The 251,716-nt window shown below is 41.6% G+C and overlaps 6 protein-coding genes across 14 annotated transcripts; 3 read left to right on the top strand and 3 right to left on the bottom strand.

Annotated features, from left to right (window-relative positions):
* Positions 1-84,576: 84,576 nt before the first annotated feature.
* rgs17 (regulator of G protein signaling 17) lies at positions 84,577-113,014 on the top strand. Of its 2 annotated transcripts, XM_049600673.1 has the most exons (6): positions 84,577-84,737; positions 89,063-89,446; positions 95,723-95,853; positions 100,932-101,006; positions 101,127-101,358; positions 102,606-113,014. In XM_049600673.1, the coding sequence occupies exons 2-6, from the start codon at positions 89,444-89,446 to the stop codon at positions 102,792-102,794; spliced, it is 630 nt and encodes a 209-aa protein (XP_049456630.1). In that variant the 5' UTR covers positions 84,577-84,737; positions 89,063-89,443; the 3' UTR covers positions 102,795-113,014. The 2 variants fall into 2 exon arrangements, with proteins under 2 accessions (XP_049456630.1, XP_049456629.1); XM_049600672.1 differs by lacking the exons at positions 84,577-84,737; positions 89,063-89,446 and adding an exon at positions 92,578-92,680.
* A 3,505-nt stretch (positions 113,015-116,519) lies between these two features.
* On the bottom strand, positions 116,520-157,789 carry pcnx2 (pecanex 2). Of its 6 annotated transcripts, none has more exons than XM_049600916.1 (40): positions 157,249-157,789; positions 155,617-155,819; positions 154,711-154,828; positions 154,515-154,593; positions 150,984-151,501; positions 150,653-150,847; positions 147,959-148,441; positions 147,676-147,874; positions 145,305-145,455; positions 145,065-145,207; positions 144,573-144,651; positions 144,239-144,374; positions 141,854-141,996; positions 141,292-141,445; positions 140,924-140,956; positions 140,362-140,533; positions 140,144-140,254; positions 139,474-139,565; positions 139,017-139,126; positions 138,339-138,447; positions 137,668-137,760; positions 137,378-137,528; positions 135,856-135,997; positions 135,587-135,764; positions 134,016-134,124; positions 133,783-133,912; positions 132,564-132,622; positions 131,298-131,513; positions 130,960-131,213; positions 128,670-128,903; positions 128,158-128,261; positions 126,453-126,597; positions 126,030-126,260; positions 123,447-123,604; positions 123,176-123,292; positions 120,962-121,140; positions 119,592-119,758; positions 119,428-119,502; positions 118,725-118,916; positions 116,520-117,038 (listed from the first exon to the last, which is right to left on the bottom strand). In XM_049600916.1, exons 1-40 carry the CDS (start codon positions 157,399-157,401, stop codon positions 116,865-116,867), a joined length of 6,489 nt encoding a protein of 2,162 aa, XP_049456873.1. In that variant the 5' UTR covers positions 157,402-157,789; the 3' UTR covers positions 116,520-116,864. The 6 variants fall into 6 exon arrangements, with proteins under 6 accessions (XP_049456873.1, XP_049456875.1, XP_049456876.1 ...); XM_049600918.1 differs by having other exon boundaries at positions 147,694-147,874; XM_049600919.1 differs by having other exon boundaries at positions 118,740-118,916; positions 147,694-147,874.
* A 1,119-nt stretch (positions 157,790-158,908) lies between these two features.
* Positions 158,909-191,600, top strand: map3k21 (mitogen-activated protein kinase kinase kinase 21). 2 transcript variants are annotated; one of them, XM_049600403.1, is made up of 10 exons: positions 158,909-160,659; positions 175,936-176,116; positions 176,291-176,439; positions 178,028-178,203; positions 180,066-180,306; positions 180,507-180,629; positions 182,884-183,034; positions 183,310-183,404; positions 184,971-185,792; positions 185,873-191,600. In XM_049600403.1, the coding sequence occupies exons 1-10, from the start codon at positions 159,867-159,869 to the stop codon at positions 186,232-186,234; spliced, it is 3,093 nt and encodes a 1,030-aa protein (XP_049456360.1). In that variant the 5' UTR covers positions 158,909-159,866; the 3' UTR covers positions 186,235-191,600. The 2 variants fall into 2 exon arrangements, with proteins under 2 accessions (XP_049456360.1, XP_049456359.1); XM_049600402.1 differs by having other exon boundaries at positions 184,968-185,792.
* Positions 191,601-192,817: 1,217 nt separating this feature from the next.
* il22ra2 (interleukin 22 receptor, alpha 2) lies at positions 192,818-202,152 on the bottom strand. Of its 2 annotated transcripts, none has more exons than XM_049601120.1 (7): positions 202,016-202,152; positions 201,683-201,902; positions 199,330-199,453; positions 196,824-197,005; positions 196,294-196,436; positions 194,685-194,839; positions 192,818-194,193 (listed from the first exon to the last, which is right to left on the bottom strand). In XM_049601120.1, exons 2-6 carry the CDS (start codon positions 201,744-201,746, stop codon positions 194,693-194,695), a joined length of 660 nt encoding a protein of 219 aa, XP_049457077.1. In that variant the 5' UTR covers positions 201,747-201,902; positions 202,016-202,152; the 3' UTR covers positions 192,818-194,193; positions 194,685-194,692. The 2 variants fall into 2 exon arrangements, with proteins under 2 accessions (XP_049457077.1, XP_049457076.1); XM_049601119.1 differs by having other exon boundaries at positions 194,685-194,842; positions 202,016-202,146.
* Positions 202,153-206,484: 4,332 nt separating this feature from the next.
* ifngr1l (interferon gamma receptor 1-like) lies at positions 206,485-224,580 on the bottom strand. The gene is made up of 7 exons (XM_049600320.1): positions 224,341-224,580; positions 214,782-214,908; positions 213,700-213,884; positions 213,388-213,575; positions 212,917-213,082; positions 210,811-210,923; positions 206,485-210,692 (listed from the first exon to the last, which is right to left on the bottom strand). The coding sequence occupies exons 1-7, from the start codon at positions 224,405-224,407 to the stop codon at positions 210,333-210,335; spliced, it is 1,206 nt and encodes a 401-aa protein (XP_049456277.1). The 5' UTR covers positions 224,408-224,580; the 3' UTR covers positions 206,485-210,332.
* A 1,017-nt stretch (positions 224,581-225,597) lies between these two features.
* Positions 225,598-237,733, top strand: si:ch73-52p7.1 (uncharacterized protein LOC100321084 homolog). The gene is made up of 2 exons (XM_049600824.1): positions 225,598-225,683; positions 233,986-237,733. The coding sequence occupies exon 2, from the start codon at positions 234,067-234,069 to the stop codon at positions 234,877-234,879; it is 813 nt and encodes a 270-aa protein (XP_049456781.1). The 5' UTR covers positions 225,598-225,683; positions 233,986-234,066; the 3' UTR covers positions 234,880-237,733.
* Positions 237,734-251,716: the final 13,983 nt, after the last annotated feature.

Here is a 251,716-nt window from a genome sequence, read left to right as displayed (position 1 = left end):
CTACACATTCACTCTTATTCACTCCTTCCTTTTTCCTTCCTTCCATCTTTAATTCACTTCTTGTTCCTCTCTTTATTTCCTTCCCATCTGGCTTCTTTTCAATACTTCCATCCTCCATTTCTCTCATCTTTGTTCATCCCATCCTTTTCTCATTCTTTCTCTCTTCCCTTTCTCGCTTCCTACCTTCCATCCTCTCTACCTTTCTTGCATTATTCCTTCCTTACTCCCTTCCTCCTTTTCGCCTACTCTTTCCTTGCTTTTATGCACATTTGTTATTTCTTCATTTCCTCTTTCTCGTTTTTCCTTCCTTCCTTCCTTCCTTCCTTCCTTCCTTCCTTCCTTCCTCCCTTTTGTTCATCTTTGTTCCTCCCTTCCTTCAAGCCTTCCTTGCTTGCTTCCTACCTTCCATCCTCTCTGCCTTTGCTGCATCTTTCCCTCCCTACTCCCTTCTTTCTTTAAACCCCACTTTCTCACATCTCTGTTTATCCCTTTCTCCTCTTGCTTCCTTTCGCTCACTCTTTCCTATACTTCCTTTCCTTGCTTTCTTACACATTTACTTCTTCATTTTCTTTTTCCCTTCCATTCTTCCCTACTTGCCTCTTTCCTTCCATCCTCCCTTTTCCCACTTGCTCATCTTTGGTCCTTCCTTCCATCCACCCTTCCTTGCTTGAGTCCTGCCTTTCATCCTTTCAACCTGTCCTGTATCTTTCCTTCCTCACTCCACTCTTTCCTGTCCTCCCCCCTTTCTCTCATCTGTGTTCATCCTTCCCTCCTTTTGCTTCCTTTCTCCTTCCACTCCTTCATTTTCTCCTTCTTTTTCTCCTCCCTTTCTTGCTTCCTACCTTCCATCCTCTCTACCTTTCTTGCATCTTTCCTTCCTTCCCTTTTACCCCTCCTTCCTTTTGCTTACTTTCATCCACCTATACTTCCTTTCCTTGCTTTCTTGCACATTTGTTTATTTCTTCATTTTCTCTTTCCCTTCCTTCCTTCCTTGCTTTCTTGCTTCTTTCCTTCCATCCTCCCTTTCCCCTTTTGCTCATCTTTGTTCCTCCCTTCCTTCTACTCTTCCTTGCTTGCTTCCTACCTTTCATCCTTTCTACCTGTCTTGCATCTTTCCTTGCTCAATCCCTTCTTTCCTGTCCTTCCACCCAGTTCCTCCTTTTGCTTCCTTTCTGTCCTTCCTTCTTTCCTTTCTTCCACATTTAATTCCTTTCTTGTTCCTACTTTCATCCAGCACGTTTCTCATCTTTGTTCCTTCCATTTGTGTTTCTATGTTCCCCTTTCCTTTTATTTTAACTTCATCTTCTGTGTTCCTTTCTTTATTTCCTGGGTTCCTCCTGCAGTTGTTGGTTCTGACTGGGGGGTTTAGTTTGTTTATTTGCATGAATAGTTTTATGAGGTGGTTTATATTAGCAACATCTCTCTGTCTCTCTTTCTCTCTCTCTCTCTCTCTCTCTCTCTCTCTCACACACACACACACACACACACACACACACACACACACACACACACACACACAGGTACACCATCTCTATCTAAAGAAACATCAGATAAAATGTACCATCAGCTTCTCCGTGAAGAGACAATGTGCTGGAAGCCATACTTCGCCTATCACTACATCTTCTACCCAATATAGCAGCCAACAGCACAGTAATAATACAAGAACATGTAAAAACAACTAAGGACAGTAATGGATGGTGAGGAGGAGTCATGGGATTATCTGTCAAGTTGTCCATGCATGTACATGTAGCGCTTTGATGAGTCTCCTCACTCCTGATTCCTGTTTTCTGTGCTGTATTCTAATCAGTGAAGCTGAGCGAGGGAATGTAGCACAGTGTAATCCAATAGGGATTGATTTTAATCAAGATAATGTCCCTGCTTGTCTCATTACGGTTTCACAGAGGCATGAAATGGGCAAAGATCATTCACTGAACGTGCTGGAGGCCTGCTTTGTGTAAAACGGTTCAACATGAGCATAACTAGTACTCAAAGTCATTATTATAAGTTTCTTTTTCCAGTTGCCTTAATTAACAAAATCCACACAATAAAAAAAACTCGTTAGCTAATTGTATCAGCGAGTTGGTTGATAAAACCTGAGGAGCAGCAGGAATGGAGGGAGCTTTCTCTCTTGTTGCTGATAAGGAGTGAGAATCATTTTAAATGCATGCAGATGTTTTCAAATACCCAACGGCAGAGTTTCATTTAGTTGAGATGTGACATTACTTTGCTACCGCTGCACTGCTGTTTGGTTTTCACATAAAGAAATGTTGCCTTCAGCTCTGAGCTTGATATTTTACCTAGTAGATTTACTTCAGTGGTTTATGCCTGAGCAGTCTTTTAAATAAGGTCAACTTCCAGCTGAGCTGATAGGCGTATGATTCATCAGTCTCAGACCATGAGGTGTTACAATCCCTGTTAGCACAAACGGCGCAGATGGTCGTTAAATTTCAAGGATAGGTGTAGATTTTTCAAGTCTATCTTTGGACAAGAGGGAATTTCATTCTAAGAAGACTGTACTTTGGTAAAAAACCCGCTTCAGTTGTCTGCCTCTCTGGCTCATATCAGCTCTAGCTCATGCTTTAGGGTGCATTTTTGCATTGAGTAAGTGAGTCACTTTAGGGAAAGCGATAGCCAGTCGGAAGAAAATGTTGGCATTGAACATTTCTGCAAACTCTGAATATGTGATATTTGTATGTTTCAAAAACAGGTATTTTTTAGTAACATGGCACCACATTTCCAGCCACAATTATAGCACCAAAATTGGATGTTTCTTTAACAAGACATTGCAGCATTTCCAGCCTGATCATGCCAAAAAAAAGAGTATTCTTTTGCAAAACATCATGGCATTCCCAGTGCTATTGTGGCACCAAACCATGTGTGTTTTAGCAAGAAAGGGCAACATTTCTAGAAGTGCCTGTGGTGACAAAGCCAGGTATTTTAAGTCAAAACATTATCTTTGTCCATGCCCTAAAAAAGATATTTTTTAGGGCATTTTTGCTTTTAATTGATAGGATGGTGAAGTGTGAAAGGGGGAGAGAGAGGGGGAGTGACATGCAGCAAAGGGCCAAAGGCTGGAGTTGAACCTGGGCTGCTGCGGCAACAGCCTTGTACATGGGGCGTCTGCTCTATCCACTAAGTCACCGATGCCCCAGTGGTGTTTTGTGTCTAACCATAACCACATGTTCCCACAGCATTTCAGGAGGAATTCAGCAGGAATTCAGGCTAATGTGCAATAACAATAATTAAACTATAAAACAAGGACTAGGAAAAAAAGGACACAAATTAAAGATCAGAATTAATTTAATCAGTATTAAAATGTCAAAGTGCCTGTGTCTCGTATGCTGTGTTGATTTTATAAGCAGATGTTTTTAGGGGAACTCTTGTATTTAAGTAAACCTAGCTGAACAGAAATAATCACAGCACTGCATCAGAGCCATCATAAAGAGGAGGAATAGTTATAGAAACCAATAACTCCTTTAAAGCACATATGGGAATGTGAGTGTTGTTCTAAGACACATAAAATTCTAAGTTTCTGCCTTTTCTAAAATAAATTATAAAAATGAATTCCTCCTGTGCTGTGAAGTCTTTGAATAAACAGTTATTTATGCACACATAGGTACAGAGATACTTGACAAAGCCATTAAGGGAGAGAAGCTGTAGGTGCTGGACGCTTTAGAATTCACACATTTTGTAATTTCTTAGTTACTGCTCTGAAGTGCTGCCGCCACCTTTGTGTATCTCGAGTGAAGTGGTTGGAGGTATAGGGGCTTTATTCTGTTGCCATGGTGAGGATGAGCATTACATTTCACAGAAGCAACACCTTCACAGGCTCCACAGGTGAGTTGTGGGTTTATGTTTTTTTTGTGTGTGTGTGTATCCGTAACACAACAGTTGCAAAGCCTGCAGGTAGAAACTGGATAGGTTTCCCTCAGTGACCCTCACAAGTCTAATGCATTTCAGGTTGAACTGAAAATCCAAACCTGTCCCCAAGGAGTCAGATTCAACACTCCAAGAGGGTACAGACAGGGGTAATGACCATGAATCACATTGTGTCTCTGTGACTTTTGTTGCATGATGTTCCCCATCTCTCTCTCTCTCTCTGTGGTGAAAAACAAAAACACTTCAAGTTCGTGGTCAATTTTGAAACCATACAAAAAGATTTACAGAAGCATGATGATAAATATTAGCTGCCAAAGGTGAAATATAGCCACTCACTTGTAAATGCTCCCATGAATTTATATTTTTAATTAAAATCGAGGTGACCTTACACGGTAATTAAAAACATGTATTCATGGGAGGATTTACTAGTGTGCAGATCTTTTTTACAGTTTTGAAATCATCCAACCGTGAGCTCTCACACAAGGACAAACACTCTGTACACACACATGCCTAAAGCTGTTATTAGCTTATTGAGCAAACCTCTGCACCCTGTTTACACCTGGTATTAACAAGGGTCTTGGTTAAATGGAATTGCTCAGCTCTAGTGTTGTAGTACTCGAGATCGGTCTTGGTCTTGAGACCATTTTTTGAGGGTCTTGGTCTTGTCTCGGAATCGAGGGCATTTTTAGTTGGTCTTGTCTCGGATTTTTTGAACAAGACTGGTCGAGACCACCACTGATGCTTTTTGTCCGTGTTGTACTGATAAGAGTGAAAAAGACCATCTCAAAAACAGCTAATAACTTCAAATCATTGGTATAGCATAAAGATTTCCCCCAGCTGCAGCTGCTACCTGCCCGGTGTCAGTGTGAGTGACTGACACGCCCCCTTCACACAGAGGATGGAGACGGCAGGAGGAGAGGCTGTGTGAACTCTGAGATTTGTTTCATTGTGCTCTGCAACAACAGAGCAGATATTGTTTTTGTTGTTATATTTATTTAAAAGCAAACTTAAATACAAAAAACTCACATTTTGATGTTTTGTTATGATTTTCCTTTGATATATAGTCTTGTCTCGGTCTCGGTACTCTCTGGTCTCGGTAATGTCTTGGTCTCGGTTGGTGCGGTCTTGACTACAACACTACTCAGCTCTAAAGTACAGGTGTGAATGCACTTGATGCATCCTCAAAGCGTCTTAAGATCCGATCGCTCAGACCATAATCGGAGGTGGTCTTGGCTGCATGTGGCCACATTCTTTCAGCAGCATGTGCGCTAAAGTGTCCTGGGCCACACTGAAGGATGGCTGCACCAACAGCATTGATTTAAAGCAAAACAATAGATTTGCTTTGCCTGGAACATGCAAGGAAAATACCCCTTCTGTATTATGTTAAATTTTGCCCGTGTCCCAAGGTCTTTGCAAACTTCCACTTTATTAGAAGTGCACTACTACTGTTCGTCGTCGTCTTCTTCCGCTTAAAACTTCAGGCAGGCCAGGCACAGGCAGAACATTGCTGCCTTCCACAGGTTAAAACAACAACGCATTTGGCTGACGTACAGAAATGATGTACATGCTTATTTGCATATAGAGCAGTGCAGTGAGATCCGATCACAAGTGGTGACTCAAGACGCGTTTGGAGACACAGCCCATTCTCATTCTTAAATCTTACGAATAGGAATAGGAATACCACTGCTTTGTCAGTGATTTCAGTGTCAGACACCTGATGCCAAAAGCCGCCTTTTGCGACAGTATGATACGCAGTCAGGCAGCTTCAGTTCATAACGTGCTTGGACAGCACCTGTTGCAGTGGTTTGATACTCTGCTGGACGGTGTCAAGGTGAAATGCTGCCAGCAACAGTGTAATATAAGGAGATGAAAAGTGCCTAAAGGTCAGGTGGGAGGGGTGAAGGTGGGTCTAACAAACCCCGGACTTTCACATGCGAGCCTGGTGTTCGCTTCGCATATGAATGTACAGCCAAACCATGATGTTTTTTTCTAAACCTCCTCACATACTTTTGTTGCCATGTGCTTTTGTTGACGATCTGGCGTTGGAAGCAGACTTCCTGAAATGTCAGCAGCAGACACAGAAGGCATCTGGCACGTGTAAGGTAACTGACAAGGCGATGATGTGTGATGACCAGGGATGGGGACGTGTTGGGAGACACATTCTGATGCCAGGTGTGAACAGACAGACTGTGTGCTGTCCACTTGGGATCCAATCAGCCAAAACACGTTAACACTAGGTGTAAACAGAGCCTGTGTTGTCAGTGCATTGGCTTGCAAAGACTTGATTCTTTCAGTGTGTCACAGTCTGCTCTGTATCCTGATGCTTTTTGATTTTTTTAGGAAGACTGGACTAAGTTGTATGGGTAATAGACTATAGACTCCTTTAAGTTGCCTATACTAGTAAGTCGGCTTTCACTCTGTGGGGTTATTAAGATATTAAGAGGACTGTGTTTTCTGGGTTTTTGGTTTTCTGCTTACTGTGTTCAACCCCTCCCGTGCTCCTGTGATACCTTTCCTTCATTAACCTCCTTTCCCTCACTCACACCTGCCCTGCATCAGCCTCATTAGACCTTCCCTGCACCTTTTTTCCCCATCCAATCAGCTCCCTGCCTGAGCACCTAATTCCCCTCACCTGAGCTTCTCCACCTGCACTTCATTCTCTCATCAGACTGCTAAGTCCTGGTTTTCAGTTCAGACTTTTGTCTTTGTAGAAAATCACATATGACTCTTCCATGTTCTTGGATTGCAAAGTATAGATTGTGAGGTTTCACAGAATCGAGCAACAAATAACTAAACCTGGCAAGAGTATTGGAAAATACTCAGCGAGGCACAGCCGTCTTGTGACTGATGTCTGTTACCAAACACAGAAACAGACGCATGCATCACCGATTTGCCAGAAGTACTCTGCCAACTGCCTCACAGTGCTTCGCCAAAGATCTTCTTATGATACTCAGACTCATATCTGTTTATACAACACAAATATTTATTCATTCGAGCTGGCTATGCGTATTTGTCACATTGTATTTGATGAAATATGTTTCATCCAGGGGAGTTTACGCAACCGTCTTGAGGCACGAGGCATGTAAATCTGCGCACTGCATGGTTATTGTAATGTTATCTCCAGTGACTCGTGTTTTGCATCCAAAAAAGAGACTCAAACTGAAGTGCGTTTGTTCTAAGCAAGTAGAGATCATCGCCGCTGATGTTTAGACAGTAGAAGATTCTCCCTTTGTGTCAGGAACAGGATCAGTAGCGGAGGAGACAAGTGTTTAAAATGCAGAAGACAAACAACAAAACAACAGAAACTCTTCACAACAACTCCAAATACCAATTAGCAGCTTTTGTCATCTGTAAAAAAAAAAAAAAGTCTGGCAATCAGCATAGTGCTTGATATCCGAAGAAAACGGAGCTCTCATCTGAGCCCAAACTGTGGGTGTATTAGTCAGAAAATTAAAAAAAGCCGATTTATTTAGTAGGTCAAGAGGAACAGAGTCGAGAAATATGATTGCATCTGACAAACAGCACTGACGCAGAGGGACAGTGGTCATAAGTTAACCAGCCAGCATGAATGAATCAGCTGTTTTTCAACCAAAAGAACCAAACAGAAAGAAAGGGAACAAAAACTGCAAATATTTCCTGCACATTCATTTCTGTTAGTATAACAATTAACACAGTATGATTGCATTGGTTATCATGCCTTTTAATGGTACTGTAGTCTGACTCACAGGATGTAGAGTGTAAATATAATCCTGACAGTGACCAGCATTCTCCCTCCTTTCTGCCCTCGGCTTGTACCTGTATTTAAAATCCCCTTCACTACAGGAAATAACAATAACCTGCGAAATGACGTGTTGAAAATGTCAAGTTCTAACAAACATTTGGGTCGTGCAATAAGCCATGCCTGCTTTGTTCTTTCTGTGAATTGTTGCAAAGATCTACAACTTGTGAACGCACCTTGGAAAAGCCCAGACTCCATCTTGCCAGACACTAATGTCTGATGTTGATCCATTTTTTCGACACGGGCAGTTGGAGTTGATTTGCTGCATATTTTTAACCTGGCAGCGGTATGCACCAGTGACACTGACTGCGCTAATGTACTGATCTGTTCCAAGTTCTGACACAAGCTTTTGTGATATTGTTGCTGTAGTCAACAGCGTGGGTGACTTTAGTCTGGCTATGCACCACTGGTCTTATTTTCTGGTCATAGAAAACACAGCGACGTCTCTTCTTCAGATACAGTTGTCATAATGGTCCAGTGAGCTCCTCCAGAGCTAAAGCACAGTCATGGTTCACCTCTGGGGCACCTATTATCAAATCATGTTTGTCTTAATTATCATCAAAAGTTGAGTCACACAGTGACATACATCTGTGAGGCCTACTGTTTTTGTGGGGCCATTTTAATGACAGTGCTCGCCTCCCTTCATTCAAATGTTCCACCGAAACAAGTTGACCCCAACATTCTGCAAAAGCACAGTGGCTACATCCTTGGCTTAACACCACCCATGACCACTGTGATTAGTTTAAAGCCATACAAACAAGCCAGAGCATTTTACCCTATATCAGAATGATAATGAGTGCCTCGAGACCTTTCTATAGTGCTGACACAGGGTTGCGGAGATAGGTCTGGTGACACAAGACTAATGGTTTTGTAGTTTATCTTAATGATGAGAGATGCTGTTGAAGCTGCTGTATTATTAATGTCTTAATTCAACTTAAATTCGCATTTATTTTTAGTAATAGACACCTGACACTTTGACAGATTAGGTTGCATTTTTCCTTACTGCAAATAGCACTGCAGTATCTGTCAGTGTTGTTCAAATCTACTGCAGGAAAATACTGGCTTTAAATGAAAATATTAGCGCTGTCAAAGTTAATGTGTTAATATCAAGTCGATGCAAATTCCTTTTAATGCCACAATCAAAGTATGTACCTTCTGTAATTACGACCCTCAGCCCACTCAGTAGTTTGGGAAATCATGAAGCAATGCAGCAGTAACAGTGTGGATGGCAAGCAGAAACAAACTCTGAGCAGAAATGGATTAAGAGACAAGTTCAGTTTCAAAGCCCGGCCAGATGGTTCTCTCAACAACACCAACGTTATTTGCATTTACTGTCAATGGGAACTGAGTTACCATCGGAGTACGCTGAGCTGCTTAAAAAACAAGGGATATATAATTAACCTTTACAAGTGTAAAGCTGGACATTACATTGTGTAACTATTATAAGAATATGTAACATTCAGGTCAGCAGTCTACCTGTTGTTGCTTGTTGGGCTTGAGTCTGCCATGGTGTCCTTTCAGCATATGTGTTAAGCATGCAGTACCTTCAAGGTTATTGTGGAGAATATTCTGGACAGTGTTTGTCATTGTTCTGGATTGTTGCAACATACATTTGTTGGGTATCGGCAGTATCCTCCCTCTTCCCTTATGTCTCTCTCCCCTGTCTGTGTTCGCCTCTCCCTTGCTGCAGGACGTGGCTGGCCACTCTCCCTCTCCTGTTTGTCCCTGCCTTCTCTGCCTCCACTGCACACCTGCCGTAAATCAGCCTATCAATAACTCACCTGCCTGCTCACTATAAAGACTCCAGTTCAACTTCCAGTATTCGTCAAATTGTCCGTTCCACATAGTGTAACTGCTCAGACTCTGAAGAACCTCCATGAATGCTTTTGCTGCCTTTTCCCTGACTGCTGTCTCCTGTGCTTCAGAGAGGTATTCCAGGTAGGAGGTTCAACAAACTCTGAGTCTAACCCTGAACTCTGAGTTGATTTACCCTGAGATGGGAAACTCTGAGTTACCGGTTCCAGAACAGCTGATCTGAGTTAGTTCAGTCAACTCTGAGTATGTTCACTCTGAGTTCAGCCGACAATAAAAAGCCATCATCAATGGAGCTCTGACCATGGCAACAGGTAAATAAAAGACAGCGCCTCCATTTTAATCCAGTGGATGTAGCTATATTAATGCATGTGTAGCAGACGGTGCACGTTTATCTTTAAAAGAAGAGCCTGAGTCAGAGCGAGGAAAGTGTAAATAAGTTAATAAAAAAGTTTTATTCAGTGTTGTCCGTTTATTCATCATTTATAAGACTTACATTTCCTCAATGAAGATAAAGTGGCTGTGTATCAGGCTGTAGATACATTATATTAATATATTTGTTCAGATTTAATCTGATGGGGAAAAACACAGGAGGCAGCAACTGAAAAATAGGAAGATTTAAAACATATAGGCTAGGCTATAGATCAAAGACATAAAGACATGACTGTAAACTCACAGTGTGACCCAGTAATAATATGTTCGGCACTTGAAAAGATGTTAAGGTTAAAACACAGTAGATTTTAAAATGCTGGACATCTATTTGTATCTTGACTCAACAGCATTCAGTGACTTTATTTCAGATACAAATGTAGTAAATTTAAAGACACTGAAACGCTGCACCAATGCTCACTCAGAAATATGAACACATAATCCCCAATATTAGGCTATAGGAATTATGTTCCATCAGTGCGACCAATGACATCAGTGATCATTTGTCATTGATACTACGTGTCTAAAGCTTCATACCGATTTTTTAAAATTTAAATAATTAGACCTACACATTATGTGCAATAAACATTTCAGAGCTGCTCTAACAGACTGACAGTCTGATCCTTGTGCACAGTGTTATACAAAATAATAAATAGCCTATAAAAAGGACAGAGGTTTGATTCTGAGCTGAGGGTGAATTCTCGCTGTGTAATATTTGAATGTAAAGACAAAAACTGATGTCCAAAGAAATGATTGATGTGCATAAATTCAGTAACTTAAGACAGTCCTGAGAAACAAACTAATATCCAGCAGGATTTAGACTGTGACAGACGATAAATCTCCGCAAGCTTTGACACGGACTGAATGAATGAGGAAATGAAACAGCGTGTAAGAGGGAGGAGACAGAGAAAAACTCAGGGTTTATTGAAGAAAACCTGTCAGCGAGCAGGTTATGTTCACAGAGTCTGTTACCATGGTGATTGACTCAGAGTTTGATTTACCTCTCTTTCTGGAACTGAAAACCCAGATTTTCCCTCATTTCAGGGTTAACATACTCAGAGTTTTCACATAACCTGCTTTCTGGAATACCCCTCAGTTCTCATCTCTGGTCGTAAGCCAGCCTCGTCCTGCTTTGTGTCTGTCCCTGAGACTCTGAAGATTGTGTGTTTGGACAGAGACCCTGACTTCTCTGCCTGCCCACTACCCCTTTATTTTTGTAGAGTTTTGTTTGGTGATATTTTCACTTGGAACATTCCACTGGATTTTTGTGATGTACTTAAATATAAAAACATTTGCATAAAGCAAGCATATTTGTCCACTCCCATGTTTACAGGGGTATTAAAAACTTGAAAATATCCTTATAAGGTACATTTAGAATGGATAAAAACTGTGAGATTAATTGCGAGTTTACTATGGACATCATGCAATTAATTGCGACTGAATATTTAAATCAATTGACAGCCCTAGAAAATGTACATTAATGTTAATAAGAAATAGCTTATCTCCAGACAAGAAAGTCTGTATTGGATGTTTTTTGCAAAGCCCTGCATATATTCAGACCCTATATATTTCTAGTTTTCACTTCCACAATGTCTCTGCATGGTTAGGGAAATTACTTTTAAGGCAAATGCAATATGCTAAACTGGGAGAGGAGATGGCAGTAGTTTTTTAAGCCCTGGGTTGTCTCTTTAGATTTTCCTCTCGGGCTGAATGCAAGACCGAGGACAAAGAAGTCACAAAGCTCTTACTGCTGCTCATAAACATTATTACTGTAAGTGCAGAGTAAAAACTGAGGGCAATTCAGAGTATCTGCATTTTTATCAGCTCCTAGCGTCTCTCATCTGGATGATAACAGCTGGAGAATTAAATGACAACAGTTTAGAGAGATTTTTGTCGAGTCATGCAATCAAAACCATAAAACTGAGTTTTGTGAGGCAGCTATGTCCCACCCCCTCGGCCTCGAAGGAAAGTTTGCAAAAAGTTTTCATTTTGAGACCAACTTCTCAGCTTTTATTCACACAGAATGACACAAATGCAGGACGGGAGGAGAATATAATAAAGTGAGAAAAAAAATACCCAAGCGGTCTCGACAGATGAAGGACTTCAAGGGCTTCATGAAGTGTTTTCATGAATTTTATATTTTCCTTGGGCTGCATATTATCTCAGGTTGAATTCCGCAGTTGATAACAGCTTGTTGTACTGTATTGTTGCCTTGTCCTGCTCTGCTGCAGTAAGTCTGTGGGCCGTGAAAATGCTGATGTGTTAAAACGAGTAATTCCCATGAAGTTAAAGTCTCTTTGAAAGTCTCTCTGTCTCTTTGTCTTGGGCAGCTCCTCTTTCTTCTGCCTTTAACAGATTTATGGATCATCACTTTGATGGAATATTTTACGCCCTTTAAAGTGAGGGTGACAAAGCATTTTGTCATTGATTGCCACTAATGATGAAATATGTGAGCAGCATATTGTGAACAAGGCTTTTAGAAATGAAAGTGAATGATGACAGGGAGAAATGTTAAATGCTGAAGGTCAGTAATGAATCAAAGGATGTTAAATTACACCTTAATGGCCTCTAGAAATAAAGAACTCAGTGAAATGAATTATTCAAGCTGTACAATGTATTTTTTTTTTTACTCTGCAATGGACAGTCCTTAAAATATGTACAATACTGAAACTGAAATACACAGTTTGTATAAACAATTAAAGTTTGTGTACATTAAAAATTACTTTGAATACAACATTAAAAGTGTACAGCCAGGAGCGTACCTATGTTCCCCGGGTCCTATGTTCCCCGCTTTGTATGGGACCGGGGAACCCTTATTATTAACATAGAAAGGGTTCTATGTTCCCCGCTTTTCCCCAAAAGGACCCGGGGAACATAGGCCCTTTTTTTTAAAAAAGGGTCCTAACCCCCCTGACCCTAACCCCCTAACCCTAACCCTGACCCTGACCCTGACCTCTTTTTCTCAAAAGGGTTCTATGTTCCCCGATCGGGGAACATAGAACCCTTTAAAAAAAACAAAGGGTCCTATGTTCCCCGCTTTCCCCAAAAGGAAATATGTTCCCCGCTTTGTATGGGACCAGGGAACAAAGAACCCTTTTTAAGAAAAAGGGTCCTATGTTCCCCGATCGGGGAACATAGAACCTGGGGAACATAGAACCCGGGAAATATAGGGATGACCCCGTACAGCCATGCTAGCAGCTCCATGACACTGTCCTGAGGCACAGTGGTGAGCTAAATGCTAATGTCAGCATGCTAAATGTGCTAAAATTCAACCCAACCCAAATTCAACCCAATGGCTAGAATCAATGTCGGCAGTGGTCGAACTGAGGGGGGATGCCATCCCCTTTGTGAGAAAATTGACCAAAAAGCATCCCCCTTGTTAATCTAGAACCTGTGGGTGCAGACACGGACGTAATTTGAGGGGGGGACGCAGTGGACATGTCCACCGCACTTCCCGTATCTGTGCCCTCCGTCCCCCGCACTTTTTACAGCCGTTACCACCGTCCAATTCGTTTTTAACATGTGGTAACGTGTTTTTCCGAGCCGTCTCTAAACGCACCATGAGAAGGCGCATACACAAACTGTCCTGTTGTGATCAGAGTCAATCCACACAGACGAGACGTGTGCTGCTGGGCAGTGCTGGTGAGTGTTAACTATGTTCAGCAAAGCAGCCAGCAAGAAGCAAAAAACCTTGCACAGTTTCTTCCAAACAAACTGTGTAAGTTGAGTGATGCTGTTGCATGTAGATAATGTTAGCTAAATGATGACTAATTAATAGATGCCAATATATCAAGTTAAGCTAGTTAACAAGAACACTAACGTTTATGTTATTGTTACCTGTGTTAAATACCTTGCTAGCTAGTTTCATTCTAGGAATAAATCCACTCCTCCTTAATAAGAACTTGTGCTCACTATTGCTTTGCGCATATTTTTTTAATCTTTATTGCCACAATATAAAGAGCAGGGTCAGGGAGGAGACAGTGGACCAGAGGCCAGCAAGGATGATCATGCAGAGTCTTCACAGGAGAGATTATAACTGGCTGAGAGAAAATATCTAGAGCACAAAAGTGACTGTGCGATTAATTTCCACAGCTGTGTCACCACTACTATTCTTAATTCTATTTCTAAATTTTGCTTTGCACATTTATTATCTATATTATTGCAATAGATAGAAGAGGGACAGGGAGAAACCAGGCAGGTATCAGGACAGGGACCTGACAGCAGCACCAGTTATCAGCCCAAGGCTTCACAGGTAAGGAGAAATTATAAATGGCTAAGGAAATGTCTATAGGATAAGAGTGACTCTAAGATTCATTTTCACAGCTATGTCAGAGCTACTCTTATGAATACTCTAAAATGTTTTTTGTCTGTATTGCAATAGCAATACTACTGCATTATTTGTGTTTTTAAAGGCAGCAGGTATAGGTCATGCCATTTTTCTTTATCTTTATTAATTTTGCACATCTGTGCTGTCATATTTGATGATGCGTGCACGCAAAAAAATCAGAGCTACATTGCATCCCCCTTGTTAAAAATTAACAATTCGACCACTGAATGTAGGCATTGTACGTTTCTGGAAATCACAGATATGTAACATTTGTACATTATAATGTAGTGGATATGTTGAAACTTTATGTTACAACAGCACTGTGTGGTTATGTTTAGGCACAAAAACGACTTGGTTCTGGTGAGGAACAGATCATGTTTTGGCTTAAAATACCTGCATAACTGCTGCTGGAAATTATGATATATTGCTAAAAAACACCCAGGTCTGCAGCACAAATGCTGCTGGAAACACCATGATGTGTCACTTAAAAACACCCACGTTTCTTGGCACCATTGCCACTGGAAACACCAAAACACCAAGGTTTGGTAGCACAGTTGCCGCCAGAAGCGTCATGATGCGTCACTTTAAAACACCCACATTTAGTGGCACATTTAGTGTCGCTTAGGGTAGAGTGTATATTTGATGGAAAGTTTAATGGCCAAGCTCCAACTAAGGACTGATGTTTTCAACACTAAGTGGACACCGGTAATATTATAGTGGCAGAGACTGATTACGGACACGACTTCTTCGTAACCCCAGTGGACAGGAGGGGTTTGATTGATACTGTCCACGTGCAACTGAAGCCATAAATACAGATGTGTTTGTGATTGTGTAGAAGTACATGTAAAGTGGTGACACAGTGACAACTCATTCATCTTTTTTTTTTACCTTCTTGTCTGCCATAAAAGTGCTTGGTTAAATATATGGGTGATAGTGTATAAGGATTAGATTATTTGGGTACCTGTGTCTGTGATGCCTCTGTAAATACAATATGAACAAGATGGGTAATTGCAAAGCTTACACCTGTAATGTGATGCATCATGTTTGTTTGTTCTCTGATATATATGATTATATTTGCTGAATTTGAAAATAAAAGTCAAGTGCAACAAGATGTGTTGCTGAAAAACACCCAGAAACTATTCAATGTCTCACAAATGAACAGCTGGTTTTGTTGTTTGTTGTTCTTCAGTAGTCTGCAGCTTGGCAGCCAAGGTGTCACACCGTCCACTGTCCCCTTCACCTCCTGATGATGAAGTCAGCTCGTATACCTGTAATCAGAACTACATTTGGAAGTGTTGATATGATATGACACGTATGAAACATGCAAATGTATCATATTTGTGGTTTGCAGAAATTAACAATGCTGGGCTGTACAATAAGCTAACTAGGAATAAACACCATGAACAGCTGAGGGTGATGGGAATTACATTTTCAAACACTGAACAAATCAAGATATTGACCTGATGATGCCGCTGGATGGTCAAAACTTAGGGATCACCAATCATCCTGGGGGAAACATTTATGTGTGTACAAAATGTGCCGATCCATTGATTTAGTGACAACTTTGACCTGCTGGTGGCGCTAGAGGAAACATAAGGGCATCAATGAAGTCATTAAGATTCATCCTTTGGGTACCACGAAAGTCTGTACAAATGGCGATCCATCTCACAGCTGTTAAGATCAGGCTGGACAAAAGTGGACATACAGACCAACAGACTGACAATGCCATCCCTAAAGCCTCTGCTAAATAGTACACAACAATTGTTCATAATGAGAGTAACTGTAATACATTACATTTAACTTTATGTACTGCACCTCAAGTGTTTGCATCACCACTCTCAAGAGCAGCTTCATCAACAGTTTGTATCAGACGTAAAACAAATGCAATGCCCCTGCATTTCCTGTAGACATGGATTATGTTAATGTCACATGCGGGAAACATAATCTCTGCGAGGCTTCCAGCAAGTGTAAACAAGTGACTCGCAAGTACTTATTTGTTCCCCAGATGAAGCCGCCTACATCAGCCCATATACAGTCTTTGTCTTTCTGTGGTGTAAATATTGTCAAACATAGCGAGGATTGCCGGAGGGGTAACCGGGGGCCATGTGATGCTCTTCCTCCTCTTTCCATCAGTGTCATGCTTCCAGTAAAATGAGTCAAGACAGCACTCTTCATTTCTTCTCTATTCACTCTTCAGCTCCATTCAATACAGTTCACCTTCAGCTGGACTCTATTCATTTAAATATGATTCTTGAATTTTTAATTTCAGTTTACCTTGGTTCAATGAATTTAACCACAGTTTAAAGGAACAGTTCACCCAAAACAATTTAAATTGTATGTAATACTCACCTCCGAAGGCTCCATATGGTTGCCAAAAATGAAGCAAACATACTTCAACAAAGGCAGAACAAAAGACAGCAAAAAGATCGTATAATGTCCAAAAATACTCCCTTGCAGCAAGATACAAGCGTCTTACATCATGGGTTTATGAAAATCCTTCATTTTTTACACTGCTTATTTTGCATCTGTCCTTTCAGTATTTCAGTCAGGAGAGCCAGAAGAGTGAAGTAAAGGTAATATTTAATACAGAACATGAGTGCACAGATTAACAGATGATTTGTGCTGATTAAGGCCGAACACATGCTGCATTTACTATACACCTGGAAACACGAGGTCGGGCGCTGGGGGCTACATTTGTGCCTTTTTTGTGCCAGCACTCAAGAGCATGGGGGCAGGTTGTGTCAGAGGTTGCTGAGCAACCTCAACAAGCACGGCACCATAGCTTGTTTACCTGAAATCCTGAGTGCAGAGCTGATCTTCTTCCATGTGCTGTTCATAAGTATGTGGGCATATCATCCGTGGGACAGATGTAAAGCTCCGGCAGCACTGCACTAAAATGATAAACTTCTCCATGTTTATCACAGATTGATAGTTACGGAAGACGGGAAAGATATCTGTTGGCTGTGATTGGCTGTTCCTCGTCACATGTCATGCGGCGCACGCTGCTGCGTTCCAAAAGTTGAACTCGGTTTATCTCAAAGTGTCACTCTGGCGTTTGAGTGCGCCTGCCTCACGTCTTCATTGAAAATGATGAATTTGAAGGCGCAAACAACGCGGCATGTGTACGGTCCCTAAGATTTAACAGAAGTCTTTGGCGCTTGGACACCAGAGGGAGATATTTTGTGATCGAGGGACATCTAAGCGGCAGCAGGATAAATCCCCCCATGGGGTCCAGACACTGGTGCTGGTGGTGGCTGCTGACTGCTGAGGCGTATGAGGCTGACGAATCCATAAAGGCTAGGTGGTGAAAGGCAGGTGGAGGACGCGTATGACTGCATCAAGAGAGAACCATACTTAAAATAAGGAGCAGTAAGATGATTGTGAATCAGCTGATGACTCTATTGACCTACCCTGACAATGTCACCTGGACATAGTGAGTGAGCGTATGTGCAAGAAGTGAATGGCAGGGTGAGAAAGAACATTTACAGCATAAGCTGTATTGTATTATCTTCCTGCCTAAACTTTCACGAGAGCTTCATATCTCAAGGTCAAATCCCGCTAAGATTCTTTCAGTCTCCAAACAAATGAAGACACATAACTGTAACAGAGGTTGTGAAATGCAAAACATGTGTTTTGACCTACGTCTGTGATTTAGAGCTTCTTCTCTAAATGACTCACTGCAAGGAAAAAAAAAAACACTCCATGGACGAGTGGTCACCTTGAAGTCATTTGTAGTGACGTATGGTTCGCTTTCTCATTACACTGCACATTCTGTAAGTGTCACTGTGTTGCGGAACTCTGAAGTAATGGGGCCCTTGATAAAGCCTGTTGCCTTGAAAAAATGCATTAAATTTAATTTTCTGCCACAGCCTTTAGTATTTTATTTTTTATTTGCAACTCCCCAAAGACACTTAAACAAAGTAAGAGGTAAAAGCAGCATTTGTGTGTTTGCTCATATCTCTCTGCTGCTATTGTTACTCTGACGCCTCTCCAGAGAAATAGAAATATGAAATAATAACTCAACATGAGTTGTAGAGGTGTGACGCTTGTCATAATGTCTTTGTAACAGAACTCTAAAGTTGATTAAACACAAGCAGCAGAATAAACACTGTGGTGAGATTCAGGCACATAGTGGAGGCTGGGGTGTGAAACATTAGATCAGCGAGCCTGTGCACGCAGTTTTATTCCACAAATGTGTCCTTTGTTGCAAGAGATTCTGTCCAAATCAGTTTCACCAGCAAGTCAGCTGTACAGTGAGTGGCCTGAAGGTAGACAACATGATGACGGGATCAGAATGACTCATCTTGTGAGGCCCTTCGGTGCTGTGAGTGCAGGAACCTTGTGACCTTGTGTCACTGTTACAACAATATTTCAGTTCTTCAGAAATATCAGTCTGGTTTTAAAACTCCACATAAGATAAAAGGAGTCTTTCTTAAATAACAGGCAACGATTTTAGCCACGGGGGATTGTTCAATTTTAATTATTTGAAATATAAATGTAGCCTTCAACACTATTAATGATTTAGTTTTAAGCAGCGAAGCATCAGCGGCGCTGCTCCTGGCTGGGAGCCCACATCTGCCACTCTGTCCAATTAATCGTCTTCTCTGTAACAACCAAGCAATCAATTCTTGCTTCAGCTCCTCTCTAACGGCACATGCTCCCCTGTGTCCACAGATAAGAGGAAAAAAACCACTCCACCACACAACACAACGAACTAAATCTTGGTTTAGTATTCAGAATGTGTGGTAACGCTGTGAGGATTGACAGTATAGTCCTTTTGAATATTTTATATACAACCATGTCTCCAAAGATTGTGTTCATATACGACTGTTTTCCTTCAGCAAATGTATTTTATGATAAACATGCCGCTCTACCTGTTCAAACTGTTCAACTCCCAGCAACTAAATGTTTCTTTTACCAAATGTTTTCGTCTCCTGGATCATACTTGTTCTCAAAGAAGAAGGATTTCTGAGAATGGCTACGGTTACATGATGGCTTCTCATTTGGAATGAAATAAATCTGAATGAAATCATTTGGAATTAAAGTCTTTCCAGGTAGTTTACATGGGAAATATTCATTCCAAATGAGGGTTTACATGGGAGATCAGTTCAGTCGCCTTTATAGAGTGCCGAAGTCACGCCCTTTCCGGTAGAGCTCATGGGACCTTAGATCGGAAAAAATATGAATGGCAGTGAATGGGGAGAGAAATATTATCTTTTGTTCCTGTTTGAGTTGCGACAGGAAATCTAAATATGTTGTTAATGAATTTAATACATACATTTTAAGGTCAAGAAAGTCATACTTTGTGGTAAAACTGTTGAGATGTAAGATTTTTAATTAGAAAGACTCAAGAGTACACAGGAGGAGGTCGCGTATGTGACATCATAGCCTTCGCTCACTTCCTGCAGCTTGGCCTCCCCGCTGAAAGTCCACTGTTTTATGATTAATCGATTTATGATTGAAGATGTCTTTGTGTTTTGTGCCAGGCTGCAGTCACTCCAAGCTGCAGGAAGCGAGCGAAAGCTATGACGTCACATACGCGACCACCTCCTGTGTAGTCTTTCTAATTACGTTTTTTCAAAAGCTTATATCTCAACGGTTTTACCACAAAGTATGACTTTCTTGACCTTAAAATTTATGTTTTAAATTAATTAACAACATATTTAGATTTCATGTCGCAACTCAAACAGGAACAAATTGACAATATTACTCTCCCCATTCACTGCCATTCATATTTTTTCCAATCTAATAGTGCGTTCCAGGCAACCCGTAACTCGTGTTTTCACAACCTGTAACCCGTGAAAGTGCACTGGAACGGCAGTCAAACCCATAACTTCCCACCCGTGAACTTGTACCAAAGCGATGTACTCCCATTTCCGACCTCTGACGTCACATAACCCACAAACAAATATGGCAGCCCCTGTGAATGCGGTGATGCTGCGTCTGATACACGGTAGACTTTAGGACAATGCAAAGCTGTCTGTTAAACTGTCTGTGCACCACAGAAACATCAGTTTGTCACGGTCACATGGATTTTGTGTTTACGTTTGTGGCTGTGCACCTGGAACGCTTTGAGGTGGGAACTAGGAGATTTCAACTAGGAAATTTCCCAGTTCCCAGTTGTTTGGAATGCAGCATAAGGTCCCATGAGCTCTACCGGAAGGGGCGTGACTTTGGCACTCTATTTTTTACGTTTACTGGAAGAAAACACTGTAGTCCTCACTCCGGATAACAAGATGCTTGATGACGCCGTTCTTAGTGCCTTTTTCGGGCGTGTTTTGCTTATATTCTTGAAACAGCAGTACGACAACAACCTTGTTCTGCTAATGCTTCATCTGTTGAGGAGGAGAAGGGAGGTAGAAGGGGTCCATGTCATTGGTTCGACAGCCCATTGGTTCGACATCCCATTACTGTCCGCGGTGCTGAACGGCTCGCGGCGGGCGTATGGCGCGCCGTGACCGGCTTGAGGCGAAGCAGGCTCACGGCTTATGTGTTTATCACTTTCTTTTTCATTTTAACCCACACCATGATCTTTTCCTGACCCTAACCAAGTGGTTTTTGTGCCTAAACCTAACCAGACCTTAACCACAGGGCATCATGATGATTTCGGAACGGACTTCGGAACAATGAGTTTAATATGGTCGGAACAATGGGATGTCGAACCAATGGGCTGTCGAACCAATGGGCGGTTCCCGATAGAAGACCGTGCTGTGGCGAATGGAAACCGGTGAGTGCAACGAGTCCAACTGCTCTATCTCAGCCCGTTGCTATGCAGCCCGTTGTTATGCGCGCTATACATTATCGCGCCAGAAGGGCAAGGAAACAAGCATGCGCAGAAAGACAAGGAATGAACTTAAAGAGGAATGAGTGTATACATGCACACAAAATTCTTTCATTCGGAATGACAAACAGAATAAACCACCCCCTTTAATCGGATTTAATTTTCAATCGGAATGACCGTTTACATGACCACATTTAATCGGAATGGCCTTTCATTCCGATTAAATGTGGAATGAATAACTGGACATTTGTGTTATTGTTGACCTCAAACTGACTTTGAAAATAGTGTTAGATATTAAGACTATAGAGAGATTACTGTGGAGGTGGGTGTGGTTAGAAGTCAGGTGCAGGGTGGAGGTGGTGGAGGGCTCATGAGAGTAGCACCAGGTGAGTTGATTGACACAGCTGCTGCTGGTTTGTTCTGATTACATCTCTCTCTTTTTCATGCAGAAATGTGCTGGCCCTTGGATGAGTGTGGCTCAGACCAAGGAGAAGGACACTGTCAGAGCCTTTGGTTTAAAACTAAGTGGACTGAGAGATGTGCTGGAGTAGCTAGGCGGCCATAGGCACATGTTGAGGACTGGTTTTGTTGTTGGGGGCTGGGCAGTGGTCACTAAAAGTATTGCATATAGACGGAATGCTGAATCAGTGTGTCTGTGCGTCTCTGCTGGGGAGCTCACAGGGGTAGCGAGACGGCTACTATTACACTTGTAAGCTTCATAGGAATCATGACATTGTTTCTAAAGTGACATGAATATGAGCTGACTTCTTCACTGTGAGGTGGAGGGGATGCAGCATGGCAAAGCAGCTAGGTGAGACAGCTGTCAAACTGCAGACCACTGCAGATCGCTGTTCAGCACCAACAAACAACATGTCTGGTGTTGTTTGGCGGTCATTGTAGCGTCTCCAGGGGCTTTGTAACCATGGGACGTGGGTGTTTACTTAGTGACCTGTCACTGTGATTCCACTGGGGATAGTGCCACAAAAAGCAGCAGTTTTTTACTAAGACATAGCTGCATTTTGAGCTGGAATAGGGCCATATAAAGCGGTTGTTTATTACTAAGACATCACTGCGTTTTCTGGCAAGATTGTGCCACAAAAGATGTTATCTTTTACAGAGGCAACACTGTGTTTCTGGGAGAGATTGGGCCACCCAAACTGGGTATTTTAGGCCAAAGTTGCAACAAATCCGCTACATAATAATGTCAAAATGTAACATGTTTGTAGTTGCAGAAAGGCACAATGCCAACATTTATTCTGGTGATGAAAAACGAGGTTGAAGGAATACAAAATTTGTTGCTTTGTATTTGTGTGTGTGGTTTTTTTGTTGTTGAAAGGATTATGAAAGGTTGCAATAATATTGTATAGTTTGTATTTGTGGTTATCTATATTCTTTTTAAAATAAATTTATCTGCTATGAGGAAATATGTTTTTTATTTCTATTTTTTTGAGGATGATGGTAACGTTGTTTTGGTATCTATAGTGGCATGAGCATCCCAACGTCCAATGGAGTGGGTGCTGGACCAAAGAAATGTCTGTTAAAGTAAAAACACAAATAAGTCCGCACACCATGTAGCTCCTGTTTTGAAGGATTTTAATGCACAATGATGTTTCGATTTGTTTTTACTTGGTATCTATAGTGATCATGACTGATCAAAGGACTGTGTAAAGAAAAGTGGAAACGGCCTCGGTCACCACCGTGATGGCAAAAAGAGCCAAAGAAGTTTGGGGAGTAAAGCTGGTGTGAACTGAAGAGTTGTGTGGCTTGTTTTAAGTTTGATTGCCTTGCATTGAAGCTTACACAGGAGTGTGTGTGTGTGTGTGTGTGAGTGTGTGTGTCCATGTTAGACAGTGAAGAATTTCACATTGATTGGTCCACCACTTGTATCCAGACTTATCAAGATAAATATATGACTATAAAGAGAGACAGAGAGCTCCAGGGCAGCGGTGTCGCACAACTGCCAATTAGAGGAACAAGTGAGACACTGTTACACAGTGTTACACCATCTATCTGTCCCATCATCCATCCACCCATTCATCTGCATATCAACAACATGATCTCCTATTCTCTCTTTTACATCATCCATCCTCTTTTGTATTCTTGCCATCGCTGTGTGGAGGTACTTTGGTGCCTTTTAGTATTCTCTCCGCCACTTCGCCTCAGCCTGGTGCCCCTCATCGTTTTATGTCCAGACACTTCAGAGGAGAAAAAAAGACCAGGGAGTATGAGTAATATGTGCATTTATACGTAAAAGAGGCAAAAGGGCAAATGTGAGTAGATTTCACTCACTGTCCCCTGTTAGAGGACACCCAGTCTGAGTCAGCAGATGTGGGACACTGCAATAAACCCTCACACTAAATGACTATATCACATTCTGCTTCCATCAATGGGGCATTTGAAAGCACCATAAACTTCTCTCACAACAAATAAAATGGTTGAAAGAAGTCCTTGTTTCAAGATAAGGATTAATAAATAACCGAGGTCTTCAACTTCATTCCTGTAATCACATAAAAAATATATTTATTGTTTCTCAGCCGTGTTGTTTGTGACGATTGTACAACTGAAGAAGTCATGATGGCCATTTTCCATTTGGCCATATTTATTTTCTTGCTGAGAAAAACTGATACTACTCTTTTGTCTAAGAAAATGGTATCTACCTTCTCATCTAACAAGTCAGATCATCCTCCCCAAAAAATGGCAGTGTGGGTCGTCCGTGCAAACAGCTTACTGTGACCCATATTTACATTATTTGTGAGGCTGTGACGTCTAGTGGCTGCAGTATTGATGGGAGCAAAGGAAAAAGTCAATAAGGTTGGGGTGGATGGATGGGTCAGAGAAACACAGGAATGCATTGTGTTCCTTGTGGAACCAAAAGTCACTGGTCATTGAGCTACTGACATTATGTATGTGACGTGGTTGTGTACCACAGTATATTACATACTTTTGTACTTTAAAAAAATGTACAAACCAAACACTGGCTGTAGATAGGGTCTTTCGCGTCAATCAATCCCATCCAGGTGTAGCCGCGATTCGAGGGAACCTGCAAGACAGTGGAGCACAAAGGCTCCGGAGAAGAAGCTGAGTTAGTGACATGCAGTCACAGGTCATGAATGTTCGCAAGTGAAACAGAACCAACTTTTCAGACTCTAAGAGAGGGAGAGAGAGGGAGGGAGAGGCTTGGCACGCGGGGGATTTTTCAGTTGCAATGTTGCAAACGTACCACTAGATGCCACTAATTCCCACACATAAGACCTTAAAAGTTCAGTGGTTAGCATTGTCGCTTCACAGCAAGAGGGTTGCAGGTTCGTACACTGGGGTGGGGCAGCCCTACTGTGTGGAGGTTGCATGTTCTCCCTGGGTCAGCGTGGGTTTTCTCCGGGTACTCCGGCTTCCTCCCACAGTCCAAAGACATGCAGGTTAACTGGTGACTCTAAATTGTCCGTAGGTGTGAGTGTGAGTGTGAATGGTTGTCTGTCTCTATGTGTCAGCCCTGTGATAGTCTGGGGACCTGTCCAGAGTGTACCCTGCCTCTCTTTTAATGTCAGCTGAGATAGGCTCCAGCACCCCGCTGCCCCAAACAGGATAAGCAGTTACGGAAAATGAATGACTGAATAAACCCAAACAGTTATCTTCTCCTAAACCTGTAATTTTGGGAGTCACTGGCAAACAAACTATTCAGTGGTTAAGAGATGAGGATGAGTTTAACAAGTGAATAAGCTTATTTACAGGTGTTTTAGGGGCCACTGTTACCTAATTACAATCCTTCTCTAACCATCCTTTTGTCATCATGTGCACAAAGCAACAGTGCTAAAAACACTGGCATTGGCTACTAATAAATAGCAACCAAAGCTTTGCATTGTTGGTTCAGCCACACTTGGGGGTGTGTGTCTGCCAGCTGTGAAGCCCCTCTGCTTAGGCTTCATTGGGAAGGCTTATTTAAAAATCACCACCAGACACCTGATTGTTGTGGTGGATAATAATCTGGTTACCCTGTGTACAGGGATGGCTGCCAGGCTGCTTGCCTGCCACTCAGTCCCATTATCTTATTGGTCCAGATGGATATGCCAGTTGGCCAATGACAAATCGCCTCTAAAACTGACACAACTGAGGGTGTTTTTTTGTTTGTTTCGGTCTGTGGCTCTCTCCTTTGTGCCACCTTGAGCTGATTAATTCTGATTTGGGAGAAACTGTGATCGTAATTTTGCCACACAATTTGTTTGAAGAGGCAGTAAATTGGAAATACTTTAGGAAAGCTGTTGTGTAGCAGAATATAAATGCAGGGCTCAGACCGGACTTTGGCCAAAGGGCTCATCTGGGATTTCAGTTTTCTAAAACCATTTTGAAACACATTGATCAAGTGGAAGCCTGTTTGGCCCAAACTGAAGTCCCTCTGGTGTCTATACGACGTGTGGTCATTGTCCGCCAATGCATGATGACAACTGCAGCATTAAACTAAATTATATAATGAACACTAATGAAAGGTGGAGTTCATAACAAGTTAGTGTTAATTAACAGCGTCCTTCCTGCGCTGCGGACAGCGGGAGTCACATCTGGGAGGACAACACAAACTCTCTTTAAGGTTATTAATTAAACTCATTGAGCTGCATTAAACTGTAAAATCGGATGAGATACAGGATGCATGCTGAGCCCAGTGTGTATGAGGGTGTATGAATGTGTGTTTGGAGTCAGGGGAAAGTCAGACAGGATACTAAGAACTGTCAAGTTATAAGTGTGACAAAACACAGAGATTTTCCATGTTAAAGGATACATAAAGATATATCAACAATGAAGTGGCAATAACAGCAGGTCTGCATGGAGACTAATGAAATACAGACACTGGGTGCGTGTGTGCAAAGTCACATCTGCATCATCGGTCGTCAGTCTGCTGGTCAGCATTGCAGAGCACACCTTTCCCTCCTGATCCAGCAAAGTGATCTGCTATTATTTACAGCTGAGTCGTGCATGCTTTTTCATCTTTGGGCTTTGGGAAGATCAAGTCATTCCAAGTTAAGAAAGTTAAAAATTTAAGGGAAATCAGTGTGAGGATCAAAGTCAAACTTTTTTTTTTGATTTTCAATATCCTGTGCATAAATTTCCTACTCAGACTTTGAAAACTTAAGATATAGTGGTGGACAGGAAATGAAGTGCATTATTCAGTACATAGGGGTGAGTTTGGAAACTGTGGTTACAGTACTTGGATGGGCTGAAGTGCACACAGTTAGAATTGCAGGTCATATATCGACGTATCCACAGCTCACAGTTTGGTTAAGGCCTTTCCTGTTACAACACATTCTCTCTCCCAACTTGTTAGATAGCAACACTCGTGGTCCTACACCTCAAAGTGTGATGCTCTAGGTAAACACATTCTCACTCCGACCTCGTCACCTATCAACATTTGTTCATGGACTTTCCATGTCCAGACACGATGTGCAAGGTACCCTGGGTGTGTTGGTTGTTGGCGCTCTGGGATGCTGTGTCAAAATCTTTCGACATACACTTCTGTTTTCACAGGAAACTGACGTAATGAATGCACATAACTGAGTTTAGGCAACAAAAGTATGTGGTCAGGGTGAGGAAAAAAGAACAGGGCTTGGCTTTATAATCTCACAGGACGCAAACACCGCTCTCCTGGATTAAAGTTGGTGTTTGTTGGACTCATCCAGTGGCGGCTCTATCCTAAATGGCACCCTGGACAGTGTGTAACATGCAGCTCACACAGCAGTGCAGCACAGCACTGAACACACAGTCAATTGGAGCGGAGCCTGTGTTGCGTTCAGGCGTTGTCACGTAAATTACAAATTCCAGCACTTGTCGCTCCTGCCTGAAAGGTGTGAATAATAAAAATAATGGCCACTGTGTTCCATTTAGCTGCTTCAGTTTGAGGGTCCTGGTATAGTTCTTGCTGGCTCCCTGTCACACTGTCCTGGCTTAGTGGGACACTTGAATAAAACAGAGGCATTGTTTTTTTAAATTTATTTAACATTTATTTAACCAGAAAAACCTCGAGATTAAAAATATCTTTTTCAAGAGTGTCCTGGCAAAGATGGCCGGAACAGTTATGGACAACACGCAACAAAAATACAGAATAAAAATGTACAGCTCTAAAACAAGCAATAAAAAACACATTATAAGATTACGACAAAGAAAAGCCAGAAAGTACATTAATATCTACTGGAAGTGAACCATAAAAATGCAAAAAAAAAAGCAACAAGACATGATTGTTATTGTTATTTGTAACACCTGTGCTGTCCCTGCTATGCCAAGCCAAAATGTCTGCAATGTGGAGCAATGTGGTTTTCGTCGCGGTCGTGGAACCATGGACCAGCTCCTGCCTCAGGTGGAGGATTTTAAGTATCTCGGGGTCTTGTTCACGAGTGAGGGTAGGATGGAGCAGGAGATTGACAGGCGGATTGGGGCGGCGTCAGCAGTGATGCAGGCGCTTAACTGATCCGTTGTGGTGAAAAGGGAGCTTAGCCAGAAAGCTAGGCTCTCGATTTACCGGTCAATCTACGTTCCAAGCCTCACCTATGGTCACGAGCTCTGGGTAGGGACCGAAAGAACGAGATCGCGAGTACAAGCGGCAGAAATGAGTTTCCTCCGCAGGGTGGCTGGGCTCAGCCTTAGGGATAGGGTGAGGAGCTCGGACATACGGGAGGGACTCGGAGTAGAGCCGCTGCTCCTCCACATCGAGAGGAGCCAGCTGAGGTGGTTCGGGCATCTGGTAAGGATGCCTTCCAGATGCCTCCCTTGGGAGGTGTTTCGGGCATGTCCAACCGGGAGGAGACCTCGGGGCCGCCCCAGGACACGCTGCAGGGATTACATCGCCAGGCTGGCCTGGGAATGCCTCGGGGTTCTCTTGGAAGAGCTGACAGAAGTGGCTGGGGAGAGGACTGTCTGGGCTTCTTTGCTGAGGCTGCTGCCCCCGCGACCCGGAGCCGGATAAGCGGAGGACGACGAGTACGAGTACCTGCAGCCAAAATCCAATGGAAAGCCTCCACAGGAGAGCGGAGCATAGCGCAGCATATTAATGGTTGCTTGTTCAACAACCACATGTAAAAAGGTAAAATTAATACGTATATAAATGTATTCTTTTGTTGTCACCACAAACAGTTGAGTGCACTTCCATATGTATTTATATTCTGGATACATTACAGTACAGCACATCAATTTTCCACTTGTTCTATAATTGCCTTTTATTCTAAGCAAACCCATTTTATAGAAAACAGCAAGAAAACACTTAAATCAATTTTTGGGAAGTTATTCTCCCGGATGATGCATTGTGTTGATACATTCCAATTAAAATAAAAACATGCTATAAACAAACATCTTCACCTGAATTAATGTCCCGTCTGTTGTATTTTCATTGCGGCGCTCTTAGCTTTCACGGTCACATAACGCCCTCCAGTAAACACTTCCTCTCCCTCTGCATCTTCAAATTCAATTTCCTACTGAATCACAATGCTGTCTCCTTTCTTTAACCAAGGTTAAAGAATGATAATCAGTTATGCTTTCCTCTGAGACAGTGTTTATAAATGCTCCCCTCTGAAGCCAATCTGCTGCACCCATATTTGATTCATTTGCGTTAATTACATTCATATCCTCTTTCCTTACAGGAATTCAAAGCACCTTTGTAGAGCTGGAAATCGCTAACCTTTACCGGTGAATGACTCTGAGTGGAGAAGATAAGAACAGATCTATTGTTGGGTGGCACACAAAATCAATTCAGATAATGTGGATAAAGGTCTGACTTTATAGCTCTTCTCTCACCCACAGGATGAAATGATTATGTTAATTTAAACTATTCTGTGATCTCAGTATGCATCTTTACGTGAAGATTAACTGAGCTGTCAGTGTTACCAACGCTGCTGCCAAAGCTTAAACTTTATTTTGTTGCCTTTAATCGTCCAGTAACACCTGAAGGTGCTCTCGGTTGTTGCTTCAGTCAGAAAACCATTAAGTAAGTAGCACCATTCCTCACCAAAAAAATCTCCACCTTTCTTTAAACTGATTGAAATGTCAATGGGACACTGGGAGGAGTGCTGGGGCAAATGGTGGAGAGAAAAAAGGGTCGGTGATGAGTCAGTGGGTGGTTCAAAGTTCTAGTATGTTTCTGAACATAACGAACCAAACGAACAAATGATCCAGGAAGCCCAGTTTCAGAAGCAGACTGTTTTTTCGTGCAGGGATCAAGGCGCGGCCTTAGCCTTTGCACTGAGGTGCAGATAAATGAATTTCTCTTGCAATATGAAGCATACATTTACCAGTATGACAAGGTTTTCTTTTAGTTAATGCAGACCAGTTGGTCCCCTGCATACTTCAAACTTAATTTGCAGTCCCATAGAGAGGTTGTAATGAGGCGTCTGCCCTTTTTGTACACTTCAAAACCATGCATTGTCACCAATTATGCTGGAAGAACTCAGACAGAAATGACTCTTGTGTGAATTTTATTTCTGTTATTGGTGGAGGCCAGCTGTACCCACAATTGCACAATGCCCTAGTGCACTTTGTGCGTATGAATCAGTCTGATTATACAGACAAAGACAAATGTCAGGCAGTGAAGGCAGCAATAAAAACTGCTCCCTGTCAGCTTTCAGCTACTTTGTGATGTGAACGGATGATAATGAGAAGGAAAAGCTTTGGTTAAACATCAAACATCATGAGCTGCAGTGCTTACAGCGTGTCTACGTGTGGCTGTGTGTGTAGAAGTGGGTTGACAAAGAGGAGAATAAAAGGCAGAGAGCCAGTCCCCCAGAGGAGGAATTGTGATTTCAAAGGTGAGGGGACACAGTTAGTACAGGCACAAATCCTCAAAGGTAGAACAAAACACAACCATGTTTTCTTAGAATTTTGATATGTCACCTTGATGAAATGGATGATCGTAAAATCATTTTAGACAACAAAATACAGCAAAAAGAGATGAATCTGATCAATGACTCACCCAATCGGTGATAAAGTGCAGAATAAAACCTCTCCAGAGGTGATGTGTGTGTCAGCGTCATGCTGAACAACACACCTTAGCTGCTCTAAAATCACTATTAACTACGGCCTCTTGTGGCTTATTGCTTCATGATAAGATACAAACACCATTCTAACTTGCACAAGTCGAAACATGCAGCTACTTACACTGCGCTGTTCTGCAACGTTCTAAAAACCCGCCAGCTCTCACCAGTGCAACCAGATGAGATGGTGTGTCATCTCTATACTACGCAACAACTCTCTGAGCTTCCATTCTGATTTCCAGCTTTTCAAGCTTATTTTGTGGCTGAGTATAATTTGTGCTTCTTAGAATATGAATGAGGACAGTGAGAGTGAGATACTGGCTCCAGCTGCATTAGTAGTAGTGATGAATCGGCGAAAAACAGAAACAAAACCAGCATCAGATGGACTGTATTCACATTAAGTAACACCACAATAATATAAATAACCAGCACCACTTAATCAGTCAGTGAGAGTGTTATTTTGGCTGATTGGACTCCTGCTTGTTATGGCACTGCTGGAACTGTTTTCAAGTGCTTCCTTGTGTTGGGCATTACCTCTCCTGGTTAGCAAATCAAACTTTGCCACAGTCTCCTTCAGTCATTCATGTTGCTGCTGGCAAACTTTAAATCTGCTCTCCCCTCTGCTCCTGTCAGCTGTCATTTTAGGCTGATTTGTCACGCCCTCCTCCACACCATTCACCTCTGGTCACCTTATCCAGAGCCCAGGACAAGCTCATCAAAAGCCCATTCCTCTTCACATCCAGATCCTCAGCTTCCTCTTCACCTCATCTCATCAACATCACCAGTGCCTAGACTCCATAGGGGGGTTCCCTAATCGACTATGTCGTTACCACCCTCCTGGAATAGATGACGATGGAGTCTAATAGCCAAAGATTTCTCACATTCCTCACAAACCTTGTCAAACCTTCTGTTGAGTTTGAGAAAACTGTTTGCAACCTCGAAGCCCACTGACTGACACAAGAGAGGTTATTTGTTGCGTGTATTCCTTCTGTTTGGAGTTTGCACGCTCTTCCTGTGTCAGCGTGGTTTTTCTCTGAGTTCTCTGTCTCCCTCGTCTCAATATCTGCAGGTTAGCTTCCTGTAAAGGAAGCGCTCACAGATAATGACGGTTTTCAGGTTGTACTCTGTGTCAGCAAGCAGTCAGGATAGTTTTAGGTTGTTTTTTTGTGTTTACCACCAGTAAATAATTATGAAGCACACTGTTTGGTGATGAAGCTCAGATATGATGGAGTCTCACACAACTTTCAGGTGGAATGCAGTATGAGCCTAAAAAGGCAGGACATAAATGCAGGTTGAATTATCTTCATCTAATAGACTTGTATGCTGATTCCAGCCCCCTCTGATGGTCATTGTATGTAAATAAGATTTTAAAAAAGGAGGTAAATACATCAAGTATAAATCTTGTCTCAGAAAAAGTGCAGCTGATTATGTTAACCTCCATGATGCATTTTTTTATGTGAAATAACAAGTCTTATGTCACTACTGTAGTGTGTGTAGGATCTATGTTGCTCTCGAAAGGCCAATTTGAGTAAGAGCAGACATGCAGGGACTGACGACACAGTCGCTGAGTATCATGAACAACTACAAGCTTCCACAGTGTCGTACACACAGAGAAAAATATAACCTCAGTCTGCAAGCTGTGTCACGTATACAGATGATACACTCTACAGAAACACACTCTCTCAGAGCAGAACACAACAGATTAGGTGACAAAAGTGGTGTTTAACACTTCAGCAAAGCAAAATAATTCTTTTGCAACAGCAAACAAGGGATAAGAGAGACAGAACTGTGAATTGTTTAAATCTTTCTCAGCTGCCTTCACTTCACTGGAAAACACTTCATTTTCCAGTAAATCTAGCACTACATGTTTCCACATTAATGTCAAAGAAGCAGAGCAGGGCGCTGACTGGACTGTTGACCCTCTATGAAAAGAATAATGTATTTTTTTTCGGGGCACGCTTTAAGTAAGGTCACGCCGACAACAAACTATTCAGCTGTGGCAAAAATCTGTTTTATTTTGTTTTGTTTCTAAACTATTGAACCCACAAAGTGCTTTTATCTGAGGCATTACAAAAACCATTTTCAGATAATGAGTGCCTGAGTCAATGTGGCAGCAGAGTGCAAGGACACAAGCTAAGAAAGTGCCCATAAAGAAACTCACTGTTCATCAACATATTTCTTTTGTGTTTATGCAATTTGTGGCAGAGTAGAGGACAGAGGTGAAAAGTAACTAAGTACATTTACTTGAGTGCTTCGTTTTGTATCCCACCTGCTCAGGGGGGAATGTACCGTTTTTATTTGCACTACATTTCTAAGACAGCTGTACTAAGTTTTGACATAAAAACAACATTCACTGACAAAGACCACACCTATTAGATAAAGTTTTCAAATGGTTTACTGCATATGATGGATTAAGGGTTTCGAGGAAAGCATGAAGGGGTGAGGATCAAGGGGTTAGAGAATGAAAGGATAAGGATCGAGGGATGAGGGATGATAGGATGTACAATAAGGGGATGAGGGTCTGAGATGAAGGACGAAGGGATGAGGATCAAGGGATGAAGGACGTGGAATGAAAGGATGAAGATGGAGGGATGGGATGAAGGGATTAGGGTCAAGTATCGAATGGATGAGAGATGAAGGGATGAGGGTCGGATGGATGTGGGATGAAGGGTTGAGGGTCGAATGGATGAGGGATGAAGGGTCGAAGGGCTGAGGGATGAAGGGTGTGGGATAAAAGGCTGAAGATGGAGGGATGGGGATGAAGGATGAGGGATGAATGAATGAGGGTCGAGGGTCGAATGGATGAGGGATGAAGGAATGAGAGTTGAATGAATGAGGGACAAAGGGAGGAGGGTCAAAGGGTCGAGGGTTGAAGGGTTGAGGGATGAAGGGTGTGGGATAAAAGGCTGAAGAATGAGGGATGAATGAATGAGGGTCGAATGGATGAGGGATGAAGGAATGAGAGTTGAATGAATGAGGGACAAAGGGAGGAGGGTCAAAGGGTTGAGGGAGGAAGTGTACGGGATGAAAGGATGAAGACGAGGTATTGGGGTTGAAGGGTGAGGGATGAATGCATGAGGGTTGAGGGTGAAATGGCTGAAGGATGAAGGGATGAGAGTTGGAGGGTTGAGGGATGAAGGGTTCAGGATGAAGATGGAGGGATGAGGGTTGAAGGGATGAGGGTTGACGGTTTGAGGGATGAAGGATACGGGATGAAAGGATGAAGATGGAGGTATTAGGGGGTGAAGGGTGAGGGATGAATGCATGAGGGTCGAGAGTCTAATGGATGAGGGATGAAGGGATGGAGGGTCAAAGGGTTGAGGGATGAAGGGCTGGGGATAAAAGGATGAAGAAGAAGGGATGAGGGGGTGAAGGGTAAGGGATGAATGAATGAGGGTCGAATGGATGAGGGATGACAGGATGAGGGTCGAATGGATGAGGGATAAAGGGAGGAAGGTCGAAGGTTTGAGGGATGAAAGGCGAGAAATGAATGAATGAGGGTGAGGATTGAATGGATGAGGCATAAAGGGATGAGGGTCAAGGGGTTGAGGGATGAAGGGTGCGGGATGAAAAGATGAAGATGGAGGGATGAGGGATGAAGGGTACGGGATGAAAGGATGAAGATGGAGGGATGAGGGTCAAGGGACAAATGGATGAAGAGCTAGGGATGACAGGATGAGGATCAAAGAATGAAGAGTGAGGAATGAAGGGATGAGGGTTGAGGGATGAAGGCTGGGTCTTTGGGTTGTGAGTGAGTGCAATGATGGATGTGTTGGTCGAAGGCAGGAACGCAGGAGGGATCCTGGGAGTGAGACTGAGTGGGGGAGCTGTCTCTTCTGTATGTTTCTTTTAATACATTGATTTCCTTTTCATTGCACAATATTAGTTTATGTCTTGGTTTATTATCAGTACATTTGTTTTGTCTTAGCAGAGCTAAAACCACACACTAAACTCCCTGCTTGAAAATAAACTGTGCTGTAAACAGAGCCTGCTCCCTGCTGATCCTTCCTTACTCATGTCACTTAAGTCAACACTGTTGTTTCTCCATAACAAATGGTCCTTTGAGCCAGAGAAAAATGAATACTTCAGTGATATGAGCATGGATTACCAAGCCACTATGCAGAAACCTGCTGTGCAACAAAATGGTCCTCCGGCTCGAAGGACCATTTTGTTGGGGAGCGACACTGATGGTGACTTAACTGATACGACCACATAAGGAGAAGCAGTCAGCAGGTGTCCATAACAGCGGGGCAGTTTATTCCGTAACGACAGGTACTTAAATGGCCACTATGGGTGATTACTGTCCTCCAGGGGACTTTTAACACATACAGTGTTATAGTTTCTGCATTTATACTGTGTGGTGGTTAAACTTAGCTCCACTGAAATCAGCTGCAATATTACAGGCTTACACATGAATGCATCAGTAATAATAATCCAATAATAGTGTAAAACCCTGCAAAGGTCCATACAGTGAGTAATACTGATTTATTACTGATAATAATTCTGCACTTTTACTTAAAATGAGTCTGATGTAAATGAACAACTCTGATTTGTAAAGGACTTTGAGTACACGGTGTTGCTACTTTAATTCAAAGGTCTAGAAATAGAATAGCAAGCTTTATTGTCATTAAATATGAAATATAATGAGATTACAGGTGCCACTCCATTAGTGCTTTTAAAAACAGATAAAACAAGACAACCAGCTGAAGCATGACATATACACAGCTATAAAATAGCTATAATAGCAAACGATAAAATAAATAAAAACACTAAAAGTCAGTGGTTAGAAATATTGCACAGTGTAGATATTGCCCAGGGAAAGAAACTGTTCCTTAGTCTGGAGGTGCGGGCTTTCAATGACCTGTAACGCTTGTCTGAGGGCATCTGTTCAAACAGATGATGGGAGGAGTCACTGGGATAGATCTCCCCTAAGGCGGGCAGAGGACAACCAATAATCCTCTGGGCTGTATGTATGACCCTCTACAGGGCCTTCCTGTCTGCAGCCAAACTCCCAGTGTACCACGCTGTGATGCAGTACGTGACTACGCTCGCGATTGTGGAGCGATAAAAGGTCACCAGCAGCTTCTGATCTAGTTTATTTTATATCCTGAGAATTCTCAGAAAGTGCAGCCGCTGCTGGGAACTTTTTCGCCACCACCTTGGTGTTCTTGGACCAGGAGAGCTCCTCTGAGATGTGGACTATCAAGAATATGAAGGATGCCACCCTCTCTACACACCGTGGGTACAAATGACCCCTGCCGAAGGCCAAGGGGGGCCCATGAAAAGGTCTATGGTTGACCCTAATTGGATCAAGTACAACAATTGACAGTACAAGTTATAAATAAATGGAATCTTATAATTAAAACACATTTTATCCATCTGATACCTGCAGGTTCTGAGAAATGATGCGGTCCATCTTACATGGGTCAGTTGCACGATGCGCAAAACTCTCAAGTGCCGCTGATGTAAACATGTGAGGGGCACAGAGAGCAGAAGAAAATGAAAGGAGCAGAGAGGCACTGGACAAATGTCTGACAAAAAAAATTTGAAGAAGCAGCAGGTGTGACAGGAGAAGCTGAAGGCAAGAAGTGAGCCCGAGTAATTTTTAGGAAATAAAACCCTGTTGTTTGGGGCTCAGTTTTAAAGCTACAGTGAAGACACAGGTATCATATTAAACCAGAGGACCTAAGGCATCCATTGGTACCAACCATGTTATGTTATCTTGTCAGAAAAGGGGCCAAATGATGCTCCAAAAAATTATTTGTTTACTCCTGATTTGATTTAATCTTATGAGTTCACACCTTGCAGCGGTGGTGTAAGGTAGATACGATGGGCCTTAGCAGGCACAGCGCCAGGATTTCAGTTTTGGATGGGCCACACCAATGTGGGTGGGCCTCAAATTACAAACATTAGTAGATCACTGTTTAACTTAATAATAATAATGACTGACTGATATACTGCTATATTACCTGTGCTTGCTTTACACAGATTTTAATTGCTTGACGCTCTTTAAATATGTGATTGCATTTTATAACGTTCCCCCACCCCACAGGCCCCAGTGCAAGTATAATTTACGATTTGACACCCAGTAATGTGAGGGCAAAAGGCAACACAATGCTAAAAAGGGTTGAACACCATTTTATTATTTACACATATATTAAAATCAGAGTTAATCTAACGCTGGGGAGGGAATGGTCAGTTCCTCAGTTCCACAGGGGCTGAGGAGTGTCAGCTTTTAACTCGCAGAGTGGAAGGAGGAGAGCAGGCCAAGGTCCACCTTTGCTGTACGTGGGTTGCCTCTGTAGTTGTCGTTCATTGTCACATGCAACTGTTACTTGATGGCTCACTGCAGACTGCTGCCATACACTAGGCCGGCATCACTCTTCAGCCTTTCTGGACGTGCAACTTGGCCTTGAGGCTGCAGCATGTTGTGGAGACCTTGGCCTGCAGATTGAAAGCACAAAGGGAATGAGAGAGAGAGAGAGAGAGAGAGCAGTGTTTGCAGCCTGCAGCTTAAATACCTCAGGGAATGAAGCTCGCAGCAAGTGAAGTCCTTCCACCCACGCACACACACACAGACAACAACACTGCACACACATACCACACCCAATCAGTAGGACGAAGGTGCCGATACAGTCTACTTTGGTATGCAAGCACACAGCCTGCACTGTCTATATTTACACCCCGTCCTTGCAGTAATTTTCTCAATCAATGGTACAGTAGATTTTTCAAAACTTTTCCACTGAAAGCGGCTGCCTGAGAACAGTGAAGGTAAACCCAAAGCAGTTGGTGCAGGTCGGTCAGCTACACAGCGAGGTGAAACTCACTATAAAGCTCAGAAAAGCCGAGGGGAGCTGCAGATTTGCAGATTCAGGAAATATCCTCCGCAGGTTCACCACTTTAACTGACCTCTTTCTCATTGTCACATTGTTTTCATATATTATAGCCATTTTAAATAAAGGATGTGAACAGTGCTTTTACAATGTACCACTGACAGAGAATGAGAGTAAAACAACCCACAAGGCTTCATGTGGTAAATGAGGCTGCAGGAACATACTGTACAGTAGGCTACAGTACACATCTTAATTCCCCGGACTAAAGCAACACTAAATGTACATTTGACGACAAATCTGATCACATGCATGACTGTTTGTTTGCAGACTATATAATGACGTGCATGCAAAATCCACTCCACTCGTATTCACGCACGCAAATATGGTTACGGCAATTTTAGCAGAGTCATCAGAGTCAATAAGCCTAATTTAAATGGCTGGCTTGGCTCCATGTAGTTTAACCGGAGTCCCACAGAGATACAACTCTTCTCCTTGCCTCTGTATGGTGTTTTATTTAATACTACATTCCCAGCAGTTTCTGGCTGTGGCTCAATACCCCTTTGTGTTGTCTAATGATAATGCTCTTTACTGCTCTGCGAACTCCAAACCCTCCAGATAATGAGCCATACCAGCATGGGTCATCTGCTCCAACAACATCTCTTTGAGTTTAATATCCATGGAAACAACACTGATATCTCCCGAGCTCCTTTCTTCTTCTGCCACTCAATATGAGGTCAGTTTCTGGCCTCCTTTGTGTTGCATACATACATGTCACACAACAAATTCCTCATACTGTACCCATTCCCGAACAGGATTTTCATCCAAAGCTGAAAGGAAGCGCTGCCAACCTTGTCTCATTTCTGAGGGATCTGTCAGCATGTCAGCGTGTCCTGTGCCTGATTGGAGCTGACACTGAGGACAGATAGAAAGCCTGATGGAAACCCTGGCTCTATTTCCATCAGGTAGCGACGTCAATTTCAGTTTAAACTTACTGTTATTACTTTGTCACTTCCCCCTTTTTTTAGATTAGTTTTTCTTGCTGTTTGGACATAGTGAAGATGGTCTTATCTTGTTATTGTGTTATCACCCACACTGCACAGCTACACACACTCCTTCAGGCTCTAATTCAGTGGAAAAGATCAATTTTTGATACCCAATTATACAGCGCTGTCTCCTATAGACATCAAATCTGTAATATACCATTGTTTTTTGTTTCTCCAATTATGTTTTTCGAATGAATGAAATACAGCAATTATATATCACGCAGCACTGAAGAAGATTGTGGTTTCAGATAAGTGTTAATAAACATGTTTTGTCACAAGTCACTGCACACTTATTTCTGTATTACTGAAAAACATGTTGAGAGGGAGGCAACACATACACCATTTGCTTTGTTTCCTTTGTGCTGCAGGGAGTGAAAGTGAATTCCTGCACACACCTGTCACCTCTGCTTTGATTGATTTAAAAAGTGTCAGCGTTTTAGTCACGAGGACCTTTCTCAAGACATTTCAAACTAGGGCTGCCCCCTAATAGTCGATAAAACGGCCAGAAAGGTCGTTAGTTAGAAAAAACAAAAAACAAACAAACGTGAAACTCTATTAGGAGTCAAAATAATTCAAAACCTATATGAATGAACCATGTGGGAATTTAATTTGAAAGGACAGACACAGGAAGTGGCCACGCTCAGCAGTCAGACAGGAGTCACAGCGACAGATATCTTTCCCTTCTTCTGTAAATATTCAGTCTGAGAAACACGGAAAAGTTGATCATGTTAGTGCAGGGCTACCCAGAGCTTTACATCTGTCCCACGGACAATAGGCCTAATACACTTAGAAACAGCGCCTGGAAGAAGATCAGCTCTGCACTCAGGATTTCAGGTAAATAGGCTATACGATGCTTGTTAAGGTTGATTAGGAACGTCATACGCAACCTGCTGCTGTGCTCTTGAAAGCTGGCACAAAAAAGGCACAAGAGTAGCACCCAGCGCCCGACCTCACGTTTCAAGGCAGCTAAAAAATAGCATGTGTACGGCCCCTTATTTCCAGGGCTGGTACCTGCGGTTATTCCACAGGCTAGTTAATAACACGTCGGGCAGGAAATCCAAAGTGTGGGATCATTTTGAGAAGGTGAAGGACGAACCCAAGGTGATATGTAAACTCATCTTCATTGGTCGACTACAAACATGACGTATCATCTGAAACATGGAAGTAGCTACATGCCCATTAGCCCACAGCGTCATTAACAGGCGGCTCGCTCAGTGTGTGACGTGCACTTGTAGATAAAATATAGGCCTATATTAATGAAGGTTCATTAGTACGGTTTGTATTTCTCTGTAATGTAGCACAGTGTTAGCAATGTTACTGATACTATTCTTTCTCACACCTTCAGCTCAAACCATTGTGTTGCCCCACCCAGAATATATCATTTAATCATTAAATACAGCCCATCATAATTGCATGATAGTCCACAGCTGTGTTGGAGGTGTGTTCATGGTCACATAGAAAATGTGTTCCTGTAAACCAAGGCCGCAATCTGTCCTCAATGTCAACCAAGTGCTGCCGGTGACTAATATAACCATTATAAGATCTTATAGTGCTGACATCACTACAAGCCGATATTGCATTGCAAGATTTAAAGGTCAGTTAACATTAGTGTTATATGTCAACATTGTTGCGACGTGCTAGGTATGTTAAATAACAACATTTCCTCATTATGTCAAGAGAAAATTTGGTTGGTATTGTATTTCATTCAAAACATATTTGCTGTTTCAAATTTGTACATAAACTAGTTTCTAGGTTGAATTATTAATGCCAGGATGGAATAAAACTGTATTACAACAAAAAGCTCTGCCTCTGACTTTTTTGAAAGCACACTTAGTTTACTGTTCTTAGTCTATATTGAATAATAGCTCCTTTCACTTGCTGCATTATTGTATTTTTATACACTGTTTTAGCAGTAGCTGCAGCTTCCCCACACTGTATAGCACATTCTACATTTAAGCATTGTTGGAGCTCCACCAGAAACCATTTTATAGCAGCATGTTGCGTCATATGACCGTGACATTTAAGAAAGCATTTAAAGGTTTTTTTGCTTCATGCCTGGTTGATATTTGCAGTCATTCCCTCTGAATACACCACTGCCTGCTCTCACTTCTGCTCGTTTAGAGTCATGTGAATACAGAGGGTTTTTTTGTGTGTTTGTTTTTCACTTAAAATGTGCAGATTGTATTTAATAACAGCACTTGCTTTGATTTCTTGCATTTTTTCTTTTGGCCATGATTATGATAAAACTGTTGAGAGTCACATTTTATCTTTTATAAAGTGATTATTTATTTGTTTTGGGCACATTTCCAGGACATTATTTCTGCATTAGTGACTTGAAGGTCAACAAACAAATTATCCTCATTCGTTTTTAAGAGGGAACACAGGATGAATGGGCTTGTGTCTGTAGTCACAGGAGCACACAGGCACATGGCGGATCTGCACTGCGAGTATGGGCTGGAAGTCCTAAGGTCAGAATGGACACCTCCTAAGGTGCTCGAGAATGACCAAGCTAAGATCCTGTGGGACTTCCACATCCAGACTGGCAAACTGGTGATGGCTGACATTGTGTTGGTTGACAAACAACAGAGGAAGGCAGTGGTGACAGATGTAGCAATCTGAGCGACAGCAACATCAGGAAGAAGGAAAACGAGAAGCCTGAAATATACCAAGGGCTGAAAGAGGAGCTAGAAAAGATTTGGGGAGTAAAGGCAACACTGGTGCCAGTGGTGATCAGCGCACTCAAAACTGGGAGAGTGGCTCCAGCAGATTCCAGGTACAACATCTGAGGTCTCAGTCCAGAACAGCTAAGATACTGCGCAGAACCCTCAAACTTCCAGGCCTCTGGTCGAGGACCCGAGCTTAACATTTCCAGTGTTTCGTATGTACTCACGAGGACTGATGATGATGGAACATTTGCACTGCTGATACTCAAACTGGATTCATAACACTGCGTGAGTGCTGTGATGTGTTTGGTAAAGACCTTCCTGTGCCACTTCACATCCACAAGAATTTCCCTCAAAGATGGAGATGGAGTGACACCTGCGAGCTGGTTCAGGCAGTCAACTCAAGCTGCACTGACTCATACACACGTCATAAATCACTCTCCAAATGTCATCTACAAACACAAACTCCAAATTTAAGCTGCAAAATCTTCCCAGCTCTGTCTTTGCCTTGTCAGTGCCGCTGCTGCCCTGCATCAGTGCCGCTGCCTGCTCTTTCAGCCCCATCTCCGACCCAGCATCCACCTGCAGGCTCTGGATAAGGGGGGAAATATTCAATCATCACTCCCCAGTATCTCATGTAAACATATCTGCGGGGAGCGATGAGGCTGGAGTCTAGACAGCAAACCCAAACTATGTTCTGCTGTTGAAATAAACTTGTCTAAAGTTGTCTAACTGAACTGCATATGGACAGAAATTGCAAATTATTACATGATTTAAAATGAACGCTAAAATTGCTCTTTATCTGCCAGATGTGTAAATAAACAACTGTTGCCAAAACTTTACAAGGCAATAATGTTGCTATTAAAATCATAAAGAAACTGTAAAGAGTGAGCTTAGTCGACTTTCTCCCTCAGTTATAAAATCTGTTGACTGCTCATGATGCAAGGTTTGTGCTGAATGCAGCGAACCTTCACCACTGTGGCATTTGGGTCAGATTACAGGTTGGAGCCGTCAGCTACAGCTGTCAGGTGTGCAGTCATTTCATACAAAACAACCATTACACAGTGACTCAGGGACAAGAGTAGAGAAAAACAGGAGAAAAAAGTGTGAGAGCACCCAGAGAATAGGAATAAAAGACAGAGGGTCAGATGTTTCACTGAACTTCTAAAGTGTTTTCTTTGCACGTACAACAGTTTCATCCCCAGTGGAGGAAGAAGTTCTCCACACATTTATCTAAGAAAAATACTACACTGTAGAAACGCTCTGTTACTAAAGTAAAACTATGAAAGTTTTGGCAGTAAATTATACTTAGAGTACCAGAAGTAAGCGTACTCATCATCTAGAATGACCTATTTCAGAATAACATATCACAGCGGTTCCCAACTGGTGGGTAGCGGTCCAAAATTCTGTCGTAGGCTCATTCTGAACGGATCGCAAGTCACTCTGAAACGTATCAAGTTTGTAAAAAACAGTTTATTTTTGAGTACAGTGAATTTCTGGCACAGCGTTTTTATTTTGAAGTGCTGTTTCCTGCTGTAGAGTGTAGTAAACGAACAGCTACTTTACCGAGGTGGCAAACTAGCTCAGCAACCTGGCTAAATACAAGTAAATATGAATCTGTTAAACTGTGCAGACCTTGAACTGATGACGGAGGATAAATCTGGACCCTGGGGACAGACCATTTGGGATCCACTGACATATCATTCCTACTTTAACAGGAAGGCTTTTGTTTACAGTAAATCTGATGTTGGTCTAGTTTCCATCCCTCTTTTATCACTTTTGTTCATTTTTCATTACACACTCTATTTTATAATTTCTGTTTTTATATATGATGTTCTGTAATATCTTTGTAACTGTGTTTTGAAATGTGTTATACAAATAAAGTCTATTATGATGGTTAGGATTACTGATAAATGCATTAATGTGTTCATAGCTTCAGTGTTGCTGCTGTTAAATGTGATATTTTATTTTATTCATTTTCAATTCATTTATTTTTATGTAGTTAGCATGTTAATTCCTTCTTGGGGAACAATAAAACCTTATTGAAATTATAATATCATAATTGATTTGTAGATTAGATTTTGTATTTTGAATCTAGTCATCAAATAAATGGAGTAAAACTTACTTATGTAATTACTCCTCTTCATTCTCTGTGGGACATAAGGCTTCACTGAGCTCTTTCCATTGTTTTGGGCCTTCCGGGTTTTCTTTTGTTGGTGGTGTCCATCTTGAGGCAACTCTCATGATCCGGCCCTGTTCCATTCTCAGCACATGGCCTAGCCATCTCAAACGTCTGTGTGTGAATTATTTGGTGATGCTATGGCTACCTGTCTTCTTGTATAATTGAAGGTTGGAGATTTTGTTTGGCCAGAGCATCTGGCATATTTGTCTGAGGTATCTCTCATCATGTCTGTTTTGACCACTCATCCAACACTCAATGTTGGTTTATAATAACAACAAATGCATTAATGTGTTCATAGCTCCAGTGTTACAGCTGTTATATGTGATACTTTTATTTTATTCATTTTTATATATTTACCTTGTGAATTCCTCTCTGCGGACCAATAAAACCAAACTGATATAATAAGGTAAAGGTTCTTATTTACTCTCCACCACTGGACGTCCCTGTATAGACAAACAACACACACAGACTAAATGTGTTCCAGGAAGTAGCTTCAGGGACTCTCTCCTAATCACCTACACAGCCAAGCTGCTGAGATGAGGGTAATAAACCCCAAAGGATGCTGACTCCTTTTATTGATGAGTGCACATACACACACACACACACACACACACACACACACACACACACACACACACACACACAAACAAAAACGTACAAAAATAATAAGCACCTCTGTCTTTGCTGCTTCTTTTGTTGAACTGTAATCAAGACATTTTTTTTCCTGCTCATGTGAACCACTGCAGGGGATTTTCATTGCGTTACTGCAGACTTATTTGTAAAAACGTGTGACACTTCCAGCAACACAACTCCATCATTCCTGAAACAAACAGCAGCAATAACATCCTGGCAATAACCCGCGTTGTGCCAGGAAGGATTTGAGAGTATTGGCATCAGACTTTAAAGTACTTTCAAAGTAAGTCTTGAATATCTGAGGTGATCAAAACCAATATCCTGTTGATATTTGAGAATCGGTTACGTTGGGTCTCTGCAGCACCAGTAGTCATATTTTTAAAAGGGACTTACAGAAAATGTGAGTTGGGTGAAAAGACCTACAGTAAACTTCAGTTTTCACCATAAAATTTAAGTTTTTGAAGTGAGTTTGAAGTGATTTTAAATTGCTTTTCAAAAAACTTTTTAATTAAATAAGGAGTCAGGTATGACTCACAGGGATTTTTTAGCACATGTAGGATTATGTGGGTTTAAGCTACCTAGACAGTTTGATCATTTCCCCAGTCTTTGCTCAGACACATCCCCGCAATGTGCTTTTTGTTTCATCTGAGATTATGATTAATTTATGGGGATTCCTTCCTCTGCTTTTCTGATCTTTGTTGCTTGTATAATAATTTAAATAGTACTTTCACAAAGCTGCTTCTATGACAACATTGGAGATGTAGAACACATTTTTTACTGAACTGCTAGTTGGCCGATCTCCTTTGACAGCTGATACGTTTTAAACAGATGCTCACATGGTAAAAAGATTAATGCAACAAGTACAAATCAGTGCAATGAAACAATGACACAGTTTATTTTACATCACTATCAAGTATGAAGCACAACAAAAAAACATTGAAATATAGCAGCTGCAGGTCAGCTGGTGCTGGAACACACACTCCTGTAGCACCTTGATCTGATTCTGGCAGCCCTCTCACTGTCAGTTGATTTTCAGTGGAGATACAGGGCAGGACTCTGCAGTCCATTTACATCTAAAGGAGAAGGGACACTCCTTTGAGGACAGCAATGTGCACATCTTGGCCACGGAGGACAGATGACTCGAAAGAGGCGTGAAAGAAGACATGTATGTCAAACTGGAACGACCATCGTTAAACAGAGGAGGTGGCCTACGACACCACTTATCACCCACCTACAATGCAGTCTTGAGATCCCTCCCCAGACAACTTAACAGCCATTCACACCTGAATCCACCTGACCCTAATGAAACACATGATGGCCAGGTGGGTCAACGACTCACGTGTGACCTAAACAACCCTGAAACTCAGAGCTCACATGCGACCTCAGCGTCTCTGTAAGGGTTCACACCCACACAGGGTTAAAAGCCTGCGACTCTGCACCAGTCCGTTAGACCTGAAGAAGCCTCTTGGATGAGAGGCGAAACATCTACAAGAAACTCAAGCAGGTCCAGTTGCCTATGATATAGCACTAAAGAACAGTGGCCGTCCTTTAAAACATCGCCCTGCATCTCCACTGAAAATCAACTGACAGTAAGAGGGCAAGACCGAGGTGCTACAGAACATGTGTGAAACATCTTCATGAAACTCAAGCAACTCCAGCTGCCTGCGATATGGCACTTAAGACATCCTCTGGAGAGGGGCTGGGTACGATGGACAGTGTGATCCCTTCCAGAGTCACATTTCACACAGGAGGAGTCACATTTTGATGCAGTGGAGACATATTGTCAGATGCTGAAGGAGGTTGTGGACATGAAGTTGCAGTGGGTCCTATTTTCTTTCTTAGTGATGTGGCCAGAGGAAAATTGATGTCTGTTGTAGCAGCAACTCAAGAAACTGATGGTGGACATCAGCGTTGATTGGAGGCTTGAGGTCACAAACGATGTGAGAGGCGCTTGATGAGGCTGTGAGGAGGTGCTGGAGAACTGTCACATGACTGAGGAGTGCAAGGTAGGCCTTTGTCCATGCTGACCTCGACTGAAGGAAGAGTCGGGCAGTGGAAGAAAAGCTTGCTCAGAGGAGACTTTACCCTCTGTCCTGCAGAGGTCACTGATATAGTGCTCGGTGGTGTGCACCTTAGAAACCCCCCCTCTAACAGCAGCCTGAGAAACCAGCCCAACTGCTGGAGCAAAGCAGGGCAACCACCTTTGACACACCACATTTCTGGTAAAGTGTGAGGGAGTTTTCAGATGACTTTACCAGATAAAAGGCAGCATATTGGCTCAGTGTGGTTTAAACAGACTTGAGCGCTTGTGCTGATAATTTTTGTCCGACCTTCAGTCAGTGCTGATTTCTCTTTTTCCTGACTGTAACCTTTTCCCAACCTTAACCAAGATGATTTCAAAGGTTTCCCTAACCCTATTCATGTTCCCACTCTTAGGGGAGCACCCTGAAAGTGTATTCGAGGTCAGTGATAGGGTGTCTCTCCCAGTCCCAGGTATCAATAATCATGTCATCTGTTCTTGTGTAAGAACATGAGACAAAGAGTTGCACACTGTCCTGCACACAGTGGCAACAAGGCCAAGTAATCATGGCTGTGCCTGCCTTAGGTTGTCCCGAGCTCTGCAGGGGGATCTTACCCGTTATAAGCAAACCAGTCTTCCATACTTGCCTGTTTTGAATTTATTTCCTTATCTGCTTCTAATCTACTTCTAACCAGTCTTCCATACTTCCACACACTGTTTTGATTTTTTTTCCTAATCTGCTTCTCCAGCTTCTGTCATATTGTGTTCTGTGTTTTTCCACGTTATACTAAAACACAAGTCACAGCATTGCCACTCACTGCGTCTGCTCTCAGTGGCGACGAGATCAAGTAATCATGGCTGGCACCTGTCTTAGGTTGTCCCAGGGTTTTGCAGAGAGGATCTTACCGATCAAAGGTTAACCAGTCTTCCATACTTGACCCTTTCTGATGTGTGATATGACCTCTTGTTGTGATCATATCAACACCAGTGAAGCTTTAAGGAGAATCTGGTGCAAAATCAATACCCATGGCACTCAGGATTCTCCCTGGTGACCGCATTTACTCTTTTCAGAGCAAATATGTGTCAGGAACAAGGGTTAGAGCTACTAACCTTGGTTACATCAGGTTAGGTTAGGATGAATTAGGCTGGGTCAGGTGGTGTTAGGTTAGACACTGCACAATGCCATTTCACCACTTAACTGAATTAAAGCCAACATGCAGGGTGCTATCAAGTGGTTACAGGGTATTTTTAGGTGGTTGCTAATGTTTTTTTTTTTGTTTGTTTTGTTTTTTAGATATGTAAATTTGAATTAGTTTTTTCAAATTTGCAATGTTTCATCCCCCTCAGTTACTTTCTTCTATTTGGGCTGCCACTACCTCACTGCAGGGGTTTGTGGAGCAGCCTTCCTCAGCAGAGTCATGATGCCTTGCCCATTTTCTTGTCAGCCTTTCCCAGGGCTGCCCCTGACCAAATTGGGGCCCTAAGCGAAGTTTTATTTGGAGGCCCCCATCCCAAATGTATCATAGGTACAAAATGACCGTACAACAACTTGCCATTTAACTTTACAGCCTTTACTGGCAATAACAAATGTACTGTAGATACAGTAGTTTGGCTGTATGAGTCAAATAAAATAAAAAATTCAACCTGAAATAAATAAATAAATATTAAATAAAAATAACTTCAAACTGAAATAAATAAATAAACAAATCTGAGTCACAAATAGCCATCAATTACTCATCAAAAGAAAGTAACTTCCACCACCTCAATCCCCCACCCTTGATTAAACACTGAAAATAAAATAAAAGAGGGAGACAGGTTTTTCCTATTTAATCTTATTTTGTTATATTTCTCCCTCTCCCCTCTCTGGAGGCGTCTGATCTCCCTCAGCCCTCCGCCTCTCCCACCTTAATTAAACACTGAAAACAGAAATAAAATACAGAGACATTCTTTTCTATTTTCATCTTATTTAGCTATATTTCTCCCTCTCCCCTCTCTGGGAGCATCCGACCTCCCAGCCCCGCACATACCCCCGAGGCTCGGGTCTCTCCCTCCGTGGAGCCCGCCCTCCCTCCCGTCCCCGCACACACTCCTGAGGCTCTTCTGGACGACATGTGGACAACTCTTCACCTGCTGCAGCTCTGTAAGTGCCTGCCAGTGCACCCCTCTGATTGTTCAGATGTGGAGTGCTGTCAATCATTGCAACAACGCATGGGCGGTCAGGTCTCTTCTCTCCTTCCTCGAGCTGATTCTATGCGCGCCTCACGGTAGTGCATGCGCGCATCCATTGCGCATATGCGCAAATGCGTCCCCTCGCGCAAAATGTGGTCCCCCATGGAAGATGAGGCCCTACGCACAGCGCGTGTTCTGCGTTTAGGGAGGGGCAGCCCTGGCCTTTTCTTCACTCTCCTCAGTCTTTCCTTCTTTTTGGCATTTCCCTGTGTCTTTTCCTCAGGACCGCAGCCACCTGAAACAAACAGCATATAAAAGGTTAAGTCTGGAGTCCAGGTGTACGCCTGCACACCTCCTGACAAGAAAGAGTCAACAGACCAAATTTATGTTATTTGTAATGTTGCAAATTGGTACAGAGTACATACTGCTACATACGGCTTCTAAAACACACAAACAGACCAGTACAGAAGCATTTTCATTGCTTTAAGTTTCCTGTGTAAACCAACACATTGGGCCCATCCACCACCCCTCCTGCCCGCCCCAGTCAGACTTTCACCGCCTTAACTCTCATCTTTGTCCCGCCATGTTTCCCCCTTACGCTGCTAGGCGCCATTAAACTTTAACGTTAACCAGTCACGTATCACACCGACATTAGAGGACACCTTTTTTTTGTTGGTTTCTGATGTCGCAAGTCACTGCCCAAGTGCTGGATTTGACAACTTCAGAGTGAGACTGGGCTCTGTAAACAGGTTTTACACATACATTCCTTCTCTGCAGAACAGGACGACATGACACAAATCTGCCAGTTTTAAGCCCTTTTAGACTCCACTCAGTGTTTATTTGGAAATATTAAGTATAGTTTAAGTTTAGTTTAACTGAAGCCTTCATTGGATAAAATAATGTGCAAAGATTGTAGATTAGTTCAGTTAATTGATTAAATGATCCATACATGGACCATTTTCAGTCATGTTACGGTAGTAACCATAGTAACCATAATACTTCCAGTGGTTAAATGTGATTGTGTATCTGTCGGAGGCAATGTATACTTTTATGACATTTTATGTGAAAGAATGTCAGTTCACTTTCTTACTTTCAAGTTGGTGGCGGTCCTCCTGGTTCAAGGCCACCATGTTGTCTCCTCCCACAAGGTTTCTCTTTGTCTTGTGCCACCAACTGTTCAGTCTTGAAAACAGACCAACGTTTCTCCTCTCCTCCTGATTCTCTCCCTCCATCCTCTCCTTTTTTTTCTTGAGTCACATCCTCTATTTTTCTATCCTCCTTGTCCACCTCATTTGTTTGTCTATCCTTCTTCTCTCTCTCTCTTGTCTCTCTTTCTCCTCCTTCCACTGTCTTTCTTTCTCCTTCTTCTCCACCTTCTGTCTCTCTTTCTCCTCCTCCTTCTGTCTTTTCTCCTCAGTGCATATCTTCTCTGATAGCTTGTCTCTCTCCTTTCTCATCGTTGCTGCCATCTCTCTCTCCTCCCTCTCCGGTCGTACTTTCACCTTCCTACTCTTTTTCAAAAGAGAGTAAAAAAGGGATAGGCCGGCCGCCCTCGGCGTCCTGTCAGCCTCCTGTATGTCTCTGTCCTCATCCTCAACAGAAGGAGGTCTTTCACCACTCTGCTGGGGCTCCTCAAACATGGAAAGTGTTTCTTGAGAGGAAGACCTCTTGAGTTCAGGGTCACAGGAGTCAGAGGACATGTTTTCCGGAGAGCTCTCATGCTTTCGTCCCTGCTGCCTCAAGTTGGTGGAAGGCGGGGACGAAGGGCTGTAATCCCTTCGTCCCCGCTGAGCCCTTCGTCCCCGCTGCCTCCACGCAGTAGTAGGCGGGGACGGAGGGCTGTCATCCCTTTGTCCCCACTGAGCCCTTCGTCCCCGCTGAGCCCTTCATCCCCGCCGCCTCCAGGTGGTGGAATGCTCGTCATCTGCAGAGGATGAAGGGCTCTCACCCCATTGTCCCTGCTGCCTCCAGGTGGCGGAGGGCTCGTCTTCCGCAGAGGACGAAGGGCTCTCACCCCTTTGTCCCTGCTGCCTCCAGGTGGCGGAGGGCTCGTCTTCCGCAGAGGACGAAGGGCTCTCACCCCTTTGTCCCTGCTGGCTCCAGGTGGCGGAGGGCTCGTCTTCTGCAGAGAACGAAGGGCTCTCACCCCTTTGTCCCCGCTGCCTCAAGGTGGTGGAAGGCTCGTCTTCCGGGGAGGACAAAGGGCTCTCACCCCTTCGCCCATGCTCCTCCATGATGTTATAAGAGACGTCTTCAAGAGACACAGGGATGAGACCACTATGTTCTTGCTCCTCCGTGGTCGAAGGGTTGGTGCCTCCACGAGACAACGGTCTCTCACCCCTTCATTCATGCTCCCTCTGGATCTTGGGAGGGTCGAGGTCTTCAGGAGACAAAGGTCTCGCACCCCTTCATCTAGACGTCTTCTTCGAAGAAGAAACGTACTTTGTTCCTGAAGACCGAGGTCTTGCAAAGGGATTTCGAAAAATATTTTTGAACATTCTCTCACTGGTAGTCTCGTACACTGGCGTTGGAAAACTGTAGTACAAACAGCAGTTATTTCACTGATAATAGGACTATTCTTTTAAGCAGAACAATGAGCAAATTCTTGACTGAAAAAATAAAAGAATAAATAAATTAAATAATTACCGCACTGTTGTTTCAAACTAAAATCAAGTATTTTGGGTGCCTGCTGTGCAACAGCAAGCAACTATTTATAATTATTTGTGTTTATCCTTCTGTATAAGTTTTGGCACTCTACTCCTCTCACAGCGTAGAGGCAAAAAATGCACCAGAACATGCAGAAAATTTGGGAATGTTGTGCTACGACCTTTCTCAGAGATTTGCCAAGCTGTTTTTATAAAAAAACAGCATAAAATTTCCCATTCACATTGACTGGAGATCATTGAAAAACAACATGAAATGAGCTAAAATCATTCCTATTTGTGGCTACACCAAATCACAATATTTTGAGAAATGATAGAGAAATGATTCAAACTTGAAACAGCTCATGAGACTCTGGGCTTTATTGGAATTAATTGTTTTTTAGATATCTAGTCTAGCAACGACCACTCTCAGACAGGTTGGTGTGTGCATGTCTCTATCATATATGACAACAGCCTTTACTACCAGTATTGCTGTTGCTACTTTTGGGATTATGATTGTTAAATACATATTGTAACGTACTGTAAATACACACAATGTTAGGAGCTTTTTTATGATCAGCAAACTGCACACATGAATAACAAAGGGAGTAGTCATATTTAATAAAATGCCTATAAAATATTGTCTGTTTTCATGCAGGAGCTCACAAGTGTGTTGACTGCAATGCATTTCAATCTCCTGATCACAGCGTGTTACTGTACAGATATGTTGATTGTAACTATGAAAAAAGTTTTTCACTTGACCGGAACATGTTCAGAAAGTTAATTTCTTGTACCCCAACACAACTGAACACAAAAATTCAACAAAAAATGTAGTTTTAACTCTGCTTAAAAGTGTGTCTTACCTCTCCAAGGGTGTGTGTAGGAATGAGATTGTAAGTGTGCTCCACTCCCACTTACAAACTCACCTGTTCTGTGATGATGCAGATCATCAGGGTTCTAGTTCTACTGACAGTTCTAATGTTGTCATTTAAAAACAAACACTGTTTGAATGTAACTGAGTATATTTACTGAAGTACTGTACTTATGTACACATTTGAGCTATTTCTACCTGAGTATTTCCATTTTATGTTACTGTATACCACTCCACTACATGTCACAGAAATTATCCCTCATCAATATGATGCATTTTCATGGATTAAACCACAAACACTATGTAAAGTGGTAAAATTCATGCATTAGTAAAAATCTATAATGTGACAATAAAACACACCTGAAACAGCAACATGGCCGAGCTAGTGCTTTTCTTTACCATTTGACCTTCTCATGACAGGACAGTGTCTCTGAACTCACAGCCAAACATTGTCTTTAAGGCCAAAGAACAAAACTCCTAATGTCCAAGAGCATCCGAAAATGCATGTGGGGCTGCGCTGTGGGGCTGCTTTTAGTGTCTGAAAACTTATGGAAAGCATCCCAAGAAGTCGCCATTTCCAATTCCACTAGACTCTATTTAAATAAATGATTATTTCAACGTGTATAGATCCAGCATATTTACACATCTAGCTGGGTGAAATAAGAGTTTATTTCAATCAAACATGAGCTGATTATTGTTCAGACAGTGGAAAGACAAACCAAGACAATGTCTGTGAGTTTTATTTTGTTTCTGTCAACTTTGTATAAAGTGTGTTTTAACATGATGAAATTACTGTTTATTTAATAGTGATAATAATTATTTCAGAGCTCTCATTTGTCAAACAAAAGGACTACGTGAACACTGTGCAGTCAGTGGCAGAGGATCACAGTTCACACCTTCACAAGATTAATCTTCACTCCAGCATCACTACACGTCAAATCTAAGGATCTGATCCACCCTCTGGATGGCCAATGCCAAATTTTTTTGACTGAAAAACTCAATTCCTCCCTCCTTATTTCCTCAGCATTGTGCTCTGTGACCGGCTTTATGTGCTGCTCCGATAAAATGTCAGTTCAACTATTGTGTTCCACTAGTAATTTTATATTACTGACCTGTCTTTGAGATCTTGTGGCTTTTTCGGTGTAGAAGAAAATTTTCTAGTGACATTTTCATTTATCATTTTGCTTTTCAGCCACCCTGGCGGCATGGCAACACCGGCTGGTCCACCACTTTAGCCCAGGCTGAAATTCATCAGCCATTATCGGTTGGATTGGCATGAAATTTGGTGTTCATTCTCAGGAGGATGAATCCAAATGAGATATTTGGTAATCCTCTGATATTTCCTCTCAGGGCAACAGCAGCTCAAAATTTTCATTAAACATCTACCTCGGTTATTGGCACAAAATTTTGGTGATCCCCTGACTTTTTCTGAGCTCCACCAGGAGTTTGACATTTGGGGTCTTTTAGTGAAATGACTTGTCAATTATTAGATGATTTGCTGTGTGATTTGGTACAAATATTCATGTCGCTCTCTCAGCTGTAATGGTTCACTAACAAAATAATTGTTTTGTCCATAAACCTTGACAGTTATTATTGGGCTGAGTTTTATACCTTTGTTAAATGATCTTGTTGTCAGTCTGTGTTTTATGGCTCTTTGGAGAAGTTTGCCTTCAGGGTTTTAAGCCAGATAGTCCTGAAGTTTTCTGAAAAAGATGATGGTTTGGGTTAAAATGAAAATAGTTCTTCCAGATAGGTCTCACTGTCAGAAAGCCCTGAAGGTTAACTCATCCCATGTGCTGTTTTATGTGAGTTAGTGGAGTCAGTTTAAAGTGAACTTCACTGCACCTAAGCGTTGACTATTATTTATGTGTTGTTCTTATTTTTTATGACCAAAAGTAAAAAGAAAGGTGTGGCAGCGTCTTCTGTAACAGACTGTGTTAACTGGGCATTAACATGGTCTCATATCGATCACAGGCCCCTAAATCGCATCAAATCGAAATCGTATCATAGCAAAACCGTCGTCCATAGAATCAATATAATATTGTATCATGATGAAACTGGTGATTTACACCCCTTGTAGCTACGTGTAGCAGCGTAGGCTACGTAAAGTAAACACTTGGAGTAAAATAACATCATTATGTTGCCAAAGCAGAAAAAGCATGGTGGAAAAACAGAATTCAAAATGGTCTGAAGCCTGTGGGTTTTGCTCACAGGGAACTTAGGCCATAATATGAACATACAACACTGTAACATTACATATATATATATATAAGCAAAACATAAATTATGACAAACGAAGTCATTTCTCCTGCTTTTTAATTTTTTTTTTGACAATTTAAGAACTTTGTCGAACATTTTGGGAGAGATTAAGTGTACATATAAGCACCATATGTCGGGGAGACTTGAGGAGAGATTCAAGAGACAAAAATGAAAAATAAATGAATAGAAAGCAGTCAGTGAGGTTTGCTTGACTAAACATCATAGGGTCTTACATATATCACCCACTTCGCCCAGAATTTGATGGACATTTTTTTCTGAAGATGGGGAAAAGTAATCATTTCCATAACATAAATATCATTTACAATAATATCTATCCACTCTAATGTGTTCAGGAAGCAACCAACGCCTTGTGAGGGCTTTATTGCAAGCAGATATCAAACATATATACGTCAAAACGCTTTGCCTTAAAATCCATACATCCTAAAATCTCGGCCTTTGGATACTTCTTTTATGATGTGGCCATGTGACCACCTTCTGTTTTGTCAGAGTGATGAAAAGGTTTACGTAATCACCTGTATTGTCTGTGTTTACCTTGCAGTGTGTTGACCTCTGTCCACTGTGTCAAAGCCACATGGGCATCTTGTTTAAATGTCATCTGAATCTGAAATCCAGAACATAAACATGAGCTTAAGTAATGCAAAAGCTTTGCCTGCCCACATTATGTGAAACTGATTAAACTGTTAATAGGCGAACACATTATATCTGCCGACAGCATCGTCGCGAGGCTCCCCCTTTGTTTGCTGCTGCTCAAGTGCTGCTGTTTTTTTTATCTAATTATACATTATGAATTGAGGTAATTATGCTGTCATGTCATCTCTTTTTCTGCTGGAAAAACAAGATGCATGTTGTTTCTTTCCTCATAATATATACAGTTGATCTTTATTGATCCGAGCCACTGCAAACTGCAATGAAACCAATAAATCCCGAAATGATTTATGTTGAGATTTTCAGTTATGGTCTAAGATTACTGAAAGTATCTCTCTGATTTATTGTCACACAGCTGACAGATGGGAAAACGATTTATCTTTGGTTTCATCGAGACACAACAAATGCCTTTAATAACGGTTCTTATCAAAAACAAAACAATAAAGCAATTCAGACGAGACTATCAGAGAATCCGAATGTCAACTGGAATGATATATTTTTAAAAGCTCATAAAACATCAAGTGAAAAATACAAGAAAAACACACTGCTGTGTTTGTGTGTGTGTGTTGTTTATGTGTATACGTGTGCCATGGGACAAAATGCTATGTTGAATCACTGGAGAAATACACCAAGCAGCGCAGCTCTGACGCCCCGGCATTAATATTGACATGTTCAGTAAATTCGCTCCCTCTGTGAATGAAGACGTTTCACATTGCTCATCATCTGCAGTAAAACTGACGTGAAGGACTGTCGAGAATTCAGCTTAAAGAACATTTTAATACCACACTCTGACTACTGAGCCCTGTAAGGCTGTCATTATAAATGTAGAGCCATTAATGATGGTAAGGAGACATATATTTTTAAAAGGCATCACTGATGCAGTTAGATGTGTTAATAAAGTCATTAATTAAGAGTCCTGAGACTTTCACTCTCTAGTGCGCCATGTGCAAACACGTAATCTGTAATTAAAGAACTTATAAGTCATTTATGAACAGCTCAGTTGGCAGAATAAAATGTTAGTATTGTTTGTTTCTGCAAACCACAGATACATTACATTCCTTTCATATGTATCATATCAACATTTCTAAAGTGATGTAGTCAGGGCCGTTTCCAGACTTTGACATGGGGGACTATGTTGGGGGATCAGGGGGAATCCTCTCCTGGGATTTTATTTTGATAAAGAAGCTCCATTCTGATGCTTTTTTAATGCACTCACGTATCTTATGTAAGTATGGAGAGTGGGCCCTTCAACAATGTGTTGGGTGGAGAATCTGCTCTCATGAGTGATTGCCACCTTGGAAGTATGCCTTTTTTCAAAGAGGAACGCTCATTAAATTAACAGTGCCATCTGGTATATATGCCCTTGGAAAGGCAAACTCATCTCTGTCATGTTTTCTTTTTTTTTTTTTTTGTAAAAGTCAATAGCATCTATGACAAAAATAAATGCTTATTCCAAATTTAAATTTTTAAATTAAATTTAAAAAAATCATTTTTCATTTTCTTTGGTATTTTTGTAGTATACAGACATGCAGTGATGATTGCTGGCTAATATGTATGTTAATGTAACAAAAAGGCTCATAACTTTAAAATGAATTCAGGAAACTTTTTTGCCATGTCCCCTTTCATAACTCACTTAGTTATCATGGACACACTTGTGCTTGTGTTTGTGACGTTGCGTGTGTGTAAATGCATGGGTGCATGAATGCATGCACATACGTGATCAAAGCTATTGCAAATTTTCACTTGTTTAACAACAAGTCGAGACATTTTCAGCTCCTGCTCGCTGCAAAAGCAGTTTTTTTGGCCTTCAATTGATAGGACAGGGGTATAAATGGGTGAGAGGGAGGAGAGGTCATGCAGCAAAGGGCCGTAGTTGTGACTTGAACCTGGGCTGCTGCTGAAGACTCAGAGACCCAAGTGAGATACTAGGGCGCCCTCAACACGGGTATCTTTTAAAAAGAGTTTAGGACCACTCAGCGGTGTTTGTAGCAATCAACCCAGGTATTCTAAGTTAAAACATGATGTTTCCCTAAACCTAACCAAGTGTTTTTTGTGTCTAAACCACACATTGACAATAGTGTTGTCATAACATAAATTGAAAATTGAAACATACAGTTTCAACATAACCCACTACACATGATCTGAGACGTGAATCGTCAGTCGGAGACCGGTCAGACGACAGAGATTCCCTCAAGTCGAGATCTTGTCGCTTTTACACAGCTCTTCAGCACAGGCAGCTGCCCAGAGGAGGAGATGCTTTGCCCTGTCACACACTGAGATGACAATACCTTTTGCATTTTGCTTAGAAGTGGTTAATTTACAGCTCACAGCAACTTAATACGACAGTCTTTGGCTTATGGTTGATATCGCTTGTCAGCAAAAAATGTTGCACATTTCTAATCTGTCGTCAGGGTAGCTTGTTTACTATATCACGTAACTGTCACTGTCACACTAAACGTTCCGATGAATCCCACTAAAACTCTAAAACTCTATTATTTTTCTATTTATTAATTTTTATATTCATCATTTGCACTAGCACTTTTGCGGCTGATATTTGGTTTTATCCATATTTTATTCAGAGAGTCAATGCAATGGGTACAGCCTTAACCCATGGTTTGCAGGACAATGCCTACATTTATTCTGGCAAGTGAGTTGTTATTTACAGTTTTCTCATTAACTTTAACAAGTCCGCAGTTGTAAAGTTTAAGGGAAAAGTTGATTTTCTTTTTAAGAGTTAGATTAGAGGACCGATACTAATTTCTTGGCTGGGTGATCAGAAGTCTTGCCAGCGGAGATGCAGCACAGATGTACTGAGCAGATGGATAAACTGTTGCTAATATCCTCACAGCAAAAACACGCTGCATCACTCCCATCCTTCTCCGTCTGAATGATGTTCTCCTGAAATTGCTGCAAGTTTCTGGAACAGCCCAAGACCAGAAATCCACCTGCTGCTGTTGCTAAAAGAAAAAAAAATCCGACTTCATGTTTTGTGATGTTACACAGATTTCTACAGGCTAACCCTTGTCCCTTCATCACCTCTTGAGAGCGGCAGGCTGTGAAGTGCGTGGAGAACAAACTCAGCAGCTCAGTGTGATGAGTCTGATGTGGGAACGTGGTCTTGACTGATTGGGCCTTCGGGGGTTGCTCTGACGAGGCTGCAGCTGGCTTCTTGGTATAATTTACTCATTCCTTTGCAGGAGATGTTTGTAGTTAATTAGTTTGTTAGAATTCAGGGAGGTTGTTACAGTGGGTACAGAGGCAGCCAGCTATCGACTCGGTCTCCCCTCAGTTCAGACTCCCAGTGGAGTGTCAGTCTGTTACGCCGCAGACAGCCTCGCCATGAGACGCTTCCCACGGCTGCATCTCCCCTCCCTCTCTCTGTCCCGAGTGGGCAGACGGGACTCAGAGGAAGATCATCCCTCTGGTTTTAATTAGGCTTTTTAATTAGAGTAGAAGACACCTTTCACAGAGACTTGAGCTGTGGTAACAGTGGAGCAGAGGTGATAGCAAAGGGAGTGGAGCTGTATCACTGCCAAAGTGTTGAAGATTCCCATTAAACTAATAGATAGATTGTTTTGTTTTTGATGAAATAGCTTGTGAAGCAAGAGAAAAAGATTTCAATTTCCTTTAGGTTTTTTTTTTTATTTCAAAAGGTAGAAAAATGTATTCACGACAGTCTAAGATGAGTCAGGGTTCCTCAGGGGTAACAGAAGGGTAAAATGATTATTCTAATATCTACTGTATGCTGCCTCTTTCAGAATGAAAATTCAAATACAGAAAAGTCCCTGAGCGTGATCACTACAGTAATTAAGTCGTCACTTTCTCCCATCATCACTGGCAGCGTCAAGGGCCTTTAATCAAGTATGAGTCATACCTGTACATACAGTTTGTTCTACTCAAAATCAGTACGTTGTAGCTGTGATGGGCTGGTAATTTAGTCTCCAAAGATCATCAAATCGCAGTAATCATGCTTCTTAGCTTTCATGGATGGGTTACTGACAAATTGCTCTGTGACAAACAAAAATCCTTTATTTTCTTTACTCAGTCTGACTTTGAATTTTTAAAGGTCCAGTGTGTAGGATTTAGGGGCATCTATTGGCAGAGATGGAATATAGTATTCATGGTTATGTTTTCATGAGTGTTTAATCACTTGAAACTAATATTTGGCATAGTGTAAAATAAGACCTTCATTGCTACAGAGGGAGGGGGTCCTCTTCCGTGGAGTCTGCCATGTTTCACATCAATAAGAGAAAGCAGCAGAGGGGAAGCGGTTTCAAACATTGCAGTAGGTGAATGAAGCAGAACATGCACAGATTTTGCTCTGCTGTGCAGATTTCACTGCGTTGAGGTTCAAGTGGCAGCCAAAAGAAAGACAACAAGATGGAGGAGCTGATAATGTTGGTGTCTGAATTCCCAGGATGGTGCTCGCAACTTATAGGATATAGCATAGTATAGCACAGGAGCTAGCAGCTCTGTGTTAGCTCAGGTTTGTTGCTCCTGGTTGGTTGTGAGGTTGGCTGGCAGGTTTTCTGTTGTAGCTGCTGGCGCTAAACTGTTTACTCTCTCAGTTATGAGACGCTGTACCCTGCATCATTGCCTGATGTGCACCTCCCCAAAAATGTAACTACATGCCATGGGGACGCAGACCTCCTGTCTGTATTTGTAAGCTGAAACCATTTCCCTCAGTGGAAACAAAGCTTTCATTTACTTAATTTCACAGATAAGAAACGAGAAAATGTAAAGACAATAAGGCCTTATGTTGTATTTGTGGGGGAAAATGTTTCCAGCAAAAGACCAATGCTTTGTCTGTGAATGCTGTGAGTTATAGTGAAGGCGATTTGTATACTTGTGTTTGAAATTGTCTCTATTAAGCCATGTTTAATGTGTGTTTTGAATCAACTAAACTTTACAGCACTTCACAGAAGCCTCGATGCAGACTAGTGGTTTGGAGGTGTAACTGCAGAGTGACAAAGACACACCACCACTCAACTATAAATGCTCACAACGGCGTAGGCCACATGCATAGGCTATGTTGTAGGCTCTGCATAGAGATGACGCACAAGTATAACACACACTTTAGCAGTCTTTACTTTGCTAACCAGGAATATTACGGAGCAAGCTCTTGCGTCCTCTGCTGTGAAAGGAAAAGTCCGGTTTGATATAACACAGATATGTTAAAATCATTTGTAATTTCTGTGATTTCCATCGTCTTGCCACAGTATACAGTTGTGATGCACAATAATATTGACAGGTCATCAGTATCGGCCAATATTGGCTTTAAAATGAACTATCACGACCTGCCAACATGCGTTTGCTTATTTTGCACAATGACTGAATATTACATACATGGAAAAGTATTTATTTCATGTCTCCATCTCTCCAAGAGTATGCACGCATAATATGATGTATATTCCACTACAGAGGAGACTCAATGATCAAAATTAGGTGGGGAAAAAGAGGATATATCAATATCAGTATCGGTTATTGGTGCAATGAGTTGTGTTATACCAGCATAGTGTATGTCAGCAAAATATCCAATACGGTGCATCTCTAGTATACAGTTATTTACACAGTAGCGAGCTGGCTTGCTCCGCCACCAGTGACATTTACCAAAGCACCTGCCTGATGTCACAGCCCTGGATTGTAACAGCTGCTTTTAAAAACACTTTGCTTTTTTGGGTACTGCTCTTGCAAGTAGGCAGTTGTCAGGGTGGTTGCCATGCAGCGGTTTGAAGCATACCGTCGCTGTCTTGAAGCTGTTGTTTTCCTTGGGATGACAGTCTCAGAAGTAATTGTGTGCCATGTTTCTACATGCCATGTCATGTTTGTCAGCATAAATGTCAGCCAGTGAAAAGGGATCTTGTGTATATGTGTGAGTTTCATGTCTGAAGGCCACTGTATTGAACACATACATATGTGTGAGTGTTGAGATTAGACACCAAAGACTTACAATGGTCACCTCTTCCCACCTTACAGGTTGGGATGAGAAATGCATATACTGCAGGTAAAGAATATTGGTGTCGATGTGTTGTTGTTGTTTTTCTTTCAGATGAAATGGAGGACAAGTGATGTCAGGGTTGGATGATACATAATGGAAAGGAGGAGGGTGAGCAGTGGGTGATGCGGGTCTCAGGGTTAGTGTTGATGAGACGGAGCTCATGTAAAGGAGTGAAAGGGAGGCAGTATTGTTAGTTTCTAAGAGAGGAGGCTGTAAAAGCTACTCTGAGCGATGCAGAAATGGATAGAGGAGGTGGGTGAGGAGAGGGTTGCAGAAAAGGGCAAAAAGGAGTTTGTAAGACAGAAAGGAAACAGAGAAGAGGAGAAGATAGGAAAGTGTGTGTCAGAGGCAAAAACAGGCGGCAAGAAGAGGAGATGGAAGTCACACCGACGACAAAAGCAAACTTTCCTGAAAAAAAAAAAACAGTGTCACATACAAATGTGAATACCACTGAGGCTTTGTATTGCATGTGCATTTATTCTCTACACCACTGAACACGATGATTAAAGAGGAAACCACATCCCTGTAAAAGAACAAATAACATTGAAGGAAACTCCAGACTCAGCAACAGCAAACTGCAGTCAAGAGAGTAATGATAACAAAAAGTTTGTCTGGGCAACAAAACACAGAGTTTGACACAAGAAGAGTGTTTGTCACATTCATCTGCTGAAGTCAGAAAAGTTTCTCTGTGGTCACATTAAATCTGAGTCAAAGACGTGTACCTACAACAGCGGCATGCCATTGTTCTGACAGCTCATAATTCTGAAGCCCCAATAGTCCGAAAACGTCCCAAATGAAAAGGACCGAAAGGCAATTTGTCTGACAGCCCTGTGTCCAGGTGTCCCAAAAACAAACACGCATTGCTCAGAGAGGCCGTTTCTCTCAAACAGAGGCACATGGCTAATTATTTGCAGGGTAATGTCATCTGACCCTAACCAATGGAGTAAGTAAGGCAGGTCATGTCTTCTGAGATGGTCTGATGACATCATTCTGCATAACTGGGGAGACCTGTCGCCTCTTGCAGGAACACACCTTCGGACTAAGAGCTGTTGTGATATTCTGTCAAGATTATGTTCATGTGTTTGTGTCCACTTCCTGTTTTATTTTGAAAAGTGTTTTCATCGTGTTCAGTGTTCTTTTACTTGCTGAGTTTTCCCGCCTTTGTTAATTATCCCATGTGCTTCACCTGTCTTGTTTCTGCACACCTGTGTGTGTAGTTAGTAATCAACCCTTGTGTATTTAAAGCCCAGTGTTTCCCCCATTCAGTTGCCAGATTGTCATTGTTGCCCTGGTGTGTTCATGTGCTTCATCCTTTTCCTTGTGTTTGTTGCCTTGAGTTTTCACTCTGCTTGGATTTATGGACTTCACTTTTTGTGTGATTTCCCTGAATGGACTTTCCTGCCTTGACTGACTGCCTTCATGTGTTTGACCCTGACACCTTGAGTAAAGATTTAGATTTGATAAACTGTTTTTCTCTGCAGCTGAGTCCCAGTTTTGTTCTAAATCGTTACACATGTTTGTGTTGGCTGTTGGATGATTGGGCCTCGGTCCAGTGGTGCATTTGTCAGACTACAAGGGCTTTGGGATAATGAGCCTTTGAAACAATGGGCAGTCCCTGTGCGAAGCAGGACTTTGTGACATCACAACTAGTTGCAGCCAATCATGATCCAGTATGAACTCTGATGTGGAAACTTGAAGCTTCGAATTCAGACACACTGAGAATGCACCCTTAAATAAAAAATAACCCTTCGAGCTACCTAAATTCTTGATTATTTGTCATGACTGTAATTCCTGTTTTATTTTGGTAACTATTGTCTCACCTTGTTTCAGATCCCACATCCTGTCAAGTTTCCTTCCTTTGTGATTACTTGCCCTGCCCTAATTTGTTTCACCTCATTGTCTCCCATAATTAAGTTCCTGCCTTCCCCTTGTTTCTTACCAGATCGTCTTCACCTCTGAGTTAGGGGCTGTCGGCACCAACGCAGGTATTTATAAAACCGTGACTCTTTGCTCACGGTTTGGCCTTTCATCCACACGTAACTGCAGTTTTGGGCCCCTGTAACTGGAGTTATTTGTAACCGGAGTCCAGGGTGAACTTCTTGGAAAAGTCCAGTGTCAGCAGTCATGTGTGGACAGGATAACCGCAGTTATTTTGTCTCGTCTCCACTGTATGATGTCACAGTGTGCGACGTAAACAGAAAACAGCTGTGTTATTACACGATCCAGTGCGTGCGAGGATGGACCTAACAAAATACTGCTGCTATTTAGCAGCATATCAGCACTCTGTGGCTGTATCATACAACTAACGCTACTCAACTACATCCAGCAAAGGCGCAAGAGTGTGCTATTCCTGAGATTGCTCCTGCTGCATAATAGTACACTTGTTGTTGTTTTTCCGGTAATGACGTTTTACTGCCTTCTGATTGGCTACAATGGCCTTACAGTTAGGAGTTATATCGCCACCTACTGCTTTGGCATGTGTATTACATTGCTCGATAGTGGAATTTGCGGTGTCATGTGGACGGAGGTATTTTTATTACACCGCTCGTATGGACGCAGATTTTTTTACAACTGGAGGCCAAAAAAGTTTGGTTTTAAAAATACCCATGCTGATGTGGACTAGGCCTTAGAGTTCCAGCATTTCCTTAGTGTTCCTTGTGAGTGTGTTTTTGACCGTTTTTGCCTCTTGAGCACCCTTTTTGCCTATCAAATTGGGTACTTTTGCCTGTGTGACTCACTACCCATGTACGACCTAAGCCTGATTAAAGACCCTAAACTTTTATCTGAGTCTGTGAGTCTGCTTTGAGTCCCTCACCAGTTTGTGCTAGATACTCTTGCCAAGCAGTTAAATTCTTCAAATGAGCAATGTTTGCATCTGTATTGACTCAATCAGACACAAACTATCATTCAAAGCAGAATATTTCACATCTCTTAACACATCTCTAAAGTTGGAATCCCTCAGATTTAATTCCTGGTTGATGTGGTGACACTAGTAACAGGAAATGTGGTTTAACATCACACCAAACTCTCCTTACGGCAGCTCTTTTTGGATTACAGCAAGAGTTACCTGTTCACAGTGCAGCCAAACAAATGGACAGCTTTAATAGAGAAGCTCTGCAAGCTCTGTAAAGTTAGTTATCATGGAGTTGGAGATGGCTTTTGATAAACAATTGTGGTCAGTGCTAATTGCACGCCCTGTGTCTGCTTCACAATAAAAGCCACCGCATGCTTTTGATGTAAAGCAGCAGTGGGATGTTCATTTTGCATTAGTGGTAACTTATTATGGCCCTTCTGGAGAGTGAGCCGTAACAATAAGGCTTACGTTAATTAGCTAAGATTAAAGACAGTAATGCTGCATCACGTGCATTCCTCATTCTCTGTGAATCCCTCAACTCCACTGCTTACAGAGAAATCTACGAACTAAGATGAGGTTTTCTTAAAATTGTGAAGATTTTAAGTTAAAGGTGATGGTATCTTCAAACAACACCTCATTTGGACTTTGAAATCATGTCACCAAAAGCACAGAGGACGATGATGTGTGAAGAGTTCAGCTAACTTCATCTGCAAATCCAATCCAACGCTGCACCTCAGGCTTTTTTTATTTGACCTTTATTCATATTCACCTGCTGAAATTCATTTCCACAGAAAGTCGTTAGTATCAGAGGTTTCAGGCGGGGACTGAGGACCTGGGGACAGGAAGGGGGAGATTATGACAAGGAGAAATGAAAACCAGAGCGTGGGACGAAGTGAAAAGGTAATAGGCAGCAAGAGAGGATGGAGAGAACAGGGAAAGGAGGCAATCATTCGTTTATCGATGTACCCTCCAGTTGGTGAGATGGACACAAGCGTAGCCATGGAAACCCACAAGTGAATGAGTCATGGGTTGCAACATTAAGGTGAGGGGTGGGAAGAGATTGAATGAGGTTCAAATTATTATCACGGGGACCATAAAACGAGTCGGAGGGAAATAATTGTTGTCAGAATCACCGGCGCAGGATTTATTTTCCGAATGTTCAGGTCTTTTGATTCTGTTATCACATATTCCCAACTGTGGCTCCAATTAAGTCTATTGTTTTTGTCTTCTTGTTTGACAGATAAATGTGTTAGTCAAAAGTTGAACTGAGTGAATTAAAGAATTTAACAGATTCTTACAAATTGGTTCCTAATAGATAAAAGAAAAACAGCAGAAATTCAACATCAGCCCGACTGAGTTGATGTTCTTGTCTCATATCCTGCAAACTGGTCTTTCAGGGTGGATTTAATCAATTTTAATAAGGAGAGCTCATCAAGAGAAAATCTCTTCTTTTCTTTATTTAATGAGAACTGCTTATAAACATGATTTTGAACTGATGATGTGTCTCGCATGCAGAAAATGATAGGACAGGTCTTTTGCATCACTCCTTTGCAGCAGTATCCGTCTAGTAAGTCTATTTGGATTTATGTTTCTGAAGTTTTGCAATAATATATACATCTCTCTGAGGTGTAATTGACAAAAACACAAAGTCACAATGTAAGTTAACTAACTGAAAATACTGCACATCTGCTGTCAGCATGCAAACAAAAGAAATGTACACTCACTGGCCACTTTATTAGGTACACCTTGCTAGTACCAGGTTGGACCCCATTTGCCTTCAGAACTGCCTTAATTCTTGGCGTCATAGATTCAACAAGGTGCTGGAAACATCTGTCAGAGATTTTGGTCCATATTGACATGATAGCATCACACAGTTGCTGCAGCTTTGTCGGCTGCACATCCATGATGTGAATCTCCTGTTCCACCACATCCCGAAGGTGCTCTATTGGATTGAGATCTGGTGACTGTGGAGACCATTGGAGTACAGTGAACTCATCGTCATGTTCAAGAAACCAGTTTGAGATGATCTGAGCTTTGTGACATGGTGCGTTATATCCTGCTGGAAGTAGCCATCAGAAGATGGGTACACTGTGGTCATAAGGGATGGACATGGTCAACAACAATACTCAGGTAGGCTGTGGTGTTTAAACCATGCTCAGTTGGTACTAAGGGGCCCAAAGTGTGCCAAGAAAATATCCCCCACACCATTACACCACCAGCAGCAGCAGCCTTAACCGTTGATACAAGGCAGGATGGATCCATGCTTTCATGTTGTTTACACCAAATTGTGACCCTACCATCTGCTGGCATGAGATTGGCTGATTAGCTATTTGGTTTAATCAGCAGTTGAACATGTGTACCTAATAAAGTGGCCAATGTCCATGCACAGGCCATATAACATATAAAGCATGAAATAGTTCGTATATCTGTGTGTTACAATGCTCTGTCACCGTCAGCAAAATGTGCCAGCTCTTTGTGCAAGTTGTGTGTCCTCAGTGTTGAGTGACATTCCCCAAATCACACCAAATTGCCCCAAATTGTTAAATTCCTCCCTGTAACTCTCAACCTGACAGAACAAATACATTTCGAGCAGGTGTCACAGCTGCCAAAAAAGAAGAAAAAAAAAATGCTGGTAATGTGTTGGCAAGCTCCCCCCGTTCCCTCTCACATTCATACAAATCTGTTTTTTGGTACTGTTAGTATGAAATGAAACTCTTGAGGCCTGGTCATCAGCAGCTGCACAGATACAATTATCGTGCAGTTATTTTTGTTTGTTTCTTTCTCTTACTTTTTTTCAGTTTGAATTGTTGGATATGTGTCTGAAATTTCTGAAATTTCTAACGTGGCTGTTGTGTGTGTGCATCCAAGAAATGTTGTTTGACCAAAGCTAGTTCGTGTATTGTGCTAATGCAACACTGTTGACTTAAAGGTCCAGTGTGTACAATTAGGGGGCTATATTGGCAAAAATAAAATATAAAATATAATACCATAACATTTTCTTTTGCGTGTAATAATATATTTGCTTGAAGATATATATATTTGTACAAAGTAAATTCTTTTTAAATGACACACTTTTAGAAACTGGATTCTGCATGTTTTAGAGGTTGAAAAAACACACTGGATGTAAAATATTGACTTTAAATCTACACACTAGTTAACTGAAGCAGCAGGTGAGCAAAGTGAGTGGTGAAACTTATCCTCTGTCATTATTGTAATTGGTTTTTGGGCGCAGGATGTGGCACACACCTGCTTAAGTTGACATTTACTACAGCAGGCATCTGAGAAATGTGACGAAAACTGCAATTTAAAACACAGCTGGACTCACGACAACACACCTGCACAGTCACATGAAGCGAATTTTATTGTATTTGCACTGCAGCTTTGTTTCTGTCGATAACACACAGCAAATCTTAACTTGGCAGTTTTCTCAGTAAACCTTTTAGTTTCTCAATTTGGTTTTCCAGAGACACTGTGAATCCAAAGCTGTGGGAACATGCAGATATCCAGTTATTTACCCCCCGTATATGATGTATGCTATGATTAGTTCAGGCAGGAGAGCTGCAGGAAGAACACAAGATGAATGGCCCAATCCGTATTTGCAACATATGAGAAAAATCACTGGAAAAACTGGGGTGTAAGCAGTTTTTCTGTATGTTGCAGATGATTACAGACGCTCTGCTGTGGTGAACAGGAATACTCACCTACAATATGACTATCTGTAAATCAATTAGTCACATTTGTGGAAAAAAACTTTTTTTTTTTTTTAAATGCCTCCACGGAAAACAGCAATATGTTTTTATGATGGATTGGGAACCATGTCTGACAACAGCAAAACTTCATCTAAATGTTGGGGTGGCTGTGGCTCAGAGGTAGAGCAGGTCGTCTTCTAAATGGAAGATCAATCCCGGACTACTCCACTCCGCATGCAAAGTATTCTTGGGCAAGATACCAAACCCCAAATTGCTCCCGATGGCTGCCCCATCAGTGTGTGACTGCAAGTGAATGGTTACTGAATCGCAAGTGGCACCTTTTATGGTAGTCTCAGCCACCAGTGAATGTGACATGTAGTGGTGAAGTGCTTTGAGTGGCTGGAAGAATAAAAAAGCGCCATACAAGTGCAGGTTCATTTAGCAGTCCAGGTCCAAATCCATTTACAAACTCTTACACTACTCATGCGGTATAAGTCTCATTTATCCACTTGTATGCTCAGTTGCCGACTTCCCAAACACACATCACTAAAAGGTTTCACTAAAATCTTACAATTTAAAACTGAACTGAAAATGAAACGTGTCTGTGCTCTCTTCAAAGTCAGAATCCAATACGAAGGATTTTTGGTTTGTTTGTTTCAACAAAAATGCATGTTTTGAAAGTATCGAGCATATGACTGCATAAATTAGACTTGGATTTTACTGCACGAGTTGTGTGAGAGTTTGATATTTTTGGCTGCTGTTAAATATGGTCCCAAGTCAATCAATTAATCAGTATGTTTGCCAGTCTCAGTGAGGATTCAGAGTAACATGGTGTGACTAAGTGATTTACAAATGATTATTTTGCGGGTGAAACTTCTTCATAGCAACTCTGAGATTCCAAAGGTCATAAAGTCAAAATGATTATATTTATATATTTATATAGCACGAAATCACAATTTGTTTCCCAAAATGGGGAAATGTGCAATAAGTTGAATAGTATTTGGGGTGAAGACGATAGATCAGAGAAAGGAAATTTTCAGGAGCTACAAACAAAATTTCAACTCCTTCCATCCCACAAGCCTTTGCTGGGACGCCTTTTTTAATGTATGCAATGAAAGTCTTTTTTTTTTTTTTTTTTTTTTTTTTTAAATAAATACTTTGATATTTTGGGAATATACTGATTCACTTTCTCCATCCAGGGATCCAGGCTAGCTGTTTCCCCCTGTTTCCATTCTTAATGCTGAGCTAAGCTAACGGCTCCCCAACTGTACTGTAGCTTCACACAGTATTTAATGGATGGATATAAGAGTTGTAATTATCTTATGTAAGTCTTAGTAAAATAAAGGAACACAAAATGTCAAACTGCTGTTTAAATTTAGTGTCAAGGTGTCAACGTTTCATCAGATACCAAACATGTCATGCAGAGATGCTTAAGGGTGGAATGTGCGTTTTATTTATCTGGAAATTGTTGGTATAAACTAAATGTCTGCAGACCATCCTGTGAGTGTCTGTGTACATTTGCATGGTTTTAGTGACTCTGAGGACACTCTGGAGGAAAATCAAGTTCTCATGGCTATATCCATAATATGTGATATTTTGCATCTGGAAAGTTTAATGAAGAAAACTGCGACATTTATCTCAGATGGTTATCTTCCAAGTTTGGTAATCAGCCATGAGCAGATAGAAAGCCTCATTGACTTGGAAAACTGCTGGTGAATATTTTCGAGTGTCTCTTGGCAGACTCAATAATGAATTTTAAACACAGCTCCACAAAGATGGAGATGAATAATTTAGCGTAGTTTTAAAGAGGTTTGACAGAGAGCCTCAGAGAGCGAGGGTCAGGACAGAGGTATATGAATGTGTGTGTGTGTGTGTGTGTGTGTGTGTGTGTGCTCTGCAGTAGACAGGTTTTGACATTTCACTGATACATGATGAGGGATGACAGCTGCAGAGCATCGACTCGTCCCGCTTTACCGAGCTGAACTTCAGGACTCCGCAGGCAGCTCTGCGGCGTAGCTGTATATCACCGATGTCAAATGAAAAATCTCCCATCTTCAAAATGTCAGCTTTTCAGAAAAAAAAAAAAAAAACATTCTTGGAGTCTGAGAATGACATCTAACATTGCTCGATTGTTTTTGGAAAACATGTGCATCACGAGAGAGTTTGAACCTCAGAAAATATCATTAGATGCGTGCCTTTATATTTGTTGGTCGTTCAGTTCGACCTGTGTTTATGCCAATATGATTTTACAGTTAGGACAGCATTCCCATCACTTTAAATCATCTGTATATTTTAATAGTTTGAACACAGTATACTGACGAACAATACTCTCCAGACTAACGTTTAAGTCGTTCAAAGAATAAGGCTTTCTCTTGTTGTCGACAAATTCAGTGAAAAAACAAAACAAAACCAACAAAAATTGTGTTTCCATAAACATATTTTCATGCACAGTTTGACGTGTTGCTCAAGAAAGGCTCTACAGAAATGGCAAAGTGTGATAAAACCTTTTCAATTGCACTAAAAAGTTTTTGGAAATGCCTTTGTCACGTAGGTTTTGTCTTCCCAGCCAAATGCCTCTCTGGACAGTGTGAAACATGGCCAATACTTGCTGGCATAAAAGAACAATTAAAAACTTGTCCAACTGAAATTGCTCCCTGAAATTCTCTCTACGTTTTTTCTTGGGTTAGATGGCCGAGGGGACTTGTTTTGTTTCCAGTTTTACAACCTCAACTTCTTCTATTCTGTTTCCTGGATTGCAGCCACCGTACAGCGCGTGCAGCCCGCACTACAATGTGTCTAATTTGCATGTCTTTTTTTGTGATTTTTCAAAAGTCAGCTAGAAATTCACTTGACTGTTAACTGGTAAATGGACTTGAACTTGCAAAGCACTACATGCCACACTCATCCATTCACAAACTGGTGGCCAAGGTGCCACCTGCTACTCTGTTAACTATTCACACACACTCACACACAGGGGGCACAGCCATCGGGAGCAATCTAGGGTTCAGCAGGGACGCTAAGGATACTTCAACATGCAAACTGGAGGAGCCAGGAATCCAATCACTCATCTTCTGAGCAGTGGATGACCCACTCTTCCTCCTGAGCCACAGAGCCATGAATAAAAACAAAGCAAATGTCTTTACTTTCTGACTTTACTAACCCATCTGTAGCACTTAGCTACAAGCCCACTCTTCCTACCAAGGATGTAAATCTTTAAAAATGGGTAACAAATCATTTTCTTTTCTTTCTTGAATGTCTTAAAAAGGCAAAGTTTAGTTTATTTTATCCCCATTGGCTACTGCATTGCAGCAGCTATTCTTCCTGAGGTCCACAACAACTTTGTGACAGTTTACAAAACAACTCACATTTAACACTTAACAAAATAACAGGATCAGACTAAAACACTGACACAGACAAACAAGACAGCTACAGATAATACAATAATCAAGATATATGCTTTTTCATGATTTCACATATTTGTATCTGTCTACAATCTCCATGTCGCTCCCATTTATGTTTATGAGTGGAGAAGATGGGGGCATGTTCCTCCTATGGTCCACCAGCATCTCCTTCATTTTAGCCACATTAAGCTGCAGCTTGTTTTCCTCACTCCGCCGAACAAAGCTGTCGGTCAGGCCCCTCTACTCCTCATCATGTCCACCCTCCACACACATGACAATGTCTGTGTCTTCCGAAAATTTCTGGATGTGACATGAGTCTGTGTTGTAATTGAAGTGGGATGTGTGGGTGGTAAAGAGGAAAGGGGCAAGCAGTGTTCCCTGGGGGGTTCCAATGTTACTCACCAGGCGTTCAGACAGCTCTGCAGTCTCACAAACTGCGATCTCCAATCCACGTGACCAGAGGAGCGTCCACCTTCATGGTTTCTAGTTTGGTCTTTAACAGATCAGGCTGAATTGTGTTAAAGGCACTTCTGAAATCAAAAAACATGATCCTCACTGTGGTGTTGGGTCTTTACAGGAGGGAGTAGGCCCTCCGCAGCATGGATATAAGGGAACTGCCCATTGGTCCGACAGCCCATTGTTCTGACCATATTAAACCCATTGTTCCGAAGTCGGCTCCGAAATCATCATGATGCCCTGTGGTTAAGGTCTGGTTAGGTTTAGGCACAAAAACCACTTGGTTAGGGTCAGGAAAAGATCATGGTGTGGGTTAAAATGAAAAAGAAAGTGACAAACACATAAGCCGTGAGCCTGCTTCGCCTCAAGCCTTTCCCAGCTGACCCAGAGCTGGTCGCAGCGCACCATCAAGGTAGAAGTACGCCCGCCGGGAGCCATTCAGCACCGCGGACCGTCGGACTAATGGGATGTCGGATCAATGGGCTGTCGGACCAGTGACATTGACCCGGATATAATTGCGTCATCCACACCTACATGGGACTGGTAGGCAAAATGCATTGGGTCAAGTGATGCACGCACCTTTGGTCTGAGGTATGCTACAACCAGTCTCTCCATCACCTTCATAATATGAGAGGCCAGTGCAATGGGCCTGGGGCAACAAGATGCACCTTCTTGGGAACCAAGCTGGGAAATGAGCTGTAGTGCTGTAGATTTTCACAAACATTACTCGAACATAAGGACATACTGCATGTGTTGGGGACTTTTTTCAGTTGTGGATGAATACACACTTGAGCTAGTATTTAAAGCAGCAGGAGGGTGTATGCAGAAAATGTATATCAGAGCATGTGATTATAGCAGTGCAACAGTGCGGCTCACTGATGTGCTTTTAATAGATTTTGAACATAATGTTCAACACAGAGAGCGCAGAGAAATGTGCTCTATCAGGGTTTTGATCATATTTTAACTTTTAAGGATCTTTATAGTGCCTCATCAGATCATGTGGCTGATACATCAAAAACATTCAAGGATGAAACTTTCCGCAGGGCATCATTAACACCAGCAGTCCTCTGCACGTGTCTCTGAAGTTTCAGATCAGGTACAGATCACGTACCGGCAGAACCCAGCGTTTGTTTTTATGGTTGTGTTGACTGAGAACATGAACCTTTCGAGAAATATGTCCAATTAAATAAGACATACTGTGCCCACTCAGAATAAGATTTATTTCCAAACAACCTGAACTACAGCTGTAACTTTAAAAGAAAAGTTTCTGCTGTGACCTCCACAGAAACTGCATTTCTAAGCCTGCTATATTTCCAGCTCCTTGAGCTTCAGAAACAAGTTGGGTGAAAAATGATGCATTCTGCCTCAGCACCTCTCAGAGTAAAACGAATTCACCTGTGGGCTAGACTGTGACCGTGCACCTGCTGTCTCCCAACACCTCCGTATCCCTGATTCTACCTTGCACTCTGACAAGGCTGCAGCATTACAACATAATCATTCTCCATAGTTTGGAGACTCGTTAATCTTCCTACTTAAGGGTTTCAGCCAGTAAAGCTGCATGAACTGGAAAGTTCTTTGCTGATTATATCAATTAATCATCTGCTCTGTCATGTAGGTTGAACATTAGTATATAATATGCTTTAGTTTTAGCATCAGAACAAAGTAACAACAGTTTGTTTGTCTCCAAAGCAGAGAAACTCAGGCTTTGTTCCCACTGAGGTGACTGAGGTATCGCCACCAAAGACAGTCAAGCATTTCTCCCCACTGCAGGAGCTTTTTTGGTTAAAGTATAATCAGTAGAAGAGGATATGAGTGATGAGAAATGTTGCTCTGTTCTGTTACTATTTTTAAAAAAAAGCCTCAGTGTTATAAATGATATTCCTTTGGCGAGCGAGACCATCCTTTTTAAAGTCTGCCTCTCAAAAGCATGCTGCAAATATGTCCATCATTCACACAGGGTTAGGGTATCATTTATGAAGTCTCTTGCTAGATAGGAACAAAGAACAAAATAAAAAATAATTAATATATATGCTTTTTTACAAGCTTCACAGCCATTGATGATCCTTTCATACTCTGTGTTGTAGGGTGTATTCACAGCAGCTATACAGGCCTTCACCATGACTCATATACTGTATTAATAACCTCATTTATAATTACAGCTCTCCCTATAATTAAGAATGCCCTTCGTGTTGATAAAAGACATTGAATGGATGTGTATGCAGCTATACTATAGAGCTGCAAAGTAAATCAAAGGCAGATGACTGAGATGTTTGGCTGCAGAGTCACACAAAAAAAACACATCAAAGGTGAACACTGCTGCCCCTTTCCTTATTCACATCTAAAGCGATATCATACCACATCTGATATCATACAGAAATATATAATACCAGTGAGGCTGCACCTGTTAGCCTGGCATGCCTTTGATGTATTGGCTCTAACAGTCAGGCTCTGTGGGAGGCAGTGGTGAAATGTGAAAGGGCATTTTCAGAGCTGTCACGTTGTCTCGCCGAGATAAGATCCCTACCAGGTAACTGCAACAACTCCTGAGTTCGTATCCTGCCTAGAACCATTGTTGCTGTTCCTCGCTGCTGCGTTTTTTTGTGTGGAAGAAAGCAGAAATGCCATGGAAACCGTCTTTAAAAGGACATGAAATTATTCTTTAATTTCCCTTTGGAAAGTTGCCAATCCGTATCAAACTGACAGAAAAGAACAGATTGTGCCTCTCTGACACATGACTTATGATGTCAGTTAAAATGCAATGAAAAAGGCGAACAATGGCGTTCTAATTTATTAAAGACGTGTGTTTAGTTGAACTCATTATGACCTCACATACAAAGGGTTTGGAGATGTGACACATTCTGCTCTAAACAGATTATTTATCAACCAGGCTGAGGTCGTTTGCATGTCATTTGTGCCAGTGTTTACAAGATACATCTCTCTCCCTCCTCATTGCATATGCAAGTAAGGGAAGATCCCACAAGTAACAGGAGGAGACATCTTCACAGAGGTGATGTGCTCTGCTGGATTCACTAAAGTCGTATCAGTTCTGCATACATATTGGAACCTGTGGTAAACATCCCACAATACCACAAAAGTCTGTCATATTCCTTTTCCACCAATGTGGAACTGGTTTTATTCTTGCTCCAGCACCTTGCTTTGAACCGTTCAGAGAATTTCAACCAAACTAAACTGGTTCAGAACTGAAAACATTATAAATATACGGCATAAATATAGACAGGTGCAGGCAGTGTGGTTGCACTGGGGCCTGTGAGGTGGGGGGCCCATAAAGAGAGTGAGCCTTCCAGCAATGTGCTGGTTGATTGCCAACTTGAATATAAGCCTGTGTTCTAAGACGAACTCTAATTAAATTAAAAGCAGTGCCATTTGCTTTATACATGCCCTTGAAAAAGGCAAACTCATCTCCGTCATATTTATTTTTTCTTTTTTTGTAAAATAGTCGGTAGCATCTATAACAAACTTCTATGCTCATTCTATAACTATAACTGAATAATTAAAGAGGCAACAGATAGCATCTTTTCCGAAATATATCATTATGAAAATAATGTGGGTTGCACAGGGTAGTGGCCACAGTAAAATCAGACTATCAGCCAATCGGTCAGCCAATCAGGGACTGGAGCTGGTCCTTATGAGGAGTTGGGCATGAGATAGTTGAGTCAGGAGCACAATGGCAGACGGACAAAGTTTGGAGATAAGTGAAAAACGGCCTAGCAAAAGCAAACGAGCTCCTCTGTCTGAGGAGGCAAAGAAGAGCAAAAAGGAGAGTGATAAAAGAAGAGGAAAAACAAGAGTAAACCTCAGTCAGGCGTTCAAGAGGCGGAGGGAGCTCCGTGACCAAAGAGGCTTCAAAACCGATGTCCAGCTAGCTTTCTTTCTAATGGATCAGTAAGTAACACGGCTAAATGTTAGCTAGCCGAGAGAGGACTGTACTGTACTGGCTGCTAGTTCATTCCTAGCTAGCCAGCATCGCAAATCACTGCAACCAGAGACTGGGTAGCGAGTGTTGGTTGGCTGACATTCTCGTTGTCATTCTACGGCAGCCCTCGGACAGTGATACCCTTATGTGTACATTATCCCTTACGTGTCTACTGTTGTTTATACTGATACTGTACATACTGGTATAATTTACTGTGAGTTATACTGGTACTGTGCATTCTGGCATAATTATTTGCATTACTTTTTTTTTCTTCAGATAAATCTGATAATTGTTGCTCGGTCTCTTTACTCATTTATTTAGTAGAGTGTACACACACCTTCTCATTCTACATAGAGGTATACTGGTGGCTTTACAGCCTACATTTTATTTATTATCTCTGTTCCCCACGGTCAATTTGGTCGTTGCGACAGTGCGAGCAACACTGCTGACGCTAGGTGGCGCCAAGCTAAAAAAACCTGAATCCTATCTGTTGCCTCTTTAAAATTGTTGAATCAAATTAATTATTTCTTCATTTCTTTGGTATTATTTTCTTACAGATATGCAATGATGATTGCTGAGTAATATGTATGTTGATGTTATCCAATGTCAGGTCTAGCATGCACTAGTGCCTGTCATAATAGTGTGCACTGGAGCCCATCGTAACTACCACTGGCTGGAACAAAAAAAAAAAAAGCAGGTTGTTCTTGATCTGAAGTGTGAAACGTGTCGACATGAGTGGACCTGTCATATTCTACAGGTTGGAAAGAGAAGATGAAGAAAGCAATAGAGGAGAAGTCAAGTGAGAAATCATCAAAGAGTTTGCAGTGGTCTCATAATAGCTGGTCCATGCTTGTTTTTTGTGTAAAAACAAATATCTGTACTAACAGAACAAACGTTTGCAGGTAATCGATGTCATCTGCATTTTGCTTCTAATGTTTAATTACTATGAACTGTGCAACGCCCTACACTGATGACACATGCTTGATTATGATGGTTCTGCTAAAAACTGGTGAAAACGAGGGTTGGTTCAAGAACCAGAGCTAATCTGATGGAAAAGGGGTATCAGTGCCACAGGACCATTCCTTAGGAGGAACATGTGTTAAGGGAACCTGTTGTAAAGTAATACAAGATCTATGGTACAATCCTGTGGTAAATCTCCTGAAGTATCTCACAGGTCTCTGATTATGTTACAGACACAACACAAGAAACATTTGACTCAACCTTGTGACCAGCAACATATAAAGAGGACGCTTCACCTGACGACTAAGTTTCTAACCAAAATGATTTTATCTTACATATGATAATGCCATAAATTAACCAAAACTGCAGGAGTCTAGGTGCCAAAAAGAACCAAAGGATGGAGAAAGTGTGGGCCTGCCACACAATGGCCCTTCAAACCCACAGCCTCCCCCCCTAAACTAACAAAACAGCGTCAACACTAACCAGCAAACAAACCCACAAACACTAAATTACGAGACCTCCATCCTCGAAAGAAAATCAGGTGCAAAAGAAAGACACATTAAATCAGCAGGAGGAAGGCTGCTTTGTCTGGAAAAGAAAGCCAGCTCTGCAGCCTCTCTTAAATATGGGCAGAGCTACCCACTAATCACTTATCAGGAGCACCTGAGAACAAGAGAGAAAGAGGAGCAGAGAGGAAGAGGAAAACAAGAAGGGGGGCACATATTACCACAGGAAAATATCACAGGAACACAGACATTTTCACAGGAGTTTACCGCAGGAACATCTGGTACTGAAGAACCACAGACATTGTATGGTATTTTACCAAAACAACATTTTTTAAACGTTGAGATCTCTGGAGGGCAGCAAACAATCACTGTCCAAAAGCTGACTGGCTGCTCTGTCAGTAAATGAGAAGCTAAACACACACAGATTACAGCCACAATCAATTGAGAAAAGTAAATCTGGCTCTCGGGGTGCTTTCACACCTGCCCTGTTTGGTTTGGTTTAATCGAACTCAGGTTCGTTTGCCCCCTAAGTGTGGTTCTTTGGGCAGGTGTGAACACAGCAAACCCACTCCAGTGTGCACCAAAAGAACTGGACCGAGACCTTCTTGAAGAGGTGGTCTCGGGTGGTTACAAACAAACTCTGGTGCGATTTGTTTGTGGTGAGAACGTGTTCCGACCTGGATCTGAACCAACTGCAGTCACATGACACAGTCAGTACGTTTACATGGACAGTTTAATTCCACTTTTAATCGGAATGAACGGCCATTCCGATTAAAAATGGTCATGTAAACGGTCATTCCGATTGAAAATTAAATCCGATTAAAGGGGGTGGTTTATTCCGTTTGTCATTCCGAATGAAAGAATTTTGTGTGCATGTATACACTCGTTCCTCCTTAAGTTCATTCCGGTCTTTCTGCGCATGCTCGTTTCCTTGCCCTTCTGGTGCGATGACGTAGCGCGCATAGCAACGGGCTGCATAGCAACGGGCTGAGCTAGAGCAGTTGGACTCGCTGCACTCACCGGTTTCCATTCGCCACAGCACGGTCTTCTGCCTCCCTTCTCCTGCTCAACAGATGAAGCATTAGCAGAACAAGGTTGTTGTCGTACTGCTACTTTAAGAATATAAGCAAAACACGGCGGAAAAAGGCACTAATAACGGCGTCGTCAAGCATCTTGTTATCCGGAGCGAGGACTACAGTGTTTTCTTTCAGTAAACGTAAACACGTAACATCCGCTCCACCCCCTATCCAATCAGAAACCTTCCCTGCCCCAAACCTTGCGCAGACCTGAATAAAGGCGATTGAACTGATCTCCCATGTAAACCCTCATTCGGAATTAATATTTCCCATGTAAACTACCTGGAAACACTTTAATTCCGAATGATTTCATTCAGATTCATTTCATTCCGAATGAGAAGCCATCATGTAACCGTAGCCACTGTTTGGGTTAAACATGAGCATGTTACAGTCCTGGAGGATTATTAATGTGCACCTCCTCCTGTACTGCCTTAATATGCACATTCAGCACATCCAATGCATCAAAACATTGTTTTCTAGTTGGAGCCGCGCCTCGTTTTCAAACTGTATGGTTTGACTAAAATGAACAATGACAGCAATATAGTCCACGATGAGCAGCGCTAAAATCAACCTGCGTAGTCCCTCCACTGTGACATTAGAAAGTGTCACTTTTATCTTGCAAGTCTTCTTCAATGTTTTGTTTACTTCCTGGATTTTTCCTGCATGGAAATTCTGACCAATCAAGAGCAGCTTTCTCGTGCAAGGCATCATATCTGGTGAGAACACGAACTCTAGGCAATTATGCAACTTTGGAACAAAATAAGTCCCTGATTTGGACCAAGCTAAGTGCTAACAAGCTAGTATGCTCAAAACCACAATGCTAACATGTTTACCAAGTTCACCATTTTAGTTTTGTGTGCTAGCATATTAACATTTGACAGTTTGCTAAACACAATGTAGGCCTAAAACCGAGGCTGATGGGAATGCCATAAGTTTGCACTGGATGTAAACCAAAGTATTGGACATACTTTAAAATTTGACCGGATGATGACACTAAGTAAAAAGCATAGGGATAACTAAAGTTATTACAATTCATCCTGAGAGGGACATGAATGCCTTAACCAAATGTCACGGCAATCCATTTGTTAGTTGTCGAGACATTTCACTCAAAACCACAAATGTCAAAGTTGCGGTGGGGTTACAGGAAAAGTCAAAAGATCACTGAAGTCATTAAGACACACCATCTGGGAAACGTGACTGTCAGAGCAAAATTTAACAGCAATGCATCTCATAGTTGGAGATAATTCAGTCTGCACCAAAGCGCTGGGCTCACTGACATTACAATCACTAAATCCACATGAAGAACAATGATCTGATCCATAAAAGTTATGTTAGAGTAAAATCTAAATTTGGAGATGATGAGTAATGACTGAGACTGAATAGAAAAAGAGAAGATTGCTCAAGAGGGTACTGAGCTGCTGCAAGGGGCCTGGTAATGTAAATTTGTACAGATTGTGCTCTCTGTGAGGGTAAATGGGGGAAACTTGCTTAAAATCTCCACATGCAAGAAAGGCTGCAGTTTTAAGGCTAGGCGATGGACAGACGGAGGAGCATCAAGCCTTATATTATCAAGCCTTCTCATGAAAAAAGTATAAACTCTTCACACTTGTCTGGGCAGGCTTTAAATCCATCACTGTGGGAAATATAGCGACTACTGAATGCATTAGTGAACAGCAGCCTTCGAATATGACAGATTTGGTGAAAGGCAGCTCTTACATCTTTAACAGCAATCTAATTTCTTTTTCATGAGGTGTTTTTTTTTTCAGTGTAATTTTAAAAGTTAAAATTTAGACCCTCTCCATACTGAGGTGCTGAAAGGAGGAAGGACTCAGAAAACCTGTTAAGTTTATAACTTAAGGTGGACTCAAGGGAAGTAGTACATCCAAACTCTCTAGATTGAACTCAGCTCCCCTTTGATTATATTTATGTACTCTGACTCAATTTCTCCCAGAGCTGCCTGGGTGCTCACACATAGAGGTAATTCAGGCACTTGCTGTTCTTGCGAGTTATTGATTTGCCTGACCTGCTGTGCTCTTGTAAATGTGCAGTTAGTCCTCATGATTTCTCTGTGAGACTTTAAGACAACTAGGCAGATAGAAGGTAAGTGTGACTGCAGGCTACAACCACATCTGTCTGTCCCACCACCTTACTTGAACTCCCTCTCTGAATCTCCTGGTCTCATAGAAACACATGAAATGGACACAAAGTCTTAACAAAGCATTATGTGTGTCTGTGATCTCATTATTTCAGTCGCTACCTAAAGTCCATGACCATAGGTGGGGACTGGGGTGTAGATGGACCAGTAAACCTCACCTCTCTCTTAACCATGACAGTCCACTGTAGTGTCTGCATCACAGCAGGCACTGCGTCAAACGTCCTGTCCTTCTCACGTTCAGTTTTCCGTGTGTGTGTATGTGTGTGTGTGTGTGTTAGAGTGTGGCATGGGCCACATATCTCTGTCCGAACCCGAACCGAGCCCGACATTATTTAATTACTAAAGCACTGAGTTTGTGTCACACAGTTGTTATGGTTACAGGCTATTTAACAGGCCGGGCGTGCGCTGTGGATGCTCTGCGGAGAAGGAGACCTCCGTGTTTGAGACAGCAGCGGGAGGCGGAATGTCCGAGACTTCCAGCGAGAGGAGAGGGAGAAATATAACAAAATAAGATAAAATAGGAAAAACCTATCTCCCTCTTTTATTTTATTTTCAGCGTTTAATCAAGGCGGAGGTGGGTGGCGGGAGGTCCGAGACTTCCAGCGAGGGGAGCAGTAGAAACAAACAGCCAATGTGTGTGTGTGTTATGTTCAGGTGTTGTCACGTAAATAACAGTCCCCAAGCAATAAACAGGACAGACAATAGGATTTTATTGATTTTTACACTACATTTTCACTGAAAGCTGACCGAATCCGACCCAAGCCCAAATACAGTTTATGCATTTTTGACCAAACCCGGCCGACCCGTTGGGACCCGTCGGGCTCGGATCGCCACACTCTAGTGTGTGTATGTGTCCCCTATTGGGGCCTATCTGAATTTCTGTCTTTGAGAGATATTATTTTGTAATATAACTGAATTTTCTATCCATACATATAAACTTTAAATATATTAAAATTATAAGGCATCTTTGAGTAAACTGCGAGTATCATTAAAGTAGGCTATCTCATGGCCGGGCCGAGCGTCCTCTTTTTTGGAAATCAAAATATGGTCACCCCAACATACTTCCGTTAGTATACGTCTATGTAGTATACTACAGTATGTGCACTATGCACTTAGCCTGAGTGTCAGACTGAAGCTCCCAGAACCTTCAGTCTGACATGGCTTCCATTGAAGGCGATTTACAAGGGGGAGGGAATTTGATTTTTTCCCTAACCAATCAGTAGAGATCAACGACTCACCCAGAATCTGACGTCATTAGTATCCATGCCTCGGGGGTGCCGAAAACAAGCGAGCATTGCCCGTTTAAAATGTCTCCGTCGTCGTGCACGCCCAGCTGCATCGCCATTAAATCCAGTTTAGCAGCTTCCTTAATTTGGTCCTCCATTAACGCGAGTAGTGGCGAAATACCTCGATAGCATCGTTAATGTGGTCTGTAGGATCTGTAGTGGTCGCTATTGTTGCTATCCTCACCAGTTACCCACCGGCGTACAGCTTGACATCAGCGTGGCGCTGATTGGCTAATCGCTAGACCCCCTGCGTTCATTGGTCTGTCCAGCGTTTGGACGAGATAAATCGCAAATTCATTGAAGTATGCCAGACAGTTGAGTTGGCGGGGTCTATGGTCTGGAACCAGGCTACTATGCACTCATTGGCGTAGTGCACAAATTTCGACAGGGTAGTGTCTCAAACCAAACACGGCTGTTGTGCACTCACAGGAAATGACAACCTCAAATTAGCTAGTTATCAAATTAGCATTAGCATTCGCGTTATCGTTCGTGGCACCAAATCATTACAGACTGTTAAATTAACCCAATAAACATACTGCTGGCTTATACCCAACAACAGTATAGTGGTGCTTAGTGCAAAAAACACATGTATTTGTACAATGCAGTGATGTTCACGGCCGCACAGTCCTCGGCCGCTATTTCCACTTTGAAAAGTGCTCCCTCCTGTTCCACTACGTAGCCAAGATGGTGACCATTGAGGGTGAGAAGTGTCCATAGTTCCACACTCACATCTTGACCGTTTTGAGTGCACCATCCGGGGACTCATAGTGCACTGCATTTTTCCATACTTCTCAGTGTGAATGCACTTATGCACTCAAAATACTAAGTGTAAGTACAGAAGTACGCGATTTGAGACACAGCACTAGTCTTGACGGATTCATCAGCCTCATCGGCCTCAGCAGTCAGCAGCCACAGAGTCATCAGCCACCAGCGCCAGCACCAGTGTCTGGACTCCATGGGGGGATTTATCCTGCTGTCACTCAGATGTCCCTCAATCACAAAATATTTCCCTCTGGTGTCCAACCACCAAAGACCTCTGTTAAATCTTAATCAGCACAAATCATCTGTTAATCTGTACATTCATATTCTGTATCAAATATCATCTTTACTTCATTCCTCTGTCTCTCTCGATTGAATATCAGTACAAAGCTATTCATTGTTCAAACTGATGAACTTTTTCTTTCTGTAAATATACTTTCATTCTTAATTTGATGCCAAAAAAGTTGCAACACGGGCATTATAAATGTTTCTTTTAACAACAATCAGTAAGCATTTAGAAACTGAGGACTCTAATTGTTGAAGTTTTGAAAGTGAAATTTCTTTTTTTATTATTTACAAGCAGGCCTCCGAAAACCGTCAATATTTAAAGATTGTCTGTGTGGAAGAATCAGCCAAAAATTTCTTCTGTGAGAGATTAGTTTCTTCAGACAGAACGAGTCTTGAAGCTGGCACTGCAAACAAAGGCATCTCCAAGTATTATTCCACTTTATTGAACATAATTTTTAGAGATTAAAATGTTCCAGTTTCATTATCAGCATAGTTTTATTGAGTTAATACTAATGTCTGGTTTTTAATTTCATGTGAATATCTGCACTGGTAATATATTTAATGAAAGAAAATTGATGTGTTTAATAATAATTTCCCTCCTCTGTGTGTTGAAAAGGATTTTTGAATCATTACATTCTGTTTTTACTTATGTTTTACACAGCGTCCCAACTTTTTTTGGACACAGGGTTGTATATATACAATCAGCAGTCAAGCGAATTACCACCAGAAAAAGCCCCAGAGGGCTGCCTGAGCCCGGTTCAATAAATCACACAAACACAATGACCACAGGGTGAGAGATATCTCCACAGACACAGTCATGGAGCAGAGATGGTATTATGGTCTGCAGGTTAAGGTGTGATTGAGGGGACATGCAGCAGTGTAGCTCCAGGGAATGTCAGTCTGTCGGTTTATCCAACGCTTCGGTCCAGACTGAATTGTCTCAACAACTTTTGGATCAAAAGCTGTCTGGCTCCCTTAATTTCATTCCCTCTTTTCTGTCTCTGAACCAAACGCCCACATGTACACTGATTCCTCTGCAAACACACTGGTGCTGCTCAGTCGTTTCTTTTGCTTGATCACAATCCCTTGCACATGCAGAGTATTTGGATTCAGTTTGTTGGACTTCAGTGTTCATCCCTTACACACACACACACACACACACACACACACACAGAGTTGTCTTGTTCATTACATGCGTCGCTCTCTGCCAGAGCAGTCACTGCTGCATGTTCGGGAGCCATGATGGAGCAGAGTAGAGCTTTTGACCTTTTCACATGCAAATCAGCACAACAGCTTGTGAAGAAAACAGGAGTTGATCTGAGCCACTTCAGAGCCCTATTAATAAGCCAGTGGTGTCAAGGAACATGCACATGTCCCATCATGGTTTCCCTCTCGTGACCTTTCTCACCACCCCCCCTCTAGAGAGTCCTGGATCCTCATATCTAAATACTGAATGTGTCAGATGAAGATGGAGGACTACCTAAATAAATAGATTAAATGCATCCATTCCTGTATGTTTCCAGAGCTCCATTCAGTCTCGTATTTATAAACAGTTTTACCTTCTGAGAAGATTTGAAAAGCACTGAGATGATTGTCTTTACGCACCCCTGAAAGAAAATGTGTTATCTGCCAGATAAAATCCTCTAATTGTCACTGTAGCAGTGATAATGTTCTTGTCATTTTCTTTCCACGCAGCGTGATCGAGTAGATTTACTGATTTGTCACCGCTATATCAGAGCAGGTGTGTGTGTGTGTGTTTGTGTGTGTGTGAGGGGGAGAGAGAGAGAGAGAGAGAGAGAGAGAGAGAGAGAGAGCAGAGTTTTGGTGCCCCCCTGTGTTAACGGTAGGAAAATATAGTTTAGTCATCACTACTGAGGCTCACTGGAGGAGACTCTCACGCTGCAGATGCACGTTGGCTGAGTGACACATCCAGATACAAAAACCTGAGAGACAGTAATTCAGACGTTCACAGCAGAAATGATTCATTCTTTAAAATGTGACTTCAGCTGAGTGGATGACACGTGACGATGTAAGCTACAGAATAAAGTCAGGGAAAGATGCTCTGGTTCACTTTGTGTAGGACTGTACAGATCTCTGACAATACATAGCAGATATAAATGAATGAATGAATGCATCAATGGCTTATAACTAAAATTATTGATCCTTGCATGTCAGGAATAGGTATTGCTTTCAAATATACCTTTAGCTGTCTCACTTCTAGCGTAAAACACCCATTTACATGCCTTGCTACTTGACTTTAGACAAAGTTACTGCCAATTTTATAATGATAACGGACATGTTTGTGATCTGTCTCTGCAGAATCTGTAACAGAAACACATGCACAGTCTCAAATTGAGTACTTGTCATGGTGATCCACAGCCCTGTGCAGGTTATTTCTACTGTCTCTACTGAGCAGATTTCATTTGAAGTCACCTGTGATGTACAGTTATGATATATTTCCATGTTCCATTCCATGTCCATGGCTTTTTTTTTTTAATACCAGGTTGTTATTCATTCTGAACACATGAACATAACAGTATGACTCACCGATAACCACAAAATAACCACATGTCTAAATAATGCACTGGAGAACCATTACGCTGTGTAGATGTTATAAAATACCAAATAATGTATATTAAAAATATGATGTGGACATTATAAATGTAGCTAATGGCAACAGAGGGCTATATATATTACACAAGATATTATGTGATTTAAGGAGGATATAAGGAGTGCCATTTCAAATTAAATTAGAAATTAGACAAAAGTGACACTATAGCTAAAATGCTGTAACGAAAAAATAAAAGTGTGTGACATCACTGGAGTCACTATTTCCTGCAGAAATTGCTTTTATGTAACACTCCAGGAGGTTGTGTTTGTGAGTTTATAGAGGCTTTTTTATTTTTACTGGCTTATAACCTGGGGATACATTTCCTTTTATATGAATAGTGGCCTTCTGAACTTTATTATAAACTTAAGTAGTTTTCTTTTGTGTCAGACAGGCTGTATTTTGAGGTCTTTTATGGATATGCCACCTGAAAATGTCTGATATTTAATAAACTGAGCGCGGCAGCGTTTTTAAATGACTATCTTGTGTTCTGGAGTTGTGCAGCAGGGATGTGGTATGTGTGTGCAGCACAGACTGTGTGTGGAGCCTCAGCAGTGCATCTTCTCACCGACTGCAGCCACAGAGCAGCGGTGGCAGCGCGCCTGCGCAGTGCATCCAGGGGCTCGGTGGCGTTCGGTGCTGAAGTGGGGCGGATGGCAGAAAAACAGCAGCGATGGACATTACACCGCAGGATTCCCATTTACGATGTCGCTAAATAAGCATCGGGACATCGCGCTTTCACACCCATCATCCTAGGACACTGACAGCCCAACACAAAGGGGTAAGATGCTGGTTATTCTCCGCTAATGCTCCACACGGGCAGGCTAGCTGACGTTAGCACGGCGCTAGCTGCTGCTGCTCAGCTGCCACCTCCTCCTCTCGCTGCGAGAGATAGCGGATCTCAGACTGTCGGCTAAAGCTAGCAAGGAGAAAGTGGGTGGTGTTTGATTTGTGGACAATTTTTCGGTGCGACAGTCAGAGCCGTGCAGCCCTCTGCGTGATCGCGTTATCCCTCCGCGGTGTCAGCCGGGAGGGGAGCTCCTCTCTCCGCCGGCTGCTCGGACCTGCAGCGGCTGGGCTCAGATGGGTCGGACAGCTGCAGGAGAAACCATGCAAAACACCCAGCCCAGCAGCTAGCCAGCAGAGCTAGTGCACAGAGGCAGAGAGCCGGGTCCGATGAGCCTGCCTACTTCTTATCTGAAGATATGCACGGGCCTGCAGGCAGATGCAACAGATCCACTGATGCGACAGCTCACTCCATGCATCCACCATAAACTCTCTGCTTCACTTTAAAGTTCATTTTAGCGCAGCTTTGACTTGATTTCCTCCCTCTGCTGCCATGCACTCATGTCGTGCACAGCTGAGGGAGCACCCACACTGCAGAGTCCCATGGATGTGTTGAGTCAGAGGAGGGTGACCCTGATAAAGGCCACAAACGTGTTGATATGATAATAAAGTTGTTCCTTATAGTGCCAGTGCTGCTGTCGTTTTGACCTCATGAGTCAGAGGAGCTCAGGTTGTGTTGACACTACATCCTGAGAGACTTCCTGATTCATCTCATTCAGCTTTTACTCTGCAGCCAGAGAGGTTTCACACAACACCAGCTGTCTTGTGTGTGCTTTCAGGGTGGAGATATTTTACCTGTAGATGCATACTACAAACACTGAGATTCCGCGGTGTGTCTTTACAGAGGCAGGGTTGAGATAGTTGTGATGTGATGTGGACTCGCAGCTGCATTTTCATTTGTTATAATCATTAATAGCATGATTTAATCTGTCATTAGTCAGAGACTAACTGTTTCTGGTTCAGTCTAAGGCTGCAAATAACTTTCATTATCAGTTGATCAGCTGGTTATTGTCTAAGATTCTTTGGTCTGTTGTTTAGCCAGTGGTTCCCAACTAGTGGGTCGCGGTCCAAAAGTGGATCGTGGCTCCTCTCTAAATGGACTGCAAGTGACTTACGCACGTGTCAAGTTTGTGAAAAGCACACTTTATTTTGAAGTGCAGTGAATTTCTGTCACAGAGCTTTTATTTCCAAGTGCCGTTTCCTGCTGTAGAGCAGAGTGTGGATACCCGACCCGAGCCCAACACGACCGGTCGAGCCAGGTTCGTATATCAAATCAGAAATTTTGCTCAGCGCGGTTTGGGTTCGGCCCTCTTGTTGTGCTATGGCCTATTCAAATGCTGGAATTTTTTATTTACGTGACAACGCCTGAACGCAACACTGGCTCTGCTTCAATTGACTGTGTGTAACAGCAGCCTTCTGATGGTCATTTACACACCATCCATGTGTGATCACGGTAAACAGACAAGCTGTAACCATGACAACAATAACTATGTCTGGTAACAAACTGCGTTGGGCTCGGGTCGGATTCGGACTTAAAATTAAGGAAGTCTGTCGGGGTCTGGTTGGGCTAGGTTACAACTGTCTCGGACTCGGGTCGGGTTCGGTCAGGAAAAAGCAGCCCGAGCTGCGTTCTACTGTAGCGTGAGCGACTAATGGACAGCTACGTGACTACGAGACCACAACCTAGAATGACGACATGTGCAAATGCAAGTGTGACACTGAATATATGAAACTGTGTGGAGCGTGAACTAATGACTAAGGCAAGATATGGAACTCATGGCTAGACCAGTTGGGACATCGGTCAATAGTGAAAAAGTGACGTCTAAAAATCTCATGTCTTGTGTGACCAGCGGTCCAAAACTCAAATATTTCAGTTTACACAGTACAAAGCAGAGAATAGCAGCAGCTATGCACAATTGTGAAGCTATAAGAACGGATTTTTTGGCATTTTTGCTTGAGAAATTACCTCAACGATTAATTGATAGTCCAGATAGGTTTTGATCATTTTTCTTCCAATTCACTAATCACCTAATAGACTAATTAGACTATTTATGACTATATATTATCGTCTTTTATTAAGGAAGCATGTTACTGTAGTGACTCTGTGGCCATCTTCCTTCCGGGAACATGCGGTTGAAACTCTCACAAGTCTGACACAAAAGCCTTATCTTTGCACACAGCTATGCAAAATCATTCTTCATAGACTTTTATTAAACAAGGGAAACTTTTCTTTTCAAACTTATTGATGCTTTTCTCTCGCTGAGGGAATGGTGTTAAAATGGAACAGTGTTGAGATGGCATGCTGTGTCATATGGGACGGATGGTGGCTTCATGTGAATCCTCAGTTTTGATTCATGCTACAAAGTGACAATGAGCTGTGTTCAGGCAAAACTACTATTACTAACAATGTTTAATGTACTTTGTATAGCACATCATTTTAAATGTCACACAGTTGTGTAATGACTAATGTAGAGATGGTCTGTTGTCTCTTCCGTTGTTGCAGCAGACTGGTGATAGTTCCCAACATAAAGAGTCTCCAGTGTTGAGGTCGACACGTGAGCATTTCTTAACTACTTTAATAAGGAAATGAGTTGTTTAAACAGTGATTCCTGTATGAAAACATGCAGCATGATGCAGGAGGCTCTGTCGCCTTCAGGCTCTCAGTCGGATCCTGTCAGGGACCAAATCCAGCAAATGGCATCTGACTGATGGAGTGTTAGGTTGTGGCACGGATGAGGGGCTTAGTCTTTGTCATTATGAGTGTTTAAACAAAACGATGATGGCATCATTGATCATTTCCAGATTTGGGTTACTATCTCCACCAACAGGTCATGTTTTTGGTTTGGTTTGTTTAGCAACAGGATTACGGAAAAACAGCTAGCTTGATTTTCATGAAACTTGGTTCAAGGTTGTAGTGTGGGCCATGGAAGAACCCATTAAATTCAGGAGTAGATTCCAATCACTGAAGAGGTACACAAATTGCTTTTCACCTGCGTTAGCATTGCAAGATAGGGCATTTGGTCTTGGCGGAGGTCTGCGCTGTCCGAGTGCCCTTCTAGCTTTGTCTTGTTTTGACCAGATCCCTTAGCTTTTCATGGAGATGTATTGGTATCAAGCGTATTTTGGGCCATAAGTAAAAAGAAATGGCAGTATGTTAGTGCCATAGATATGTTTGGGGTAGTTTAGAAACAGTTTAGGGCTGCAACAACTGTTTCCATATTGAAAATATAATAAAAATTAGATAACAGCGTTTTTAACATGTGTTGTATTATTGTTGTTTGAATATTGCTCTCAGAACTTGAGCCACACAACACTGCAGGTGTGTTTACTCACGTGCGCACAGGCATCTGGTTTAGAGACAATGGCGAAGCAAATGAAGTTGTTTGACTGTGGGTTGTGAAGTTTGACTAACCCGTCAACATCACAAACAAACGTGCACATTGATTCAAAGACCCAAATGAATAGATAAGGTTTCATGAATTTTATAATTAGATGAAATACACCTTCAAAGAAATTTGTTTAGTAACTTAAATACAACTTATTTAAGTTATGTATGTGACATTTTCATCATTAAATACACATATAACTGCAAATGGCAACCATATTTTCAGTGTCAGAATCAAAAGCTGATGCCTGGTGGCCAACTTGGCAACCACTTTTAAAAGTTAGTGTTGAGCCATGATACATTTAGTTTATAAAATGTCAGAAAGTAGGAAAAATAACAATTTTTTGGTTCTCCAGAGCACATGGAAATGTCTAGGATGCAAATAATAACTTACCAAAACACAAAGATGTTCAGTTTTCAATTACGTAAAACAGAAGAGCACTAAATACTCACATTTTGACAAGCAGGAAACAATGGAGACATAACTTATTATGAACAGCTGACCTCAATTGCCAAAGAGACATTTTGTTGTTGATCCACTGCTTGAGTAATCAGCAGTGTGGCCAATACATAATTGCCCACCAGAGAACACTGACAAGTTTATTTTTAAGCTCTTAAGTACATTTCAGTCACGAGTCTGTTCTCTGAACAAATTTAAGGGATTCTCATCAAAAGTGCTGATGTCAGCAAATGAGTGTCAGCTGATAGAGCCGACATTTAATTATATGTGTGCAGTGATACACTCTGCAGTGCATTGAAAACCCAGTTTTTCCACACCAGTGTCACCAAAGATAAGTTACTGCACCTTTATTTCACTCACTGGATGAAATGATTCTGTTGTGATTTTGACTGTTTTGTCCCGTGTGTTCCTCCAGATGCTGTACTGTCACCGCTCCCTGCACTCTCAAGTCCATAAATGACCCTTTCACCGAGACCCAAGGAAGCCTAGGAGGCGACGGCGAGTGAAACAAAACGAGGAGCGAGTGAAATAAGGAGAGGAAGTAGTCACATTTCACCTCAGCTCTCGTGTCCCTTTCTGTGCCAGTCGGTCAGGGATGGTGAGACCAGTAACGTCCCTTCCCTGTGGTGAAAAGAAGCTCCTCTCCAGCAAGCCAAACAGCCGCTCAATTAGACAAACAGACGCCCAGACAGTCCACCAGTCAGTCACTCCGTCAACCAGCCTGCTATCATCCAGCAACCTATTACCTCACGCCATGACTGCTCTGTCTGACCTGTTTTTAGGAACTCACTAATTCATGGTAAGTTTGACCTTTGTCTGGTATGATTGGGATGCTTTATTGTTATTAATAGAAACGGAATAGTGTCTCCAAGTTTCTTTTGAGAGTCATTAGAGAGGGAAATAATAATCAGCCACTGAAATATTAAATCTGTCAGATCAAGATAAAGAAAAAAGTTTGAATGAGAGTCAGTCTTTGCTTATAAAATGTCTCCAACATGCAGATAAACCATCAAAGTAAAAAATTAATATCCTAATTTCAGTGTGACCAGTTTGGGATCAAGGTTTCTGCAGAACAAACGACATTCCTGTTAGCTTTTAGGCCCCTCACATAACCCAATTTATCAGATCCTGTAGGTGATAATCGGGCCCCTCAAATTGCCCTTGCATCAAAAGGTGACTATTTTTACAACTCTGTCTCTCACTGGTGTCACACGTATTTAAAGTTGAGAGCTTTTGATCCTAAAAATGTGTGTAACAAAAAAGAAAGCATGAGTAAATGTGGTTCAGATTGCAGAGCTTCTTACGCTAGGGCCACACCGCCCGCTGAAGCGCCGCGAATAGCCTCGAAGCGCTGAGAAGAGAAGGCAGTTTCCTTTCGGCGCCCATGTTAACCGACTGTGTCGTCCACACTGGCCGCGCCGCGCCGGGAAGCTCCGCGGCGGGCTCACAATTTGCAGCGACCAGTTCGGCGTCTGGTCTATTTTCTGCGCGAGCCGTGAGCGAATCTGACAAGGGATTATATTATTATTTTTATTCTTTTCTTTTCCACTCAGTCACGTCCCAAAAATAAGATAAACAGAAAAATAGAGAAAGAAAGAAGCGCAGTGGATACTGAATCCCACCCACTGTTGTAATTTTTCGGGTTAATATAATTTTATTGCTTGCAAAAAATGGGAAAAATTGCCTCTTCAGTATATTTGTTAAAGTATGAAAGTTCGTTATTGACCTTGAAAAACAAAAATTATCTCAACTTAAGGTCCAATAACTAACTTCTGAGGGCTTTCAACCGCATCACTCAGTCTTTTTTTAGTGGATAAAGTTTGGTTAGTTGTCATGGAGATAATTGTCTATATGTCAACTTTATAACGTCACCATGACAACTTCTGCTGAGGAAGATCACCAGATGAATTTGAAAGTGCCGTAAAAAGCCTGGACTTTGATAAGATTTCAAAGTAGTATGATCATGAAAACTGAAAGAACTGACAGTTTATTCATGAGTCTTTTTTTTTGTCCAAAATTGTCGCATGTCTAAAAATAAATACGATTTCACATGTTTTTCGCATCTGTCAGAAGCCTTTAGAGATGTTTGACCAAGAATCAGTGACAGAAATGTGCCAGCGGGACACAGCCGCGACAAGACCGAAGACACGCAGAATCATTTCATGACTCAGATAGCTCACTTACAGGTCAGATAGTAATATTCAGGTGAATGATGAAGAAGAGGAGGAGGATGTGGACCGCACATAGAATATGGAGGACAGCTCCACCCCTTCATGCAGCTGCTGAGCCTAATGAAAGACAGGGAGGGAGTGGTGACAGCCAGATGGGTAACTCCAGTGGAGAGAGGCAAAGGAGGAAGTGTGTCTTTTCATTTTGTCATGTACTATCAAGAATTTTCACAACAAATAGAACAATAAATACATTGTAATCAGTGTGCAAGGTTTCTGTGCGTAACAATTTTTTTTTTTCAGATGACAGCTTTAAAAAAATGCATCCAAAAAAATAGACTCATTGTGCAAAGGCCTTAATGTGACACCTTATCATATATGTACAGCCTGCTGCGGCCATGCTCAGCCGTTTATAGTGATCAAGTTGATATGGTATATTGCTTGAAAACCAGATAAGTTGGCCGAAAACCGTTGTGACGTACTAAAAGTGGTCATTATCTAGCTATTAGTTTAGCTATGATTTAGATACTCAGGCCGGTAGCCTCTAGTGTCAGAGCCAAAGGTTTCTACTCACCAAAAAAAGAAAAGAAAATGAAGACCAACCAGGTTCTTTATGTTCTTCGACAGGGAGAGAGTCTTTGCAGACTGTCACTTCTCGTCTGTGTGAGGAAACTTACAGACAAATACAGTGTGGTACTGGTGAGGCATGAGACGAGGCGGGATCGGATAGAAAAGCAGCAAAGCAATATTAAAAATTCCACAAAAAGCAGCATGATCCGGTTGCAAAGATATTAAATAAACCTCTGCATTACTCATCGATCAGGAGTTCTGCTCAGTCACAGTATGAATGACTGTCCACAAGTGGGTGACTATGAATGAATATTCCACTCATATCAACAATTAGTGACTCGCAGAGTCTTGTCAGATTGGGTTGTTTTGCATCCAGTTTGGCTACTTTTTGTTTAATCGGGCTGGTGAAGGTAGTTTTGGGCAGGTTGGGATAATTTGGACTTCCTCTTGTACCAATTAGACAGTGTCCACTAAAAACGTGGGCTGCATTCCAATAAATCAGTCCCCCCTCTACAAACCTCTCAATGGAAAATTAAAAAGTTGGGTGACTTTTCTGACAGTCACGTGACTTTTCTGACAGTCGGGTGTCCTCTAGGCTCTGATTGGAGTACATTTTGTCAGTCTTGCAACACTTCTTGTGGCCCCCACAGCAGCTCAACAGTAGTGTGCAATGCCTGAATCAGTGCATTGAATTGTTTCTGGCTTATGTGCTTATGTGTAGACCACAGGAAGAGTAGTCGTTACTGTGGTAACGAGAATAAAGAATGTGGCGTCCGATAGTTTGGTTGCTAAAATTTTGGCGTTGTTAAGCAATTTTAAATCATGTCTCATTTGATAAGATGTGGGAAAAGTGAGGCTGGTCATCTAAATACTTCACAATGACAGATCTTGTAGCTCTGTTTTTCGTCATCTTGTTTTGTTGCCTCTCATCTGGGTGTATTTGTATTTCCACTCTGGATTTGCATGTGCTGTCAATGTGGTCTCCTTCTCCGGGTTTAGAACAAAGCCATACCCTCACCGTCGTTTGCATCCAGCGGCATGTTTTTCCATGGATGCTGCCTGGTCGCTGAATAACTGATGGCCACTTCACCGGTCAGGCGACAAAATTTGCATATCAGGCAGGTTGTCTCAGCCTTACCTGCCATGTACTGCATCAGCGCTGTCGTAAATTTCATGTGTGCGCAGAGTAGAAGGAACGAGAAAGAGGGCTCCTCTGTTGGTACTGGAGCGCGCTTATTTTTATTTGGATTTTCAAGTGTTTAATGAGGAGTTTAATTTAAACCATGACTTTGCAGGTAAGAGTTCTGTTTCATTAATTGCATGAGACAACAAGGCTGCAATTAATTATTGCATTTTTCACACTGCACCCCTCGATGAAATTAAGCTAAAATGCCCCAAATTGTGAAGTGGAGTGTGTGTTCAATTTATCTCCTCTATCTGAAGAAGAATTTGTTATGACATCCTCTTTTTGATGTCTGTTGTGTTTCTTTGTGTAAATTTTAGTTGTTGGACTTCCTGTTAGAGAGCTGTCATACTTATAGTGGGATAAGGGTTTTCCCAGCCTATTTAGCTCATAAATATCTAGCCAAGTATTATTATCTTCTGCCTCAGCATTACCAGACTATACTGTATGTTATTATTGAGTTCTTAGAAAGTGGTACTTTTAATTTGAGTAGCCTAAAGGGTTGAAAAGCACCATGTTTGCCTCTCAGGGCTGTTGTGTGATGTGAAAGTGGCTCTATACTCTCCGTCTTCCTGCAAGGCCGAAGGCACGTTCACCTTCAAAGCCTCTCTAAAGGCCAGGGGAAACCCTGGGCGATGATCGGCACTGGACTGTCCACAGAGGACAGAGTGGCACTGTGTACAGTAGTTGTTAGATGCACACTTTTGTTACCTGAGGCCGAACGGTAAAATCATGCCTAAGTGTAGCTGCAGTGGCAGAGAAATAGCTCATGGAAGTCCTGCTAAAGTTGTGGTTGCATGATCCGTACCTAAGTTTGTTAAATTTAAGGAGCTGAGAGTGAGATTTTCTTAAACTATAACAAGTATGTTTACCTCTGTGTACGTTTTAGTCCTGAAGAACAAAAGTGACCCTCTTTTCGGACCTGTGCACTCACTAACATGATAGACTAGGAGTGTCAAACTCATTTTAGTTCATGGGCCACATACGGCCCAGTTTGATCTCAGATGGGCCGGACCGAAAAAACCATCACACAATAACCCATAAGCACCATCAGCTCCAATATTTTCCCTTTTTTGTGTAAAGAATTACAGTTACATGCTGTAGACGTTCATCCTTTTACAAATCGTTTAACAGCCTGAGATGTCTTAAGAAAAATAGGTGCAGTTTTAACAGTATGTCTGTTTTTCCACATTCAGTCAGTCTACTTCTCACTGCCATTACCTGTGCTTTTATCCACACATTTCCTGATGCAGATTCTTTTGAACTGAAGCTGCTAAATGACAATAGTTTGCACAATGTTCAGTATCTTTAAACATGGTCACCGTAACTATTCATCTTTATATCAGAGAACTGTATCCTGGTCGGGATTGGAAAGCCTCTGAAGCAGAATTTTACATGAAGTAGGCAACACATGGTTTAACTTGCACCTGAAACCTGGCACCTCTTCTTCTAGTAATCTACTGGGCCGATTTTGGACACTTTGGGGGGTTAGTTCTGGTCCAGAGGCCGTATGTTTGACACCACTGTGATAGAACCATTTGCAGAAACTCTTCATCGACCTCATACACTTTCCATAATGGCCTAAAATGACCCAAACTTAAATTCTGTTGTAATCTCAATCTCAAGTGAATTGATTGGAAAACTGATCATCGTTTCACATATTGTTCAAGCAAAATGTCAAATATTTTCTGGTGACATGACAGTAAATTAGTGCTGTACCCAAATTGGAATTATGTCAGATGAATCAGATTTGACTGTTCAGTACAATATTTTACTTTTGTCCTTTTTTCCATATCGAGTTTGAGAGTGTAATCAGGGTTTAGCGGGACATTCAGGGTAACAGTGCACGTAAACAAGCCAAAGTTAGCCCTCCCAGGTGCTAACTATGCTAACAACAGATTGGAAACTTGGAACATTATTTGTCGACACTAGATATCAAACAAAAGCTAAAGACTGTGTCGTATGAAGTTGCTGTGAACTATAAATTCACCACTTTGAAGCACAAGGCAGAAGATAACATTATCTCAGAGCGTGACCGGGCAAAGCTTCCGTCTCAGTCAAACTCACCCTCGGTTTGGGTCCTCAGCCGCCTGTATCAGAGAGGAGCATGAGAGCATCTAAATTTGGGGACCGGAACATCCCCAGAAGCATGTTGCACACTGACGAAAACAAAAAATGACTGCTCGACTTGAAACCTATTACTTAACTAAGGGGTCTCCGACCAGTGATTCAAATCTTGGACTTTCAAGAGGTAGCCCTACAGTTAAAATGGGTCTCTTGGACACTCATGGTCTCCAGATGATGTATCGTAAGGACTTTAGTGATCTCTAACTTTAAGTCTGGGGCCATCATAAGTGTTTCTGAGTGCACTGTCCCGTAATGTAAAGTGGTGCAAACATTTATGTTCTGCTCAGGATGATCACCAGAGTTATAAGAGTCAGCATGTCAGCGTTATCGCTGAGAGGATGCTGACTGTAGTGTTTAGCGCAAAGCATTGCTCTGTAGTTAAGCTGACTGAAGTTTTACCACACACTGTACATTTATTTCCATTACATGTTTCATACATTATACAGTACATTACAGTAACAGAAACATCAAAGCATCAGCAGAAACCACGATCGATACTGTGTGTCTGCATTGGAGCGATGCATCAGACGAACAGCAGTACATACTGTATAAAAGAAGCACCTCATTATTTAGTTAGTGTGGTGTGCCCAGGCTTAAATCCTTAAAGCGACAGGTTGATATAAGTGTATAAGTGTGTGCATGAATTTGTGTTTATTTATTGGCATGTGTCCGTCTGGGTGCGAGATGTGTAGAGCCTGCTCGTCTGTGTCTGCGCCCGTTGAAATGTATGTGTAGTGTCTGTCAAAGCCAAGTGAAAGACTTGGCTTAGTGCCAGGAACCCTCATACCGTACAAGGAAGGGAATCCTCTCTGTCCTGCATGAGTGCTCTCTCTCACTCGCTGGCTTCATCCCTCTTCACACACTCACACACAGTATCTTTTATCCCCCCCCTTTAATAAGACATATTGCCAGTGAGCCAGAAGTAAAACATGGATACCAAATTTGAAAACACACTCTCTGTTATAACGTTATTCATTTGAAGGGTGTTTAACAGTGTTTTTATTCTGTGTGTTTATACGTTGTGAAGCCCCGGAGTGTGAGTGGAGTGGAGATGAGAAAAAGGCAGGCGGCGCACATCGAGGCCCCACCCCAGGCCCCTGGACAGCCCCGACCCAACACCTGCTGCCTCTGCTGGTGTGGCTGCTGCAAGTGTCTCTGGTAAGAACATATTAACCTACACAATAATATAAATTCTGTGTCTGAAGAATCTGATAGTTTTTATTCTGTTAATCTGTGATGTTATGCTGATGTTGTGTTGCCCAGAAACAGACATTATATTGACACAGCGCTGATGAGCAGGGAAGTATGGGAGCCAGTAAAGCTTTCTACAAACAAACTTGCATTTTTACAGTTTTCCGAGTTGAACAACTGATCTTTTGCCAAGTCCTGCCCCTCAAAAGCAGACTGGCCAATCATAGCGTTGCATTGGCCAATTCCCAAAAGGGTTCATAGACTGGATTTTAGCTGGTTTTGTGGATTTTGAGCTGCACGTTGTGCATGGGGCAAACATTTTGATGAAACTTTTCCTGATTAGGATTCCCTCAATGTTCATTGTTCAGTTTTTTTTTTTTTTTTAACCAGGAGCCAAATTATCTGCAGAGGTCTTTTTCCCTCCAAAACAAACAGACCAGGTAATTAAAACTGGTAAAAACACTGAATAAAGCAGTTTCACTTTGCAAATTAGTGTCTCTCCTGCGCTGCTTTGCATGTCAGAGATGGGCCGCTATCTTTGCAACTTCTTTGCAACTTTGCAATTCAGGAAGTTCCAGGGAATACTGGGAGCTGAATTATCCACAGAGGTCTATTCCTCTCCAAAACGAACAGACCCGGTGATTTCAACTGGTAAAAACACTGAATAAAGCAACTTCACATTACCAATCAGTGTTTTTTTTTTTTGTTTTGTTTTTAACTATGGTGGCTGACGCAAAAATGCAAAAACAGTGGCAGTGAACATGGTGATCTCTATAGACGAGGACCTGCTCCCTATGTAGATACAAACAGCTTATTCTGTGGTGATGAAAACACGATCATTTTTTATTTTCAGGTGATTATTACACTCAAGAAAACATACTCCGTTTCTGCCAATATGTCCTCCGAAATCCTACACACTGATCCTTTAATTCCTCCTTCACCAGAGAGAAAAGAATACAGACTTGCACAAACACTCACTGCACCTCATCGCCCCTGAGCAAGGCACCAGAACCAGTAACTGCTGTGCAGCTCCTACCGCTGCTTCACTGTGGCTGAACTCTTGCAGGGAGAGAGGAGTGAATGAAACATTGTTTTCAGGCAGTGAATGGTGAATGTGCTGCTTCTTTCACACCACTTCATCTGAAGTGGTGGCAGCTTGTGGACTGGGCCCGTAGTGAGTGCTCTGTGACTCCGCTCTGTGTTTCTCAATCAAATAGTGCTGTCAGATCTCCAGAATGAGCCTGGAAATTTGTCCTCAGCTGCCTATATGTTTATTTATTTTAGCGTTAAGGCTGGCAGGGAGACTTTGCCTTTTTCAGTGCAGGTTTGTGTGAATATATTTATCACTGAACGCTCTCTGTGTCACAGTTTTTTTTTACTATCATGCATGGTCAAGTGGTAGAGATCTGTGTGAGTCACTCTCATCTCCCTTTAGTTTTATTATTCCTTCTTTCTCTCTCCTTTCTCTACTTTCTACACCCTCCTCACCCACCCGCACACAAGGCCCTTATCTAGTTGGGGTGCCTTCTATTTCCATCCACACATCACATGCAAAACAGCTGTGAAGAACAGCCTGTATATTTAGCTGTATTGTGAGGGTGCCCGGGGGCTGTGGCTAGCTGTGCCCATTACTGCCGCACAATGGGGACTTTGACAAGAGACAGCAAGAGGAAGGAAAGATCCTCCATGGTGGGACAAAAATAGATGGCTCAGTGTGTGTTGCATTGTGGACTCAGCGAGTGTGACTGAGCTACGACAGACAGAGAGGCTACCATGTTTGTGTGTTTCAAGTGTTTACATAAAGGTTTAACTGTAGCTTTATTGTCATACGGACTTTGAACATGCGTCGTCTGAAGCGCCCGCTGACGCTTCGCTGTGCGAGTGATCGCTTAAAGAGATCAACTGAGAGGCGCTGCACCTGCAGCTGCTTTCATTTTTGGTTTATCTGTCCATCAGTCTGGATCTATCAGTTAAATGTTTGGGTTAAAAAATGTCAGGAATTTTAAAGGGCCAGTGTGTAATATTTGGCATGGTTTATTGTCAATCTGAATCTGAATCTGAATATTCTGCCCATTAATATGTTTATATAAGTGTATAATCACTATAAAATAAAAAACACTATAAAATAAACCAACGAAGAGAGCGGGAGGAAGAAGAAGGAGGAAACAGCAGAGTGTTAGTAGTTCGTCGATAGAGAGTAGTGAAAAGTTTTTTTAGTTATAAAGTTTGCGAATGGACCACACTTACCACGCAACAGGAGAGAATGAACCCGAACCGTCATCTGCGAGGAAAAGAAGACGCAACTTCACTCCTTGTGATGCACTCTCTGCGGCGCTTTTCCTCCTGATGATATATCTCCCCAACGATGGTAGCAGTAGCACTAAATCCCATTCTGTGCATTCAGCCTCTCTTCTTGCCCGCTCAGCATCAAACACATGGAGTTCCTCATCTGTACGCTCCGGCTCAAACAGGTATGGCTCTGGGTCTGTGTCCGCTACAAGAAACTCTTCAAAATCGCGTTCAAAGTCGTCCATTGCAGCTGCTATAGTCTGGAGATATTGCTAGGCTAAATAAACAGCTGAGCTCTGTTTACCGGCTATGCTGTCAGTCAGTGTGCAGGCTGGAGATTGAGCAGAGAGGGGAGGGGGGGAGTTTGGGACTGAGTCATTTACCCCCTGGAGTGTTACCGGAGTTTTTGGAGTGCTCAAATAAACTGGTCTTTTTCCTGAACGCTCCTCTGGTCTCCTGCTCGTGAGGGATTCATTACAATATTGTAACATGGTTTAGATTTCTAAATACACCTCGTCGCTAGATAGACCTACTCCTGAAAAACTCGTGCGCAAGGCTTTTTGTCCCTACGAGGCCACCGTCATTTACCCGACGGGAGGGGTGAGCGAGTGAGCCCTGCAATCTAGAATTTGACCACTGATGTCACTGTTTTCAACCCATTTTACACACTGGCCCTTTAAGAAGTGACTGTCACAATTTCCTAAACCCCGAGGCGACGCTTGCAAATTCTAACAGTCCTGATTACTGTGACATGTGACAGATAAAGTCAATAAATGCTCAGAAGTGAGAAGCTGTGACTAGATTTTTGTGCATTTGATGAAAAAATGACTTGAACAATTGATTATTAATATGGTTTCTGACTAATTTTCACCCCGTCAAATAAGCGATTAATCAACAAGTGGTTTCAGCACTAGAATAAAGAGATTCTAGCACATGGGACTGTAGATCAAAACCTTTATTCCTTATTACGTATTTCTGACTTGAGACCTCCGTGACAGGCTGTGGTGAACAATGTCAAAGGGTACTCAAACACTTTAGTATTGCACTTTTGCGAAGTTGTGTGACTTGCGAGTGACCGATTTTAAAGACAGTGGTCAAAATTGAAGCTGCAGGCAGATAAATCCTCACTTTAAACTCAGTTTTAAAGCCTTTACACACTGAGATTGTTTTGTTTTGTGCGATTAATTCACACGTCAGTACATTTTTATCGAACTGTTGTGTTTGTCATGAGTACTTTCACACAGAACGTGACTATTACGTGGCGAGAAATCGATTTTCTGAGCTTATGCACACTGATAATATCGGCACATCATTGGTATTGGCTGATATTGGTTTTATAATGAACTATCAGAATCAATGATGAGAGTATGCATGCATAATATGATGTTAATTCCACTACAGAAGAGACTTCATGATCACTAAAATTAGGCAGGGAAAATAGTGGATATATCGATATCGGTATCAGTTATCGGTAAAATGAGTTGTTGTATATCGGCATATTGGATACCGGCAAAAAATCCAATATTGTGCATACCTCCAAAATAACAACACAGATTCTCCATCGTCTGAATTCAACCTTGACAAAGGCCGCACACACCAGATCCACTCATTCCTCTCTTGCCTTTCACAATACACACTGTGTAACTGTTCACCAGAGGTAACTCAAATCCACTCAGAGCATTTCTCTAAAAGGAAACTCAATAAAGTATCTTCCAGTAGTTTAGGCTATACAGCAACTTGCAGTACAGACTGCCAGATGCTGCTCTGGGGGAATAGGATCCAAGTAGTCCTCGCAAATTTGCATTGCTGCTGGCAAATCTATTTGCATCAAAACCTTTTATTGGGCAACTGTTGCAACCTTGCAGCACTGCTAGTGTAAATATTCGAAGGCAAGTATTTTGCATTTTCATGTCCTTTATTCATTACGCCCCCAGTGTGTGAAGTGGTTAGCATTGTTGCCTGAAGCTGTCCTTAGGGTGGGGGAGCACCTCTGAGTGGAGCCTGCATGTTCTCCCCGTGTCAGTGTGGGTTTTCTCTGGGTGCTCCAGCTTCCTCCCACAGTCCAAAGACATGCAGGTTAATTGGTGACTCTAAATTGTCCGTAGGTGTGAATGTGAGTGTGAATGGTTGTTTGTCTGTATGTGTCAGCCCTGTGATAGTCTGGTCACCTGTCCAGGGTGTACCCTGCCTCTTGCCCAGTGTCAGCTGGGATAGAAACCAGCACCCTTCTACACTCTGCATCGCACAGTGCAAATTTAGCTCAGTGGTTGAAAGGTTCAGGCGGCATAAAATGCTGGAACCCTGGAATATTTAAAGTGTTTATTAACCCAAAGTGGCTCCGCTGGCTGACAGTCACTGATGCATGCTGTCGGTGTAGATATAATTAATTGAAACTCCTGGATGCTATTTATTTGCTCGTTCAACCCTGTGGTTCACCTGCTAACAATGCTGTGCATTATAAAGTGATTCCAGGGTTTTAACAGAGTGCATTTGGGGTATTTTGACAGCCGGTGTGGAACAACAGACGAAATCAATCAGTCTTGATACTGATGTTGTTGATTGGATCTGGACGTCTGTAGAGAGAGGAGAAATTATGTTGTTTATAGTGAAGAGATTTTTCTTGGATTGTACCAAAAGTGGAAAAATGCTAAGATAAATAATCACTTTGTATCTTAATGATAACTCAAACTCATTAATTTAAACAGGCAGAAACATGCCAAAAAGTTAGGCATAATCATTTCTTGTCTCCAATCCAGGAATGAAGACAGGATGGAGCGGAGTGAGCGACAGACCTGCACCAAGATGGACAGTATTGAAGCTACAGAAGAACAGTAAGTCTAGCTGTCATCCCTCCAGCCTGTCACGTTTGTGTAATCACTATTGTGTCAGTCTCACACACACACACACACACACACGCTTCTTCATTGCCTTTGTTTCATGTCTAACTGTAGACACCCCAGTCTAGAGGAAGCGCTGTCGTGGGCACGGAGCTTTGAGTTGATGCTGCGCTCGCTGGAAGGCCGGGAGATCTTCCGGGAGTTCCTGCGCTCGGAGTACAGCGAGGACAACCTGCTTTTCTGGTTGGCCTGTGAAGAGCTGAAGAAGGAGACGAATCCGTCGGTGGTGGAGGAGAAGTCCAGGATCATATACGAAGACTATGTGTCCATATTATCACCCAAAGAGGTACGCTTGTATTTGTGTTCATTTGGCAGAAATGAGCCACCACAGAACAGAGCAAAGAAAATTCTTATTTGCTGTGAGATTGCTTGTGAAATCAAAGTTCAAACTTAACCTGTTTTTCTTCTAGAACAGAATGACCTGCAAACTGCAAACATTAACCTGTGCTTTATATTTATTGCTAATCCAGAAATGTTAGTATGCAAACACACTATACCAAGATGGTGAAACCACTGTGCTGCTAGCATGGCTGTAGACTCTTCAGGCCTTGATCGGACAGAGTACTTTGTAGCAGCCTGGACAGCTTTTTTAAGTTGTTTTAAATGTGAGTGAAGCGTTTGCTTGCTGTTTTTGCGTGGCTGAGCACCACACATTTTTCTGTTCAGTGTGCCTTGTATTTGTTTAGGAGTGCCCTAAACGCCACAAGATAAAAAAAACCCTTCAACTTAGAGCTGAAAGCGCACAACGTCATTGGCATTTTTTTCCAATGTCCAGTCAGATGAATTGAGCAGTAGTAGTTACAGCGTGATGATTAGAGGAGAAATGGCAGAGCATAAAGGTCCAGGTGGGAAAAAATAACTTAATCATTTAGGATTTTATTAAAAGAAGGAAATCACCTGTTGATTTATATATAAGGATCCCAGGGGACATTTTTGTATTTGGGAGCTGTTTAAATGTGTAATTTGTGGTAGATTTCATTTTGTTGAACTATTAATATTGTATACAGAATCTGAATCTCACTCTGAGTTACTGATGTTGTTCACAAACTAAAGAAATGAGAGATCATTTTTGTTTATTTTTTACTGAATATTTGAAGGCAACTGTAAAACTATATCACTTATTTTGTTGCAGTTCTAGTTTCTCAAATTAATAATACATTTCTTTTTTACTAATTTGTAATATCATCAAGAATTTCGTTATCGCAAGAATACCCTGAAATATCGTGATTTTTTTTTTTGGGCCATATCGCCCATCCCTGGTATACTTCACAGCAGAATAGCGGTAAGCTAAGGACAGGTGATTTGGTGGCTAGCTAGGAACAAATTTAAGCTGCAGAAAGTGCTCTGTCTGATCAGGAACTACAAACCCAAGTAGTGATCTGCCAGGTTGTTGTCAGATTAATCAAGTTTAACTGCTGATATGTAGCCCATTTTCCTCTGTCTGTGTTATGTCTTAATAAAGTCACTGGCGCTCCACGCATTACTTAAATAACCACGATGGTTTCTAAATCGGACTTGTTTTCCTCCCCACAGGTGAGTCTGGACTCACGGGTCAGAGAAGGAATTAACCTGAGCCTGGCGCAGCCCAGCAATCTGATGTACGAGGAGGCCCAGTTTCAGATCTACACCCTGATGCACCGCGACTCCTACCCCCGTTTCCTCAACTCCTCCGTTTACAGAGACCTCCTGGCCAACAGGAGGCGCACCTGCCTCGACACCTAGACCCCTCCACCCTCCCTCATCGCCATCGTACGCCAACGAGACTACTACTTAAACTTCAAATACTACTATGGTGCCAGAAGTCGGGTTTGGAAAAATCTCTCCCTCTTTTTTGATTGAAAAAAGACTGAATGACATCCGAGATAGCTGGTTGTTTTTTATTTATATTTTTTAAGCAATTTATATCCAGTTCTCCACTGGAGCCAGGTCGGCCTTTGCTGGTTGGTTATTGGTCAGTTTAAGACCATTAATGCTGGCCAGTGATTGTTTTGCTAGCAAAATTTGTGCTGTTTGTTACGGTTGACTGGCCAACCTGCTTGTCGGCTGTCGGTAGAAACAGCCAACCTGATGGCCAGCTGCTGGTTAACTGTGGACAAGGACTCCTCAGGCGGTGGGGACAGACAGAGAGAGAGAGAGAAAAAGGACAAGCCAACTGTTCCTGTACTGTAATATTTAGACCTCATACTTTAATATCTCTCTCTTTACTCATTCTTTCATATGTTTTTTGTTTTTCTAATTCTGTCCCATTCTTCAGATGTGTAAAAATGTTTTATTTCTTTACTGTCCAAACATGACACCTAGTTGTTGGTGGGAGTTGGGGCGTCTCTGCCCGTTTAACCAGTAGAAGCACTGGCTCTGCATGTAACTCTCTCTCTCTACAGTAGCTTGACGATGTAAGCCGCGGACTGCAACCGTTTTTGAATATTGAGATGTATTAACACGGGGGACCTGTGTGTCTCTGTCTGGATGTCTATATTCAGTGAAGGGAAAAAGTACACTTCTGCCAATTTTAAGCTTACTGCAGTTTTTTTATTGAGGAGATTTGACGGCCTCTGCAGCAAAGGCAGCAGCACTTACCCATCCATCCATCTATCCACCTGTCCATCCATCCGTCCGTCCGTCCGTCTGTCCGTCCGTCCAAGCACTTTCCTTCTTTAGGATTCTTTAACTGGGAGAAGTAAGGGCTAGAATTGTGGTTGGGCAGCTACATGTATTATTATTACTCATGAACTTTAGTCAAAAAATCTCTCCACTGAGAAAATCACAATGCCTTTACGTGTAAGGAAAAGGCAGCACAAGCGCTGCTGGAGTTTTTTTCTGGAAAGCAACCACAGTTTGTCCAACGATTCCCTACCTCCCATCTTTTTTCCCCCTCCTCCTCCTCCTCCTCCTCCTCCCTTCAACTCAGACCATCACAGCCTGACAAGCACAGGTGCCCAGTGAGGAGAAAAAAAAAAGAAAAACACATTGACTCCAAATAGTCATCTACATTTTGAAATAGTTACGCAGAAAAAAGAGGGTTTACCTTTTAGTGTTTTTATTCTGAATTTGAGCATTATGGAAAGCTGGTTCTGCATGGAGCAGGCACTGATGTTACTGAAGGGTTATTGAACCCTGGCCTTTGTCTGTAAGGCTCTAGCTTTAGCTGCTGTAGGTAACCGTCCCTGGAGTTGGACGTCCAGCTGCAGATACATAACCCGGGTGCCAAACATGATGTCAAAGATGCTGTGAAGAGATGCCAGACGCCTGTAGAGTCCTTCTGGTGCATGTCTGTTTCTCCGGCAGACGGAGCTGGGAGAGTGTATGGTAGTACTTCACTTAGCTACTGCCTATTCAAGACACTCATTTTTGCACCAGAGCGAGTGAAGAGGGTTGGTTTAACGATGCTAACATGCTACCGTACCGAGCTAGCCACACGCTAGCCGTCTCGACGAGGCTAACTAGGTTTCAGCATGCTGTAGGCAAGCAGTGAGCATGCTTGTGCTCGCCGTGCTAACCCTCCATCCCACTGCCAGCCCTCACACACTCTGGTTTGTTTTTCTAATCTGACTTTGACAGCATGCGATGATAATGGCTATGTGTGTGTGTATGGTACAGTTACACACTTAACAGAAACATTTAGTAAAAAAAAAAAGAAAAAAAAAAAACTTTTAAGGGGGTCTTGCCAAAATGTCCCATTAACATTTTTAGCAAAAAGGACATATTCTTTTTTTGTTATTTTTTTGATGATGTGAACATTTGTTCCCGGCCTGTGGATGTGCAGTAGAAAGTGCATGAGTGCAGTATATGCTATTTTGTTTAATGAACTGGGCCTCCGAGTATATTCTTTGTGTCACACGATGGAGGGCTGACCTCTCGGTTGGTCGTGAAGTGTCAATGAAACAGTGCCACTCCTCACTGGTAAATGTGGGCATCCGTGTTGCCACCTCCTTTAAACTACCTGAAGTTCACGTGCCAAGTTTGGACTAGATTAAATTTAAGAGTAGACGGCACAGGATGTATTAGCAGACTATTGAAGTGCAATTGGATGTAGTTAGTGACTAGATTGGAGTCTATGTCCCACCATGTTAGATTGGTTTTGAATTGTCCGAAGTTTAGCTTGTAAATTACTTACCATGACGACGATACTCAAAATGTTTTAATGGTACTGTTGGATTATTTAAGAACTGGCTGCTTCTAGTTTGCAAGAGGACTTAAATAAGGAAACAGATAATTCAATTTATTGTTTTTAAAAAAGAAATACAGGTCTTCTGCTTGAGCCTAAATGGAAAAAAGAGTCCATTGAATGATGGGATTTTGAGTTTCCTCCAGACGTTGACTAAATGAAGCCGCCAGCTTAAAACCAAGCTATCGTGCTACTACAAAAGCTTTCTGTCGTGAAGTATTGGTTTTAAATCAGTAAAGTCAAAGAAGGCAAGTCTAATCCAATAATCACTGCAATGTTCCTTAATAAAATATAGTATATTTAACCTTTGGCAATACAGTACTCACACGCAGACCACATTAACACCCATAGGGACTTGATTGATGTTGCTTAGCTGCTGTAATGAAGAGCTGTGCATGCATGCGCTCAGTCGATCAGACGAATACAGAGCAATTAACCAATCCTGATACTGGAGGATCAATTGTCACACTTTCTCCTCGGAGCACTTTCCAGGAACCATTTTAGATGTTGTATTTGGACAACTTTGTAACTTTTTTGAGTCCGTAGACGAACGCTTGTCGCTCCTGACGCTCTCCTGCAGACCTCTCCTGCACAGTACAGCTCCTTGTCGCTGAGTCTACACAGTAATTAACACGAGAATGTTTCACCAAGAACCAGATAATGAAATCATGGTGCAATTAAAAACCAAGTTTACATTTTTAAATTGTGCGATGTGTGTACCTTATTAGATACTCGTAACCTTGGGGAGATAACTGTCCCCAGTGTGAGCAGACGAGCCAGCAGGTCTCTGCCCCAGTGCTAACTCCTTTTAGCACTTCACAGGGTTTACAGGGGGAGGATAGACACAGCAGAAAACCCAGGTAACGGTGTTTTACAGGGAGGACGGACGCAGCAGAAGCTCGCGTTGTCTGCTCACGTCCTTTCCTCTTAATTTATTGTGACTTTTACACAGCGGGGGAAGAGTACACGGTTGTTTATTTTTTAATAACTGCATTTCAAATGTAGATTTTACAAGCAATGATGATGATGTGAAGTGATGTAGTGTCATCGCTGAGTTTAGATTTTTGTCTTTAAATCTCCATGGGTTCCAAGCGAGGGGGTGTTTTCTTTTTGAAACGTGGCTGTGGTTTGTTGACCGAAAACACTTTTAGAGCTGAAGTGTCCTGATGGGGGCGGAGGAGGTTTGCGAAGCTTTGGCCTTACTGACACGTTTTATGATTTTTTTTCCTTTGTATAAAAAAAAAGAAACAACAACAAACGTCTCCGTAGGCTTTTCACTACCTCTCATGTTGGTTAATTTATTTCACATCTAGTTGTCAATGTACAAGTTGTTTTTAGATCTACTTGAAGCCTAACACTGTAAACAAAAATGTGCACAGAAAAATGACTATGTATATGACCAGAGGGGTTAAAGAGAGCTTGGCCTAGTCAACATTATTATTATTTTTTTGTTTGTATGTATGTTTGTTTTTAATTGTGTTGAGCTGAACTAGATTTTGCATCTCTATAAAGAATTCAGGAATCCACTGTCTAAGGGCTAATCCCATTTTTGCCTATGCAAATCTGTTACTGTGGGTGAGTTGGGAAAGGGCGACCTACCGCACCTTTCACCGGTTTTAGATGGACCATGGTTTACATTGCCCTTTGCTGATATTCTTCAATCTTATTCAGCAAAAATGTACGCTTATTTTTGTTTCTATATAAATATTATACATATATATCTATAGATATATATAGATATATATATAACAAGTAATATACAGAGAAAATAGTATATGCCTTCGTGATGATAAAAAAGAAACCTTGCTGAAAACAAATAAATGTGTTGTTGTCTGACATTATGTGGCTGTGTGCTGGAGTCTTGGTGAGATTATATAGACGACTGGAACTGACGGATCAGCGACTGACTGAGAAGTTGACTGACGGGAGAGACGCTCATTACTCAGGCTACAACACTGGTAGCTGACCCTGTGCAGTATTTCCTAACTGAGGGGGAAACACTTTATTTATTGAAGGAGTAACCACATCATGATGTTCTGTGACAAATATGATTATCGAGCCCCATCCTGTGAGGTAAAAAAAAAAAAAAAAAAAGGACTTGTCCTTGTCTTTTTTTACAGTTGGTCATTTCTAAAGTAAGACTATGTATTTTTGATAAACAAATGTTATAGTTGCCACAGGTGACAGTTAAATGAGAAGGACAAATGATCAAACAATGTGTAAGTCAGCAAACTGACTCAGTAATGTAGTTTACAGGGCGAGACCTGTGTAACGTTTGCTAGCATTAGCCATCGTTGCAGCCACAAGCTAGTGGTCACGCCTAAAGACTGTGTCAAAGAAGTGGACATAGCAACCATGACGGCTGGGTATCGGTACTTGCAACCTTTAAGACAAGGGTTTTCAAACTTTCTGTGCCCTCTCAAGGCACACCTGTATTAATATCTGTGCACAATAGCACCTATAACGTGTGTTATCAGTCTTATTACGACATAAATGTTGGTTTTTATTTGCTAATATCAAATAACTATTGACAACCAACTGTTGCTCATGAAATATTTATTAACGAAATGATTCAAGAATTCATTTTAAACCTATTAACATCAAAGCACCAATAACACAACCATTTAAATGGGAAGTAATGTAAGATAATGATGCGTCCCATGCGCTAACATTGACTAATAGGTTCCCCGTATAGATTTTTGAAATTAAATAAAATTTTGTACTTGGAGCTTGCCTCTTTATTAGGAAATAGGTATGCAAATTCATTCATACCTTTTTGTACAGGACCAGTTGAGTATTGCTATATAAAATGTGTGGTTATCACAAAATCCCACGGTACAGCTGGATTAGCATCACGGCTAACCATTTGTATCGATTGAAATAACCCGGTACCAAGTAGTATAGAAACAATACCTTGATCGATCCTCTTTGGGCCAAGGGTCTGGTGAAGTTAAGCATTGTGTATTTGACGGGTCTAGGAGTTTAGCGTGCCGAAATGCCACCAAAACTGAAATTATGGCTGCTGTAAAACTTCAGTTAAAAGCCAAGCCTAACAAAAGACCAAGCTCTGACTCCACAAATCAGTTCATTTTTATAGAAGATCTTAAAATGTAAAGCCTCTTAAAGCCCTCCGAGTTGTTGGCTACATGCCTGAGCTAATGTTAGTGAGCTGCGTAGATCGCACATACAGATACAAATCATTAGCTTGGTTAGATTCTCCACATTTTAATTGTCCAGTTTATTTCAAGAAAACACGAGCACCAAAATATGATTCGTTCAGAATTACCGGCATCATAAATAAGAGAGAAGAAAAAAGTGGTGATCTTTTCCAAGCAAGAGTTTTGTGTGAAAGGAATTAAAGGCCTGTCCTATAAAGATGTCTGTCCCATATATACAACGCCCTGGCTATTAATTAAAGTTTTAAGGTATTCTACATGCCACTCAAGTCATGTTAGGGGTATCAAATTAACTACTCAATTAGTATTATAGTATTATAAATTGCTTTAAGTGTACTGGTATTGGTATTGGTATTGTCAATGCTCCTGCCCTGCATCAGTACTGCTGCTTGCTCTTTCAGCATCCACCTGCAGGCCGTAGCCCCCCAAAATCTCATGTCCCCAAATTCCTCGTATCCACGGGGAGTGATTAGGCAGGAAAAACTCTAGCTATGTTCTGCTGTTGTCATAAACATTTCAAACAGAAGTTTTCTAAATAAAGTCCCAATATTGAGATGAGTCATCTTGCAGCGTGTGTGACACTCAAAGAAATTGTATCAGCTGATTCACAGACGTCTCTTTCACAGTGTAAGTCTGTCAGAAAAAGTATTTTTAAGCCCCATGGCATCACGTTACGGTCCTCGTCCTGCAAGTTGTAATTCCACGGTTTGGCCACTATGTCTAATTGGGTTCATAGCCCAGCACTGGTCCTAAGGGCTTAATTTGAAGCCATGAATTTGGCATTTTGGCCATTGCCATGTAATTTTTTTGGAGCCAAAAGTGACCATATTTTGACAAGATGGTGAAGGAGGGAGGGGTGGATCTAACTGAGATCTCAAGGACACCCTGTGGTAGCGACTTGTCAATCGCAAGGTAGCCACGCCGTAAGCATACCCTGCTTAATAATCTGTCTTACTCTAAATTGGACCATAATTTACAAAAGGTACATCATGCTGTATTGAAGAAGACTTGACACTAGTGATAAACTTACTAGGGAAGATGTTTAGTGTCGTAATGAAGTCCACTTCTTTGATACAGTCTAGTGAGGCTGCAAAAATAGTATATTAAACTGAGCAAAGGTGCGATTTATTGCACATTTCATTTGAGTTATTTTGTCATTCAAAAGTTACATAGTCTTATTTTGAAGGGCGGAGGAGCATGTGCACTGTCCAAACATGACTCACATTTTATAACCAGTAACCGATTAAAAAATAAAATATTTAACTTGCCATGAAGTAGTTTTGGTCATGATGATCGTTTCGTTGTTTGTCAGTGGACACTGCACAGCTGTTAGTGTGACTTTGTGATTAAACGTGTGCAGCACTGTGTCGTCAGCAAACAACAACAACTTATTTTTCTATTCTTCGTTCTTTTTGTAGCCACATCCAGTCAGACTATCACTGTGCTAATACAGTAGCGTTGATGTGGGACACATCAGCAGAAGTGGGTTTTCTGTTTTTATTAATACTTCACTAATGCAAGATGTAAGAAAAGTCAATGATGCGTTACTCTACGGTACGAGACCATTTACTCAGCTCCTGTGAGCCACTGTTAGCTTCGAGTTGAGGGTTGATTTAGGTCTAATGATTTATTTTTTAACTCTTTATTTGTACAGAAAATATTGCTCCTGAAGCGAGATGGAAATGAGAACAGGAGGGTTGATGTTTTATAGATTTTCCTCCACAATTCCTCACAGTGCATCGTGGCTAAAGACAGATGTAATGACTGATGTTGGTTTGAAACTCAACCTGCTTTGTGTGTTCCCTCAGTTGGATTTGGTGCCTCTTTATGCTTCACAACAGACCTCAAGATCTCTTTCTGTCTCTTTCTCTGTCTGTCTCACTTCCTCTCTCTGTAACATCACACGTATGACACTGTTAATAGCAGTTAAAGCAGAGACGGTCCCATTTTACAGCAAAAAAAAGAAATTACACTGATGTTTGTTCCTCTTACTGACACCTTCATATTGTCTCTTTTGTACCTCTTCCAGAGGTGTTTGTGCTACTATTAGGAAAGAGATTATATTTGTGCAGGTACCTGGTTGAAGTTCAACAGTTTTAGGCAATCACTTTTCTCTTTATTGATTTAGATGCCTAAGCCTCTTGGTTTTTGTCATGCCTTTGTAGATAGATCACAGACGTGGAGAGATGATCCGCTGGTGAAAAATAAAAAGAATTTTACTGTCACTTTGGGCGATTCAGAAAAAAGTGACTCTTTTCTATTCAGCATGCTTTTTGCTAAATAAATGAAATAATTCAGTTATTTGCTATAAACGATACTGTATGAGTATGTATTCAAGTACTGCAGTATGCAGACAATTAAAAATATCAGAAACTCTTTTGAGAGGTTCATATTTTTCTTCTAGTATGTTTCACTAATATCGACAGTTATGGGTTCTTGTTTCGAGTGTCTCATGAATTGCCAGAATGACTAAATGACCCTCTTTGTATTAACAAATATAGACTATGGTTGGTTATTTCCACATGCATGACTTGCAGAGCAATTCCACCAGGACAGTGCGAATGCAGCGGGCTTTTAAATCAAGACTTTTGTCAGTCGAGCTCAACTTTTCACTGTTTTTCACTGGTTGCTTGAAAACTTTTGATGACGACTGAGATCCTGACTGTTTTATTTACATCAGCGCAGGTTCAATCTGATCCTCCTGCTCGCTAATGGTCAAGAAGTCAGTGTAGAGTGAAATTTATTATTTATTATGTTGCCACACAAACAAAAAAGTGACCTCAAGGTGTCAGATTTAAAATGTCGACATGAGAAAATGACAGTGGAGCTTCGAACAGCAGCCAGGAAGCTCATGAGTTCAACAGATTGTGCAACTTCCTCGAACATCTCAGAGCACTGTGTCCCTAACCTTCAGGGTCGTGCTGCCCAAGGATCTGACATTTGATCATCAACTGATCATCAATCCTTGATCGGCAGTCGCTGTCAAAAGCACCCTGAGATGTAGCATTGAAAAGAGTTTTCTATCGTATTAGTCCAACCTTGACAAAACACATCCTCTGTTGTAGATTATCACAGGAGGGGCTCGTCTCCTCTCACAGGGATGTGAATCTGTGCGTCAATACAGAGCTGGTACAAAGTTAACAGCGCTCAGCAGTAGGGGATTTGTACATTGTGAGAAATATTTAATTATATTGTTATTGGCAATTCTCTGCATGATAGTACAATACAGATGTGACTACTTTTCACCAAGGACAGAAGATTAAAGAAATATGTACACCCAAGTACAAGTAGCTGTGTGAAACTTAAAATGGGTGCTGTTGGAGAAATAGTTCAACTTTTTTGGGAAATACGCGCATTTGCTTTCTTGCCAAGAGTTAGACAAGAAGATCAACAACACTCCTGTATTTGTGCGCTAACTATAACGCTACAGGCAGCAGCTGGTCACCTTAGTTTAAGACAAGCAAGGTGAAACTGCTAATGTGGCTTTGTCCACCTCTGAAACTCACTCATTTTAGCTTTATTGCTAGTTCATACAAAAACAAGGTGTCATGGGTTGAATGTGTCGGAGTATTCCATGACGACCCAAGAAATAATTTTGCTAAGCTAAGCTAACCAGCTGCTGGCTCCAGCTTCATATCTTCTCATCCAACTCTTGGGAAGGCCAAGTTCTGTGTTTTCCAAATGTTAAACTATTCCTTCAAAGAAGTAGTTGAATTACATGAAAAAATATATTTATATAAAAAAGAATGGAAAGCAAGGTTGCGTATTGAGCCAAAGTTCCTCCCCTTTCAGTGCCGCCCATAGGAACTTATTGTAGAAAAAATATGTACCGTAGTCAACGATAAAGGAGAAAACACATTTTGATCCTGTTTGACTTGTGCCATGAATTACACATATGATGTTTGTCAATTTAAAAGATCATTTGGATAGTCAAGAAAATCACAGTTTGTCGTAGGTTTGCTGTATTAACATTAAACTACTAAGTGAACTTCATCTTTATCAGTGTCTGATAGTCCACCACGAACGTTTTTGTCACGTCTCGTCAACGAAAATGAAACATAGATTTCGTCTTAGTTTTTATTATCAAGATCTATTTTTAGCTCGTCATCATCTCCTTTTTTGTCATAAGTTTCATCACCGATATTAATACTGATTTCCACTGACTTTTAAAACGACTTGTATCACCGGCCCAAAAACAACATATATCACTGTTCTAACAGTTGAAGTCCTTATAATCATGAAAGAGTCCCAGTTCGGCTCCAGAACTACCTGGTTAGCTTAGGCAACAAAACTACATGGCTAGGTTTAGGAAAACATCATGGTTTGGCAAGTACTTTTGTCATTAATGTATCATGACGTTTGCCACGTGACACACATCACATCTGACACGACATAAGTCACTAGCATACCATGCTACACATTATAGTGTACTAGGCTACGTTGTTGTTACAACAAGTCAGCTTTGACTTCAACATGCAGACACTGGTCTCCTGGGTGAAAGTCCAGTGTTTGTTTGACCCATCCCACCGCCACTCCCACCCACCCTATAGGGGCTTCTTCAATATTCGTATAACATTATACAGTCTTTTTTTTTTTTTTTTGCTCAGTCCATTATTTATTACTATGGCCACTAGAGGGCGCTGCCTTAAAATAAATGGAATGGGTTGTAGTAGAGTCCACCAGGGACGACATTTTTCTGTAGGCCGCACGAAAGTTAGCATCACACTGGTTCCCTTGTCAAAAAGCCAGTGTAATTTTTCCATTTGATTTTGGATTATCGATGAATATGAGCTTATTAGCAAACAAATGTTTATGATACTCACACATTTTGCTCAGTAAGATAATCTTCACAAATGAACTCCATTTTCAAATGCCATCGCCAGAAATAGAAACCTAACACTAGGCACTAGTTTTACGACAAACTGTGACTTTCATGAAGCGCAAGACTATCTTTTAAATTTCCAAACATTATATGTGTGATTCATTGCACGATTCAAGCTGCATCAAAAAAGTGTTTGTCTCTCAGCATTAACTACTGTGCATATTATTATTTTTTTTTTAAACAAGGTCCGATGGTGGTCCACCAGAAGGGGGGCGACTTCGCCTCTTTCGCTTGACACACTGGCCAATGCAACTGACCCAGGAAGTACAACAACGTGTCTTTGGTGGATAAAATGTGCCAAAATAATTACCTACCTTTTGTTTTAATGTGAAGGGGTCAAATGAACTGTCTGAATAAAACATCACATGTTCTGTTGGACTCAAAACGGTTCTTAGTACGAAACACATTTTATTTGTCTTTTGTCTTTTCACGTTGCTGTCATGGGTCTTTGTGTCATCTCTCTGAGTCATCCACATGTACTTCATCATTGACACGTAACCAACAGACCTGAAGACTTTGTTAACAGGCACTGAACTTTTTGACGCGTGACTGATGTGGATTACAAGCAACTATATCAGATCCAACTGAAATTGTAACTGTGTCACACAACAAAACCTGTTCACTATTCTTACTTTGTTTTGTATTGTTTTAATTTATTTCAACCATTGTTTCTTTTTTCTTTTATCTCAAAAGACACAGAAATGTCGTTCATCAGTTAATAACTTCACATGAGTTACCGTCACATTAACGGCGTGTTCAGTTTGTGGTACATTTTGATCTACGGTTCAGTCTCTGTCTTTGTTTACACGATGACATCTTGCATTATGAGAAAACTCCAATCTATGATAACTGCCCTTGAATATCTGTAATTTAAATAGTGCTGCTAGAGAAAGAAATCTAAATGTAACAACTTACAATAAATACTTAATAGATTTTTGCCAAATGTGACTGTGTCTTTCTTTGACGGGAGGTGTGGGAGATAACCAGCAAATATAACCTGCAGAGGCTGGGGGGCGCAGCTATGGGGAAGGCTCTGTTGCCCCAGGTCCCGTGCTTGGTCCTGGGTGGTGGAGTCGGGAGTTTGGCATGGAAGGTGTGGCGGTGGAGCAGGTCAAGGAGGTAGGAGGGGGCCTGGTTATGGAGGGCTTTGTGAGTGAGGAGAAGGATCTGGTAACGCTACAAATAAAAAGGTTTCCACATTTCTTTAACCAAAAATAATTTTATGTTGTGAGAAGCGGTGCAGCTCATGTCATTCAGTCAGCCCACCACTTTAATCCAGACTAAAATATCTCAACAATTATCAGATGAGTTGTCAGGTAATTTTGTACAGATGTTCATGGTCCCCAGAGGATGAACCCTGCTTACTTTGGTGATCCTCTGACTTTTCAAAGTTTTCACTTATCCTGTGAATCTCTATTTCAATATCTACTTGACTGATTGGCAGACATACAGAATTGAGAAATATAAGGCTGTAAGTCCACCAATTGTCCCATTCTCGTGAACGTGATATCTCAGCAACACCTTGAGAGAATTTCTTCAAATTAGGCACAAACATCCACTTGGACTCAACGATGAACTGATATGATTTAGGTGGTTGAAGGTTAAAGGTCACTATGTCATCATGAAAGATGTTTTTGGCCATACCTCAAGAATTACCGGTAATATGCTAATCATAACAGAATTCACAGAAATGTCTGACAGGACAAAATTAATTGATGACATTTTATATCCAAAAGGTCAAAGGTCAACTTCACGGTGACATCATAATGTTCTGCACAAACACTTTTCTGGCCATACTTCAACGCCATGACCCAGGAACAAAAGCAAGTAGACATTTGGTCAAATACTGAATAGGTGCAATTTTTTTTTAAGTATTTGGATTTTTCATATTTTATTTATTCAGTTACTCGTTCAGCATTCTCAGAACCCATCGGCTGTATTCGGCGTACTTCCGGCAGACTCCGATACAGCCTCTGGGGGCAGACCCCCAATTTTTTGGCATTCCGGTTTGATTTGGGCGGAGGAGGCGAATTTCCATTTCCGACTTCCGTTTATATATAAGTAAATATGCTGAAACATTGCGATGGATTCAGAGTTTGCAGTGACGCCAATTATGTTCCGCCTCGTTAGTTCACCGCACGGGGCGTTTAACCTGGCGACAACTGCAGCCGGCTCAAACGTGATTGGTCAATATCATGCGGACTACAAACAGCCTAGCACCGGAAACCAGGGCTCTTCTGCTCTTCTTCCGGAGGCAAGATCTCTGAGGTTTGCCTACAGACTCTACATTCACTGAATATAGTGTGTGTATATAGAGACCACTCGTTCAGTTATTCTCTCTGTACATTTCATTTCCCAATATGAAGGTCTAAATGGTGTCTCACATCTTCCTCCACATTATGATTGTTTGGGAAGGTACCTTTATTTTAGGCTAATTTCTTACTTTATTGGCATAAAAGTAGTCAATTTTAAACAAATTACAAATACTGCCAGGGTGCCCACTAGCTCACCTAGCAGAGGGGACACCTAAAGTATAAAGCCTTTGTCCTTGCTGCAGCTGCTGCAGGTCCGATTCCAACCTATCAAATTCTTAAGTTAAAAAAGATCCATCATTTAACCAGAAATGTAAAGTTAAATCCTGGGCCTAACTCTACACTAGGAGTTGGTTGTTGTTATATATATATATATATATATATATATATATATATATATATATATATATATATATATATATATATATATATATATATATATATATATATATATATATATATTCAGTTTCAGTCAGCCACTGTGTAAAATTACTCATACTATGTATTTACTGTCAAGAAGTCTGCATGTGTTTTCTTTCGCCTTGGGGAGAAGTGTTCAGAGGAAGTGAGGAGCTCAGATTGCTGACTGGAGGCCAAAGGGTCTAAGGGATCACATGCTGGCCTCAAACAATCTAAGGATCATCCTGGAAAGTTCGTGGAAGAGAGAAACATATACAGCATTGTTTGTTACACACTGCCAGGAACTAGTCTGGTAAAATCATCCTGATGACGTGGCTCTCTGTAGCAGTCTGGCTCTGGAAGTGTTCGGGGCAACAGCGGAGCCAGACTGATACAGAGGGTGAAACAGATGAGCTCACGTCATTGGGATGGTCTTACCAGTGTGGCAAGGAACTGCATTGGAAGGTTTTTGCTTTATACAAATAAAGTATAAAGTAATACAGTATAACCATATAAACATATTTAAACACAACACATTTAAGCAATAGATGCCATGAGGTAGAAAGAAAAGGCACCGTCATTTAAAAACGTCTTTATTTCATCAACCGGATCCGAGATCATTTTTCAGACTTGTTTACATTCAGACAACAAGGTGAGACCACATGCTGAGGACGGGAGAGGAGGCAGGTTTGTGTGCATGGGTGCTCTCTCATACAATCCTCCGTATGTTTGTGTATATGTGTAACGTTTCATACAGTCCTCTCTGTATATGGGCACGAGTTTGGGCACTCTCATCATATGTGTGTGTGTGTGTGTGTGTGTGTGTGTGTGTGTGTGTGTGTGTGTGTGTTCTCTCTCTCAGACGCTCTTTTGATCCGCCGTCTCTGGAGCTGTTGAGACAGATGCCGAATCCTCCTGGGTCTCATCTAATCCCTGGCTGCAGCCTCGGTCACCTGACTGCACGCCGTCTTTCACTGTGATGGCTGCGTTGGAGTAGGATGCGTCTATGCTCTCATATGGCTCTGATGTCCACTGAGAGAGAAGAAAGAGTGGAGGCAATGGAATTAGAGATATAATGTTTGTTTATAGCCTGTACTGCACCATTTTGCATCCCAAGTCAAATTACAACAGCAGTGAGCGGGATTTTTATTTTTATCTCACAGCTCCTCTCGTTTCAGATCACTTCACTTCCTGTCCCTGTGTTTTCCCTCCCCTCTGATGACTTCACTTGTGTCTGATTGTCTGTCCCGCCCTGATTAACCTCACCTGTATCTTGTTATCCTTCCCCTCACCAGAGCATTTAGTGTGTGTCTTGTTTCCTCTCAGTGCCAGTTTGTCTTAGCTCCTTGTGTGTCCTGTGTCCTTTTCTTGTTCCTTTTTTTTGGATCTAGCCTGTTGATTGACTCTGCCTCCTCCCTGTTGGATTTGTTTGCCTCCACAGATAGTCCTTCTGAGTACCAAACCTACCTTTTGACCAGTAAAGACCGTTATTTTACTTGAACTATCTCCAAAGTCATGTGTTTGAGTCCACTCTCACCTGGTGCACCAGTTGTTACAGAAATGTAAATGTTGTCCACAGGCTTTATCCCCTCTGCTAGTGTGGTTACGATCTACAGTACAATGCTGACATTTTAGCCTTTAGCAAATAGGCTACGCTGCCTGTTTGCTTTCTTGCCAAGAGTCAGTCGGGACCATCAATACCACATGAACATGAAGCTACAGCCAGGAGATGCACAAATTGTTACTAATTAACATGTTATCTTGTCTGTTCAAGCCACAAAAATGTCAAACTTACCAGCTGTGGTTTTGCAAGGGTTATGTGTTGACTATTTCTTGACAGGGATCACTTATGAGGGCAGTGCCAAACGTCTTATCTGACCCTCTAAAATGTCAAACTATTCCTTTATTGTATTACTTTAAAGTAAATGTCAAGCTTTTAGCCCTAAAAATGAGGTTTGGAGTGACTTTTCTCTAGCTGTTCAGCAAAAACTGAAGTTAAAATTGGGTTTTGCTTTTCCTTCAAGGCTGAAAGGAGACTCTGTTTCTGCCACTTTATGTCTGTGCTGGACTACAGTACGTTATATACATGGACATATCCTCACAGTGCCTACACACGGTGGACACTGTCTACCATGAAGCGCTGAAAACCGTTACTCAACATTTCTCTGTATGCTCGGGTTGAGTGATCTGCCTTATATAAGGCTGTTCTTGAGCTACTTTTTTTCCTACCTGTGGATCTACATCCTGCAAAAAAAAGTATGGGAAGTTACTGTCTTTACTCACAGAACTCATTCCTAATACTGTCACTAAAGTCCATACTGAGTTGGGAGAGGGGCAGTAAATTAAGCAGCTCTCTTGGCTTGGAGTCAAGTTGCAAACTTACCTAAGTCTCAGGAGCTGGTCTCTCTGGACACATCTGAAGTATTTCTAAATTACGTGGAAGCAGTCACATCTGGTGTAGATGCTTTGAATGTTTTTTTAATGTTTTTTAGTATCTTATAATTCTGCAATTTGTTCTTGTTTTCATTTTAATTATGATATCTTTGTTTATGTCTGCAGCTGTGTTGTTTGTGCTGCTGCCTATCTGGCCAGGACACTCCTGAGAAAAGATTCTTAATTTTAGAGTCTTTTACTCCTGGTTATATAAATGTTCAAAAAAAAATAGAGGACAACATTCTGTATTAAGAAGGTAGAAAGAGAGTTTGCATGTATACTTACTGATTTGTTCCCTACCTGCGTGGCTCTGCTGCTGGACCTGTGCGAGGGCCCCATAGCGATGTTGACGCTGGATGAGGATTGTGTATCAGTGGTGTTGCCCCCCTCAGCGGCCGACAGCCCGGAGATAACCAGGCCGCTGGAGAAACTGCGCTTCCCAAAGAGCAAGCTGAGAGTGGACGAAGATGAGGAGACCTGGGGAAAGACCGCAGCGTACAGTTAACATGAAACACAAACGTGCTCATGCACAAACAATTATCAGAGACGGCAGGCTGTGTGTAAAAATAACTCAATTACACTCTATAATCACATGCTTTGTGATGAAATTGTTTCTTGGAGTTTTTATGATAATGACAGAGATGAAACTCTGAATGTCTGCTTGAACTCTGTAGTGGTAATAACATTAAGTGGTTTATGTAACATCTGCATGAATAAAATGCAGCGAAAGAGGAACTCTATATATGCTAAATACTTTTTAAAGTATAAGAGAATTTGAATCAAAAATACACGGTCATCAAATCTTTTAATTTAAATATGTCGCATACAGCCTTTTAATTCTAGGTGAATATTACCATTTGTATGTGCTGTCTTAAGTCTTTAAATGTTTGGTTTCTGTCTGAGATCATTTCTAACATGCCGTTGTATTGTGATGCACTGTGTCGGCTAAGATCAAGTGTTGATGTACACAGCAGTATCAGGTTGGTACCTGGCTGGAGCGCTGCTGATGTTGCGCTGCCTGGAGCTGCGAGCTGATCCCACCTGCTCCTGAGAGGCGAGGGACCTGAAGAGAGAGAAACATCCTCTTTATTCACCTAACAGAGGCACACAGGAGCAGGGATGCCTGCTAAACAGCGTGTCGTCTGTGAATACCTGGGAGAATATAGAGGCTATGGAAGTGTTGAAGGACAGCTGACTGTTGGACAGACGCTGGACGAGCCCGTGGGTGGAGCCTGAGTCCAGGATGGGCCCTGATTGGCTGCTGACGGGGGGACGCTGACTCTGAGGCTGAACTGACCGACTGCGGTACTCTCTCCTGGCTGCAGAAACACAGAAATACACACTTTTATAACCTGATGTAAAAATAAAAAACATACTTTGGGGTAAAAAAAAAAAGTATCCCAGCCGTCCCTCTCCCCAGCAACACTTTCCAGCTCCTCCCCAAGGCGTTCTCAGACCAGATGAGATATGTAATCCCTCCAGCGTGTTCTGGGTCTGGCCTGGGGCCTCCCACCAGTGGGACATGCCCGGAACACCTCTAACAGGAGGCGCCCAGGAGGCATCCTGATCAGATGCCCGAACCACCTCAACTGACCCCTTTCGAAGCAAAAGAGCAGCAGCTCTACTCCGAGCTCCCTCCGGATGTCCGAGCTCCTCCCCCATCTCTAAGGCTCAGCCCAGCCACCCCACGGAGCTAACTCATTTTGGCTGCCTGTATCCGCAATCTCTTTCTTTCGGTCACTACCCAGAGCTCATGATCATAGGTGAGGGTTGGGATGTAGATGGACCAGTAAATCTATCTCCACCACGGCAGTCCAGCACAGCACCCGCATCACTGCAGATGCAGCACCAAAACGCCGATCCATCTCACGCTGCGTTCACTTGAGATACTTAAACTCCCTCGCTTGGGGCTGTAACTCACTCCCATCCCAGGAAGGCAATCCACCGTTTTCCGGCAAAGAACCATGGCCTCAGACTTGGAGGTGCCGACTCTCATCCTGACTGCTTCACGCTCGACTGCAAACCACCCCAGTGCATGCTGGAGGTCACGGCGTGATGATTTTTATGTACTTTTGAAAATGAAATTACATGAAATCAGACATTATTAGATATTTTATATTTTTCCTAGTAGTAGTAAAACCTATAAAACAATGTGTTCGTCTGTTTCCAATTTTTCTATCCTGTTTGAGGCTCGTCGCCCTGAGTCAAAATGTGTCGAAACTACAATAAAACTTTCAGTATTTAGAACGACTTCCTTGCAAGACCAATGCATTTCAGTTTGTGGCCGTCACCAGGGTCAGCTCATAGCCCAGGGAACACTGGTTCCTGCTGAAGATGAAAAACTTAAAAAGGAAACAACTCACAAATATTGTTTTGTTGTTTTGGGGGGTTTTCATGGGATTTGCTGACAATAAAAAAACATATATAAATCACCTGATCTGACCTGAATCAATGTCGTCAATAAAGGGGTTTCCACGAGGACAACGAGACACGTTTGTGTGTGTGTGTGTGTTGGTGTGTACCTGCGTTATGGTGTCTGTGGCTGTGTGTCGTCCTGGCTCTGTGCTGGTACAGGCTCAGGCTGTTGGACGTGACAGAGGACGGGCGGTTGTGGCTCAGCGAGGACGAACCACCAGCACCACAGTCAACATCCTCCATGTTTACACCGCTGTTGCAGCTGGTCAGGTTGTCCTTACGCACCCTGCAGAGCATACACACACACACACACACACACACACACACACACACACACACACACACACACACAGAACTCTGATTTATTTATTCATATCCACATCAGAGCAAGGGACACAAACTGGCAAAGGGCCATCAAAAATTTAGCAAGCCTCGACTATTCCAGCTTGTTAACCACACACACACACACACACATAAACTTTCACTCAGAGAGAGAGATGTTACATAACTGTGCGAGCATATGTGACACACACTAGCGCAGCCCTCCTCTTAAATTAGTTAAATGTGTTCTCGCTGACGAGGAATGGCCCGTCTCCCCGGCTCCTCGGCTACTTACTGAAATTAAGACAACACCTTTAACTGGGGGTCGATGAAACAAGATTAACAAACTAATCTAATCTGAAGAGAAAACTCAGCCTCTAAGAAGCTTAAGAGAGAGCCACACAGTCACAGAGACACACATACACACACATTATCTGGCCTGTGGAGGTTAATGCAGAGCCTATACGTTAAGCTGTGCTGAAGCTGATGTGTTAGGAGGGACTAATAAACAAAAGAGAGGATAGAGGGAAGGATGTGGAGCCAGAGGAAGGAAGGAAGAAGAGGAGAGGAGAGGAGGAAGGAGCAACAAGAGTCAAAGCTTTTGGCAGCCCTCCCACTCTGCAATCCTCTCTCTCTCTCTTTCTCTCTCAAGTGTGCACTCCCACTGTCCCTGTGCATGTATTTAAAACTACATTAAGTTGGCGGGGAAGTCTCTCTCCTGCACTGACTTCCACCAAGTCAATATCTGTAAATCCACAGAGAAGCGCTCGCTCAGCAGGCAGCTGCTGCATTACGCCGCCAGCGGCTCCTTATGAAGAGTGATTTACACCAAATACAACCAGCTGAGTAAGTGAATGTTATGAAGTTACCATCATCTGTGTGTCATCACAACTTAATGCCTCTTGTTACATCATCTTAACCCTGATGTTGTGTTTGGGGTCTTGGAGACCCCGGACCCTCTCAAAAATGTTGTTTTATCAGCTTGAAACTTCATAATCTCAGATCTCATCAGCTATCATCTGACAACAATTAGCCCCTAGTGGCAATGGCCAATATTTCGGGAGATCTAATGTAGCAAACGAATATCTGGCCCGAGACTTCCTCTTCTGTCCACTGGATATTTCAGCTAATCTCTAACATGAATGCAGACACATTTAAAATGGCTAATATAAAGCTAAATCATCAGCAGAATCTTGTCCAATTGCCCCCCCCCCCCCCTCAAATACATTGCAAATAGATTCAAATTCTGTTGGACACTGAATACTCACAAAGATAAGCTCCTAATTCGAGACAGCATCACTTTTACTTGCCCCAGCAATGTCATTACAAAAAAACACTTATAAACGTCACAACATGTGTCCGATTTTTTGTTTTGCAAAAGCTGTTGTGAAATCAGGCATTTCAGGCCACAACAGGCTGCAAAATCCTGGAGGGACTGTAAATACTATGAACTGAACAGCACTCACAAAGTGACGGACATATTATATCTATCATTGTGAGCTGGACACTACTTCAGGTAATCAACCTACTGCAGACGACTACTGCAGCAGTGTTGTGACCCCAAAATTAAAATAATCTTTTACGAAACATTATGTCCACCCTGATTCATCCTAGCTACACAAGATGCAGGACAGTCTGAGCACTAACACTCAGCTGAAAGTGATTACATGTGACCTATGAGGCTTTAAGAAACGTGCAAGTTTGTACTCTAAGTGTGCACTCTAAATAATGCCAGACAAATTAGACTGAGCCTCTTATCCAGAGTGTCTTATTCAAGGACTCTTAGAGACTGATGGCTGTTCCAGGAAGTTAACCCATGACCTCTCAGTTACAGCGTTGCCTTTTTACCCACCAGACTGGACGAAATAATGGACTTTCAGATGTGAGGAATTTTAATTTGAGAGCACAGTCACAGGGAGAGTTTTGGGAGAGGTTGTGTCTGACGACTTCACGATTGACTGAGATGCTAATATGCACAAATGAATTTATTGTAAACTGACCGCAACCATTTAGAGCAGAGCCATGATCGTATGGCGTCCAGGCTTAAAGCTCCTCCTCCAATGCTGCGGAGTGTGCGGTGTGTTCCTGCGTATGATGTTGTTAAAGGTGAAACATACCTGGAAGATAACAACATAAATGTCATACTATCAGCAACATGGAACACCTGCACATAGACAAAAATGTAAAGATAAGGAAGTTAAATATCTCAATCAAATCAGTAAGCCAAAGATTTTTCAAATATACGTATGCAGAAGTGTGTATGACACATACATTGGGTAGCCCAGCGGCTGGTCACAGGATGAGTTCACCATGTTCCTCAGTGCCTGCTTCGAGTTCTGGATGCTGCCGCGTTCTGGGTTTCGGTTCCGTAAAAACACCAACTCCTGCTGCTGCCCCGCCCACAGACCGCGCACACACTCCTTATTGATCTGCAGAGAGAGAAGAGATAAGATCAAACAAGAATTATTTTTTAAAAAAAAATCCAGTTTAGCAATTCATGTTTTATGAACCTCCACTGGAAAAATATATTAGCTATGGCATTACCTGGTTCTAATTAAGTTACCTAATGAGAGTTTAAGATGAAGAGGTAATTAACTGTTTAATCTGTCGCTTGCATTTTCACCTACCGGAGATGTTTTAGTTTTCTTCTTCCATCACTGAACAGTTAAAACTTAATGTGGCAGAGGATTAGATGGAAATTAGTGCACTTAAAGCAACTGCAGAGTCAGACAGATTGATTAACAGCCCTATTAAAACCCACACAGATAAAAACTTTACTGAAAGAAACAGCTAGGCAGTTTAGGAAATACGCTTATTCACTCTGCTGAGAGTTAGATATGAAGATGGATACCACTCTCATGTTTGCATCTGTAGGATGAATGGGAATTGAGAGCTAGCAGGTTGTTAGCTTAGCATGAAGACTGGAAACAGGGAAACAGTTAGCCTGGCTTGGTCCAAAGGTAAAACTAGAATTACAGCCTTGTGGCCATGACAGTAGACAATACTTTCAAATACACACACATGCGTCACAGAAGATCTATAGAATCATTAGATTCTCAATATGGACACCCAAGATTAGTGTCATCTAATCAGTGTCTGACCAAATATATGATGGCCAGAAAAGTGTTTTTGTAGAACATTATGATGTCACAGTGAAGTTGATCTTTGACCTGTTGGATATAACATGTCATCACTTCATCATTTTATCCTATTAGATGTATTGCAGCTTCCAAATAAGTTCATAAATAGCAACCCACAGATGCCATAAGCATAAGGGGTGATATTGATAAGCTTGCTGCCACTGGTTGAATTTTATTCGCTGTTTATGATCCAGGTTGCGTCTGTGGGTTTAAGGGTTGATTGATTTGCAGGACATATGAAGAGTTGAAAGGATGATGCTATGAACTGTTTGTCTCTGTCGCGTTTAAAAGAAAATGAAAAAACAAACAAAAAAAAACATTCACCAAAACAACGGGGTATCAAACAACTTCATCAAACAATGAAAAAGCGAGTTTATCATGTCACCTGTTACTGCGTGGAAACTGCAATAAAGTTAAAGACTGTAACCCTGTGGCGTCTTCCAGGCTCCACACTCACTTCAGCACACCTACTTTAATCAAATGTTTCCGAGATGCTGGGTCAGGTGGTGCACTGAAGTGACTCAAAAAATAATAGGAAACTAGGACTTGCTAGAAACGGCTCTAACAACACACTGGTGTGAAGTGTTGTCATAATGAGAGAATGAATTCTTGAGTTATGGCCAAAAAATGTTTTGTGAGGTTACACTGACCTTTGACCACCAAATTCGAATTAGTTTATCCTGAAGTCTAAGTGGACATTTGTACCAAATTTCCCGGAATTCCCTCAAAGGCGTTCCTGAGATATCGTGTTTATGAGAATGAGACGGATGGACAACTTAAAAACATTATGCCTCCAGCCACAGCTGTCACTGGACATAAAAAAAATCCCCCCACTTGCAACTCCAGAGCTCTTTAATCAACATATTATATTGTGTATGTTTGTTCTGTACAAAAAGCGATGTGTAAAAATGACAACTTGTGTTGTGGCGTGATAATTAATGAGCTTTACAACTGCTCATAGGTGGATTTTGTCACCTTTGGACAGAGCCAGGCTCACTGCTTCCCCAATCTTTATGCAAACCTAAGCTAAGTGGCTTCTGTCTGTAGCTGCATATTTAAAGAACATTTTTTGGGGGAAAATACCCTTATTCATTTTAGCTAAGGACAAAGTCTGGAAACAGCCTGACTCGGAGTCTAGTAGTGCCTCTAAAGCTCACTAATTGACACATAATATCTTGTTTCTATGTAGATGGATTTAGTTATCTTTGGACACGGCCAGGCTTGCTGTTTTCAGTCTCTGTACTAACCTAAGTTTGCTGGCTGCTATCTTCATATTTAGTGAGAGACATGAGACATGTTGATTTCTCAAAATGTCCGACTATTCCTTTAACATCAACCTCCAATGTTGAACAGTTACAACTTTAAGAGAGTTAAGCAGAAATGTAAGCACTTAGTTCTGCAGCGTCAGAACATATTGATCAGCCACTGCTGCGGTCATTTTGTGCAATACAAACTTAACTTTTAATGTTAAGAAATTAAAGTTTGCAAGTCTGCACTTCTCAGTTGACACCCTGCTTCACACCCCCTCAGGTTTAATGGTCCTGCGCCTCAGACACTGGTCAGACTGTTATACTGCATCTTCAAATATTCAGTTGCAATGGGGTTGTTATTATTCATTCACTTTCCAGACCAACATTTTCTGACTCTGTGCTGCAGCTGCAACCTGAAAACTGAAATATTTCTTCCCCTATTTTCACCAGATTATTTTTTTTACCTTGATGACCTTGAAGCTGAGGTGGCGTTTGTACAGCATGATGATCTTATACTCGTCCGTGCCGTCATCGATCATGTGTCTCAGGGTGAGCAGCGTGTCGCGGCTGGATAGCACCGCCTTACGCCAAGCTGGGTCACTCTCGTGGCAGATGACCAGGCTGCTGCGGTAGTTTGTGATGGCCTCGTACAAGATGGATGACTCCTCGGTCTCCTCCAGGCAGGTGAAGTGATCCTGAAAGGGCAGGAGAGGCATGATGGAGCACTGCGGAGTTTAGATCACATACTACAAAAATGTGTACTCCAGGGATGAGAGACAACCACCATGAAGCATTAAATGATGCACAAATGTGTGTGCATTTACAGAAGAGAAGAGTACAATCCCAGAGTTACAGCAGCAGCTCTTTTAAACCACAGCACACTTTACCTGATGCAGCTTGAGGCTCATTCTGACCGCAGGAGCCACCACCTTCTGCAGGAGGTCAAGATCAGCAAAAACCCACTCGTCTTTGGTGGCAATGCGGAAGTCGCCTTTAAACAGGGTGTTGAAACCGTACAGAAATGATTCCAGACTTTGTGGTGGAGGGCAGAGGTTTGTAGGGGGGAAATAGAGATAAAAAGGCAGAGAGAGAAAAAGAGAGGAGCGGTTATGAAACTATGAAATATTTTTAGAATACAAACCACACAAAGACACACAGTCACTGAGTGCAGTGCCAGAAATCTGTTTGAATTCTAAGTGTGTTAAAGATTTAGCTGCTAACGCCCTCCTCTGGTGTGTCTGTCAAAGTGCAGGCAAATATTCACTGCTACTGAAAATTAATTAATTAATTAATTAATTAATACCTGAAGGGAAATTCAATTTTTCACTCTGTTGTTATATACACACAAGTCCAAACACACGCACACACACACACACACAGGACCTACACATGCATTAAACTGAGGGGTGAGGGGGGCTGCCTTGGATGGATGCCGTGAGCAGCTGGGGGTTTTGTGTTGCCCAGGAAGCAAGCTGGTGCCTCTCCAGCTGCCAGTTCACCACGCGCCATATTTGGTCAAAATAAGGACTTGACCCAGTGATCCCCTGGTTCCCAATTCAAGTCCTATGGATTACTGTCACCCCAATTGAGCTATCACTAAATAATTTTTAGCACATTTGCAGCCAGTAAAACTTTACAATTGTGTGCCATTTTTTCGTCTATCTAAAAAACATGAAACCAACAAACTATTACTGATCCTTTATGCAGGAAAACACACTTCACACTGGATAATGTTTTACTGTATTTTCAGATTAATTAACTGTGAGTACTTCATTTTCAATTGTTCACCTTGTGTTTTATTTTATTTTAGTGGTTTTAGGTTATCATATTTCATTAATTAGTTAATAAATAAATAAATAAATTCATGTCAGGTTAAAGGTATACTACGCAGGATTTTCCTTTAAAACAAAAAAAGAGAAAAAACACCAATGAACGGAGTAATACAAAAGTAATTCACTCTCAATCATCACAGTGTGTAGTGGTGTATTTATCTGCAGAGACTCTGCCTTCTGCCTGTATTTTCTTATTTTCCTCTTATTTTGCCGTGGTTGGGACTTTCCTGGGCACAGGTGACATCAATAAAAGGTAGCGACCACTTAGTAGCGGCACACATCTAAGAGGAAGCTAAGAAAATCACAGACACAGTGCCGGAAAAATATAATTATAGCAGGAGAGACAAAAGCCCAAAGCAAGAGTGACTCTCGAGCTGGCTTTAACTTTCACTGGTGAGCACTGAAGGAGAGGATGGGGATGAAGAGCGTTACAGAGTTAGCCTGTTTTCTTTTGAACCGGTAGGTACCAACAGTTAGTTTACTTGCTTGCTATAGTATCAGCTTTTCTATTACAAGAAATGTTCCTTTAATAGTAGCATGAAGTACATGCTCAAACAGTGTAGGGAGAAGGTTTACCCACAGTATCCAACAATTGCTGCATAGTATACCTTTAAGTCAAATTTTCTGTGAATCCCCAAATCACAATTTTGTCTCAGACCTCTTAACAATTTGTGCAACATTGTGGTCAGGGTTGCTTTCGTTGTCAAGACACACACATATAATCTATTTGTGTTGCTTGTTTGACTTGAAGAGGGTTTACCTGTTAGACATGTTGTGTGATGCCGTGCCGAGGGATCTCCTCCCCAGGACGGAGAGAGCGTAAGACAGAGTCACCAAAGGAGAGTCCTCGTCACTGTCCACAGGCTGAACACAATCACAAGAGACAAAGACAGGGCAAACATGAATGACTTCAAATTTCACTGTAATGCAACTTTCATGTTCCTTTTAAACATTTCACATGACTGAATAAATAAAAACAGATGACTGATACATAGATTGACTGATCATTTAAGTCATTTTTATGAATAATGACATAAATTCACTGGTTCCATTTGCTGGTTTTCTACAACAGTGAACTGAGTATTTCTGGTTTTGGACAGTCTGTGAGGCAAAACAAATCATTTCAACTTGGGCTCTGGGAAATTTTGCCATTTTTCACCATTTCACGATATTTTCAAGACTGAGCAATGACTCCGATCAGTGAGAGAAAAGCTACAGTCAGCTGCTCTGACCCATAATGAAGTTTGACAGACTAATCTTTAAGTGATGTACCGTCTCCATCTTCCCAGCACAGTATTGGATCCATTCCAGGTAGACGTTGCAGAAGCTGGCACGCGTCACGCCCTGCAGGCAGTGCACGTAGTCTTCATCAATCTTCACGCTAAAGACCTGAGGGTCACGCTCGATGTGGTGCCACTTAGTGTAGGACTGCAGCGCTTCCTGGATGGCGGCATCTTTGAGCCAGGTGGACAGTTTGGGAGAGTGGACCAGGTAGTAGATGATACTCTGAGAGGAGAGAGGCAGGAAGAGGGACAGACCATCAGATAAAAGTAAAATAGTGAACACAAGGGACGCATAGGAGACAGAGACGTGTTGTAGCTGCAGAACACATCTGTAGTTACTATTGGCAAGCTGCCATTTGCTATAATGATTAATGCATAAGATACTGGTTTATCAATTTAACTGTTTAACCTCTGGGCAGACAAATCTCTAAGAGCCTGTTGAGACAAGTGGAACATTCAATTTCCAGTCTGCCACTGAGGAGAGGGTGATTGAATGTGTCAAAAGTTAATGCCTGATTAAAGCTGCACTTGCTACCTTTCCATACCAGTGACTCCTATAATAACATAGTATAACAAAATATCACTTAAATTAGGAAAGAGAGAGAGAGCAGGATCTCAGCAGATTACTGTCAGTATGTCTGGCTGTTCCAACACTTTTAAAACCGGAAGAAAGTGATGGCATCTTTCCATCTCCAATCAAGCTGGAGTAGAAGAAATCAACAAACGAATGCTGGACTATAGGAACACTGGTGTGTAAACTACTCTGCGGCTGCAGCATTTAAAATGTTCACACATGCAAACTGTGAATGGCCGAAATATAGAGTTTGGCAAGATATAAATACTGTGCAACAAGTCTTTCTCATACCAATTTATCAGCAACTGGGGCCTCAGAGTGCCATCTAGTGGGCTGTGGAGTTACTGCCAGTTGGTTTTGATTACATTTTTTGTTTGTTTGCTTTTGTAATTCACAAAGCTAGTTATTTTATGTCTAAATGTCCTCAAGAATTTACATAAATTAGTGGTTTCCAACTGGTGGGTCATGGTGCAAAAGTGATTCGCTATTCCATTCTGAATGGACCGCAACTGACTCGCAAACGTGTAAAGTTTGTAAAAAAAAACTTACACTTTATTTTGAAGTACAGAGAATTTTTGGCACAAAGCTCTCATTTTGGAGTCACATTTCCTGCTGTACAGTGAGTAGATTATTGGACAGCTCCTTAACAGAGACAGCAAACTAGCCAAACACAGTTATGACACTGAATGTAATAAACCGTGTAGACCTTGAACTAATGACTAAGGAGAAATCTGGACTCTGTGGCTGCACCAGTTGGGAGCTGGTGACATTAATAAAAAACATCAGATTAACATGCAGGATTTTAGTGACCAGTTACATTCTAATATCACCACACCAGTCACGACATCAGGTAGAGACAATCATGTTTCCCTAACGTTTCCCAGGATGCAGCAACACAAAGTGATGTGCGAGACAAGCCTGAGCCAGTAAAAGCTCCAAAGCCTGTTGTGAGGAAATCTGACCCTGAGTGTACTAAGTTTGGATTTGTAATAGGGGGCAGTGATGCTGAGCTGTGTGTGACAGTGTGTTGGATATGGTGAAATCATGTCAAATTAGGTGCTAAAACCATCAAAGCTCCAGAGATACTGAAACCCAAAGCACTCGGGATGTGTTGGGAACTCAAAAGAATATCACCTGAGTTAAAGGGACAAACTTCAGGCACAAACATGGATGGATTACTGAACGGGCTGACTGGCCCAGGCCCAGGCCCAGGCCCCTGGCCTTTACCTGCCAAATGTCACTCAAATTAACACTTTCCGACCAGGAAGAGACACAAAAACACCGCAAAAAGAGGCAAAGATACTGTAAAGAGATACATAATAACAACAAAAATGGGCAAAACAACCACAAAGAGACACTAAACAACCACAAGGAGACACAAAATGACTACAAACTGACACAAAACAGCCATAAAAGACAAAGATGTACCTCAAAGAAACTCAAATGACTAGGAAAAGACACAAAACAACCACAGGGAGACACAAAATGTATAGACTGAGACACAAAACCGCGAAAAGATGCTGCAAAGCCACAAGGTGCTCGAGGTGGTGGGCCCCTCTGCTTATCTGTGCCCAGGGGCCGATTGTCACATAATCAGTTCATGGGCACAACAGAGAGTCATTACAGAAACTTTTTAACAATCAGAAGTGAGCCTTAAGTTACAAAAGGTTGAGGTTGTACATCTGCTGACTTAAATGAAATGTACCTTCAGGTAGTAGGTGATGAGTAGCTTCCGGAGGTCGTACACTTGTAGCATTGTGGCTGCATTGTTCTCACTGATGCTGTAACCCTCCAGCAGGTACTTGGTGGCCATCACCTCCCAGGCCAGCCAGCGCAGGTTAAAGGCCGCATTGCACGACAGCATGTGGGGCAAGTGACCCGGCTCGCAGCAGCAGCACGCATCATCCTCCTCCACGCCCTCTGTGATGGCCTCTACCTCTCGCTGCTGGCAGTATGTACCTGGAATGTAAAGAGATGAGTGTTAGATAGCCTGTCATTCATTCAGAGAGAGGGATGAAGGAGGTAAAAATGGTCGAACTGTACCTCTGAACTCCAGACCCCTCAGCTGGAAAGTGACCAACCCGTTGCCGATCTCAATGAGGTGGACCAGGGCATTGAGGTAGTCAGAAGCCAGAATGAAACAGTCTCCGGCGCTGTAGTTGCCCCATCGGCCCAGCATTAGGTCGCCACAAAGTGAGTGCTGCAGTGAGCGAGTCAGGTACTCGTAAAAGATGGAGTTTAGGTTGCTGTCATCACAGCCTGCGGAGGAAGTACAGTAGTGTGTAGTTAGAAAGAACCAGAGGTGGGGGACTCGAGTCACAAATTTGAGGACTTGAGACTTGCTTTACTCACACTGATGAAAGTCTCGACTTGACTTTTTTAATTTCATATTTGTATTTTTCTAGATATTGAGAAGCTACATTTTGTTTTTAAAATATGATGACACATATATCGCAGCAGCGGAGGACCTGCCGGCTGATATTTGCGCCCACACTACCACAGCTCTGTCTTCCTCGGAGGAGGAGGAGGAGAAATGGCAATATGTAAATTGAATGTTTGTTTGTAAACAAAGATTGACAGATTGTTTGGTTTGTAAAAATTCTGGAAATAGTGGGAGATAGCTTCACACTTACCCAGAGCCCGTAGTGACACCTTCTTAATGATGAAAATATAAGGAGTGCTGCACTGGATTAAGGCTGTGTGCAGCCAGCTCATCAGGGTGTTTACACAGGTTTTTATACCCTGGAGGTTATCCATGTATTAATAAAGGATTTTTAACTACAGTCAGACTGCCTGCCTGTGCTATGGAGTTTCACACTGAGTGAGCAGGCCAGTCATTGTTTTTTATCTTTAAGTGACACCTTCATAATGTTTGTTTTGTTCAACCAGCAGTTCAAACCTCAACATAAAAATTACTAAATAATAAAAAAAAGAGCAGCAAAAACCCTCAAGTTTGTGGGGTTAGAACTATGAAATATGTCTGCATTAAAAATGACTTAGATTATTCTCAAAATAGTGGCAAACGTATTCTTTGTCAGTTCAATAACGGACTCATAGTTTCAGCTGTACTTATTCATTTTCATGTGTCAAGTACAAAATATTAATTTGTAAAGTAACTAAAGTTGTCAAAGACTCAGATTTATATTTAGAGTACCTGAGTAAATGTATTTAGTTACATCCCACCACTGGGTGCTGCTTGAGTTATATTATCTTTGCTAGTTTGTGAGTATGACTTGACTTGGTTATGACTTGAGACTTGCTTATGACTTGCACATGTGTGACTTACTCCAACCTCTGGAAGGAACTCACCTGTCTCCTTATCCACTTGAGACACCAGTCTGCTGTTAGAGTTGTCGATACGCTTTGTGCTGCAAGAGATGGGAGACAAAAGACAGTAAAAACCATGCAGACGGTTGAGACCAGAAAGAAGCAAAAGGTACTAATTCTGCAACGGCGACAAAGCGGTCCCAAGTGGGGAACTCATTTAGGTGTGAACGGGGAAGCTAATACAGACAATATATGTTCCTGAAACCCTTTGTGGATTATATTATCATTGGAAAGTTTCTCAGACAGAGAGCACTGATCAAGAACTAATCCTCTTCAAGATCTTAAACTGTATCTTTTTTGATGCAGTATAAAGATCACTCTGGATGTAAAGCCTCCACAGGCATCTAAAAAACATGAAACTAAATATTTTAAGACTACTCTGTTGTCTCAGATGTTTTGTGTGAATTACTTTTTTGTTGTCATGCTGCCTCTGTGTTTGGCTGAGGCTCACGTTGACAAACCTGCACAACTAACGCCTAAAACACAAAGATCTGACTCCAGCAGAGACGACGCTGTCGGTGGTTTTAATGTCATGAGTTTCAGACAACAACGTCTAAATATAATCACAGGCACAACAAAGCTGCAGGAGTATTTTTGGAGTGCTTTCAGCGAGCTGAAGTACAAACGGTCCCTCGCATCAATAAGTAAGAGGGAACAGAGGGGTTACGTTGTGTAAGCGCGAGGGAGAGGTCTATCTGCTAATCTGCCCTGCTCAGCTCAGGAGGATGGGATTTATTTCTCCTTCAGGAAATAAAATGTTTAATGTTATTATTAAAATTCATACATTTCTTAACACTGTCCAACTTCCCTCACGTGTCTGTGGCTCTGTGTGAAGCCCATTTATTTCTACTGAGGCTGTAAATCTTTAAAAACAAGTCACAAATACATGCTTTTATTTTTATAAAAGGCTCAGTAAGTTTCTGAAACAGCTGGGCACTGTAGTTTTTGGAAAAGTTACTCAAACAGGGAGAAAGAAGGAAAACAGAAAGTTTGGGACTATTTTCAGCAGTGGATGAATACACATTTAGTGCCCTAGTAAGTATTTACGGCAGCAGGACTGTGAGATTGAGTCAAAATAAACTACAATGCCCATGTCACACACATGTCACACAGTGCAACAGCGACATTGATGTGTTTTACATTTCCAAGCTGTTTTGGAAACTCACTCCACACTCACTCACTCACTTCGTCGGGGCCTTACTTGTAGTTTCGCTCCCAGAACCTGATGGGCCGTGGATATGAGGAAATGAAGATGGCGCTGCCCAGGAAGGGAGCCAGCGGGGTGTAGAAGATGGTGGTGAGCAGAGTCTGGAGCAGCAGCATGGCTGAGTCTGGACACACACACACCAGTAAAGGAAAGAAAAGCTGGTACTGATGCGCTCTCACACACACACACACACACACACACACACGCAGATCTTAGCCAAAGGATACGAGGCACAGCAAACGGCTGAGCGAAGGCATGGAAAGCGCTGCCCCAGGCGATCTGCCAGGGAGCGATGTAAACCAGGATGAAATGGAGCTTCAGCAACAGCTCACGCATCTGGACAGAAACAGAAACAACACAGTCAGTCTCCAACAAACAGACCTCAACAGAGGAGCGTTATTTAACTCAAACAACCTTTAGCAAGATAAAGTGATATCTATTACATTCCCCCACACTATTATAAAGGTTGATAAGCCGCCTGTGGTCAAATACTGGAGTATAAAATAAATTTCTTCCACTGAAAATGTCATATTTCGTGTTTTTCTTCAGTTACATTTCAGTCAAGATCGTTGGAAATAAAGGACTTTGGTGTCCATCAACAGCGGGCTGTGTAAGGTCAACATACATACACATTGTTGGTTTGGTGTTGCACTTCCATGAAGTTAAGGCACTCAACAGAGACAGAACAAAAACAAATAATTGTTAGAATTAAAGCAGAAGAAGCAGCGACCCTGACTGGAAAATGCCTGTGACACTTCACACCTTGTAACTCAGACTTTCTCTTAAACATTTCATGCCAGAGCTGAGGCAACCTTGATAACATCACTGTAGACTGAATCACAGTGATTTTCTGTCATTTTCAGCCATAACTGTAACATTTAAAGATATATGGTTAAACATGGTGGTCCAACCTATCTGACATTTCTGCTGTGCTTATTTGATGTACAGTGTTTCTTTGCTATCATCTTTAATAAACCAAATCTCAATGCTACGTTACTGCTGTGAATTGGGGGCCACAGCAAATTGTATTTCAGCCACATAAAAAAATCAAGATTACTTTAAAAGTTTTCTATATTTGGAATATATTTACTGCTTCACCTTACGCACTAACTGATTGAGGCAGAGGTAGAGCAACCCCCATGTTCCACAATTACTGTCAGTGGAGTCTGGTGGCTTTGAGATAATGGCCCCAGTTCCCCATCGATAAAGGCTGTCTGATGTCAAGGTGAACGTCCGCTTATACTGATATTGATTTTTTTCAGGCGGGCCTTTTTTAAGGGGAAAAAAGTAACCAATTTAGGCAGCGTTTGCTCAACACCATTTCATTTCATGTACGTGGTGGGAAGCTATTCTCTCCTCTCCATGATGAGTACACTGACCTTTGTGTGTAAACTTGTGGGAATTCCCCTTTAATTGAAATGATTAAAATAAGTTCAGTGGTCGGGGATGAATCTACAAGTCAAGACTCAAACAGAAGTATCTGTGATCACCATCATGACTAACAGGAAAAGTGAGATGAGTCAAGTCACTTCTGTTTGTGTCTGTATCTCAGCGTTGCCATGTTTGTCCTCGCTTCTTTTGCTTCCTGAGTTTGTTTCTATTTATGAGTACCTGTGTGTCTCTGTATCCATTTATCATTGTGTGTGTGTGTGTGTGGGGGGGGGGGGTTGATAACTGTGTCTCTATCTCTGAGACAATCTTTCTATCAGGATTCACACCGGTGTATTTCCATGCACAAACACACCCCCACACTCACACACACAGAGTCCCCAGATATCATCAAACCCTGCTCTCTCACCTTGTGAAAAACAATCGACATGATAAAGAAGTCCAGCAGGAAGCTCTCGGAGGCGTGCGGACAGTCAAAGTGGAAAAAAACGAGTGTGAAGAGCAGTGTGAGGAACTGGAAGCTGGGGTCACAGAAGGATGAGCGCAGGAGTTTCAGTCCAGCGACTGTCGTCAGGAGAACGTCACAGCTGGAGGCAGCACAAACAAGAGTTTAGATGACAGATTCAACGGATGCTTCACTACACGCTCTGTGTTTGTGGCTGTGTGTAGGTCACTCACTGGATTCCCAGCTTCTTGCGGTGACTGAGGGCAAAGCCGTCATTAGTGAGCGCGCTCAGAATGATGGCGGGGTACACCACGTACTTCTCAAAGCACAGGAGCCCCACGTACAGTCGCTCAAACCACATCAGCACAGCGTCCTCTGCAACACAAACAGATTAGATTGAAAGCTTCCAGTTCCTCACATCCTAATCTTGATGACAAGATGGCCATTTTGAAAAGGAAAGCCTCATCCTGCGAGGAGGTTATGGTTTTAGTAGTTTAAGTTTGTCTGTCTGTCTCAGTTAACATACTAATATACAGTTTATGGTGCAACAGCAACATGATAAATCCCAATAGCCAAATCCAGATGCAATTTCTAAACATTTTCTATTATCCACATAATACATTTAGAGTACTGTATGGTCTCGGTGTTTGTGTGTGTCTCCTGATTGTTTCCTAGTTGATCCAGGGGGTTTATACACCTAATATTAGCAGCAACAGTAGGCAGTGTTGTGCATGAATGTACTAAAAGAGCGTGTTCATAAAACAAGCTCATACTTCTGGTGTAGAGTGACCTGAACGCGTCAGCTAGCAACCAACAGACAAAAAAGTGAGTGTCGTTCACTCTTGCAACAGTTGACAAAGCTTGTATTCCAGCACCTGAGGATTTACAGCACCGGCGTGCCAACACAACAGACAACACGGTGTTGTATCAGAGTCTGTTGGCTGTGCTAATGGCACTTCAGATAACACAGCCAGCGGCACCGCTGAAGCCAGATTCTTACGGATATTTGAAGGACTTTAATGTGGAGTTGATCCGATAAAGATACCAGTATCAGAAACACCTCCAGTACTGCTTGAAATACTGGACTGGTAGGTGTGTAAGTCTATGCACCGTTTCGATACTATGTCATTTATTAATAAACGTAAACCTTAAAGTAGTTTCACACCCAAATAAAACAGCAGTTTAACCAAGATCAATTCTTCTACGCTGCTCTGAAACAGTAGCCTACACGGGAAATTGCTGCCACTGGCAACTACTGTCTTAGAGCAGCAAAGAATTGATTTTTGGGAAATAGTGCAACGTTAGCCAACAGCAAAATATTAGCAATATTTTACACTGGAAAGTCCTACCAATTTAGGGTTTAACCACAGCCAAGCCATACAACAATGATAGCTGTTTCACATCCATACAGGCTTAGTAATAAACCGCTGTTCTTTCTTTTTTTTTTTGCACAATAGTATTGGAACATCTCTACTGTTATGAATAAATCAATAATCACACAATTTTATGCCCGCCAAGTCTGGAAAAACAAGTCCGAATGTCAGCCACATCAGCAACGAATTTGAAATGACACATCAAGTTGAAGCATCTGACCACTCTTGGGAAGTATATGCGAGTAAATGATGATCACAAGATTTTACTTTACTTTAAAAAAGGGAAGACATGAATGTGATCTAGTTAATTTTAATGTGTGTGAACTCTGAGTTGCTCTTGTGAGGCGTGAATGCGCACAACACTGAGAGTAGGCGTGCTGACCTCTGGGTTCAAACTGGTGGTACTCCTTGGTCTTGAGGACCGGATGCGAGATCCACAACCACGGGTGATGCTTCCTCAGCTGTGGGATCAGGTAGTGGGTTACAAACCCCACTGTCCCCGCCAGAGCGTACAGCACGATGGTGACAAAGGGCTGGGTACATGTTGGTATGTAATGACAAGAAACATGATTAAATGAATAATTAGACAAAACACTTCAGTTAGAAGTGATCTAAATGTGACAAAGAGTAAAAGGCAGCAGAGTAGAAGGAGGAAACAATCGAGGATCTCACCTTGAGAGACAGAAACACAGTACTCGCAGTGATGGCGAAGGTCAGGATGTAAGCAACAGAGCAGACGACTACATCTGACAGCAGAATCTCCTTCTGCAGAGGAGGGAGAGCCGCAATCATTAATAATCCACACTGAATGAAACCGCATTCGTTCATCAGACTCATTTAGGTGTGAGATTATTTCTGTCTAATCGTTCTGAGCCTTCAATTTTTGGAGATCAAAGACGCAGCGGTTCGAGCAGACTTAAGAGCTCCACAATCCCCATTAATACTGTAAAAGGCGGCGGGAGCCTTGTTTTCTCTGATGCATAATTCCCTGTAATCACACGCAATGATCGACAGCAAACATTGTTTTATTATCTCGCCTGTGACGCCGGATTTAAGACCGTCCGCCCTCTCACGCACAGTATGTATGAATTTCACAGCTCAGGTACACGGTGTTAATGAGTATTGATTTTCTGGTGATGATTACTCTCAGCTAAATATGGCTCTGGGCTGCAGCCATTCAAAACAATAACAAATGCTCAATTAAAGCTCAGAGGAGCAAAACTCAGACTGGAAAGTGTGTTTATGCATTAACAGCAACATCTCAACATCTTCCACCAACAGAATCACTGATAAAACACAACTACAGTACATCAGTTTATCTCCACATGATCATCTTCACTTACCATAGAGTTCTGCAGTTTCTCTGGCAGTGGATCTTTACTGTCCATGTCCTCCTCCTCTTCTTCCTCACTCTCCACCAAAGCGGGCATTATCTTGGACTTTACCAGAGATCTGTAAATAAGATTCAGTGTCTGAGAGAGAGTCTTATTGGTTGAATAACTGAGATTATTTTGTGTGAAGACCCTGAAGACCATGTAAGAGCCGCATATGGCTCCAGAGCTGCAGGTTGCCTACTCTGGCGCAGTAGAATTAGTGTCGATCAGGAGGGACGAGCGTCCCTGGGAATGGTTTTGGGCTTATATTAAAATGGAAGATTGGTCTAAATAGATACTAGCCTCCTATGTAAGTGTGTGATCTTGTTGATCTTGTTGTATGACTCAGTAAGACGTTTTTTATGTACTGGAGTCTGTCTCCATAATATAAAAAATGTGCCATGTGCTCCAGAGCTCTGTAAACAACAATATACTGTATATATGCCACGTACCAAGCTTTTCAAAAACTAATAAAAACCAATATAGAATAAAAAAAAACATCTACAATAATTTCCTCTATAAATTCAGTTCTCTTTTTCCCACCTCTCTAATCCTTAATTTAAACATTATTACTTAGTATTAAGTGCATCCAGACTCAGTGTGTGCATGCAAACACACACACACACACACACACACACCGATACTCACAGTAGTACAGACGGGTCGCTGCTCTGTCGGCTGAGGTGGTAGGAGAAAACCACCAGAAGGCCACAGAAACCAGAGAACAGAGCCGGGGTGTGCTGCTCATCCCACGGCTCCTGTAGCCACACACACACACACATACACACACACACACACACACACACACACACACTGGTGAATCATAACGCTGTGTACTTTTAAGAGATAGATCTTCACACTTAAAAAGCTTCTCCTCTACAGCTGCAATCTTGGAGTCACTTTTGAAGGATGACTGGCAACACTTTGTATTTTGTGTAAACTGCCCGGCTACACGATATTTATAACTGAACTCCCCGTCTTCTTTTACTCCTATAACTCAGACTCTGGGGGAAAAAGGAGGAGAAGAAAAGAGAAAAGGCTATTTTCACATCTCCTACTGTACCTATGCTGTGTTGTTTTTTTTTTACATCCAGTTCATTTGTACCTTGAGAGCGCCGAAGCAGAAACCGTAGAGCAGAGACAGAGCGATCAGACTGCGTAGGATGCTGTAGACTGCAGAGATGAGGCTCGTAGCAGCTGAGACACACAAATTAGAGGATGAAAATATATGCAGTAGTACTAAAGAATGAGAAACAAAGCCGAGCATGTGCTGTAGTCTACGTTTTATGGTTTTTAATTCACTAAGAAGATTCATCTTTACTCAACGCCTCAAAAACATGTCCTATTTTAATCAGCTTTTTACTATCAGCTATGGTTTCAGATGTAAACACACACTTTTCTGCCAAAGTAATAACAGTGTTTGAACATTACACACAACAGATTTCTCTGTTTATTTTTTCCCCTGAGCTCATCTCACTGGAGAAAGGCGGTGTCACATTGTAACATCTCAGTCAGAGTGTGATCGACCCACACAATCCTGATAAACATCTTAGGTGAGTTTTTGAATGTTAAACTCCTAATAAATAATAGCTAATGATTTAACAGCTGAATAACAGAAAAATACTTAGATTTAAAGCCAAGATTTCAGAGGCTTTAAACACTGAATATGTATTATAAAGATTACAGATCAGAGCCGCAAATTCAGATTAGCACACATCTCCGATTCATGAGCACAACAGTACTGAAATCCAACAATTACAAACAGTTTCACGAACCTGTTCCTCCAAAAAAGTGCATGTCGATCTGCTCCAGCAGGTAGATGGTGAAGGTGTTGATCTGAGGGAAAAGGCCCACCAGGAAGGTGATTGGGAAACAGTAGGTAAACCCTGTGTCATGTATCAAACAAAAGACATTTATTAGCATCCGCAGAGGACAAATTATTGTTTCGAACAGTAAATAAACTGGGAAACACTTCTGGTACATGTATCCGTACCCACTAGCAGGTCCCGTAAGAAGCACAGCACGTCGTGGCAGACGATGGTGACTCCGTACAGGGTGGAGACGGGCAGGTCTTTCCTCCTCAGCAACTGCTCCAGCAGCCAGATCAGAGCACAGAAGATGCAGAAATAGGCTGCTCGGCTGTAGGCCACCAGCTGGTTGTGACCCTGGGGACACACACACACATGAACACACACACAGCATTAGCGCATTATATACTGCTTGGAACTGCAAGGTCATCATACCAACATGTGTAGGAATCACAATCATAAACACACATTTAATACAAAGTTGGGTCATATTAGGTTGAATGCCCATATGTCTGTACTTTGTTTGATGTGTGAACAGAGAGCTCCAAAGTGGTCATATCCTCGGAAACATGCTGGCACGCAGCGATAAAGAGGAACAGCAGTCACGAGTGGAATGTATGCGTGTAAGTTTCTTAAATAATGGTATCTGTCATGCAACCTAATATAATTTTGTTCTAGAAGTTTCTTTGGTCTTTACTTTAATAATATTTCCTCTGAGATTCAGTCCAAAAGTAACATCACACTCACATGTGTTGGTGAAGCTGCGTCAGGTTGAACACTCTGCAAAACAAAACCACAGACGCAAATATTCAATCACCATTATTAAATAAACATGAAAACAACTGAAAAGAGAGGAAGTGAGTGGGAGTGAATGGGAAGTGGCACGCCTGAGGTCAGTTTTACTTTAATCCACATTACGTCATCATGGCACACATTTCGGGCTCACACATCATTCATTCCTCAATGCAAGCTGGTTTCAGTAGTGAAATGGTTTTCCTTGGACTCTCACTTTGGTGCAATGGTGAAGGGTCGGGTAAACTGCAGAATTAGATGACATGGATTGTAATTCAGGTACAGTTTAGGTATCATGCACCACCTTCCACAGAGATTCTCACCTTCAGTAGGGAATAATGGCAGCTGGCGATGACCAGGCAGAACTGGAAGACCCAGAAGTCTTTGAAGCAGCCGTGGTTGAGGAGCACAAAACCCAGGAAAGAAACCAGGAAGGCCATGAAGACTGCAACTAGATTCTCCAGAACTTCCTGGTTTCTGTACAAGAGCAGCACATACAAAGGCATATACGGGTTACAGTATATCTTTGCTCATGAAGATTAGACAGACAGACCTTAGGGGATTGAATTACAGCTCAACTCATGATTAAACTGAAATCGCATGACACTGATTGATTGAATGAGAAAAAAATAACACGAAAACTGACCAGAAACCAAAGTGATATTGATGGAAGGGACTGTGCTGTAAGACATCCAAGTCAAACTGGTATTCTTGTGAGTAAATAAAATCTACAGCAAAAATACCAATGCCTCTAAAACTTTGCATGTCATCTTGTGAATATCCGAGCTAAATATCATGTATGATGTTTGATGTCTAGACTTAGGACTTCCAGCTGTGTGGGCGCAACAGTAGCGAGAGTTTATGGGCAGGTTTGTTATGTATTACCTGTCCAAAAGGGCCAGCAGGGTGAGTCGGTCATATAAAATGTTAATCCACTTCCCAGGAAACAGCTGGAGTTTGTAATAAATCTTCCTGGTCGGTTTCTCCTGAGTGGACGTCTCTGACGACTCATCCAGAGAGTCCTCTTCCTGGCACACAAATAATTCATACCCACATGAATTTAACTGCAGTAATACATAAAAATAAATGCTTCCTATCTGCAGGATTTCCCAGGATCATTCAAAACACAGCCAGGATCATTAAAAGCAGACAGCACAACATATTTTTCACGATGTGCAACACACACACAGAGCGGTGTATTAATGATTTAACAGAGAGTCTGTGTTGTTTCAGCTTCAGCAACTGATCCAGGCGGCGTATGTCACCCCTGCTGCTCTGCATCCAGCAGTGATGAAGACTAATTCAGGGCCGATTATTTGGCTACGGTTTCAAACAGCAGCAGTGACTCGTATTTTTTTTCCCGTCCCACAGTTTGTCAGAGAGACAAGACTAATCCGATTTACCAGTTGGTTGATTATTATTTATGTGCCTCTGTCTCTGGGGACTTCGCCAATCAACTCTGTGATGTTAACAAGTAGAAATGCAAATAGAGAAAAAGAATCAGCATTTTAATCTCCACGTTTAAAACCTGTTTTGTTTTTTGTGAATACCACTTTTTTTTAAACTGTAGCTACTGACGATTAATCTGTATTTGATCTATTTATCGATTGTTTAATTGCCAGTTGTTTAAAGCTGTTAATTATGAATCCTTTTTTTGATTTTCCGATTTGATTTGATATATTATTTGCTTTTGCAGACAAAAAAAGCACTTCTATCCAAACCTTTTGGCACTTTTTAAATGTCACAATGTTATGAAAACTAAACATTCTGTGGATGTTAATACAAACAGAACTTACAAACTAAATGATTTTATTAATTGCAACACTACTTCTGTTATTTACTCATCTGACTTTTCTACATAGGCCGTGCAGAGGGATTGCCCTGCTGAGCATAAATATGCCATTAGAACAAAAATGGCAACTACCCCATGGCTAGACATTTCAGTAAATTTCATAATGCTAATGATTCCCTATTACACATAGAGGACATTGAACACATTAAACCTTTGGTCAGGGGGTGACAGATGGACTGTCACTGGGTGCTTTAGTATCCTAATCTCAATTAGGATATTGGATATAGACTTAACATATTTTTTGTGATTTGTCATCACCACAAGCCTCGCCATTTTTCTCACAGCCTATGTGTTAAGACGTGTGTGTATACATTTAAATTTAAATTCATTTTTTCTGGGTATCTTATCTCATGTCACTCTGTGTTTTTTATTCACTTATTATTCTTTCATTATTGTCTATTTGTTTCACCTGTAGGTCATGTGATGGCCTCTGATTGGTTCCTGCCACGATATAGGAGGGGCCACACCTGTGTTGTATGTTTTGAAAGCCCTGACGACGACCTGCAGTGGTCGAAACACGTTGGCACTTTTAATGATTTAGCCACTACAATAAAGGCTTTTTAATACTTCCTTCCATGTTTTATATTTTTTTTCGGAGTGCCTGGATTGCCTTCGCGTCGATCTATATCATTTGATGGATTATTTATTCGTTTGTTAATACTTCTATTAATCAACAATTAGTTATCAAGTTAAACGTACTCTGTGGAGTTTTTTGACTTGTAAACAAACAGTTTCCCTATTTCCCACCAAAACACATCATGTGTATCCTTTAGGCCTAACAAACACTTCTAATTGTCTGCATCCTCATAAAACATTTACAAAAAACAATGTTTGGAAGAATGTGAAACCTACAGTGTTTACATCCAAGTTTGCTTGCTAACAACCTTCTTGTTTACTCCCATCATTGGCACATAGCTACATTTCTAGACACATTACTACCAACTATCACTTTTGGGAGGACTGGGTGTCATATAGATGTCGGTCCTTGTGTGTGTGTGCACGTAATACAAACACAACAGTGACTTGCTCTAATAAATATGGCTCCATAAAACCCACAACTTTGAGTTTGTCCTCTTTCTCTCCTCCATTTCTTCCCCTGCCCAAGTCTTTGGGCCTAGAGGTCTGAGGCAAGCTTTGCTGCTTTCGGGCTGAGGCTGCTGACTTGGAGGACCCACCATGAGAGGCTGAGCTGGGTCCAACCCTGCATCCCCCAGGTGGTCCTCCAACATTGCCAACACTTCTGTAGATATTTCCACCTCCATTATCTCCACCCCTTTAAGGTTCCTCTAAATAACAGCTTTACAACCATTTGGAAGAGCCCCAACATCCATGCATTTGTCTAGTGTTATAAGCATGTCCTATCTTAGCAAATCAGGTTTGGTAGATCATTGGTATGCAGGAGGAAAAAGTAAAAGCACCTGGAATATCTCAGGGTGCGTCCTCCGTGGCCGAAGCCTGTGTGCAGGGATGATGCGTCGCTGGAAAGGGCAGTCAGCATGACCGCCCACCAGCCCGTCCTGACACTCCGAATTGGAAGAAGTTGACAGCAGGTCACTGAAGACACACATAAAACAGGCTGATGTCAGTAAGTGGATTAAACCTGATTACACAGGCAGTGATGATAGTTTAGGGAGGAGATGGAAAAAGACAATGAGGTAAGATAAAGTTTAGAAAAGCATGTGAAAGCTGTGGGAGAGAACATGCAGAGGAAGAGATGGTGAAGAGTGGGAGGAAAAGATTTGACAGCCATACCACATGTTGCCAGTGATGAGCTCGGCTCCCAGCGGCAGGTTGAGAGCTCTCTCTGCATACAGCTTGCGAGGCCTGTCTCCTGGTGAGACAAACACACCCAAAAAAAACTTGTCAGACTACTTTTCTTTGGATGAGCAATGTGCAAAAACTGATATCCAGCGGATGAGCAGCTAAATCTATTATGTGGGATTTTTGTTTTTAGCACTACAGACAGGCATCTGAGGCTGATAACAGAAAAGCTGAGCATCTTGGAGCCATTCCAGAAAAATGTCATTTAATCTACCAGCTTTTTGAGCAAAGTGAAGCCATCAGCTGCTGGCAGAGCCTTACACACATACTGAGTGTTTGCTCAAAAGATCAAAATATTATCAGACCGTCCCAGCACAAATAGACTCCTCAAAGTGATCAGGGACGTGGTGCATGTGACTCATCCAGTTTGTCTCCAGTATGAAAAACATTTTAACTGTTAATTATTCCTGAGTAGCTGCTTACTGTGTACAGTGTGGAAGGTGTACGCTTCTTCTTTGTTGGTTGCCTCTGGTCTGCAGATGACCTGCAGCATGGAGCTCTCCGACTGAGAGGTTTGTGAGGGCAGGGAGTCGTAGTCTGGATCTTTCTCTCTGTCCGTCTGTGGACTGCAAACAGGAAATACAATCAACTGGAGGTCCTGGATGGATGAGAGAACTCAGCTGCGTGCAGATTTTTTATTGAAGCCTGTGTAGGCATGTGTACCTGTCAGGAGAGACTATTGGGATCTGTGTGGGAGGTATAGCCTGTAGTTTGTCGGTAGGTAGACTGGTGGGTGGTTTAGGTCTCTCTGGTTTGTTGTCCGTGTTGGTCTCTGTTATCGTCTCATCTTGTCTGGAGGCTGCACTCAGACTCTCTGCAAACAGATCAAATTGAAATGTGTATTTTTTTTTGTCTAATGTAACTGAAACAGAAATTTGTTTTTATAAAAGTAAATGTAAAACCCTGATCCGTGTTTCTTTACCTTTAAAATGATACCCATTTCCTGTTTTTAAAGCCGCACTTATCATGTTTTTGCAACAATGGAGGGAGTAGCTCAAAGTGATGAACACACAGAGAATTATCACCCAACTCCTGCAGCTCCCCACAGGTTTAGCCTTTTTTAGCTTCTTTCAGCTCATTGTTTTGGTAAGCAATGACTGTATAATAAAGATAGACGACATGACAGCTCCTCAGAAGTAAAGCCAAAGCATCTCCATCGCCCCCTTGTGGCTGGCTGCAGGTCATAAACCCTGCCCCTTCACGTTAGTGGATGGGACATGGGTCAAACTAAGGAGGAATTTATATTTCTGCGTTGAATAGACGCCTTGTGTTCATAATAGAGGCTCCACAAAAATATCCTTTTAAGCCTTGTGTGTGATTTATCCTGACTTCATGTGAGCAGAGGAAGGCTTATATGAAGGCTAATTTATACAATGTAAAATACCATAGGCTTATGCTAATAATGTTAGCATATTGTATTTATTTAAAAAAACATGTTTAGTATAAGACAGTTGTTTTGTCAGTGAATCTTTTGAGTTGTAATGGAGCCCAATTTTATAGCGTTACCTTTGTTAAATGTTGCTGTTGCCCCTGGTTTTATATGAGAAGATAAAATCTAGCCGCTAGCCGCTAGACTAATTTATACAATCTAAAATGCCATAGGCTTGTGCTAATAACTTTAGCATGTTGTATTTGTGGGGAAAATGTGTCCAGATTAAGACAAGTGTTTGTCTGTGAATCTTGTGAGGTGAAATGGAGCTGAGTTTCAGACATTACCTTTGTTAAATGTTGCTGTTGTCCCTGGTTTCATATGAGAAGATGAATCTCTGCTAGCGGCTAGGCTAATTTATACAATGCAAAATGCCATAGGCTTGTGCTAATAACATTAGCATGTTGTATTTGTGGGGAAAATGTGTCTGTGAATGCTGCAAGTTATAGTGAAGCTGATTTGTGTACTTGTGTTTGAAATGGTCTCTATTAAGCCATATTTAATGTGTAATTTGAATCAAATAAACTTTACAGCACCTCACACAAACCTCTGATGCCGACTAGTGGTTTGGAGGTGTAACTGCAGAGTGACGGAGACACACCAATGCACAAATATAAACGCTCACAACGGCATAGGCTACGTGCGTAGTGTCTGCTCCACTTGCCAATCACTACTGCACAGACTCTTTACCAAACGACGTCACCAGTGCAAGATGGCAGCACCCATATCCAAGACATTTTGGCTTGGAAGTGGATACATGTCGTCCACTGGTATGTACAGTCAATGGTTTTAAGGCCTGAAACTTTATTGTTGTGGTTCGGTCTTACCTTTCATGCCATCAGTTAGCTGTTTTTGTAAAGAAAAAGCTCTGTATGCTACCTGCCCAGCACCGAAGCGGAGAACAAGTTGGTGAAAATAGTGGAGCAATTATCAGCTCAAGAGGTAAATGGAGTTAGTGGAGACCAAAAACAGAGCTAAAAGGAGAATGACAGTTAGCTTATAATCATCAGGTGACCAGAAACATGAGTCCAAATGAATGCTAATGTTGCTCCATGTCTGCTGGGTGCGCAAATTGGCAACTGTTTGCTTACGTTCTTGCCCTATTATCGTAATAAGGCAATGCTGAGTTTACAGCTTGTTAAACACACCCCTGAGAAAAATGCAATTAGCGCAGATTTAACCAGAGGAATCACCATTTCAGCAATATCAAAAGTCTACACGCCTTCTAGCTGCCACCACAAGCTGTGCTGCTCCATTTATCCCAAGTGGTGTCATACCAGCTGAGCAACTCAGTAACCTCCTGCCCAGCATCAGCATCCTTAGAGTCCAGCAGGGCTAAAATTACTTGCATAATTTGAACCTAACAGAATATGTTGTTCAAATTAACACATTATAATAACATATCTACATTAGTGTAGTGTTAGTGTGGAGCTTGAACTGTGTATAATTGATGGGACAATGCATCAAGAGCAACAGAGGGAATTTATTGCAGCCAGTGAAACGATGCTGACCTCGCACTCACACATGCACTCATGTATACACATCTACATTAACTCTGACCCTATAACACATGTAGATGAAGAAGGTGGAAGTAAAGGAACAAACCCTCTTGCTGAGCTTCACCTCCTTCCGCAGCTCCCACCTCCTCTTTGCGTTCTTGACCCTCGTCTTCCTGCGTGCTGCTGGCACCTCCCCCTCTGGCACTCAGGGACCCCAACAAGGAAACAAACTCCAGGAAGTTGGATTCGTTGGGAATCTGTCCCTCTTTCGCTTCCAGATCTGATTTGGAACTAGTCATGGTGGTCTGATGAAGAGACAAATGTTTGTATGAATGGACAGATGGACGGAGATAACTAGAAATAGCGACAGAGCTGAACTGCCAACATACTGTGTTATGTGAGCGGTCTGAAAGCAGCACCGCGTCTTTCCCACTGTCCATGCTCAGCCCGCGGATGTGAGTCCTTCCCCCGGGCCCATAGCGACCCAAAGCTGGTGGCAGACGCAGGAAACCTTGTGAATCCACATTAGTGTCCAGAGGATCTGTGTCATCGGGGTGGGAGTGGACATCAATACCTGATGAGCTGTTATCATTCGTCAGCTGTGGGCTCGGCGTGCTGTCGTCAGTCGTCTGCACACCAAGAAGTTCCTGGTCTGGATCTGGACACTCCAGCGTGGTGGACTCAGAGGTGGTTGTTTCTCTACACAAGTGAAACTCTTCACTTTGGCTCGCTGTAGGTTGATGTTTCGGGGTGGGTTCATCCTCTGAGCCAGGTTCTTCTTCTCCTCCTTCCACCCCCTGCTTCTCCTCCTCAGGGGAGTCGAAGGTGATGACAGGGATCTTGATGTGACACTCCCCTGCTTCCTTCTGAGCCTTGTAGGACATAAACAGACATGTCACACATGGACGCTGTATTCTCAGAATGTAACAACACCTCAGACATAAAACTGTTCAAACTGTTTTACTACAGGAAGGTTAGGGTTATATACAGCCAAAATAAAAGCTGTGTTATCAGTCAGCATTTGCCGTCACATGATTTTACATTTAATAAAAATAAATCTAGCATGAAGCTGCATAGGTTTTAGAGGTAAGGTCAGGGGCATGATTAAAAGATATGCAGTGTAATTATCACATTACATGGCCCGCTGGAGGGGTCATTAATTACACTCATGATGTGATGTCAGACGATGTTCAAACCCACAGAAATGTATTTCAAATTGTAGCTGAGATCCCAAAGTTTCCAAAAATACCAAATATGTCTGCACAAATTTTGTGTTAATGTGTATAAAACTAAAAAGAAAGACATCTAGAGCATTTACATTTTATAGCATGATACAGCCATAAAAATACTGTGTCTTGGGTTTGAGTATTTGACTTGTTGTAAACATCATATAGCTTTAAAAGAGAGCTGGAACAGGCTGATACAGAACACAGAAGTGTGTGATGCATAGACTGTATAAGGTCAACAGCTTTAAAGGGGAAATAAATTGAAGAAACTGGATGTTAAAGTTACAGTTCACCCCAAATCAAAAATCCTTTTCGTCTTACCTGTAGTACTTTTTATCAGTCTAGGTTGTTTTGGTGCGAGATGCAGAGTATTGGAGATATCGGCCATAGAGATGTCTGCCATTTTTTCAATATAATGGAACTAGATGGCACCGATCTTGTGGTGCTCAAAGCACCAAAAAAATACAAAAAACTCAGCAGCAATGTCTCATTATCAGAAATCATAAAAGGGTTACTCAAGATATTCCACAGACCTTGTTGTAAGCAGTTTTATGTTGGAACTATATTCTTTCTACCGAACTATATCCACCAACTGTATCGCTACGTGGAAGGAAGCGTGCATCTACTCATATGCTGTGCTGTACTTACACTTAATATTTTGAGTGCATAAGTGCGTTCACACTGAGAAGTATGGGAAATGCAGTGCACTATGAGTACCTGGATGGTGCACTCAAAATGGTCAAGAAGTTGAGTGTGGAACTATGGACACTTCTCACCCTCAATGGTCGCCATCTTGGCTACGTAGTGGAACGGGAGGGAGCACTTTTCAAACTGGAAATGGCAGTCAAGGACTGTGTGACCGTGAACGTCGCTGCACTAAGCACCACTATACTGTTGTCGGGTATAAGCCAGCAGTATGTTTACTGGGTTAATTTAGCAGTCTGTAATGATTTGGTACCACGAACGATAACGTGAATGCTAATGCTAGTTTGCTAACTAGCTAATTTGCAGTCGTCATTTCCGGTGAGTGCACAACGGCAGTGTTTGGTTTGAGACACTACCCTGTCGAAATTCGCGCACTACGACAATGAGTACATAGTGCACATAGTATACTACATGGAAGGGTACTAATGGAAGTATGTGATTTGAGACACACCAATAGATAAGACATTCCTGCTTATGACAGCCTTACTGTCACAAGTGACAACATTAATGGCGTCCGTGGTGCTAGGTGGTTTAAGAGCCGATGCAGGAACAGGGCTCTGAGCATCATCAAGAATCCTTCACACCCTCTCCACAGGCACTTGAACTGCTGCCATCAGGCAAATGCTACCGCGGCGTCAAGTCTAAGAGCAGTAGACTGCTAAATTGGACTCTCCATTCCATGCACCTTATACATACTGCACAACACTGCACATGGTCAGTTTAAATGCTAACTGCCAATTGTCACTTTTTTGAAAATGGTCACTGCTGATGTGTGATGTGTGAGCGTCATACTGCACTTTAAGTTTGTGATTTATTGCTGGATAGTTAGGGTTTTATTGTATTTCATTGATGTCTATTTTATGGTAGTAATATTTATTAATTTAGTGTTGGAACGATTGGTGAGATGACAATTAAAGCCTGATTTGATTTGACTTTGATTTGATAGGTGAGCTAGCAGAAGATGCACGCTTCCTTCTGTGCAGTGATACCGTTTGCGGGTGTAGTTCAGTAGAAAAAGAAGGCAGAAATCTCTATGGCCAATATCTCCAACACTCGGCACCTCACACCAAAACAATGTAGACTGATCAATAGCACAAGAGGTAAGAGTTTTGGGTGAATTGTCACTTTGAAACTTACTGAAATGATTCCTACCTGAGCATTCTCCAGGAGACTCTGCTTGACGCTCTCCTCCAGCTGAGCAGCAGTCTGAGGGTCACAGCTCATGGTGATGATGATCTTGACTGTGTCACCGTCGTCCAGGCGAGCCGACGTTGGCCCAGGGCCAGAGTTGTCGACCAGAACCACTTCAATCTCATCAGAACAGTACGTCTCCTCCACTGGCTCAGCCTGAGACACAAGAGGGAAACGGTTCTGCCCATGATGTACAAAATGAATCACAATTCAATGAGGGTTTTATTACTTTCAATTAAAGCTCTGTGCAAATTCAAACCTCCCAAACATAAGTCACTCCTGTGAGGCCTACCTGTGCAGGGGATTCTGGGATGTCGATGAAATCATCCTGGCAGTCCTGGGGAGTCTCCAGTGAGTTATTGTTGGCATCTGAGGGCTCTTTTTGCCCCTCACTCTCCTCTTCGCTCTCATCTTCACTTCCCTTGGACGGAGGCAGACCTTCATCAGCTGTTTCCCTGTCGGCAGCCTCTTTATCCTCACAGTCCTCCTTTCTGTCCTGCTCTTTCTCTGAGTCTCTCTCTGCTGTTCTTTCCTGTTCCGACTGCTCTCTGTCAGGCCCTGTCAAAGAGCTCTGAACGTCCATTCCTTCTTTCGCAGCGACAGTTTCAATTATTTCCGCATCCATTTTCCCTGACCCACTCGCAGATCCAGGCCGCATCTCTTCTCTTTCAGCTCGGGACGGGGGCCTCTGCTGGGCCTGCAGCAGGGGGGCGGCCTGGTCGGGATTAGGGCTGGAGAGGTCATCTGGAGAGGGGCTCGGTTGCAGGCTTTCCTCCACAGGCCTCTGATCTGTAGCACCCTCACCCTGTCCTGAAATGAAATGCAAATTCATATTGTTTAATTTAGAGTGTAATAATGACAATAATCCTGACATGGGAATACTGTAGTCTCTTATTTGGCTGCAGTGACATCACAGAAAATCCACACTGTTGTCTGCAGCAGAATTTGCCAGTTACAGATATCCTCCCATTGCATTGAATCAAAAAACAGAAGGGGGGGCAATCATACCGCTCTTATAACTATGCAATCATCTGATTCAATAAACCACAACATTTATATCCTTTTTCCTCAATCAGCTGACTTTGTTCTGACTAATCACCAGTGCATTAGGTCATACATTTACTGGCAGCAGTCAGCTGATCTTGTTGGCTGGCCTGTTAGTTCTGTGCTTGTCTGAGCATATTTACAACAATGATGTGTTTGCAGAAAAGGAAGTTGTCAATCTACGTTGTCTAAGAAGCCATTGAGTGCATGAGGGAAGAGGAACAGCGTTGGCTTCCAGTAGACTAATTCTGATGATACACACAGAACACTTGTTTCCCCAAATGACATACACGACCTCAACAGATTCACTAACGAGAGATCATTGATGATGGCCTGGGGTTAAATGTTGCACTGCAGCAGGCTGTCTGTCTACATCCTGTCTTCATTCTATAAGTGTATAATTATCACTTCATCATATTGTCAGTGTCATTTTTAGCGTTCCACAGAGTCACTATGAAGGCGTCTCTTGAGAAACTGATAAAAACTGCTTCTTGTTTCTCCCACAGTCAGTATTTTCATGTGTGTCTAAACTTAAACCCCTTTGGTCTCGCACTTCTGTCATTTCTGAAATCATTACCTCTGATCTAGGGCCAGATCCTTTTCTAATCCACGTCAGCTCTTTTGATTCAATGGTGAACCTTACAGCACGTTCACATAGTGTCGCAATCAGAAGAATGAGTTCCCGACTGGGAGAATTCACATGAATGCCCCCTAAAATTGGAAGTGTGAAAGTCAGCAAAAATTTTGGTACATAACTTGCAGACTTTGATGTCATGCTGCATTCACGTGCTCCTTGGATGGTCCTGTTTCTTGAGCTGGGAAGACTTTCTTTCGACTTTGGTGTGTTCATGAGCTTTAAGTCGTAATGTAGAAGCAACATCGATGCTATACAAAGATGTAGATGGAAACAACACGTCAATAACTTTTCAGTCTAATCTAGGTCAGTCTACATGAACAGTTGTAACTACTGGTTACAGCCCAATTCCATAATACAAAGTACACGAGCAAAAAACTGACATGCCATATGTGAATGAATAAAAACGTTATTACCATCAACCACACATTTACCTTCGTCTGCCATGTTTCTGCAACTCAGAGACTCATGTACCAAAATGTTCACAGACTTTCCAACTTGAGGGGGTGTTCATATGAATTTTCCTAGAGGGGAACTCATTTTTCCAAATATTCCAACACCATATGAATGCAGGGTCATACATGCTGAAGTAAATGTTTGGTTGGTGGTAAGAAGCGTTTTATTTATTTACATTTTACATATCAATTTTTTGCTCACATGTAATTTGTAACATGGTATCAGGTTGTAAAAGTTAGTTGCTGTCCACGTAGAGTTACCTAGATTAGTTGGAGAAGTTATTCATCAGCATTAGTGAGCTAATGTAATATTTAATACAACAAGTGCTGGACAAAGTCACTTTGTAATATAAAGCCTCACACTTTTAACAACATGTTTAAATGCTCAGGATAAAAAAATACCACACATCTTCTTTGTTGCATCTGTGTTGTTTCCACATCACAACTTAAAAGCTCATGAAAAAACAAAGTCAGAAGATCAACTTCCTAACTCAGGAAATGGGACCATCCAATGAGCCAGGAATGCACTATTACTGTGACTCATTGACTTTGTAATATTCTACAATATTGTACAATTATGAGTGAAAGATACACACTGACATTGGGTTTGTTAGGGTGGTTTTTCTGTTTTGTCGTTTTTGCTGTTCATACGTTTTTCTCTTACTAATTGAAAGTCACTGAATACTTTTATAACAGATCCTTTGGCATTAAAATAGCTAAATAGTGCGCAGCTGAATCATTGTTATCTGTATATGAAGGAAGATACATAAAAATATGTTTCACCTTCTATCTTGATCTCATTTCTATAATGTAACAAGCCAGCTGACTTCATCTCAGTGGAGATCTTACAGGAAATAAAATAAGGTCAATTAATTATTTTGAAATAATGAATGATGTCCTTCCTTACTGCTGCTGTCAGACTTTAGACTCTATCTATTTATTTATTAGAGTTTTTCTAACTGTTAACTTAATGATTATATCTTGCTTTTTTTAACTGATGCTTCTTGCTTTGCATTATCCCCTTTGCTGCTGTAACAGTGCAGCTGTTCCCGCAATGGGACTAATAAAGGATTATGTTTTCTTCTCTTATATAAAATGAAAATGCATGTTTGCATTTGTAAGCAACAGCACCTAAAGATGGGAAAAACCAACACGAGGTGCCTTAGTGTGGTTTCAGCCACCATGAGAAGCCAGGGCCGCTTCAGTGCCCGTTGTCATAGACTCTATGAAACTCTATTCACTTAAAATATAGTCCGTCCTTTGGTGTTCTGATAATGGCAGTAAAGAGAGCTGTCTAACACCTCCACAATGTCCAAAATCTCTCAGAGAACTTCAGCTAGGTTTAAAGGATATTTTAGATTGGTTTGTAGTGTTCAGCTTGTCTAATTTTTGTTCTTAGATTAGTCCAATGCAAGTGAGACAGTGTCACAAAAATGATGACTGACGTATTTTAAGCCTGGAAAGTTAGCCACCCTGTCCCAAGATTAACTGTGCACTAAGAGTCATATTTCCATAGTAACAACCAGTGACACCTGCTAAACTGTTGGATTCTTCTACCCAATGAAATACTGAGTCCTGCCACACTAAGAAGACACAGCATCTCAGCTCTGCGGCCTTGTGGTTTGTATGGAAGCACCTGCATTTGTTATGTTTCTCCGCTTATTTATGCAGATTTTTCCTTTATAGTTACCCATCTGTATCCCAGTCAAACCCCGAGAAAGATCAGCATCACCTTCCGCAGTCTTGCCCTCGTCTGACTTCGAACAGTCCTGTGTGGAGGAGAATTCAGAAACACATGAATGAATGTTCTGACAAGTCGGTTAACACTGTGTTTTCTGTATTGTGCGTTCATGCTCTCAGGTGTCCATCTTTGAATCGTCACTCACCACCCCGATCAGTCCCGGGTCAGTTTCAGTCTGTTTCACTGTCACCTGGATCACCGGACTGGTACGTTTCCGAGCCAACATCGTCATGGCAACACTGTCTGGGACTGTGCTGCTCTTCCTATTAGACGAAGAGAAGAGACGGGGGGAGCAATTAAATGATGAAGCGTAACAGGCAGAGAGAGAGTGTATGGAAGTCCATACATCAATATGTCACTTTGAGAGGAACCCATCTGACCATTATTCTCAGCATCTCGTTCTGAATACCAAAATACACTCATTTATAGGGACGAGGGAGCAGTAAAAATACCTGTGTCTCGACTCTCTGTTTCATCTCTCCACAGGCACAGAAATTAGAAAGAAAAACAGTCATACAGGGAACAGGAAATGATGGATTTTCTTTTATTCATCTCCGTGCAGATCTGAAGATCACTGACCTCCCCTCATTAGCTCGTTCATTCACCAAAGCTGCACTGAGCCTTTGAAATGGAGTGGAAAAAGTCTATATCCCACTCTGAGACACTTGATCATGAAATCAATCTCATCTCAAAGAAAAAGAGGAGTGAAAAAATAGGCACGCACAGAGAAATAGAAGACTAAAAATGGCAAAAGAAAGAGGACGTTAAGAATGTTAAGACACTCAGTTATACTTAGTATGAATGGCATTACTCTAAAGGGAGGTGTCAGGCCTAAATGTACAATTTCATGTTAATAATAAAGTTGTATCATTTGGGATTTCAGCCCTCTGGCCTAGATTCTATAATGACTAACCTGGCAGGGGAGCAGCTTCAGCAACAAAGAGCAAAATGCCACTTTGTTGAATGTATATGCTGCATATCTCTCTGAATGGCCTCTAATACATCCCACCGACTGAAGTGCAGGATTATTAAGTGTGTGTGGGGGGTTTACCTGATGCTAGCTGGCAGGCAGGAGTCTGAGGCGTTACTTTTCTTCTCCGGAGCCTTGCTGAGGTCAGAGAGGCTGCTGCGGACCACCGCTTCGCCCTCATCGAACATCAGGTGCAGCCGATAGTTGGCCAGCTTGATGAGGACGAAGAAGACGGTGATGGAGGTGCAGTAGATGCTCAAAGCCATGGTGGTGGGGGGCAGGGCCTGTGGAGAGGAGAGGAGAGGAGAGGAGAGGAGAGGAGAGGCATCAACATCTCCAGAGTCCTCACTAGAACAGTGTTTGATTAAATACGTTGTGCTCTACAAAACCATCTCCTCTCATCTTATTGTACGTAGATAAAATTCTGCAAAAGGCAAAAGCTTATTTGCAGCCACACTTTTCCCCGAGTGTATCAGAGGCTCAGTGAACCACAAGATCTAATTTGATTAACTGGTGGATTAATGAAGTTTATCGATCCCCGGGTTGTAAAGACCAGGAAGATTAAAGACGAAGCATCTGCATCATGCTGATACATGAGTCATACTGGGCTGGAGGGAGTTCTTGCTGTGTCAGATATGGACACTTCTTAATGTCTGCAGATACAATTTTACAGCCCAGTGTCATTTCATTCCTTACCTTTCTGCTGTTTATCTTGTGTGGGCTGCTGTGTGCGACCTTTGGACAAATTTGCTAATAAACCTGAAATCTGAGACATCTCTCCCCAGAAAGCACGTGTAGTTTTTGCAGGGGAAGCAGTGGGTGTTTCCAAACAGACTGGGAACTGTCTGCAACATTTTGATAGAGCTTTGGTGGCAAAGCTCTTGAGCTGTCACTCTCACAGCAGAATCTGTTACTTCCCCTCACTAACTCTCATCCGTGGGGTTATCTGAACACACAGTACCTACAAATTAGCTTTTGTTTGTTGTATTGAGACTGAAAACGAGGGATGTGGGGAGCAATCACATCACATAATCTGCAATATATTTCATCTAATCTGGATTACAGTGGTTACTGATAAACCTCTGCTCCATGAAAATGTTCCTGAGAAATCGAGACATGGTATTACACTTATGTCTTCACACACAATGACACAAAAGCTGCCATTGTACCAGGCTGTGTGAGCATGATCAGATAATTGAGTGGCCACCCTTTCAGCACTGTACATGGCTGTTGTTGACAATATACGTCATGCAGCTGAGGTCAAGATGTTTGACCTGTGGCAGCAACTCCTCCTGGTTCCTCCACTGTATCTCTATTTACCTGCAAGATAAACAATTCCCAGATGGAAGCTCCTCAGTCAGGATATTATCACAGGGAATATGGCAGCCTGTGTTGTACCTATATTACAAAAGCCATGACATGAAAATATGAGTGAACCACAGTTTCACGCCTCCTGACTCTCTCTCCTCACATCCAGGAGCAGCCATGCGTTCCGTCACTGCATGCAGGGAAAAATACTGCGACAGTGCTGTTTTCTCCAGCCTAGTATTCCCCTCAGCCATACAATGAAGGGTGTTAGATCCTCGCAGAGCCACCGCACGTTTATCCATGAAAAGGATAAAGGCGCGCATGTATAAAAGGGAACTATGACACCGTGAGCACCTCACACCCCCTTCGCGGCCTTGAACGTCATGTTCCCTCATAAAAACTCACCAGATGGAGAGACAGGGGCAACATCAGGAGGAATATCCACAGATAGAGGTGACAGGAGTTGTTGAATTTGTTCTGGTCCGGGTCGTGGTACCAGCCCCCGGTCACAGATGCCCACACTCCCTGACGCAGGGTCTGCACAACCTGGGAGCCCATCTCTCCTCCTCCTCCTCCTCTCTCCTCCTCTCCGCTCAGGTTGGACGGAAGGATGATGCTGCTGCTGCTGCTGCTAGGCTACAATGAAATGATCTCCTCTCTAATGCATGCTACTGTCGCTACGCCTCCATGTTGGGGCGATACAGCACGTCTCCTGAGCCTCCTCTCTCATGCCTCATCGGTCTCCCTCGTTGCTGTCCTCTCGGCTGCCTTTTCCCATCCCAATGTCGATTCGTCCATTGCTGCTGCCGCGGTCCTCATCTTGTCCTGTTCGTCTCTCTCCTTCGCCCTCTCCTCTCTGGCTGCCTGTACAGATGCGCAGCTCTGACCGCCTCCCCTCCCTTCCCACTCCTCCTCTCCGCCTCCCTCCCTCTCCATCCTTTCCTATTATATGGTTCGCACCTTCAGTGTTTATCTGCGCGCACGCACACACACACACACACACACACACACACACACACACACACACACACACACACACACACACACAAAGACAGACATGTCCAGTCATGCACTGAAGCCACATACTCCATAATGTGTTGACTATATGCAAGCCTATGTATGCACGTGTGTAATGTATGCGTAGCTACATGCATATGTGGGTTTTACTCAACATGTACATAGCCTATATTGATAAGGCCGGATTTATTGTAAAAAGACAATACACATAAATACACTGTGTCCTTATTATTTATTAAGTATTATTTATTATTATTTCTATAGTAGTAGTATATGATTACAGTATTATGTTTAAGGCTATATCTATCTATCTATCTATCTATCTATCTAGATAGATAGATTAAACCACAATGTGTTGACTGTATGCAAGCCTATGTATGCACGTGTATACAGTATTAAAGGCTAGTGTTTTAGGCCATATCTATCTATTAACATATCTAGATGTAGGCTAGATAGATAGATATAGCCTAAAACACAATGCTGTAATCACATACTACTACTACTACCAATAGTAATGATAGCAATAATAAGAATACAGTGTATTTATAATAATGTCCTTTTACAATAAATTCGGCCTTATCCATTTAGGCTACGTGCATGCATATTGAGTAAAACCTACATATGCATGTAGCTACACATATATTACCCTCTAATCATACAGTATCTATCTATCTATCTATCTATCTATCTATCTATCTATCTGATAGGTAGATATAGCCTAGATATAGGCCCATCTAACTGTATCGTCCTGTTCATTTGTTATTGTCACCGGAGTCAAATTCCTTGTGTACCTATTAATACCTGGCCAAAACAGCAGTAGTATCACAAAGGTAGTAGTTACAGTTTGACAATTAGTTTCTTGTTCACACTGCTGGTGTTTTGAGTGTGTGTGAGTGTGTGTGTGTCATATTATATGGTCCACTATTCCCATAATTTCCCTGAAGGCGCGCTCTCCTCACACATTCCTATAGTAGCTCCTCCCTCCTCCCCCCCACTGCTGCGGCGGTCACGTGTCCTGTCATCCACCAATCAGAGGCCACCACAGCCAGCAGCGAGCCCAGCACCAGCGTCCCCCTGCTCCTCCGCTCAGCCACTGCTGGGTCCGACTTCGTCTGGCGACGACGGCGATGGGGGGGTTGTTTTGGTTAAAGTTGACGGATTTTTTTCTCTCCACGTTTCTATTCCCGCACTGTTGAGTTCCGGGACGTTTTGACGTACTTTCTGGGTGTTCAAACCGTCTGCTTTTCTTCCAGCTCCCGGAGGAGAAACTAACTTGGGAATAACAGATCTTTAAGCTGAGAGGAGCAACTTTTCCAACTGCCTTACTAGTCAACGGGCTGACCTATGCTAAGCTAACCCCGCTAGCCAATGCTGTTGAAATCCCTGTTTAAAGTCCACAAACGAGCAAGAGGACTTTACATGTCGGGGTACGGTCACTAGACGGTATTTACGGGCTACTTTCCATGAGAAAGCTGCCGCTCGGAGCTTCACTTTACCCGGTCTGAGTGGACGGTGCAGGTGCACCTCTTGCGGCACCTGCGAAAACTTGGTAACTTAGCTCCATCGTTGGAAAGCTAACTTTAGCTTGTCGCATTAGCATTAAACAGAAGCAGATACTATAGTGTGGAGCTATTCTTCTCTCATGGCAGAGATTGTTTGAGGTTTAAGACATGAGTTGTTAGTTTCAGAGTGTATATTGCTGTTTAACCGTCAGCCGTTAAAGTGGTGACATTAGCTAAGGCTAACCGTTGCTAGCAAGTTGTGACCCTCATTCACTTTTACCGGAGTGGCGACGTGGATACAGGGCTGTGGACGCTGTCTCTCCCACAGGACTTTGGACACGGTTTCTTCCTGCCCCGGGCTGCGCAGGGTATGCCCCTCTCTTATCAGCAGCTAGTGTAGATGTGACAGCATGCGGATTTCTCAAAGTTACATTTCACCGTTTTAAAGTTTTCGTTTTGTCCTAAAAGCTCTGCACCCTATGGTGCCGCTACGGCCACCGAGAAATGGATGTCTCGCAGGCCGCTTTCCCAAACGGTGAAGGGCGGCCGGGCGGCGGTGGGACAGGGGAGCATGCCTGGACAGATGCCCCCACGGTTCGGGCGTGGGCTCACTCCGCCCCGCTGTGCCCGACCCGGTCCCTGTGGACAGCTGCGTATGACTACGAGGCAAGCGGCGAGGACGAGCTCAGCCTCAGACGCGGGGACGTGGTGGAGGTGCTGTCCAAAGACGCAGCGATCTCCGGGGACGAGGGATGGTGGACGGGCAAAATCAACCACCGGGTCGGGATTTTCCCCTCCAACTATGTCACCTACCAGCCCGCTATTTACCGTCTCCCTGCAACGAGTGTCTCCGTTGGGGCACGAGAGCAAGTCCCGAGCACGCCTGTCCAGATCCCCTTCAGTGAACTGGTACTAGAGGAGATCATAGGCGTGGGTGGATTTGGCAAAGTTTACCGAGGCACATGGAAAGATCAGGAGGTCGCCGTGAAGGCGGCTCGGCAGGACCCAGATGAGGACATAACAGCCACCGCCAGCAGTGTTAAACAAGAAGCGAAACTTTTCTCCATGCTGCAGCACCCCAACATTATTAAGCTGGAGGGAGTGTGTTTGAAGGAGCCCAACCTGTGCCTGGTCATGGAGTATGCCCGAGGCGGGACACTGAACCGGGCGTTGACCGGAAGGCGCATCCCTCCACACATCCTGGTCAACTGGGCCGTGCAGATTGCACGCGGGATGCTGTACCTACACGAGGAGGCCGTGGTACCCATTATCCATCGTGACCTGAAGTCTAGCAACAGTAAGTAAAGATTGAAGTGTGTGTGCATGTGTGTGTTTGACAGAGAGTTAAAATGAATAACATGACTTTGAGAGAAAAGGGGGACCATCCACCTGTTGCACATGCAGCTCATCTTCCTTTAGTTATTTATAGTTGCTTGTTGGTTGCACTTGAGTGTTAAACCTATAAAGTACATAGCTTCTTCTAAAACAATTATTTTTTCCATGTGCCAACCTGCCACACAGATAGTGACTGCTTAACATCACATTAATGACATTGTGGCACTGGGAAATGAATGCCTCATGCTTATAGGTTATTAGGAAGACATAATTTCGCCATCACTGCCTAAATTGAGGTTGCTGCAAACTTATTATGCACATACATTTCACAACATCACTGGTGCAGCACTGCCTTTTATTCAGGATGGACTTAGAGAGGTGTAAAAGGTCTGTGGGTGTATGAAGTGGTGGGGGATGCCATCAAGAGGATGTGAAATAAAGTCAGAGTTTGCTCAGCTGGGCTGCCCCCCCTGCAATCACCCTCCTCATCCTTTAACACACACACACACACACACACACACACACACTTACTTTCCCAGCCCCCTCTCCAATCCAAACTGAAATCTTGTTCAAATAAAGTCAGTAATTTACCAAACACATAACCAGACACACTCGGTCTACACTGTCAGGCCATGTGCTTGACCAACCAGAGCTAATACCAGAGGTCACAGGGTAAAAAGAAGTCAGACAGAGAACCTATCTAGGTATAGTAATCGGGAATACAATTTACTTAATGCAGGAATGACTGCTTATTCAGTAGGAAATGTAGTTTCACACTTGCTGCAGACATTCTTGTATGGAAAAATAAATGACATTGAGTATTTACAGGTCTCACTTTTGAGTGGGGTCATGTAGTTGTAACTTGGTCATCCTGTGTAATAGGTCAACAACTGTGTTAGTCCCTCCATGGACTGGTAATTGACAACAAGCCAGACAACAAGCCAGCAAACTTTAGTTTCCCAGGACTAAATAATGAATGGACACGACTCGATAAAAGAGAGTCTGAGTCATATACCCACTGACACGGGCTACCCACTTCAACTCAGGTGTGTTTATGTGTGTAATGACTCCAAACACTATTTCTCCCTTTGTGATCAGAGACTTATCAACCTTGGGGCATGTTGGGAACAGCTCTGGTGTACTTATGTGTGTTTATCTCCAGCTGTGGGAGTCAATGTGTGAATTTAGAGACAAAACATGTGAAGTGTACACAGACCAGACCCTCCCTGACCACCAGATTAAGACACTAATTGGATTTGCCTCTAGGGCTGCAACTAAGGATTATTTTCATTGTCAATTAATCTGTTGATTATTTTCTCGATTAATCAAATAGTTGTCAGTTATATAAAATGTTAGAAAATGGTGAAATATATGGATCAATGTTTCCCAAAGCTCAAGATAACATCCTTAATATCCTCAAATGCGTTGTTTTGTCAACAACCCAAAGATTTTTAGTTTACTGTCATAGAGGAGGAAATAAACTATAAATATTCATATTTAAGAAGCTGGAATTAGACATTTTTTGCCCTTTTTTATCATAAAAAAGATACACAAGCTGATATATCGATAATCAAATAAGTTGCGGGTTTGGGCAGCTCCCATTGCCTCTCAGCATTTCACGGATACGTAAGGTCCTGTGTAGATTGACCGTGACATGCGTGTGCATACAAGTCAAACAAACATACGCCAAGTGATCATATGATGCAAACATGCATGTTTATAATTTCAGTTAATAAATGGCGGGGATGGTGCAAGCATGACAAAGTTTGCACCATGCCAACCCTCACAAATGCCACTTATATTCACAAATAATAAAAGTGAAATGTGGCAAATCTAAAATTTAAAAATCTAAAAAAAATCCAGACCTAATACCAATAATTTAGAATATATTTGTTATACAGTACGTAGTGGTTTAAGCACAAAAATAAAACTTATATACTCAATAAAATGAAATAATTACAATTTCCAATGTGGAATATCTGTCATTGTGTTTAGATGTTAGTTTTTCAAACAATTTCAAACAACACTTTGAAATAATGTAATTTATATGCATATAATGCCCCTGATGCCATGATTAACAGCGCAGAGGAGCCCAACCCCAAAAGTAGTCTTATTTAAGATGGAAGATTTGTGGTAATTATAGGGCAGATGGAGAGAAAGGATTTAACTGCTGTTTAGACTCTTTGGGCTAATCGGATGTTTGGTGAACATACACATACAAACTCCCCCCAACAGGCACAGTGCTGCGAACACAAGTCAGTGTGTTTGTCCTGCCACTTCACTGTGACCTAGAGACAGCACAGGCTTAAGTAAAGAGGGAGAATTTAAAGTTAAGCTTATGGGAGACTGGGCTGTAGTGAAACCTGGGAACTCAATGTGTCACCTGAAGATTGTAGGCGAGTGGAATAGATATGTTTTTATGAATTAATTCTTCACTTCCACAGGCCAAGACAGACATTGAGTTTTCACCAGCACTGTCACTAGTTGCAGGTGCTCATCCTGGGGTCAGAAGTCTGAACAGCTGTAGTCAATATACGGTCTTATCTAAATAAAGAGGGAATGAAAGAAGCTGTATGTGTTTGCTTTGAGCCAGGGCAGTGAGTTCACAAAAGACTCTCTCCTACACACAAACACACAAATGGCACCCTGTGGTGTGTTGGGTTGTTTTCCTAGTAAAAACCTAGAATAATGCAGCTTAGAGAAGTTGTTGCATCTGCTGGTGAGGGCCTGTTGTCTGTTTGTCTTGGCGTTGGATGTGTGTCGGTCAGTCTAAAAGGATAAAAGGAGTGAGAATTATCTACACGGGGGGTAAAATAGAAAATGGATACATCGCAGTAACTGGTTGTTAATCAGCAATCTGTCACTTTTTTAATAATGAATGAGCACCATGTCTGTTGCTATGGCTTTTCTGTTTCCTGTACATACTGTCAGTTTGTTTAACTCCAGTATTTTTCCCAAACCAGGACACAGACAGGTACATATACACAACTAAACTTCTCCACCTTCACTCAACTACTCGGCCTGTCATTTATCAACTTGCAGTGTACACATGCTCCACGCAGACAAACATACAGCTATTTGATCAATGATTAGCCTGTAAAGTAATATGTTGGAAGTCAGCAAGATTTGTCCAATCTCTTTTGTGTTTTTCAACCTAATCTGTAAAATCCCAGCCTGCAGGGAGGAATGTTGCTAATGAGGGATAAAAGCTTAACATACGTTTGCACAATGGACTGGTCAAGCAGCGGTTGCTAGGCTACTGTGACCAGAAGAATGGCTAGGACTCGGAGGGTCTCAAAGCCCTCGTTTTGTTTTGTTCCGTTCATATTTAATCTCCCAGAGAGCAGCGGTACTCTTTTATTGCCACAAACTGAGGGGGTTTCCCTTCTTACTTCGTTATTTTTCTCCTTACTTACCTTCCTCCCCTTGTTCCTTTCTGCTCTGTCTTGCTCCTTGTTATTTTTCATGCCTACTTTTTTGGGCCAACACAGTTTTAAAACTATAAATGCTGGAGTTACCTTTTCTTTTTTGAATATGAAGCAAAAACATCCTGAATACATTTACATTATTAAAGAATTCATCTTGCCAACCAGCCTTGTCTGTGTAGCTGCAGCCTGATATAGCATATGTCTGTGTGCCATAGAGCTGTCATCCAAATACTACTGCTTACTAATACTTTTGTATTGTTATAATGATATTAATTCATTAAAATAAGTATGGGCACTGTTGTTCTGCTCTGAAGCAGCTGCACTGCAATTTCTGGACAGTGGCTCCATGCAGGCAGACGTCACTGTGCATGCTCAGAGTTTATGTTTACAACACTTTGTTAATTTGACAAGCCGCCAGGAATAAACTATACTTGCAGTCTTCATCGTAATGAAAGCATGTATCCCTTAGATGCAACAGCATATCAGCATAGTCCTGTGGAAAGAAGCATTTGTTATATTAGACTCTGGCAATGCAGACAATACTAGTTAACAGAATGGTGGTTGGTCTTCTTAACCAGTGTTAAGGGGATTTGTTGTTTATCTTAGTCTTCCATTGACCCCTATTTATTTCCCATCTTACAACTTTGATGTAAACATTCCTCCTCAAGCAAGGAGTGAAAGTATTCATAGAGCAATAGATAGGAGACACACTGAAACCTGGCCCTGAGCCAGCACGCATAACCCACATCGACTTTGGAGTTTCGCGTTGTGGTGCGAGCGATAGTATGCCAGGAATGTGTGCTCGAGCGCCACTGAAACCGATGGAGTTCAGTGTGGAGCGTGCGCAACAGCATTCTCCCATCAATCTTAAGCTATTGTTAGACTTCATCACGCTGCATCCGTGTTCCCCTCCCTCTTCCCCGTGTCTGTATTCATTCACCTGTCATTCTGCAGATCTGTGACAACCTGACAAAAGTCATAGAGGCACAGAAAGGATTTGCTTTCATGGCAGTGCAGTGAAATTGGTATAGATGGAGAGAGCATGAAGGACCCGATTTTGACTTTGTGGTCGCAGCAATCAAGGCACAGTGCTAGGGCTTGTGCACATGACAAGTGCACCTGTTGTTTCCATCTTTATATGTGTAACACTGCACAAAAGTAAGTTCAAACATAAATAGGTGGGTTATTGTGATGAAGCATAATCTTAGTCTGACAAAAATGGCCCACGTGGGGAGGACAAGATGCACGTTCTGTAAATTGCTTTGGACAAAAGTGTCTGCCAAGTGATTATTACAGCTATATTAAATATATTCTTAAATATAATTATACTGTTTACATAATTGCCCACAAAGGTGAATCCTCATGTGGTTTTATTCCTGTAGTACATTTTCTTTCTCACTGCCATAAATCCTATTGCAATAAAAAATATGCATTAAAAAGATAGAAATTAGGGATGCACCTATCACACATTGTCTGTCCTGACACTCAATATTTAGAAAACAGACACCTACTCCCATTGCTGGCTAATTTGCATGCACCTTTCATTTTATTTTGCCTGTACTCCCACTGCTGCACCATTAAGTATAAAAATATTATACAGACCTCATTGTGTTATAGATTTGGGTTTCCTTGTGAACCACCATACATCTGTGGGAACAGTATTGCAAAGGTTTTTCATTACTCGGTCATAACAAGCTCACCACAGGAGAGAAAACAGTTTGATAAGGCTTGAAACTAAAAAGTATGCCTCCAGAGAATCCTTATTTTCTCCTCCTGCAATTTTTGCTCTACTTCTGCAATAAGTAGAATCTAAGAGGAAAAGTTACCAAAGCTTGACTAGGTGTTGCAGAGCAACTTTTCTCAGGCTTCCCACAATTACCCCTGGTGACACACAGACAGTTACTGCCTGTCTTTTCTCTGACGAGAGAATGGGCAGAGGGGAGAGAGGAGGAGTGGAGATGCTTTCACTGTGTTTTTTATGACCTCTCCCTGACTGCACCTATTGTTGCAGGGCAGGGTGAAAAGGAAAAGGGCCCACAGCTGAGAAGAGCTGCCTTCCGAATCAGCCAATCCCCTCCGCAGCTACCCTAGCACATTGATAGATGCTAATAAGGCAAAAGGTACTAGCTGTACACCTTTTAACATGTGCTATGTTTTAATTAGCATAGTTGTGGGTTGATTCAAGCTTAAACAGACACAAACTAGGAGAGGAAGAGGACAGACAAAGAGCAAGTGGCCCGGAGAGACGTGACCATGATAGATGGATTTAGCCAGCCATTAGCCCTGATCCTTTTCCCATCAACCAGAATGCCTGGGGGGACTCTCATTTCAACCGGGAGAGACAGACCAGTCGGGGAATGTTTAGCAGCCTTGTTTCTGCTTACTACAGGAAGCCCTCTTACTCTCATGCTTAGTCTGTTGGCACAGTTACGAAAATACTGCCACGTCAAGTTAGGAGGCTGCACTCAGGATTTTTAAAGCAACCATGTTGCATCGGTGCTTAGTTACCCTACAGAAAAAAAACAAAGGAAGCCTCAGGATTTTGAAAACCTCTCATTGTAGATTAGTTTTGTTTCTAAAATAGAGTTACAATGATCAATATTTTAGTTGCCAAATATTGAATTAGTCGCCAACTAATTTGATAATCTATTAATCGGTCTGAGAAATAAATAAAAAACAAGTAAATTTGCTGATTTCAGCTTCTTAAATAGAAATGTTTTCTGTTTTCTTTTCTCCTCTGTGACAGTAAACTGAATATCTTTGAGTTGTGGACAAAACAAGACATTTAAGGACGTCATCTTGGGCTTTGGGAAACACTGATTGACATTTTTTGTCATCATTTTCTAAGACTTTAGAGACTAAACAACTAATCGAGTCATTGAAAAAATCATCAACAGATTATTTGACATCTAAAATAATCCTTAATCGCAGCCTTATTTTAAAAGCTGCATCATAAGGAGCACAGTTTCACACAGTACTGTTGCCAGAGAGACAATGAGATGAAAAAATGCGACTGGCTTTGTGCTTGTTTGCGATTGCATTGCCAAGCACTGCTTTAAGACTCACTGTCACTCCTCTTGGCTGTGCATATTCAATATATGTATCATATGCATAAAAATGCTACAGTTATTGCTTTAGTTTAATTGTCTTCAATACAGAGAAAGCACTTAACACTGGGATGAGCCCAATTTAAGACTACTTAATATCTAGTGAATGAGGATACTTCAATTGCGCTGTCTTCCAAAACTTTTTATAAGTGTTTGTTTTTTTATTTTCATTGGTTTGTGGAGTCTTGGCTGCTGCAGAGATGCAGGGAGTTAAACCTCAAGTATTTTTAGTTTGCCGAATAGAGAAGAAACAGTCATGTTTTTCCCAAAAAGTGTAGTTTTTGTTCTGTTTTACCTTGAGGGGGAGAAAGCTAAGGGAAGAAGCGTGGGACCTGCTTTGAAGGCAGCAGCTCTGCTTCTGATCTTCCTACTGTTCCACCATGAAAGATGGGTCTGCCTGAAGATCCACTGTTGGAGCGGGGAATTAAGTGGGGGTTGGACTGAGGGTGGGGTCTGCCTCGGAGGCATATCCATCTCCAGTTGCGGTGCACTGTTGTCCGCTTCAAAACATCTTCTTTTCAGAAGAGTAAGAAAATATAGATAGAGAAGAAGCTTGGAAAACAACATACGGCCAGGGTTATAACTTCTTTAGACATGCCAGGTTTATAGGATTGTGATTATAAAGTATGACATTTGTTATTAGAATTCAAAACGAATAAACAGGTTGATAAATTAAAATGAAAGTGAACAGGAGTTAGAGCATCTGATCCATTTACACCAAACAGGTTTCACACATCACCTGTAGCAAATGCAACTGGAAAACTAATAATCTAGCAGTGATGATGACGTAATTGTAGGCTACACACATCTTTCATTGATGTAAACTATAAGGAGTGTAGTTAATAACCTTTGTTTATGCTTCCATGTTTATAAAAACACAGAATATACATGTTAGAAATGACCCCAGTACACCAGGAAATTCACAGATATAAGTGCAGTCATGCAGCTGCAATAACCTCAGGCTGTTTTCACTGGCATGTAACAGTGTGTGAGTGTGCAGGCCTTAAAATGTACAGACATGGCCTATATTTAGACGGGATTATAATCATGAGATGCACAAGCACTAATTAGGTTACTATTACTCCACCTCCTCTTGTTAAATATATCCTATCCAAACAACCCCTTGATTGCCTGTCTGAAGGAACAAAACAATACTCAAGACTGGCTAGCCACAGCCTGATTTTGGCATTTGCTCAGCTGTGACGGCTTTAAAGTTTAAATGTGCTAACTTACACCTAGCCTGAACCCAGGTACTGGATCGAGTACAGGGTGTGGTTTAGCCTGGGGCTTGACTTTTAGGATGACCCTTACCAGAGGTCAACAGAGCATCTCCTTCATTTTAGTTTAAGTGTTTTGGTTACGGAAATAAAATGTAAGAAATATCTGAAACCAATGAGACATTTTGAAGAATGAACTGATTTAAATTAAACAAAGTCATGCAGCTTTTTCCTGCAGGTCAGTTAGGCTTGTCTGACAAGGCTAAGCAAATTAACTTGATATGGAGCTTCTCATTGAAAACCTGCGAGAGATTATCCTGTCTTGGAAAATAAGGATAGGGTGAAGAGGTCATGGGAGGTGGACTTCAAAGAAAGACTAGTGGCTTGTGTTCGCTGCAGGTGAGCCATTAGTGAGTGAGGAGGACACCATGAGTCCTAACTTAGCTTATTCCTTTCTTCCCCACAGATTAGTCTGTCCCTTACGACCTTTATGTTATTACATAAAGTATTAACTCATGCGTAGTTAAATGAGACTGGTCCAGTTTGGTGATATGGCCCATAATTTCCAACATCAGTATTTAAGATTTATGTAGGGATGTACTGTACAGTACCTTCTTTTTTTGTTTTTATATACAGGTTGAGTTTGTTTTTTGTTGTTTCAGTTTCACAGATTTTTTGCAAGCAGAAACATGTCTATAGAAAATACATCTTTGTTTCATCAGGACATAATTGTGTCAGTGTCTGGTAACTGCTTAAGCTAAGTTATTAAGATTTAATATTGAAGGAGCTGTATGCGACATTCAGAGCATATCTGTGATTCAGAGTCTGAGCCCGGATTGCACAAGCCTCTCAACATTGAGGTGGCTGAGCTGGTTGCTAGCAGCTAACAGTGCTAACAATGGCATCAGTGCTGACAGAGCTACTGTAAGGTTGTTAATGTGGCAGGGGGGGACCAAAGACTGGACATGATGCTTCCGGGACAGCGCTGTAGCGCCACTGCGGGTCAGGAGGGCATTATCAGCAGTAGCCGCTGCATGAGCGCAGTGCAGAGCGGTGGCAGTTAGCTAGCCAGTGGCATACACACTCAGGACTCACATGCACTAACGTGCATGCATGGCCAGATGTTTTATCACAAAAACAAACAAGTTCTGACTACAACACACGGGAGCACGACCTTATTCTCCACTCAGGATGCTTTTACTAGTTGTTTGCTGCTATACCGATGCTCTGACTTTTACATACAGAACCTTTAATGTGTAGAAGACATATTTTGCATATTATTTCACGTGTAAAATTGGAGTAATTCTGCTGTTTTGACAGCCAAAGTTAATAACATATGTCAGTGGTGTCTCAGGCAATGTTTAGGGGTTGTATGCATTCATATTCAGAAAATGTGAGCATAGATGCAGATTGTGAAAGTTACTTGAATGTTATTATAAGATTTAGTTCTGTAGCATAATTCATGCCTAAAATACAACACAGAGTCGAGCTTGGACTCCAAAACCACACAACATGGCTCTGGAGTCCAAGGATTTAATCTGAGACCTTTGGCTTCAGGAAATTGTGGCAGGCACTTTTACTGTTTTCAGACATTTTACAGACCAAATGATCAATCAAGAAAATAATTGGCAGATTAATTTATACTTAAAATGACTGTTAGTTGCAGCTGCAGTTGCTTATATTTATTGAATTGTCTGTTTGATTTAGTGAGAGTTTATTTCATTCCTGCTCAAAAGTGTCTGCAGAGTGTTTGTTGTGTTAGCTTTGCTGCTAATAGACTCCAGTAGCAAAACAAAATGGCCGGCTGGGGTTTAAAGTTGTTTTTGTAGCATCACGTCAGCATGGAGTCATGTAGACAGGACCAAGGTCTTTTATCAGACATTTCTAGAGGGCTGACACTGAAGTATCATGGCGCTACAAAGAAAGTATTTGGCATGATATTCTATAGTCCAATCAACGCAGACGGGGTTATCCCAAAACCACTGTTCTTCTGGGTTGTGTAACTAACCCATCATAAGTCATTATAAAGCCACAGAGCCTGCTGGGAGGAATCTATGGAATCACTGAGAGAGGACTTGACAACAGGAAGTAGGAGTATATCATTGGTCCAGTGAAACCTGTTTGTAATGGAATTCCCATTGTTGCAGCCTGGGTAGAGGATCCCCTCTGTGCCCGAGGCTAGTAATGGCACCAATACCCCTGTTATTAGTGGAGACCCATAGGAGTCACACTACGGTTAAAATACTGCTGGAAATCACTTCACCCTCTAAAACTGTCTTCAGTGTGTCTAAAGAAAATGCCCTACAACAGTTTGTTTTTGATGATCTGGTTTACGAGCATGAATGGTCTGTTCATGTGTTAATTTGTGTGTTTATTGGGATGATAGCTGAAGTAAAATGGCTACTTTTCTGTTGTGCAGTTGTGTTTGCAGAACACAAGCTGAAAGACCTTGGTGGTTTTAGTCTAAGTGCTATAGGTGATGCATAAACTAATGCAGACTTGATGAAATATGATAAAGAACCGCACATTCAGGGACACATTTTATTTGTACCTTTGATGTTTATGGTGAAATATAGCAGCACACACAGCTCCAGATCTTAAACAATGTGTCAGGTAAACAGTTGTGGTGAGGATCAACTCAAACAATACCGACATTCATAGATAATTTTTCTTATTTTATGTGAGCAAAACAAACAAAACAAATGCGTTTGAGCTACAAAGCCATCATCAGCATGATAAATACAAGCTGGAAAGGCAATTTATGCAATAGGAATGGAATCATGTTCATTTTTCTTTGTTTTGCCCACATTAAATATGAAAATGTATCTGTGAGTGCCGGTGTTTAGTTTGTTTTTCACATTTATGTTTACACTGCAGAACATTATTTTAACTGTCAAACAGCATGCTGTAGATTTGTACATATAGTCCTATTTGGCAAGCTTGGATTTTATTCTAATGCAAGTAAATATGTTTTTATATATCTGAGATGCAGCAGTGCTGTTGATGTAGAAAAGTTCATATTAAATAGACGTTATATGGTATTGGCTGTGTGCAATATTGCAGCTTGTGTTATGTTGCATCTTGGACTGCAAGTAATAATTTTCATTATCTGTTAATATGTAATCGATTGTTTTGTCTATAAAATGCAAGAGAATAGTAAAAAATGTCTGTTACAAGTTCCTAAACCCAAATTGAAGTCATCAGCCAGCACCCAGTGTGTGTGTGTGTCTAGTGTATAGGAATTAGGGGCGTCTATTGGCAATGATCTGCCTGAAAACAAGAATGACTGAGTCATTTGTAACTACATATGGAGGGGATCCTCTTCCACGTAGTCTGCCATGTTATTCTACAGTAGCCCAGAATGAACAAATCAAACACTTGCTCTAAATGAGGCCATTCACGTTATCATGTCAGTCACAGTAGTTCTCCTACATGTTTGTAACATGGAAGAAGTTTTAGTCCTGCAACCTCACCTCTACATGCTACTAAATCTTACACACTGATCCTCTAATACGCCTAAATATGTTTAGTTTATTGTCACATAAAACAAAGACAAACGGCAAAGGCTTATAATTTAGAGGCTGGAACCAGTAAATGCAGTTTTGCTTTAAAATGACTTCTAACGATTGTATATTAGCCTCAGAATATGTGATTGCATAAATTCATTTAAAAGTTTAGGTGTGGAGTTAAAGCCTTATTAACTTCCACAGGAGAAGGAACCACACAGAGCCAGTTTACGCCTGGTATTAACATGCGTATTGGTGATCTGAACACAAGCGGACAGCCGAGACACATTTCCGTTCATCACACTCGTGTCTGTCATGCATCTCCAGCTGATCACTTATGTTCAGATTTTGTCACTGCCTGTACCTCTTATGCTAGAAGGTCAAAAGCGGCTGGCTAGCAAGCTCACTAGTCACGGTTGCGGTTGTGTCGGCACAGCTGGAGATATTGCTCTCAGTAGTATTCAACACTTATTCTTCCATAGGGATAAACACTAGACGGTCATGCAACACTTTGTCTCAGACATCATAAAACAGGCAACTTATAATCAACCACCATGTCCTGCATGATGATGTAGGCCTTGTCAGGGATGCAACGCAAGGCATTAGCAATTACACTACAAAAGACATGTGGTTGAAAGGATCCATACCACCTCTGCAAGTGGTTTGACGGATCGGGTCACAACGCGCCTTGGTGGTTGTTTACACTTGCATTTACAGTCATGATTGGATTACCAAAACCCAGGTTAATACCAGGTGTAAACAGGCTCACAGTGAGGTATACATGTTCATAGTTGAGAAAAAGAGCACTGATATGATTTCAGATTCGTATTTGTTGTCAGTATCGGGCTGAAAATGTACAAAAAGGTGCAATTTATAGCCAGTTATAGGAGTGAGCACAGCACTACATAAGGAAATATGTTTGTTTTAGTTTTCCTCATACACAGATTTTCAGTGTGGAGTCTGTTAAGACTTATCCATCTGTCTCAGACTCTAAGCCAATTTCTGACCACACTATCTGTTCTCGAAGTCAACAGCTATCCTCCTTACAACCCCTCCTACACCCTTTAGTAGATCTGTTCAGTCTTTTGAAACATTTGTCATGTAATTTATCACATTGTATTCTTAACTAGGATTGAAGATCAGTATGGTTACTGAGGTTAAATCATGGGTGTCTGGTGGTAGAAAGGTTTGTGTGTGTGTTTTGGCAGGTTTACTTTTGTGCTGCTGTGGAGGAGTAAGTCCAAGGTCAGTGAGTGATAATGCAGCACAAAGTGCAGCTAATTCATTCAAGTAATACTTGCACGCATGCATTAGAGCTTCTATTGAAAGCTGTTAACAAATAGCTTTTAAACTGAGTAACTTTTTCTGGTGTACATTATGATACAGTAAGTGAAGAAACTCAAACCCGTGGATGTGTTTTTCAACACTTCCACTATGCATCTTTATCATTGCACCCTTTTTCCCATGGGAATATTACCACAGATTATATGTGTCGGCATTACACTCAAGTGTTTGATTTAACACCTAAGTGCCTCTGTTCAAAACACCTGAAGGGACATTTAAACTCTCACATTTTAGTTTCTGTGCCAGCTGTGGCGTTCTGTAGAACCAACACAGCTGATAGGACATGTTCAGATTGACCCGCAGTGTTAGGACGACATGTAAATAATGAAATGGGACAGTTTGTAATGTGAGGAGATCTTGGCAGAGGCAAAAACAAATGTTGAAAATAATACCAAGAGGATCAAAAGGATCAGAGAGTCTGTTTTGGCTGTTGATGCACCGCTTCATGGAAAAGGCTACGTCTGGTTGTCAAAGAGATAACAGGAATATTTGGCAGTTGGTGTATCAGCGCACAGGGAGAAGGGTTATTCCTGCTGAAAGGAAACATTTGAGGGGAGAAAAATGTTGCTCCTCTGAAGTCCTCATCTGGTTGTGGGTGGTATATCTTCAAAAAGCCGAAGTGCTCTCAATGTCTTGTTGAATCCTGTGTGTATTAATCATGTAGGGAGAAGTCACCCAAGTTTTTACGCTTAGATTTTAGCATGTTTAGTATTAAGTTTCCCTTGGTTACATTTGTGTAATGTCCATATTACAGATGAAGCATTTGATTAGTCGATCAATGGAAAATTAATCATCAGCTGTTTAGATATGTTTCTTTTTTAGTTTAAGCAAAAACAACAACATAAAAATCCTTAGTTTCAGCTTCTCAGTTTTAAGGATTTGTTGTGCTCCATTTTTATTTTATCATATATTATATTAAACTAAGTTTCTATAAGTTGTTTGACTGGTCAGACAAAAGAAGACTTTTGAAGACATGATCTTGGGCTATGTTTTACCTTTTTTCTTTACTTTTTAACAATTAATCTATTGTTCTAGGTCAGGGGTCGGCAACCTTAACTATCGAGCCATTTTTGACCAAATATAATTAAAAACAAATAATCTGTGTGGAGCCTCAATACATATTTGAGGCTTTTGATACAGGTAAAACAGCCTATTAAGTCCAAATTGGCCTTCACAGATAGTCTAAATAAGCATTTATTCATGTTTTACCACAAGCTCCTTTGCAGGGCACTATTTATGATTGTTTGGTACTTTATCTTTGCAGAGCTGGAAGTGAAAGCAAACAAATATTTCCACATACTATTAAATTCTCTATTTTATTCCAAAACTTCTGGCATCCGTAGCTAACCAGCGAGGAAGGCACTAGCAAGGCAAACACTAGCCACTGCTATCGAGGTACCAGGCTGTAGATGTATTAGGCACATTTTAGTAGCTGAAATGTTAAATTGAAGAGTATAAGAATTCCTGTAGGCCTGTAAAATGTTAAAAAAAAAATAACCAGTATTCATTTGTGTCAAAGCTACAAGGAGCCACTGGAGAGGGGCTATAGAGCCACATGTGGCTCCAGAACTGTTCTAGGTGATAATTTAGTTGTTAGTTGCAGCCCTACATTTTACAACTATATTTGAGTCTATAGTTCCACATATTTGTATTATATTTATTTAGTAGTTTGTTGGGATGGGCATATGATTACTCGACTACTTTATCTGGATGTCAGTAGTCATTCAACATATATCCATTTTATTTTGCTTTATAAAGGAAAACATGCACACACACAATACATATAAACATAAACGGAATCTTAAACTGCCCCTGTTTGATATTAAAACATTACATTTTTTGGATCAGAGTCAGTGATACAACTGCTGCCTGTGAATATCTGCTCAGATCCATTTAGCAAAAAGGATCTGAGCAGCCATAGATAACGTTCAGCGTTTTCAGTCACACATCACTCAATCTAACGGCACAGGCAGAGTGGCGACCAGGCATGAGAGTGATTACATGTAATAATTATATATTTTTTTCCTTTTTGTGCATTTTCTTGCATTTAAACGAGACTTAGTTTTGTTGTATTATGACTGAACGGAATTTTAAGCTGGTATAAAATTATGTAATTTTGTTCCCATAAGGATTAGACACATAACAGGAACACTTACATTAAATGGTTGAATAAAACTTGACCTGACTTTGCACGTCAGTGGGTTGTGGCTCTACTGTTGTAGGGCTCTCAGGCCAGGTTTAGTGTTACAGGCAGGTTTGGAGGGTTCCGGCTTTCTTTAATGTGTTAAACAGTTTTAGGACCTGAGGACAGGCGCTTTGTGGGGCTGTCAACCTTCTGTTACTACAGTAATATATGACCTGCATACCTTGGTTGGCCCTGTTGAATATCAACTATCATCTCCTCACCTGCACGGCTGTCTTTCTCTCTGTCCCCCACTCTTTGTATCTCCTTTTCTCTTTCACTCCTCTTTCTCCTCTGCCCCCCTGATGTCTGTCACTTTTATCCAAATCCTGTCTTTCCACTTTTCACTTTCATTCCATCACTCATCACTTGTTGTGCCGTCTCGCTCATGTATCTTTATTTATCTTCCTTTTTTACCTCCGTCCCACTCTAATGTGTCCGTCTCTCTTTTCAGTTTTATTACTTGAAAAGATTGAGAATGACGACATCGGGAGGAAGACCTTGAAGATCACAGATTTCGGCTTGGCCAGGGAGTGGCACAAAACCACGAAAATGTCAGCTGCAGGCACCTACTCCTGGATGGCCCCCGAGGTCATCAAGTCGTCTCTCTTCTCCAAAGGCAGTGACGTCTGGAGGTCTGACAAATAACATGCCCCCCTACACACACACACACACACACACACTCACACAAGAATAAAATATCTACTCTTACTCATTTGTCTGACATTTTAACTCATTCCTTTGTTTGACATTCCTCCCTCTTTCTTTTGCTTTCTTTTTATTGCCTTTGTATGTGCGTCATCCACCAGCTATGGTGTCTTGCTGTGGGAGTTGTTAACGGGGGAGGTGCCTTATCGTGGGATAGACGGCCTGGCTGTTGCTTACGGTGTGGCAGTCAACAAGTTAACTCTACCAATCCCCTCCACTTGCCCCGAACCCTTCGCCAAGCTCATGGAAGGTAAATTAACAGAGGGTAACACACCTACACACCCACTGCGGAGGTGTATATGTCAGACCATTACTTCTTACATACGACATTACATTGCAAACTCAACCATAAAAATCTGTCACAAAAAAAGGCTGTCTTCGTTAAAGTAATAATCTGAAATATTTTCTGTTAAAATAAATGTCTATTAAGTCACTATCTATTTTTGAAAGAAGTAACACAATGGTAATTGAGCCTATGGCCTACTAGTTAAAGAAATATTTATATATTTGCAGTATTATTAACATCTAAGGAATTAATTAGAGTAATATGGGGTGATATTTATGAAGAAGGGATCATAGAAAGATATTTTTCTATTTATATCTTTGCAGTATTATGATCTGGGTGTCGAGGGCAGACATTTGCAGAAAAAATGCTGTATTAAGTTGCTGTTGATGCAGATTGAACATTTCCTACTGCTGCAGCAGTAAAAACATTAAACTAACACAAGTAAATTTTTATTATGAGGGTGTCAAAGGAAATGTAATGTGTTTTTCAGTGGTCTCTTTACTCCCTGTTGTTCAACAAAAAGCATCTGCAAAAACAAGACAGTGGTCATTTTCGGCATTTGTTGATAGCAGATCAGTTTAAAATTTTGCAGCGAGTCATGCAACAGTCAGGAGCAGCCACAGTGAGCTGCAAGCGACAGGCTGCACACCTCTAACTTAGCAAGGTCTCCTTTAACTGTGCCCTGCTGCCTTCAGACTCCTGTGCAGCATAAAACTATATCACAGTTGCTTGCAGAATGATGGAAGAAGACCAATTATTGCCTGATTAAAATGACAGTAGTTTGTTTTGCTGCTCCCAGAACGTTGTGACGTATGGGATTACACCAAATTTGATGTCACAACCAACAACTACAGGTGTCGCAACCACTTCTTGGCCTTTGGTTGCCATCAGTGGTCACCACTTTTTAACATAGTCAAAAACAGGGAGAGCAAACAGCAAAACAGGCAGCGCAGACTAAATATATCTTTAATATTTTGCATTTGTGATGTTTGATTGTTGCTGTTACAATCAGAGCCTGAACCAGACACCGCTACAGAGCATTGGTGTGTGTTTACTCATGTGTAATAGGCATCTGTTTTAGAGACAATGGCGAAACAAATAAAGTTGTTTGACTGTGTGGTGAAAAGTTCGACTAACCCATCAACATCACAAATGATTCTGCAAATTGATTTAACTATAAATAACCAGATGAACTTGAATAAATAGATATACACAAAGTACAATGAATTTTATTTGGTTGCTGTGATAAAGCTTTTATTCTTTTATGTGACATTTTCACTATTAAGCGGACATTTAACAACATAATTACTGAAAACACAAGGTGACTAAATATTGCAACCATATCTTAAGTTTCTCAACCAAAATCTAATGCCTGGTTGCCGAAATAATACCTAAATAACATGAGACAACAACTTCTGTACTACTAACGTACCTAACCTAACTAAGCACTCAGGGTCTTTGACGTTATCAATAACATTGTTTGGTAAAATTTGATTACAGGAACAATACACGTGTGAATAATGTGTCTTTACATTGCAATGTGTGTGTCCAGAGTGTTGGGACCAGGACCCCCACGTGCGTCCCTCCTTCTCCTGCATCCTGGAGCAGCTGTCGGCCATCGAGGAGGCAGTGATGGCCACCATGCCCCAGGACTCCTTCCACAGCATGCAGGATGACTGGCGCGTGGAGATCCAGGAGATGTTTGACGAGCTCAGGACCAAAGAGAAGGTGGGGCGGAGTGACAAAACACAAACATCCATATAAGGAGCCACTGACATTACATCACACACACAGTATGAAGACAGACGGGTGCCTACATGCATAAAATCAATGTTTATTTCCTCCTCTCGCCCCTCTGTCTCACACAGTGTGGGAAGTTGAAAACCTGACCTGCAGAATATGTAACAGACCTTCTTTCCATCTTGTACTATTCTCTGCTCTTTTATTTTTTTTAGTGATGATACATGTTGGCTAATCTATTATGAAGATTTGGCCTAACCATGCAGAATCGCCCAGGACAGCTTTTTATGGACTAAAAGGTTTAATTGGTTACTTTTAGGGGAGAAGCTAATCGCACGTTTAACAAAACGAGTCATTAATGCTGAGGTGCTTTAGCGTACTTCCCCTTGTTAAGACCTTAATCTGCTTCCTGTATAAGTCTCCCATCGTTGGCTTAAAGAGGGGGGTTAATTAGTGTTTGTAGAAACAGCAGGATCAGCACACACAGCGAGTGAACTGAATGACACAGCAACAGAGAACTCCAGGTGTTATTTTTTTTGTTTCAAGAGAATTAATTTGTCCATAATATTTAATAGATTTATGTATTTTACTTGGTTTTAGTCTATCAGTTATACTAAACCACCTTTCGTTAAGTATCCTTGTGTAACTTCCAATCATCCAAATTATTAACTTAACAGATATATCCTGAACCATCTCACAATGATAAAACCCTATGAAGTTTGCTCAGTATGTAAAGCTTCTTCTAAATCAAGAGAAGAAAGAATAAATAGCTTTAAACATTATCTAACATTTTCACAAGATTTCATGTAGAATTAACCACTACATCAGCAGATTTCCTGTAAATGTCCCACAGTAATCTGTGTCTAGGTGGGTGGCTGAAGTGGCTTGACTGTAAAGCTGCTTTATGGAAGTCATCCAGTACGGATTATTATTACTCAGCTGAGAGCAATTAAAGAGAAAATAGAGGGAGTGAAGAAAGAGTAAGCCATGGGAGGAGACAAGACTGGTTAGCTTTGTAACACGGCCTGAAACAGCAGGCAGTAATCTTCTGAAACCAACGTGTTACAGAGGGAGTTATCTAATAGACGGTGAACACTTATACCCCTCTTATAGATGTCTTTCTGCAAAAGCTTTTCTCTTGTTACGTGGGAATTATTAGATGTGTTTCTACCCGTTTGTCTGTTTGGGTTAAACATGAGCATGTTACAGTCCTAGAGGATTATTAATGTGCACCTCCTCCTGTACTGCCTTAATATGCACATTCAGCACATCCAGTGCATCAAAACATTGTTTTCTAGTTGGAGCCGCGCCTCGTTTTCAAACTGTATGGTTTGACTAAAATGAACAATGACAGCAATATAGTCCACGATGAGCAGCGCTAAAATCAACCTGCGTAGTTGTCCCTCCATTGTGACATTAGAAGTATCGCATTTATCTTGCAAGTGTACTCTTCTTCAACGTTTGGTTTACTTCCTGGATTTTTCCTGCATGGAAATTTTGACCAATCAAGAGCAGCTTTCTCTCACAAGGCATTTTATCTGGTCCGCTTGTAAATGCTGCCGTGAGAACACCCTTATAGACATGCATTTTCATTCTGTTTAAAACCTGGCAGCTACATTACCCACACTGCAACTTAATCACCCCCACTTTGGTCAGACATTCAATGTACCCTGTTTTTAATGATGCTACCTACCTCTCAGCTGTGTCCTGGGACGTGCATCACTGCAGCTGAACACGGTCTGTCACATCTTCTCAACTTGTCAGTCTGTTGATGTATTTGTGAGACTATGACAGTAGAAGTCTGTCTGCCAGTTCAATCACATATGTTTCATTATACCTGGTTCTTGCAGGAGCTGCGTTCCAGAGAAGAGGAGCTGACGCGGGCCGCCCTCCAGCAAAAGTCTCAGGAGGAGCTGCTGAAGCGTCGGGAGCAGCAGCTGGCGGAGCGGGAGATCAACGTGCTGGAGAGAGAGCTCAACATCCTCATTTTCCAGCTCAACAAAGACAAGCCCAATGTGAAGAAGAGGAAAGGCAAATTCAAACGTTCCCGCCTCAAACTGAAAGATGGAAACCGCATTAGCCTGCCGTCAGGTGAGTGCACACACTGTAGGGATGTCTTGATTCACTTTCATGTGTAAAGAGAAATGCCGCCTAGGTTACGAATTCTAGTATGATGTTTTCATAGCTTAGAAAAGTTCAATCAGTATTTGTTAACATGAGCAGCCCTCTCAGTTTCAAACTTGTTGTTGCTATTGGTGCACTTTTTCATATGTGCATGTTGCGTTTTGCAGACTTCCAGCATAAGATCACCGTGCAGGCGTCACCTTCTATGGACAAGCGGCGAAGCCTTCACAGCACCAGCTCCTCTCCTCCCAGCAGCCCCACACTCATCCCCCGGCTACGAGCCATTCAGCGTAAGTTCAGTTTTTCCATCAAGTTTTCCTCAGTGTGAGGCCTAAACGTATCATATTGTGTTATCATTCTTGTTGTTCTGTGTTGCATTTCTTGGCCTGGATTAAGTGAAAAAAAATTTAAAAGTAAAACTATTCTGAGGACACATCAACTCTGAGGATTTCATGGGAACTGGGAACATGGGAGCAGTGTCACAGTGACCAGAGCCGTGTGAACAAAAGCTCCAGAGCCACAAGCAGTCAGCCAGTTGTTTGAACAGTTTGATGATGCTGTTAGTCACGCACCAACGCCCTTGCAATAACTGGAACAAATTCCTCTTGAGCATTTATGGTAGATGCTGATGTTCAGACAGTGGGCACAGATTGTTGCCCAGAGTGACGGCATTTGTTATGATTACCCCTGACAGAGATGATTCTCCATTCTGCAAACTGGCCCGTTTTATATGGACCCAACTGTTTTGGTGTTGCTTTGAGTAACAGTGTTTGATAGATGGTGTTTATGTTCCAAGATTTTACAACCTGTATATATTCCACACAGAAACGTAGCCTACATATACATTCATGCCCTTAAATACATCCTAAAGGTTGGGGGAAAATTGAGTCTGAGATGCATCATGATTCTCTTGTTAAACATGTCTCGATGCAGAAAAGTCAATATTTGGATATTTAAAACCCACTTCTCAACATTGTGATCACCAGTAGTATTTTTGTAGGACCGAGCTGTGTGTTCCGTAAATAAATTTATGCTTAATCATTTTATTTTAATCCTGGATCATTACTAATACCCCATGTTTTTATCTCTCAATAATGGTTTTATAATCACATCGTAGCCCTCGAAATAAGATTGAATTGTGAGGTGTCCACCATCATCTTCCCACGTATACTGTTTGATTACAATTACATGTCTCACCAAGAGGGTTCCTGGTTTGAACCCAGAGTGGTCCAAAGACATGCAGGTTAATTGGTGACTCTAAATTGTTCGTAGGTGTGAATGTGAGTGTGAATGGTTGCCTGTCTCTATGTGTCAGCCCTGTGATAGTCTAATGACCTGTCCAGGATGTACCCCGCCTCTCCAACAGTGTCAGCTGGGATAGGCTCCAGCTACCCCTAACAGGATAAGTGGTTACGGAAAATGAATGAATGAATAATTTATAGGTCTGCATCCAGTTAATGTCCTGTTTAACAACACATTCAATAATATGCTCCTAGCTTATTAATATAAGATAGATTATACTTGTGTCGTAACACTCATGTTGGTTAGAGGTAACGTGTATGTTTCCCTCCTCAGTGACATCCCACATGCGGAGGGACAGTTTGTATGTTTACCAACAGGATGTTGATCTGACCAGCGAGCTCACAACCTCCTATGGGCTCAGGAGGAAAGGCAAGCTATTGGCTACCCACATGCAGCGTGGTTGTGGCTAACAGCACAGAGCGCTGCGTGTGATGTTTGGCTAACTCTGACAGCTTCTCATCAGTGAGGATAGTTGTGCTGATTGACAAGGTTTTCCTGATGTGTGGATTATAACAAGACTTTGGTGTTTGCTGCTGGTTGAGATTGTTTCACAGGTGCTCTACTTACCTGAAAATCAAACGGGCAAGTGACAATGATGGTGTGTTGCCACAGACTTGGGTCATTCTGCTGTTCATATTGGTTTGAATTTAATAATCGGATACTGATAGTGCTGTTAATTACTACATTTTCCTAGTAAATGTTGGCCCCAGTCTGTTGCCCTGACATCTTTGGTGGATCCTCCCTCACAGCTTCACAATGACTAACCCACAGCAATAGGAAGCATTAATATGATAACAGCTCTTTGGGGTTTGTTTCTGCTTTTTTGGCTTTTTGAGTTTACATTTTCAGAAATTTATAAACATAGGTGATATTTTTAGTATAAAAAATTAAACTATTACTCTACATCTTCCTGAATCAGAGGCAGTTATTAAAATAATAAAAGGCTTATATCCATCCAGTGTAGAACAGCCTTATAATCCCTCAACTTTTAAGAGAGAACACCTGTGAGTTATGTGGTTATTTAGACTTTTTAAGTTCTCTTTGAAGACATTTTTGGAGAGAAAGACACCAAAGAAAAATTAAGCGAGAGATTACTACTGGGATTTTACAGATTGCATAATATATTTTAATAATCTTACTAACATGTCTACACCAGATTCCCAATCAGGGCTGTTTCCCTAACAGCACCTTCCTGCAGTTGTTTGAGTCTGTGGTTAACGGCTGTGGTTACTGTGTTAACAGTTACGCAAGATGAGAGCAACCGAACGTGGGGCCGCAGCACCCTCTTCAGGCCAGAGGAGTTTGATGACGTGAAAAAGGGAATCAAGAAGAAAGGAAGAACCTGGGGCCCCAGTTCAGTCCAGAGCAAAGAGAGGCCTGCTGCTGCTGAGAGGTAGAGTGTATGCAGACTCACACATAAATACACACACAGTAAAAAAAAGCAGGCCAGTAATTTCTCCACTATGATATCAGGGTGGAGACCATATTTTCCTGTTTCTAAACAACATAACCACATCCTCATGTGTTGACGTTATTTTTGACTCTTCTCTATATTTTAAACGGAAATATATAAATATAAGGTAAAATATCACAAACATATGACACACTACAAGTGAAAATAGTTTCTAATTTCTAATTTTTTTGTCTGTGGTGTCTCTTCCTTTTCAGAGTGCGTCCTCTGTCAGATGGTAGTAACCCCTGGTCCACCAGCCTGGTCAAGTCCCAGAAGTCTGTCCCCCTCGCTGCCCTGTTTGCTGAACAAGGTGAGCTTAAAATCCATTGTGATGCTGCACATTTAAAGTGTTGAATTTACATAAAGATATGCTGTGTTTGTTTGATATTTGTGTTATTATTGTGTGAATTTGCTCTGCAGTTTTTGTTGACAGTTTGTCCAAAGTGATAAATAACTGTTGTTTTGCTGAACAGGTTTTGAAATCTTAGTTTTTTTGAGTGCTTGTTTACTTGTAGGATTTATAATGGGGTTTATTGTCCTCATTTGGTGTTTTCAAATGTAATTGAAATAATTCAATTGCTGTCAAGTTGAAAGTACTCTGTCTACATTATTTATGAAAAAAGCAGTGTTAGAAGATTTTCTTGAATAGAGATAGTTTTATTGTCTCAGGGGAAGTTTTGTTTTTACAGCCTGCACATGAACATCATGAAAAACATACAGATTCATGCAATGCACGCAGTATACTAAGGATGGGTTAAAATTAAACTCTTATTGAGTACTTAAGTACTCACAAAAAATCCAGTGTGAGACTAGGAATGTAAATTTGCCAAAAATGTAAAACAAGTGCAATTTGAAATTCAGTTAGCCCAGGAGTCTGCAAACTTTACTATTAAAAGAGCCATTATTGGCCAAAAAAAAAGGAAAAGTGAAATCTGTCTGGAGCCACAAAACATATTTGAATAAAGGTAACAGTCTATTCAGTCTAAATTAGCCCATCAACAATACGAACAGGTCTAAATGAGCATTCATTTATATGATTTACTACAAGGCTGCTACTCTGTGTAATTATTTAGTACTTTAACTTTGGTGGTGAAAGTAAATGAATCTGTCCACACATTATTAAATCCTCTATTTTCCCCTATGACTTTTCCTTTTTTGTATTTGGAATCTATAGTTAGCCATGCTTGACAGACTCCAGGCCACTGCTACTGAAGTTCAGCTAAATTTAGAGGAAAAGGCACCAGGTGGAAGACGTATGACGCACATTTTAGTTGATGAAACATTAAAACATTTTTTAATTTGATGTAAGGGCTTCACATTTTTACAGTTGAAGAAAGCAATAATTACTTCAGGCCAACAATAATGAAAAATGAACATTTGAATGTTAAAAAATAAGTGCCATTCATTTCCAGATAATTTTATGTCAAAGCCAGACGAAGCCACTGAAGAGGGTCTAAAGAGACTCATGTGGCTCCGGAGCTGCAAGTTGCCTACCCCTGGAGTTAGTGTAGTAAACTATAAATTGTGTGTGTGTGTGTGTGTGTGTGTGTGTGTGTGTGTCCGTTCAGGTGGTCACTCATTAACTCTCACGGAGCTTATACTCCTGCAACAGTAGTCTTCTTGTGTCTCATGATTAGAAGAGAGACAGCGAGGCAAGGAGGTGCTAAGCGAAGCAATACACTGTGCACAGGTCTACAATGAAATAAGTTTTTACCAATTTTAAATTGTAAAAAAATATAAAAGTTAAGTTCACATGTGGGAGGTTGGGCAGCAGTTACTCTTTCAGTATTCATTCCCATGGACACCTGTCCTTTTTGCTTGTTTGCATGTTTTATGTGATTGTATTGTCTGATTTCCACGTCTGTGTTTCCAGCAGGGGGCGGCAAAGACGAGGCATTCTCCCAGGAATGTCCCGACAGCAGCTCCAAGCCAAAGCAGCTCAAGTTCCCCAACCAGGTGTACATCGATCTACCTCTGTGGAGGGACGAGCAGCAGCCTCAGAGCCCCGGTGGGCATTGTGGGTCGGCAGATGCTGGGGTCGGGGCAGCAGGTCAGGGTGCCCCACCAGAGACCCCAGACGACCCCTACACCACCACATCCACCTCATCCACCTCCACCACCCCACAGCTGACCCCCACTAACAGCCTGAAGCGGACGTCAGCTCGCCGCAAGACTGACTCTGTGCTGTACGGCTGCGGCTCACTGCTGGCTTCAGTTGTGCTCGGTTATGACATTAGGGAGGCTCTCAAAAACTCTGGGGAAGATTGCGAGCCCCCGCGCGAGGAGAAAGAGAAGAAGAAGAAGGAGGGCCTGTTTCAGCGAGCGACCCGGTTCCGCCGCAGCACCTCACCGCCCAGTGGTCGCTCCCGCAAAGACGAGGCATCGTCAAATCACACCGCTACCCAGCCTGTCAATCTCATCTCCATGTCTGCCATCATGGAATGCAACTCCACCAAGTGCCTCTTACAGTCTGAGGCGGAGGTGTCACAGTCCAGCCCGGGGAAGGCTGAGCTGGTGGCTGCCAATCATCATGCAGAGTCATCCAGACCGGGCCCGGCAGCTTCTACAGAAGGCCAGAGTAACAGGACTGCAGCTAACACACAGACACCAGTGCAAACCCAAAGCCAGCCACCAGAGCAGAGCAACCACAACACTGGAACACGTCTACGCAGAAAGAAATACACCACCAACCACAATAGTGAGTAACACAAAACAGGGGTGAAGGGAAGTGAGCATGTAGTGTGAAGAGATATTAACTCTCCCCTGTCTTGTCTCCAGCCAATGGCCCACCTGCTCTGCCTCCTCCAGCCACACAGAAGAAGCAGGATAGAGAGAAGGACGGAGCATCAGAGAAGCCTTCCAGTGGCGAGGCCTTCTCCAGACCACGGCCAGTGTCGTTCCGGGCCAGACCCCACGCCTGGGCCCTGCTGCGGGGACGCAACAAGAGCTACTCCCTAGGCCACTACTCTGGAGAGAAGACAGCACAAAACCTAAGCATGGTGCTGACGTCAGAGGGCTGCTCACTGCTGGACATGGACACAGAGGGACAGAAACGGGACTGCACTGTGCCACTCTGCCGCATTCAGAGTTCCCCGGGACGGACCTCCGTTTTCGAGCTGGAGAAAGAGTTCCTCTCGTAGGAGCCGTGGAAAGTGATCTGCTGTGGTCATAGTTCATCCCGTACAATCTAGTGTTTCAGAACATACAGACAGAATTTTTGGCCTAAAACTCCTGGAGGGTTTAGAACCAGGCTGCCTTTTTTGTCCTCCATTTTATAAAACGTTCTGTAACATAGAACCCAGCTTTGTCTTAGCTCTAGGACATAGGGATCTCAGTGTTCTAGAGCGTAGCTAAGTCTGAGACTTCTCAAAGACATCTGTGTCACAGGAGGTCTAGAACATGCACCCACTCAGTTTGAGAACAGTCTAACATGCTGCGTTATGTTTTTTACCCTTCCCATGTCCTGCCTACTGTCACCCTACTGCACTGTGATTGGCTAGTACTTGTTACCTCAGCGTGATGCTCTAGTGTAGGCCAGTTTTCCTCTTGGTTACATTTGCCTTGCTGTCATTGTTGCTGTAAAAGCTGCAAATGGCTAAAAATCTGATTAACCAAATTCAAGAAAGTCAAAGGGTTAGAGAACTCTTTAAGACAGTTCGTCTCAATCTTTTTTGGGCCCTATCAGTTTTCCAGGTCCCCTTCTGCACCATTAGTTGAAATGTAGGTTAATTGTCCTCCTTCAATATTAATATTATGTCATTAAAAAAGCATGTCATTAAATGCCAAAAAACAGATTTGATTGAACTGGACAGCTGGAATGTCATTAACATTAGTTTCCCAGGGAACTAAAAAGCCACGTCAATAGAAGTCATACAGTATTTATGAGTGTTAAACAAATGCAACAGTAAGAAAATTGATATTTAAACTTTAAAGGCATCTCGTTATTGATCACAAACAGCAGCCAGACAGTGAACGGCCAAACTAGAAGTATTCTTATTAATTGTTCCGATTGAAAACAAGGGCAGCCTACTAAGGAAAAAGTCTGAGGCCACTTGGAAAAAAGCAGTAAATGGACTTGCACTTGTATCACCCCTTTCCAGTCTCCCAACCACTCAAAGTGCTTTCTACACTACGCGTCACCTTTGAACACAGGTGGCTGAGGATACTGAAAGAGGTGCCACATGCTACACAGCTTTAACACACTCACGTGCCGATGGAACAGCCATCAGGAGCGATGTGGGGCTCAGTATCTTGCTAGCTAGTATCAGTAAGCTAGCTTCCGTTGACGGCCTATTTATCGTAACCTTCAAAGGAAATAAGCTAAATTGCTTTAAAAGCCAGTGTAAACCCTGTGCTTGGTGATCCTCAGCCAGTTTCTTCACTGCAGGTTGCACAGAAGTTTCAGCCGTAGAACTGTTGTAGATTTTACAAAGAGCATGAGGAGCCAGCTGTACAGGCCGCCGACCTGTAGATGAGGCTTCTTGCTGTGCAAAAAAATGGAGGCAGGCACAGCTGCAGTGTCTCAGCCAAGTCCCTCTCTCTTTTTCTTTCTAAGAATTACTATTGCTCACGGTTTTCCAACGCTCCCCACTCAGAAGTAGAATAGCTTTCTACTGTAATGCATTAAAAGAACTGAGATATGCTCTTTGACAGAGGCACGCGCCTGAAGCATTAAAGCTCTGAGCAGGCCCAAAAAATCTGGCCCAACCCTAACTTTCAAACCATGGCAGTAGTTTTGGGCCAGAGCCCAATTAAAAAGCCGACTTTCCCCTAATTTTCTAAGGGCTGACGTGTCTCCTGGCATCTCTTCTCCTACTTCTCCGTTTCTTCAAGAACATTGTTGGCTCTGCTGGCGTCTTGGCGTGCACACAACAGGTTCTGCGGAGCGGGCTGAACCCCTCGTGTGTCTCCCTCTTGTAGTGTATACAGCGCCCCATGGTGATGCCATGCACAGATGACAATCACTGCTCTGCTGCATGTTACACACATCTCTCCACTGTATTGCTCCATGTTTAGTCACATTACCTCTCCCTCGAAATCTGCGCTCATAGCACAGTAGGGCGGGACTTTGGTCATGCTCACAGCTAGCATCCACTCAGAAGGACATGTTGAGGTTATGAGTACCACCCAATCACAGCGCAGTGTGGCAGAACCAGGCAGAACACTGGCAGGAGAATAATAACGCATACACACTGCCTTGTCTCTCGAACACACACACAGTTCTGAAACCTGAGCAGAACGTTCTGGATCAGCAGCTCCTCCTCTGATCCCTCGGTGCTCGACTGTCGCCTTTGTTCGCTCACCTCTGTCTCTCCCTTTTGTTACCTTCTTCCTTTCTCGTTCTGTCGGTGCAGCTCAACGTTGACCGCTGCTGCAGCTTTCGCAACACAATACCCTCACCTTTTTATTTATATATATATTTTTATAGGTAATTTAATATGAAGAGACTTGACCTTACCGTAGCGACCAGCAAGACATACATTCCATGTCAGTTTCAAAGTTGTGCGATCACGCTTTTAGGTTTTTGTGACTTGAGAATCATGCATGCATGTACCCTTAAAATGTTGAACAAAAAAAAAATGGTTATGCCTTGTTTGTAAATATTTCTTTTTATCCCATTCTCAGCCTAATGCTGGCAGTTGTTTTGTATTACATATATGCTGTTTTATGACTGTTTTAAAAGTCAGCGATGCTGCAGTATCGTCTGTGCTCTGGGGACAGGTTACACACTGGATCGTAGCAGGGATGCAAGTATGTCTCCTCCCAGAATGCCCTGAAGATTTTAGAGATGCAGGTAGAAAAACACTGGAAGTCCTACGAAGCAAACGTGAAATCTTTTCACTCAAAACTTGGATAAATTTTAAACGGCCACTGTGGTCATGTGTTGCTAATATGGATTTTTGTAAGAGTATTTATAGAAACGGTTGGTTTTTTTTGTTTGTTTATTATTTCCTGTATTCAGCACACTGCAGCAGAGCAGGGGAACACTTCAGTCACGAATGTTCACGTCAGGAAAACCTGCCATAAATTATGAATACAATCTAATCCCCCGTGATGATGGCTGATTGGCTGAACATAATGACGCAGCAGATTTCAGATTCAAATCATGGAAGGATTTCTACACAGCCCGGGAGTGACCACGCCACCAAATAGCAATACTATAAACCAGACTGTGATGGTGATGTAATTCTGTAAACCAGACAAACTGTGCCTTCTGACGCATTGACATTTCTCTGTATGTCAAATTCATGTCTTAATTTTTACTATCATGTGAGCACAGTATTGCAATTTAGGCAAACAAATGCCAGAGTTCCCACGATCATGAAATTCCTAAGTTAGAGAAACTGTTTTCAAGGCCTGGAAATAGTTTAGAGATAACAAAATGTTTTGGGAAAGTTTTGAATATACACTTTTTTGGCTATTGTTTGAAGTATGTTTAGAAAATTCCCATCTTAACATTCTGTAGAATTTGTTCCGTATAATACTTATTTATATCTAGTGCTGTGACTGTTGAAACATCACTAATATCAATTGATATACACTGGCGTATGCAGTAGGGTTACACTATTTGAGGAAAACATGCAGTCACATTGTTGAATATCACGATAACAATATTACATTACTAATATTACGATTACAATATTACCACAATATTACTTACTAAGAATGTTACGTTAATAAGCTGATATTAAAGTGTACCAGGTTGAGGCCTTTCTGCCCTCAGTATACTGCTAAAGTACAATAAACTGCTTGTTAAATTTAAAGAATATGAAAGGAAAATTATGTTTATATATATATAACATATTAAACATTGAAGCGAGCAAAAATAGGCACCGATTTTAAAAAAAAAAGGACGATGGTTTCATTTTTAAGTGAAGTCTTTGAAGTAGCTCCAAAAAAAATTTTCTTAGTGCAATATTGCAGTCTCTCGTGCAAGTTGACATCCAAATGACAATAAAAAGATACATTGTGAAGCCGTTGTATGCAGCTAGATGGCAGCAACGTCTAACAAGTGAGTTATGTTCACAGTGCTAGCAGTTTGCTTATTCCCAAATGCCCTCTTGAGGTGCATATTTAATAATTTGTCGTCTTTGAATGACTAGGCTCAAGAGGGAGGCAGACCCTAACTGCACTGGATGTGGGCTCTGCAACAAAATGTTTGACGTTAGCAACATGGAGAAGCAGCCTATTTTAAAATACTTAAATAAGGTCATAAAAGTGGGGTGAAATACTATGAAAAGTTTTTCAAATGAATTGGTAAAAATGAGTGGGAACCCTGAAATGTTATGTTTAATTAAGTCATGTTTTTGGTTTTGTTTTATTTCTTTTTGTCCACTTTTTATGTAGCATCAAGCAAACAGTGTCAGCATGTCGTCAAATCTCTATCTAATCAAGCTCAGAAAGGTCTGGAGACATTAAGGATAGATTTTTGGCTAAAGAGACTGGAGACAGTTTCATTATCAGACTCTAAATGATTAACAAAGTGTTTGTTATCCTGATTTGTTCAGCAGGTTTTTCTCTGGGCTTCTGTGAGCTTGACAGTGTGGAGATTTGACTGTGTATCTAGTCCCTTGGTCACTCCTGGGCTCTCTAACTCCTGTGTTACTGTTGACTGATTATATCCCCCCTTTCTTCCCCGCTGTCTTACTTCAGTCTGTTTTTGAGAACATTAGAAAACATGTCCCCCTGTTGAAGGACAAAACAAGGGCTCATCTACAGCGAGATCTGAATTCCCAAATGGTGTAAATATAATTGTGATTCCTGATGTGTATATCACTGCGGCATCTTATGATGATGATTTAGAATGTGAAGTTTCCCATGATCTGTGTTTTATGACCACTGACTGTCAAAGCAACACTGTAAAGGCCTTACTAATCACTGAGCTGTTAAAGGGGCAGTTTACAAGCCAAGATATCACTGGATTTACCCTTTGCTATGAATTAAGGGTTCAATCTGTAAATACCACAATGCACTGGTGCTCTGTGTTCCCTTAAAAATATTTTATTTCAGTTTGAAGCTGCGGTTTGTCGTCCGGTTCATGACTCGACGTGTAAACATTCCACTACATTTGACAAACTGCAGCATGAATATTTGTGATACCGGTTATCAATAAGGTGCATTCAGGCTTCTGGCTAAGGGACCAAATTCACCTCGACCAGCACTAAAGGCCTCTCTGTCTTCAGGACCAAAACCACTAAATGAACTAGCTGCTAGTGAGGAGTTCTTACAAAGAAAACGACTCGGTACGAAAACTTCACAAAACGACCTCAGAGGCGCAGCGCTGTCGCTGAAAGACCCGCCAGCTTCTGATCAATTAACGAGACTTCCTGTTAAATGCAACACTTCCTTTAAGTCACTGAACGTCTCCGTCACGCTGAAACGTGTCAGATTAGCTTTGAGTTCATCTGTTTCAATGAACTTCTTTTGTTATCATTACAGTATTGGTTATTTCACGCCAGATTGATCAAGAGTATCAAGTTTTATCAACATTTTGAATAAAGTCTAAATCAAGACTAATGTTGCCTTTGTTTTTTCTCTTGCTGCAGAATGACCACGATTATTTGATGCTGATTCCTACTTACATTTCAAGAAGTATTCAGATCATGTACATCCCATAAGTTAAAGTGGTGACATGATCTCTTTCTTACTGCAGTGAAAAAGCAGTGTATCCCCACATTTTCAAGGTTTTCAAGGTTTTTCTTGTTCACTTGGGATTTTCCAGCTCAGCTGTCGCCATACCACTTTTGGCTAGTTGACTTAAAACACATCACTTTCAGTGCACCTGCGCGGGCAAGACACCACAGACAGCTTTTCATGGTGGCAATAGGCTTAATCAGCATTGTGTGAACTTGTTTGGCCTGAATGTAACAGACGTAGAAGTCCTGCACTTCAGCGTTAATACTAATCATTAGGTTAACAATATGGATGCATCAATGCGTACTGTGTTGGGGACATCTATGTGTGTGTGCCCCCACAACGCTCATGTGAGCTCGGGGCTTTATAAAAAAGGTGGCAAATAGCAGGCATCCAAGAGATACAACACCAAAAAAAAAAGAGATTGAGACTGGCTTTTACTTTCACTTTCGCTGGGGAGCATGTTTACAGACAGTTACTGTATATCTTTTAAAGTATGAAAAGACCAGGGGCCATATACACAAAGCTTTCTAGTGTGATGATGACGTCACTTTAATAGTCAGCAGTTCATTTCATTTCCACTGGGTGTCCACAGTTCACACCTTGCAGGCTCACGAAAGGGTGTCTGTGACAACCAATCACATCTGTCAACAGGGTCAACCACACCTCCCCACTAAGGTAAAAGTTTCTGTCCTTTCCTTGCACAGAGTTGCTCTGAGAACTTTCCGAAATCTCTCCTAAGCTCAGACTCCTTACTAAAAAATTGTAGGCTAAGTTAGGAGCTCTCTGAGAGTATTCATTGAATGTTTATGAATATGACCCCAGACCTCCATTATTGCTCAAAAACATACTAGCTGCACAAAATGTTTAACAATCCGCAGCTGAAAATAGACCCCAAGGAGTGCACTATTTAATCCTGTTTGAGTATGGTTTGTTAAAAACTGCAGCGCACGGCTGTCTTAGGAAAAGATTGAGCCATTTTTTGGAAATGAAAGAATTAAGCAACAGTATAAACACTTTGTTGATTTTAATTCTCACTCTCATAGGGTTGAATGACAGCAAAAAAAATAAAGACTACCTAATCCTGTGACACTGATTGAACCAGTGTAAACAGTGTGTGTGGCTTTTATTTGTAACATGGCACATACAACAAATACATGATAAATTCTCAGAGTTTTGCGTCTGAACAGTGCTGAAGTGTAAACTCGTTGCGTCACAGTAAAGCTCCTGAGATATTTTGGCAGTGTTTGACTTTAAGATTTTTTTTTAATTTTTATTTTTTTTTTTTGGCTAAAAGTTAAGGTAACATTTATTGATCTTCACAGGTGAATTAAAGTACAGACAGTGGTCACAGTGTTAACTTATGCAAACTACATCCTTCCCGCCCATGCACAAATGAAACTGATGCTGGAGGAACAGTTTAAGCAAACAAACAGAAACGTTAAGACGAAAGAAATCATTAAATAAAAAATCTGAAATACCCGTAGAGAAAGCTGAAGTAGATATTAGTGTCTTAAGTCTGTGTGATTCACTTGTAGTGTGTCGAAAGTGAAAAATGAGCTGTGCTTCATGTCAAGGACAAAACAAGCTGAAGAGACGAAATTATCTTAACTCAAGGTCCACTCACTAGATTTTACCGGAGCTTTGAACCACATCATCATTATCAACAATAAATTGTGAAGACAATAAAGCCTCCACTAAAATAGCATTTTAAGTCTTGTGTGTGATTTATCCTGGCTTCATATGAGCAGAGGAAATCTCCGCTCGTCACTAGGCTAATTTACACAATGTAAAATGCCATAGGCTTGTGCTAATAATGTTACCACTTGTGGGGAAACAATTTGTGGGGAAAATGTGTCCAGATAAAGACAAGTGCTTTGTCTGTGAATTCTGCGAGTTACTGTGAAGCTGAGTTGTGTACTTGTGTTTGAAACTGTCTCTATAAGCCATGTTTAATGTGTGTTTTAAGTGTGTTTTGAATTAACTAAACTTTACAGCACTTCACACAAACCTCTGCCGCTGACTAGTGGTTTGGAGGTGTAACTGCAGAGTGACACAGACACACCACTGCTCAGGTATAAATGCTTGGCCATGTGCGTAGGCTACAGCGCAGGCTCTGTATAGAGCTGACACACAAAATAAATCTCACATTTAAAAGCTGGTAAATGGACCTTGAGTTAAGATTATTTTAGAACATTCACAAACAAAATTTTACATTAAATAAAAGCTCTTCTTTAGTGAAACAAAGTGTTCTGGAGGCTGAAATGTTTCAAGTACTGTACGCTCAGTTTACCTCCACAGTTCACACCACACGTCAGATCCTTAATGCGTTAAAGAATAAAGTGCATCACTTTTATTGGCACTAATATTTCTGGCAGCAGCCATCGAGGTAGCGATGGATAATCAAAGCTGAACTGATGAGTGAAAAGTCCAGTCATTCAGAGTGTCATGTTGGCAGAGTTAATCTACAGCAAAGAGAAGGAGGGAGGAAAACATTAATGAACCACACAAAGACATAACTGTCCAGACTCACATTATTACAACTCTGCACATCTGTCGCAGGTCTAAAAATAGTGCACAGGGTGGAGTGAGCAGAGGTAATTATAGTCATTGAGGAGAAACTCTCCTGCTAAGATTTCTCCTCCAGGAGTTTCATTTTCCCTCCCTCTTTCTGTCTCGCTACCTCGGGCGATTGTTGTGCGACAGCTGATACTTGACTTCTCATTTGGTGATCTTTTGTGGCAGCGGAGAGGATACCTTTCACTCTCCAACAATACTGTGCAGCTCAGACACAGTCACACAAAGCAGACACTTGTAGCGTGCTCTCACAGATAAGGTGGCTTGTTACTGCAGTGATGTGCACTCAACAAACTAAACTGAACATGTATACAAATAAGGAGAAAGATGAGTTTCTCTGGGAGTGTGTGTGTGTGTGTGTGTGTGTGTGTGCTGGCACCTGTGTGATCAGAGTGTAGTGACACATTTCTCAGGGCTGCGCGCGCTGCTCTTGGTCTGGAGGGGGATCATGGTCTGGGCTTGCAGGCAGTATTTGGCCTTGTGCTTCAGCTCTCTCAGAGTCAGCTTGTTGGAGCAGCAGCCCATCTCAAACACCTTCTGAGGAGGAGAGAAGATGACAGGAAGCAGTGAGGGACTGTGATGCACAGTTGGACACGTGAAACAATCTTTACATAAGATAGCCTACCATGGAGTCTGACAGCAAACTGAGCCTTACAGGAGAAATTACACAGTACATGTCGGAAAAAAGTTGTGTTTCCTAGTGTTGTTGTTGTTCTCTTTTATTATTGTTCTTGTTTTGTTGTTGTTCTTCTTCTGCTCTTCCTCTCCCTCTTTTTTCTTCCTCTTTGATTTCATAACAGTAGTAGTGTCAGCGTAACTGCTTCACTAGTATGTGAGTTCCAGACTCCAGGTAAACATCTGTTTTTTACCATGATGATGATTCTCTTAGTGCTGAAAGTTAATCGATTCAACAACAATTTTGATAATTGTTTCATAGTTAAAGTCATTCATCACCAGCTATTTTCTGATTCCAGCTCCTCAAAAGTGAAGATTTGCTGCCTCTTTACTATTTAATCACATAAATTAAATATCTTTGGGTTTTGGGCTGCTGGACAGACAAAACAAGACATTTGAAGACGTGACCTTAGAGTCATGTGACCGCTGTTTGACATCTGGTGAACTGAGAGCAGCATTTTTCTGACCTTTTGAAGACTAAACGAAACTATTAACAGATGAATCAATAATGAAAATAGTTATGAATGTATGCTCAGTAGAATAAATGGCCATCGGGAGAAAGGAGTATCGCCGATGTATGAGGACATACGTGTGACATGCTTTTGTTTGTTAGTTTCTTCTCTTTCCTTCTAGACTTATTTGTTAATTTCTCTTTATGTACTGGAGTCCACCTCCATATCATAAATAATATGTGCCTTGTGTTCTTGTATGCTCGGAAAATAATACATGTATGCCATGTACCGAACCGAAATAATAAAAAATAATTGCTGGCTGCAGCCCTTAAATCTTTACTTCACAGGCTCATCTATATCATTACACTGCATTTATTTAGCTGACGCTTTTATCCAATGAGACTTACATTAAGTGCATTCATAGCAAAAATAAGAATGCAGTTGAAAGATAAGTGTCATGGTGATGTTTGGTTTTGTGTTTGGGGTTGTTCTGTGTCTTTTCTCCCTGGCAGAGTGTGTGTGGGCAGCTGAGGATGTGTCACTCCTGCCATAAAAGCCTGGTCAAGACACCACTCCTGTGTCTCTGCATCTTTGGGATCCAAACACCAAAACTTAAAACCTAACAATAAGCTCAATGTAAAAGTAAATATCCATTAATTACTCATCCATCATAATTATTTATTCTTAATGACTGTTTGCTTGGCTGCAGACAAATTTCACGTTTGCATGTTCAGCTAATCTGCTGCTCCACCAAGGAGCTCATGTTTTTGGTGCCGTTTGTTTCTTTGTCCGCATGATTGCAGGAAAACTAGTGGCCTGATTTTCCTGACTGTGTGTGAGTGTGTGTATGTGTGTGTGTACCTCCTCTCCGCTGGTGTGTATAAGGTAGATCTTGTAGTGCAGACTGCTGTGCAGCTTCCTGACGAGCAGCCTGGGCGGCCTCACACGGACCACAATCCCTTGCTCCGTGAGGTTCAGCTTCAGTACGGGAGAGCTGATTTTGGCTGCAGATACATTAGAAGGATATCATTTTAGGTTTCTTTTTTTAATGCACGATGATGAAGCACAAATCAAAGCCATGACAGAGAAAGAGAGACAGTGAAAGGGGGTACTTTGTGTTTTTGTGTGTGTTTTGTTAACATCTTGTACTTCAAGGTTGCAGGTTGGGGAGTTAAAGCACCAGACGACATCACCGACTTATCAAATATGTTTTTTATCTTTTAAAAATTGATTAATAAATGACTAAATAAAGAACTATATATAGCAGTATGTGTTTCAGGTTGTTTATTCTTCCCTCAGTTTTTGCATCAGTTTGAGGAAGCGAGGAAACAAAGAAGAGGATGCAGACAATGAGGAGGAGGAGGAGGAGGAGGAGGAGAGTAAACACTCACTGTCCCAGCGCGGGCTGAACCTCGGGGAGAGGGCCCAGGCTGATTTGCTGGAGGGCAGGGAGGAGGCGTGCACTCTGGCGTAGTACCACTCTCTGAGGTCAGAGGTCAAGTCACTGAGGTCACACTGGTGCTTCTGGATCCCCTGACAGCCGTCGACATCCAACCACTGAGGCTCGCCATAACTGAGGAGCAGACACAGAGAGACAGACACATAGAGAGATAGACACACAGAGAGACAGACACACAGAGAGATAGACACACAGAGAGACAGACACACAGAGAGGTTATTTCACTCTGTGGATCACAGTTGTCTCACAGCAGAGAGGTGGAAGACATACTCTTACATCTTTTACTGAAGTTAAAATGGTGTTACCTCAGAGCAGATCTACTCTGTTACAAGTAAAAGTCCTGTATCCAAATTTATCTTTTACTTGAGTAAAAGTACAAAAGCCTCAAAATATATTTAAATTGCCAAAAGTAAAAGTACTACGGGAGCGCATTGCATTGTGAATAAGTTAAAGCAATTGACACCTTATCTCGTAATTATGAGCTAGTATCTCGTAATAATAAGAAACTATCTCATAATTATGAGAAACTATCTCGTAATTATGAGAAATTCTCGTAATTATGAGAAAATATGTCGTAATTATGAGACACTACTGTGTAATTATGAGATGTTATCTCGTAATTACGACATAGCATCTCACAATTAAGAGAAACTATCTCGTAATTATGAGAAATTATATCGTAATTATGAGATGCTATCTCATAATTATGAGAAATTTTCTTGTAATTATGACAAACTATCTCGTAATTATGAGAAATTATCTTGTAATTAGTATCTCGTAATTACGAGATAAGATCCTGATGTACTACAATAAGGCCTTTCGCTGACACCATAATATTAATTAGCTGATTTGTACAGTGAGCCCACCGAGAAACACAAGCACGGCACTTCCTGTCAACGTTCTTCAGAATAAAAGCATTATATCTGAATAAATTTAAAAAACAATCGACACATTATCATTAAAAATATCACAAACATGATTATAAATATATATAAAATATAGAGGCCTATATAATATATAATAATATATAATATAATAATATATATATAATTTGTTTTTTATTCATTCAGTGAATGTAATGCCCTTCCGTACAGCACAAATTATGCAGACTAAACCATTCCATGTTGATACATTAATATTGTGATGTGAATGAACACTGGGACTTATTGATTGAGCGCCAACAGGTGTGTCTGATTGCAGGTAGAAGACACGAAGCCCTGCGACTGATTGACTGAACCGGCAGCAGGTGAGCCTGACTGCAGGCAGGAGGGACTCCGGCTTCCAGAGATAAATAACAGACGCCGACCAGGTTAGTTAAGTACCTTTAATATTCTTTATGTATTTACCTTGTGTGTGTTTTCAAATGCCTTTTAGTCATGTGGGTTGAGAGCGCAGCGGGGAATTAGACTGTAACCTGTGCAGGGCAGGTCACGTGTGTTTGTAGTGTACAAGCTGTGTGTAAGTTGCAGTGCCTCCAGCAGAGGGCGACAGCGTGCCGTGTTTATTGGTGTGCTTGAAGCCAGCAGTCTGGTCCTGGTTTAAACTCTTTGTGGTGGATAATAGTGATACACATGGTGTAATAAATATAGGGTTTCAATAGCCTTTTGTTGGGTGACCTGTTGCAGTCTTTCGCCCATTTTTATGAATTGTGTCATTTCAATTATGTTACTAAAGGTCACTTATTGTATTTTGTACATCCTGCATCCTGTGATTGTTTGACTGCTCTGACTTGGTGGGAGTGAATTCCTGCCACGCATTTTGAAACCCTGTATTTATTACACCATGTGCATCACTTTGATGTTGCAGCTGGGCTCATTTCAGTTGCTCTGCTGGCCTTGTGAAGCAAAAGCTTCATGACACTTTCTTCCTTGGCTGAGGAGCTACTGTGACCAACTACAATCATGAATCTTTTCAAATTAATCAGATAGTTCATGCATCATCTGAGAAGGAAATACAGAAACACTGTGAATGTCTGCACAAATGTAGATCTGTAAATTCAGTAGTTCAGTCCAGCTTCTACCATCTCAAGAGTATCTCCAGAATCAGATCATTCCTTTCTAACATGCTTCCTGAAACTGTTATTCATGCATTCATAACCATTTAGATTATTACAGTTCCTTCCTCTCTGGCATCAGTACAAAATCCCTCTCACACCTCCAACTCATCCAAATCTCTGCTTCTTTAGAACTGATTATAAGGTTTTATTGATTACTTAAAACCCTGAGAGGCCTTGTCCCAAGTTATATCACAGATCTTTTACTGCCCTATGTTCCCACTCGCACCCTGCGATCCTCAGATGCATCTTTTCTTGTTGCCCCGAGGTCAACTTTGGAGTGACCTGCCTGAGGAGATCAGGGCTGCAAACTCTGAAAACCCTCTTCTGCTGCTGTACTGCTGTACATATATGTGTGTGAGTGAGTGTGTGTGCGATGTCTCACATCTTCCATTGGACGTAGTACTGCAGTGAGCTGCTGCCGTTGGCGGGTGGAGTCCATTGCAGGATGTTTCTGTAGTCCACAGAGTCAAACCTCACCTGGGAGGGTGGAGCGAGCATCACTGGACCTGAGGAAGTTACATAATGGTTTATGAGACGATAAGAGCAACAGTTAAATAATAATGGTGGTTATTATACAGCAACTCAACAGTTAGGAACAAAAATAGTATAAAATGAAAATAAGGAGTGGAGTAATACACACTCAAAATTAAGAGAGAAGTGCAGTATAGCCTCGACTCCAGTCAGAAGCTGCATTTATTCCAAATAGCTTTTATTATAGGCTCTGAAATTTTTTTTAAAAGTTAATGCTTGGTGAGATTTCCTGAGCCTGTGAGTGACTCTTAAAGGATTCATACTGGAAAGAACTGTTCTGGTGATTTATCTTGAGGCTAAAATGCCAAAAAAAAAATAAACAAACCATAGGTAAATAACTTGAAGCAGATGAAACTGAGGAAGAATAAAAGAGTTTTGTCCATATTAAAAAAGAACTTTGTGAACCTGTCCTCCTATGTAAAGCAATCTGCCCGCAGTTTGGGTGTCACATTTGACCCTGAGCTTCATCATACAAATAACTGTAAAAAGGATGAAGGTCGTAACCGCAGTCTTGCTTTCTTCAAATTAAAAACACTGTAAAAGTAAAACTTTTTTTTTTTTTTATCTCAAGTGGACCTTGAAAAAGTCATTCATGCTTTCATCTCATCACATCTGGACTACTGTAACTCCCTGTATTCAGGGCTATTCAAGGCCATTTCCTGTCTCCAGCTCGCTCAGATCTCAACTGCCAGACTTCTTACTAAGTCCAAGAGACAAGACCACATCATTCCCACTCTTGCAACTCTACACTGACTACCTGTTAGGTATAGAATTGATTTTAAACCTTAACTTATGACTTTCACAGCCCTACATGGCCTTGCTCCAACATAATATGGTTTTAATAGTTTTAGTATTTTATCATCTTTTTTTTACGTGTGTGATTGTTCTTACTGGTTTTATTCTGTTTTACATTTGTGTACATTTTTTTTAATCGCTATATATTAGTGTGTCATTCTTTTATTTTGTACAGCAGTTAAGTCAGGTACAGTTGTTTTTAAATCAACTTGATTTGATTGGCTAAATTATAGATTTACTGACACACTATGAGCCTGGCTGCTGCCTGTGCTCCTCAGGTAGGACCCTCCTAACCTGGTGTTTTCCGTCAGAGCCCTGCAGGTGTGGAGCTCCTTACCTAGGGAACGTAGGTTAGCAAACTCAGTGTCTTCATTTAAAACACCTTAAAATATACTTTTACAGAAAGGCTTTTTTACAGTGTATCTGTTGTGTGTCTAGTTTCTATCCTTATTCTATCAATTTTGTTATTTATTTTTAGTACACACTCACACAGTGTTTTATTTGTCTTCTCACGAGATTTTGAAGTATCTTGTCTCCTCGTTCAGGAAAAAAAATGACCACGAAAAACAGAAAAAAAATTACCCCGAAAAACAGAAAAAAAATTACCACAAAAAAACAGAAAAAGAAATACCCTGAAAAACAGACAAAAATTACCATGATAAACAGGGAAAAAATTACTCAGAAAAACAGAAAATATCACTCAGAAAAACAGGGAAAAAATTACTCCAAAAAACAGAAAAATAAATAAATTACTCTGAAAAACAGGGCTTTTTTTTGTCAAGTGAATGCAGTACGCTTCTGTAGAAAAGTGCTATGAATGAAATGGAATAATGAAATAGATTTATTCTTCCATCTGGTCAGAACCAGGACTCTGTTTGTCCTTAAAAGGACTCTGATGCTGTCATGCTGCAGCTTCATCAATGCACAACATTGTTCCTGAAAACACAGGGCTCGTTTATTCAAATCTGGCAACCTGGATTTAGTTCCTCGAAATCTCAGAGCTCATTACACACATTACTCTAACAGATGTCATTGTCTGCTGGGCTGGCCCATAAGTCGGCTGCATTTCTACTTTGTTCTTGGCTGAAAAAAAAAAAAAATCAATTTACTGTTTGTTGGCGACTGATAACAACTGACATTTAGTAAGTTTTGACTCTTAAAATGATTCTGAGACGAAGAACATAAGTTGTGATTCACCTAATTTACTGCTCAGTCAAGTCTGTTTGCATTTTATTATATTCTATATGAGTGTAGAAGCTGGTTTTTGTGAGTGCTGTTGTTGGTTATGTGAGAGCACCCATCAGTCTGTGTGGTTCCTCTCAGCTGATGTTTAAAACTCAGCAGAGAGAAAAATCAATCAGTCAGACAATAACAATCCATAATATAACACAGCATATAAATATGGTTACCTTGAGCTGTGACACAGACTCCCAGGTTCCCCAGCAGCACGGCTCCGAGCAGTAGACGGGTCATGGCGTTGATGCTGTTGGGAGCACGACAGACACACCGAGCCACACTGGACTGATGCTGCAGAGAACACGGCGGCCTTTAACACGCCAACTACTTCCCCATTTCCCTTTTCCGTGATGCATGGTCCATTTATGGCTTTCTGTCCCCACTGCAACAATGCTGCATGGTTCGACACAGAAGTACAGTTTTGTGCAACTCATACGTGACAGATTTCATGACCAATGTTCCAGCCTTATCTGGGTTGACATTTTGTTTGTCTATAGATTACTCACCAAACCTCAGATTCTACAGGTGTTGACGCGTTCACTGACTGAACAGTAACAATAAAGGACCCCGCCTTTAGTTTTCCTGGATTCAGTTTCGCAGAGGAGATTTAGGAGTCCTGGAGCTGAGTCAGTATCTGTGTCTGCTCAGCATCAGGTGCTTAAATCCTCAGGCAGTGGACAGAAACGTTTTAAAAACCAGAGTCCTGACAGCTGTGATGGTGGAAATACACCATAGACATGTGAAAAAGATGATTAAAATGAGAATTGGTGCCTAAAAACAGTGAAATATATAATGATTCAATGCTTTGTCTCCCCTTTGAGATCTGAAATAAAAGCACGCCAACCAAACCAGTCGCAGAACCTGTGGGATTTCCATTCATGTAGAATATTGTAGTTTTCTTCTCATGCGTGTCACTCATCTGCTTCATTGTTACGCAAGTTAAAGATTGCCCAGATTGCCAAATTGTTTTGTCACAAAGCTCTCCTCCTACACCGACAGTAAACCTGAGAGCAACACAGGCTTCTTCATCTGTTGTCACCTGTAACTCTGCATTACCACTAACCCCGCTGTGTGGAAGTTTTATGTAGCCTAGCTTATACCAGCTGGGAGTTGGTTACATAGTTCAAAACAGTGCTATGTTTTAGCAACACATTCTCACTCCGACCTCGTCACATATCGACGTCTGGTCATGTCTTTCCACGTACAACGTAGAAGGTATCCTTGGTGTGTTGGTTGTTGACGTTCTGGGATGCTGTGTCAAGTTCTGCCTGTTACATGCATTGTCTTGGTGGTTAGGTTTAGGAAAATAGAACAGGGTTTGGCTTTATAGTTTTACAGGATGCGAACATCACTCTCTGGGTGAAGGTCAGCGTTTGTTGGACCCATCTACCGCCCCTTCCTCCCACCCTACTTGGACTTTTGCCTGAATGGTGCATTCATTTGTACTCAGAGGTTGGAGGTCGGAAGTCGGAAGTGGGAATGACGTCAGCTCCGAGTTGTCAAAAGTTTTTGCATTCTAGTTGACAACGGTGGACAAGTCAGAAAAAAACATGGATGCCCGCAAGAAAGCCTTTGTTGCCCTTGCACTTTCGGAGTACAGACAGCTTCAAAACCATCATGCACTCCAACTGATGAACGCTGCAGATGAGGCTGACCTAATGTAAATCAAATATAAGATAAAACTACTATAAACAGTACTTCAGCAGAGTGTTTACTCACTATGTATGTGACCGGCAGCCATCTTGAATTTGTAAGTCAGGGTTGATGCGGTTGCTCCGAGTTTGAGTTGGAAATCCGATCTCAGGGTGCGATCGAGTTTAAACTTCCGACTGGGACCTGGGAATTTCCAACCTCCGAGTCCAAAACGAACGCACCATAACTTTCGTTCTTGTCCTGCTGCGTTTCCCTGATGCTGCCAAGCACCATTAAACTATACCGGCGACCATCCGAGTATCATGCTGACGTTAAAGGACAGCTTTTTTCGTCCGTGTCTGACACCACAAGTTGCTGCCAAAGCGCCGGATTTCAACGACTTTGGAGTGGGACTGGGTTGGTTTTAGGCAAGAAAACAGTTATCAAGATGATATATGGTTGAATTTGGTGACTTACACAGACGGCTAAGTGATCGCAAAGTGTGACAAAGAAATTTCCTGAAATTGGCCAAAACCCCCTTTGTTACTGAACTCTGCTAAAACACATCCAATCTCTGAGGATCTTTGTGGGTCGCTGTTTGGCGGTACTGTGGTCAACTAGCCGTAAGCACGACAGGATCGACCTTGTGTAACCACTTAAAAAGTTCATGTTACAATTAACCCCGCGATAAGTTGTGCCCCGGTCTCCCCTACTTGTACTTTACTTGAGTATTTAAATGAGTAGTGGATTAATCAGTTAGCTGATTGACAGAGAATTGATCGGCAACTATTTTGCTAAACATTTAAATAATTTCCTCTTTCTTTTTTTTGGAAATCATTTTAAGTTTTTTAGGTTTTTATTTTGTTTTCATTTATTTTCCTGATAATACTTACTAACGTTTACTTAGGATCAGTATTTTCATAGTATGGTATCTGAATTTTCCTCCACCACTGTTAAAAACTTTTAAAATAAAGTAATAATAAGCATGAATGTTCAGCAGAGAACCCAGAAACTAAAGCAGCTAAATGAACCATCATTGATTTTATTAGTTATACCTGTGTTTCTCAAGTCAAAACGTTTTCCATGAGTGGGGTCTATTATTACATATTTAAATTGTACCTCTGTGAGGTCATATGTCTCTGTTTGCTCTCTGGGGCTTAGAGGAATTGCCACACGTTGCTGCTGCAGGTTGACACAGTTCCCAGTATGTGTTACTGGAACAAGCGATGACTGTCAGCTGTCCACACATTTCACTGGAAACACCAACAGTTTATTGGAAATGTGTTACATAACAACGCTCAGTGACAACAAAGGGCGCGAGAGAAAAGAAGAGGACTGACAATCTTATCTATTTCTTCTCTCGCAATTGCTATGTCTGCTTCGTGTTAATTATTAACTACATTGTTAATGGGTTTATAAATATCCACAGAAGCTGAGAGATTATATTGTTATTGTTATGTCATGCAGAACATTAAAATAATCGTGACTGTGCAAATTTGGACTGCACTCAAATGTGCAACTGTTTGTAACCTTTTTAACTTTTTTTTCCTATCGTGATAATTTAGTGTGAATTTACAACACTTTTATACAGTGTTAGTTCAACTTTTACATCCTCATCTTACAGAATTAATACAGCTGAGGTAACTTTTGGTCACCAAAAGGATACGTAGCACACTGTGCAATTCCCAACCAGGGGTATTTGCACTTGCATTAGCGAGGAGCTAGCTGGAGGAATAAGAGCAACAAAATTTGGAACAAAAGAAGTTTTGATTAAAAAAAAAAAAAAAATACTATATCCACATGTTGAGTGGATCTCAACATGAGTTGCTGCGATTGATAATAGGTCGCTCCAGTAGCTAAATGGTTCAACTCCGAAGCAGGTGGCCCTTTGTTGCATGTCATACCCGTTTGTCTCCCCATGATTCCGGTCTCTCTGACACTGACTGTCAGAGTGAAAGCTAAGATGCTAAAAAAAAAAAAAAAGATCTTTAGAAAATGTGAGGGGAAAAAAGAGAACATTAAAACTTAATAAATGAGCAAAGAAATCTTAACCGTAAGAAAGTGGATAAAGTGTAGCTGAGCGTAATTGACTAAAAGAATAAAATGTTGAAGAGTCAAGCTTCTGCCACTCCAGGTCATAGTAGCAAAAATGCAAATTACTATTCAGCTGTATACAAACATATTTTAACATTATGTGTTTGCATAATTTTATTTTTGTTTTTATTCATTTGTTTTATTATTAATCAGGCGGCACGGTGGTGCAGTAGTTAGCATTGTCGCCTCACAGCAACCATGGTGGGGGAGCCCTTCTGTGTAGGGTTTGCATGTTGTACCTCATTTCAGTGTGCGTACTCCGGCTTCCTCCCACAGTCCAAAGACATGCAGGATAATTGGTGACTCGAAATTGTCCGTAGGTTTTTTTCTTCCTTGGTCTTTTTTTCTCTCTAGTTTTGTTTGGAAATCGTATGTTTGTTTTTTTTAAAGAGATTTTTAAAATATTTAAGTCCGTTTGTAAACTGGTGTAGACATATACAGCTATGTTTGATTTCAATGTTAGGTAGGCTCCTTTTTAGAAGCCCAGCTCAGGGGTATTTGTGCATTTCTTAATACAATTAAAGAACTAAATTAATAGTGTTAAATAGCATCCAGCTTAAATCTAGTTCAACTGAACACATTTTGAACATGAGGGATGGTGTTGATGGTGTTGTACCTGACGCTGTGGGAGTATATCAGATAATAACTGCTGTAGATTACCAGAAACCTCGAGCTCCTCTACCTACAAACCAGTAACCCAGAATCAGTTGAGGATACACACCTGATAGTGAAGTCTGTTATCACCTGTTACTGGAAACAAAAAAAGGTCTCCCTCTTTACCCCCCCCCCCCCCCCCCCACACACACACACACACACACACACACACACACACAGTAAAGAGGAAGGAAACATCACATCTATTCAAACACACACAGAAGAGGACTCCCCTGTCACTCAAATTCCTGGTTTCAGAGGAGAGAACAATGTGGGCTGCTCAAATATCATAAAACATCACGACATGCACGTTTCTTCCTTCACATGGTGACTTGACAGAATCTGACGTAGCGGTTTAAATAGTAGTAACTCAGCTGCAACGTGGCCGCTTCACTGCACTGAAATACCAACTTCCCTTCTTTAATGAGGTCACTTTTTTTTTTTTTTACTGTAATATGGTCAGCACAACGTAAGATCTGAGACACACATGTTCACTGACATTTGTGTGCAACATCCTATCACAACATCCCTTCTCCTTTTTGACTACATCCTTCTTTAGAACAGATTATGAAAAAAGCAGAAAAAGGTCAGACGATACTCTTATCTTAGTTTTATTGAAATGTGATGCTGAAGAAAATGACACAAGACAATTAACAGTCATTTGCGCACAGAACCTGAAACATGTGGACAATGTGGATAACAATGAACTGATAGGCAGATAAATAAGATAATCAAGTGCTTCTGTTTAATGGGCTGACCTATTTTTACAAATCCAGACATTAACTAAACAGCTTATTCACATATCATCACATTCAATCACTCCGGCTGGTAATTAGATCCGACCGTTCCTATTTGCAACCGATTAAACAAAAATATGTGTAAATAAAAAGCACCATTTCCCTTTCTAGTTCTATTCATAGTAATTGTGTTGTCCGTTTCCTTCAGCCAGACTCTGCATTCATGTATGCAGCCCTGCGAGTTAAAGAACATAAACAGATCTAGCTGCAAGGTTTGGCGATATCTCACATCAACTTAAAGGAGCAGTGTGTAGAATTTAGCGGCATCTAGTGGAGAGGTCGCAAACTGCAACACAACAATTTAAAGACAACACAACACAACTTACCAGTAGCCGGCAGCTGCCCTTTCGGAGTGGAAGACTCAGTCCTGATAGACGTTAGCTTGCCAACCCCTGGCAACAAACCAAAAGATTCATTGTTTGAAGTATTAAAGCCAAAACACACCGGCGCCATATGACGAGTGTCAAAACAGACGCCCCATTATTCTCTATTTACAAACCCACACCTGCGGTGTCAATATGCGTCAACATAACATGCCGCAGCGCTTCTCACTATTGTCCTATTTTGCAGCATCGCTGCCCTTGAAAAAGCACTTCTTGTTTATAGAAAAGCCTATTTTGTACTTCCCAGCTCCCGTAGTAGCAGCTCTGTTGAAGAGCAGAACTTTGGCGCCATCTATTGTTTTCCATCTATCGTTAGCCTACCAACTACATTGGTTGATCTGCTGCTTTCAAAACATAATCTCAATGCTCAGATTATTCATTTAGTGTTCAATTATTTATTCATTAGTCATTAATAACATATAGACAACTATAATAAGCAACTCACACTTGTACCGTCATTGTCTGGTTATCGTGGTCGTCCTGCATTGTGAGTTTTCTTTCTCTTCCTGCATCTTCTTCCTCATCTTTTGTTCTAATTGGCGGTTGGCAACCAGCTAGTCACATTACCGCCACCTAGCGGAGTGGAGTGTGCAAGAGAATTCCGGTTGACGCCCCACAGCGCGACGCTTTGTGTGTGTTGGGGGCGGCACTTGACTCTCATCAATGACGCCGCCATCATGTGACGCCGCCAGTGTGTTTTGGACTTTACTCTCCAAAAACTTCATCCTCCACCAAAGCCACCAGCAAACCTCCTGGATCCTGGATTATGGAGTTGGAGCACAGCTGTGTGGTTGTCGGACCTTGGTCTGAGCCAGCCCGGTGCTAAGTTATGATTGGCCGGTCTGCGTCCTGGGGCGGGACTTAGCCAAGGTTCAATTCCAATTATAACAACATATCAGTGGCAAAAAATGGTCTCAAAGTGACAAGAATATCATTTATCATAATTATTTCAGGAAACGTCAAACATGAATGGCTCTATCTAGAGCCAGTGTTTGGTTTGTCTCCTCTGGGCTACTGTAGAAACATGGTGGCGCAACATGGTGATCTCTGTGAAAGAGGAGCTGCTCATGTGTAGGGCTCATTCTAAGCGTAAAAAAAACCACAACGATTCTTAGATTCACGTGATTATACACTGATGAAAACACAGTTAAGAATGTTATATTATATTTCTGCCGATAGATTCCTCTAAATCCTACACACTGGTCCTTTAACATCTGTATAATTGTCTGTTATTTACCATAAACAAAAAATAATTGACTCAGAAAAAGACTTTACAGCACGGACACAAGGCACAATACAAAGTCTGATACAATGAGTAATATTACAACATCAGTCACGTTATACTCTGGTGCAAGAACAGCTCTCATTTCATGAGGAAATTAATAAACTGCAGTTCTCAAACTGCATTAATGCATTTAAAGGCTGAACAAAACAAAATAAATGTTGTAACCCAGGGTCTCCTGCGTTCAAATGTTCAATTAACTGTTAGTATTTGTCAACTAAAGTCAGAAATAAGAAACCTTTTTTTGGCGGCTCATCTTGAACTTAGGCACATCTACATTCTACATTTATCTACACAAATGGAGTTCGGGGTAACTGCTTTCCCTATCCATCCTTTAAAGCCACACTTGACATCTAGCAGAGCGACATCATTTAGTAAGCAACCGATTTATATATTTATCCCTCATTCTCCTCCTGATCTACCAGCAGGTAAGGCAGGTGAAGGAGGTGGCAGATCCCTGTTCGTCTCGTCCACACACTTCTTTAAGTGATCCAGGACTTGATCAAATCTGTCTGGTGACTGTACCTGCCCAAATACTCCACTTTGCGAAAATAAAATGTTGCATTATAAAAGTTAAAGATGCTCTAACTTGTGTTTCACAGCAACTTTAAGGTGCTAGAAGCCTAATGGAGATTAAAAGACTTGATTCAGACAGAAAACACAGGTGCAAATAAGCAAGAGGACATTCTCAGTATCATACGACAAAGTACACCACAGTACAGTACTGTAACCACTCAACTCAGTAGCTGATACATATCGTAATGCATGCGTATGTGCGACGGATTCTAGTAGACGTTACTGTATGAGACAGATGTTGATGAAACTGTACGTTAATGTCGTTACTGGTTATTATTTCAATATATAATACAGTAAGTAGAGCAAAGCTAAGTCCATTTGAATAACTGTGAATGATTCATTGCAGTGAAGTTTTGAAAGATGAACATGTACACGATAAAGCAGTCAGTCAGCGTACAGAATCGGCTGGTCTCGTTTTTTTTAAGTGCCAGAGCAAGTCGCTACACGAGGTAAGGACATCACGGGGTATTTTCTACTCAACTCGGCCTCGATCACTTGCTGAGTTCTAATTTAAGAAAAAGATTTGAAGCTCCTGTGTACGTCTGATGCAGAATATCAGAATTAAGAACTTAAAACCCATTTTCCACCAAAATTAACACATATGCAGGATTGTTATTTAAATGCAGCAAAAGGAAATAGACTCCTTTCCCACTGCCAGTAGACAAGAGGGGTGTACACGGCTCTAAACAGGATCAGTAAACAATAGAAAGCAGCATGGAGGCCAGTGAAAATGTTTACTTCTTTTTTCAAATCTAATCTCTCTTTCAAACTCAGTGCCAACTAGTTTAGAAGGATGTTCAGGCACTGCTTGACCGAAACCTGCATCGCGCTGGATATGGGGCAGCAATTAGCACATTTACCAGGGTGTTACATTTCCATCACTCCTGATCGGAGCCATTTGGAGCTGGAAATGCTGAATATCTGTGACTACTGCAGAGTAATTTGCCCTGGGAATCAATGCTGATTGTAACCTCTCCCACTAAGACAGAAGCCAGATGTTAGAGGGTGTTGGTGGGTATTTTCGTCCAGAAGGAAAAGGGCTTTAAGGATAGCATTACTACACGCTTAACATTCTGGGAACTGATCTGATTTGGTAATTCCTTATAGCTATTTGAGCTTGTCGTGCTGCTTTGACATATTAATGTAAATACAGAGGAAAATGTAACTCACATCAAAGTGCACTAACAAGAGGAACAAACCTGATTCTCCTTTTACTTGACGTTGGGATGGTCTGACTAGGAAACAGCACAAACTGAACCACCTGACATCTGTGAACACTGTAAATCGCTGCGGAGATATTCATAGTTTTTAGATTTAATGACAGGTGATTGCAGGGCGTCATTTGACCTAATGTAAAACATTCAATGTGCCACAAAGTTCACCTGTACCCTTACAGGTGCCACGTTCAGCCACGGTAGCCCTCAGCCAGTTCATCTGGTGCTAACTCAACCAGCACCGGGCGTTTCTCATAACCAGAGGGGAAATCCCTGGAACAGAGCTCCTCCTCTTCTTCCAATCCTCTGCCAGCCATGTACCCAGGTCCTTCATCATTCCCTACCTCCACGTCATCAGACACACCTTCATTCTCGGTTGGCAGCCCAATGGGCAGACGGACTTCAGGCTCCATAGAGGGAGTAACAACAGTTGTGGGGTCGATCTCCTCTGGTAACAGTAGAAGTGTGGGTGTGGTAGGCTCCACCTGAGGCAAAGAGACCGTGTCCTGAACCACTCCAAACGTCCACTGCTTCAGTTTATTCGTGAACGTCTTTAAGACACAAAGAGGTATTGTTAGATTAGTGTTTTTTTTTATAGGACATACATTCTTCTAGCATATTCAAACATAATAAAATTTCCATTTAAATGATCAAGTGGGCTGAAGATACCATGGTGGATGGTAAAGGAGTTGAGGGTGTGGTCTTTTTTCGGTACAACATGACGATAACAGCAGCTGCGCACAACATCAACAGGGTGACTGTGATGCTGACGTAGATGACATCTAGACAAAACAAATGTAAAAGTAAAAACACTAGCAGACGTATTAATAATCCCACATAGCCACACTGTTTAACCAGAGAAACCAGTCGTGGCTCTGACTCACTGTGGTTTCCTGAATGAAGGGCTTTGCTACAGTACCCAAATAAAAGCATGAGTGAGCGTGTGAAACAACTTTGAGGTAAACCTACTAACGATGATGAGGCTTGATACGCACTCTGCTGGCTAAAACATGTCCTACTGATGATGATAAAACCGGCATCCTGTCTGACCTGCTTCCCTTTACAATGACCCTTATTAAACATGTGGCCTTTCCTCTGTGACAGAGTGTCTCTGCTCTTACCCCAAAGCTTAATGTTTAATAAAAACTTCTGAAAAGACACTGCGAAAATCACATTTTGCTTTTCTTCATATTCATTTCAGACAACACTAATAACTGTAAGTTTATTTATGTGTATGTAAAAAGATTTCTTTTATATTATCTACAAAAAAGGGGGAGCTTCATAGGAAATGTTTTGGGAAACACTGGTTGAACCATTGTGGCTTCACTGGGTGCTGAAACATTTCCACTTTGTCTTTAAGGTCCCACTTTCAGAAACAGCAACTGCCTGAAACCCTGAGTCATGGTGGATACTCAGAAGAGCCGTTTTCACTGTTGTTAAAGGTGTTCATATTCCTCCTGAAAGAAGAGCTACCAGTGATTTACCCAGCTTTGGATGCCTTGCGTCAGGTGTCTGTTTTTAAAGGGATAGTGCACCCAAAAATTAAAATTCAGCCATTATCTACTCACCCATGTGCCGATGGAGGCTCAGGTGAAGTTTTAGAGTCCTCACATCCCTTGTGGAGATCCAAGGGGAGAGGGGGTAGCAGCACAACTCCACCTAATGCAGGCTGACAGCGCCCCAGATTAAAACGTCCAAAAAACACATAATTGAAACCACAAAATATCTCCATGCTGCTCGTCCGTAGTGATCCAAGTGTCCTGAAGCTCCGACATAAAAAGTTCTTTGGAAAAACGTCATTTGAACTCTGTTTTTAGCCTCACTGCCTCTCTGTACACCGCGCTCACGTGTGTGGGCTTTCAATTATGTGTTTTTTTGGACGTTTAAATCTGGGGCACCGTCAGCCTGCATTAGGTGGAGTTGTGCTGCTACCCCCTCTCCTCTTGGATCTCCACAAGGGATGTGAGGACTCTAAAACTTCACCAGAGCCTCCCTCGGCATATGAGTGAGTAGATAATGGCTGAATTTTTTTTTTTGGGTGCACTATCCCTTTAATGTTTTTCAACAACCTAAAATGTGAAATTTTAGTACCTGAGAGTGCATCTGGACGAGTATAGAGAGAACTACGTCACCGCTGCAGCTTGTTCAAGTCACACTGAGTCAGAGCTTGTTGTAATATTTGTAATGGGTCTGGCCCATTACATTAGACATCAGTTAACACAAACCTTCTCTTGTTAATGTTAGCTCAAGATAACATTTCAATTGAAGAAGATTTAACTTCTTATTGGAATGTCACTTTTGTTTGACAACTGACATTACATTTTTGTCATTACAAAAAGAGTTAAGTACCGAAAAACAGCATCTTTAGCCCCCTTTCCACCAAGCGGCACGGTACAGTTCAGTTAAGTAGTTTTTTTCCGTTTCCGCACCTCAGTTTCTCCCCAGTAAATATTTTGGTTGCTGTTCGTCTTTGAATTAGCTGCTAACTGCTGCCAGCTGTTTTACGTTGCACACGTAACATGTCGTTAAAACTGTACACCTGTCCTCCTGAAGTTTCAGCGCTGTTACTACTTTGCTGCCAGCGAGACAACTGTGATTGTACCTTTTAATACAGGTGGCATAACGGAGCGATAGTCCCACCTTGAACAGGCAGTATCAAAGGCGCTCATAATTCTCCAAAGCTAACGTAGCAGAATGCCTGTTGTGTATCTTCACATTAACAACATAATCGTACACAAAAAACACACAAGAAATTAAATAAAAATGTTACTCAACAGCTTGGTCCTTCGTCCAATGGCGTGGTGCAGTAATCTTTGGCTTTAACAAGTATCTTATTCACCTCTCCCTTGACCCTCAGACAGTGTTTCTTCTGTGAAGCATTCACTGAAAGCTCCTCCTCACACACACTGTCCAGACAGCTCATCCTGTGGTGTCTCCCCTTCTGCACACACAACAAACAGTTAGGCTCCTTTTCATCAGTTATTTGTGCACACGCTGCAAAATGGTAAGTGTGTGATGCATGAGAGCACAGAGCGCCACCCATAACACGGTAAGCAGTTATATTACTACTACTAATAAGTTATAACACATTTCCTGCTTCTGCTCCTGCTAAACCAACTATTACTGTTTGACTAATAACTTCACGAGGAAACTAACACAAGTCTACAACTCATTTCCTCTGCTGTGATTGTTTTAGCGTTGTCATAACAAACTTTAGAAGGAGTAGAAGTTGTGAAAATGTCTGACCTCTTGGAGGAAAACAACATCGTAACTGAACACAGGCAGCTGCTGTTCACTTTCAAAGTGTTTTTTCTTCCTAGGTTTTGTATCTAAGCTGCGGCTTTTGTAGTACACCAGCCAGGGATGTGTGAAGCGGAGCAGGATGGTGTCATCTTGTTTGGTGGTGACGTTAACTGATGGGAAGTCCACAGAACCTGGAAACCAACATGAACATGGCTCATTTTTTAATGTACCGTCCACCACTTTGGTCCAAACTGAAATATCTCAACAACTTAGGTTGAATGTTGTCATTGTAAGCTCAGCGACATCAGAACTCACATTTGTTCTTCACTGGAGAGTCCTTGAAATAGGTGAAAGTGATTCCATCCTCAGGGGCGGAATCAGACTCATTCTGTCCAATCACAGCAGTGACGGTAAGGAAGTAGTCATTACTTGGATCAGAGAGAAACGACACGTCAGCTTGTAGCGGAGCTGGTGGTTCCACCCAAACCTCATTGGGATGACTGTGGAAACAGAAAAGACAAGTGAGACTTTGTCAAGAGAAGATAACGAGCAATAGACAAAGTATAAACTATAATCACGTCTTCAGAAGTTTTTAACACATTTAAAAAATAATAAAATAATTCTCATGCTCTTATTAAATATCAGTGATTTCCATGAAACACATTTGTATATAAGGATATTTTTCATTTAAATATCTTTATTTGGGAGCAATGCAAGCCCTAATCAAGCATGTGTGCCCATCCATTTACCCCTACTTTTAAAAAAGCTTAAAACCTCCTGCAATTTTAAATTACTTTCCACTGTTAAAAAGTCACAGTATAGTATGTGAATAAATTATGAAAATAAGTCATAGTATAGTATGTTTAAAAAAAAAAGAAAAAGAAAAAGATGTAATAATAGTACGTGAGAAAAAATTGTGAAAAAAGTCAGTATAGTATGAAAAAATCAAAGTTATAGTTTGGTAAGATAAAAAAATATAAAAAGTCATAGTATAGTATGTGATTTTTTTTTAAGTCATGCTATAGTATGTAAAAAAAAAAAAAGCAGCAGAATAGAATGTAAAAAATATTTAAACAACCATAGTAAATAAAGTGGAAAACAATCATTAAGTCATAGTATAGTATGTGAAAACACTTATTAAAAAGTGTTTGTTTGTTTGTAAAAAAAAAAAAAAAAAAAAAGTCATAGTATAGTATGAGAAAAAAATATGAAAAATTACTGTACTGTACATTAAAAACCAAGGCCTGATCCAGGATTACCAAGTTCTCTGGGTAAATGTTTTAAAATTACTTTGTTCACTGTTTGCTTGTACAGCTTAAAGCATATTGTCATAAAAAGACAGTTTTAAACAGCCACACAGATTTTATCAGATAATGTGTACGAGAGAAAACACGAACCCATTTAAACCATTTGTTGACTGAATATCGACTCTGAATCTCATCCCTGGCAAGAGCTGGTTGTAACTCCACTTCAGAACATTGTGCACATTGTGGCAGTGAAAGGTCACATTGGTTGGCGGCTCCACTGTGGAAACAGAGACACAAACAGCAGACTGTATTTATTCTGAGGCATTCAAACACCAAAACAAAACCATGTTTAGTTAATATCAGACCACTACTTTGTTATGTCCCTTTGGCACTAGTAGCAAAGTATTTTCTAGAAGTGACAACAACAGAGCTTTTGAATGAGGAGAAATTACCCCTTCTATTAACATTAAAGTCACTTACAGACTCTCAGCTTACCCCTCCCACTGCCCTTCTTCTCAATGTAGCTGGGTATTTTCAGTACCATTAACTTTCCACTAGAGGGCACTGCCTGCAAACAGATGCACAATATAGTCCTGCTGAACCCGTCAGTGGGTCTACGTGTTTTTCCACACGCACACAAAAGCTTAAATGACTCTAAAATACAGCACGAGTCCAAGAGGGAAATATTTTGGCTTTCAGTGCAGATACAGAGAACATGTCATTAAACTACAGCTTTCACTGTCTTCTTTAAATCTACTAGAAACTTTTCGAAATACTTCTTCTGCCACCAAGGAACTGAGACAAAAAGACACTTCCCAACAGCCCACACACACTTCCTCAAATCCAAAGCAGCAAAAGCAGACAAAAGAAGACAGTGTCTTGCCTTTTACCCTCATTAACCGATCCTGACGTCAGCGCTACGACTCTGATTTGATTTCAGCTCCATTTCAAGACGACTAAATGAAATTTAAAGCCAGGCTGATCAGCCCTGTGTGCAGCCTGTTACAGGAAGCAGCCATACCTCATGGCATTGCACAGTTATTGTGTTCACACACCACAAACACACACAGACTGTGATTTCTTCTTTTTTGTTTTTTAACAAAGCATCAAATATAAACTGCCCCAACTTCTGTCATCGTCTTGTTTCAGAGATTATCACAATAAATTCAAAACAATATGATTTCTTACCATTTTATATACTACAGTTTGGAGTGCCAAAAAAATGCCAAAGTGACAGGCTGACACCTACTCAGACTGGGGCCGGTTCATTATCAGATTACTGCACTGATGACATTTTCTCTGAGCCTGTTTCCAGGAAAAGACATACGAGATAGGGAGGAAGGGAGGAAGGAAGCAAGAACCAAAAATTGATGTGGCACTTTAAGGCATTTTAAAGTTCAATCAAGAACACTATCAACGCTTCAATAAAGCTTCTTTGATGAGATACCAAACATACCTTCAAAAAGCCCTTATGAATCATAACGAGAAAAAAAAAGAGTACATTTCACTTTCATTTCTTCTGTGAAATGACATTTATGTGCATGCACGTGATAACGCGCGCCCACACAGAAACACTGAGGCTCATAAACAAACTGAGAACGTGAAAGGTGTGAAAGAGAAATCATAAGTTGAAGCATGTACTGTAAAAGAAGTGATAACCGCAACAGTAAAGTTGGTTGCTGAGGGTGATCACCACAAGGCAGCTCCAGGCGCACACACGTAACCACACCATTTCATTTCAGTTTTCACTTCACTGCTTTATCTTCTTTTAGCTTTATATATGTGTGTTTTCACACTACCTAAAAACAGAAAAAAACCTTGTGTTTGACAAGGAAAAATATATAATTTTAAACTTCAAGTGTTGTGAAAATCAAATAAATTTGACCCTGTAAATACCATCTGAGAAAAAATTGATACTGCTGGAGAAAATCTGTGCTGGCTTTATGATTTACAGCAATCTGCACAGACTTTATGTACAGTAAAACACTATTTAAATTCATAGTGTCCATTAGCTCCTTTGCAGTTTTTTCAAGTTAAAATTGGGGACCTGATCTCAATCAAGCAATTACAAAAATGCCAGCTTTGAGAATGAGGTCGACCCCACAGCTGAGGAGGCGTAGAAATCCTTTGCAAAACACTGAGCATGTTTGTTAAATGTCACCTCATGAGGACAAACATCAGAACCAACAGTAGCAGATGTGGCTGACAGATTTGTGCACACAAAGCATAAAACCTCTTTCCAAAGCAGGAAGAGAGAGCAGATGCTATCAGACTTAAAAGGAGGTCACTGGAGATATGTGTACCACTGCCACAAAATGACTGAAAATGCTCCAAGTGCTGCCACAAAAGACTTCAGAAATGAGTTCACAAACATGCATGTCTGTGCGCTGAGATGTTTGTTTTACACAGGAAGTCTGTTGTGAGTCAGTCCAACAAGATGCAATGAAATAATTAGGTGCAAAATGGTAGCATGCATGAGTATATACATTTTTGTAAATCATCTTTGCATTTTTTTAATTGTATATTTTTCTATTTTAAGTTCTTGAGTGTTGCAATACTTTACTGGATGTTTCATGGATGCAACAAAAGCCAAAGTAAATTCCTTGTAAGTAGAGTCATAAATTTCCTGATTCTGATTTCTTTGCCTTTATTAACTGTTTTCCTTGTTAAATTTATTGTTTTGCATTTGATATTTTCATGCTCTTATCCTACTTGGTACTTTTAAAATCATTATTTTTATATCCCTGATTGACCTTAAAGCTCTCCTGATGCTCGCAGTCAGAATGAGAAGTCAGTTTGACCGCAGCCACCGACACTGACGTCAAAATCATTTACAGATGGAGTGAAAAGGAAGAAAATAGGGGAGACGGACGCAGCGATAAAGACGTGGAAACTGCACAAATGCAAAACATCTGCATACATGACGAAAATGTCTGAACATCAAAGACAAAGTAAGAACTAAATTCATGCATCAATGCACAGAACAGTGAGCTACATGACCCACATGGCTTTCCTGTCACCGCAGTGTCTCAGCCAGATTGATTTCACTGCATGAAAAGAACAACTCATAACATCAATAATGGCTGCATTGTACTGAAGTGTGTAAATGTTAGACTGGGCGGGCTAACAATGGCACTGCACTGTAAATAAAGAATTAACAAGTAACACAGCCACTGTCTGGATTTGAATATAACGTTTATGAAACTAACACAGCAAATAATTATTTGTTTGCTTGTTAAATATTGATACAGACCAGCCGATGTATGTGTGCAGCAATAACTTGGTTGCTGTGAACAAATCCAACTTTTTTGAAACGTCTTGCAGGAATCAAATTCAGAATTATTGTGTATATTTACAAAAGTTTATCAGGTCAAACATTAATATATCTTGTCTCTTGTCTTGTATTCAACTGAATATGGGTCAAAAAAGATTCGCAAATCATTGCTTTTTTTATGTCAGACAGTGTCCAAATTATTCCTAATACAATCTTAAGGCGAGACATGGCAGGCAAAGACATTGATTTTTCATGGGTTAGCAGTGGTCAACTTTGAGATTTTGGGCTAGTTTACTCCTTAAATATGTATTCTTTCAAACTGCTATAAAGAAAACATTCAAATTATACATTTAGAGGCTTATTTCATTACATTTTTTCTACTTGTAGCTGTAAGTTTCTCCCGAATTTACCAAACAGTTAGCATTGTGCAGTGTAGGCCAATATGTTTATTAGTTGGGTTATAAGCCTTACATGCCTGTCATGTTATTAAATGGTCACTTTTCATGAGCTTGAAATATACTATATTATTATTATTACTAAGGGCCTGAACATTTATTCTGTTTGAGAGCAATTGTTTCCAATAGAAATGTATTAAATTCCCCTGAATGCCTTTTTCTCAAAATTAGTTTTTTGTCATACTCCAAGTCAAACATCTCTGTAGCACCTAAGTACACCAAACTTTCCAGTTATACACCTAGCTATATTCTGAAGATATTTACAGAGGGATTTGTTAATCAATCATTCCTAGCCTGATTTATGTGACATTTTATTTTTTTTTGTTTATAAGGCTATGGAGGGTATATTTTGATTTTCTAGGTAATAAAAGCAGATATCCTTAAATCCCTCTGTAATTTCTTTTTCGTCTTATATAAACAAAATGAAAAAATAATTTTGCACCTGGCTTTATCAGATGTTCAGATTTATCTTCCTACAATATATGCAAATTAGCAAAAATGCCTAATCTGCATAATTAAACATTACAATTTTTAAAACTTGTAACACATTTTTTTTCATACTATTGTAAGTAATCATCTGAGGAAGTTTCATGATCATATCTATCATTCTAAAATTTTACCCTCTTCACCTGTAGTGTCTCACCTTCAATAATAACTGTCTGAACGAAAATGGTCACGTGACGCGAGCAAGAGAGCGTGGAGCATACGGCTGCATCAACTTCTCTTGCTGCCCTTTAACCTGTTGCGCAATGGCCTCTGGCTCGACGAACAGTCACAAACTGACACAGCTGAGACTTAATCAGCACGTCAGTGGTGTGGACATATTTTGGTTTTAAAGAAGAAGAAGATACTGCACAGCGTCAGGTGTTGTGCAGAGCGTGCCGTGCTACCGGTGCTACTTCACAGGGCAATACTCCAAACTTGTCCCAGCACTCGCTGCCTACAAACTACCTACTTCCCGACGACCACACAGGGGAAAATATTGCGGCCGGCATGAGAGATGGGCCAGGTGGGATCTCCATGTCTGCATCACGACGGACAAGGCGTCAAATATGAGGCTCCAGAGTTGGGCATCGATTACATCTTGCCATTGGTAAGTTATCATGTCCTGTGTGTGTGTGTGTGTGTGTGTGTGTGTGTGGGCCCCGCCTCTGGGAAACTAGGCTATGCTAAATGTCTCTAATATTGTGTTGGTCATATTAAAATTCATTACATTTTGTTGGGGGGAAAAAAGAGGCTACAATAAATAAAAAAATTTAAAAAATCGCATATTAAATTGCAATTGCAATATTGGGGGAAAAAAAAATCGCAATTAGATTATTTTCCCAAACCTTTCAGCCCTAGTCTGAACACAGTCAGTCGCACACAAACTTTGCATAAATAAAATTAGTCTATAACAGATAACAATTCAATTTAAATCAGGAAATCTATGATCGAAGAGAGCACTAACAACACATGTTTGATGGCAGCTTTCAGTAATGGACAGTCGCGCTGCCACTAAAAATTGTTTTAACATCAGCCAATCTAACAAATATTTTCCTGATTGATCTTTGGTCTGTAAAATAATGTTTAAAGGCGCTGTATGTAAGAATGTGGCCAAAACGGTTAACTGCACTCAAATTCAAAATACTGCCGCGAGTTGTGTCCGCCCCCCCTCCCCTACAGAGTCGAGGTTGCTGGACAGCAGCACGCTGGAGACTGATTTGTGTGCCCACGGGCGGCTGCTGTGGCAGGGCCGCATCGCCGCATCCGTGATCTTTGGTTTTCCAGCAGATCATTCGAGCAAGTCCGGCTTCTCTGCTGCTAACGCTGCTGCCGGGATACAGCTGAGGAGACTGCTAATGCTATGTACCGGTACACTGCTAATGCTGCTTGCCGTGCTGCTGTAGCTCAGTCGTAACGTTAACTGATGCTGAGACTCTACTGACTGCGTGACTGGTAGACAGCGGTGGGTGGCGCAACAAGCCAAAACACAAATTCAAAACACAAACATGATTTGCGGACTGTAAAAATGTTTTTTTAAATGCGAATATTCTGGCTGTACTATTGTTGTGGGTGAGATCAGTATGTTATATTAACATTATTCCTTAGCCTCTGTGACATATTAGGATGATTTTATGACTATTTGCTTTAGATTTCTTACATATAGCTCCTTTAAATACCCATCACCTTTTATTAAAGCCGAAGCTGACATCTTAAAACTTCTTGTTTTGTTTAAAGCAATAAATTCAAATTTAAAATGATAAAAACAGAAAACAGCATTACAACTGAACTGCTGAAATTTGGTAATGTTTAGCATTTTTTATTACAAATCCATTACGACGACTGACTGATTATCATATTACAGTAGCTCTACTTGACTACTTTAATTTTTACTTCGGTGTGAACTGAAAAAGTACAGACAGCGGGATCCACCTCTGGACAAATTCAATTTTAGTATATATGTTTGATACGCAGCCTTAAAGATACAGTTGGTAACTTTTATAAAAAATAACTTTTTTCCCCGTATTTTCTAAAATTGTCACTTTATACACACAGCACCAAATTAGACCAATGATCGGTGAAAAAAAACCCAAAAAAACCCCACACCCCTCTGCCTACTCTATTGCCTTGTGTTGCCTTACTGCATGAGAACGAAAACAACCAATCAGAGCCGACAAGTCTCTACCGCAGCTGTGAATCACAGCTTGTGAGCTGTGGTCAAACTGTCAAACTAGGCAGCACTGATCAAACATGAATCACGATTTTTTAACTGCATTGCCTACTTCTCGCCTCCACTGTTTTCGGAAACATATTTTAGTGTACTGTTTAGCTGTCAATTGAAAAAGTTTGTGACGCGGCCGCCATGTTGGATACAGTTAAACAGGGTGCAAGCTTAAGCACTGCCCACCAGCCGAACCAACTCTCTAATTTAGTTTGACAGTTTGAGCGCAATTCACAGGGCGATTGACATGATTGACACCTGCGTCAGAGACTCCTCGGCTCTGAGTGGTTGTTGCCGACCGCACCGGGGTGTGATTCTAGCATGTGCCATTAGAGGTAGTCGGAGAGGAGATGGGGCATGATTTGTTTCACACACTATCTGTCTCATTTACTTTTTTGCTGAATATAGGGTCAGTTTTGGGGCGTCCGTTAGCTCAGTAAGCAGCAATTTTTAGCCTAATTGCCCTCACTCTTTTGCTAAACCTCCCCACAACAAGCACTGTGGTGAACTACTAATGGGAACATCTATTCAAGACATAAATGAAAGCAAAATCAAATACACGGTGTATATTTTGTCGGAAAGCCCCACTTGTTTAGCTGCTGTATTCAGTGACTCATCATAACTGTGTACAAGGCTCCTAAGGGAATGCGTTCAATTATCTTAGTGCTTTGGTCTCCCCTATGCAGCATGATATCACACATCAAGGCTGTACACAACACAATGGGAGACTGTCCCGATTCAGTCGTTTAGTACGACAGAATAACAAAACTCCTCACTGCATAAACACATCTAAACCCTGTGAAAGCCACAGTGACAACACCATCATGTAGCAGCGGTTCACAGATATACCCACAAGACCCCCTCTCTGACTGACAACAGCCACAGGATACAGTACACACACACCTCCACCACAATACACATTCTAATGTCTAGTAAATGAAACTTTAAAAACTTTAAGAGAGCTACAGGGGTGTCCTAACCTGTCCTACAATCTCAGTTACAACAGTTAGATTTTAAAGTCTAAATGGCACATCTGCGAATACCAATTTCTATTTTCTGCTTTTAAAATGTTACCACTGTTTAACACATCCAGTATAATAATAATAAATCCAACAAGTGCAGGAGGCCAAGGAGTGTTTCTAAATTTAATGTTAACTTTCAGCGTGATTCCTCTCAGTGACTCTGAAATGCTTAATAAATACGCGCCCAGATTTATCACAAATGCGTCGTCAACATGACATGAGACAAACAGCAGCTCAAAGCAGGCAAAATGCTTACAAATGCTTCCTGAGTGGCTGCTTTGAGAAAAGATTTCAATTCCCCTCGCAAATTTCACCTCATGTGTGGGGGAGCTCTGACTGCAGCGATGGTGAACGGGTCAAAGTGCACTGGTTACCTCACCTCATGTAAGCCCATTAAATCTTTGTCTAACATGTTGCATATTAACAGTGTCTAGGACGTTTGTGGTGCTGTATGTACCCAGGCTCCCCTGGTACAAAAAGAGATTTAGGCAATTCGATATAAAGAAAAAATACATGATAATTGTTAAACAGATCCATAATCATCTTTGTCATAAAGTCTTATTTGGGCTGTAACTAATGATTATTTCTTTTTTTAATACAAAGAAAAGCCGCAACAACTCACAATTGACAAGCTGGAATAAGCCGGTGTTTGGTTAAATTTGCTTTAAAGTTGACTTGAATGATTAAAGATGCTTATAAAGATGACAAGGGGTGCTTCAAGGTGGGGACATATGTGCTCACACTGCACTGCGGACCACAGTCTGACCGTGTGGTCCGCATGCTAATGTACTGGGTGCATTAAAAGTTGTACTAAGAGTTGCCTGCTACTAACAGCATCAGTCAAAATGCATTTTCACATCAAGTGTGCTGCAGTAATTCCCACAGACTGTGGAGGATCGATGCATTTTCACTTGATGCCTCTTAACTGGATGATTGGTTACGTTCCAAAAATGATTACTGGAGTTTTCCACCTCATCTCCATCAGCAACCTGATCTGTGAACAGCATCATATCAGAGGGGATACAGCTGACGCAAGGTGAAACGCCGCGTTATGTGTCACGTCAACAGTCCAAGTTTCAAATCCTGTTTTCAACTTTAATCACCCTGGACATTTGCTGCTCACCCTGCCCCCCCACGTTTAAGGTTTTCTTTGTGTATCTTTTGTGTCAAATGAAGCAAAATACCAAAGACTAAACAACTGCTCCCCATGTTGAGCAATTTCTGATAAGAAATGAATGTGTGCAGGTGTCCATTTCCCCAAGTATAACTGCATGTATGTTTGGCTTTTGCAGGGTTTCCTGCATGTGTCGCAACACAGTGAGTTTACTTACGTCTTGTTTGGAGAAGAAAAAAAATGCAGAAATACATACAACTTTGCAGAAATGCATTACACAAACAAAGTGGCTTGGGTAATACTGAAAACTACAAAGAGGAAATAAACCCCGAAAACAGAAGGCAAATTACCCCAGATACCCTCTCAAGTGCGTTTGTTCACACAGTTAGTTGAGCAAGCAACGTCTGTGGACGTCCAAGTCTAGTTGATATCATGTCCACAGACGTGATATCAACTAGACTTGGACGTCCACAGACGTTGCTTGCTCAGTGGGATGTGAGCCTGCAAGAGTCACTGATGCATACGCATCATTATGATGTTTGACAGGTTGTGTATGATTTGGGGGCATGTTGAAGAGATTTCTGGGGTCATATATTCACAGGTTGGATAGTATTTTAAGAGATATTCCAGCTAAGATGTGATCTCATCCCTACAGCTCTTATCAAATTAACGCTTTCATTGTCATTTGTTTTCATGATGTACAACAGATGTGTGCAATGCTAACCAGGAGCAGCTGCACAATACCTTTCTGTCTAGCTGTGGCGTATTCACATAAACCATGGGAAAGTGTTGCCAATGATACAGTAAAACATATCATTTTAACCTCAAAATGACCTGCTCACACAGAATAATCAGCCCGTGTGTTGATAAGAAACAAGAAAAACCCCCACCCTCCCACAGCAGATCAGCTAGCGGGAATATAACGTGTTTTCCTGTGAGGTCTGTCCCCATTTCACCTCTTTCTAGAAAACAGTCACAGCATATCGCATACAACCCGACATTCAATTTAATACGCCATTTCTTACGACATTTAATATATTCTAATTAATTCGGCGCCATATAGGTGTCGAACCAGGCTAACATTACGATTTTTAGCACAGATTTAAGCTAGCTACTGCACCTATGTAAGCTTGTACTCACCGTGGGCCTCCGCAGCTTTTAACAAGGCGAGAATCAGGAAAACGGGATGAAATGTCGACAAATCCATGCTGAATCGGCGACCCAGGGCTCCTTGTTTTCTTTCTGTTAAAGTCTGTAACAAAAGGAGACACTAACTAGTCTGACATTTCATTGAGGAGCTGCGCAAACTGGCTGGGCAACGGCTCGTCTCCCGAAATGTGCTAGGTTTCACCTCACGCGCAGAGTGAGCCCTGTTGGAGATCCACAAGCGGATGCGACCTTCCCTTATGCTGCATTCACATACCTCGTAAATTTACCCTCCCAAATGCGTCGGATGCCAATTTTGTTGTTGATGAATTTGAGAAATACAGTGGCATAACGATGATTTGACACCACAATGATTTTATATCTCTGTATTCGTGACATACAGCCTAAGAGAGTAAAGCTATTTAATTCTGAATTGTTGATTCGGCTACTTTATGTTCTAATTGTAAGATTTCCCACAGCACTTGAACGCATCAAAATTGGCTTGCGTTTATGTGTTACTGGGAAAATACCGATTTTCTTCTACTGCAAATACCTCCTTATTTCCTGTTGTGAAATATATTCATTCTTTCTAATAGTAAATTGATAGACTAATATTTTAACTTGGTAGATAAATCATTAGAAAGACATTATCTGCAGTTATAAATTAGACTTTTACACATACAACAAAGTGTCTTAAAAATGCAAATTTCAAAATGGCAGTATGGTTTAGGATGTAAGTATGAACACACCTGTATGAATAACTATAAAGAGGACCCTCTGACAAAAACTTCTATCTCTGAACTGATGGGAATGTTATTACAGGGTGTCTATAGTGTCTTTAAAAGTATTAAAAGTTGATAAAACATCAACAGTTAAGACTCCTACAAATGTTTAAAAGTGTTAAACAAGTATTTTACTGCAGGGATGATGGTCTTGTCATAGAATGGGTCCGTCTGTGCAGTAGAGAGACGCAAATACTTTTGATTGGTGCTACACAACCGGAGAAAACAGAAGCAAAAGTCTGTGGCATTTCCTTTTGCGTAAGAGGTATAAAACCAACAGCTGACCAAACTAAACACGTGCAAGTTATTGTATGACAAATGAAATGCCTTTTAAAAATTGGTAGGGGTCTCTTTGGTTCAAGTCTGCTCAGAACAAACAGCCTATGTGTGTCTGCAGTACTTGAGGGTTGAACTCAGTCTGCACTTTATATGAGTTACAGCTTCCTCTGTGGGATACTTCCCCCATCCTGACGTCAGCTGGATGTGTGATTTTTCTTCCCCATCCCAGCCTCAGACTGACGCATTCACATATCAGCTCTTCAGCAGCAACGTGAGGTAAGTTTAACACCAGAAACCTGGGACACTAACTATCCGTAAACTAGCACTGATGGACTTTTAGTGAGCTTTAACAGCTGTTAAAAGTTTGTGTTCTGCAGTCAGTCCGTAAGAAGAGCAGAAAGCCAAGCTTTGCTGTATATTCTCATGTTACATTGCATAGCTTGTGCATTCCTGTGTCTGTGTTATGTAATAGAAACATTCTCGCAAATCCATTCCGATGGAAAACTGTGAAATGCGTTGCATGTTTAACACTGCAACTGCTTCTGATACTGGATTGACAGCTGACACTTATTTCACTGTTAGGTGTCACTTGTCATCTTCTGATGTGTTTTGTCATGAAGATAAATGAGACAGTGGCGGTTTAAAGACTACAAACTTCACCCCTGATCCACAGAAATGATTATTTAGCCTGATGTTTGAGGTTTGAGTCACCCCAGTTCCAAGGCAGTGATTCATAGCTAAGCCAGAAATGTGGTCAAATGCTCATTCATTTTTATCTAAGTGGGCGGAAAGGCTTTACAGCGAGGACACAGAAAGAATGTACTCTTGACATAAGGAGGTGTGGAGTTCAGAGTAAAAAGCAAACAGTTGCACTCTGAATCTCCACTTTCATACATCTACTGCAGGCTTGGCTGAGCAATTTGGTCGTGACAGTAAGACCAGTCTGTTGTACATTATGTTGTCATTCACTGTGTTTTAAGGCTGGTTACATCTACCTGTCTGCCCTCTGCTCTCAGCATTAGTTGGCATAACAAGAAACCATCATTTTCATCATTGATAGCTGTTTAAAAAAAGAAAACTAGTCAAACTTCATCTTGGATTCTTTGTTCTTTTGCTTCATGTCCTCCCTCTTACATCAGCTGCTGCAATGTCAAGAATAATGTGTTCTGTAGGGTCGAGTGCATCTGCCAAGAATAGTTTGACTGAGTATGAGGAGACCATGATTAACATATTGTAGTAACGCCCACATTCCCATCAGGCTGGACCGAGTAGTGTGCAGTTTGCTGTTTTCTGTTTTGTAAGGCAAATGTCATTTTTTTGTTATTGTCTGTAGTGTGTCTCTTTGGAACATGATGGCTTATGCTAGTTAATGTCAGTTTATAGTTTGCACCATTAGTAAGTTGGCTATCACCTCAAAAAGACAGCTGTATGTCTGCTCTACTCCAATCTGAGCTACAGTATATCTGTTACACATAGACTAAGGCCTTATTAAATAGGAATTGTGCAAATTTGCAGGAAAGCCCAATCAGTCTTCTTTCAGCATTGGCAGTATAAAAACAAAATCAGGGAGTGCAGCGAAATGCCACCTGCCGACTTTTGTTCATACAGACTTTATTACTTTATTATATATAGTTATTTTAAGGTACATTGTCACAATGTTTTTTCTCCTTAACCTAACGTACATAACTTTAACTTAATGTGATGAAGTCATTCATGGGGCATTATATCATATGAACTATAGTCTGGGGATACATTGGGGTTGGAGGACTTGTCGTATTTTGCCTTCATCATTGGACTCAAATGCAACTCACAAGCAAGTCACAGACTTTAAAGAGCCACCTTTCAGGCAGAAAGATAATTTTTCAGTGGAATATCCCTTTAATATGAAGACACAGTCCTTGTTGAGACTTTCCTCTCACAAAGAACAGCATCAGTCCTTTCATTTTCTGAAAAACAACATGTGTTTCTGCTGAAAAGACAGAGCTCTCTCGCAGCTGCTGTAATTTGACAGGAGCAAAGGAGGACCATGAGTGAGAGCTGTTTTGAAAACTGTGACCACGACCGCTCCTTGACCTTAACCATGAGTGTGTAATTGCAACCATGCTGACAAAGGTCTCCTGACCATAACAAAGTAGTAATTTCAACCCAAACATATTCTTTGTCTAACATTAACCAAACCCAAACCCAGAACATATTATTTTTCCAACACTGGCAGAATGTGTCGTTCCAGAGGACACGGACAAACAATGTAGTTTGTTGTTGGAGGACTTGTTGTACAAGGGAAGCAATAGTTTGGGGAAAATGCACTTCTTTGCTTTCTTGCTGAGTAGATGAAAAGAGATATCACTCTCAGGTCTGTACCAGTAATAAACTACCCACGTTGCGATTAGCTTAACTTAACACACAGACTGGAATCAGGGGGAACAGCTGGCCTGGCTCTGTCTGAAGATGACAAAAACACCCTTCCAGTGCCTTTAAAGCTCACTAACAACGTGTGATATTTAATCTGTAGGAAAAAAACAAAGAGAAGAGCTGAAGGCCGCCTCGTTCTTTTTACAAGGCGGAAAATTGGGCACCTCGGGTCAACTCGGCAATCCGGCTCTGTGTGTCTAAACGCTCGCAGCTTGCCAGCAAAACGGCCCAACATTCGCAGAAAATCTGGCAGTGTAAAAGGGGCTATAGTCTTGAACACCAGTTTCCTGGAGGACAGTCCTGTGTTTGTTTGACCCATCCTCCACCCCAACCTGCCTCTTCAGGCAGACTTTCCATCTTTACTCTCATTATGGCATTGGGCACTTGATTGCAGCCTTCCCAATTACGTGTATACACGCGTTACCAGCTCATTATAAATGGTGCATTACTTTTTGTAGGCATACGTATGAACCTTAAATGAGAGCAGCGTGCCAACCCATACGACCATGTTTCTACCTCTGAATAGAAGAGGATACTTCATTAATCCCAAAGTTCAAATTCATTTTTTTTCACTTTGTTGTCATATACACACAGGCTGGAAATACACACACATGCACAAACAGGACCTATATATACATTAAATGGAGAGATGTCAGAGTGAGAGGGCTGCCCATGGACAGTCACTCCAAGCAGTCGGGTCTTTGGTGCTTGCTCAAGTGCAACTCAGCAGTGCCCAGAAGGTGAACTGGCGCCTTTCCAGCTACCAGTCCATGCTCCATATTTGGTCTGGACAGGGACCGGAACCGGCGACCCTCCAGTTCCCAAGCAAAGACCCTATGGTCTGAGCTGCCCCAACCCACAGCGGCCCTTCCTAAATTAGCGCACCCACAAGTGGACAACAGAATACTTTGTATATGATGGTTAATGGTTGTTTTAAACATGTGGTTGATGTTGTAGAACAGTCGCAGCTGCACCAAAACTACATGGTTCAGAAGAAAGAACATGGTTTGGCTTAAAATATACGTTTGTTACTATGGTAATGAAATGTATATCACATGACACACGTCAACATGCTCCTTACATTGACTTTAACACCAGACATCAGCACTAGTCCCTGATGGACTTGGGGCTCATCCTACTCTCCAATGTGCTATGTGTGAGCTCAGTCCTGCGTGTTCTTTAATGAAGCAATAGATATTCGGTCTCAGTTAATGTAGTTTATTAAGCAGTAAAGGAATAAAATTACAGAGCTCTGGGTCTCAACTTCACGTCCCTGACGAACAACAAAGGTGTGTCAGTTCACGAAGTCTGACCTCCTGTCCTTTCCCTGACCCAGTATATTTGAGCGTAACAGAGTGTCATTGTGCACGCAAGGCGTTGTCCTCTTCTCATTGGCAGTTCCACTTCCTCCTTCACCACACCACGCCCCTGCCTCGTGTTAATCTGACTCCTTCCCGCTGACAGTGGGGGCGTGGCTCCTGTTTAGAAAGACAAGAGAACAACACAACTCCCTACACGTGCTGTACCTTACTATCTGTACATCACTTTCTATTCTTACTACCATATATGAAACTAATTATCTAAGCATTGCGATATGTGCTCCTCAGACTTCATGTCTCTTCCTCTCCTGTACTTCTCCACTTCTGCAAAGCAAACACATTCAGATTAGCTGAAATCATCTCAGTATTCTCATTGTTCACACATCTAAAACTTATATAGTGAAACACAACTGATAGTAAAACACATAAAATCATTCTATTCCCAACATCCCTTGAATGAGAAGTTGTTAAGGGGACTTTCTTGCTCTTTACACAAGGTCACCTTACTTCCTTCTTTGCTCTCGTAATGATTACTGCGGCCTCTAGATTTTGCCACCTGACACAAAACATAATTATGGGTCATACTTTCTGCTTGTTAAAACAAACAAGTGGTCATATTTTAGACAAGATCATGTAAGACATCAAAAAAAGTCTAGAAACTTCTCAAACTGTTCCTGCAGCATAATCCACCTTTCTGTAATAATTGATGGGCTTCATGGGATTTCTTCTTCTAACCGCTTCATCCTCTTGAGGGTCACGGGGGGGCTGGAGCCTATCCCAGCTGACATCGGGCGAGAGGCAGGGTATACCCTGGACAGGTCGCCAGACTATCGCAGGGCTGACACATAGAGACAGACAACCATTCACGCTCACATTCACACATATGGACAATTTAGAGTTATCAATTAACCTAGTCCCCAATCTGCATGTCTTTGGACTGTGGGAGGAAGCCAGAGTGCCCGGAGAGAACCCACGCTGACACGGGGAGAACATGCAAACTCCGCACAGAAGGGCTCCCACGCCCGGGATCGAACCGGCAACCCTCTTGCTGTGAGGCGAGAGTGCTAACACCATGCCGCCCATGGGATTTCTTAACACTACTAAAAAATATAGCATATTAACTTATTTAAGCACAGCTGACTACCTTCTCAGATTCAGATTTCTTTGTTGTCACTGTACAAACATATAACAAAATTCAGGTGTACTCAAGGACCAGGCTCATATCTAAAAATAAGTAATACAAAAGTCATAAAATAGTGATGAAAATAAACATTATACACATTTGTACATACACTACATACACTCGTTGCCAATGTATGCTGTTAAAACAGGATTAAAAAAGTGCTCATGCACATTATTGCACATAAAATAAGTCATAAGTCCTGCACATAACCCCGCTGTAATCCAGTATTCTGTGTTTAATAGCTGCTATTTCATCATTAAAAACATTTCTTCAGACCTACTGTGAGATATTTTCATTAGCAAGCAAGCAAACTCAGTGAAGTGAAGAACCCTAAACGCCCCTTTGAACTTCACTGACCTGCTGGTGTGTCAGTGAGTATAAACTCATGCTGTGCAGCCAAACAATGTTCAAACCCACAAAGCTGTTTGAAATTGGAGGCCCCAAGTTTCCAAATACATCAGGGCGAATTTCGTGTATAAATGATGCACAAGCCATCAACAATATTTCCATTTCATCGAATGGTTTGAATAATATTTCTCCCAGGGTAAACATGCTAGAGCTTTAATGATGAGCTGAAACAAACACACGCATAATACCTCTGATGCTGTCAGACAATGTGGAATAAGCTTTCAGCTTTAAGGCAAAATAAAAGGAGTGAGACTGGATGTTAAATATACTGTAGATGATAGTTCACTTATGTTTAATGTCACATGAGGCCAGGGGAAGAATGCAGTGGTCAACGCTCTTGTTCCTGCCCCGACGTTGTTGCCAAACCAGAAAATCTACCCAGACCTTTTGTAAAAGCCAAGATTTCAAAACAATGTTTTCCCTGGAATCTCAAAGCAATCTCCACAGTTATAATTTTCTAAGTGTGTGTGTGTGCATGTGTGTGTGTGTGTGTGTGTGTGTGTGTGTGTGAAATTCAATGTGGGCTCCCAGTGCCAAACATTGTATCCTTAACTGTAGTACAGGAAGATCACACCCATCATAGACTGTTTCTTGTGTGTGTGCGTGCATGTGTGTGTGCATGTGTGTGTGTGTGTGTGCATGTGTGTGTGTGTGTGTGTGTGTGTGTGTGAAATTCAATGTGGGCTCCCAGTGCCAAACATTGTATCCTTAACTGTAGTACAGGAAGATCACACCCATCATAGACTGTTTCTTGTGTGTGTGCGTGCATGTGTGTGTGTGTGTGTGTGTGTGTGTGTGTGTGTGTGTGTGGCAGAGTTCTGATCCAAACCAGCTGTTGGTATGTCCACATCCCCTCTCTTCACGTCTTGGTAAGACAATACTTAATGGCTGAGAGACACACAGGGGAGCGACCTCGGAGCGTTTTACTCAAATATCCAGTTACGAGAATCTCCCGTACGAAAGTTGACCCACGCTGAAAGAGGGCTGGGTCTGTTTACACGACCCAAGCATTTTATTTTTATATAAACATTTCATTCGGGGATGCTGTCAGTTGGACTTTTGCCACAAAAATGTCACTGATATTATCTAGTGCAAGTTGATTTTATTATGATGAGCAACAACCCACAGCAAAGTGGAGCAAGTTCACACCTGCTCCTCGGGGGTTCTTGTAAATCATTACGCAGAGACATGATGAAGAGGACAATTACATAACAACTGAGGACAATTACAACATAAAGTCACCCCTGGAATGCAGCGAACAGTAAAAGGAGAAATAATCAGATCTCTTACTCGAAGAAGAGTGTGTTTACAGGTGTTGTGGAGCACTACTGCATGTGTGAAAAGGTCATGTAAGGCCTTTAATGGCTCGAGAGGGAGCTAAGCGAAGCCAAGTTGCCGCAAGTGATGTCACTTGAGTCAGCATTGGTTGGGGCTGAAGACTAAAAGTTTGAGAATAAAAAAGAAGTTTGGAGGTGTGGGGTCAGAAAGACGTAACCAGACCTCTGTAGCCTGCTCCTCATCTCTGCTTGTGGCTAGCAGCTCAAGGCTACATTAGCAACCTGGTCTCACTCGAAAGTTGTCGAAATCGGGTATTGGGTAGTGACTTTCCGCGTCAGATACTGATGAAAAAAGCCGTCTTTTAACTTCAGCATGATCCGTGGGAGGTTGGTTTTATAGTTTAACGGCGGTGTCAGGGGGAAACACAGCGGAACAAGAACGAAAGTAAAGGTGGCGAAAGTCCAAGTAGGGTGGATTGGAGGAGTGGTGGATGGGTCCAACAAACGTCGATCTTCACCGGGGAGAGCAGCATTCGCGTCCCTAAAGATTATAAAGCCAAACTCTGTTCGTTCTCCTAAACCCGACGTAGTGCCTTTATTTTTAAGGAGACTGTATGCAAACGTTAAATTTTGTGTAAAAACAGAAGTGTATTTTGAAAGAAGACTATGCATGTAACAGGCAGAACTTGACACGGCATCCTAGGACTTCAACAACAAATGCGCCAGGGCACCTTTCATGGCGTTTTAAATGTCGATACGTGACGAGGTCGGAGTGAGAATGTGTTGCCTTTGGCTGTTACTACCATAAAGCTGTATTAACACCAAACCTGGCGTTGCCGCAAAGACGCAGCTCCTCCCATTCATCCGAATGTGGGTAGTGCGTCTAGGCTGTGGTGGTGGGGCCGCAGGGAGGATGGGAATCAGATTCAACTTTTATTGAAACACAACCCGACAACACACTGTGACGGCTCATCACGTAACTGCCGATGAGATCAGAAAGACCCCTGCAGTCAATGGGAACAAGTTATACAGTGACCCCTGCAGTCAATGGGAACAAGTTATACAGTGTTCTTCTGTTGTTAAATATCATAGTGAGGAAAGGAAATGCGTATCAACAGCTTGTGTGCAGTCTACTATCTTACAAAGGAGAGCGCTCGCTTTGTTTCCATGTGTGTCTTTTGTGGCAGTAAAGATAATACAGTTACAATAATCAAAAGGGATTCTACAGATCTTTAAGCCAACAAAAACAAACTCATGGAAGACAAATACTCAGCTGCTGAGATGGAGAGATTGGCTTCCTCTCAACCCTGCACTCCCCCACAAATGGGGCATTGAAGTGACCCTCCCTCACCGCAGCACAACCCTGTGGCTAATGGCTGCAACGCCAGATTTGGTGTGAATGCACCTGAATCTCTGACTGAACTGTTGGTGGTCAAGTTGCATTGCGGGTAATGTAGGCACCAGGTTTAGACAAGGAAAAGAGTGCATGGAATAAAAAAAGCGATATCTCTGGTTCTGCTGCATCTATACTGATCCTTCCTTTTGAACTGTGAGTACAACAGTGTTACAGGAGTGCAATGCTGACATGTGAAACATATTTTCATTTAATAAAATGCTATGTATAGTTAGTAGATTGAACTACACAGCTGGATATAAAGAGAGTAAGATCAGTTTCATCTCTGACAGCAGCTACATTCAAATGTTACTTATTTATACCATTCTATTCATTTATATGGGACATTGCTCATTAATCAGAATTCGCAACCACAAAAGTAATCTTAATGTGACCAGGGAAGGGGTCTGAGCATTTCCTCCACCACTGGTTGCCTTTGCACACAGGCCAAACTTTATATAAAATGAATGAAGTGTGCTGAAAGTTGGTTTGTATCCCTGAGTTTAAGGGTTTGATCACAGATGTAGAGTGTGTGTTTGTCTTTACTTATTTCCTCATGCTGAATATGTGCTTTTCTTTTCTACAGGCTCAGGTCTACGTACCTGAACACACACATCCACACATGAACACCAATCAATATGCTTCCTGAGACTCTCCTCCAGCAGTGATGCCTGCCATCAGCCCTCCCAGCCCTCTCCTCTGCGTGCTGCTGTGTGTGTCGGTGGCTCTGCAGCGCTCTGACCTGCGCCTGGCGTATGTGACCCACAACAGCTTTTTATACTACTCCTGCAGCCAGGACCCGCAGCCCTGCAGCATCTCATCACTTGCAGACTGCAAATGCAAGGACATCCAGCTTTCCACGCTGCACCGCCCCCAGTCGCACTCGTCTCCCGTTTTCCGGATGAGACGTTTAACTGTTTGGTTCACGTCACCATTAAACACGGCACGTCTGCTGAACAACTCAGAGGTGAGGCACCTCACACTGATCCATTGTGGCGCTGGAGGATCCAAAGAGACACCTAATTTCAAGGAGGGACATTTTGCTGTGCAGCACCTGGAGAGGCTGACGGTGATGAACCTGGACCAGAGGCCAGTTCACCACTGTCCAGATGCAAACAGAGCCAAGAACACAGACTCAAACAGTGACCAAGACATAGATAACGGTGCTCATTTAGACACAAATAGATACAACAGGGATAGAGACACAAATCTGGACGTGATTGCAGACATAAAGAGGGATTCCTTGACTTTGTCCTCACCCCAGATCCAAGACATCTACCTGGGCCGAGAGCTGGGAGCAGCTTATCATGAACAGGCCAGACTGGGAATCATCCACAGCTCTGTGCTGGAGTGGGGAGCAGTGATCAAAGCCTACACAGTTCAGACACACATAGACAATGACGGCGTGCTGCCCTTCCCTGACCTTCACCTGCCTAAATTACCAGAGACATCTGTCATATATGTCAGCTTTGTGTACTGATACCAAGTTACTTTATGAGGAGGGAACAACAGGAGGAAGATTATCCAGTGTTCAGCATGGATGGATTAATGAATAAGCCTACTGGGCACAGGCTCAAAGGCCTTTGCCTTTGCCTGCAAAATGTCACTCAAATTAACACGTACTGACCAGCAAGCCTGAAATGACTACAGATAAACCACAAAGTGACACTACAAAGAGACACAAGGTGACTACAAGGAGATGCAAATGAACTGCAAAGACACAGAAAATAACTACAAAAAGGGGCAAAACCAAAAGAGACACAAAATTACCTCAAAGAAACACAACAACTACAAAGAACACTAAACAAACACAGACACAGAATGACAAAAAAGCACATGCAATTACCTCATAGAGACACGAAGTGACTATAAATAGACACAAAAATACCCACAAAGAGACACAAATTACCCCAAAAGTCCTAACACATTTACAAAGAGATGCAAAACAACATGCTCCTATGTAGGAGAGGTGGGAGGTGTTCTGCATGTTGTCTGATAACCCTCACATGGTGTATGACCTGCAAACAATCACTTTATTACTCAGCAGGAGTTCTAAAGTTTGGAGTGAGAATATGGCGTCTTTTTGTTGCAGGCCTTCACCTCTAATTTACAACAACAATAATCTCTTAAAAGGGGATATATGGTGATCATTAGTTTTAAGTTAGACTCATTAGTGCAGGGGTGTCAAACATGCGGCCCGGCGGCCAGAGCCGTCCTGCCAAAGGGTCCAATCTGACCCACTGAGTGACCTTGCACACCTAATTGTGAGGCACTTGTGAAGGCTGAGAGGTGCCAGGTTTCAGGAGCAAGTTAAACATTGAGTAGCTTTCTTCATGTAAAATGCTGCTTCAGAGGCTTTTCCACCAGAACAGTCCTTTTCTTTCACTTTATTTTGGTTTGGTGATGTCAAGACTATTACAGAGGAGTGGAAATGTACAGAAAAATGCACATGTAATGACAGAAATATTGTTCAATTCCATTTATTCTTTTGGAGACATCACGTGCTGTTTGTCATCTGTTTGGTAAACAGATTAGTGTTTTTAAAATGTACTTCTTTAAACAAAAAAGGGAAAAATTTGGAGGTGTTTGTTATTTATTAGATATTACGCAATGGTTTTACTAGTGCGGCCAACCTGCGTTCAAATCGGACTGTATGTGGCCTGTGAACTAAAATGAGTTTGACACCCCTGCATCAGTGAGTCTCTACAAGCTCATATTTGGGAAGAAAGAAAAACAAATCCACTCACACATGCAGTGCCAAGCAAAAGTGTGAGAAAATGGACTGAAAACTCTTTACATAAGTATTTTTAAGCCTGTTTTACAGGCAAAACTGCAGTATTTCTTAAGAAGTAGTCTCATGGTGAAATTCTCCAACTTTCTTGGATTGAAAACAAGAAGGAAATTAAATGCGTTGACTTTGGATAACTCCAAAGTAAACACCCATTTTTGCGCTGACACATGAAACTAAATCAGATTTTTCTTGTGTAATGGCTTTAATCATAATTTACCCAAGTGGCTGAAAAACATTGCGCAGATGTTTATCAGCATGTTAGAACAGAAAATGTCAACTAATGAGAGACCCTCTGAGGGACTAGAGCAACCCGCCAACCCCCTCCAGCTGACACATCCCTGTTTCTTCATGCTGTCTGTCCTAAACTGATGGAGTTGTCCCCAAAATGAATAGAAACTGGTGATTGGGTGGCTCTGTCACCCAGCTGAGCATTTTATTCTTCTTGATCGCCTTATTTTTTCTCTGTATCACAAAGATAGAAAATGTGAGTTTCCACCATGAAGTACAGTCTCACATAAGCTCTGTAGTATTTTCAGCTTTTCGTGATGAGTCACTTGTCATGTGTTTGTATTTTCTTGTGAGCCTAAATGTCATAACCAGAGGGAGGACAATGAGCTGATTGGGACTTGAATTCCTCCCCAGCTCTATTTTGACATTTCTACAGCTGACCTCTGACCCCTGGGCCCTGTGTAAAAAGCAGCAGAGACCTTCTCCTCTGGGATCAGTGAATCATGAATCATTTTGCGTGTGACAGGAGGGGTTTTCCAAATAAATGTGAAATGCATGTTTGCTTACATTTTTACCACAAGATGGCAGCAGATACATTTTAGTCAAATGGGGAGCAGCAAACCATGCTGAGAGAGGACTGAACTGAGGGACAGCATTAGGGAAAAATGTGTTGCTGTTTTTTTGCCTTGTTGTTTTTGAAGACAACACCTGAATAATCCCTTAAATTCAACAAATGTGTCATGAGGCATTTCAGCACTTTAAAAAGCTTGTGAGGAATATTATTTTCAGGATAGAGGTGCAATATTAAGAGTTAATAAAATATGGCCTGATATTTATTAACTGTGTCATCTGCTTGTATTTGTTTAAAACAAAAACAAAAATGGATGATTTGCTCATCGCTCATGGCTTGTGTATTTAAAATCATCATAGATACTGTCCAAAATGACTAACAAGAGTCAGAGACATAATTTAAAAAGGAAAACATATCTTACATATTTGTCCATATGATGATTTAATTCAGTTTATTTGTACATACCTGTGTATGAAAAAAGACAGTAAAGATTTATAAAGTTGTGAAATTGTGCAGGTTAGAAGCCAAAATTGCTTATAAAGAAACATCTCCCCTATTAAATAAAAAAATAATAAGAGAAAAACAAAAATTGCATGCTTGATCAAAGTTTCCTGAGACCCTGTACCCTCGTATGAGGACATCACATTTTGGGTTTGCTTGACCTTATACTTCATTCTACTTTACTTAGACCTGTTGTCTTCGTTTGTGGACACTTCTTTGCTCCATCTAGTGGTAGTAAGAGCACAATACACTAATCCATGTAAAAACAAGATGGCAGCCATCTCTGCTAAGTCAGTCTGCAGCTAATCCCGACACAAAAGTGACACCCGATCACATTTTATGATTGAAACTTGTTTATTTATCATTAATTATGTTTATAGTTCAATATGGCAACACATTTGAGCAATTTTAGAGTCACAAGATAAGACGCTGTTAATTAGGAAGTGCTTTTTGAGGACATTGGGACTTTATTGTCATTGATAATGTTTAGTTTTTTATACTTATTGGGTCCTACTGTTCTCATATAGCTAGGAGAAATTAAAAATGCATACCAAACAAAAGTTCAGGTCTCAGCGGGATATACACATTTTAAAAGTTTATATGCACAAACTGAGATGAATTACAAAGGAATCAATTAGGTGGCACATTAATCTAATATTGTAGACATATAAACCGTATCTTATTATGGATTTAGTGTGACAATATGAGGTATAAATGATTTGCATAGGTCTGTAGGAGAAGGAAATCCACCTAAAGTCACATTTTTAAAGCAGTCTGAAGCATTTTTAACTCTCTGTTTATTCTTTGTGGATATTTGTTTTACATCACTGATTACTGTGAGGTGCAGGTTTGTCAATTTGATAATGACTGCAGTCCTGTTTAAAGATGCTGCATGGGCTACATGTGTGCGCGTGCACGCACTGCGCGCGTGTGCCGTGTTGACACCTGCTAGAGAGCCGCTTATTTGCATGACAAACGTGCGGCCCATCTTGTTAAGCGCCCCGTGAATGCAAACTGATGTCGCCTGTTGATCCTGCACCTGAGAGGTCAGCACCCACCCGACACACACCGGGGGCAATTACGGAGAAATCACCGGCAGCGGTGGTGGATGGTGAGGCAGCCGGGCTGCGCTCACAGAGCCGGCCGCTTCTCTAATGGAAATCAAACCTAAAAGGTTGGTGTGAACCGTGACCTCCACTTGGGATAATCTGAAGACAAACTACCGCCTGTAAAAACAAATCAATTACATGTTGAGGCTCGTGATGTATCGCGCACTTTGAATGCGCACTGTAAATATTTATGTGAGTCTAAAAAGGTGGACAGGCCGAGACTAAATCGGATTGATTTTAGGTGGGCTCTCCCTCCTCTGCACCCCTCCAAGTGAGTCTTTAACCACGCTGCCGCCGTCTCCTCACCGGCAGTTTAGCAGTAAAACATTTTTATAATCAGACGTTATTGTTCGCCGCCTCCTTGTGGGAGATGCGCCCATGTTCATTTTTTAAAAGGGCAAATCAGCCATAATTCAGTTTGTAAACTGCAGCGCGCAGGGGAGAAATGCCTGGATGAATATTCATTAGAGACCGCCTGAACTGCCACGCTCGGTGATTCATTGGGCATATGTAAATATCACTCACTTTAATTGCCCCTAAACTGACTCAACATAATGTTGTCATTAGCAAATTATTACTTATTTGTGATACTAATGGTACGGTATGGCGCGCGGTGCTGAGGCTCCACATATATGATTGCAATTACAGCTCTTTTTATTCACTGCGGAGCATGATGGATCTGTGTGTGTGTGTGTGTGTGTGTGTGCGGCTAAGGTGCCAACAATTAATTCCACTGACACATGCACGGACGACTTGAGTCGATCCAGTCATTAGACACAAACACAATACATGCACATCACATACAAACTGAGCTCAGGACGCTTTTATGGACAATTTAATGCATTTTGTTTTAATGTATCTTCATCATCTGGACTGACTTTATTCCTCCCCTTAAATTTCTCCAGCCTAAATTTAGTTTCTCAGAGGCCTGCAGTTATTTCACTATAAGTAGTTCAATAAAATTAATAAAAGAAATGAAGTCAGCTTATTTTCTTTGTAATAGAAATGTATTTGTGCAGAGCCTATATGCCACGATAAACACAAAACATCCTGCTGGATGAAAATGAATAGGCAATTTTGCATAATTATATAAAGAAGTAGAAAAATAAACAGTGTGCAAAAACAAAGACAATCAGCATCTTTTTTTTCTTCATAAATGACCACGAATAAAAGCACAGATTTTAAATAATAATTTCTAACGCTGATGTCTGGATCTAAATTATTCAGAAACTGATGTTTAACTGAAGTCCTTTAAAAGTGCAGTTCAATTAAATTTAACTGGAATCTGCATTAAAAAATCCCTTGTGAATGAAACTGCTTTAATAGAGGAACAATCAACATTTTGATCATGCACAGAGAATTATTTTATCTTTTGATATTTGCAGTTCGGTATATATCCTAAATGTTGGCTTGCCAGTGTTGCTGAGGGAGTTTCAGGGTACAGCTGGACAGAGTAAAATCACAAATGTCAATAAAAAAGCATAAGAAAAAAGAGTTTTTTCCCCTTATCCAGCAAATAATGAGCTGAAATGAGCATATTTAAATATAAAGAAGGAAAAGTTTACCAAAATTCATGGACACAATCCTAAATATGCTGCTGTTCCAAAATGTTTGTCTTAAATCTCCCTTAAAAAGTGGCTCATTTTATGTAAATCTGAGGACAAACAATCAGGGATTAATGATACTTTGTGGATTTACAGTTGTGAGATTTATTTATTCAAACCCCAAGAAAGTTTCCTTCCTGAAAACAAAGCTCGGCATCAGATTTCCGACGTTTACCTAAATCCTCCGACTCCATGACTCACCCTGAAACCGGAGGCTGTCGCGATTTTTAAAACAAACTGCTGCTGTATTTTTTTATTTTATTTTTTTTTAAAGAAAAAAACCCTCCCTCCTTGTCACAGTCTGCACAACACGACCCGGCATGGAGTTGTTTTATAGAGGCAGCAGCAGTTTGAAACAACAACCATGACAAAACAGGCCCACAAAACAGAGGGAGAGAGAGGAGGACAGGCAGAGACAAATAATGATGTGTGTGTGCCTGTGTGTGAGTGTGTACGTGGGCGTGTGCGTGTATGTGTACATCTGTGAGAGAGTGTGAGGGACCTAATAAAGTAATGTGATGGATGATCTCCTTTCTCCCAGAGGGACCAGCACCATGTAAATTGGCCCACACAATGCATTATGGATAAGGCAGTTGAGATTATAGCTTGTTAATGTGTCCCTCCCTCGTCCCCTCCCTCTCCTCTCTCCCTGCATCTCTCTCTGTCTCCGGCTCTCTCTCTCTCTCTCTCCGTCCCTCTGCTTCGGCTCAGGCAGTGACATGGTCACCTCATTGTCGGGGCGCGTGGGTCTTTTAGGTGCAGATGGAGAGGAGCTGTGCTGCAGCAATCTGCCAGCCTTAGTGGAGTAAGTTTGTGTATCGCTCAGTGTGTATGCTTATTTTCATGACATTGCGGGGACTGAGACGTTTTCAGAGAGTCGTGAGGACTCACCGTCCTTGTGGGGACACAAGTGGGTAAACTGTTAAATTTAAGGTTAAGATTTGGTGTGGTTTATAATGCAGTGTTCCTGTAAGTGACAATAACAAGTTATTGTGTGTGTGTGAGACAGCGAGCCAGCAACCAGGCAGCCAGCAGAGACAGCCCGTCGGCAGGGGCCAGGGCTGTGGACATATGTCTCCTCCCTCCCTCACCCACCACACAACCCCCCTTAGTCCTCCTAAGAGGGTGCCAACCCCCCGCAACCTCCCTCCGTCCCCCTTTAACTCCCCCATCCTCCCATACGACCCCCCTCCTCCCTCCACCTTGCAGGCCTGTCCAGGGACCTGTCAGGCCATCTGTTGAAGCAGGACCAGACCAGAGGAGGAAATGCTACTGTAGCATGGCTATGTGGCTAGCCTGGCTGTCACTAACCAGCGTGTGTGTGTGTGTGTGTGCGTGTGTGTGTGTTTTGCAGGGCGTGTATCAGGGCATCCCAGGGTGAATGTTCCCGGGCATATTTGTCCAACAAAAACAAATTGTCGTGTGTTTTTGGGGGACTTTAATCATCAGCGCTTGGTCGTAAAGGACCATACCATTAAAAACTGAGCCTATATAAGTTATTCATGAGAAAACAGCTCATTATTTCTCTCTTATTTCTGAAAAACTTAATTTATAAGCAATTAAACACCAACCGAAATTAACTGCAGTCAGATGTAAAATGTAGCTCCTTTCACGCACTCCCGTCGTTACGTTAATCTGACGGCAGTTTAACATGTCTGAATAAGCAAGTCTGAAGAATTGACTGTCGTTGGATTAACATAAAGCTGTGGCAGCACAAGGTTAAACATGCACACACAGAGAGATTAAATATGTGACTTGTACTGTCTTCTAAGATCACTGTAATAAATGTATAATCTCAATCATCTCATATGCACAGACTCAGTTTCACAACATAGGACACATTGTTGAGAAGACTGATCCTCTCGTATCAGATTAGTCTCAGTCAGCAGTGTCAGTGTTTCCCTGAGGTTGACTGCTTCGGCCTGGCGGAGGAGCGGGTGGAGGGAGGGGGAACCCAACTAAACATCCGTTCTGCCACCTGCTGCCAGACAAAATTCTGTTCTCAATTTTAACACTTTATAATTTCTTACAATATTTAACAGTTAACCGACTTCTCCAAATATTTATCAGTTACTTTTCCAAATTCACACAAACCACTCTACACACTGGCATAAATTAGACCCACTGCACAGCACTCATTTAGAAAAGAAGATATCACTTTTGTAGTTCGCCTGTTACTCCTGTTATGTCCTTCTTCCAAGGATGAAGAACACCAATTGCAAATGCCAGAAGTTGAGTTTTCATTGACACAGAACAGTAATGGCCAAACAGCATCGCTCACAGCATAACATCCTTCAAATCCCATCTCAAAACTCACCTGTTCAAGCTGACTTATGCACTTTAACCCTGACTGTACCCTTTGTACCCCCCCACGATTTGACAATCTTACTAGCCATGTTTCCATCAGCCTGTTTAGATGCGCATCTAGAAGTATCGCATCGGAAAATTATGATGGAAACGCCAAAATTTGAATTAAAATCGCCTGATTCGCACAAACTAAAATACGCTTGCTTTAGCCGGGTTTTAGTTGATCCGAAAAAATGTTGATTCGCAAAACGGAGGATGGAAACAGTTATATTCAAATTAAGTCTGACGTAGCGCACCTCTCCATGGTGATATCCACACTCCGGGTCGGGAAGGTGGTAATGCATTTACAAGCTGGTTGCCAACCATCAGAAAACGTAGAAGAAGAAGAATGCGAGACTTGTGTTGTTTCCAGTTCTGCGGAAAACTCGCACGAGTTCATAGTTTTCACCAAAGTCCGTACATTTAATGGAAACACACAGGATTTGTATTTCTTTTAATGCACATTTCCCAATGATTTGAATCATTTTTGGATGGAAACATAGCTACTGTTTTCATCACAGTGTGTGCCCAACTCACGGCTCTTGTTCTGTATGTTATTTTATACTCTGTAAGGTGACCTTGGGTGTTTTGAAAGGCACCTCTTAAATAAAATGCATTATCTGTTTTAACAGAATACACTGACTCCATCAGCATGTTAGCATGTTGTTCACTACCTAGCCTGTTTGTAACCAGTAGCCTACCAACAATGTCATCTCCACGTCACCAGTTCAACTGACCTTAAGAGTTTAGATAACAGACATTCAACTTTCTTGCTGTTATTACAGACATGTGAACTAACCATAGACACTTACCTTGTTCAAGGACTCATGAGCTGTTGCAGAAAAAATTTAGGGGAAACACTGTAGTAATTATCTGGCGTTACTTTTGGCATTAACAAAAAAAGATTTCTTGTCCTGGCAGGGGTTTCCATAGCCTGGGTCCAGACCTTTGAATCTGCCCACTCCACTGAGTTTTAGCTGACTGGTTCTCCTGGTGTCGAAGCATGAAACAGTGATTTCTTGGTTAAAATAGAAAGCGACCAATAAGCGCTGCAGGGGGATTTGATTAGCCAGTTAGCACCACGGGTAGAGCTAATGCTGTTGTTGATAGGTGCGCTGGAACCATTGAGGAGTAACAACAACAATGGTCACTGTGGCCGCTATAAACTCACCTAAATAATGGCTACGGTTACATGATGGCCTCTCATTCGGAATGAAATGAATCTGAATGAAATCATTCGGAATTAAAGTGTTTCCAGGTAGTTTACATGGGAAATATTAATTCCGAATGAGGGTTTACATGTGAGATCAGTTCAATCGCCTTTATTCAGGTCCACGCAAGGTTTGGGGCAGGGAAGGTTTCTGATTGGATAGGGGGCGGAGCGGATGTTACGTGTTTACGTTTACCGGAAGAAAACACTGTAGTCCTCACTCTGGATAACAAGATGCTTGACGACGCCGTTCTTAGTGCCTTTTTCCGCCGTGTTTTGCTTATATTCTTAAAGCAGCAGTACGACAACAACCTTGTTCTGCTAATGCTTCATCTGTTGAGCAGGAGAAGGGAGGCAGAAGACCGTGCTGTGGCGAATGGAAACCGGTGAGTGCAATGAGTCCGACTGCTCTAGCTCAGCTTGTTGCTATGCAGCCCGTTGCTATGCGCGCTATATACGTCATCGCAGCAGAAGGGCAAGGAAACGAGCATGCGAAGAAAGACTGGAATGAACTTAAAGAGGAATGAGTGTATACATGCACACAAAATTCTTTCATTCGGAATGACAAACGGAATAAACCACCCCCTTTAATCGGATTTAATTTTCAATCGGAATGACCGTTTACATGACCACTTTTAATCGGAATGGCCGTTCATTCCGATTAAAAGTGGAATTAAACTGTCCATGTAAACGTACTGATTGTTTGAACAAACAAGAGAAAATATGTGCAAAATATGAGATTTTTTTTTCGTAGCCCCCCCCCAAAAAAGTGTTAGTGGGCATGTGTTTCGGGGTTGAGCTGGGCAATTTAGGCACCGCCCCTCTGTCTATGGGAAGATCCACCACTGTGTTTTTCTAAAGCGTTTTGTTCAGGTTGATTTTCATGCTACTGTCAGTTTGGTTTTTTTTACTTTGATCCAATACTAAAATCAGTTTGCAGAGACCTGAAAGTTGCTTGTGCTGGATAATTTATTCCAACAAACATTTGTCATCTTCTCATTTTTTCTGTTTGTTTCTACATTTAAGGAGCAAAAGAGTGACTTGCTGAAAAATTAGCCAAACATGGGCACTGTGAAAAGAATGCTGTGAATTTGTGATCGCTTGCATCAACAAAGTTTTTGTACAGCAGCCAGCTCTCCAACCTGAGATGCTGAAGCTTCCTGTACACACTAAAAATGTGTTTTTACAATGATGGACCACCTTTCCCAACTGTAGCTTAAAAGACGAAACTATCGACTTAGCAAAGAGCGGATTTTAAAACTTGTGTCACGCTTTTGTAAATGGTCAGCAGGGATGTAAAAGCATATGCAACGTGCACTCAACTGGCCAACAACGTTCAGAACCAGCTGTATGGTCCTTTAAGCGGTCTAATAAACAAGTGTACAGGAACCAGCAGGAAAATGGCTGAATGATCCCACTGAGAGCTCAACACCTGCACACACTCAGCCCAGCGAAACAGCTGCTGTGATGCGCCACGATGTTTCAGAGATCTGCTCTTTGTGTGACATGAGTAATCTGTAGGGAACACAAACCTGATCGATCTGAATGTTCTTGTATTGGGACATTTAAGCATAGCTGCTGTATGAAACAGACTCCATCTATTTCCAGATGTTTGGATGTTTTTTATCTATCAAGAATGTGCAAAAACTTTTTCATGCATCACCCTGCATTTATATTTCTGTAGTTAATCAACTTAAAAGTTGTAAAAATCAAATACTAAAAGACTAACACACTAAAGTTGAAACAATTATTCTTATTGATTAATCTGCAATAATGTTCCATCTGTAAAATAATGAAAAACGTCTTCAAATTGTTTGTCTTCTGTCCAAAATTCAAAGCCATTCTGTTTGTATTATGTTTGGCATTTTTTGCTTGGAAACTTACTTAAAACCGATCTGTCAATTGACTAATCAATAATCAATTAACTGTTTCACCACCACACAAGTGCAGACCACGCTGATGAAGCAGGGCCGAGTCTCTACAACCTCAAAATGGGTTATAATGGGGGTTTGAATCATGTAGCGTGTTCCCGGCTCGGTGCATCTTATTCGAGCAATCAAGACTAAGCCAAGTAAGATTAGTGAGGTCTGGTGTGTGTGAGTGTGAGTGTGTGTGTGTGTTGCCTGGACCCTCCGCGGCTGTGTGTGGGTGGTTGCCTCCACCCATTAGAACGGGTCATCTCTCTCTCATGGAGAGTTTTCACGGCTGTGGAGCGGATTAGGAGCAGGGAGAGAGGAGGAGGAGGAGGAGGAGGAGGAGAGACAGGAGGAGAGATTATTGGACAGGCTGGAGGGAGGAAGGAGAGAATGACCCCAAAAAAAAAAGAGAGCATTAGCATCTACACTTCAGCGTTTGTTTGTGGTATGTAGCTGACACTTATCCGGAGTGCCCGGGTTTACAGCGAGTACAAATAGAGGAACAAGCGAATGCTGGCATCTCATCACAAGTGGGTTTTTGATGAAGAAGAGAGGAGGTCTGAGGAGAAGGGAGGAGGATGTCGGGTTAAACACAGACTATCCTAACACATTTATAATCACATATTTATAGTATAACACTTTAAAAGAGAGAAAATCAGATTGTTCCCATCCAACTGTCATTCTGTGCAAACACCGATCTGCGGTCACACTCTCACAGTTGGCTGCATGTCCATGACATTTGTGGAGGTTTAAGGTGGACATCATTGTTGCACATTGCACATCCTCTATGTTTCAAACACTGTGGCACCCGGACAGGGCTGACACAGGGAGGCCATGCAGGCTCTACACAGGGGGGCTCCCCCACCCCAGGATTCGAACGAGGAACCCTCTTGCTGTGTTAATTCAATAGTAAGAACTCAGCAACACTTGAGTAACACTTCTTTACATTACTGAATACTGTCTGCACTGTTAGTTATAATTTCTATTTCAAAACACACTCTCACTGAACCAAAATGCTCCCTTGAAAACACACTTAGAGTTTTGGGGTGTTTGTTCCTAAACAAGAGGATTTCTGACAGACTTAAATGTACACTATGTAAGAATTGTAGGTCACTGTAAAAAAAAACATTGCCAGCAAAAATGAGAGTGAAAGTAAAAGCCAACCTCAGATTAACTCTGGTTTGCTGTATTTGCATTTTTTTCAGGGATGTGTCTGATTTTTGTAACTTCCTCTTGGGTGTGTGCTGCTTAAAATCTGGTATCTGGTTACTACCTTTTTTTTTTTTTTTTTTTTTTTTCAAGGCCAAAGCTGATCTGTGCGCAGTGCTCAGGAACATCTTGAACACAGAAAAACAATAAGAAAACAGGAGAATACAGGCAGAGGACAGGGCCTCTGCAGATAAATACACCACCACACACTTGAATCATGGGTGATTTTTGAGAAGGTCTACTTTTCTATGAGTCTTTTTCCCTGCATAGTATACCTTCAGCAGACAGCATGCTCTAGTTGGAAGCATTTACAAGTCAATATTGCACATAACTTGAATGTAATTGAAACTATAACTGAATCTCGACATCAAGACACCAAGTGGTACAGACCCAGAATCACCAACATCACCACAGATTTATTATCAAAGGTTGTGTACCGTCATGAAGGGGACAGCAATGTGTCAGGATTTCAGGATTACGAGGTGAACAGAGCATTAATGCTTCTGGATACATTTTCACCACCATTAGCAAAACATCAACTCTTTTATTTTTACTTCCTGTTAAACTGTCAGTGACTTATAACATGCATGTTCAAACACAAGAGCATTTATAAAGTAAATTATAAATGTTTATTGAATGTCTTCTTCCAACAAACATGGTGATAGAAGATCACTGAAAAGAGGTGTCATGTGCCCAGAATGTGACGTCAGTGTAGATACTCAAAGCAAGACTTAGTATCATTAGAATCAATGATTTAGGTATTGATCTTCCCACTCCTGCTTTGAATTAAGGAAATATAATTAAAAAATAATGCATTCTGGTTTAGTTCACCAACAGTACACCTGTATCAAATCTGTCAGTTTCAGGTCTATGGTTGACCTTTCAGTTGGATCAATTGGATCAAGTACAACAATGTACTTACTGACTTACATCACTGACAATGCAAGTTATTTGTATTTACATGATAAATAACTGTATTTCTATCATTACAACACATTTCAACATGCCATCTGATACCCGCAGGTATTGTGAAATGGTGCAGTCCATCTGACAGCAGCGGAGAACTCATAAGTCAGAATGTCTCACCAAAAATCGGGAGCTCCTAAAAGAAAAGCCAGGGTACAGCGAGAACAAGAAAATGAAAGGAGCAGAGAGGCTACTGATGAATGTCTGGCAAAAAAAGTTAAGGAGCAGCAGGTGTGACAGGTGGAGCTGATGATGAGCTGGTGAGAAGTGAGGCAGAGTATTTTTTTAGTAAGAAACCTGCTGTATCAGCTCAGTGTTAAAGCTACAGTGAAGACACAGGTATCATATTAAACTAGAGGACCTAAGGCATCCATTTGTTCCAACTGTGTTATGCTATCTTGTTGGAAAGGGGGTCAAGTAATGCTCCAAAGTTACGCTAAATTTTTGCGAGGGAAAAGGAACATTGCATTACATTATTTTTGGGCCAATCATCCCGGCACAAAACATCAAAATGTAGATGTATTATTTATAAGTTTAGAACATAAGTTACACAAGTAACCACCCTAACTGTTCGGATCATCTTACAAATCTTTACAGACTTTTTCAGGCTGTAATACATGATCATTTTGTGGCAGCTGATGAACTTATAATTTCCAAAATAGTGTGGTCTAGTCTAATGCACCTAATATCTGAGTGTGTTGCAGTAGTAATGTGAAGCCGACTTTCCTCAGCACCCTTCCTCAGTGTGTGAGATGCATCAGAAAACTGTCAACAAGCCACATCTCGGTCACTGTAAAAAACAAAACAGACCGCCTGAAAGTGTCATCATGTCCCGTCTCATATTCATAATGAATTGCTGCTTTGATAGTCAGAGCTGCCTTTAATGAGAAAATATGAACTTTCTTTATGGAGTGTTTACTTCACATCTTAGTGGGTTTCTGAATGGAGCCTGAAGGTGATTAAGACTTAAAGTGAACCAAACATTAAACCAGACAAAGTTTCTCATTTACAATTAGAGTTTCTTAACTGCTGTTTCTCCCATTCACACACACACACACACACACACACACACACACACACACACACACACACACAAGGAGCACCAGCCGCCAGTTGGTCTTAAAGAGGCAAATTCCTCCGCAGCATTTTCTCAACATCGTAAAGCGTCTGCCGTTAAAGCGATGTTTTTTCAATCCGTCTGCTCTCCCTGACATTTCCAGATAACGTTGGCGTTAGGTTGATTTGGGGGAATTTGCACACCATATGCTGCTGTGTCAAACACCTTCATTTAAGCGGGCTATGGCTCTGCATTCCCTAATAGCAGCATCATTGGAGCTTGTTTATCTAATGCGCCTGTTAATGTTATTTATTGAGAGTCTGCCCGCTATCCAGTTCCTCCATGCATGCTAAGGAGACAGACATAAGATATGCAAATGCTAACGTCGGCCCAACTTCACGGCAGTAAAACAGAGCATTTGCATTTGATGTAGCACATAATAAACCGGTTATTAGCATTTTAAATGCGTCAAACAAACTTGAAAAATGTGGCCTGTGCTGGTGTGGTTTTTATTATTGCAGTCAAAACACACATACACACGCCACACGTGCCTTCAAACACGTACAGAAAAAGTGTGCACGAGCAGACACATAAATATAAAAGTGCTGCACACGGGAGCAAACTGGTGTCACAAGGCAAGGCGTCACAGGACAGATGATGTGTTTGATGAAGTTGCTTCTCTGTCTCCTTCTCTCTCGTGCCATAAAGTTTCTCTCAGAGCATTAAAATATGCAGACGATTCATTTCGGCGACCATTCATCCTTCAGGCCCCAGAGAGGGAGTTCTGGTTTTAGCTTTGACGAGCAGCGACGATGAACAACCTGACTTAACAGCCAACTACTGTTGTCCCTGCGCCACAAAGCCTGCTGCTGATTCATTAGTGGGGCTCGAGTCGGAGGAGCAACAACCTTTGAAACACAAGGTCAAACCCTGAAACACTGATTTCAGACCTGACGGAATCAAAGAAGTCAAAGATCATTTTTAAAACATTTGATTTTTATAGTCAAGTCAGTTTTATTTATACAGCCTGTTTGCCTCAGGGGCCTGTACAGCATACAACACCCTCTATCTGTACACAAATAAGTGGAAAAAAACCCCTTTAAACTCCCAAAATGGAGGAAACATGAAAACAGCATTGATTCACATAATAAATTACAGTATGGACGTTCAGGATGACAAACTTACAGATAGATTGTAGAGGGCCCACTAGCTCTGGATTATGCCTTCACATGCACGATATGGCTGCCGCACATCGACAGCGTTTCTTAGGACAGTTGGTGTTGTGCAACCTGAGAAATGAGAGTGAATGAACGGTGAGGAAACCTCAGACTGAGCGAGCACGCAGCGCAGGAGGAGAGCTGTCTGAATTGGTTTTTCATTAGCAGTTAATGATGTGATAATCTCTCTGACAGTAACCAGGTCGTACACCCTGCAGGCTGCAATACTGTGCTAATGGAGTGTGTGTGCATCTTCCTATGTGTGTGTGTCTGCTTTCACACATACAGTGTTTGCGGTGATGGAGACGTATTTGAGATGTTTTACTGTTTAACTGTTCAAAACCTAATTATGTTCACTATGTTAATTATGTTTTTTTTGAAAAAGACTTTATTATGTGCTACTTTTCTGGAGGGGGGGAGATTCTGAACATGAGTTGAAAAATAAATGTAAATTTTCTTAACAGGTGTTTTTTTTTTTTAACAAAAAAAAAAAAAAACACAAACACCTTAACTCTTATCAGTGAGTAAAGTGATGCCTTAAAACACACTGCACCTGTCATCACTACTGAAAATATCCTTAATATCTGCAGTACCTCCAGAAACAGTATGTGCACAGCCTTCTGAGATTAATGTTCTTGAATCCATGGTCCATTCAATTGGTTGGGGATTTGAATGGGTTACATAAAAGTAGCAGTACCATACTGCAGAATTACTGATGCTTACAGATGATTACTGATGCATTCATGTGTACATCACTTTAATGTTGCAGCTGGTGAATGTAGAGCTGATTTTAAATTAACCATACATACTTTACACATATTATTCTATGTTAAATAGTGTTGGGTAGCTTGTGAATTTCCCCCTGTGGATCAAAACGGTCTTATTGATGTAATACCATACTGTACTGTATATGTGCCACTTTGTCTATGATTTCAGCATCAGATATTGATGTACAAAGGAACCTGTCACAACGTTCCGATACACAGCGAACAGCGGCTGTTTCTGATGCTGCCGGCCACAACCGAACTTGTCAAATACTGCTGCTTTGTCAGGGGACGTTGACACCAGACACCAACACACCAAGACACTCTTTGTGCTGACATGATACACACCAAGCGGCGGCTATTTCTGACACCAGTGGCATAAAGATAGAGAAAGTCCATATAGGTCAGGTGGGAGTGGAGGTGGAACGGACAAACAGACAATGGACTTTCACCAGGGAGCCTGTTTGAAACCAAAAGTCAGTGGAGTTATTTTAATAACAACGTAGTATGCAAGGATTCTTTTTTTTAATTTAACCTTTATTTAATTTAATTATTTATTTAAAACCTCTTGAGATTAAAAAAACCTTTTTAAGAGTGTCCTTGCCAAGACGAGCAGCAATATAAGTTACAGACAGACAATACAGAACAAAAATAAAGACTAAAAATGTGCAGCTCTCAAACAAACAATAAAAAACACAAGATTACTGCAAAGAAAAGCCAAAAATATGTTAAAGCCCCTACAAAAAACTTTCATTTTGAGTTGATTTTGGCGACCTTGTGGACAACAGCAGTAGTGTTTTGCCGGACTGAAGCCTACATTTCCCACGA

The sequence above is a fragment of the Epinephelus fuscoguttatus genome, linkage group LG16 (assembly GCF_011397635.1).
Source record: "Epinephelus fuscoguttatus linkage group LG16, E.fuscoguttatus.final_Chr_v1".
Taxonomy (NCBI): Eukaryota; Metazoa; Chordata; class Actinopteri; order Perciformes; family Serranidae; genus Epinephelus; species Epinephelus fuscoguttatus.
This window is presented reverse-complemented; position numbering and strand designations above follow the sequence as displayed.

Bases quoted from the DNA above. Each gene is read 5' to 3' on its own strand.
- pcnx2 (XM_049600916.1), bottom strand. From the start codon at position 157,401: ATGGGCTCCCAGGTTGTGCAGACCCTGCGTCAGGGAGTGTGGGCATCT. The intron at 134,125-135,586 runs GTGAGAGAGCAG...GTTTCTGTCCAG, and splicing joins TGTCGATTGTTTTTCACAAG to ATGCGTGAGCTGTTGCTGAA. The intron at 119,759-120,961 runs GTACACACCAAC...GTGTTTCTGCAG, and splicing joins CCACAGACACCATAACGCAG to CCAGGAGAGAGTACCGCAGT.
- rgs17 (XM_049600672.1), top strand. The intron at 95,854-100,931 runs GTAAGAACATAT...TCTCCAATCCAG, and splicing joins GGCTGCTGCAAGTGTCTCTG to GAATGAAGACAGGATGGAGC. The intron at 101,007-101,126 runs GTAAGTCTAGCT...GTCTAACTGTAG, and splicing joins ATTGAAGCTACAGAAGAACA to ACACCCCAGTCTAGAGGAAG.
- ifngr1l (XM_049600320.1), bottom strand. From the start codon at position 224,407: ATGGATTTGTCGACATTTCATCCCGTTTTCCTGATTCTCGCCTTGTTA. The intron at 214,909-224,340 runs GTGAGTACAAGC...CTGTTTCCACAG, and splicing joins AAAAGCTGCGGAGGCCCACG to TGGAGCCGCCAACCAATGTG. The intron at 213,576-213,699 runs GTGAGTTCTGAT...GTTGGTTTCCAG, and splicing joins CTCTCCAGTGAAGAACAAAT to GTTCTGTGGACTTCCCATCA.
- map3k21 (XM_049600402.1), top strand. From the start codon at position 159,867: ATGGATGTCTCGCAGGCCGCTTTCCCAAACGGTGAAGGGCGGCCGGGC. The intron at 160,660-175,935 runs GTAAGTAAAGAT...CTCTCTTTTCAG, and splicing joins TGACCTGAAGTCTAGCAACA to TTTTATTACTTGAAAAGATT. The intron at 183,405-184,967 runs GTGAGCTTAAAA...CTGTGTTTCCAG, and splicing joins TGCCCTGTTTGCTGAACAAG to CAGGGGGCGGCAAAGACGAG.
- si:ch73-52p7.1 (XM_049600824.1), top strand. From the start codon at position 234,067: ATGCCTGCCATCAGCCCTCCCAGCCCTCTCCTCTGCGTGCTGCTGTGT.
- il22ra2 (XM_049601119.1), bottom strand. From the start codon at position 201,746: ATGACCCGTCTACTGCTCGGAGCCGTGCTGCTGGGGAACCTGGGAGTC. The intron at 197,006-199,329 runs GTGAGACATCGC...TCTGCTCCTCAG, and splicing joins TACTACGTCCAATGGAAGAT to TTATGGCGAGCCTCAGTGGT. The intron at 194,843-196,293 runs GTACACACACAC...TCTCCTCCTCAG, and splicing joins TACACACCAGCGGAGAGGAG to AAGGTGTTTGAGATGGGCTG.